At 43.1% G+C, this 288,358-nt stretch overlaps 3 protein-coding genes and 1 non-coding gene across 9 annotated transcripts in view; 3 read left to right on the plus strand and 1 right to left on the minus strand.

Moving 5' to 3' along the window:
- The first annotated feature begins 34,326 nt into the window (after positions 1–34,326).
- On the plus strand, positions 34,327–34,490 carry LOC131910190 (U1 spliceosomal RNA). The gene has a single exon (XR_009379046.1). It is a non-coding gene; the product is annotated as a U1 spliceosomal RNA (small nuclear RNA).
- A 34,440-nt stretch (positions 34,491–68,930) lies between these two features.
- Top1 (DNA topoisomerase I) lies at positions 68,931–157,256 on the plus strand. The gene is made up of 21 exons (XM_059261833.1): positions 68,931–69,295; positions 69,632–69,656; positions 99,852–99,954; positions 111,069–111,192; positions 112,889–112,944; positions 115,878–115,973; positions 118,509–118,584; positions 123,354–123,457; positions 129,507–129,622; positions 134,478–134,599; positions 135,536–135,658; positions 138,638–138,825; positions 139,093–139,237; positions 146,120–146,263; positions 147,568–147,753; positions 148,544–148,612; positions 149,173–149,287; positions 150,254–150,381; positions 153,327–153,421; positions 153,721–153,870; positions 155,940–157,256. Exons 1-21 carry the CDS (start codon positions 69,263–69,265, stop codon positions 156,040–156,042), a joined length of 2,301 nt encoding a protein of 766 aa, XP_059117816.1. The 5' UTR covers positions 68,931–69,262; the 3' UTR covers positions 156,043–157,256.
- Positions 157,257–166,153: 8,897 nt separating this feature from the next.
- Plcg1 (phospholipase C gamma 1) lies at positions 166,154–198,150 on the plus strand. The gene is made up of 32 exons (XM_059261834.1): positions 166,154–166,385; positions 183,105–183,257; positions 183,364–183,457; positions 183,613–183,660; positions 186,135–186,219; positions 186,315–186,398; positions 186,609–186,643; positions 186,843–186,915; positions 186,995–187,096; positions 187,297–187,415; positions 187,508–187,593; positions 187,665–187,785; positions 188,578–188,746; positions 189,036–189,158; positions 189,237–189,338; positions 189,420–189,607; positions 189,906–190,106; positions 190,180–190,299; positions 190,378–190,558; positions 191,240–191,317; positions 192,086–192,189; positions 192,406–192,502; positions 192,757–192,826; positions 193,550–193,707; positions 195,062–195,158; positions 195,288–195,512; positions 195,589–195,737; positions 196,658–196,772; positions 196,885–197,046; positions 197,155–197,243; positions 197,345–197,529; positions 197,717–198,150. Exons 1-32 carry the CDS (start codon positions 166,169–166,171, stop codon positions 197,757–197,759), a joined length of 3,873 nt encoding a protein of 1,290 aa, XP_059117817.1. The 5' UTR covers positions 166,154–166,168; the 3' UTR covers positions 197,760–198,150.
- Positions 198,151–201,419: 3,269 nt separating this feature from the next.
- Positions 201,420–288,358, minus strand: part of Zhx3 (zinc fingers and homeoboxes 3) — a 129,908-nt gene continuing 42,969 nt past the window's right edge. For 4 of the 6 annotated variants that reach the window (XM_059261837.1, XM_059261838.1, XM_059261836.1 and 1 more), the window contains exons 2-4: positions 282,329–282,447; positions 217,305–220,298; positions 201,420–207,328 (exon numbers count right to left, since the gene is read on the minus strand). In XM_059261837.1, the coding sequence (XP_059117820.1) occupies positions 207,318–207,328; positions 217,305–220,161 (2,868 nt within the window). In that variant the 5' untranslated portion in view covers positions 220,162–220,298; positions 282,329–282,447 and the 3' untranslated portion in view covers positions 201,420–207,317. The remainder of the gene's footprint in view (positions 207,329–217,304; positions 220,299–282,328; positions 282,448–288,358) is intronic. The other 2 variants (XM_059261840.1, XM_059261839.1) reach the window with 1 other exon arrangement.

A 288,358-nucleotide genomic window follows, 5' to 3' on the forward strand; every position in this document is an offset into this window, starting at 1 on the left:
ATATGCTGAAGGATATCGCTAAAGACCTCTGGAATGTTCCCCCAAAAGTCTGCGCCCTTAAGTGAATTTAAGCATGCCCCAAACCTAATTCACACCCATACCGCTGTAGGAAAAGCTTTCTTTATACATATGCAAAGACTCCTAGCCTCCCTCCTTTCTGAATTGCAAATCCATACGGCTTCCAAAGATCATCACCCAAGCACCATCTGCTTTGCTGTGGCTAACCCTTAAAAGGCAGCCGTGGTCCCTGAGACATTCAGAACCAGCAGAAGAAAACTACCTCCTGAAGAACCCGGCTCCCAGTGACTCCAGCAGCTCAGCCAAGTATAAGGGATTTCTCCAACACTCTTGAGGGAGGGCTGCTTGCTGCCAGCTGCCATTTTCTTGCCTGGGAGCTTCCTTTGTGCACGGAATGTATTTTGTCCACCTCAGCTGCCAGCCGGTGGCACCATGTGCCCCTGCTCCAATGAGTGATAAGTGAACACCCCATCTCTCCAGCCCTTTGAATCTACTGTCCTGGGACATTGAGTCCAGTAGAAACTAATAATACCCCTCGACTAGCTCCCTCTCCCCCTCATTTCTTTTCTCCCTTACCCGCACTGCCTTTGCCTCACAATAGAGACTTGCGTTTGAATCCATGTGGAGATGGACAGGGCCAGAGAGCCTGGAGCTGCCCCTGAGCCTGGCCCTGTGCATTATGCAAGGATCTGAAGCCAAACTACCCAGGCCACATGTTTTCCAGCTGTGTGACTTACGGAATAGCACCAGCCTTGGTGAGCCTCTTTCTTCTACTGTGAAATGGGAGCCGCTGAGCAGGGATCCTGGGGAGAGTGTTGGCATCCTGCAGGTTAAGATCACGGCCATGACTTGTTTATTCAACAAGTGCTAGTAAAAGACAACAGGCCATGAGTGTGGCAAAGGGTGAGTGCAGAACCCCTACCCCTTTGCCAGCCCTGCCAGGTCAATGGGATGCAAGCAGGACCAGAGGGCTACGGGCTGACAGCAGGGTTGGGGGGTGGCTGCCATAAACTCTCCAAGGTTCTGGCATACTGTCGTACAGTAGCCACCAGCTACAGGTCCTATTTAAATGTACACTTCAAAGCTCGGCAAAGTCCACGCATGTGTAGTCCCTGCTACTCCAGAGGCTCAGCTTGAGTCCAGGAGTTCAAAGCCAGACTGGGTAACATCATTTTAGTGAGACATCATTTTTAAAAGATAAACAACAATACAAAAGTATCTAATGGATATGTAGACGTTATAGTTTTATAAAAAATAATTGCTGAAACGTTGAGTGAGATGTAATATATTAATTTTACTCTCAAGTATGTTTATAGAATATTCAGGGCTGGAGAAATGGCCTGGAGAATGGTTAGGAGCACTTATTGTTCTTGCAAAGGACCCAGGTTCAATTCCCAGCACCCATATGGTGGTTTACAGCCATCCATAACTCCAGTTCTAGGGAACCAGATGCCCTCTTCTGACTGCTACTGGCACCAAGAACGTATGTAGTGTACATACATACATTCAGGTAAAACACTCACATACAAAATAGAATAAATAAATCTAATAAATGAAAAAGAAGTGAGAAAACTGAGTGCAGTGAACATTTTAGGCGTGACTCTTATTTGTGGAATGACCTTGAGAATGACAAGCAGTGTGAACATCCCGAACAAGTCAGTCCATGTGCTTCCAGAGAGATACCTTCAAAAGATAAAATGAAACTGCAGTAATTAAAACCAAATACACTAAACTGTCAGGGTCTCAAGCCCTCTAGCCACACCTCAAGTGTGGCTGCATGTGTTAGCTCAAGGCTTTGCTCCAGTTAAGTGGCTAGAGACTATTCCCCGCTGGCCTCGCATCAGACAGACCTGGACGGCAGACCAGTGTTGTCTTTGCTTCTGTGAGGTTCCGGCAGGGTGCCTGACCTTGAGTGTGTTTCTCCTGTAGAACAGACTGCACTGGACTCCCTAGAGAGGTGAATGGAAGCACTAGAGGAGCTCCTTATCTGGAAAAGTCTGAAGCCCAGCGATGCTGGCTCAGTCACATCCAGGTTTAGTTTTGCCCTGGGGTCTTGTAGATCCAACAGTTGCTAACTGTCCTATTTTTCTAACCAGGACCAGCTGCACCCCTGCCACTTTGTGAATCAGCCTCTCCCACTCGTGTGTGTGTGTGTGTGTGTGTGTGTGTGTGTGTGTGTGTGTGTCCAAAACAATCACTAGGTGGGTGGTGGATGAGGGTTAGGGGCTTGCTGGACATGTACAGACAGAAGCAGAAGCTGGGACACAAGTGGTTGAGCACAAAGCCTCTCTAAAAAGGCTTCTTCAGGCCAGTGATGGTGGCGCACGCCTTTGATCCCAGCACTCGGGAGGCAGAGGCAGGCAGATCTCTGTGAGTTCCAGGCCAGCCTGGTCTACAGAGTGAGTTCCAGGACAACCAGAGTGATTACACAAAGAAACCTTATCTCAAAAAAAAAAAAAAAAAAAGGTGGAGGGGAGGAAGGAAGAAGGCAAGGAAGAAGAAAGGAAAGGAGGGAGAGAGAGAGAGAGAGAGAGAGAGAGAGAGAGAGAGAGAGAGAGAGGGAGAAAGAAAGAAAAAAGAAAGAGCTCCTTGCAGCCTGATTCCGACTGTACCACATTCCAGTTGAAGATCAGTGTTTGTCAGAGGCCATAGGAGTGGGGAGGGAACAGGTAGAACCCAGAGCATTTGGAGGGCAGTGAAATTGCTCCCTCTGATACTACAAAGTCAATGCAGGCTGTGGTGTGTGGAAACCCACGGAAGGAAAAGCACCAACTTCCGGGTCTGGAGAGAATGTTACCTCACAGGCTACACTTGCTGAGGAACGCTGGAGGTGGGGAATTCCACTCAGGGTGAGGGAAGATGGATGGAGAAACTGGGTCATCATGTGAGGGACAAATGAGGAAGGAGCATTCCAAAGCTCAGCCACAAAAAAGGGGTGTGTGTGTGTGTGTGTGTGTGGAGAAGACAGGAAGGAGGAGAGGAAAATGGAGGGAGGAAGTGAAAGAGAGAAGGAAAGATGGGAAAGAAAAAAGGCCCAACAAGATGGAGAGGAAGCAGAGCTTAGCAGGGGTTCCCAGTGCCCTTTGTCCTTGGCCACCACCAAGTGTCCCAGGGTGGGCCTCCCTGAATCTCACCCCACACCTTCCTTCCTCTGTTAGCTCATTCTCTCCCTTCCACCACAGTCTGCTCAAATCATCCCAAACTGTCCCTTTATCATTGAGCCTCCCTAATTAAGCTAACATTATTAGAAGGTTGGGGGGGGGGGGAGAAACCCTCCCAAATTCTCTCTGCGTTTCAGTAGCTCTTTAATATGCGAGGCGACGAGAGATGAGCGGCCCCTAATTGCCAGTCCCTGGAGTAGCCGGTCAGAAAATGAATTGATGCTTTTTTTTTTTCCTTATGAACAATGCATGTAGCACAAATTGCAGTGGCCGTCACCAGAGATTTAATTACCAAATATCATTACTTTCACACATCATTTCAGATTTGGCCTGATCAAATCAAAGTCCGGGAGAGAGGGAGAGAAAACTGCACTCTTAGCAGGGTCACTGGTGCAGGGATGGCTTGCTTCCGAGCAGTGTGGATTGGCGTTGGGAACACTCCTTCAGCCACTGTCAGAAAAGCAGCTGCTAGAGGCATCCAAGGCAAGGGAGATGCCCAGGGTTCCAGGATTTGGAAGAGTGGAGGCTGCATACCTATAGGAAGATTCCCCAGGAAATAGGTGGCATCCCACCCACTCCAGGAAGAGACCAGGCTGTAGCCAGCCCTGGGACCCTGCAGGTAGAAGGTAACATGACAGTCTGTGGCTGTTGTCTACCACTTGTTCATTTTACAAATATTTGTGAAGCACCCAGTGTGTGTCAGACACTGAGCCCGACCCTGAGGATACAAAATAACAAAATAACATAGTAAGCCCCTGAGGATACAAACTAACATAGTAAGCGTTACAGGTTTGCACTCTGGCTGGGGAAACAGGTTTGATGGAATAACTTGATGCAATGAAAGGGAGAGGAGACAAGAGAGCCAGGCTTCCTGGTCCTTCACAGCTGGGTGATCTTGACTAAGTCCTCAACCTTGTGGTGTCTCAGTTTCCTCATTGTACAATGGGGATTCTACCAGTATTTATCTCACGGTTGTATGCAGAATTAGATGATTGGATATTTACAAACACTTGGCACAGCGCCTGGTACATGGCAAACTCCGCAGATGTGTTTGTTAAATGCATACAAATGTCAAACTGGAGCGTGTGTAGTGCTCTGGCAGCCTGGAATAGTGGGACTTTACCTAGACAGGGAACTCAAAGAGGACAGAGACACCACACAGTCCCAAACTGCCAGGCAAAGGAAGGGAATATGTTAATTAAGGGAAGAAGAAACGTGGCCTTGGCTTCGAAATCAACATGTGCAAAGTCCCTGTGGCAGAAGGGCTTATTTGAAGAACCAGACCTGGAGGGAGGAAAGGAAAATGTGGCTAAAATCCCAATCATTTAAGGATGAGGAAGCTGGTAGGATCGATTCTTGCAGGCTATAGCCAAGAGTTCAGACTGTAAACGTTAACCCTGAGCATCAGAGTCTTGGAAACACTCATCTCTCAGGTAGCTTCAGTCGTGGAGCTTATTGCCAAAGTGTCCCGTATTTCCCCCCCTTCCCACAAGAAGCAGGTGCCAATCAAGGAGAGTTTAATCCTTAGGATACAAGAAAAGCAAGCAGGAAGGTGTTACACCCCAGGAAGAGCAGCAGTGAGAAGCCCCGCCCACACCAGAGGCTGAAGGGACCAGATGGGGAGCTTCACTGAGACCCAGAGGAAAAGAGACACAGCAGCTATGACTCCTGTCCCCAAATCCCTACTGTCCTCAGTCTCCAGCTGGAATATTTCATTGATTGGGCCATCCAGACATTGGGAGATAAGGGAGCTTATGATACAGTATCATCAGTCAGTGACAGGATAGTGCTGGTAGAGGGGTTGACAGGAGACCGGGTGGCCGCCATACAGACAACTCAGCACTCCCTCCATAGACGGAGCACAGGCTTCAGAGGAGGCCAGCTATTGGCAGAGGCCTGCCTGGGACCAGCTCCTGCAGGAGATCCCCCCATGTCACCTCCTTCCACCTGTGGCTTCAGCTCACTCTCAGCAGCGGACATCCTTTATAGAAGCCCACGAGGGCAAAGCTGCTAACTTTAGCGCTGAGAATGGAGCCCAGCCGGTTACTTATCTTTTTCTTCTCATTCTCTCATGAGTCTATGGGGAGGTTTTCCAGAGGCTGCCCACACAGTATGTCGAACAGTGGCTCCAGAGGCCAGATGGGAAGGCCACCTGAGTCCAGGAGTTCAAGGACGATCTGAACGACATAGTGAGAGCCCCTAATCTCAAAAAAAGAAAACAGCACACACCCCTTTTTCTACCTGGGTTTTCTCCATACTTCTGACCTATAACAACTCACCACAATGGACCCAGAAATAAATATAAGAATCTAACAGTGTATTGGGCCAGAAACATAAAATCCTTCCCCCCTCTCTGTGCGTGTGAGTGTGCATGAGCATGTGCATGTGTGCAGATATACATGTATGTGCAAACATTGATGTCTAGTGTCTTCCTTAATTACTCCCCACCATCTCTTTTGGAGACAAGGCCTCTCATTGAATCTGGAGCTCACTAATTCAGCTAGACTAGTCTCAGAGATCTTCCTGTCTCTGCCTCTTCGGTGCTGGGAATTACAGGCACGTGCTGCCACACCTATTTTTTTTTTGTTTGTTTGTTTTATGCAGGTGCTGGGAGTCTGAACCCAGGTCTTCATGTTAATACAGTAAGTCCTATATCAACTGAGCCACCCACCCCATCCCCCATCAACGTTTATTGAAAACATTGTTTACATTAACTTGAAATAGATTTGTGACTATTATTTTAAATAAATGAGTAGATTTTAAATTTTCTGCTTTAATTTCTAACGTAGCAAATATTGGTAGGTACAAATCACATGAACAAAAGTTTTGGAGAGAGTTCGGCAGTTTTTAGGTACATAAAGGGGTCCTGAAACCACAAAGTTTGGCACCAAGATACTCAGAACAACTGTCAGAGGAGGACATACCTTTTTCTTTTTTAAGATTTATTTATAGTTCACATGGATGGATGGTCATAGATGTATGCAATGCCTGCATAGGCCAGAGAGGGCACTGGTTCCCCTGGAACTGGAGTTAAAGACAGTTGTGAGCTGCCATGTGGGTGCTAGGACTTGAACCCAGGTCCTCTGGAAGAGCAGCCAGTGTTTTTAACCACTGAGCCAGCTCTCCATCCCCTTGGTTAACAAAGAGAAAGCTACAACTCAGAGAGGAACTGAGGTCACACAGTTGGCTGGTTCTTGGCACCGCTCCCTGACACCAAAGCTCATGTACACACAGACCGCTCCTCTCATGCATCAAAAGCACAGGGAAACGGGGCATGGTGGGGCAGCACCTGGCTTCTGCCACCTCCTCCACCGAGGGAAAGTGACAGGGATAGATTGATCTCAATGATGAGCTACAAATGGTCCCTCTATGTGGCCATGCTAATCAGCTTCCGCCAGCCAGGATCTGACCAGTTTGAAAGGTTTATAGCAACAATGTGGGGTTGATTTATTTCTCCTTAATAAAAAAGTGATCAAGTGAGACCTGCATCTATCATCCTGCTTATCACTCAGGATGATTGATTAACTAATTACACTTGTGTGGCCACTGGTTCCAAGTTTGGACAAAGAGGGGAGCTGGGGTCAAGTGTGGCCCTCCAGACTGCCCTGGCCATGTCTGTCTGCCGTCTTCACTCAAGCCTCACACTCACACACAAGCAAGAACGAGCTCTCAGATCTGAGTGCCAAGGCTCTGGAGAGAGTGGAGAGGGAAAGAAGAGGAAGATGGATGGATGGCTAGGGCAGCCTTTTCTCATCTCTGAAGAAAATTGATCTGGTAGTGTGTTCTGCTGATCCCAGGATCTGTCCCCATGGCCATGCCTCCTTCTGCTACACTTGATCCCCTTGCTAAACCAAGGGACTTCCAAGAGAAGACTCAGAGAGGACATGACTTCTCAAAGATGGTGGGCATTCCACATGACCTTCCATGAGAGGCCAGGTAAAGTGAGAGGTATCTGTAAAGTGAAGCTCCCAACCAGCCCCTCTCCACCTAAGCCCCCGCCGTGCAGGGTTGGTGTGGCTGGACCAAACACACCCTATGATGGTCAGGTTCCCTCTAGCCCTTCTGAAGGCATACTAGGATAGCATTAAAACAAGTTAGCATCTTCCTTAGATCCTTAGATTTTGGGTAGGGAAGGCCAGAAGGCCACTTGTATAAGAACTCAAGGCAGGAGCTATTAAAATTGGATTTAAGTGTGTGGTGTTTAAAATAGAAGCATTTTATGAGGACTTGGGAAGTCATTCAACCAATAACTTACCCCAGTAACAATGGAGTGACCCCAATATCCAACCAGAGAAGCACACAGGGGCTTCCATTCATTCCCTCACCTGGAGGCAATTCGAAAGTCATTGGAAGACATATGCAGACCAGGATGTTGTCAAAAGAAAAGGCAGAAGTAATGAGAATGGAAAGAATATCTGTTAACCTGCCAGGACTCTCAAGGTGGTGGTTGTGGTTATGATGATGATAATGATGATGATTGGGGAGGGGAATAAGTAGAGAACTTTCTAGACCTGGCTTTCTCAGCCCCAGCCAGTACTACTGATATTCAGGCAGGATCACTGTGCCATGAGAGCTGATCTGTGTCACGTAATGTATTTAGCAGCATCCTGGCCTCCATCACTGGGTACCAGGAGCAGTCCTTCCTCAGCACAGGGATCAAAATGTCCCCCACACATTGCTTCATGTCCCCGGGGATAAAATCAGTGCCTGAATGTGAACTGCTTGCTGGTCTAGACGGCATGAGGGATGTTTAGGTGAGCAGAGCATCCAGGGCACAAAGCTGTGAGTGCAGAAGAAATAGTCTAGAAGTCTCCAGGCTGACAGCTGTGGGTGCCTCTAGGAAGAGGATGGGGGTGTGCATGGGGAAGAGGGGAAAGAGGGAGGCTTTCACTCCATGTGTGTCATCTGCACACTTGACAATAAGAATGCATGTGTGTGCCTAGTACCTATGAAACTGGGGGTGGAAAGGGAGGAAAGGAGGGAGAAAGAGGAGAGAGGAAGGAAGCCCACGCTGAGACTGACCTCCAGCAGCTGAGCTGCTGTGAGACCCTTGACTGCTGACTTTCAGTCTCTGGCCCTCAGTGTCCTCAACATCTCAGTGAGGGAATCCCAAGGTGACCTGTCCCCCTCCCTCCTGGCCACCCTCCCCTCCTACCCAGCCCAGTCTTTGCACAAAGGAAAGAAGAGCTGGGAGTACTCACTCCCTCTCTGCAGCTGATTATGCTTCTGAGGAGTGGGGGAGGGGGTCTGGTCAGCTGCCCCTGGCTCCACTCACGCTGAGGACTTAGTTGGGTTGATTAAATAATTACACAGGGTACTGAGTAATCACCACTCGAGAAGCAGGAGCACCTTCAGAGGGAGGCCCCATTAGTGATTTGGGGGCGTGTGAGTGTGTCTGTCTTCTGCCTGTGATAAAATTATCATCCGAAGACCTTGCTTGCAAAATGCATGCATGCCCCCAAGCTCCTTCCGTGAGGACAGCAGAACCCCAGGTTGGCACCTCCTGAAGCTGAGGCTTGGAGAGGTTTGGTGCCTACGAAGGTCCCATAGGAGTGGGAAGCCAAGTCCGGCAGGAACCTGTGGCAGAGGCAGTCGCTCCTATGACAGCAAATGCCAACAGGGCAGGGAGCAGACTGGAGCCAGAGAGGATGTATTTGTTCTCCCTCTTTTGTTTTGGGACACCACTGGGATTATTTCTGTTTTTCACTTTGGAATACCAATCTGCAAAGAGCCATAGGAGCTTTCCTACATCTCCTGGAGATGTAAAAAGTTGTCTAACAGCTGCTGTCCATTTGCTCTCTCTCCCACTCCCCACACCCCACCACTGGCCAAGGCCAGGGGCTGCACCAGGGGAGGGGCAAACCCAGACAGTAGGGACTGGGACCCTCCAGTCACCAGAGTACCACCCACTCTAGATAAGGGCACACCTCTCAATGAGTACCTAGCCTAAGAAGAGAAATAAACAGCCAAGACTTGGAGTCCCCGGAGCCTGCTCATCGCAGATTCGGCTATCTACCCACTGACTACAGGCTCGCTTACACTGTGGCAACTCAGTTCATTCACACCTGTTAGTCTGTCCGACAGAAGAGGAGCAGCCAAAGGGCCATTAAATTTAAGTGCTGGGGCCGGCAAGATGGCTTAGTGGTTGCCAAGCCTGATGACCTGAGTTCAATTCCCAAAACCCACATTGTAAAAGGAGAGCACCGACTACAGCAAGTTGTCTTCCGACCTCCACATGCACATCGTGACACACACACACACAATAGATAAACAAATATTTCAAATGCTTAATTAAGTGCTGGAGCAGGAAGGAGGGAAGGGTATCAGTAGAAACAGCCAGACAGTGTAGCAAGACAGTGGTGGCACATGCCTTTAATCTCAGCACTCAGAAGGCAAAGGCAGGTAGATCTCTGTGAGTTCAAGGCCAGGCTGGTCTATAGAGTGAGTTCCAGGACAGCCAGGGTTACACAAAGAAACCCTGTCTCAAAAACAAAACAACCAAAAAGAAAAAAGAAAGAAAAGAAAAGAAAAGAAGGAAGGAAGGAAAGAAGGAAGGGAGGGAGGGAGGGAGGGAAAAGAAGGAAGGAAGAAAGGAAAAATAAACAATGGGCATTCAGGAAGACTCCCACACTTTATGCCCCAGGACCTTGGCTCAATCATGGTGCATCCTATTTGGAGATCTGATCTAAAAGGAAGATCTAGATGAGTTGCCATGTCTGTGACCCTTGTGTGATGATAGCATCCAGAAAGAAGTGTGAGGTGACCCTGACAGGAAGCTCACAGCACCCTGATCCTTGGGGGAAGTTGTTGAGTGCGTGGAGCAGTAATGTCAACACACTGGCAAGAAGGGGATTATTCAGGGACGGCCTTTAAGGTTTTATAGCCCGGCCTCAGCCTGGCCCAAATAGTCTGTTTGCCAATCATGTCAGTAGACTGCCACACACATGCTTCTGCTTCAAGGACCGTCTATGAACTTCACCATACCTTCACCTCTCAAACCCTGAGCCAACATCAAGTCTTCCTCTCTTGTTTCCTTCAGGCAAACACAGAAATGGGAAAGTGACTAATACAACGTGTAACCACACCTTGATGGCCTCAGCCAGCCCCTTATCTCCATGCCCTGTGCCAGCAAGTAGCAGAAGCAGACATATCAAGAACACTGACGCAATGGGAGGGACAGGGAATGGGCCATCCTAGACTCAGGAGGAGAGTGGACCACATGGTAATTTCTGATCACAGTGGGTGCCTCTCAGCCCTCAGCTTTTACTGATGTCTAGATTCTCAGTAGGCTTCACCCACACATACACATTGCCATAACTCTCCAACTGTCCTGAGCAGCAAGAAGCCAGGACCCAGCTCTCTGCTGGGCACCTGGAGCCCCATGCGTGGACAGTGTGGAGAGGCACTCTGTCTCTCAAGGAAGACAATCCACACAGGAACAAAGAAAGAAAGTGTAAGAAGTAGAGGGGAGCAGAGGAAAGAGCTGAGTCAGTAAAGTGAGTATAAGGCCCTGAGTTCGAGCCCCAGCCCCCTCATAAAAAGCTGGGTGTAGTGGCATGCATTTGTAATCCTGGCTCTGGAGAGACAGACACAGGCAGACACCCTGGAACTCCTGGTCAGCCAGTCTAGCCTAACAGGGGAGTTGCAGGTTACAGGGAGTCTCAAGAAAGAAGTGAATGGCTCCCAAAGAAGGGCACCTGAGTTTGTGTGGCCATCTGCTTCTTCTTGAGAACAGGAAGTGACATTTTACAAACTTGTGAATTACCAATTACCTGCCTAGTGTTCAATACTTTGTGTAACAGCTGCAAGGACACCACAGGGCGTGCATTAGTCTTTTAGTCTTTCCTGTTTTAGAAAGGAAAACTCAGAACAGACTTATCCAAAAGCAAGCCTCAGACAGTAAATGACAAAGCCAAACTTTACCAGGAATGTCGAATCGAGAGGCAGGGGCTGTAGGATGGGGAAGGGTGGCAGGGTCTGGCTGTGTTGCTTAGGCTGACTCTGAACTCCCAGCTTCGGATGATCCTTGTATCTTAGTCTCCTGCGACCACACTTAGCTAGGTTTCTTCCACCCTCCCACGTGGCATGGTCACACCATAATGACCACAGCTAACACTTCCCAAGCTCCTCAGGTGCAGGTTTTGGCCACTTCATCCTCTTGGAAACTCTACGAGGTCAATGCCATCTTACTTGTTTCATAAGGAGGACACTGAGGGACAGCAGAGCTCGATACTTATCCCAAGTCAAAGGCAGAAGCGGCAAAGCCAAGACTCAGCCTGGCCACTCTCAACCTGCAAACTTCTTCATCTTTCTCTGTGAGTTTCTGGTGTGGAAAGCAAAGGCCGCAATAGCTCTTCCCAGAAAACACTGAGAAACAACACCCACAACGTGGCGCAGGATGGGTGCTGGTGCTGACTCATAGCCTGGCCTGGAGGTGCTCAGACCCCACATTTGCATAAGACCTCCTCCAGTTCCAAACGCTGAGCTTCTGGCATGCCTCTTCCCTGTTTCTCCCAGGGCTGGCCTACCCACTGGGCACCCCAGTCCTGTGGTGTAGCCGCCCCCACTCAGAGAACAGAGTTTCCAGCCTACCATCCCTGAGAGGACAGAGCAGAGGCAGAATGGTCCCTTGGGAACCTGCGGACCTAAGAAGGAAGCTCTGGAAGCCTCTAGGAAGCTTTGTGTGAGCTGATGGGTTAAGAAACTCCCAACCAAATGATCACAGCGCCACCTGGTGATCACATGGTGTTTCTTGGACAAGAACATTAACACACTCAACAAATGGATTGAGGGCTTGGGGCTGGAGAAATGGTTCAGCAGTTAAGAGTGCTGGCTGCTTCTGCAGAGGGCCCAGGTTCAATTCCCAGCACCCACATGGCAGCTCACAACTGTCTGTAACTCCAGTCCCAGGAAATCCAACGCCCTCTTCTTACCTCCAAGGGCACCAGGCATACATGTGATACAGACATACATGCAGCAAAAACATTCATACACACTAAAAAATAATAATAAAGTAATTCTAAATAAATAAATAAACTGAGGTCCTAATACTGACCTCTTTGACATTTGTGTTCATCCATTGTATTTTAAATCCTAACAACTGTTTAAAGAAAAAAATCATGGGTGTGGAGAGACATCTGTTAGTAAAGTACTTGCTTTGAAGGCACATGGACCTGAATTTATTCCCCAGAACTCACATTTAAAGTCAGCCACCAGGCATGATGGCCCATGTCTTTAATCCCAGCCCTAGGTAAAGAAAGACGAGTAGATCTCTATGAGTTCAAGGCCAATCTGGTCTACAAAGTGAGTTCCAGGCCAGCCATGGCTAAATAGTGAGACTCTGTCCCAATAATAATAATAATTAATAGTAATAATAATAAATAAAACATCAAGCATGGTGTCCTAAGCTTAATAGCAGCTCTGGGGAGGCAGGGACAGGTGGGTGGGTCCCTGGGGCTTGCTGGCCAGGCAGCCAGCCTATTTGATGAGCTCCAAACCAGTGAAAGACCCTGTCTCATAACACAAGCTGGACAGTTCCTAAGAAGCAACAGCCAAGATTGACCGCTGGCCTACACACACACACACACACACACACACACACACATACTTTTTCAATTTTAAAAACAAAAAGAAAGAATCATTATCCTTTTTACAAACAAGGACCCTGAGCTCAAAGATGCAGTTACCCAGAAAGCCGTTCACTGGGCATCCAGCAAGTGACAGGCATTGGGCCAGGTACTGGATGCTTTGTTGAAGAAGGTGCCTGAGTCTGAATAAATGAGGTTGTGGAGAAGATGGACATTAACAAATAATCACACAACAGTAACAAGGGACATGAAGGAAAAATATATAAATGCACCTACCAAGTGTAACATGAATCTTAAAGAGTCTTATTAATAAAATCAAACCTGGAGCCAGGTATCAGGGTGAATACTGGAAGATCAGAGAAACAGAACAAGCCACAGCTTCCTCACCTCGCCTATTCCTCAGCTGATCCTGTTTCCTCAGACTGGAAGCTTCTGAGTCCTCATCCAGCTGGATCTCAGCTGAACTGCTGCTCGAAAGCCTGAATGCTTAACCAGGCCAAATGCTTCTAGTTTCTAGTCTTCACGCCTTATATACCTCTCTGCTTTCTGCCACCACTCCCTGGGATTAAAGGCTCACTTTCTGGGATTAAAGGCGTGAGTCACCATGCTTGGCTGTATCCTTGAACACACAGAGATCCAGGTAGATCTCTGCCTCTGGAATGCTAGGATTAAAGATATGTGTGCCACCATTTTCTGGCCTCTATATCTAGTGGCTGTTCTGTTCTCTGACCCCAGATAAGTTTATTAGGGTGCACAATATTTTGGGGAACACAATACCACCACAACCAGCCCAGGGGTCAGGGAACGGTCCCCCATAAAAGTCAGGCACTAAATTTAGATCTGAAAGATTACGAAGACTTCTCAGACAATGAGGCATTAATTTGCTCATTGATGAATGAAAGCAGTGTGCCTCTCCTCTGGCCTGTTTTCATTCCTCTCACACATGTATAAATTCCTAAAATGCTTGCTTTCCAATTCCGAGTGATTTTTCAGCTCTTCGCATGTCAATGCATTGAGGCCGTTCATTTTAACTACGGAAGCTGTCAGCCTACTGACAGCTCCCATCTGTACCACAATTTATTTTTCCAAGCCCCTGATGTTGACACTTGGGCTGTTTCCAAATTTTCCTTCCTTTAGACAGTGCCACAATCGATGCCCTCCATGTTCGATTTTCACAACATCCAAATCCGTGAGAATGCCCCTGTGGTTTCTGCTCATGCTCACTTTGATACTCACTGACATCACGTTTGTGTGTGCAACATGTGTATGTGCAGTATTTGTGTCTGTAGTACGTGTGTGATGTGTGCAGTGTATGTGTATTGTGTGTGGTGTGCAGTGTGAATAGTGTGTGCATAGAGTATGTATGTGTGTGTATGTGGTGTGTGTGTACATGTTTGCAGTGTGTAGTTTGCAGTGTGTGTATATAGCCATGTATGCTGTGTATGTGTGTTTGTGCAGTGGGGGAGGAGCACACATGTGCTACAATATACATGTGGAGGTTAGGAAGACAACTTTCTAGAGAGTTCCCGCCTTCCAGCTTATTGAGGCAGTTTCCTCCTCTCTTTGGCCACACTGTATACTCTAGGCTATTCCCCCACCCCTGCCCCTGCCGAGCTTATGGGCCATCCTCCTGTCTCCTCCCAGCTCCCAAGAGGGGTGCTGAGAGTCCAGGAGCAGTACCCCTCAAGCTTTGGTGTATATTCTAGATAAACTCGGGTCATCACGCTTGTGCAGAATGCTCTCCACCCACTGAGCCATCCGCCCCCTCTCCCACTTCCTTTTAGAGCTCCCACCTCAGACGACAGCTGCTTGAGAAATGCACATAAAGAGCAAAGCTGGCCAGTGTCGGAATGGGAAGAGCAAAGGAGACTATGCCAGAACACACCACCTTCTCTACAAAACTCACTCCCCAGACTCTCCACCATCCACTCTGTCAGGCTCAGCCTGGGCAGAACGGGACAGAACTGAACAGGAAGTTGGACTCGAAGCCCCTGATCCAACAGCAGCTCCTGAAATATACCACCGGGAACAGCGCAGCTTCTCCAGCCCTGTACTCTCACTGACTTGGGGTTGACCAGTCCGCTGGATCTTTCTCATCTGCATCCAGACCTACATTGTGGTTCTTCCATCTTTACAGTATGAGTCACTCAGTGTCCCCTAATTCCCATCAGAAACTCCTCCAAGTGTGTTTATTCAAGGCCAGCATGTGTTGCACAAATCCTAAATGGTCTTATAATAAAAACCCGGAGCCAGATATTGGGGTAAATGCTGAAATATCAGAGGAGACAAGCCACAGCCATTTCTCACCTTACTAACTCCTCAGCCAAAAAGATCTTGTTTCCATGAATCCCCAGACTGAATCTCAGAGTCCTCAGCAGAAAAGGCCTTATACTCCTTTCTCTGCCCAGCCATATCACTTCCTGTCTCAACCTTCCTAGTGCTGGGATTAAAGGCGTGTGACTCTCAAGTGCTAGGATTAAAGGGGTGTGACTCTCAAGTGCTAGGATTAAAGGTGTGTGACTCCCAAGTGCTAGGATTAAAGGTGTGTGACTCTCAAGTGCTGAGATTAAAGGTGTGTGACTCCCAAGTGCTAGGATTAAAGGTGTGTGCCACACTGCCTGACCTCTGTGGCTAACTCTGTCCTCTGATCTTTAGGCAAGTTTCATTTCTTAGACTACAAATATCACCACAAGCCTGGGGTAGATATATAACAAGAAACTGTTGGAAAATAAAGAAAGGGGAGTGGGAAAGCAGAGAGAAGGGGAAGGAAAGACTGGGGAGGAGACGGTGTGATCCCACCCACCACTAGCTGGAGAGGATGCCCCAATCTCCAACACAGGGAGTTTCTGAGCCCCTGGGCAGTTGTTTCCAAAGGAATCTCTTTCATTCCTTCACACTGGAGGTGCATGGACAGCTGCTAGGAAGCTTTGAAAACCTCAGGATACAACAGGAGTGCTCAGGACAAGGTCCATCAGAGAGGACCCCCAGAGCCCAGGAAGGTATTCCTGCTTCTACCCCCTTACCTGTAGCCACAAGATCCTAAACCTAGACTTAGCACTACCCTCAGAAGTCATGGCCCTGGGCCCAGGCTAGGCTTTCTAGAACTGCTCTGCAAAGGAGTGGGAAGTACAGCCATACATCAGGCCCTGTCTTCTTGGCCCACCATCCAGGTAGCCCTCTGTGGCGGTTTGAAAGAAAATGGCCCCCAAAGGGAGTGTCACTCTTACGAGGTGTGGCCTTATTGGAGTAGTTGTGGTCTTGTTGGAGGAAGTACGCCACTGTGGAGGCAGGCTTTGAGGTCTCATATATGTTCAAGACATGCCCAGTGAGACAGACTACTTCCTGTTGCCTTTGATCAAGATGTAGGACTCTCACCTCCAGCACTGTCTGCCTCCACACCACCATGTCACACCCTGATGACAATGGACTAAACCTCTGACAATGTAAGCCACCCAATTAAATGTTTTTCCTTTAAAAGTTGCCATGGTCATGGTGTCTCTTCACAGCAATAGAAACCTTAACTAAGACACCTCCCTGACCCCCACTGACCTCAGGCATGGGACCCAGGCCCCTATACCGCAATGCATCAGTACAAGGACCCACATCAGTCCTGAATCACTGCTCACCACGCATTTAGCCAATGGGTGCATCATGCGGTCCTGTCCTTTGAATCCCAACTGCCAGTCAGGAAACATTAAATCTGTGTGACATTTGAGCAAGGAGAAGTGGTGACCACTCCTTATGTCTGGAGCCTGAGGTCTAGAGGGGCCACAACTCCACACTCTCACAACTCCCTGTACCCAGTGCTATTACAATGCTGTGCCTGGGTGTGTGCTTGTGACCTGCTAATGTTCTGCTACCCTGCTGCCGACCCACTCCACCCCACCACCACCATCATGAAAGCAAAATAACTGGCCTGGCAGAAATGAAGACACTAAACAGGAACACTTGTACCTTTCAATATAACTATTAGACTATTGAAACAATGGACCCCGAAGATAAAGGAATTTCCCCAGGAATCTCGTGGTGAGAGAAGGAAAATGTGCCAGCCAGAGGGAAAACTTGTCTCCTACAAAGAGATTTCCAACTTGTCAAACGTTCAGTTTCCAGGATGAGTCTGAGGTCCAGACAAAGATGGTCAGTGGTGGGCATGGTCCCACCTGGGCCAGGACTGCTTAGATGTGAATGTCCTGAGCCTATAAACTTTAATCTCACTTCAGGACCCCAAAGGTAGACTTGAGAGAGTCGCTGGATCTTTGCCTCTCTTCCCAATGTCATCACATTAAATCCCCTTTTACTCTTTTTTGCTATTAATTTGGCTGTTTTAATTGGTGTCACAAGATCAAACTTGACCTCTCAGTACAGACTCTAAATTCGGTAACAGAAGAGCTGTGTTCACTCCTGTAATCCTGCACTGGGCTCAGAGCAGGTACTCAGAAAATGACTGTAAAATATGTAAAAGAGGGCTGGAGAGATGGCTCAGAGGTCAAGGGCACTGGCTGCTCTTCCAAAGGTCCTGAGTTCAATTCCCAGCAACCACATGGTGGCTCCCAACCATCTGTAATGAGATCTGGTGCCCTCTTCTGGCCTGCAGGGATACGTGCAGACAGAACACTGCATATGTAATAAATAAATAAATCTAAAAAAAAAAAAAAAAAGTAAAAGAACAAATGGTTACTTTGCCGGAGGGGACCTTGCAACACTTCCTATGTACACGCAACCTGCCATTCCTATCTTGTAACTCATGACCACACACAAGGACATCATCAGATGATCATCTAGAGATCAGAAACTTCGGCATTTACAGGTCCCTGGAATGGAAACCAAGATGTCAGCAGGTCTGCATTCCTCTGCAGGGCTCCCAGAAATATCCTTTTTCTTTTTTCCCCAGTGGTTAGAAGTGTTGACATAAAATATGGCTCACACATCAGAGGAAATAAGAGATAAGTTTGTTCTTGAGCCAAATATGGATGGACATGGCCCAAGAACCCAGGTTCAGGTTACCACCCCCCATGTGCTCCAATGTGGATATGATTTCATGGTATTCTTTTAGAGTTACAGAAGAGAACAGAGCCATAAGTCAGGGCATTTTTCATATACGTAGGTGGAGCCACCTGGTAGGTAAGTCATAGCAAAGCCAAGAAGTCTATTATAGGTCTCAGATGCTATCTGATGACATGCTTAGTTTGGGGGTTAATGGGAGCTAGTGATCTGCTAGGCTGATACATCAAAAAGGTTCTGGCTGACCGTCAAAAGGATGTCAGGGTCTGGGAAGACCACTCTGCCATTCAAGTACTTGCCATACAGGCATGGAGCCCCAAGTCCAGTCCCCAGAAGCCATGTGTAAAAGCTGTGTGCCGTGGCATGCACATGTGACCACAGCACTTGGAAGGCAGAGACATACAGATCCCTAGGGCTTGCAGGCCAGCCAGGATAGCCCATCTCAACTCCAGGCCAGTGAGAGAAGAATCTGTATTCAAAACAAGGTGGGGACACCGAGATGGTTCGGTGAGCATAGGTGATTGCTACCAACCCTGGTGGCCTGAGTTCAATCCCCAAAACCCACATGATCAAAGAAAAGAACAATCTCCCACAGTTGTCTTCTGACCTCCTCATGGTCCCCCACCTCTATAGTAAGTAAGTAAGTAAGTAAATCATTATTAAAACCAAGCTGATGAAATGAGCTGAACATCTGAGGTTATCCTCTGGCCTCCATATGAGCACATGCATGGATGCACATACGCACATTCAGAATAGGATGTGAGGTCACACACAGAGGCAGGCAACTAGCAGCCATCAGGGTATTAAAAAGAATCTGAGATCATTTTGGCCTCACATCCACAGTATCCAACTTTCCACCATCATGAAGTTCCAACCAGTCAGTCAGTCTGCAACACGAGTGTGGCTTTCTTCTAGAAAATTCCGTTTCCAGAAGTCACTTAGATTCCTTGGCTTGGATTTCCTTCCTTCCAGCTTCCAGTCCTTCACTGTTGCATCTCCAACTGAAACCAAGACAAGGCCTCTGCTTACAGAGAAGCACCATTCTCCTGAGAAAGGCTCAGGTGATTGGAACGGGCCACCCCAGGAAGCCAGGGTAACCTCCCCACCTCCAGGTCCATGTCTGCAGAGTCCCTTCTCCTATGAAAAGGGGGCAGAACCACAGTCCTGTGAACTAAGCCTGAGCACCCTTCTCTTGCCCAGCACAGCGAGACCTGGAAACAGGAACGTGAATTAACACCACCTTACTCTCCGGCGTCCAGCAAAGTAGAATTCAAAGTGAAGTCTTGAACTACGGAATGAGAGGAAAAATACACGTTATCTATGTTTTCTAAAAAGAAAATGTGTAGCTAGGCATGGTGACACTCACCTTTAATCCCAGCACTCAGGAGACAGAAGCAGATGGATCTCTGTGCGCTTGAGACCAGCCTGGTCTGCATAAGCAAGTTCCAAAACAGCCAGAGCTATGGAGAGAGACCCTGTCCCATAAAAACCAAAAACAAAGGTGTGCATGTCTAGAAAATAGAGAAACTCTTTATTTCCTATTATTATCATTATATTAACATAAATATAACTTTCTAGATAGGAAAAAAAAAAAAAGATTAATCCACTCCATTGGCTGAGGAGGAACTGTGGCATCTCTTCTATGTAATTAAACATGTGACCAGCAGATGGCGGTACAGGCTCACAGCAGGCCCTTCACAACCCAGGCCAACCTCTTTTTCTTAGGTGATGGAGTCAGTTCTTCTGTTCTCTAGAAGAAACGCCCCAAAGGACACAGCAAAGACCAGGGATGGGGACCCACCACATGTCCTTCTCATGAGCCAAGCACAAGGAGCAGAGTTCAAGCCTGCAGGAACTGAGTGCAATGAGCCAAATTGGAAGCCTGGCAACAGACACAGGAGCCATTAACTCTCAGACATTTATCATCTCATCATGCCTGTGGCTCAGTATACAACTTGCCACCAGACAAACTGATCCAAGGTTGGGTGTGGTGGTGTATGCCTGTCGTGCTGGAGACTGAGACCGGAGGATGAGCAGTTCAAGGTGAATCCCAAATACATAGAGAAACCCTGTCTCGGCCTCCTCCCTTGCTGAGAAGATGACACAATGCCAGCAGAGCTTATTAATCTCTCTAAAGCCCACATAAAAATGAGTGGGATCAGAGCAATCAAAAGGGAGGGGAGGCCAGAAACTGAGCCAGGAATCCCCTGCAAAAGGTTGCAATCTTTTTGTATGCCACATTAAAACCACACGAAGAAGTGTTCTTCCACTTAGGAATGTTAGCCCATACAGCTCCTTCAGTTGAGGAAAATGGCTTTCACATAAACCATAGAAAAGTCTTGGGGCTAAATCCCAAATGAAGTTAATTCAAGCAAGAAAAATCAGGAACAAAATAGCATTTCCACCAACAGGAAAAGCATGCCCGAGAGAGAGTCTCAGAACAGAACGGTGGCCTAACCTATTTCAAAATGACATTCGAGGCATTCAGAAATCATGCAAGGCTGTGAAAGAGCAACACACATCAGCATTAGAAAGCCCTGTGAGTACGGCAAGGAATTCGAGAAAAGATGAGAAGTACATTTTAAGGATTGTTTTAGAAGTGAAGACTCAGAGGACACAATCAGCCCTGGCTCAGGACAATGCCTTCAAAGAGGTAAAAGATTTTATGTCGACAGAAAAAAAAAAAAAAAAACAAACATTGAAAAAAGCATACAAAACTGGGCATGCTAGCGTCTGCCTTTTGTCCCAGCACTTGGGAGGAGGCAGGTGGATCACTGTGAGTTCCAGGACAGCCAGGGCTACACAATGAGACACTCCCCCCTCCCCCAGAAAAAACATGCCTTTAATCTCAGCATTCAGGAGGCAGAGGCAGGTGGACTTCTGTGAGTTCGAGGCCAGCCTGGTCTACAGAGAGAGTTCCAGGACAGCCAGGGCTGCACAGAGAAAAACCTGTCTTGAAAAAAACAGAACAAAAGGGGGGGGGGTGAGTACACAATAAAGCTGAAATATCAATGCAGAACAACTAGACAAATTTAAGACATAGTCTAACAAAATTTCTGAACTTCAGGGAAAGAGAAAAACATCCTTTGTGTGTCTAGGCAGAATAAAAATTAAATAAATAACTGATATAAGAAAATAAATTCAAATATTATTGAGCAATGTTTTATGCCAAAAGAAAACAAAATGACATTTTAAAAATAATCTCTAACAGAGGATATGCTAACTTTCCCAGCAAAAGTAACTTGAAAATATAATAAGTGCAGCAAAGTTCTTATATGAATTGAAAGTTAAGCATTCCTTGAAGACATCGTGTTAAAGGCTTGATCCCCAGGCAGAGCTACTGAGAGAGGGTGGAATCTTCAGGACATAGGAACTAGCGGAAGCCTTTAGGTCACAGGACGTATGTCCCTGAAAAGGATTCTGCCTGACACAAACCCAAAGCAACAGGGTCAACCGCTTCTCTTCCTAAGTCAGAGGCTTCCATGTTCACCACAACTGCGAACAGCTGACAAGAGGGAACTGAAGGAGGAGGATTCGCATGAGTCCTTCCTAAAAACCTGTTAGAGAAAAATACAACTCAGATGACCAAAACTACAGAAAATAAAATGTAAGGAAATTATTTGTAGGATACATAGTTACTTATGTGACTGAGACTAAATGAGACTTGTGAAGGAGAGAGTATGCCGGGCAATAGCCATAGGCTCTGACAATGCAGCTGTAAGACCATTTCTAAAATGTGAGGAATTCTAAAATAGGAAGAACTGAGCCAGTAAGATGGCTCAGTGAACCGGGCAGTGGTGGCGCACGCCTTTAATCCCAGCGCTCGGGAGGCAGAGCCAGGCGGATCTCTGTGAGTTCAAGGTCAGCCTGGTCTACAGAGCGAGATCCAGGAAAGGCGCAAAGCTACACAGAGAAACCCTGTCTTGAGAGAAAAAAAAAAAAAAAAAAAAAAAAAAGATGGCTCAGTGAGCAAAGGTACTTATGGCCACGCCAGATGACCTGAATGTATCCCCAGAACTCTCTGGTGGAAGGAGAGAACCCACTCCTGAAAGCTGTCCTCTAACCTCCATGTGAGCACTGTGATCTGCATTTGTACATGTGTGTACACCAAAAATAAATAAATAAATAAATATAGAAAGAAAGTAGGAGAAGATGATGCTTCCCATAAGGGGTTGGAGAGATGGCTCAGAGGTTAAAATCATTGGCCATTCTTCCAGAAGACTCTGGTTCAATTCCCAGCAGTGACATGGCAACTCACAACTGTCTATAACTCCAGTTCCAGGAGATCCAACAGCCTTACACAGACATACATGCAGGCAAAACACCAATGTGTTCGCGCGCGCGCGCACACACACACACACACACACATAAAGAGTACTAATATAAATTTTAGAAGCTGGAGAGATGAATCAACAGTTTAGTTTAGAGCTCCTGCTGTTCTTGCAGATGACATAGGCTCATTTCCCATCACCCATATGGCAGCTCACAACCATCTCTGACTCCCAAGGAATCCAACACCCTCTTCTGGCTTCTGTGGGTAGTGCACACAAATGGTACACATACATATACACAGGTAAGACTCTTATACACATAAAATAAAATAAATATGAAATACGTACATATATATTCATATATATATATCCTATTAGATTAGATTTATATATATTTCAGGCCTAGCAAAATGGCTTAGCGCGTAAGGGTGCTTGCTGCCTCACCTGACTACCTGAGTTCAATTCCTGGAATCCGCATAGTGAAGACAGAGAACTGACTCCCATGAGCTGTTCTCTAACCTCTACTTGCACACCACAGTACATGCATGGGCACACACATACTAAATAAATAAATGTAAAACACAAATTAAATTAGAAGAGTGTATACTTTTCAAATGTTTGTGAATATGTCTAGAAAGGAAGTTGCTGGGGGTATGACTGTTGCCACTTTTATTTTTGAGTGTGTGATATATGACAAATCAAATAAATAAAATTGGATCCTCTAATTTTAGTGTCCCCTGTATCCATGAGGATTTAATTTTCAACATGGTAAAAGGGGATATATTCCTTTTAAAATATTTTATTTATTTTGTGTGCGTGTGTGCACACACACATGCAGTGCCCCTGGAGGCAAAGGTGACAGATCCCGATGGAGCTGAAGTTACAGGCAGATTGGGAGCTGCCTAATGTGGGTGCCAGGAACCAAACTTGGGTCCTCTGGAGGAGACATAGCCACTCTTAACTGAGAGGCCATCTCTCCTGCCCCAACAGAGTGTATTTCATAGAGAGAGATTAAAGCGGGTCACTTCCTGGCCTTTTGGCTAAGCTCATGTGCAGAGAGATTAAAAAGAGATTTAATACAGCAGAGAGTCAGTACAAATCTAAGTGTGTAGTGCAAGTGTCAGTGACAGGGCTCTGTCCTCCTGACAGCTGGCTGAAGTGTGTGATAAAGCACATCCCTGCAGACCTAATCAGCGGGAATGTGCATCCCTCACACTAAGACCTTATCATGAAATCCCACTTTCCATTTTAAAAAGTTTTCCTGGAGAGACGACAGATCTTAGCTTAAAACTTCCTAAATTAGGATCATGACCCCACATAGGTCAGTCGTGTAACTGAATGTGGAGGTCGAAGAAAAAATGGACAACAGTAAAAGGTTCTTGACACTCAACAAGGAAATATTAATTTAAAATCAAACACATAATGAACGCAAGGCATTCTGGTAGTGTTCGCCTGTCTTGCGCCACGTGGTTTCACTGCAGCCTGGGTCTGGAACACAGCAGGCACTCTGACACACAGTGACAACCAACGCTGCCTAAACATCTCGGTTCTGATTTGAAGACCCTGCATGCTATGAATTGCAATGCTTTCTATTACATACAAAGTTTTCTGTTCTCACATCTCCCAACTGCAATGTTTTCTATTACATACAATGGAATTTCTGCTCTCATATCTCCCAACTGTCATTCCTCAGCATGTAATAAATTAGTGTATCTTTGAATTACATCAGAAAGTTTGGTTTTCTTTTCATTGTTTTTGAGACAGAGTCTATGTATCCTCAGCTGGTCTATAACTCACACATAGACCAGGCTGGCCTCAAATTCAGAAATCTTCCTGCCTCCATCTCTAGAGTGCTGGGATTAAAGTTGTGTATCACCACACCTGGCAGGAAGTTTGATTTTAAAAACTGCTGTTTGTTTGAACTAGAGAGTTGGCTCAGTGGTTAAGAATGTTGGCTGCTCTCCCAGAGGACCCAGGTTCAATTCCCAGCACTCACATTGACAGCTCCAATCATCTGTAACTCCAGTACCAAGGATCTAACCCCTTCTTCTGGCTTCCAAGTTGGCCAGGCATGCATGTGGCACACAGATACACATGCAGTCAAATATTCATATGTAAAATAAAAATAAGTAAATCTTTTCTTAAAATTGTTGTTTCTGTCATTGACTTGACTTTCATTTTTAAAACTCGTTTTAATGGAGCAAGAGAGATAGTTCAGTAAGTACACTTGCTTTGCACACACAAAGAATTTGAATCCACAGCACCCACATTAAAAAAAAAAATGGGGCATCAGCCAGACTTAGTAATGCAAACCCTGAATCTCAGCAATCAAGAGACAGAGGCTGGTGGATCTCTGAAAATTCAAGGCCAGCCTGGTCTACACAGCAAGTTCCAGGCCAGCCAAGACTCCAGTGAGAACCTGACTTCAAATGAAAAAAGTACACTGGGTGGTGGTGGCACACGCCTTTAATTCCAGCACTTGGGAGGCAGAGGCAGGCAGATCTCTGTGAGTTCAAGGTCAGCCTGGTCTACAGAATGAGTTCCAGGATAGCTAGAGCTACACAGAGAAATCCTGTCTCGAAAAAAAAACCAAAAAGAAAAAAATTAAATTAAATTAAAAAGTGCAAGGCACAGCTGTATACGCCTATAACCGCAATACTGGGGAGTAGAGACAGGTGGAGCTCTAGAGCTCCCTGCCCAGACAGCCAAAACAGTGATGAGTCAGAGACCCTATCTCAACCCAGTAGAGGAAATCACTCAATGCCCTGCTCTGGCCTCCACATAAGCACAGGCTCATGGACTCTCACACTGAGATGTGCAAGCGTGCACATGCACACACACACACACACACACACCCATAAATTGTTAAATGAATTTGGGATTGGAGTTAGGATAGAATTCACAATAATTTCTGAAATGACCCAAACCATATTTTTACCATTTTGCACCATGTATTTATGTGAAGCATTATTCTCAGCACTGACAATTACAAAATCAAAATATCGACTCTGAATAACACTAAAGATGCCCTTTGGTATCAAATTTTTACTCAAGAGTTAATTGAGGAGGTGTGCACATATGTACACATGGAAGTATACCAGAAGGCCAGAGGACAACCTTGGTATCATTCTCAGGCACTGTCTGCCTTTTGTTGGTTGGTTGTTTGGTTTGAGACTTTGGGACAGGGTCTCCCTGAGACCTGAGGCTTGCCAAGCAGGTGAGATTGGCTGGTCAGGGAGCCCCAGGGACCATCTATTTTCACCACCCCACCCCTGCAATGAAATTACAAGAATGCACCCTCATGCCCAGCTTTTTCGTGGGATTTGGGGGTGGGGAGGTTTTTCTGTTTTTGTTTTGTTTAGTTTTTTAGGAAAGGGTCTCTCTATGTAGCCCTGGCTGTCCTAGAACTCTCTGTATAGATTAGACTGGCTCAAACTCACAGAGATCCACCCGTGTCTGCCTCCCAAGTGCTAGAATTAAAGGTGTGCGCCACCATGCCTGGCATGTCCAGTTTTTTTATATAGGTTCTGGAGGATCAAATTCAGATCCACGTTCCTTCAGAGCAAGCACTTTACCAAGTGACCCATCTCAACGCAGCATTTAACTCTTTCTTAGAAAAAGGAGGGGTTGGGGATTTAGCACAGTGGTAGAGTGCTTGCCTAGCAAGCCAAGGCCCTGGATCCAGTCCTCAGCTCTGAAAAAAAAAAAAAGAAAAGAAAAGAAGAAGAAGAAGAAGAAGAAGAAGAGAAGAAGAAGAAGAAAGCCCAGATACATCCATCTATTCTCAGTGTGTATAAATTTGTTTTAAACTTTATTAAATGGTAAAATCATAAGTATGCCATAGAATTATTTTAATTTCTTCATGATTTAGTTCTAGTAGATGTTTGACTTGCATACCTGGGTGCCTATATACCCAGAGGCTCATAAAAATTTCTCCTTTAAAGAGGAGGTTACAGGCTGAAAGATGGCTCAGTGGTTAAGGACATTGACTGGCTCTTCCAGAGGACTTGGGTTCAATTCCTAGCACCCACATGGCAGCTCACAACTCTCTGTAGCTCCAAGATCTGACACCCTCATACAGACATACCTTCAGCAAAACACTGATACACATAAAATAAAAATAATTAAAAAAAAAAAAACAACACATTACCGGGCTAGAGAGAAGACTCAGAGGTTAAGCACACTGGCTCTTCTTCCAGAGATCTTTAATTCAATTCCCAGAATCCACATGGTGGCTCACAATCATCTATTTTAAAAAAGGAGGCTCATGCAATGAGCACAGGACCCGGTCCCACTGCCTGGATGCCTCCCAAACAGATCACGCCAATCAACTGTCTCACCCACTCAGAGGGCCTGATCCAGTTGGTGACCCCTCAGCCATTGGTTCATATTTCATGTGTTTCCGTTCGTTTGGCTATTTGTCTCTGTGAAACCTGGGGCCTATGCAGGGTCGCTTGGCTCGGCCTGGGAGGAGGGGACTGGACCTACCTGGACTGAGTCTACCAGGTTGATCTCAGTCTGCGGGGAAGGCTTTGCCCTGGAGGAGATGGGAATGGGGGCGGACTGGGGGGAAGGTGAGGGGGGTGGGAGGGGGGAGAACAAGGGAATCCGTGGCTGATATGTAGAACTGAATTGTATTGCAAAATAAAAATTAAAAAAAAAACTATACATATTAGTAATGCTAGGAAAAGGGGGGGGTAAAAGTTGAAAAAATAAAATTTTCAACATAAAAAAAAAAAAAGGAGGCTATGAGAGGCAAGCCTTTAAGAAGCCCTGATGGAGGTCAGTAGGTCGAGAAGCAGAGATGACTCACCAGAACAACCCTACAAGGCATCCCTGCCCTCTCCTGATAGGTGACTAAGGGAAAACCAGAAAGGACAGCAGTTTGCCTGGGGACATGCGACAGCCAAGCTGCCTGGTAGGGCCACAACCAAGTGATAATGAGGTTCATCTGCGGGTTCAACACACAGTTGCTGACACTCCCTGAGCGAAACTAACCTGACTTCCTGGCCACCTGCTCCATGTGGGGATGGGCAGAAGCAGAAAAGATCACTGGCTGGTCTTGGTGCCCAGCTGGCACAGCAAGTGCAGGGGCCCAGGTCCTCCCCGCTGTGCCGAGATCCCTGTAGGGTTCTTGAAGCAGTTGAGCTTGCATTCTCTCAGGCTCCAGAGATGACAGTGCATGTGAGTTCACCAGACTGTCCTGAAGTTTCACTTCTGGTTCTCGGCACCTCCCCCATTATTCTGTCCCTTAGAGCAGTGGAGGAGCCTGAGAAAGGGTCTCGGCCTGAAACCGAGAAGTCAGCTTGACCCACCTCAATATCCTCTTGGGCAGAGGCCCGGATGAGCTGGGGCCAGCAGGCCATACCATCTGCTCTTCAGGCTGTAGCCCCGACTGAATGTTGTATCTGCTGAGACCCCAACACTTGACACTCAGCCTTGGCAAAAGCAGAAGCGTGATCTGCACTTGTTGAACAACCCAATGAATGAACGAATGTAATAAACTGTTTTGACCTCATTCAGAGTCTAAACTTCAATTCATGCTTTTAAAATACATCCTCTTTTCCTCTGAAATGGGAGCTCAGAGGGACAAAATACATGTTAAGTATTACATCAGGACTAGATGGGAGCTTGTAGTGGGAGTCACGATAGCCAGGCAGTGGGTTTTCTGGTGTTTTGTTTAGTTTTGGACAGTGTCTTGCTGCATAGTCCAGGCTAGCTTCAAATTCATAATCTTCCTGCCTCAGCCTCTCAAATGCAAGAATTCTAGGTTTATGCCTCCATATCAACATCCCATTTGTTTGTTTATTTCTTTTTTTCTTTTTTTTTTTTTAAAGATTTATTTATTTATTATGTATACAGGAGAGGGTGCCAGATCTCATTACGTGGTTGCTGGGATTGAACTCAGGACCTCTGGAAGAGCAGTCGGTGTTCTTAACCTCTGAGCCATCTCTCCAGCCCCCTGTTTGTTTATTTCTTTATTTATTTTGTTTGTTTGTTTGTTTAAGACAGGATTTCTCTTTGTAGCTCTGGCTGTCCTGAACTTGCTCTGTGACCTCCAACTCACAGAGATCCGCCTGCTTCTGCCTCCTGAGTGCTAGGATTAAAAGCATGCACCACCACTGCCCGGGCTTATCCTGTTTTTTTAAACTATTAGTTTGCTTAGTTATGTCCACACTACTCCAGAAGGATTCTAGGAAGCTCTTAGCAACACTACTTGCAGAAAAGTAAGAATGGCAGAACCAGAACTTGTGATGGAGGGGTGCTTATGCCTGCACCCCTCCAGAACTCATTCACCGAAAACCAAGCCCAAGATAAGGAAATAGACATGGAGACATGGGGCCTTTGGAAGTGACTTCATCCTAAAGACAGTTATCCTAGAGGCCAGGCTGCGGTGGTGCACGCCTTTAATCCCAGCACTCTGGAGGCAGAGGCAGGCAGATCTCTGTGAGTTCGAAGCCAGCCTGGTCTACAGAGCAAGATCCAGGACAGGCACCAAAGCTACACAGAGAAACCCTGTCTCTAACCGCCCCCCCCCCAAAAAAAACAGATGGTTGTCCTCACAATAGAATTTATGCCTTATGCCCTTAAGAGGGAGATAGCTCAGGCTATAAAATGCCTGGCACACATAAAAACGTAAGCATAACATCATGTACTATAATCCCAGCACTTGGGAGACAGAGACAAGAGAATCTCCAGACCTTGCTAGACAGTCAGTTGAGCTGAATAGTTCACTGAGAGACCCTGTCTCAAAAAATAAGTTGGAGGGGCAGGCAAGATGGCTCACCAGGTAAAGGTGCTTGCTGTACAAGCCTGATGACCTGAGTTCAATCCCCAGAACTCATAAAAAAAAAAGCTGAATGCTGTCGGCAACATCTGTAATCCAAGCACTACTACAGCAAGATGGGAAACAGAGATGACAAGTGTGCAGTGTGACGGGAACAATGTAAGAGACCCAGCCTCAGCAAGATGAAGAGAACCAATTCCCAAAAGTCGTCCTCTGACCTCACACATTGGCAATAGCAATGCACACAAGAAGCATGCACATGCGCACACACATAGGCACATACAAAAAAAATGATGATGATTTAAAAGTTTAAAATAGTAATAATAATGTGAAGAGTGATTGAGGAAAACATGTGACATTGACCTCTGGCCTCCACAGGTGTGCACACAGATGTGCACACACCCCCACCAAAAAAAAAAAAAGAAAAAGAAAAAGAGGGCTGGAGAGATGGTTTAGGAGTGGTTAAGAGTGCTTGCCGCTCAAGCAAAGGACCTGAGTTCAGTTCCTAGCACCCACATGGCTCTCACAACTGCTTGCAACTCCAGTTTGATTGATAGCTTCCCTGGGCTCCTGCACAAATGTAGTGCAGTGTACATAAATCAATACAAAAAAGAAAAAAGAAAACCACATAACATAAACAAACATATCTTAAAAGAAAGAAAGAAAAAGAAAGAGACAAGAGCTAGGTATGGTGCATACTGCAATCCCAGAACACCTCTCTCCTCTCTCCCTCCTCTCCACAATGTGAGACTATAATAAGATAGTCTGAACCCAAGAGGAAGGCCCCCAGCACACAGTGAATCTGCCAGTCCCCTGACCCTGAACTTCTCAGCCTCTCTAACCCTGACACACAAAAACTTCAATTGTTCAGTCCACCCAATCAATAGTATTCTGGTACAGTAGCCCACACTGCCCGAGACAGAAATTAGACATAGTACTGGTTTGTTTTCGTCAACTTGACTCAAGCTAGAGTCATCTGGGAAAAGGCATCCTCAGCTGAGAAAAGGCCTCCATCAGTTGGCCTGTGGCATGTCTGTGTACATTTTGTTGATTAAAGATGATGTGGAAGGGTCCAGTCCACTGTGGGTGGTGTCATCCTTAGGCAAATGGTCCTGGATTGGGCAAGAGAGGAATCAGAACAATCTATAGAGAGTGAGCCGGGAAGCAGTGTTCCTCCGTGCTCTCTGCTTGGGTGTTCATGTTGCTTTGGGGAGGACTGTGGAAGTACTTGGACTTTGGATTGGGAAAGCCATTCCATGTTCAGAGCTTAACGAACTGCTGCGGGAACTTGGAAGACAATGGTGAGAGTAGTACAGACAGTGGAGGCCTCGCTTGTGAACTTTCCGAGGAAAGTCTGAGAGTCCCTCAAAGACTATCAGAACCATTTGTGTGATCGTTTATATTAAGAATCTGTGGTTTCAGCAAGATGTTGTGGCTTCAGCATGGCACACCTTTAATCCCAGCACTTGGAAGGCAGAGGTAGGTGGATCTCTGTGAGTTCGAGGCCAGCCTGGTCTATAGAGCAACTTCCAGAATAGCCAGAGATACATAGTGAGACCCTGTATCTAAAAAGGCAAAAAGATAAAACCTGCAGTTTCTGGTCAGCTAGTGGGGAAGAGTCTGCTGTGGTTAACGAGAGACCAGCAGCACTGAAGTGGACCCTTCACTTACCGGGGCAATAAATGCTGGCTAACAAGGGCTGAAATATCAGCCCAGGGTCCCAGTGTTATCAGCTCCCAGGATACTGAGTCCCAGGTCCTCTGCTGTGCCAAGAGGAAGACTATGGAACCAGGAAAATGACCTTGTTTCTCCTTCTAAAGAAACTTTCGGCAATGAGTTTGCTATGGTTTGAGTCTGAAATGTCTCCCTCTGGATCATGTTTTGAATGCTTGTCCTCTGGCTGTTAGCACGTGTGTTGGGAGGCTGTGAAGTTTTTAAGAGATGGGTTGGTGGAAGTCATAGCCCAGCCCTTGGTTATGCCCATTCTCTGCTTCCTGGTCCACCGTGGTGGAACAGCTCCACTCTACTGCAGGCTACCAGGACAGAGCCACTCTGCTGTGCCTTCCCCATTATGATGCTCTGAAGCCCCGACTGTGAGGAAAACAACAACAACTTTCTCCCCTCAGGTTTTTGTATCAGACATTCTGTCATAGTAGCACCAAAATAACTAATCCGATGTCCCCACTGTGGCGCAACTCTATGGGTCTTCACAGTGTCTAAATAGAGTACTGTGATCACCTCTCTGTGGTCTCAATGTTCACCTGCAGTACCAGCCAAAGGAAGAGGGCAATACCAAGTCCCACCCATGGGAAATCTGGGGTATGATAGACTTCATTACATGTAATTAGGAAGACCATTTCATGGGCTGGAGATATGGCTTAGTTACATAGTGTTGTGGTTTGAATAAGAAATGTCTTAGACCTGTATGACAAGAATGTCAAATCTTTGAAGAAAGAAAATGGAGAAGATATCAGAAGATGGGAAGAACTGGAAGGAGTGGAGGGAGAGGAAACTTCAGTCGGAATGTAAATAATAATAATAATGAAAAGAGCCGGGCGGTGGTGGCGCACGCCTTTAATCCAGCACTCGGGAGGCAGAGCCAGGCGGATCTCTGTGAGTTCGAGGCCAGCCTGGGCTACCAAGTGAGTTCAGGAAAGGCGCAAAGCTACACAGAGAAACCTTGTCTCGGAAAAAAAAAAAAAAAATGAAAAGAGAAGAAATGTCTTAGGCTGGCAAGAAGGCTCAGCAGGTAATGGCACTTGCCTAGAAGCCTGAAAACCTGAGTTCCATTCCCAGGACCCACATGGTAGGAAAGGGAGGGAACTGACTGCTACAGGTTATCCTCTAACCTCCATATATTCACTCCAATAAATAAATAAAAAGTAAGTGTTTGAACACTTGGTCCCCAGCTGGTGGCGCTGTTTGGAAAGGCTGTGGAACCTTCAGGAGGTGGAGCCTTGCTCAAAAAAGTGGGTCCGTGGGGTAGGTTATCCTCACTCCCTGTTCTCTCTCCCCTCCTCTCCTCCTCCTCTCCTCTCCTGTCCTCTCCCCTCCTCCTCCTCCTCCTCCTCCTCCTCCTCCCCTCCTCTCCTCCTCCTCTCCTCTCCTGTCCTCTCCTCTCCTGTCCTCCTCCTCTCCCTCCTCCTCCTCCTCCTCCTCCTCCTCTTCTTCTTCTTCTTTTCTCTCTCTCTCTCTCTCTCTCTCTCTCTCTCTCTCTCTCTCTCTCTCTCTCTCTCTCTCTCCCACCCCTTCTCTCCCCCCTCCCTCCTTCTTGGCTATTTAAGCAATATGACCAGCTGGTCTCCCATGCCTTCAGGCCTGAGGCCATGTCATCCTCACTTTGATGGATAGACCTGTAATAAGCCTTTCTCCCTGAATTTGCTTCTCATCAGGTATTTTGCCACAAGAAGAAAAGCAACTAATATATCTGGCACACTTGGAGCCCTGGGTTCTAGACCATGCACTGAAGAAAACCCAGCATGATGACACACTCCTGGTATTCTAGCACTTGGGAGGTAGAGGCAGGAGGATCAGTTCAGGGTCATTCCAACTGCATACTGATTTCAAAGCTGGCCTGGGCTGCATGAGACCTTCTCTGAAAGAGAGAGAGAGAGAGAGGGATGGGGTGAGGGACTGAGATTATTTCTTCACTTTCTGATGTGGTCCAAAGAACAGCTGAGATCCTTCCAGCTCAGCAGAATGCACAAAATGGATTCAAAGAACTGGTATGCCCAGGGGCCATAACCATGTGTCCCTCAGGGCACCAATTCCCATTTGCCCTAACTTCTGGCTATGGGTCTGGACTCCCACACCTCAGAGACCATGAAGCAAGGAAGGAGCAGGCTTCTCACCAGCTTGAGCATCTCAGCAGCTGCCACTGGCAAGTGTGGATGTCACCTCAGCAACCAATTATCCCTCTGTAAAAACATTTCCTTTAGCTAAAAATCATAAATCTCCCCTTCTAAATGGCAGGTTGATTGTTGCCTCTGCTTTGAAGAGATCTGCACATAGCAAGTGGTCAGCTTTCACAGGCTAATGGGGGATGTGGGTCAAATACCAGGATCAGAGCCTAGTCCATTCATCACTGGTATGAAAAGAAGGTCATGCCAGGGACAGAGATGGCTACAGATCACGTCCATTCTAAGTGATCAGAGAATGCTGGTATCTGGAAACTGGAAGACTCAGCTCCTCTCTGCTCCACACACACTGAGCTGACCTCATATTAATTCCCTAAGGCAGCTTTGATACTCTCATCTCATGTTCCTAAAGTGGTCACCTCAAGAACTGATCATTAAAAAAGAAAGGAAGGAAGGAAGGAAGGAAGGAAGGAAGGAAGGAAGGAAGAAGAGCTGATCATTTTATTGTGAAAAAAATAAGAAAGTGAAGAAATAGAAACAAAGGGAAATGAGTAATGGAAAGCTAAGAGAAATCAGGAATGCAGTCAGTACAGAGACACTCACAGAACCCCATGTACTTGGAAACCACAGGCCAATAATGTGAATGAGCTTCCTAACAGTCATTGTGAAAAGGAAAATAAAATATATTGTGTGATCCCTAAAGCCAGCTAGAAGAAAACCATTCTCTAGGAAAATGCCTATCCCTATTAGGAAAACCAGGCTTCTGAGGTCCCAGAGCCTACATGGGTAGAATGAACAAGCGTTGTCCTCACCAAGACCCAGCAGTCAACCTCCTGGGCTGTTTCCCTTAATTCTCCTCAATAAAAACCTGCAATGCAATGCTAAGGTTTTTTTATTTAGCAAAACATGACCCCTGGGAAACTCTCCAACATTAAGCATTACAGATACAGATGGGGTTTCTAAGAAGCAGTTACATGATGAACTGGGTTTTCTAAAACTTTTTTTAGTTTTTTGTTTTGTTTTGTTTTTTAGTTGTACAAGTGTTTTGCCTGCGTGTGTTCAAGTACACCACGTATGGGCTTGGTGCCCCAGAAGGTCAGAAGGTGTCTGATCCCTTGGAGCTGGAGTTATAAACAGTTGTGAGTGGCCACGTGGGTGCTGGGAACTGAACCTGGGTCCTCGGGGAGAGCAGCCAGTAAGTGTGATGGACATGTTTATTTCTGCATAAAGAATTAAATTTTGGCTGAATATTTGGTTTTAAGATTTTAAAAATTGTATTATTTATTTATATTTATCTTAATATTCATTATTATTGTATTGCATGTGTGTTTGAGTGCCATGACACGCATGTGGAGGTCAAAGGACAACTTGTTTCAGAAGTCCTCTCCTTCCACTGTGGGATCCAGGGACTGAACTCAGGTCATCCGGCTTGTACAACATGTGGTTTTATCCACTGATCTGTCTTTCCACTGGCCAAATATTGGATACAGAAGGACACAGAGCATATTTAACATTTATCAGAGTCATCAATAATTTCATTTTACAATAACCCATGCTGAAAATACTACTTTATAAAACTATACAGCATAAAATTATAGAAGTGTATCTTTGGACTATTTCAGATATTGTTAAAAATTCTCTCCTATACTTACCTGGCAGGGGAGACACCATGATCAAGCAGGTGGTTTTCCCAGGGCGAGGCTCACCCATTGCACTTAGGGTGTGTTGACCCCTGCGATTTCCCCAAATGCGGGAAACTCGACTGCATAATTTATGGTAGTGGGGGACTGCGTCCGCGCTCTCCCCTGTAATAAAAAAAATTAAAAAAAAAAAAATTCTCTCCTGATTCCAAACCAAAATTCATTTAACAATTTTTTAATGAAATTGGAGTCAGCCACTTACACAACAATTTCAAACATTCTGACACAATATAATACAAAGTTATGCTAACTTGAGGGCTGGAAAGTTAAGAGCACTGGCTGCTCTTCTGGAGAAACAGAGTTGATTCCAAGCACTCACATGGCTGTTCATAACCCTCTGTGACCCTAGTCCCAGGGTATCTGATGCCCTCTTCTGGCCTCCCTCAGCACTAAGTGCACACATAACGCAAAGACATACATGTTAACGAAATGCTCATGCACATAAAATAAATAAGGCTTTAAAAAAAAAGTGGTAGACAAAGATATGTTAATTTGATAGTTAACATTCTGAGGAATGACAATGGGGAAATACTAACAGTCCTTGTTTTTCACAATTAAATCACTATGTTTTCATAAGAGCAGAAAATGTGCTGTATGTAGCTGGAGAGTTTTCTCCCCGGTCCGCCAAACCCCGGCAGTCTGACAGCTCACTTATAAAATAAACACACAGACACTTACATTATTTAAATTGTTTGGCCTAATGGCTCAGGCTTCTAGCTATCTAGTTCTTACATCTTAAATTAATCCATTTCTATAAATCTATACCTTGCCATGTGGCTCGTGGCTTACCGCATCTTTACGTGCTGCTTGTCATGGCAGCGGCTGGCAGTGTCTCTCTGACTCAGCCTTCCACTTCCCAGAATTCTCCTCTCTCCTTGTCCCGCCTATACTTCCTGCCTGGCCACTGGCCAATCAGTGTTTTATTTATACAGAACAATATCCACAGCAGCTGTAAAAAGACTGCAATTTATAACATAGAATAAACAGTCTTGTCTCTGAGCTAAGGTGTTTCAGACAACAATGGCTGGTTTTATTTCATGATGCGACAACATGCAAAGCACAGAGTTCCTATGTTGTGTTCAGAACCAAGACTACAGTGAAGCCATGCAATGCAACATGGGCAAGCACTGTCAGGAAACATCTGAGTTAGTGTGCATTTGATTTTGAATTACATTTTGGTTATTGAAAGTTCCAAACCCCTTTACTGTTGCCAAAAGTTTCACAGCCCCACATTCTGTTATTCAACTCTACATGGAGTCGTGACCTACAGTTTAAGCAGCTGGGACTTAGGAGTCACACTTGTAAGATGACTGTGAGTTCGTTTTCCATGGCTATAGGTGAAGAAGCACCCTATGCCATACACTGGACACCTAGACAGAATAAGAGAGGAGAAAGGAAAAAACTAGATAAGTCCCACCCGGCATTCCCTCTCCACTTCCTGCTCAGCCACCATGTGCCCGAGTAAGGAGTCCTGGCTGCAAACCACCACTGTTCAGCTTTTCCTCCCCTAATGGACGGTATCCCCTCACACCATGAGCCAAGAAAATCCTTCCTCTCTTACATCTCTTTGGTCAGGTATTCTGCCACAGCAAAAGGATAGGTAACTAAAACAAGGAAGCCTGAGAGGTTTTCTGGGATACCAGCAATGTATGTCAGTTACATGGATGCTTTATAAAAAGTCTTCTAATATGGGAACCTTTATGAAGGGGATACCAGGGGTGCCTCCTCCAAGTCCACCTCCATATCCTTGGGACTTTGACTCATGGTATGGATCCAGGGTCCCCCTAATTCTTCTCTACTGCCCCTTTCAGCCATTCCTTCTAACCCATCTACATTCCTTTGTGACTTCCCACAAACCCACAGAACAGCTCTCTCCCAGGGACCCACAGCTGCCATACTTGGCTGGGACCCAGCCATTCTGTCTATCCCATCTACATTCCTTTGTGACTCCCACCAACCTGCAGAACTGCTCTCTACCAGGGACTCCACAGCTGCCACACTTGACTGGGATCCAGATTGGGCAATGACAACTAAAGACCGGAACACCTACCCAACAAAGGCAAGACCAGATATCTGCACCAAGAAATACCACAAATGTACTGACTCCAGATGCCTAGATCCCAGCACAAAACACAAACAGGAAGAACCGAGACACTATGACTCCTCTAGAAGCCAGAAACCCTGTTGTAATATGTCCTGAGAAAACCAAATTCGTTGAAGCACATGACAGGAACTTCAAAGTAGCAATTATTCATTTGTTCAAAGACCTTAAAGAGGACATGAATAAATGCCTTAACGAAGACCGTGAAAACCTTAGCAGATGAATGAGATAAAACAATTCAAGATATGAAACTAGAATTTAACAAAGAAATAGACCCACTCAAGAAAAGCCAAAGTGAAATAAAACTTCAAATGAAAAACTCTAGAAGTCAAACAAAAAGCCCAGAGATCAGAGCATGGTTCGACCCTCATAAGAAAAGCATCTTCTTGCAGTAGATTGTGATTAACACTGAGACCCACAAATGGACAATGTTCAGAGAATGAGAAACTTGAGGGCACTCAACCCTAAATGGGGTGTCTTTATCAAATTCCTCCCTCAAGGCTCAGGGATCTATGTGGAAAAAGAAGTGGGAAAACTTAGAGATCCAACAGTGGTGGATGACTCCAAGGAAAGAGTATCTTCCAGGCACAACAGGACCGATGCACATAGGACTGTGACCAAAAAAAAAATGTTGACACAAAGTCTCCACCTGCTGAGAAGGAAAAAACAGTTTTGTTTTGTTGTGTTATTCAATGGAGTGATGCTAGGTATATCAATCACATTCTAAGGCAGGTCCCATGCCTAGAAGTTGTTGGCCAATACAAAAGAGACTTCATGTTTTTTATGTGCTTTCTATTTTGGTTTGGTATATATATATATATGTATGTATATAGTCTTATTGTTTTGTTTTGTTTTTTAATTTTCGTTTCCTGTGGGGGTCTTCTTTGAGAGAAAGAACATGAAGTTGGGTGGATAAGGAGATTAGCAGGATATTGGAGGAGTTAGGGGATGTCTTAGATACATCTGATCAAGGCTACATCTTGATCAGAAGGCAACAGGAAGTTGTCTGTTTGTTTCACTGGGGGTGGCTTGAGCATAGATGAACTGTCAAAGGCTGCCTCCACAGTGACACACTTCCTCCAACAAGACCACACCGACTCCAAGATGGCTACAACTCCTAATAGTGTCACTCCCTTTGGGGACCATTTTCTTTCAAACCACCACAGGGGAGAAGAAAGAATATGATAAAAAAAAACATATTGTATGAAAGATGTAAATGAAAATAATTTAAAAAGTGATCAGACATAATAGTACAGATTTTTAAACAAAGGCTCTTGGCCAGGCATGGTATACTCCCACTACTTGGGAAGCTAAGGTTGGCAGATTCTAAGTTCAAGGCCAGCCTAGACCCTGTCTTAAATAAACAAACAAATATATAAAATAAGGCATGAAGCTGGGCATGGTGACACATGCCTTTACCAATGGTTCTCAACCTGTGGTTCATGACCCCCTTGGGGTCAAACAATCCTTTTACAGGGGTTGCATATCAGATATCCTGCATATCAGATATTTACATTGATAATAATAGCAAAATTACAGTTATGAAGTAGCAATGAGAATAATTTTATGGTTGGGGGTCACCACAACATGAGGAATTATATTAAAGGGTCACAATTAGGAAGGTTGAGAACTCCCAGCACTTGGGAGGCAAAGGCAGGTGGCTCTCTGAGTTCAAGGCCAGCCTGCTCTACAAAGGGAGTTCCAGGAAAACCAAGGCTACACAGAGAAAACCTGTTTCAAAAAACCAAAACAAAAGACATGCTGTTTAGGAAGACAGGCTCTCTGCCTAGGCTAGTATTGGAGCTCTATCAGCGACTGGACCAGGACTCAGTCAAGACAAGTCAACTGTATCTGGGTCAGGACCCAGACAGTAGCAGCCACCTTATGCCATAGCTCAGCTTAACCATTGCTGTTCCAGAGTCTGACCACTTGGTGTCTCCACTGGACATGCTGCTCAACAGGAACCAGCACTCACTACTACACTCAGAATGCACCTTTCCCCTGAGGTGGAATAAGTCAGTTCTCAGCTCAGAGACACACTGAGAAACGCCAGCAACTGAATTTAAGTGGCAGCAGAGCTGGCTGGTAGGGAGCTGAGATTCAGACCCCAAGGAACAGGGCGCCCCCATGGGGGTAGACTAAGGCAAGTCTAATTTGAACACTTACCCAACCTACACAGTTCCCTCCAGCCCAGAACCAGTCTGCTAGCCAGGATCCTCTTTCCTTTTTTGTTCTTTGTCTCTCTCTCTAGGATGGAACAAGCAGGAAGCAGGGGCTTCATTTGTCTTGTAGAGCCTAGCACCCCAGGGCCTGGCTCAGAGCACATCACCAGCATCTGTTGAATGAAACTTGGACAACAATGCAGTACTCACATCACCCCTGCACAATAGAGATGGGTGGAGACTTCCTCTGGAGTCTGGGGCATCAGCTTCCAAGAACAATTACAATTGTTCCTTGTGATGTTAGAGGAAACCTTTACGGGGTAGGCACAGGCACCTGAGTGGAACTGAGAGCTAACGGTCTCAGTGGAGGGTGGAAAGTAGAAGGTATTGGTAGCCTAGTTAATGGACCGGACACTGGGCAGTTCCATTTCCCTTTTTTTCAAAAGTAAACAGCATGGTGAAAGGAAGGGGCAAGTTTCCATACCACCCTTTGATAGGCCCAAGGAAAACAGAAAATATAAATCAGCGGCAAGTCAGTAGAAACCAACGTGGGCTGCTCCTGCTGGTCTCCACTTCCCAACCACCCTCCATCAAGCCTAGGCAGATGATGGAGAACAAGCTGACCAACCAACCTGAGGCTTGTCTGGGATCCTGAGAAGGACTCTTGGAAAGACATAGAACATGCTTGGTGAATAAGGATGGAAGAGTCAAAACTGCAGATACTTTTGAAGATGGGAGGAGGGACAAAGAACCCGAGAAACAGACTTGGACAACCACACAGACACAGGCAGCTGCCCAAGACCCTCAGAGGATCCATTTGGGCACAGAGGTGGGGGCACTCAGGCAGACCCCCAAAAACAGTTCTACACAAGACCACCCCGTGCACATCAATCAACATTTCTATGTGTGCTGTCTCACCAGGGCCTAGAGTGGATCAGCATTATCCGATAGAACTTTAAGCAGTGATGGAAATTTCTAGAGCTGGATTTTCTGTTTGTTTGTTTGTTTGTTTTTTGAGACAGGTGCCTGTCCTGGATCTCGCTCTGTAGACCAGGCTGGCCTTGAACTCACAGAGATCCACCTGGCTCTGCCTCCCGAGTGCTGGGATCAAAGGTGTGCGCCACCACCGCCTGGCTCAAGCTGGATTTTCTATTGTAGGGTATTTGTACACTGTGTATTGCTGTGACTGTTGTAATAAAAAGTTGAACAGTCAATAGCTAGGCAGGAGGTATAGGTGGGATTTCTGGGAAGAGAAGGGAAGAAGAGAAGGAATCTAGGTGCTCAGGAGACACCAAGAGACACAGAGGGGAAACAGGAGGTGAAAAATGTAAGAGAGGTAACGCCACATGGTAAAACATAGATTAATATAAATGGGTTAATTTAAGTTGTAAAAGCTAGTTAGGAACAAGCCTAAGCTATAGGCCAAGCTTTCATAATTAATAAGAAGTCTCTGTGTCATTAGTTGGGAGCAGGCTGATGGGACAGAAAGAGACTTGTTTTACATTTTCCAATATGGCAGCCAGGAGCCACAGAGAGCTCCTAGCTTCCACATTGGATAGGACAGTCCAAGACACCACCACCACCACCACCCGTGAAGTGAGCAAAGCTACCCCTTGGTAGGTATTTCTGTATCCTTTCCTGTCCTTCCATTCTCTCACACTGTTGGGGAAGCAGGCTTAAGAGACCTCATCCCTTATTGTTTCTCCAGGTACCATTAGACAATGTTGGTGGGCTTGAATTTCATGTAAAACAAATATGTAAGATGCCTTTGGGGGCTAGGTATGTAGCTCAGTTGGTACAGTACTTAATTAGCATGCACAAATCCCAGGGTTCAATCCCCAGCACAACATAAAAAGACATGGTGGTGCATACCTATAATCCCAGCATTCAGAAAAGTGGAGGAAGGAAGATCAGAAGTTCAAGGTTATCCTTGACTACACAGTCAGTTTAAAGCTAGCTGAGCTACATAACACACTGTCTCAAAATAAAATAAAATGTTTTTTTTTTCTGTGATTGGATTCAATTTCTATCTCCAGGGCTCATTTTAATTTGTGGTAAATATTTACTCTAAATAAATGCAGGTTAAATGCGGTTGTGTGAGAGCTTCCCCTTTCTTCTTCCAGGGTTCATCTGAGTCTCAGGAGAGTTTCAGGTATGTGGCCAACAGCCAAACTGTTGGGAAGAGGGATAGGTTGTGGAATAATCTTTTTGTAAACTGTGAATATGTGTCATTCTGATTGGTTTAATAAAAAGCTGAATGGCCAATAGCTAGGCAGGATTTTTCAGGGCAGAGAGGACACTGAGAAGAAGAATGGCAGTGTAGCAGGTATCTCAGAAGGTCTTATTAATAAGATCAAACCTGAGGCCAGTTATTGGGGTGAACACTGGAAGGTCAGAGAGACAGAACAAGCCACAGCTAACCTCACCTGGCCAACTTCTCAGCTGGTCTTGTTTCCTCAGGCTGGAGGCCTCTGAGTCCTCATCCAGAATGAATCTCAGCTGAACTGCTGCTAAAAGCCTGAAAGCCTAACCAGCCAAATGCTTAACCAGCCAAATGATTCTAGTTTCTGGTCTCTATGCCTTATATATTTCTGCTTTCTACCATCAGTCCCTGGGATTAAAGGCTCACTTTCTGGGATTAAAGGCATGAGTCACCATGCTTGCCTGTATCCTTGAACACATGGATTTCTGCCTCTGGAATGCTAGGATTAAAGGCATGTGCTACCACTGCCTATCCTCTAAGTTTAATATTGTGGCTGTTCTGTCTCTGACCCCAGATAAGTTTATTAGCATGCACAATATTTCGGGGAACACAATACCACATTTCCCCTCTTTTTGTCTAAAATTTAAAAAAGCTTATAACTGATACAAGAAAGTTATATCCAATAAGTATATACAATATACACAGTCAAGATTACATTAACGATGTCTAGTCCATTAACATTTGACAGATTCAGACAAAAACTCCATTATATATATTAACAATGTCCAGTCCAGTAACATCTGATAAACTCAGACCAAAAAATTTTCATTACTTATCTTATTTAAAACAAGTAGTACCTTTTTAAAAGTAGATTCCATAATCTCCCTTTTTATCTTATCATATCCATATTCTCTTTTTTCTTTTCATAATACATTCAGTAGTCTACGTTTTGTATTTTTTTTTTTTTTTTGGTTTTTCGAGACAGGGTTTCTCTGTGTAGCTTTGTGCCTTTCCTGGGACTCACTTGGTAGCCCAGGCTGGCCTCGAACTCACAGAGATCCGCCTGGCTCTGCCTCCCAAGTGCTGGGATTAAAGGTGTGCGCCACCACCGCCCGGCCGTTTTGTCATTTTTATATCTTCCCCTTTTTCTTCAGTGTAGATTCAGTGATCTACCTATTTATCCTATTATTTCTTTATCTTTTTTTCTCAGAGTAGATTCAATGATCTATCTCATATCTTATTCTCTTTTTCTTTTTGCTTTCTAGGGGTGAAGATATCTTTAGGGAATCTTGAAAAGAAAATTTTTGGGTTAATTGTCAAGTCCTGTATCATTTGTCCAGTCTCTGCATAATAGGAAAGTTCAGGGCTTGTCATAAATCCTTGCTCGAGTAGTCTGTCAGGCTGGATCATCTCAGCTAGTCATCTAGAAATTGTCCTGATCAGTTTATAATCCAAAGTCGATTTTTCCATGGTGTTAATCGGCTTAATGGCTTTATCATAGTCCATGTGGAATCATCTTTGTGGGGTCCCGTCATCCTTTTCAAGATTTCAAAGTTGCTGTTAGGTGTGGTCATGGTTCCTTGTAGACTTTTTTTTTTTTTTTTTTTTTTTTTTTTGTGCCTCCTCTGTGGTTTGGAGCAATCACAGTCTGATAAATGTCTATCTCTCAGAACCATGAACATTTTTCCCTAAAAGAGAAAATCTTCACAGCAATTTCTCCCCAACATTTGTCTTGCCAAACTTTTCCAAACTGACCTTTGCTTATGCTTTCTTGTAACACAATAGTCCGGGCAATTCTTCTCTGAACAAGCAGTAGTAAACCCTTTGTCCCAGGTAGCAGCATCACCGCAGTCACCAACACGATGAGAAGCCAGCAATTCGGAGCAGCAGCTGCTGCCTCCATGGTCCCACCACTGTTTGTGGCTCAGCCCCAGCCAAAGCTTCTCCTAGGTTGGCCTCAAACTCCGGATCGTCCTGCCTCTACCTTCTTCAGTAAATCCCACCAGCGTGTGCCACCACAATCAGCTGAGGCCACAGGCAAGCAGATTTTTCATGAATTCATACCACGAACATTGGGCACCAGTTGAGAGGAGATGCCAGGAGAAGCAGGAAGGCAGGATAGACAGGATGTAGATGGAGTAAATGAGCCTCGGGGCAGCACCTAGATGACTAGAAATGGGTTTAAGTTATAAGAGCTAGCTAAAAACCAGCCTAAGCTATCGGGTGAGCTTTCATAATTAATAAGAAGTCTCCGTGTGGTTATTTGGGAGCTGGATGGCGGGACAAAGAAATCCACCTACAGGGATATATGGAAACTTAGAGGCCACTATTTGTGCTAGCATCTAACTCTGACCTATGCCCTCATCTCCAAGCATATAATCATGGTCTATTTTAGTCTCTGAGTTATAGGATTCCTGCCACCCCTACAAGGACAGAGGAGCAAGGCAGAAACCCTCCTCAGAGGCCCATGCCTGCCCACACGCCTCCATGCCTCCTGCTCATGACAGATATAATAAAGACAGCTGGTATTTATCAAACATCCCTTAGGTTCCAGGTGTAGCATTTTAACAGCACTAGCCTAGTTGGTCTGGCCCAAAACCCACAGGGATACATGCTTTGTTACTCCTTCCCATTTGAGAAACTGAGACATAGAAAAGTATAGTGGCTGGAAAAGCTCAAACAGAAAGTCTATTCTCCTCTCCCCACCCCCTCTAAGATTTACTTATTTGGGGCTAGAGAGATGGCTGAGTGGGAAAGATTGGTGCTCTTGCAGATGACTCTGGTTTGGTTCCCAGCACCCACACGGCAGCTCACAACTATTAATAACTCCAGTTCCAGGGGATCCAACACTCTCTTCTAGATTCCTTGGGCACCTGCACATGGATGACACACACACATACATATAAGTAAAAACACATCCTTGAAAAGAAATAAAATTGCCCACAGGGAACAGAGAGATTAGCATAGAGAAAACAGGTATAGAAGCTGGACTAACCTGAGTGTACTTTAAGACTGGGCTATGGAATAATACAAATGTTCCGTGTAATTATTTAAACAAAATTGAACTGTAAGTAATCCCTAGAACTTGAAAGCAAAACGAAGCAAATGTACCAAACTATGAATAAAATTGATGGTGAAAGTGTTTAGAGAAGAATTATTTCAAATTTTAAGCAGAATTTGATTCTATATTCCCATCAGAATATACCCAAAAGGCAAAAAAAAAATGATTTTAATCTTAAAATGTCTCCCACAAGCATATCATTAATAAAATCATTTTTATAGATATCATAAGATGGAGAAATGAATCTAATGGTAGCATTAAAAAACAGGTTTAGGGTTAGGGATTTAGCTCAGTGGTAGAGCGCTTGCCTAACAAGTGCAAGGCCGTGGGTTCAGTCCTCAGCTCCAAAAGAAAAACAAGTTTGGGGCCAGCAATGTGGCGCACTGGGTAAAGCTGTTTGCCACCAAGCTTATCACCTGAATTCAACCCCTAGGATCCATTTAGAGAAAGGAAAAAGCTGAATTCTATGAGCTGTCTCTTGACTTCCGCATGTGATGGCACACCTGGGCATGCAATTACACATACAATGTAAATAAGTAAAGATGTATATTTTTTTTTAAGCCAGGTTTTTCTTTACTGGGGAAGAAGAGGTAGAAAGACTGTAAGAGGCAGAGGTTGGGGAGGATTGGGGCTATGTTGTGGACATGACAGGACCACAGCACTCATGAACTCGCAGCAGCTGTGGTCGCCTGCACAGGACCTGAGCAAGATCAAGCCAATCAACATTCCAGCAGGGAGAGTAGAGAGGCACACAAGCCCCGCCCCCAGCAGAGGAGCTGCTGGCAGCTGATGGCTGCTGGAGAAGGGAAAGCCAGTTCTGTTCTTTCATTGGTTTGGTTTGGTTTGCTTTGTTTTTATAGCTGTGGCCCCTGGTAAACTGACCATCCTCCAGTGAATGGCTCCACACCCAGGTATATATGGGTGCCTCTGATTGGACTCAGTAGGGCCTTGAAACAACAAAAAAAAAAAAAGCTGTAATGTTTGGAAGGGGATATGGAAAAGGGATCTCACTATGTAACCCCACCTGGCCTGAAACTCCACACATAAAACAGATTGGCCTTGAATTCGGAGATCTGCCTGCCTCTGCCCACTGAATGCTGAATGCTGAGATTGAAAGCATGCATCACCACCATGCCCAGTCTAAAAAATATACTTTTCAAAAATCAGGTTCTTGGCACAAGAAAAAAGAAACACAAAAACAAAACCAAGCCAGGCTGATGGTACAGATCTTAATCCCAGTTACTCAGCAGGATGCAAGCAGAAGATTGAAGGTTCCAGGCCAGACTGTGCAACTTAGTGAGACTGAGTCAAAAAGAACCAGTGACAGAGATGGAGATCTGTGGTAGGATGGTCACCTAAATGCACAAGGCCCTCTGCAAAAATAAATAATCAAAAAGTTAAAACACCATAATCCTAAACTGAAAGTTAAAATATCAGTTATGAGTTCTGGATTGCTGACAATTTCTGATACTCTACCTATTGAAAGGGGATAATAATACATTTTATTTATTTATTTTTTGAGATAGGGTCTCTACGTACCCCTGGACGGCCTGAAACTAGCTATGTAGGTCAGGCTGGGCTCAAACTCACAGAGATCCGTCGTCTGAGTACTGGGATTAAAGACATGCACCACTGCTGGGAATGGTGGTACACACCTTTAATTCCAGCACTCAAGAGGCAGAGGCAAGTGGATCTCTGTGAGTTTGAGGCCAGCCTGGTCTACATAGCTAGTTCTAGGACAGCCAAGGATACACAAAGAAACCCTGTCTTGAAAAAACAACAACAACAACAACCACAGAAGAAAGACAAACAAAGGGGCAAAGGCCAGAGAGTCAGGGGGTCAGGGGGTCAGGGGGTCAGGGGGCTAGGGGGTCAGGGGGCTGGCTCCTGCTATGTCTAAGCAAGAAAGATCAATTTCAGCTGGGGTAGTCAAATAGAAAAGGACTGGTTGGGTTGGCAAGAGTTGGAGACAGATGATGCGGGGCTGAGGGAAGGGGAGGAGAGAGGGGGAAGAAGAATGGGGTGTGCAGCTTTCTAGTTTGGGCAATTAGGTAGGCAGATGGTGGTGTCATTCACTGACTGAGAAGGGAAAAGAAGAGGAAAAACAGGTCTGGGAGTTCAGTTTTGGAGCTGATGTTATGAGTGAGTGCCTGAGGAATGTCTGGAAAGAGATGTGATGTTGATATTGAGGTTATGGGCTAGGGCTCAGACCTCATTTCCCCTCATCCACCAAAATCCAGGCAGAGTTTCCGCCAACTCAGAAAACAATGTATATACAGCTCCTCCCTGCAACTAGACCCCTCCTCTCCAAGTTGGCCACAGCCCCTTTTAAACATTCAGATATCAGGTCAGATGTCACCTAAACAGAAAATCCTTCCCCAGGATCCAAGCTACAATCAGTGTCCGGACAGCTAAAGATTCACATTGGTCTGATTTTGTCATGATGGTATTGCATAAAATTAACTTCCAGAGGAAGGAGGGAGAGAAGAAAAGTTGGCTAACAGATACAAAACTGAGGTTAGAAAGAAAGAATAAATCCTTGTTACTATAGGGTTGCTATAGGTTACTATAATAAACAATAACTCATATATTTCAAAATTGTTAGGAGAAGGCTCGGTTGATAGAGTTTGTGTATAAGCTTGAAGACCTCAATTCCATCCTCAGAACCCATGTAAAGGTGAAAGGACAGAAGTGACTCCCCAAGGCTGTACTCAGACCTTCACACGTGTGCTGTGGCACACATGCTCCACACACATTATACACATACACAAAATAATAATAGATACATAATTTAATTTAAAAATGAAAACAAAATGGAAGGTTCCTGAGTACTGACACACAAAGTTGATATCTAGCCTATACACACACATACACACACACATACACACACACACACACACACACACACAAAGGAGGAAAAGGAGAAAAATTTTTAATATTCTCACCAAAAAAAAAAAAAAACCATGTGAGGTAAGGGATATGCTAACTGTCCTGACTAGATCATAGAATACATGAAATTTCAAGCATCAATAACAAATAAAAAAAAATGGTAAGCTTCCAGGAACTCAGTGCACATAACAATGAACATTGATTTCTCACCCAGGGGTCTGTGGGTCAGCTGGGTCAGGCTAGGCTCCAAGCTTTGGGTCATGCATAGTTGCCTCACATGTCTGTTCATCTTATGTCCAGCTGAAGGACTCCCTGATGCCTGGTGTTCTCATGGCCAAGGACAATTGCTCAAGAGGTGGAAAGGGAAACACTCAGTGACTTGGAGGAGCTAGCTGCTGCCATTTCCACACATATTCTTTTGGCCCAAGCAAGCCACATGACTAGGTCCAGTATCAACAGGGTGAGGAAGTATACTCCTCTCGAGCTGGGGAGGGTTAGGTGAAGTAAATATTTGCTGAGCAATAATATAATCTACCAAATGACCCCAATTCTTTTTTTTTTTTCTCCTAGAGAGCCACAACACAGAGCAACACATCCCTATGGAAATACTATCTTCTATGAATGAACAGAGAAAATGTGCCTTTTAAAGCAAGAAGATTCTCTCCACTCTTCAAATGAGGAACCTGAGGATCAAGAAAGGGAAGTGACTGGACCCACAGCCATAGAAACCAGCCTGTCTGGCTCCTGTTCTGTCTCCTACATATAAGGAATTATGCAGCAAAAACACTAATTTCTTGGTAATCAAGGCCATATTACTCACCCTGTCCTCTCACGGAGGCTTGGTGAACAGGTATAGAACCATTCTGCAAGAGAGGTCTTTTGCTGATTCAGTCTCAGATCTCACTCAGAATCCAGGTAGTACTTTGTTTCGTCATTTCCAGTTTCCCAAGCCCCAAATGCTAAGTGTGTGTTGAATGGATGAGTCATCCATACTGTGAAATTTTAACTGCTGCTTACGTGTTCTGTGAATTCTGTGTTCTGTCCCACAGGGGCCTAGCCAAAGGTACAGACGGTTGGTGAACCTGAAGTCTCAAACACACAGTGAGCTAAAAAGTGAGAGACGGAGGCCTAGGAAATGTTTAGAAGGGCATGAATCAGATAAGCAATCAGCAACCCTTTTGAATTGGGGTTACTTAAGACTTTAAACTGCTTTTAGGTTTGTGTATTGCGTAAATAGCTCAGTGAATACAGTTTGCTTCTATAGGTATGAATTCAGGTGTGTTTCTGCTTGAATAGGCTACAATCAGAAATGGGTGTGGCATAAGGATCCAATGGGTATTTCCCATCTGGAAATATTTTCAAGTTTATACTAGCGTGCAAAAAGCAATTACTTGTTTGTTGGTTGGGAAACTCTTGAAAATCCTCCTCCTCCATAATCTACTCCTACACACTTGCCTGAAGCCTGTTTTCAGAAACAGAGTCAACTTCTAACCACTCCACTCCTCCAGTGGCCAAGGAAGGCAGTGAGTACCTACCATGTGCCAAGTGCTGAGTGAGCCACCAGGGTGACAGGCGGGGAAACAGGTGGTGTCCAAAGTCGGCTAGGCCCACATTCATCCCATAGCTGACATGGATGGCACTGGACCATGAGCCAGACAGCGTGCTAAGTGCTCCTCATGGATTATCACGTTTAATCCTTGCAACAAGTTGATGAGGTAGGCGCTATTATTACACTGCTTTAGAGCTGCGGAAACCAAAGTGCAGAGAGGCAAAGGAAATTGCCCAAGGTCACATAACTAGCAGATGGCAGAACTGACATTTGACGCTGGGGCCTGTGCTCTAAAATGCTCCCCTACACTGCTTCCTATTAAGAACTCGCCCACATTCCTGGGGCAGGCGGTAAGTGGTAGAGTCAGAAATCACAGCAGAAACCCTCATCGACCAGGAAACACTGTGCTCTGAATTGATAAGTCACCTTTCTTCCTTCCAACCCTCCTCATTTCTGGATGCTACACTAATATGCTGGGGACCTTGGGGGGTCCCCTGAGCCTCCTTTTTTCAACCAAGAAGAACATTCCTTACCCTGAGAAGTTGTAGGGGGCTCATTTTAGAAGGTGGCTCCTCCTATCAAACATGGTAGACACTCACTCAAGATATATCTGTGTGCTTCCTGATTTCTAGGATTGGGTGTAGTTAGCTAAGTAGTTCTAGGAGTGAATCCACCCAACAGTCTCAATAACTACTGGTGTGCTGGGGGGCAGGGGCAGGAAAAGGCCAGAGGCGTGCACTGGGTAAAATGTCAAGGGTTGCGAGTGCCCACAGAACTCAATTGAGGGAACACTGGAATAAACAATCCCCAGAAGGAGGCAGCTTGGTTCGTCATCTTTCCTGTTTTTCCAGCTTGGCCCAATTCCAAAACCTCATCTTAATCTTGTCAGGATTTTGGCCCTCTGCCCCAGGAAGGAGCCGCCAGGAGGCTTAACACGAGCCAAGTCTTCAAGGAAGTGATGTCTTTTGTGGGTCAAGAGAAAGCAAAGCGAGCAGCTTTCTGGAAGGGAGAAGGTGGCAAGGACAGAAACAGGCAAGGGCCAGCTAGCCAACTCCCCCTGGAACAGCGCAAAGGCTGCGGTTTCGAATGAGGCAAGGTTTACCGATGGTGTCGCTGGCAGAGCTGGGGGTAGCAGTATGTACTGTGGACTGCATGGACTAGCTGCTTACCCACAGAGCAGCCTTCTCTCCTCATTCCCTCCAACTTCTTCCAGAATCAGCTCTCTCTGCCTGCACTGGGGACTTCAGAACACAGGTGTGGCTCCCATAGGCACTGGAAGAGGACACAATGGCTGTAAAGACATTAGTGCAAAGATTTTAGCTGTATTTTTTTTCACTTACTTTTCCTATTATGCTAATAGACCCTGACAAAAGCAATTTAAAAGAGAAAGGGTTTTTTAGGGGAGAAGGCTCACAGTTTTCGGGTACAGTCCATCAGAGCAGGGAAGTCCTGGTAGCAGAAGAGTAAGGCAGCTGGACACACATCAGCAGTCAAAAAATAAAGGAGACAACTGCTTATTCTTATCTGTTTCTCCTTTTTATATTGTCCAGGATCCCATCCCAGATAATGGTACCACCCACAGTGGGTGGATCTTCCCAACTCAGTTAACCAAATCAAGATAATCCCTCCCAGGCATGCCCAGAGGCCTGTCTCTAAATGAACCCTATATCTCATAAGATAACAACTGACAATAAAGTCACATTAGCCATGTGGGAACTGGTGATGAGACCCTTTGAAGGAGTTAGCACGTCCCAAGCACCCACTGCATGTCTGTGCGGTGCAGGGCACTTTTAACCTGGTGTGTCACCTCACCAGCTCACTAGCCTTGAGAAGATTACACCCTCATTTTGTAGATGAGTCACCTGGAGGAGACAGTTCCTTTTTAACTCTACTCATAACTGCCACCCAAGTCCCAAACCAGGCTATCCACTTTATCTTGAGCACGCCCATTTGAGTACCCCTCATATTTCTGGAGCTCTGAGCTGTCCTGAACTTAGCATCTTCCCCTCCCACCAATTTCTGGTTCCCAATCACAGCTTCCATACTCAGAGCCACATCATCAGCCTTCATCTACCCATTTCCAAACAGAAGCCTGGACCGTGGGTCCAACCTCTGATTCTCTCTCCCAGACATAGACTTTGCTCTGCTCTGAGATTTGCAGCATAGTTAGGAATTCATGTTAATGAAATTAATTTTAATAACATTTAAATCCAAGTTTCCAAAATACTGTTGTTATTCCAACATGTAATCAATGCAAAAATCATTAACATTTTGGGGTTGGAGGATGGCTCAGCAGTTAAAAGTTCTTGCAGAGGTCCTGGATTCAGTTCCCAGAACCCCCATGACAGCTCACAACCATCCATAACTCCCCAGTTCCAGGGGATCCAGTACTCTATTCTGGCCTCTTCAAAGATACCATGTACACAGTGCACAGACTCGTATGCAGGCAAAATAGCCATACATGTGCAATAGAAATAAATACATTTTTAAGCATTATTGACATTTTAAACCTGTGTTTATCTTACACTCATTGCCGGTCTTGATTTGGATAGTTCAGTAACACCACAAGCCAGTGGGTCCCAGATTTAACAACACATCTTTAAAGAATGTTTGAAGCTGGCTGACCTGTTTCCTGTTCTGGGGGACAGTAATTTTGAGAAATAGTCTAGGCACTCTGCAGGGGGAAAACAGTAGTTTAAGTCAAATAAGTATTGAAAACAATGGTAACAAAGTGAAACCGTGTTTTCTACTTTAAGGATCTTCCAGAGTCCTCTTTGTGCTCATGTAAAATGTGATACTAGAAACAGAACAGAAAGCATGTAGCATTTCCCTCAACTTATCTGAGCTCAGAGTTCTGTTTTCAGAAAACATTTCTGAGGACTGGTGTCCAGAGGAGCACACTCTTGCAAGTGTGGTTTGAGACATATCCTTGACACAGTAGGTCCCACAATCCCCAAAGAAAGAACTCGGAACTCAAGGAACCACCTCAGGTATCCCTGTCCTTGAAACATGACTACTGGATTGACATATTCTGGGAAGCTAGAGAGGACGGGACTGGAATTGGTTGGCAAAAGTTCCAGCATATTTGAGTTTTTTTTTTTAAAAAAAAAAGGGATGTATGTACACGGTGTGTGTGTGTGTGTGTGTGTGTGTGTGTGTGTGTGTGTGTTTAAATTGTTTAAAACTAAAATGAGAGGATGGGGAGATGACTCTACTGATAGGATTTTTAAAAGTAAAAGGGATAAAGGGCTGGTGCCTAAGCATGAGGACATGGCTTTGAATCCTCAGCACCTGTGTAAAAAGTCGGATATGGCAGCATGTGTCTATAATCCAATTGCTGGGGAGAGGAACATTGTAGTCTTTAACACTAGACAGACAGTTGAGCTGAATGGGTGAGCTCCAGATTCAGTAAGAGACTCTGTCTCAAAAAATAAGATTGATGCACACAAACTAGGGATAGAGAGATGGCTCAGCAAGTAAGAGCACTTGCTGCTCTTCCAGAAGACCCAGGTTCTATTTCCAGCACCCACATGCCAGCTCAGAACCATCTATAACTCTAGTTTCAGAGAATCCAAGGCCCTCTTCTGGCTCTTAGGGCACACATATGTATGTGATGCACAGACATATGGCGAAACATCCATACATACAATAAAAATAAAATCACCTGAAACTAAGTTACTTGAGTGGTCTAGCCAATTCAATAGGTGATCTTGTGAGATGAAGGTTCCTTGCATCACTAAGAGTAGCCAAAGCTCCAGTGTCTTGTCAGGTAGATAGGAAGCTCCTACCAGATTCTCTAGTTTCCCTTTTTCAAAACCTTAGATGGGGAAAAAGCAGTAGTGGGAAAAGAGCTTGAAGGTCAGAGGAAGTGATCAGAAATGGTCTGGGCCCTTTCCTAAGAACAGAGTAGGGGCCGGGAGTGGTGGCGCACACCTTTAATCCCAGCACTCAGGAGGTGGATTTTTGTTAATTTGAGGCTAGCCTGGTCTACAGAGTGAGTTCCAGGACAGCCAGGGTTATGTAGAGATCCTGTCTCAAAAACACAAGAACACACTAGGATTCTGGAGGCTCCAGAGCAAGATCAATTTGTAGCCCAAGTTCCTCTGAGGCTCCGGACTCTTGGTTCAATCCAGGGGACTCTTGATCCATTATCCCAGTCATCTGGTCACTGACAAATCAGATCAGTCATGATCTCTCACAGACCACCGTGTGTCTGGGTGGTGGTCGGGAAGATGTCTCTTTTGAAATTGCACCAGTGGGTCCAAACCAGGCAAGGCCCATCTCTGCTGTGGAAGTCTTCAGAACAGTGGTCACCCTTAGGGTTTTGTGGTAGGGAGGAAGCAGAGGGAGGGGCTCCCAGTGCTGTCAATATTTAACTTTTTTATTATGTATAGGTCGTAAAGGTGTTCAGTTTGTGAAATGTATCAAGCTGTACATGTTTATTCTCTCTCTGTCTTTCTGTCTCTGTGTGAGTGTGAGTGTGAGTGTGTGTGTGTGTGTGTGTGTAGGTACATGTGTGCCCAGGTCAGAGGACAGCTTTCAGGATGTTAGTTCTCTCCTTCCACCTTGCTTTTAACGCAGGGTCTCTCTCAGTTATTTCTGATACTGGGCTGCACACTGGTCTGAGAGTTGTTTGCTTCTCCTGTTTGCATCAGAAAGCTCGTGTTACAGACCTGTACCATCACAACTGTCTTTTCTATTTTTTCTTTCATAGGGTCTCACTATGTAGTCCTGGAATTCACTATGTAGACCAGGCTGTCCTCAAAATCACAGAGATCCTCTTGCCTCTGCCGAGTACTGGGATTAAAGGTATGTACCACCACGTCAGCTCTCACATCTTTTTGTGTGTGGGGGCAGCAGGGATTGAGTTAAGGTCACCAGGCCATTTCCCCATCCTGAGCCCATTTTTATGTGTAGTTTTTCATATTACATATTGATAGACTTTCATAAATTGCTTTTGTCATGATAAACTGCACTAACCAACTAAGAGAAAAATCATGTGACTGATAAACCCAAGTAAAACTTAACAGACTAGGCTGAGATTTGAGCTGGGGAGGAGGGGGTTAATCACCAGCCAGGTGGTTTTCCCATACAGTATGTTGCTGGCTAAAGGGCAGCTAAAGGTTAGTTGTGCTGCAGAAAGGTCCACAACCATCAAAATCCAGAGAGAAGAAGGAACTGAACCAGCTACCCTACAGCAGCCAGGAGCCCACAGGAATTACATGCAGATGTACCTGCAAGCTGGGGCCTTTCTGAATTGGGTTCTGTGTCCACATGCCTATCACAGACCCTAGCACAGAGTAAGACACTCAGCTAGCTGTCTTCTTCCTTCTTAGATTTCAATGGTGACTTGGGAACCAGAAATGCCCAGGCCCACTGTGAAAAGGACTGCTGTGTCTCATTCAGGGCCGGCAAGGATCACAGAGGCAAGCAAAGCTGGGCTGAGAATGGAAGGGGAAATGAAACCCTGCCACAGCTCACATGTGCTCAAGCAAAGAAGCCACCTGCGGTCAGTTGAAGTGTGGCTGGGGTAGAGAGGGTGCTAGAGCAGTGGGGGTAGTAAAGTCGGGAGAGCTCAGGTGGGGATGGGGGCAATCAAAGATAACAGGAGCTAAGAATAACAAGCAATATGTCATAGGGTGAGGGCAGCGTAGGTCTAGGGTAGGGAGAAGGTGGCTCTCAGGTGGTAGACTCGAGAGATCAAAGAAAACAGCGGCTAATAAACTACAGCCTTTGCGCAGAAGAAAGAAACTCTTGACTTGGAACTATGAGGCACTGGCAAAATATGTAGCTCAGCAGTTCTCTCATCTGGAAGATTGAGACTATAATAGTTCCTTCCTCTTGGGGTCATTGAGAGGATGAAGTCAACTGATGCATGCAATATGTACAGCAGAGCACAGCCAGGTGCGTGGCTACTCAGGAGGCTGAGACAGGAGGATTGTTTGAGTCCAGAAGTACATAGTCAGCTTGAGTGGCAGAGCAAGAAACCTACCTCAAAAACAAAATATTGTATAAATCTTGTAGTTTGCTGTAAATAAACAATACGTGTTGATAATGAGAAGAAGAAACTTCTGGCTTCTGAAAGGAGCTGAGGTAGACCATCTGGAGAGCCAGCAACAACCAGAAATCCAAAGGGGAGGGAAGCAAGAGAGACACCCCCAGAGGAGGGACTCTCACTCCAGGAACACATGCATGTCTATGCAAAGTGCTATGTTTAGGCATACCATATATATATAGTAGAATATATGTATAGGCACACCATATTCTGGGAGGAAGATGGCCCATAGTATATTAGCTTCTCAGAGGACCTGATGGCACATGTGCATATACACATTTTTAAACTACTTAGTCTAAAAAAAGGAAGCAGATGAGACAAGAGGCCCACACACATGCATGAATGGATGTCTATGAACCCAGGACATGCAGTAGGGGTAAAGAAAGCAGCAAAAGAAACAGAAGGCTTAGAGAACCAAGCCAACTTGTAGTGGGATTGGATAGGAGTTAGCTCAGCTATCATGAAGCCCTGAGAAGGTTCACAGGGGCTGTTGACTGAAGTTTGAGTGAGTTAGTGGATGGGCAGGTAGGAGAACTGCATTTCTGAGGGAGGGGGGATAATAAAGACCCTGCCTATGTTTTTGTCCTGCTTGACACATTAGAAGTTTATTGGTAACCCAGCCTAGTCTTCAGGAGCAAGTTCCAGGACAGGCAGGGTTACACAGAGAAACTCTGTCTCAGAAAACAAACAAACAAACAAAAAATAAGCTTACTGCTGATCATAATTTATTCATTCTTTCAGTAAATGTTATTTGAGCACCCTACATGTGCAGGCACTGCCATAGATGGTAGAAGTTTAGCATTAAGATATGTAAGACTAGCCAGGCAATGTTGGCACACGCCTTTAATCCCAGAGCCAGGCGGATCTCTGTGAGTTCAAGGCCAGCCTGATCTACAGAGTGAGATCCAGGATAGGCACCAAAAAAATACAGAGAAACCCTGTCTTAAACCACCCCCCAGCAAAAAAAGATATGTAATACTAGAGATATTCTTCCATTTATGAAGTGCTTGCTTGGGGTGCTCAAAGTCCAGAGTTTGATTCCCTAGCACCACATAAACCTGAAGTGATGGAGAACCAAAGCAATCTGAGAACTCGGGAGATGGCGGCAGGAGGATCAGAAGTTGAAGATCATCCTAGGGTGCAAAAGGAGCTCAAGGACAGCCTTGGCTACATGAGACCCTACTTCAAAAATGAAACAGCCAGGTGGTGGTGGCGCACACCTTTAAACCCAGCACTCAGAAGGCAGAGGCAGGCAGATCTCTGAATTTGAGGCCAGCCTGGTCTCCAGAGCAAGTTCTGAGACAGCCAGGACAGTTACACAGAGAAACCCTGTCTCAAAAACAAAAATAAACAACACCAAAACAAACAAACAAACAACAACAACAAAAACCCCAAAATCAGTCTTCAAAAAGATTACATCTTATGGACAGACACAGTGACTCCACCTTTAATCCTAGCATTCTGGAGGCAGGGCTAGAGTCAGGCTGATCTCTGTAAGTCCCAGGCCAGGCTGGTATGTATTGAGTTCTAGGTCAGCTACGGCTATATAGTGAGACCCTGTCTTAAAAACAAAGAGAAAGATTACAATGTAGTTGAGGGAAGTGTATGAAAAGCAATAAACAAACATGTAAAATATTTAGATATATTTAAGCACCTGGGAGAGAATGCAGGAGTGATGGGTAGGAAGAACTAAGTCATTATAATCTCAAACAGAGTAGTTACAGTGTCACTGCAAACAGGATGAAAGAGAAAGGGGACTGGGACATGGAGATGTCTGAGGAAAAGAGGTTGTAGGCAAAAGTATCCCCAAATGCAAGGGGCCCAGGCTGGTGGGCAAGCAAGTCAGCGATCCGTGCAGGGATCCAGGTGGCTAGTAGACAGTGTTAGCAGACGGATGTCAAATAAGGCTGAGAGGGAAGCAGGTAGAGCAGGTCTGGAAGGCTGCCATGAAGACTTTGACTTGACTCTAAGTGAAATGGGAATCCCTAGAGAACCGTAAGTAGCAGTGTGGGGATGCTGCATTCTGAAAGGAGCACTCTGATTCAAAGGATCACTTGTTCTGATGTGGGCATGGACCAGAGGGAGGAGCACAGATGCACACTACACCATTGGGAGGCTCCTGCATTACACACCTCCAGTGGGGATGATGGAGATTTGGGTTAATGAGGAAGCAAAGAGAATGGTGAGAGATTTTTCAGCATTTGAGCATTTGAAGTGATATAAACAAATTTGTTGACAGATTAGTTAGCACCAAGCACCAAGGACGGCTCCAGGTTTTTGCCTGAGCCATTAACAACCATAGGGAAGACTAGGAAGGAACAGGTTTTGGAGGAAAGAGAAGTTTGACTTGGGGCACATTATACTTAAGAAGCCCATGAAAATCCAAATGGAAATGCTGGCTAAGCAGCTGAATATCCACATCTATGAGCAGGGCTCTGGTTATAAACTATAGACTTCTCAGTACTGGTACTCACAGTGGTAGGAACAAAGGGATCAATGGCACAAAGAGCAAAGCAGATCTGAGTTAAGCCCTAGACCTCGCCAACATCCAGAGCTGGTTGGTTCATCTGCTTTTAGTTTGCTCCTAGATGTAGACATTCTACAAAGATTTGTGCAAATATGCTGGGCGGTGGTGGTGCACACCTTTAATCCCAGCACTCAGGAGGCAGAGCCAGGCGGATCTCTGTGAGTTCGAGGCCAGCCTGGTCTACAGAGCGAGATCCACGACATGCAGGGCTACACAGAGAAATCCTGTCTCGAAAAATAAAAAAATAAAGAAGAAGAAGAAGAAGAAGAAGAAGAAGAAGAAGAAGAAGAAGAAGAAGAAGAAGAAGAAGAAAGATTTGTGCAAATACATTCCTAGTGTTCTGTTTCCTGGTTCTGAACACAAATATATAAGAAAAATAAATAAATTACAAATAATTGTGTTGACATTTTTTAAAAAAAGCGGAAGAGCCGTGGTCAAGGTTATTCAGGGTCATTGAGGGAATTTGGAGACCATAGCCTTGTCTTTTTTCCATCAAGTATGTAAGGCTGGATTTCCTGTCCTGGGGGCTCTCTTACGAGGTTCCAGAAGTCCATGTTGTAATTGATAGGTTACTCCATCTATCTCCTCTCCCTCCAGGTGGAGGGGAGGTGGCTGTGGTGAACTCTGATCCACAGTAGTACCAGCAGGGCCTGACATCAAACAGCCATGGAGATATGTCAGAGTAACTTAACTGCATTGCAGAAGCTGACAAAGGAACATCTATCTATCTTCCTGGCTTCTGATTGTCTTTCTCCAGATTCACTGCCAGAGCCCACTGCTGGTACCCAAAGCCTGAAAAATAGAGATGTCTCCTGCAGGCCCTTCGGGAGAAAAATATCTTTAGGACTCTGGAAGATAAGCCATCCTGAAAAACTAGTCCTCTGAGTCGATCCTCAAGTGATTTCCTGGGGCTAGGGGCACAGAGTCATGAGAGTGAGTTTGGAAGCAGAGTGTGGCTTTTTAGAGACAAAGAAGGCTGTCTCCTTCAAAGGGATGTGTCTCCTCTAACTGACCCAGAATTCCTGGTATTAACTGGGCTAGCGCTTTTTCAAGGTTGCTTGGGATGATCCAATAGCTCTGAACTAGAAATCAGCAGACCCTCTTTCTTTTTTTTTTTTCTTTTTTTTTTTTTCTTTTTTTTTTTTTTTGGTTTTTCGAGACAGGGTTTCTCTGTGTAGCTTTTGCGCCTTTCTCTCTCTCTCTCTCTCTCTCTCTCTCTCTCTCTCTCTCTCTCTCTCTCTCACACACACACACACACACACACACACACACACACACACACACACACCCTTTCTTAGCCCCAGGCTATTCCAGTTACTACTGCATTACATTCCTCCCTGTTTATAGTGAAACCTTCTGAACTACTTGTCTAAACTTGCTGCCTCCACTTCCTGATCTTCTACTCACTTACCAACCCAGGCCCATCCCTAAAATAAGGCTGTGCTTCCAGGCTCTCCCAATGACCTCATCTACTCGGATTACTTCAGGTATTACCTCAATGCGTCAACTTCCAGTCCCTCTCCTGAGCTCCAAAGCCATGTGTCCTGCTGCCTACCAGACGTCCTGACTCAGCTAAAACACAATCATTTTAAGCTCTACATAGGCAGAGCTGAATTCATCATCTTTTTCTCAAACCAAGTTGTTCTGGCTAGTGTTATGTCAACTTGACACAAGCTATAGTCACCTAAGAGGAAGGAACTTCAATTGAGAAAATGCCTCTATAAGATGGGGCTGTAGGCAAGCCTGTACAGCATTTTTTTTCTTACTTTTTTTTTTTTTTCATTTTTTCAAGACAGGGTTTCTCTTTGTAGCCCTTGTCATAAAACTCACTTTGTAGACCAAGCTGACCTCGAACTCATAGAGATCCATCTACCTCTGCCTCCTGAGTGTTGGGATTAAAGGCACGAGCAACCACTCCTGGCCTGCATTTTCTTAGTAATTGATGTGGGAGGGTATAGTCCATTGTGGGTGGAGCCACCCCTAGGCTGGTGGTCCTGGGTTCTATAAGAAAGCAGGCTGAGACGGGCATTGGTGGCCCACGCCTTTAATCCCAGCACTCAGGAGGCAGAGCCAGGTGGATCTCTGTGAGTTCGAGGCCAGCCTGGGCTACCAAGTGAGTCCCAGGAAAAGGCGCAAAGCTACACAAAGAAACCCTGTCTCGAAAAACCAAAAAAAAAAAAAAAAAAAAAAAGAAAGCAGGCTGAGCAAGCCATAGGGAGCAAGCCAGTAAGCAGCACCCCTCCATGGCTTCTGCGCCAGCTCCTGCCTTCAGGTTCCTTCTCAGTTTGAGCTCCTGTCCTGACTTCCTTCAGTGACAAACAGTGATGTGGAAGCATAAGCCAAATAAACCCTTGCCTCCCCAAGTTGCTTTTGGTCACAGTGTTTTGTTACAGCAATAGCAGCCCTAACTAAGATGAAGGTCAACTCCCAGCATTCCTTGTTCTTGTGACTTGTACCTCCAACCTCATCCTTCACTCTTCCCCATCTCTTTCCTAGACAAATATAATCAATCACTGACATCAGCCCTAAGCTATGAATACCACCTTCCACTGCCAGTTTCTCCCCATCCTCATGACTGTTTTGCTGACCAGGGCCGTCAACATCATTTGCGTATGTATGGAGAGGAGGGTTTGTGTGCACATGTGTGTATAAAGGTGAGAGTCATGTCAGGAGTCTTACTCAATCACTCTCATGTTTCTTTTCGTTTTGTTTGTTGGTTGGTTTTAGTTCTGAGACAGGGTCTTTCGCTGATCCTGGTGCTTTACTAGATTGGCTGGGCATCCCGCTGCAGGATCATTCTGGGTCTGTTCCCTGGAGCCCTAGAGCTGGGATTATAGACATGTGCTTCCACACACAGCGTATTTTACATGACTGCTGGGGATCAAACTCAGATTCTTGTGCTTGTCACGAGCCCTTTATCACCTGAGCCGTCTCCTCAGCCGACATCATTATTTTTGCTTACATGAAAACAACCACTTTCCTAAGGTCCTTCTTCAAATCTACTTTTCATTCTATAGGTAATATTATCTATAATGCATATTGATTATGTTTCTCTGTTGATGTGAGGACAAACTGCTAATCCCTAATCCAATTCAAGAAATCCTACATGAGTTGGGCCTTTTGCACTAATCCAGCCTTCTATCAGTCTACTTTTCTGTGCCAATAATGAAATATTACAGACTGAGTAACCTTATAAAGAAGAGAGGCTTGGCTGGGCAGGGCAGTAGTGGCCCACGCCTTTAATCTCAGTATTCCAACTCTCAGGAGGCAGAAGCCAGCCTGGTCTTCAGAGAAAGTTCCAGGACAGCCAGGGCTACATGGAAAAACCTTGTCTTAAAAAACCGAAATAAGTAAATAAATATCAATGATGAAATTTAACCCACTTGCCATCTTACAACAAGTCTTGGGGACTCTTAAATCCTATCCAAACTCTAGGTCCCATCTCTCACACTCCATCCTGATACTCCACTCCCAGCCACACTGAATATCCAGGAACGCCCCCAAAGCTCACAACTCTCTTGAGTTTCCAAGTCTTTCCCACCAGTCTCCTTGGCTTCTAGTGATCAATTTCCTCACACACCAATTTTGTTTGTTTGTTTGTTTGTTTGTTTGTTTGTTTCTTGAGACAGGGTTTCTCCCTGTAGTTTTGGTGCCTGTCCTGGATCTCACTCTGTAGATCAGGCTGGCCTTGAACTCACAGAGGTCCGCCTGGCTCTGCCTCCTGAGTGCTGGGATTAAAGGTGTGTGCCACACCAATTTTTAACCTACTAACTTCTGTATCTACCTCCAGGCCTGAGCACAAATGTCACTTTTGGATCAGGGCTCCTCTAAAGGACTTCACAACAAACATACAGCATTTCCCCCTACAACATAACAAGTACTTGTTCGCTTGTCTGTCTTATCTACCACATCTGTACTCCTTTAGAACAGGCACCAGGCAATTCTAGTTCACAACTTAATTCTTTGTTCTAGGTGTAGTACTTGGCTCACTGGTTTTTGTTTGTTGGTGTTTATCTGAGAGGAGGCAGAAAGAGGGAGGGAGAGTGTTGCATGAATCCTAAATGGTTTTATAATAAAAACCTGGAGCCAGGTATCAGGGTGAAAGCTGAAAAATCATAGAAGCAGAGCAAGCCACAGCCACCACCTCCTACCTCACCAACTCCTCAGTCTGAAAGAGCAAGAGTTCCTGTTTCCTCCTGCCTTATATTCCTTTCTCTGCCTAGCCATATCACTTCCTGTCTCAATCTTCCTAGTGCTGGGATTAAAGGTGTGTGATTCCCAAGTGCTAGAATTAAAGGTGTGTGCCACCACTGCCTGGCTCTGTTTCTCTTTTTAGACTGGATTAATCTCGTGTAGCCCAGTGTGGCTTGAACTCACAGAGATCCACAAGGATCTCTGCCTCTGCCTCCTGAGTGCTAGGATTAAAGGTGTGTGCCACCACTGCCCGACCTCTGTGGCTAACTCTGTGGCTGGCTCTGTCCTCTGATCTTCAGGCAAGCTTTATTTCTTAGATTACAAACAATATATCACCACAGGAGGAAGGAAGGGAGGGAGAGAGGGAGAGAAAAAGAGAGCAAGCTTAGTGAAGGGGCAGGATGTAATGAAAACTGGGCAGGAGGAGGCAGGTAACTTTTGAAGAACGTCTTGGTGGATTCCACAGAGGTAATAGCTACATATGGTGTGTGGAGAACAGGACTAAGTGTTAACTCAAGAGGATACAAGGTTCTGAGCCCGAGACCTGCGCAGGGCCAACGGAGAGACAAGGAAAGCTCAGGGAGAATTCAGGACCTGAGGGCTGTGGGATTACATAAGTAAATATTTCAAAAGGAGTCAAGACTAGAGACATGCATTTGAGAGGCTACCTGTGGAAGTCGACATAGGGGCTATAAAGCTCCCACGGGGGAATCCATAAGGAGAAGAGAATGCTACTGATAACAAGCTGGGAAGAGAGCTCAGCTGGAAAAACGCTGCCTCCTAAGTGTGAGGACCTGAATTTGTGTGCCCAGAACCCTGACATAATGGCCCACTTAGAACAAGAGGGTCTCCCACCCATCCATTGCCTGTTCAAATATCTCCATAAAGGGGAGGGGAACAGTGACCTAAAGACAGCTTGGGAAAGCAGCATAGGTATTCAGGGGCTGGGCTTCAAGGGCGGCTTAACATACGGATAAAATGAAGGAAGTACTAGGAACTGCTCCAAGTTGCTGCAAGGATTTAATAAGACAAACCTCAGAGGCACTTAGCATAGGAAAGATATCAGAGTAAGCAATCAATCAATGGGAGGTATCTGGTTTTATTTTATTTGCTGTTGTAGCCACGTCTGGTCTGGCACTCACTATGTAGACCAGGCTGGCCTTGAACTGACAGAGAACTGTCTGCCTCTGCCTCCTGAATGCTAGGACTAAAGGTGTGTGCCATCGCGCCTTGTTTTTGAAATATTGGTTTTTTTGTTTGTTTGTTTGGTTTGGTTTTTTGTTTTTGTTTTTTAACAATAACAAGGTCAAGGAGGGCATCAGGAAGAAGGGAGCAAGTAAAGCTAATGCTATAGGAACTTCTGTAGAAAAAGATATCCCTTACAGTAGCCAGGCTCCTGACAGGGTCAGAGGAGGGGGTGATAGAGGACTTGGAGGGTCTGGAAAGGATGATGTTTTCAAATATGGCCCTGACTTAGCTGTCACCATTTGGTTGTTAAGTGGGGCTGCTACTTCTTTTTTTTTTTCTTCTTCTTTTTTTTCCTTCTCCTGAGGAGTCATGCTGAGTCAGCTTTGGCTTTCTCTAGCTCCCAGAATCTTTGGGTGTTTTCTGGAATCCCGGTGCTTGCCTCTCTACCTCCCACTGCCTGCTGCTTCTCTAGCTGGAAGCAGTTAGACCCACACAGCAGCCGGATGACCCAACTGGCCGCACACCCTTTGAGGAGAGTCAGCAAAAGCTGCTGTCACACTTGCCCTGTGTGCTCCTGTGTGACTGTAGATGGGTCAAAATCCTCCTGTCTCCTTTATAATTCACTTTCTAGGCCCATTCCAAATGACCTGCTGTGGTTAGTATAATGACCCCAGGAGGTCTCCTAGCTAATCTCCCTGGCTCCATTGTCAGCTCCACTGAACTGTCCACCACCCATGCTCATGGTTTTCATACCTTGTTTCAACTTATCTCACCTTGCTGTAGCTCCACTGTTCTGGGGAGGGTCCTTCCACCTTCCCAGGCTCCTTCTGTCTCATAGCCTTACATTGATTTTTCCTCCATTGTGATCTAAAGCTATTTATGCCTATAATCCTTAGGGTACCAGTTGAGGAATGTGAATTTCTCATTTTTTTATTTTATTTTATTTTATTTTTTTGGTTTCTCTGTGTAGCTTTGTGCCTTTCCTGGATCTCGCTCTGTAGATCAGGCTGGCCTCGAACTCACAAAGATCTGCCTGGCTCTGCCTCCCAAGTGCTGGGATTAAAGGCGTGCGCCACCACCGCCTGGCAAGTAACATGTATTTTCTTCTTATTTATTTATTTATTTATTTATTTATTTATTTATTTATTTATTATGTACACAGAAGAGGGCACCAGATCTTCTCATTACAGATGGTTGTGAGCCACCATGTGGGTGCTGGGAATTGAACTCAGGACCTCTGGAAGAATAGTCGGTGCTCTTAACCTCTGAGCCATCTCTCCAGCCCCTTGAATTTCTCATTATTACATTAGAACTTTGTTCAAAATGAAGACTGGGTCTTGTTTGTATCTGTATTTACATGGCTTAGCATAGGACCGGTCTACCTCGTAGTATCAACAATACTCCCATTCCTTAGGGAATAGTGGTTAAACGAATTAATACTCTTATCACAGCAGAGATGTTTTGTAAAAGGAAGACAACAGACGGCTTGGGCCTGTAACCTCAGTGCTCTGGGAGGTTGAGGCAGGAAGATGTAGAAAGATAATGGAAATACACAAGTCCTACCCTACACCCTGAGCTACGTGGCAGACTCCTAAATCCTAGCTACCTGAAGTCTGCTCATTGTGCAATTCAGGCTTGGATCCTTCTCATTGGCCTTTCCTTTTAATTAGACAATTGTCAACCTTTGCTGAGCAGCTGTTGTAGTACCAGCAGACAGCAGGACATTTCTTGTTGCTACTGGGATCAACAGCATGAAAGTCTTCCATGGATCACCAAGCAGATTCTATTTTGAGTGTGTCCTGTGGAGGCCCAAATTACTCAGGGTTCAAGAATCTGAGCTTGCTTTACCCAGCAGGGCTGCATAAGAGGATGGATTGACCACGTGTGTGGTTACCGGGTGTTTGGAAGGGTCTGTACTTGGTTGTGCAGTGTGCTTTGATCTAGCAGGGGGGTGGTCTTTTGCCCCGCCCCTTGGCATTGTTTTAAAAAGCCCTTTTGAAGAGGCAGAAGGGGCCTTTGGGTATTAACCCAGGTCCTCCCAAAGATATCCTGTTTCTGTCTTTCTCCTCTTCACGAACTTTCTATCGAATATTTTCTTATCCCTCTCTTCTCCTCATAGGAACCCTTGAAAAGGTGGAAGCTGGCCTCCCACAGTGTCCAAATCTTAACAGGGCAGTAGATCTCTAAGCAAGGCATTATGACAAGGGGGAACTGTTAGAAAATACTGTTTCAGAGAACCAGTGAAGCCAAGCACCTTGATACCAAGAATGTCAGGAAGGCTGAGTGTGGAGGTGCATGTCAGTATTAAATCCAGCACTTGGGAGAGTCAGGGCAGTGGATCAGGAGTTCAGAGCTAGCTATAACAGTGAGTTCAAGACCAACCTGGGCTACATGAGACCTTATCTCAAAAAGTTAAAAACAACAAATACATTTTTAAGATGTTAGGAGGAGAGCTGGGTGGTGGTAGTGCACACCTTTAATCCCAGCACTTGCGAGGCAGAGCCAGGCGGATCTCTGTGAGTTCGAGGCCAGCCTGGGCTACAGTGTAAGCTCCAGGAAAGGTGCAAAGCTACACAGAGAAACCCTGTCTCTAAACCCCCCTCCAAAAAAAAGTGTCAGGAGGGGTATCTGGGTCCTGTAACATGAAGATCCTAGGTGGGGGTCAAAAGCACAGCTGAGGCCTTGAAAGTTTCCTGATTTGAGCATAGACTGGGGTTAAATATTAGTCATATGATCCCCCATAGCTTACTGAAACAAAAGGAGCAATGTATTTAAGGATACCACAAAGGCATCACACATCATAATGAAGCAGAATCCACATCCCTGAACATCATCAGGGTCTTTTCTCTGCCTCTTAGCACTCCCCTCAACCTCTCCCAGCTTCCTCTGGCTTTGACAAAAAGTGTTGTTCCTTAACTTACACACTACAGACCTAGTAGTAAGAAGAGAGACCACACTACTTTTTTCTCAAGTCTAAAGCCTCAAGGAATTTCAGCTGAGTGGTTCAGTTTAGGCCATGCATGACAATCATCAAAGAGGAACCACAGCACATTTGTGGCTGTCTATATGGTCCCTACAGAACCTTGTGCATCTGAGGGAAAGTCCTTGGAAAGCAGAAGTTGTTCAGGCATCCGTCACGAGTGTTTAAATCTGGAAGACAAAAGTTGGATCAGGTTTAATAAAACCAATCCAAGAAGCAAACAGACATGGTCTGAATCTTGAGCAGCCTCCCAGATCCAGTGTCCTGAGTCCATTCATTCCAAAGGAGGCCTAATCTCAAGCAGCAGGTGAGGGGGGTGTGGTTCTAGGTTTAAAGATATTTTAGAGGGGCAGTGGTGGCACACACCTTTAATCCCAATACTCAGAAGGCAGAGGCAGGCAAATCTCTGAGTTTGAGGCCAGCCTGGTCTACAGACTATCTCAAAAACAAAACAAACAAACAAAAAAAGAGATGTTCTGTCTCACTAGTCAGGGACTGGAGAGATGGCTCAGTAGTTAAGGGCATTGGCTACTCTTCCAAAAGACACAGTTTCAATTCCCACCACTCATATGGCAGCTCATAAAGATCTATAACTACAGTTCCAAGGAATCTGGCACCCCTCACACAGACTTACATGCAGGCAAAATACTAATGCACATGAAAAATAAATAAATTGAAAAGAAAAAGTCATTTTGGAAACTCTGCATGCCTCTGCCATCTTTTTTGTTTGTTTGTTTTTGGTTTTTCGAGACAGATTTTCTCTGTGTAGTTTTGGTGCCTGTCCTGGAGCTTGCTCTGTAGACCAGGCTGGCCTCGAACTCACAGAGATCTGCCTGGCTCTGCCTCCTGAGTGCTGGGATTAAAGGCGTGCACCACTGCTGCCCGGCCACCTCTGCCATCTTTAAAAGAATCATATAGGCGTGGACATATTGCCGACATATTCAAGCAGAACTCTGAGGAAAGATCTGTTTAATGTTAAATCATAATGATGTATGCATTTATGTGTGGTGTGTTCCTTTTGCTGTAACATCTATAAATCATCCACTGTTCACAAGTCATGCTTTGGAGACAGATCTACATCATCATCTTTCATCTGCTAGTTATTTTTACAGAGGCTGAGATGGTCCATCAGTGAACAGTCTTGAGTCAAAGCAGTATTTCCCAAACCTCATATATATTTGCCTTTGACCTTCCTGGAGTATGTCTTATATTCCCTCTCTGTACCATTTCTGGAATTTTTAAGACAGTCTCATTATGTAGTCCTGGTTGGCCTGAAACTCACTATGCTAGGCTGGCCTCAAACTCACAAAGATCCCCTTGTCTCTACCTGCTGAGTAGTGAGTTAATTAAAGGTGTGGGCCACCACACCCAGCTGGATATTTTTATTTAAAATTAATCACCCAACATTTTTTTTAAATCTTTAACCCAAACAGTTATTACCATGCGTTTCATGTGGTAGTTAAGTTTTTTTTTCTTCATACATATTAAAATAGATGCACATCAGTTAAAATGTAAATGTTGGTCTGTGTAGGATCAAAAGTCCTCTCAAGCATTATGACCATGTGTAGGATCATTGGTTGAGGAAGACAGAGAGTGGCCATGTGGACATTGCTTGCCAAACATAGAGGCAGAGACATTTAGTTTGTGACCAGATGATGGCTAGCCATGACTGTGCCTAGTGTATTACCGTTGATACATTCTTCTGGGGCTTGCATTCTGTCTCCATGCCTAGCTGGTCTTCCTGGGAGGGACCTGAAAAGCAAATGAAGATTATTCCAAGTCAACAGGGGCTGGAAGCCAAAGCAGAGGACGATGGCACCGTTTTTCTCGAAGGTTGAATGATCTCAGCATAACTGCAGTATACGCGTGGTAGCCAGATGCCTCCCCTGCTGGTCTGGGATTGCTTTTGACTTGGGTAGGCTATGAGGACAGACACTAAGCCAGGCAAAATTGGCTCTGGCATAATGGCTGCAGAGAAAGAGCATTGGCATCAGGCAGACCTGAGTTTCAATAAAACTGGATGGTACATATTATCTACATGCCCTCAAACAAGGTCTTTTTGTTTGGGATAGTCTATTAAACACAATTATCACTATTGTCCAGTTGAAGAAACTGGAATTCAGAGAGGTTACACAATTTGTCCAAGGTCACACAGCTAATAGGAAAGCAGAATTCAAAATTAAGCTGGGTTAACTTCTAAGTGTGGGCTCTTAGGCACTGCATTACTCTGCTTGCATTCACTTACTGGCTAGGACCCCTTCTGTCAGAGGACCTGTTGCTGAGTCCTGGGGACTAAGTGCTAAACAAGAATGGCAAGTCCTCACCCTCACTGCCTTGCATTATGTAGAGAAGACAGACAAAAAGTCGCTAACTCCCCTATAAGTAATTTAGCGGTTGTGACGTGTTATAAAGGAGAGATACTTTATGAGAGGCATAAGTGATCTGCAGGTGGAAAACACGTGTGTGTGTGTGTGTGTGTGTGTGTGTGTGTGTGTGTGTCACTTCTAGGTAATATTTGGATTGAGTTTTTTTATTTTTTATTTTTTGAGACAGGGTTTCTCTGTGTAGCTTTGGTGCCTTTTCCTGGAACTCACTCTGTAGCCCAGGCTGGCCTTGAACTCACAGATCTGCCTGCCTCTGCCTCCTAAGTGCTGGGATTAAAGGCGTGTGCCACTGCCGTGCGGCTGGGTTGAGTTCATTCACAAGAATTAACCCCAAGTGTTTATCATTCAATGCGTTTATGAACATTTTTCGAATTTATATTTTGCAGTACTGGAGACTGAGCCAGGGTGATGAGTTCAGCCTGGGATGTGCTTGTGAGGCATCTAAGTGTTGATGTTACTTGTGACTCAAAGTCACTTATCCCTAAGACAGCTTGATAGGAGTAGACGGTCCACACCTAGGACCATGAGGATTCAGAGCAAGCCTTCCAGTATGGTGCTCCCTAAATGATAGTTCTCCCTTTACCTCTCTCCCAATAGCATGCTCGGGGTACAACCCTGGATAGAACCAGGGCCCATTTACCTGAAGGTCCAATTCCCTTTGGTCTGGAACATCAGCCCTCTCACATCAGCGTAATTCCTGGCTCACAGTGGATGCTCAATATATATTTGTAGAATGAATGAATGCAGCTGGCCCTTGTGACAGGAATATATGTATGAGTCTGTAAACTGGAGCTAAACTTAATTGCAAAAGTTAAAATAATTAAAAAAAAAAATGGGTGTGAAGTAATCTAGAAGTCTGAGGTCTGGACAATGGCTGGGAGGAGACTCCAGCAATACGACTAAGGGACGGTGGTGAACTAAAATCCCCGCAGCCAAGGTATGCACAGATCGAGCTTCTACGGCTCCAGAGATGCGGAAGCTGGAGACTCGGTCCCTGCCTGGTCCAGCTGGGTCCCGCCGCGGCCTTTAAAGGCCTACCACGTGGTCGCGCCGGTGTCCCGGGTCCAAAGGCGGTGCCCGCGCTGCGCCTGCGCACTGCCCAGAGCCAGCGTACCGCCTCGGAGAACGCGAGCCCGCAGCTCGGCAGAGAGGGTGGGCGTGACCGAACCATATGCAAATGAAGGGGGCGGAACTTGCAAAGCAAAACCGGCTCGGCCCCCGGACCTCGAAGAGACCCGCCGCAGCCTTCAGCCCCTTTCCACGAGCTCTGACGTCGCCGACGTCCCATTTAAAAGCGGCCGCGCAGGCGCAGTGAGGGGAAATGCGAACTTAGGCTGTTACACAACTGCTGGGGGTCTGTTCTCGTCGCCCGCCCGCCCGCCAGCCTGTCCGCCCGCCCGGCAGTCTGTCAGCGTCGCCGCCGCTGCCGCCGCCTCCTCAGCTGCCCCGGGAGTCTCGGGCCCGTGGCTGCTGTCGCCGTCTGCTCGTGCCTCTCGGGAACTCCGTCCGCCTGCTCAGGCCGCCCCGACCGTCCGCGTCTCTCCCCCGCGCTGCCTCTGAGCCTTCAGCGTTCGCCCGCCGGCCGACATGAGCGGGGACCATCTCCACAACGACTCCCAGGTGCGACCCGCGGGCCCCCGCCTCGCTGCCGGTCTCCCGGCTCAGCCCCGGCTCAGCCCCGGCTCAGTCCCGGCTCCGGCCGCGCCGCGTTGACAGGCCCGAGTCCGCGGTGAAGGGCGGCCGGCTGTAGCCGCTTGGATGGCCGGGCCCCGGGCGGAGCCGTCAAGTTGGAGTTTGGGGGGGGGGGATGGCAGTCCTGGGGAGGGCCGTTCGCGGGGCTCCCGGCTCTGGGTTCCGGGGCGCCGGGTGGGCCCGGCCCCCGGCCGCGCGCTCTCGCCCGCCGCCCCGGGGCTTCATGTGCCGGTTGTTATATCTTCCCTCCTTTTCTTTCCTCAGATTGAAGCGGATTTCCGATTGAATGGTGAGTGTGCCCCCCGCCCCGCCCCGAGTGTCCCCTCGCGCCGCCGGTCGCCTCCCCCGCGCCGGGCCGGAGCCGGGCAGAGGACAGACATGGCGTCCCAGAGACTAAGTCCCGGCTCCTCGCTCACCGGCCCCATTGTTCCCATCGGGCCGCCTCTAGACCCCCCTTTCCCGGGGTCCCAACACCCCCAGATCTCGGCCTTCCCCAGAGGGGGCAACGGAGACCCCGCGTCGCTCGTCGCTGGGTCTCGGGCGGCCTTCCTCCGCCGGGATTCTTCCCGGGAAAGTCGCCTTGTCGACGGTCGGGACTTAGTCTCTGCGCCATTTTCTTTTTCATCTCTCCTCTCCTTTCTGTGCCTGTGCCTTTCTCTCCCTCCCTCGGCTCCTTGAGCCGTCCAGAAAGAGCTTTCTGCAGAGCAGAGCCGTGTAAATCACAGACCTCACCCGAGAGGGAAGGCTTGGAGACTAAATTATTCTTTTTTCCTAAATAGAACTTTATTTTGGAAGTTATTCGCTTTCTGCTTGACGTTTGCTTGCTTTTTTTCTGCTTCCAGAATGAAAGGTTCCCTTAGGCAGCTGTTGGGTTTTGTGTTTTTTCGTCTTTTTTTTTTTTTAATGGTGAGATGTTTATGGTAGCAATTACAAAAAACTAAAGCCACCTTTTGTGGAGTTCTTTGTATTTTGGGATTGTTTTCCCAAGTTGTGTTCTTTGCAAATATTCCTCCCTTTAAAAAGTTTTTAAGTTGTCTCTGTGTCACCTAGTCTGAGTGATGGACTTGAGCATATTGATTTTCCTTAAAAAATTAAAAGTATTAGTGACTAGAACTTTGTGGCTAGGGTTCCCAAGGCAAATTTTTTAAGAGACGCAGTTTAGTGTATTTGTCCTGAGGAAGGTTGGCTGAGCTGCTCCTCTGGACCTGGTGTGCTGGCCTTTTCTTTGGGGGCTATAGGGAGTTTAAAAAATATTTTATTTATTGAAACAAAGAGTGGTCAGCCCTCACTCCTGTCTTCCTGTTCATTCTTCTCCAAACCTGCTGTATTTCAGGAATTAAGAGTTAACTAGCTTTCCCCACATCCTCATGTTTTGAGCCCTTTCCAGTCATTTTTTTAAAAAACATTTCCACTAAAGCTACCCAGGGAAGAATGTGTTGGTGGGTGTCTCCCTCCCACCACCCCAGTAAGAAGCTCACAGTTATGGGCTTTCCAGCAATCCCATTGTAGTATACTGGAAATCCCCACTGATTGGGTTGGTACATAATCATATTTGAGTTTGGGTTCTGGGGAACTTTAGTGAGAGAAGCTGTTGAGTAGGTTTTCTGGTGTAGCAGTCCATACTTTAAATTTATATTTCTAAAAAGAGATTTCATCAAGTCAGGAGAGAATCTAAGTCAAGCATAGCTTTTCTTGAGCTCTTTATATATGCCGTGCTTAGTGCTAGAATTGAACCTGTGACCACTTCTCAGTCTTGCTCTCAACTCAGCCTTTTGGGGGAGTCATAATTAGTTAATTACAAGGTAGGTGTTAGAGCATATGTGTACCCAAAATGCTTTGGGAGCATAAAGGACTTAATTTTATCTGGGGGTGGGGAAATTTCTCAGAAGTGACTGGGCAGGGTGTTGTACAAGACTAGGAGCTAAGAATTGTCAGGGGTTGGGTTGTTTCTTGGATGTATTGTTCATCCTATCAGGCTTTTAAAAGAGGGAGATGAAACCTCTTGAATTTAGAAAACTATCTAGCATATGGATATGCTTCTTTGGAAGGGGGCAAAGAATGTGGTAGGTGTGGATGTAAGAAGTGGTTTTAAGCTCTCTGAAGGAAGGTAAGAATTTAATAATAAAGTATTTGCTTTTTAATTTGATCTGGTAAGTGATGTATTTAGTGATGAAACAAACTTGAGCCTTTTTCCCCTTAAGTTTGACTTCCATAATTCTCTTCTAAATAATAGAAAGGAGTTATTTAATATGTGCATGATTATGGACTGGGTATGATATCTTTGCATTTTTATAGAGAGTGACTTAAACTGCCTCTTAACTTTTAGGATATATTCACATTTTCCAGCGATATTTTTTTGAGCACTTAACTGCAGGCTTGCACCTCAACTCTTTCTTGGCTCATCTAATTTATTCTTTGGAAGAGTCCTTAGGAGTTAGGTACTGTTATCTCCATACAGTAGGGATGATACTGGTATGAAGAAATGAAGTTTCCTGTTTTGATAGAGTAGATCAAGGTGGGAGTGTGGTAATCAATGGCACACCATTTACTTCTTACCAAAATCTTGAAAAAACACTTTTGTGTACCTACCACCTTAAAGTTCTGATGTTGTAGTGATTAGCTTTGTGGGTATTGTCTACATGTAGTTTCAGTAACTGCTCTATCAAGTAATACACTGTTAACTAGTGATTGAGCAAGTAAATATGAAAGACAGTTTTAAAAATAAAAACCAGCTTTTATACCTTGGCTTCTTAATTGATCTTTATAGTGAGGATATTTACTTAAATATGGTTTTAAGTGGTCCTGAACCATCTTAAGATTAGCTGCAAGTTCACAAAGTAAAACCACATATCCCTTATTTTGCTTGCCTGAATCCTGTAAGATGTAAAAGATTTTTCCCCTGCTGTGGAGCTCATTCTTTACAGTACTTAAAAATTACAGCCTTTTGTGTGAAATTTAGAACATTCTGGGCCATACTCAACTGCTGTGAAAATGTTATTTGTGTAGTATATTTGTATTTAAGATATTAACGAGCTAGGAGTTTCAGGAACACAGCCCATACTTCATACTTCCCTTTCACCTGAATGAAAAGGATTCCCTTTGTCAGTAGCACTAACCATAGTGAGGCTGAGTCATTATTACAGTACTGCACAGGATGCCTAGCTGTACCGATGATAACATTAGCTTAAGGTGCTGGTAATCCTTTTCTGTTTCAAAGGCTGGAAGTTAACTGCTTATCTTACTGGAGTTATGGAGCTCACTCTTATCCCTGCATCAAAGTAGAATACTGAGTACTGGATTCCATCATATTATGATCTGACAGCATGTGTTGATTCTGGGTAGGCTTAGTGGGTTTAATTTGGACGAGGGGAATTGTTTTTGATCCTAATAGTTGTGCTTTTGTGCTTGCTGTCTGTTGGGTATGAGTTGAGGTAGGTAATGAGAAAGCTCATGATGTGGCTCTGAAACTGTCATTTTTTTAAAGCTGAAAACTGGTGGTCTTTCCGAATGAAATCTGGAAACCTTTAGACGCAGTCTGGACACATTTAAGTATTAGATTCCAGTGGAATATTTCCTTTTTTTTTACACTGCAGCCATACTCCTTGATAGACCTTTTTTGAAATTAGTAAGTTGCTATTATCTTGGAGCATATCAGGTCTCACAAATTTCAGCCTGGGTATTTCTGGTAAAACAAGAAAATTCTGGAGTTACTAAAGAAATCAGAAAAAGTTTATGGTTTAGAAGACAGAAACTGGGTAATATTTCTAACCCTCTAACTTCTACTTTTCTTTGGTAAGTAGATAGTGTAAAATGGAAAATAACCCAAAGTTCCCCAAATTTTATGTAAACGAATAGCACAGGGGTGGGAAAGTCAAGTCTTTCCTGCCAGCATAAAAATCATGGATTTTGAAAGTTTGAGAGATACTGATTTATTCTGGGTATAGTGAAGGAATAGCTATTTGTGTGAGTGGCAGGGATTTTTATAGTTAACCTGTTTTAAGGTTTATATGCCAAAATTTGTTTTTGGTGTTTGTGGCATGGAAAAGTTTTAAAGTCTGCTATTTCAATCTTTAAATATATTAGAAAAGCTGTATATTAATTACAGCAACAGTTGTCTTCTGTTGATTGTGGTATGGGAAATGATTTTGTTCTTTCTGAATGTGTGTCATTTTAGGAGACCACATTATTCTGAAATTGTATTGTTACAGGATGGGCATGAGTGCATAATGTACATTACAGTTTTCAGTAACTTTTGTCATTTATTAGATGCAAAGTAAAACCGACTCTCTTCAAACCCAATCATTTCCCCAGAAGTGTGTTGTGTGAGGGATTGCATCTTTCTCCTCTGAAACTATGTTGGACTCTTAAAGGTTCTAAGTTCACTTTGAAATGAATTCCAAGTGTAATTACTTTGAATGTAGGTGTAATTTACCTTGACTGCAAATGCTGGCAGTAAGTATTTGGTGTCAAACCCAGAAGTGGTTTCTGTTTTTGTTGTTTTCTAAACAAAACAAAAACAACTTGAAGGAATGGTAAAAACATATTTGGCATTTAAAAGTGGGAGTCCTTGAGTGAAATTCAGTGTTCTGTGGTTTAAATTATCTGATTATACATTGATTACTTTTAATCTACTAACTTTGCAAAGTAAAGGCATTTGTGCAAACAATTGAGAAGTCACTTAAGATGTTGAATTTAGCATAGAACTTCCAGACTTAGTCAATGGAGTATTGTGTTTAAGGGAAGATTTCATAGGAAGGGGAGTGGGGGCAGGGGAGGTCCATCTCTGTTTTCATTCTTTGTAAATCTGAAGTTTGAGAAGCACCTTTCTATTTCTGTGGCTTCAGACCAATAGCTGAAACAGGGACTCTAAAACTGAAGCCATCAGTTTGGAAGAATTAGCTTTTTTTCAAACTCCACTCTTCCACTTGGCTATCTAGGTGCTGGCAGTGTGCAGTGCTGATAGTGTGGGCCTGGGCACTTTAGAAGGGAGTGAAGAAGGGTGGAGGGCAGTACAGTGGCCAAAGCTTGATTAGGAAAGAAAATGTTTAAAGCAGAAACCCAATATGCTGGGTGGTAGTGGCACACATCTTTAGTCCCAGCACTCAGGAGGCAGAGACAGGCGATCACTGTGAGTTCAAGGCCAGCCTGATCTACAGAGTAAGTTCCAGGACAACCAGAGCTGTTACACAGAGAAATCCTGTCTCAGGGGGAAGGAAAAAAAAAAAAAGGGCAGAAATCCATATATAAATATAGTATTTTGGTAGTCTTTTTTTTTTTTTTTTTTTTAAAGATTTATTTTTATTTATTATGTATACAGTGTTCTGTCTGCATATACACCTGCAGGCCAGAAGAGGGCACCAGATTTCACTATGGATGGTAGTGAGCCACCATGTGGTTGCTGGGAATTGAACTCAGGACCTCTGGAAGAACAGGCAGTGCTCTTAACCACTGAGCCATCTCTCCAGCCCCAAATGTTAAGCTTTTTTTTTTTTTTTTTTGGTTTTTCGAGACAGGGTTTCTCTGTGTAGTTTTGCGCCTTTCCTGGGACTCACTTGGTAGCCCAGGCTGGCCTCGAACTCACAGAGATCCGCCTGGCTCTGCCTCCCGAGTACTGGGATTAAAGGCGTGCGCCACCACCGCCCGGCCTTTTTTTTAATTTTTATTTTATTTTATTATTATTATTATTATTTTTGGCTTTTCGAGACAGGGTTTCTCTGTGTAGCTTTGCGCCTTTCCTGGAACTCGCTTTGGAGACCAGGCTGGCCTCGAACTCACAGAGATCCCGCCTGCCTCTGCCTCCTGAGTGCTGGGATTAAAGGCGTGCGCCACCACTGCCCAGCTTTTTTTTTTTTTTTTTTTTTTTTAAAGACTTATTTATTTATGTATACAGTGTTCTATCTGCATGCATGCCTGCACGCCAGAAGAGGGCACCAGATCTCATTATAGATGCTTGTGAGCCACCATGTGGTTGCTAGGAATTGAACTCAGGACCTCTGGAAGAACAGGCAGTGCTCTTAACCTCTGAGCCATCTCTCCAGCCCCGTATTTTGGTAGTCTTAAAGGAAATGTCTCATAGTTTGCTGAAATGGCAAGTAGGTATTATTTAATATGATATCTGTTGCATATGTTTAAGAAATATCTTAAGCCGGGCGGTGGTGGCACACGATTTTAATCCTAGCACTCAGGAGGCAGAGCCAGGCGGATTTCTCTGAGTTCGAAGCCAGCCTGGTCTCCAAAGCAAGTTACAGGAAAGGAACAAAGCTACACAGAGAAACCCTGCCTCAAAAAACAAAACAAAACAAAAAAAACAAAAAAAAAAACAACTTAAATACAAGTAATACTTCTAGGGTGCATACAGATTTATAATACCATTGACTTAGACTACCCATATCAAAATGTGTGTTAACTATATGTTACATAACATCTCAAAATTTTGGTAAAGAAGCAACTTTAGTTTTTATTTCTTTTTGGTAGGAACTCATCGTTAATTTGTTATCTTGTTTTTAGTTATATTCACTTTCCTACCATCTTCACCTCTGTGTACCATCCTTGAGATTTTCTGAAACACATAGTATTTTTTATATGCATCTCTACCAGAATACTAATCCCCATTTTATTTTGTTGTTGTTATGCACCCCTCTCTCCCTTTTTTTTTTTTTTTTTTTATTTTTCGAGACAGTTTCTCTGTGTAGCTTTGCGCCTTTCCTGGATCTTGCTCTGTAGACCAGGCTGGCCTCGAACTCACAAAGATCCACTTGGCTGTGCCTCCAAGTGCTGGGATTAAAGGCCGTGCGCCACCACCGCCCAGCCACCCCTCCCATTTTAAATCAACATTTTTTTGCTTGTTTCTGTGGATTGAAGTGGCCAGAGATTCATCTAGACAAATACAAAGAATGGTGTTAAAGCAGTGTTACCCACTTTGTTATATAGATAGAACAAACTTAAGGGACACTTTGGAATTCTAACAGCTTTCTAGGTTTTTTTGTAATATTTATTTATTTGCTTTGTGTGTTTGCTTGCACACGTGGGTAGGGTGTGTGTGTGTGTGTGTGTGTGTGTGTGTGTGTGTGTGTGTGTGTACAGCTCACAGCCATACTGTGACATCTAGTAAGAGGACACTTGGCCAGAGTTAGTTCTCTTCTTCCATCATGTGGGCTCAGGCTGTGAGGCTTGGCTGAACAGGTCTTTACCTGCTGACCCATCTCACAGGCTCCAGGTTGGTCTGTCGAGTCTCTCAGTCTGTCTGGAGATAATGTCTCTCTACATAGCCCTGGTTGCTCTGGAACTCACTATGTAGATCAGGCTGGCCTCAAACTCAGAGAGATCCACCTGCCTCTGCCTCCCAAGTGCTGATATTAAAGGTGTGCACCACCAATCCCAGCTAGATTTCCTATTTAAGAGCAAGAACTAGCCAAACCTTGGTCCCAATATTCTTTATATTGTTTCTCGTTGTACTACCCAGTTTTCTTGTTTCTAGGTGTTGAGGTGTTTTGTTTTGAGACATAGCCTTACTCAATGTGTAGTCCAGGCTGGCCTTGAACTAAGATCCTCTTGTTTCCTCAGTGTTCCACCACACTTGAACTACAGTAGACTAATACATCTTTTTGAGACCTAATAAATGTTTGTATTTTAACCTTGCTACCATTTCTGAATGCCCAGTGATAAACTTTTATAGACATGTTACTGATTGACAGGAGACTGATCTGGCAGGTTTATATCAATTGCTTAAGACCCCTTAATTTAGCCAGGTGGTGGTAGCACACATTTTTAATCCCAGCACTTGGGAGGCAGAGGCAGGCAGATCTCCGAGTTCGAGGCCAGCCTGGTCTACAGACCAAGTTCCAGGACAGCCAGGGCTACACAGAGAAAGCCTGTTTCAAAAAAACAAAACAAAAAAACCAACCAAACAAACAAAAACTAACTTTACCCATCTCTTTATGTTATCTCCTATTTTTCTTTGTAGTTGGTAGTTGAGCTTTTGATTAGTAACAGAAGTAGAAGTGGAAGGAGGGGAACTAATTAAGAGTTCTTACCAAAACACTTTATTAAATCTGAACTGAGTGGGAGTAGTAGAGAATGTGTAGGTTTATGGAGAACTGGAGGTCAGAAAGAAAACTTTTTATACTTTTTCCATTCTTACCTCCCCATTTTGATAGCATATTGCCTTGGTGCAGATTCCAAAACTCAGGTTGTGGTCAGTAAGCTTCCTATTACAGAGGTCACAGCCTGTCCTTTACTATCTGCTGGTAGAGATAGCCTGGACCCCATGCACCTGGACTATTAGATATCTAAGAGATTCTTTGGTATTAAGGCTGGAACCAGGACTGGTATTGGAGGGTTGGTGGTGAAGAGGGAGCTACCATAAAAAGAAATTGGAGAATTCAGAAAAAATCTAGGTAGGTCCTTGTTCTCACTCTGATACTTGTCCTGTCCCTGGTTTTTCTCAGCTAAACATTTTCTGTTTCATAAACTATTATGAATTATATAAGAATGTGAAGGTTCTTCTCTCTCTACTTTGTAATATTTAAACTTCAGTGAGATTTCATGTATTTTAAAATGGATCTTTATTTTCTTTTTTGTTTTTGTTTGAGATAGTCTCACTATATAGACCACGCTGCCTCTTCCTTCTGAGTGCGGTGATTAAAGGTGTGTGCCACCATGCCTCAGTAGATCTTTATTGCCCCAGTAGATCTTTATCTATGTTAGATTTGTAGTAGTGCTGGTATTGGGATTATCCTTCACTGGTATTTCCTATTAATGTTTTAAATCTTCCTGACAGTTACACAATAAATTTGTGGCTTATAACTAGAGTTGGTTATGTCTTTTCCTTGTCTTAATTGAACTTCCTGTTCTGTACTCATCTTCCCATTGTAAAAGGAGTCACTCACTTTTAAATAAAAGGGTTTCCATATCTATGTTTGAACTAAATAGGACCCAAGTATATACTATGTTCCTACTTTTCTTTCTTCCTTTTAAACATATTTTATTTTTATTTTTTGATTATGTATATATCTGTGTGCCTGTGTGCACAGATGCCATGGAAGTCAGAAGTGCAGATGGCCATGGAAGTGAGAAGCATTGGGTTCTCCCGAGCTGGTGAGCCACCTGATGGTGGGTGCCAGGACTCAAATTTAGGTCCTTTCCTCTGTAAAAGCAGTCTGCTTTTAACAACTGATCCATCTCTCCAGCCCCCCCCCCGCCCCCCACTTTTCTAAAAATAAGTTTAAGGCCTAATTAATTTCTTAGAGCAATTGAGAAGACAGGCTTAAAAATGAAGACCATCTATAGATGTGACTAATTTCCCAGCCTTTTACTAGAACTGTGAGTTTTCAATTAAAGATGCCTAGATTTTGGATACATTTAATAAATGTATTAATTGTTTTGGGTTTTTTTTGTTTTATTTTGTTTTGTTTTTAAACTGTGAAAATTAACATGCTTTATCAGTATGTTTTTTCAAAGGCCATTTCTTCCCCAAAACATTTTTAAATTCAAAGACTGAAAACATCTGAGAATTTAATCTTTATTCCATGTCTTACTTAAAGTTGCCAACTCAGCCTCCTGTGAAATAGTGATTTGGGAAAATAAGAATATCTTAAGTAAGCTCAGGCCTGTATTTGAGCTTCTCAGAAGTTGAGGCAAGAGGATCATCAAATGAGTTCTATGCCAAACCTCAGCAATTTAGTGAAACCTTGCCTTAAAATAAAAATGAAGCCAGGCGGTGATATCACACACCTTTAATCCCAGCACTTGGGAGGCAGAGGCAGGCGAATCTCTGTGAGTTTGAGGTCAACCTGGTCTACAGAGTGAGTTCTAGGACAGTCAGTGCTGCACAGAGAAACCCTGTCTCAAAAAACAAACAGAACCCAAACCAAAATATTTCTGACTATTTTCCCCCTCATTCTAAAAAAAATTTAATAATCATCTTGTCAAATATAAAGGGAAAATAAGTTGGTATTTTGATTGGGATCATGTTAAAATAGTCATTAAAAGAGAGGTGACGTTTTAACCATTAAAATACTTCATATCCAAAAAAAAAAAAAACCCCTAAATAAATAAATAAATAAGAAAGGAGGCAGTGGTGCTTCCAAACTCCAGCCTGGGCTACAGAGTTCCAGGAAAGGCTCTAAAGCTACTCTCTCCAAAAAAAAAAAAAAACAAAAAAACAAAAAAAACCACACAAATAAATAAATAAAACCAAATAAATAAATAAATAAAAGAAAGAAAGAAAGGAGGCAGTGGTGCTTCTAAACAAGGCTACAGCCACCACAGACCAAAGCCCAGAATCCAGGACAGAGCTCTTGGCACCATGAATCAAGCTATCAGCATTGCTGTCCTGCTGGCAGTCTTGGTGGTATGCTGAGGGCAAAAGGTGCCTCTGCTTGGTTCTTACAAAACCTTTGTCTAGTCTGTTGTTAAGAGCACAAGCTTGCTGATCTAGTATGAGTTCAGCCTGACCCTGGAGATAAGGTCTCTAATTGCACTGTAGGGGTGCCCAAACACATATACTACTTCCAGACCAGTTTCAATGACAAGCACGGCAAGGTCTTTTAAGCCACTTTCACCTACAAGGATGAGGACAGCTCTACATGCAAACTCCACCTCTTGCAAGTCTCCTGTGGTCTTTAGTCAGAATACCTCTGTGCTCAGAGACATGGCCACATTCCTCAGATATAAGGGCTTAATTCTGATGGCTCAGAATACCACATGGTGGTGGTGGCGGCTGTTGCTTTCTCACTCTGCCAGATTTCATTTCTCTGTGACTAGTTGAGTCTATGGAAATACAGAAAGCCTCAAGGCCCAATGTAGAGGCTCTGTTCCTTCACTCCCTTTAGCTGTTCATAGTCTTCGGAGAGAAACAGAGGCCCTGTCTGTCCTTCAGAAGGTACTCCTGTGCTATATGCCATAGCCATTTCACCCACCCTGCCACTTTGCTCCCTGCACACTATTGTCTGGTTTTGTCATCTTCATTCCAGAGTTGCTTCTGTCTATAATAAAATGGCTGTCAATGTAGCTCAGCATAGAGCACTTGCCTAGCTAGTATGTGCAAGCCTCTATCTAGATTTAGTCTCCAGAACTGCAAAAACAAAAACAAAAACCTAAATTAAAGCTTATATTAAAGAATTTGGTAGCAAAGTACATGTTAATAGTTGTATGAGAAGATAGGTATTTGTGAGATAGTGGGAAAAAAATTACATAGTCTAGAAATGTCCACAGTGGCTCATAAGTCTAGTTAATGCTGAATATTGAGTTGTCTTGAATTTGTTATTTTTTAAAATACTACTCAAAGGAAATAAAAGTCATTTAGGAGTGCTTCACTAGTGTCCATTAGATTAAATCTAATAGATCTTAGAGATCATTGATCAGAAAGACCATCACAATATGCTCAGACTGCAAAATTAATATTCAATTGAAGGTAGGTTATAGTAACTGGAGATTATAGAATGGTTCTAATTTTAAGAAATCCTTAAAGCCTTCAGAAGGTTTTGTCATGGAAAAATGGTTCTTAAAGTATATGGGAAAAACGAGGGAGATGAATCTTAGTGCTGTATGGTTGTATTGACCTCTGTGTAGGAAAATGCACAGTAGAGTTTATTTAAAGCTTATGCCACTTTTTCTTGCATCAGTCTTTTTCTAATGCATAAGGTAAATAGGCTTTTACCCACTGCTGAGTATAGATGGAGAGGTTTTTAAGGGAACTCAAGTTTGAGTTCTTGAGCATTTGCTCAACAGCTGGATCTTTGAACTAGTTAATAGAGCTTTATTCCAGTCCCAATTTTAGTCTTCCCCTATGAATTGTAGGTCTAATATTTTATCCTCAGTCTTGTAAGATAGGAGTGCTTGGTAGAGATACATGGTCCTAGTCCTACTCTTGGAAGTTGATTCTGTATTATACCATACTGAAAATCTGTGTTAGTGTGTCTTTAAGAATCCTGCATGGTCCTCATTCGTGCTGGTGGCCCATAAAGAGAAGTGGAGGTTTCTGTTAGGCCCTCACTATCTTAATTGGCTAGTATGTGTATTTTGCTTCATTAGATTAAGATACTCTGTTAGTCAAGCTACAAGGCTTACACAAGGGTATGTGCATATGTGTATATGATTTTAGAGTGGACCGCTTTGTGAAAGATAACCAATGGGGCGGGGGAAGAGGGGAGGACTAGTCTCATTTCTGAGAGAGACTACTTCTCCATCTTTCAGTGGTTATTAGTTGCCTGTAGTCCAAGGAATTTTTTTTAAAAGACCAGAGCATTGTTTTTCAATGTACATTTATTTATAAAAGCTTAATGCCAACTCCATTCTAGATAAGTAAATAGCTGTACCAGTTGTGGTGTGTGCTTATAATGGCCAATACATGAAGATGGAGGAAGAAAAATCAGGAGTTCAAAGCCATCCTTGGCTACATAGTTTGAGGCAAACCTGGGCTTTATGAGGCCCTGCTTTTAAAAAAAAAAAAATCCATCTTTCATTGATGATTTACCTAAATATTAGAGATAATTAACTGTCTTTACTGTGTCTTACCAGAATTCTGGTCTTTCTGTTTCTATATTTAATAAGCCATTTAATCTTGAGGTTATCTTTTTGGATGGGGTGATTGACTAGAGCTCAGAGAACTAGAGCTTGCTTTATTTTAAAAAATAGTATTTTTACTTCCCGTGTCTATGCCATGTGTGTGCAGTGCCCTCTGAAGCAGGAGGGTGTGGGATCCCTTAGAGCTGATGTTACCGAAGGTGGATGCTGGGAACCAAACTTGGGTCCTCTGGGATAGCAGCAAATGCTGTTGTTGCTGATGAGCCATCTCTCCATCCCTATGATGGTTTAGGGGAGGGCTTTAGGTAAACAGTAGAATACTGAAGATCGTCTCTAGAGGTCATTAAATTAGTTGGGGTCTTCAGCTAGTAATGTTGATTTAAGTGAAGAACATGACTAGAACAGCAATAGTTCTTGGAGTATGGTTTTCTGCCTGATCAGCAGCATTAGCATTGTCTAAGAACTTGTTGGAAATAGAATTTCATCATGGACCTTGCCTAGACCTACAGCATTCCAGTCCGAGTTTTTAAGCAGAATTCTAGGTGATCTGATGCATACTGAAGTTTCAGAGCCAGTGGAATAGAACAAGATTTGAAGTTCAACTTTGTTTAACCTCATACTTTTAGGAAGAATGAAAGATGTTCATAGTCCACATCAGTCAAAGAGAGACTCTGGACTTCAGATAGTCTTAGATCAACACTTCTTAGCTAGATAGCCTTCAGCATGTCACAACTTACTTATCTATAAGTTCAAAGTTGTATAAAATAATACTAATATCGATAGCCCCAGCGTTTGGGAGGCAGAATCAGGAGGATTGCCACTTTGAGCCAACCTGGGCCACATAGCAAAACCTGTCTCAAAAAAAAAAAAAAAAAAAAACCCAAGAAGTAAACAACTAGGCCTGGTACTAATATATCCCCCATATCAAATTGTTGACAAGAATAAGATAAGTTGATCATCATATAATCTTCTTGTTAAGTTCTATAATTCTGGCATTTGTACAAAGCCTAAAGCTAGTTTTGTAGTAACTTAGTTCCATGGCTGGGGTTCATTACTTGTGCAGTGTTTGTGCTTCCTTAAGATTGTGATATTGAATAATTTCTAATGAGGAAGGGGCTCTCTGATGATTTCTTGAGTTACAACTCACTAGTGGTCCCGAGAATGGCCTGAATGTTTCCACAGTCATTCATAATACCTCAAAGAAAGGCCTGTTGGTGGGTACAGCAGTGGGGTAAATGAAGAAACACATTAACACCCTGGTACCTTTTTGGCCAGACAAACTGAATTTGGGGCCATTTGAAGCCCCTGACTGTTGGAATCAAAGGCAGTTTAGACTGAGCTGAGGACCCCTGTGTAGTATAGGCAGATTGGAAGTTATCTCTATTACCCACGCATTAAGAGCTCAGTCAATGGAAGTGAAAGAGGACAAGCCTGCAGGAATGGGCTTACCCTAAATTGGCTGGCCTGAGAAGGTGCAAGTTCAAATTAGACAAGTCTACCTCCTAGGAAAGGAGAAGCATTTGTAGTGCAGGGATGTCCTTGTGAAAATGAGTCATACTACAGAGACTTACATGGAGGCAAGAGTAAAACATTTTTTTATTATTGTTATTTTTGTTTGTTTTTTTGTTTTTTGAGATAGGGTTTCTCTGTGTAGCTTTGGAGCCTGTCTCTCGAACTCACAGAGATCCACCTGCCTCTGCCTCCTGAGTACTGGGATTAAAGGCGTGCGCCACCACCACCCGGCAAGAGTAAAACATTTTAACTTTATTATTCTTTTTTTTTTTTTTTTTTTTTTTTTTTTTTGGTTTTTTCGAGACAAGGTTTCTCTGTGTAGCTTTGCGCCTTTCCTGGAACTCACTTGGTAGCCCAGGCTAGCCTCGAACTCACAGAGATCCGCCTGGCTCTGCCTCCCGAGTGCTGGGATTAAAGGCGTGTGCCACCACCACCCGGCGAACTTTATTATTCTTAAAAGAGAAAGATGAGTTAGTAAAAATGGAACTCACTTGCCTTGTTCCTGAAGTAGACTAATATTTCAGTTGAATATCCTGCAGACTTGGGCCTTGACTTTCCAGGGACATTGTGCAGAAGTAGTCTACTTTGTGATGACCCACTTGTGTAGATCATGCCATGCAGGAAAATGCTTCAGCTTTAACAGGTAGGTCAGAATGCTAGGTAGGGAGTCAATACAAGGAATTCTCAGTTGCTACTGTACAGAAGAGGTCACACAGTAGAATGTTTTGATCCTAAGTTTCTAGATTAGCAAAATCCTATTCTCTGCTCTCCAGTGTGGTAGTTGTTTGTCATATCAGACTTTTAATAGGGAAGGAAGTACACCCCCAAATTTACCCTCCTGTATGGTGTTCTGAAATAATCTTTTTGTACACTGTGAAGATGTGTCTTTGCCAAGGCACCCTTCTGATTGTTTTAATAAAGAGCTGAATGGCCAATAGCTAGGCAGCAAGAGATTAGGTGGAACTTCTGGGCTGAGAGAGATAAAAAGGAGATAAATCTCAGCATGAGAGAGATGCCAGAGGACACAGAGAGGAAACAGGAGGTGCAAGATGGAAGATGTAAAAAGCCACAAGACAAAAGGTAGATTAATACAAATGGGCTAATTTAAGTTATAAGAGCTAGTGGGACAAACCTAAGCTATAGGCCAAGCTTTCATAATTAATAATAAATCTCTGTCATTTTTTTGTGAGCTGGCAGCCCAAAGAAAAATCTGTTACAGTAGGCTATGCCCCTTAGAACCATATGGTAGGTATTCTTGAGGGGTCTTTAGCTGATCAGCTGAGATGAGAGACCCTTCCTTAGGGTCCTAGTTTGTCACAGTGATGTGAGGGGTGGTTTTCCTAAGGGGATTTCTTCTCACCATACATCAGTCTGTCTACTACCACAGGTCCCTTGTCATTAGTCAGATTCTCTATTTCCCCAGTGTGAGCTATTTTCTTGAGCTCTCTCACCTTCTGTCACATGTCATCTGACCTCAATTGTCACCTAATAAATGCTTCTGCATTCTGCATTTCACTGTCCATCGTAGTAGGTGGTACTGTGCTTTATTGAGGACTCCTTAGAACATCATGGTCATCCAATAGAATCAGAGTCTTCAGGGTCATGACACTGGCAGGCTCTACAGTTGTGTTCCCTTGGTACACAAAGGCATCTTTGGTGGCAGAGATGAAGTGCAGCAGCTGTACCTGCTGTTTTGTATTGTGGTACAGATATTTATCCTGAATAGGGTGTCATGTCAGAGCATGGGAGGCTGGCCTGCTGTAAAAACTCCATCTGTGCCTGGACACCTGGCTTCCATTGGCATGCAGCCGCTCATAGTTCATGCTCAGAATTTGGCTGGTATAGCTTACCAGACTGGCTTATGGCAGCTGGTAGCTGGTACAGCAGATGCCCAGGAATAGCTGCAATGTTGCAGTTGCAAGACACCAACATGCAAGGTAGTGCTGCCCCCCCATTTTATTGAATTAAATTAGTCACGTGTGACTGATTGCTGTCATTAGGACAACTCTATAAATAAAATGTAGATACAACCCAAGAGATAAAGTTTATATTTTGCTTAGAATAGGAGGTGGTTGGGGCTCTTGTAACTTTGCAAGAAATTGAAGACCAATGAGAATTTATTGTGTTAGAAGTCTGAATGAATTTCTCATCTATATGTTTACACTGTTTTATCCTAGATGATGTGCTAAGAGAATGTATCACTTAGGAATTCAGGCAGGTCCTCATTTCACTTGACCTCCTTAGGGCTAAACAAAAGAGAAAATTTAAAGTCCTCTAGATAGAACTCATTCTTATTTTATCTCAGTGTCGCTGAAACTATGAAGTAGTTTATGTCTATTTTATATTTGGCAAAATAGGTTGGCTTAAATTTATACTATTCCATATATCAGCATACTTTAAAATGGTTACTGTGAGCTTATAACTTTTGAAATTCTAAGCTTCTAGCGTGTTACCCACACCAAGTTTACTCACATTAAGTTATAGTTGATAAACACTACACTATAAATGATAGAGTATCGGATATGTTAACTTTTAGTAAAAGCAGATTAGAACTGTGTTCCTTCCTGTATCCTGGTCAGGGTTGTTTTCTCACTTGCATGCTCATGTTGGGTGTAGGCTACATCTTATAAATAATTGGACTCACAATTAAGAAATATTAATCTGCTGAAACAAAATGGTATTGTAGCCTTGGCTACTGAGACCACTGACGGTAGACAGATAAGATCTTTAACAACTTGAGTAAATTGTGCAAAGACTAGAAATAGACCCAGTTTCTTATAGGTTTAGCTTCAATTATAATCAGGGTTTTGGAGACTAGGGTAGGGAAGGCTTAGAGGTGAAACAAATGGCTTGATATTTAATCAGTTACTATTAATCAAGCAATGTTTGAAGGGCTCTGCATTTTCACCTGTCAATCCTGAGGCATGGTTGTCACTACTCACTTCTACTTTAGAAATTTAGGCTCAGGTGTTAATTAGCTCACAGTTGTTTAACTTGTAACTAAACTGTAGAGCAAGGAGTTTAATGTACTATTAGATGCCACAGCTTGAGTTAAATGTGAAACAGAACAAGGTACATGGGAACCTGATGACATCCCCAGGATATCAATGGCTGTAGTAAAATATCCCTTTAGACTAAGTTTCTGTTTGTGATGGATCTTAAGTAATTTGATACTGGGTTGTGCTGTTCTTTTTTATATGTCTGTGTGAGGGTGTCAGAAGTCCTGGAACTGGAATTAGACAGATGTGAGCTGCCATGTGTGTGCTAGAAATTGAACTGGAGTCCCCTGGAAGAGCAACCAGTGCTCTTAACCACTGAGTCATCTCTCTAGCACCCCCCTGCAATCTCTCTTACTTCCCTCCTCTCCATCTTTTTTGGTCTCACTACATAGCTCTAACTATCCTGGAGCTTACTATGTAGACCACCAGCCTTGCCTCAGAGTAACAGGTATCCATTCACCTTTGCTGTAATTAAAGGTGTACACTACTACCCTTGGCTTAATTCTTGGATTCTTAAAGGTATGCATGCTGCATGTATGTATATTTGTGCTATGTCTCTATTTGTTCATTTATTTTATATAGAGAATTTAACCCAGGCCTTCACCCACACATGCTACACAAGAGTTGCTGAACCACATCTCCAGCCAGCCCATGGTTGCTTTAGAAGTGAATCCTTCCAACTTTTTTCTCTCCTTTTTAGTTCCAGAACTCCTAGAGCCTTTCTTTAGCCAGTAACCTGTGTCCTCTCACTGAAAGAGTTGTTAGTTATGTCCTAGAATTTTGAAAACATTGTCAATGAGAATTGTAAAATAAGGACTCTTCTATGGATTCACTTGAATTAGCTGTTATTAAAATGGATCTAGACTAAAAGTAAACCAACGTTCTTAAAGTGTGAATTGAGACTGTTGAAAGAGGGTGGAATTTTTTTCGCTGAACTTTCCTTTTAATGACAATAGGCTTTCAGGTTCCTGGGGAGATTCATATATTCCTGATATATGACCATATTTCCAGATGTCAGTCTTTAAGACCAGAGACCAGTTCATTATCTGCCCTAAACAAAAACAGTCTTTTAAAGCATTAGAAAATACAAGTGCATAAGTATTAAGTATAATGTTGATTTGTGTAAACTCCAGCTTTCGGGATGTGATTCTATGGAGGAAGAAGGTGCAAGGCATCATCTCAGTAAGCTTTACAATGATGAGGTGATAAATATCTTTTTTTTTTAATTAAATTGGTCTGTACAGTCAAATGATTTCATTGTCTGTTATGTTGTTTGGTGGTACTGAGAGGCAAACCCAAGTCTTTGTACATGCTAGGCAAGTGCTCTACTGAGCTACATTCTAAGCTAGTAGTTCTCTCAACCTTCCTAATGCTGAGACCCTTTAATACAGTTCCTCATGTTGTGGTGACCCTCTGACCATAAAATTATTTTGTTGTTACTTCATAACTGTAATTTGCTATTGTTATGAATTGTAATGTAAATATCTGATATGCAATTCCTGTGAAAGGGTCATTTGAGCCCCAAAGGGGTTGTGGCCCACAGATTGAGAACTGCTGTTAAAGTCCATTTATTTATGTATTTATTCATTCATTTATTTTGGAGACAAGGTCTTACTTTTTAGTTCTGGCTGGCCTGGAATACATTATGTAGGCTGGCCTCCAACTCACAGGGATCTACCTGTCTTTGTGTCCTAAGCCTTTGGGATTAAAGGCATATGCCACCAAGCCCAGGAGCCATTGTCTTTTTTGAGACAAGATCGTGTTAATTATCACAGCCTGGCCTCCCAATTCTCAGTCCACCTATCTGCCTCCCGAGTACTGAGATTACACTTAAGGGCCATCACATGTGGCTCCAATATCCATTTTGTGAGCTGGTTGTATTTGTTTATCAGCGAGGAATAGAGATTTTTCTTTGAAAAAGTTGTACTGTGTGTACCTTCTTGGGGAAGACAGCTTTTGATATTATACACTGATTACACACCAGATTTGAGTACTTACTGTATTTGAAGGAAGGAGGTCATACTGTTATATAACTGCTATAATAATATCTCAAAGTCTGTCAAGAAAAGTTGGTGTAGAGTCTGGCTCCAGGCCATGCTTGGTGGTACAAGCCTTTAATCTAAGCACTTGGGAGTCAGAGGCCAGCCTGGACTACATAGTGAGTTTCAAGACAGCCAGGGCTATGTAGAGAGACCCTGGAGAGGGGGGGGTGGTGCAGGGAAAGGAGAGAGGGGAGAGAAGAAAGAACTAACAGATAAACCAGACACACACACAGACTAGACTGGTTTCAAACATGGCTCAGAGTTCCCTTCTTTGTACAAGAAAGCTGTCTCTCCATTCTTTGTTTTTATGGAAGCAAAGGACTCTTCTCATGCCTTGATTTGCTTACTTTAAAATCTTGAAGATTGTGAAATAATTTTATAATTATTAATGTGTGTTGCTTCTTTAACATCCCTCCTCCATAAGATGGAATTGATTTCCTAGGCAAATGTAGTACCATTGAGCCTGTGTCACACACCCCCAGCCTGTGTTTTCTCTTAGAAAGTGTAAATGTTTATGCTTGGATTGAGCTTGACTGCTTTAAAGTCCCTAAGAGGAATAGGCTTGGCTACTTTGTTAGGTGGCCACCTACTGACTGCAGCTAAAATAATACAAACATGCACTTCATGTGGGATTTTAACTGGTGTTTTCTTAGAAATTATTTAAAAACAATACAAAAAATTAATTTTGTGCACACACAGAACATGTATGTTTTGTGTATATGGAATGAGAACAGCTTTCAGGAGTTGGTTCTCTTCTACCTTGAGGTGGGGTCTCTTGTGTTTGCTGCTGACTCAGAAGCTTCTAGAAGTGATTCTCCTATATCTGCTACCTGTCCTCCTATAAGAGGGTTGCGAGTACAGGCGCCTGCCTCTGTGGGTTCTCTGGTTGTGGCTAGCACTAGTACATGCTGAACCAGCTCCCTGGACCAGCCTGGAAATTACTCAGACTTTTGAGTACAGGATTGTTAGAGGAGGCCAAAATTCTATTTCTTTTTAAGTCATTTTTAGGATCTCAGTATAGGAAAAATAATAAAATATCTCTTTATCTAGTGTTGCCTTAACAGGCAAGGTGCCTAGGGTATGGTTCCTGCTTTAAGTGCACATATAGAGCCAGAACTGTTAACTTATATGCAGTGACTAAGCTCAGTTCAGTTATATAAACTAATAATGAAGATGATTAAATAATATCAAATTTTCTGAGTCCGGACTATTATTTCATCTATCAAAGAGGAACTTTTTTTTTTTTTTTTTTTTTTTTTTTGCCAAGGACTCAGATACCAAGTTTAAGATGAGCAGAGATATGAAGCTCCTGAGACTTTTATACTGCTTTCTCTTTTGGGTGTTGGTGATGGTGGGGTGTTGAGATAAGAGTTTCTCTTTATGTAGCTTTGGCTATCCTGGAACTTATTCTGTAGACCAGGCTGGCCTCTGCCTTCCCAGTGCTGGGATTAAAGGCATGCCAGCTTCTGTGCTTCTCTCTTGAGTAATAGTTAAATGGTTTGCATCCAAGGTCAAACACTAAATGACAGAACAAGAATTTGATCATTTTAACTGTGGAGCAAGTCTGTTTTCCTCTAATCTCTTTCAGAGCTCTGTGGTAAGGTTTGCCTATGATTGTTCATATTCTGTCTCATTCTTTTGAGAGGGCAGGTTCTCACTACTCCCCAGGGAACCTTTGGATTCAAGTAGTCTTCCTTCTTCAACTCCTCAGTAGCTAGCTAAAGGTACTAGAGGTGTGCTCACCCTCACCCATCTTATAATTCTAAGGTTTTGCAAAATGTTTTGTGGGTTTGGCTTTTTTTTTTCATATAATTTGTGTGTTTGATTTTCTTATAGAAAAGAAAAATTTATTTGGCCAGATGAGGCTAGAGGGGACTTGGTTTACAATCTCTGGCTCTGTTATCATCTTGAGATTAGGTCAACTTTGAGGTTTGGTTTTTTGTTTTTTGGTTTTTTTTTCCCTCGAGACAGGGTTTCTTTGTGTAGCTTTGGAACCTGTCCTGGAACTCACTCTGTAGCCCAGGCTGGCCTGGAACTCACAGAGATCCGCCTGGCTCTGCCTCCCGAGTGCTGGGATTAAAGGTGTGCGCCACCACCGCCCGGCAAGAGTTTCTTTTTTAACAGACCAAATTTTGTCAGATTTATTTGATGCAGATGTTTCTTATTTCTAGATATGTTTTCTTTTTGTCTAATAAGAGGATTAGGACTCTAGACCTACAAGAAAAAATGAGTATTTCTATAACTTTACAAAAAAGAAAACTTTTGGGAACCAAATGGCTTTAGAGAGATAAACAGATATAACTGGGATTTAATTATTCAATTTGCTGTGCTGGGTTTTGAACCTAGGCTCTGAATCATACAGTGTACTAGACTTTCTTTCTTTCTTTCTTTCTTTCTTTCTTTCTTTCTTTCTTTCCTTTCTTTCTCTCTCTCTCTCTTTCTCTTTCTTTCTTTCTTTCTTTCTTTCTTTCTTTCTTTCTTTCTTTCTTTCTTTCTTTCTTTCTTTCTTTCTTTTTTTTCTGGAGCTGAGGACTGAACCCAGGGCCTTGTGCTTGCTAGGCAAGCGCTCTACCACTGAGCTAAATCCCCAACCCCCTAGACTTTATTTTTAAATATGCTCCTGACAAGAATCAACTCCATCACTTCCTCACTGGCAGGAAGTGCGTCTTACTTAATTTTGATCAGTCATGAGAGGATGAATGTTTCAGCAATGATAATAGTGACTAGTTGCTGTTGCCTATTTTTTTTATTGCAGGTAGGCCTATCTGCCTAGAGAGCTTGCTTCTTATAATTCCCTCTTAGCGTCTAGTAAGATTTAGTCCAAACTGCTTCTTCCACCTGAATTCAATCCCTGGGACCCACCTAGTGGAAGGAGAGAAGTAGCTTACAAACATAAAAAGAAGAAAATAACATAGAGTAAAATAAATATTAAAACAGAATCTACAAGTAATGGAAAAATCCTCTACTACATCTTTTTGATTTTAAGCTGTGTACAGAAAAGATATGCACACTCACATTTTTGGAAACATCTTGTCTATAGTGCTATTTCAAACATTCTGTATATCTGAATGAAGAATAATTTTTTAAAAAATTAAAGCATAATATAAAATTATTTGTTCATAAGGCATCAAATTTAACTTGCTAAAAGGTCAATACTAAAATAGGAAAAGCAACATTTCTACTTCACGTCAACAACTATACTTTTAAAACTACAATAGTAAATTCTCTAGTTGTGTTTTAATCTTTAAATTCAAAATATAGAAATTCTGTTATAATTCTTCAGAATAGTCTTAGTTTCCTCATCCTTTTTCTTAACTCTTTGTTGTGTCCTTAGTGTTAAGTCTGTCTTCTGATTGCTTCCCTTCACCTGTCACTTGTGTTTTGGAAGTTTTTCCCTCTTAACTTTGCTGCCATCCATTCATCCTAACTTTGCTGCTGTCCATTCATCCTCTCTCTAGACTCTAGAGACACCTTGAAGGTTGTACCCCTGGTGGGTCAGAGGAGGGATGTGAGCACATGAATTAGTTACTTGATTAGACAGACATTGTGGAATTCTACTGTCACAAGGATTGTATGTACCAGTTAGGTATGCTTTATTTTCAAAAATGTCAAATTAAGGGAAATGCATATTTAGTAAATAATAGCTATTACCTTTGATATGTATATTTCCTTTTCATTAAAAATGGCCACATGGCTGGGTTGCCTCGCCCAACCTTGATGCAGGGGGAGGAGCTTAGTCCTGCCTCAACTTGATGTGCCATGCTTTGTTGAATCCCATGGGAGGCCTGCCCCTTTCTGAATGGAGATGGAGGAAGAGTGGATGGAGGTGGGTAGAAGGGGGAGGAGATGAGAAGGGAGGGGAACTGGCCGTTCGGTATGTAAAATAAATGAAAAAATTTAATTTAAAAAAAATGGCCACATGTTGAGAGACTGCATGTTGCCGGCTCCTGTTCTAATGTCCCTTTCTCTTGTGTGCCTTGGGTAATGGTTCTTCAGGTTCAAATATTAATTGCATGATTGGATTGTAAAGTCTTTGAGTACAGAGTCCTTGTCTGATCAGTCTTTAGTAGGGTACTTTGGACTTGAGAATACATGTAAATTAAATTAGCCCTCACAAAACCTGAATCTGGTAGTATTTTTTGCACAATAATTGTCAAATCCTATGTAATGCTAGCTAGAAACTGCTCTTAAAGTGGGAAGAAGATGGAAGATTGTTATCATTTGGAAGTTTGGTTCTTTCTGCTTTATTTTTATGTGTGTCTATGTCTGTGTCCTTGGAATACGGAGCTGGAGTTACAGGCAGTTGTGAGCTCACCCAACATGAGTGCTGAGAACTGAACTCAGGACCTGGAAGTTTCTTTACTTAAAAGCCTTTTCAGACTCAGGGAGGAATACTTTAGGTAGTAATAACAAAAGATGTTGATTTCTGGTCTCTTCTACTTATTCATTTACTTATGTATCTTTTTGGAGTAATTTTATTTAAATTGCAGTGAAGCAGTGTCACACATTATTCTGTTTTTTAAATGACTTTAGAGGTCTTTGTGGTTTCATCTAGCGTTTTCAAATGCTAAGAATTGGAACATGTTGTTGGTGTTTGTGTGTGCGCGCACATGCTTCTACATGAGCTCAAGTGGAATGCATGCATAACAGCCATTGGGTGACTGAATTCACAGTGAGTAAGATTTTATGGTGATATAGTACACAGTGGTTGGCACCTTTAATTTCTTAGCTGTCAGTCAAGATTATTGCCCTTCTTTTTGCATTTGATAGATATTTGGAATGTCACAATTGTTTTCATAAATATTTTTAACAATAGCTATTCTTTGACAAATTCCAGGAGGATACTTAATCTTTAAAACCACTAGTATATTCTCTACAAATGTATTTTCAGCATGTGGGGTAGGGTTCTGTGTGCTCTTACTGGCTTTACTTTCTACTTCTTGCCTCCTCCTTTGACCAGCATCTTGGTCAGGTGTCCCACTATTGCCTTGAATACTTGGCTTCTTTTAGACACATAAAGTCTTAGTTTTGGGGCACAGCTTTCAGTTTTTTACTAGGGCCTTTTGTTCTTCCAGCTACTAGGATCTAAAGATGAGAATTTTCCTGTACTCTTCCTCTACATTCTGTATACATAGAGCTCTTAGAACTGAATTCAGCTTCTATTTTCCTCAGTGCACTTGCATGTTTTTTCAATTGTTTTTAGTCTCTTTGCTGTCACTGTCTTCTGGGTTGTTATTAGCTAGTATTTTTTTCTTTTCCCTTTCTTATACACACTGCCTTTCAGCTAGTTCCCCTTAAGTATGATGTATTTTTGTTTTTTTTTTCAGATTAAAGTAGCTGTCAACCTAGAGTAGAACACTGACCCTGGGTTAATACTATCTATTAACTTTATCTTTGGTACCCAGTGTGGTGGCAAAGGTCTGTTATCCCAGTACTCAGGAGGCGGAGGCAGGAGGATCTTAAGTTCTGTAGACAGCTTGAACTACATAGTAAGACCTCCTTTAAAAAACAAACAAACAAAAACAAAAACCCAAGGTCTGGGGATGTTACTCAGTAGGAAGGCATTGGATTGATCCTTAGCCCCAATCCCAAACAAAACTATTTTTCATTCTTTGCCTTCTTAATTCAGATTCTGTCTTGGAATTAAGCTCATTTTTTCCCTTTACCTTTACACAATAACAAAAAATAAAGAATTAGAAAGGAAAATGCTTAGAGATCATGTTTATTATGTAAAGTTTCAAGGATACACACAGTATGTAACAGGGTAGTTTGATGCTTCTATGTACCTATCACTTAAATAACTGGCAACTTTGTTATAATTCTTTATCCCACCCCAATTTACTCAGAAATACCTCTTCAGTATGTATCTTTAGAGGGTTTTTTGTTTGTTTCTTTGGTTTTTCCAGACAGGGCTTCTCTTGTGTAGCCCTGGCTGGCTTCCCAAGTGCTGGGATTAAAGGTGTGTACCACCACTCCCAGGCTTGAGGTTTTAACTTCTCAGTTTACTTCCTCATATACAGATCACCTCTTCAGTTAATTCAGTAGATTATTCAGTCCCATCCCGTCCTTCCTCCCAACCCCCACAGGGTTTTTCTGTGTAGTTTTGGTGCCTGTCCTGGATCTCGCTCTGTAGACTAGGCTGTCCTTGAACTCACAGAGATCCACCTGTCTCTGCTTCCCAAGTGCCGGGATTAAAGTTGTGCACCAACTGATTATTGGACAGTGCTACTTGTGTACTGATTCAAATCTACTTCTGTATCATTTGTCCTCAGATATCCAAGTCTGCCTTGTAAAACTCATGAATAGATTTATAGAATTCAATAGACATTCATATGTTTTAGTTACATTTTCATTAATTTGTATGGGGGTTATGGTACACATGTTCTAGTCGGAAGACAACCAGTGGAAGTCATTTTGCACACAATTGTCAGGTTTGGCAACAGGTACTTTTCCAGCTGAGCTACCTTGCCAGTCATAGAGATTTTATTAAGAAAAAAAATTTTTTTTAACCTATCACAGCTTTTGTAGCACAGTTTGAGAATATAGTAGATAGATACTGACTTTGAGTTCATATTTTTGGCCTAGATCTTACTTGTGTCCATGGAATTATTTACCAGCAGCCCTAATTTTCTCCCTGGATAGTTTTTACAGTTCTAGAAAGCATTTGTTTTCAAAGGCTGGAGACCTGGTTTTAAAATTAATTTTGAATTTTGTGCATTTCAGAAAGATAATAATGTATGTGAAACCTAGTAGGAATTACTCTGAATTTGTATGACAATGTTACTACTATTTTAAAGTTAAGTGCTTTTTAGTAATTTGACAAAAATGAATTTCATTTATTTGTTATTCATTCATTCATTCATTCATTCATTCATTCATTTATTTAGATTGAGTCTCTCTATAACCCTGGCTGTCTTGGAACTCCCTGTATAGACCAGACTGGCCTTGAACTCAAATTGCTGAGATTAAAGATGTACTATCAGGCCCAGCTTCAAAATAAATTTTAAAGTTTGTTAATCTTTAACTAACTTTATTATAAAAGTAGTTCATTATGGAAAATAAGATGAAATATACTCAAGTTCATACATTTCTAAATTTTAAAATCATTACATCCACTATTTTGATGTTTGTCTGCCAGTTTTTTGTATATGTTCATGGATTTATTGAATTACATACAGTAGTGCTCTTTTTCTCCCCTCTTCTCAGTTATTATTTCCCTGCTGTCTTAGTTGGGGTTTCTATTGCTGTGAAGAGACACCATGACCATGGCAACTTTTATTAAGAAAAAAGTTTAATTGGGGCTGGCTTACAGTTTCAGGGGTTTAGTCTGTTACCGTCATGGTGGGAAGCAGTGTGCAAGCAGACATGGTGCTGGAGAGGGAGCTGAGAGTTCTACATCTTGATCACAGGCAGCAGGAGACTGTGTGCCACACTGGGTATAGCTTGAGTATCTAAGACCTCAAAGCCGCCTCCACAGTGACACAGTTCTCCAACAAGGCTGCACTTACTCTGACAAGGCCATACCTCCTAATAGTGCTACTCCCTATTTGCCAAGCATTCAGACACATGAGTCTTTGGGAGCCATACCCATTCAAACTACCATACCTGCTATGCCCTTGAGCCATAGTAGTACATCTTAACATTCAATTCTGAAGCTTGTTTGCTGATTTCTGGTTATAAACCAAACAACTCATGCTTTATTTCATGTAGTTCTGGTGCATATATTGTCACGTTTATGACCTGAGGTAAAGGTCACCAATTTTACCTTGGTTGACTCCGCATTCTAAGACTGGAGACCTAAAAGTTGGATGGTTCTGTATACTGCATGGAAGATTTGAGTTCAGCCTTCCAACACTTTATGGTTTGTTCCCATCTCTGTGGGATGGGAATTTCTTAGAAGTAGAGACATGATCTTGCAAATATTAATGTTTCTCTTTCCTTGGGGCCCAGTATAGAATAGATACTCAATTATGCCAAGTGTCATTTCTTTAGCTGCAGGTCAGCAATACTTAATCTATACTTAATCTTATTGCTGTGGAGCATGCTACTTCAAATTTAGTTGATTAAGCTGGGCGTAGTGTTACATGCCTTATAGTACCAACTTCTTAGGAGGCTAGCTGAATTCAAGAATTCATTAAAAAAAGTATTTTGAGGTCTCCTATGCTCAAGCTACACCCAGTATCAATTCACTTCCTGTCGCCTCTTGATCAGAATGTAGAATTTCAGCTCCTCTCCTGCACCATGTCTGCCTGCATGCTGCTATGTCCCATCATGATGACAGTGGACTAACCCTCTGAACTATAAGCCACCCCATTAAATGTTTTCCTTTATAAGAGTTGCCATGCCGGGCGGTGGTGGCGCATGCCTTTAATCCCAGCACTCGGGAGGCAGAGCCAGGCGGATCTCTGTGAGTTCGAGGCCAGTCTGGGCTACCAAGTGAGTTCCAGGAAAAGGCGCAAAGCTACACAGAGAAACCCTGTCTCGAAAAAACAAAAACAAAAAAAAAACAAAAAGTATTTCATAAAGATTGCATGTCTACCTGAGTTACAATCATCTGAAGGCTAAATTGGGTGGTGGAGGATTCATTTCTAAGATGATTTCTTCATGTGGCTGTTAGAAGAAAGCATCAGTTCCTCACCACATGCCTTGAGTGTGCTGCTAGTGTGGTAGCTGGTTTCTACTAGATAAAGGAGCAATCAAGAGGGAAGTTCCAGTGCCTTTTACTATGTTGCATGCTGTATACTGACATTTACTTGTAGACATGCATGGGAGGGTGCAAGTACATTTGCAGGGCAGTATCAGATGTCTTCATCGGGCTCTCTCTGCCTTATTTTTTAAAGATTTATTTTATTATTTATTTATGTGTATGTATGAGTATAGATGCCCTTGGAGGCCAGAAGAGTGTGTTAGATCTCCAGGAGCTAGAATTACAGGACATTGTGTGCTGTGAAATGAACTCCTATCATCTATCTTAAAGAACAGCAAGTATTTTTAACTACTGAAACTTCTCTCTGGCCTCTTTTCACCTTTTTTTTTTTTTTTTTTTTTTTTTTTTGAGATAGAATTTCTCACTAAACTGGGAGTTCCAGAGTTCTGTCTCTGTCTCCCCAGAGCTGGGATATAAGGTGCATAGCAATAAGCCAGACTCAGAGATACACAGTATTGTAAGTTTCCCTTATGTGATCCTAAATAGACACTATAGTAAATGGGAATAGGATGGGATCCAGTGGGAGTGGGGATAATATGGGTAATGAAGGAGGAAATATCAAAGTATCTTATATAACATGTATGAAATGTTATAATAAGGCCTACAATGTAGCTCTGTGGTAGAGTGTTTCCCTAATACTAGCAAAAAGTGGGGAGAGACAATGCAATAATGAAACCCACTATTTTATACAATCAACATACATCAAAACAAAGAAAACCCCTGTAAGAGAACTGGGGGGTAGGTGAGAACAATTGATATTTTGATAAGCAAAGCTCATGCCAAGAGAAAAATTGATTAAATAAATTAGGACATCTTTTTTCTTAAAAAGATTTATTTATTTATTATGTATACAGTGTTTGCCTGCATGTATGCCTGCAGGCCAGAAGAGGGCACCAGATCTCATTAGATGGTTGTGAACCACCATGTGGTTGCTGGGAATTGAACTCAAGACCTTTGGAAGAGCAGCCAGTGCTCTTAACTGCTGAGCCATCTCTCCAGCCTGACATCTTTTTTCTTAAGACTAGTTATGGGGGCTGCAGAGATAATTTGGCTGTGAAGAGCTGCCAGTGCTCTTCCAGAGGACCTGGGTTTGATTTCTACCACTCACATGGAAGCTCCCAACCATCTGTAACTCCAGTTCCAGTGAATCTGATGCTCTTTTCTGGCCTCCACAGACACGCATTACATGGACACGGCATATAGACATACATACAAGCCAAAAACCCATGCACATATTCAGAATAAATCTTTTTTTGAAAAAAAAAAAAAAAGGCTCATTATGAAAGTTCACTTTTATAATCTCAACAGTTGAGTGTCTGTATGAAGGAGGGTATCCATCCAAAATAGCAAGCCAGTGACTAACAGAATATAATCATAGTATTATAATACATGTGGCCAAAATATTTGTAACCCAGAAATAAAAAAAAACTTGTACAGCTCAATAGTAAGATGCATACAAATTCACACAGACATATATACAAACAGGACATTGGATGATATTGCAATAGATATTTAACCAAAGTATGTGAATAGTCAGTAAGTACAGATAATCTTCATTAAAACATCTCTTAATCATTAGAAAAACAAGGACTAAAACCACAATGAGGGGGCTGGCTCAGAAGGTAAGAGCACTTGCTCTTGACCTAGGTTTGGCTCCCCAGGACTCAGTTCCAGAGGATCTAATGCTCTTGTGGCCTCTATGGGGACCCAGCACAAACACACAAAGCATTTACATACATGCAGGCCACTTAGTCACTGTTACATTGCTGTGAAGAGACACCTTGACCAAGGCAATTCTTATAAAATAAAGCTTATAATTGTGGGTTTGCTTACAGTTTCAGAGGTTTAGTCTATCATCATCATGTCGGAGAGCATGGCAGCAGGCAGGCAGGCTGGAGGTGTAGCTTAGAGATATATCCTGATCCATAGGTCAAGAGAACAAATTCCACCCCTGGTGATACACCTACTCCAACAAGGCCACACTGCCTAACATTTTCAAATAGTGCCATTCCTGATGACTAAGCATTCAAACACAGGAGTCTATGGGGGTCATTCTTATTCAAGCCACCACAATATACCTTTTTAGAGTAGGAAAAAAGACAGTAACGATTATTTTAGCCAGGCATTGTGATGCACTCAGGAGGCAAGGGTGGGTGAGTTTAAGGCCAGCCTGATTACATACAGAATTCAGGCCAGCCAGAGCTGCATAGTAAGACTTAAAGAGAAACAAACAAACAAACAAAAAAAGCCAAGACTGATAATTCTAGATGTTGCTAATGATTTGTAGCAGCTTAAAACTAATGATTGTTCATGGATATGTATGATAGTACAACCACTTAGGAATACATAATTTAGCACTTTAAGTTAAAAGTACTTTTTAAATATTACCTGGCAACTTTACTTCATTTAGAAGCAAATGTACACTAACATGTGAGTCATAAATTACAGTATAGCCATATAATGGATGTCACTCAGCAGTAAATGAAACCATGGAGGCAGCTTAGTGGTAGAGTGCTTCCTTATCATTCGTAAGTTCCTGGATTTGAGACAGGGCCATGGGGTGTCTTTGTGAAATCTTCCTACCAGTAGTATGTGCTGGTATGTATGGTCACTTTGCCATTTGACATCTGTTTCTATAGGTAGGTAGGCAAAAGATAACTTATGATTTCTTGTAACCAACTTGTCTCTTATGGTTGCAGATTCTCACAAACACAAAGATAAACATAAAGATCGAGAACACCGGCATAAAGAGCACAAGAAGGATAAGGAAAAGGACCGGGAAAAGTCTAAGCATAGCAACAGGTAAGGATTGAGCAACAGGGCATCACTTATTAGGGAGTTGGCATCCTTGGTTCCCATGGATAGGTATCATCTTGAGGTGAGGCCAATAGCATGGGTAGCAAAGTAAGAAACTGTATTTGCTGGAATTGTTAAAGAGAATGCTTTTATAATTCAGGCCTCACTTGGGATGTTATTGTTTAGATCATGATATACAAAGCAAGCACATTGAGTTTTCTTTTAATAACATTTCATAATACTAAAGTATAGATCTATTGTAATAGGCTGTTTAATCAAACATACAGAGCTTACCTTTGTAAAAAAAAATGATTTGATGCCATTGTTCCCTAGATTTTAAAGCTATATTTATATTTTAAAACTATTTCACTAGTTTTTCTTATTGTCAGCAGACAAGTTAAGAGAAAATTTCTTACCATTTTGTGATTTATTTATGAATCATTAAAATAACCAGTTTAATTTTCTCTAGTGAGGATATTTCTTCCCAAATCATGTACCCCTACTGGTTTTTCTACTACACAGTCATTGCTTATAACTTGATCAGCTAGTTTATTTTATTTACTCTTAATACTAATCTCAGCACTTGAAATGAGTTTTGGTTCTTGTGCATCTTACCTTCTCCAGTTTACACTTGTCCAGCTAATAGTAATATCTATGAAAGTAGATTTGAGAGCAAAGAATATTGCCAAAGATAAAGAACCTCATGTCACGATGATACGAAGGACATTAACAACTATTCGTGTTTCTTTAGTATTATCACAGCCTCAGAATATGCACAAACATAAACTATTACAATTTTGAAGAGAATTAATAATTATAGGCCACCATGCCCAACCTAAATTTAGGCAGGTTTTGGTATACACTCTGTCTTTTAATACACTTTTATAAACCAGTAGCCTTTTTGCCAGGAAGCATTGAAAGAACTTGGCCTGCGTTTCTGTGACTGTAAGTCTCTAATTCATATGTGGTTAAGTTTACGAGGACAGTTAACCAGATACCTTGTAAGGAAGCTTGCAACTGCTTCTGGTTTTGACCATTCCCTAGACATAGTTTTTACAGCAAAGCAAGTGTGTAAAGGTTATACTCTAATACAGTTCTGGTATAAGTGATTGCTGATGTTCTTAGTAGTGTGAGGTTTCTTTAGTTTTCTGTTGTTGCAGATTCATTATTCTGAAGCCCAGAATAATTAAAACTTAGAATGACCTTTTTCAGATGCTTACAAATCCTTTTTTGGTTTTTCTTTCTGACCAAGCCTAGTTAACTTTGTGATTATTATCCTCATTTCAGCTGTTACTGTTAGGGAGCAGGAGTTTGGGATGTATTTCTGTGTCCCCTCATCTAGATAGTAGCATTGATTATTTGTCACCAGATTGTACTTGGGACTCAAGTCCAGGTATTACATTCCTGTGCAATAATAGTAGTAAAAACAGGAGAGCTACCTTTCTTTCTTCTGGTGCTGTGGACACAAACCTGAAAGAATCCCACCTTGGTTATTTGGTTTCACTCAAGGTGCAAAACAAGGTAGCCAATATTGAAGATGATTTCATTTGTTTCTTTGTGTGCACAGAAGTCTGAGGTCATGTCTACAAAAGTCACATTATCCAGTAAGAAAGAGTTGTGACTCCAATCAATATCCCCAGTAGATTATTCCTTACAATCAAAACAAACAAAAATCTAACTCCCTGCTTAAACAAAGTCAGCTGTGTTGCCAATTTACCCAAGTACAAGCACTGTCCTCCTTAGCATGTTGTAGGTTCCCTTAATTTTTTTTGTTTTGCTTTGTTTTTTTTCAAGACAGGGTTTCTCTGTGTAACAGCCCTGGATGTCCAGAAACTCAGGACCCAGCTGGCCTCAAACTCACAGAGATCCACCTGCCTCTGCCTCCCAAGTGCTGGGATTAAAGGCGGGCTCCATCACCACCAGGTTATTCCCTAAATTTTAAAAGACCAGCTCATGTCACTGCCTTTCTTTTTGGATCCTAAATCCCTCAAATTTGTCACTAAAAGCACTAGTCACATCAAATTTTGACCTTAGGAAAACTCATCTCTGTCTCCTGTTTTTGTTTTTGTTTTCGTTTTTCTCGTTTGGTTGGGTTTTTTGGCCTGTGATGTTGCACAAACATTTACACCAGTCAAGTTAAATTATTACTTACGTAATTTATTATTTATTTTATTTTATTAGATTTAATTTATATGTATATGAGTATTTTGCCTGCATGTATGTATGTGAACCACATGTGTGCCTGGTGTCCACAAAGGTCAGAAGAAGAAGACATCAAATCCCCTGGAATTGGAGTCTGTGGGTGGTTATGAGCCACCATGTGGGTGCTAGGAACTGAACCCAGGTCCTCTGGAAGAGCAGCAAGTGCTCTTAACAGTTTCACCATCTCTCATTTCCTCATTTATTTCTTGACCTATGATTATGTGCTGGTTACTTTTTGTGAACTTGTATGAGTTACAGTCATTTGGAAAGAGGGAACCTCAATTGGGAACTTGAGAAAATGCCTCCATAAAATCTGCTTGTAGGCAAGCCTGGGGCATGTTTTTGATTATTGGTTGATGTTAGAAGGCCCAATCTACTGTGGGCTGCGCCATCCCTGGGGTTGTATAAGAAGGCGGGCTTGGCAAGCCATTCGTGATAAGCCAGTAAACAGCATTCCTCCATGGCTTTTGCTTGACTTCTGCCTTGGCTTCCTTCAATGGATTGTGACCTGGGACATGTAAGCTAAATAAACCATTTCCCCCCAAGTTCCTTTGGATCAGTGTTTTATCACAGCAATAGAAAGCAAACATTTTTACAGTTCATATTTAAAAAAAAAACACTTTGAAAGAAAAGGACTATTTTTCCAGCTCCCAAGGTGTTATTGGCTTGTAGTCTGACCAGACAGCCCTCTTAGTCATTCATTAGTAGTCATATTTTCTTCAATAGTAGGTGTGATATTGAAAAGCACCATAAAACAAAAGGCCAAGTTCTGTCATTCACAAGCTTTGTCATAATCCAAGCATTCAACTTCTTTGTCTCTTTTTTCCTTTTTGGATGACTGTGAATAACATTACCTGCCTTGGCAAGCTTTTGGATTTGTTTATGTACATGATAGCTCATTATAAACTGTAACATGCTAAGTAATTAAGATAATGATGGTGACAGTGTTGATTACCAGAAAGCCTAATAGAAGATCATGTAGATAAATTGGAGCTGTCAGTTTTTGTAGTGGGATCTAATTCAGTAGTTAATTATTGATCCATCTAATTTGGAGTTAAGGCATTTTCAGTTATTTCTATCCTTATTGTAGTGAATACTAATCATTGCTTTTAAAATTTCATGGTGGAGGCAACTTTTTTTTGAAGACAGGGTTTCTGTGTAGCTCTATAGACCAGGTTGACTTGCTTGCCTCTGCTTCCTGAGTGCTGGGATTAAAGGCGTGTGCCACCGCAACCAGCTCATAGAGACAACAATTGAAACTAGACACTGAAAATAGTTAATGATCTCAAAAGGAGGAAAGGTAATGGCTAGAAAAAGAGGTATTCCTGCTTGGCACAGTGACACTTGGCTTAGGAGGTAACCGCATCGGAGAGTCACCAAGTTTCAGGCAAAACTGGGCTATAACTGTCTCAATCAAATATAATAAAGGGGCATTCCAGATGGTGAGAAAAGTATGAAAAGTGTTAGGGGGTATAGCTCTGTGGTAGTACTTTTCTAGTACATACAAGCTCTAATTTTATTCCCATAAACAAAGCATAAACAAGACATTTTACTATTGTAGCATGTATTTTGTTTTGGAAGGAATGCAATTAGGTGGGATACCTTAGTTAATGCTGGCTTGAGGCAGACTACCTACTGAACTGTTTAAAGTTAGTGCTTGATTTTAAAGGGAGGAAGAAGCTACTGGAAACAGTTTAAAAGGGACTTTATAGTACAGAAAAGGTTCCTGTTTTGGATAATTGGCTGGCTCGTTATAATATACATAGCCATTAAATGCTATGACTCAAAACCAAAATGCTAAAGATAAGGAACTTCGATGGAGAAGGAATAGAATGTTAGAATGTGCATTGATTTGGGCATCTTTGAGCACGTCCTCTTTTATCCAGGCATGCAAACAAAGGAATAAATAGTTCCTAATTTCCATTTTACTTTAATTTTCTGTAATTACATATAGTATACCTCTCTTGGCCACAGTTTGACTTTCTATGATTTTCTTCAGACAAGATGTCCAAACTATACTAATGGAAAATTCCTAGTGATAAATTGTTTATAAGTTGTTTTGAGATGGTTACCCAAGGCTGGCTTCAAACTGAAGAGCTGCTTATTGGGATTACATAGGTTTAAGCCACTTACTCAGCTCATAAATTTCAATTTGTATGACTTTCTAAGGAAATACAACCCTGGGACTTGATTCATCTCTCTATACAGTATATCCACGATATATATGTATTCTTAGGGTGTTTGTCAGTAGTTGTCTTGGTTATCTGAAGATCATCTGTCAACACATCATAGTTGAAACTTGTATTCAATTTACCTTTATTTTACCTAATGCTTTCAAAGTGTGAGACTAGTGATGCAGCAATTTAGGATATACCAAAGCAAGCAGTAAAGTGTTTCTTGTAAGTGAAAAGGGAAAGTTCTCAAAGGAGAGGGAGAATAATTATGTGCTGAGAGTTATAGAAAATTGTTATTGTTGATATTAATCCCTAATATGCCTAATTTATAGATTAAATGTTATAGGTATGCTTGTATAAGGAATACCAACCCCCACTCCACCCCTATAAATAGAGTTTGGTACTATCTGTGGTTTCAGACATCTACTAGATCCAAGGTGGGCAACTCTGGTAATTCAGAAGAGCAGAATCCTTGTGATTTTGTTTAGTAGCTTAATGATGGTGGATATTAAGCAGCTACCATGCCTTAGAGCCTTTTGAAAACGAGTTGCTGCCGGGCGGTGGTGGCACACGCCTTTAATCCCAGCACTTGGGAGGCAGAGGCAGGCGGATCTATGTGAGTTCAAGGCCAGCCTGGGCTATAGAGCGAGTTCCAGGACAGGCTCCAAAGCTACACAGAGAAACTCTGTCTCGAAAAAAAGAAAGAGGAAAAAAAAAAAAAGAAAAAAGAAAACTAGTTGCTCTATTTTCCTCAGAGACAACTTTGAAGTTACCTTGAATTGTTTTATTTAAAACATTTAAGCTTTATTTAGCTGCCTGCTTTCCTTGAAAAGCCATTAATTTCTTTCCTTTTGTAGCTTGGAAGCCAACTCACTCTTTTGTTGGAATACCTAAGATTCAATTGTCTGTGACCTTCAGGGTCTGCTGCTTTGAATAGTTGGCAAGCATCAGTGACTAAGTCTTATTCTCAGAAGATGAGTAGATTTCTATTAAACTTAATAGTATTTACTTATTTATTTGCTTGCCTGCTTTGTTTGTGAAGTAATAGAATGGTCAAGTTCATGACGGACTCTGGAGCCAGACTGCCTGAGTTTAAATCCTCATTCTTTCTCATTAAATAGTTCTCTTTGGGCAAGTTACTTAAGTTTTCTGTGCTTTAATTTCCAGATGGGTGAAGTGGAGATGCCAGTACTTACCTCCGGGTTTTGTTAGAGCAAGATGTGTATCTGTTGTGTGCTACTATTCTTCTATTTCCTAAACACTATTGTCCATAAAGAACAGATTTTGATGTCTTCCTGTAGTCAACATCTAGCTTCCCAGAATATCAGGACTCTAGGTTTTATAAGGGTACATCATCCCCTTTTAATTTTTCCCTACAAAATTAAATAATTTTCTAATTCGAAAGAGAAATGCCTTATCTTCCGGGCTTCTTCCTGCCATCCCCTTGCTTGTCCCTTCCCTCACCTTCCTTCTGTCTAAATACATGCTTTAAAGAAATACTGGTCAATCTTTTGTTTGCTTAGCTCCTATGAGAGTCACAGACCAGAGGTCTCACTATTGTCTCACTTTAAAAATAGCATGGGCTGCTTTCTTCCATCATCTTCATCATTATCATCATCGTCATTGGAATTCAACTGGTTGAAGCATAAGACAATCATGAACGTTATGAAAAGAAGGCTTTAAGTCTTATTTTTGGTTTTTCGAGAGACAGGGTTTCTCTGTGTAGCTTTGGAGCCTGTCCTGGAACTCACTCTGTAGCCCAGCTTGCCTCAAACTCACAGAGATCCACCTGGCTCTGCCTCCGAGTGCTGGGATTAAAGGTGTGCGCCACTACCGCCCGGCGGCTTTAAGTCTTTATCTTTCTCTTTTTTATTATTAGTTCTCAGAGAATTTGTTTGTATTCTATTCCCCCTGCCTCTTACTATACTCTTTCTGCCCTCTCTACTGCAGTGATCCTGAGCCTTTAGAGGAGTGAGTGCCATATATATGTATTTATGTGTATATGTATGTTTCATTTAAGGCTAGACATACTGTTTACTTTCTTTAATATGACTTTGGTTATTCAGCTGGTGTAGTATAATCTTATTCACAGAGGGATGTGATTGCTGAATCAAGGAGTTTTCCACTGAGGCAGATTAATTTTCTAATTACTTTCATTAAGAAAGAGAATTGGGAGATGGTGGTGTAGTGTACCCCTTAAATCCCAGCACTTGTAAGAGAGGCAGGCAGATCTCTTGAGTTTGAGACCAGGCTGGTCTACAAAGTGAGTTACAGTACAGCCAGTACTGTTACACAGATAAATCTTTCCTTCCTTCCTTCCTTCCTTCCTTCCTTCCTTCCTTCCTTCCTTCCTTCCTTCCATTCACTCATTCTTTTTTTATTATACATTTATTATGTATACAGTGTTCTGCCTGCATGTATGCCTGCATGCCAGAAGAGGGTATAAGATCTAATTTTAGATGGTTGTGGGCCACCATGTGGTTGCTGGGAATTGAACTCAGGACCTCTGGAGGAACAGCCAGTGCTCTTAACCTTAGCCATCTCTCCAGCCAGAAAAACCCTTTCTTGACAAACAAAAACAAAGCAAAAGAAAAAAAGAAGAGGGCTGGAGAGATGGCTTAGTGGTTCCAGAGGACCCAGGTTCAATTCCCAGCACCCACATGGCAGCTCACAGTTGTCTGTAACTCCAGTTCCAAGGGATCGGACACTTTTACACCAATACACATAAAATAAAAAGCTAAAAAAAGAAAGAAAAAGAAAAAAAGAAGAAAGAATTGGGAAGAGTGGTAGAATATGTAAAGGAAGATGGAGCCTGAAGCATTCCTTAATTAGCCATTTATATTTTCATAGGAAGTAATCACAAAGGTCTGATTCTTTCAAGTATTGAAGATTTCTGTTTTAGGAAATAACTACTTGGTGGCAAGATATTAATGAACTTAATATGTCAAATCTTAGACTTTCTATACAAAACAAGTGATAATATTAACTAAGTGAAAATGTGATATCTGGGGTTGGAGAGATTCTTCTGCAGTTAAGAGTACTTAACTACTCTTTCAGAGGACCCCATTTTAATGACCAGCTTTCTTCACATACTAGCTCACAACTTTCTGTAACTCTGGCCCCACGAGATCTGACTCACGCCACTGTCTTTCTCAGATACCAAGACTGCATGTTGTGCAGACATAATATGCAGGCAAAACATCCATCTACAGTAAACAAGGAAACAAAACAAATATTTTAAATAGTATTTAAGTGGAAAGGTGTTAACAGTGTATTAGCAGGTGCTTCAAACTTCTAAATGGAAATACCGAGTTTAATCCTGGCTTCTCTATAACGGAATTTCCATTAGTTTTTAAATTTCCACTTCCTCTGTATATAAATTAGTCTGAAAGAAAATAAAACGTACCTCTCAGGAATATTACAAAATTAAGTACAGTAAGGATTGTGAAAACAAATACAGCCGTGTGTGCTGCATGGCTTTAATCGCAGCAGAGGCTGGCAGATTTCTGTAAGCTCAAGGCCAGCTTAGAATACATAGTGAGTTTTAGGCTAGCCAGGACTACATAGTACCAAAACATACACAAACACACTTGGCAGTTACTAAAACCAAGTACAATGCTTGGTTAGAGGATAGTGTGGGGAGAAGATATATTCATCATTAAGATGACTGCATTTGTTTCCAGAATTTGCTTTTATATAAAATTTATGTAGGACACTTAAGTGTTTAGACTTTGTTAAAGGGTTTATTATTATTATTATTATTGTACATTTATAATAGAAGCTAAATATAGTAATATCAAAACTCTGCATATTATTAGGTGTATGCCACCTAATGAGTCAAATTTTAGGCTCAGCAACATATAAAGGATTAGATTCTTCTTTTAAATTTATTTATTATTTGTACAGTGTTCTGCCTGCATGTATGCCTTCATGCCAGAAAAGGGCACCAGATCTTATTAGATGGTTGTGAGCCACCATGTAGTTGCTGGGAATTGAACTCAGGACCTCTGGAAGAGCAGCCAGTACCCTCTTAACCTCTGAGGCATCTCTCCAGCCCCAAGGATTAATTTCTTTTGGTTTTTTCGAGACAGAGTTTCTCTGTGTAGCTTTGCGCTGGATCTCGCTCTGTAGGCCAGGCTGGCCTCGAACTCACAGAGATCCGCCTGCCTCTGCCTCCCGAGTGCTGGGATTAAAGGCGTGCGCCACCACCGCCCGGCTAAGGATTAATTTCTTTATACGGTTATAGGATAATTTTTTTTGATAAAACATTGTACTTTGATTGAAACACACAAGAACACAGTGAGTCGACTGATAATACTGTTAGTGGAGAAATGTCACTGTATGCCATCAGCAAGCATTCTCTGTGCCATTCAGCCTTCATGAGCTAAAAGGTTTGCTGATTAGAAACTTGTCACTTATATAACAGCTGATGGGAGCAGGAGGAGAATGTAAATGAGGGAGGAGTATGTAACAAGGCAAAGTGAGCATTTCATCTCATCTGTGATAATCCCTGCATTCCTCTTAAATCTGTAGTCCTGTTTCTCTTAGAGTTCTTAGAGTCTGTATTTATAACCCAGATGCCTGTCCTAGCTATGGCTACTTTCATGCATAGAGGTGGGTATAACAGTAGGTGTAGCTGACTCATATTCTATGGCTTGTCTTAATTTAATGCCATTACTTTTTGTCCTGATAGACAAATATCCTTTTAGGAAACAGCTTTAGAGGAGACCTTTTGGGCTTCTTGAGGTCATTGCCAGTGAAACCTGCTTTTTCTGCTCTGAGTAAAACAAGTGGCGAATGAGCTGATGAACCTTATAGTCCTGACTATCCCTATTGGTTGGGCTTACTATAATTAGCACTCCAGCACCTGGGATGAACCCCCAATTTATATAATTGAATTTGAGTTCTGTTTTGCTTAGCTATGGAATCTATCAGCTACTGCAATAAGCAAATGCCGTAACTGTTTAGCCAGATATACGGAAGAAAATGACATTGTTCTGTATCATGTGGTTTTTACTGGTAGTCTCTGTTTCTGTCTACATTTACAGTCAAAGGCATTTTTTCATAGTCCTGTTGGCATTTGTCAGGAATATTCTGCATGTATTCTTACAGTAGTCAACAAATATTCCTTTATAGTTACATAATTTGATATAACACACTTTCTTCTCTGGTTTAATCTTTTAGATTGTATCCATTTTCCCATTTTCTCATTTTCTTTTTCCTTTTGATTATTATGGTAAGTACCAAAATAAACATCTTTATGTAACATTATTTCCGTAAAAAACTTCTAGAAGGTAGATCCTATATGAACATGTATGATCATTTTAATGGCTTTTGTCTTGTAGTGTAATATTTTGCTTTCCAAAATAGGAATTGTATTTTTACATACTACTAGTATAACCACACCTCTTTCAAAGCAAGACTTTGAAATAATGAATGTAGATTTTGTCCTTGATTTCAGATGGGTCTTTTCTTATTGTGAGGAAGAGGCAAGCAGAATTTATAAACTTCATCTAGAAGTAACTAGTTCTTCCTAGTTAAAGCTAATGGGGAAACTTTTAAGTATGCTGGTCCATTCACTTTATAACATTTTGTCTTGAGGCTGGCATAGTCACCAGATACATTTTGAGTAAGTTAGATTGAGTCCTCATATATTAGATGTGACTGTTAGAGATAGAACTTTCATTGCTTTTTTTGCTGTTAGAAAGTTATATAAATAACACTAGACTTGCTGTATATATTCTGTCACTTTTAAAGAATGTTCTGGATTCAGTCATTTGCAGAGCTTCCATTATGTAGTGCTGTAGAGTTTATCTACCTGCTTCTGTGGGACCTAATTTAGAAAAGCTTTTTCTTTTAATTTTAAATCTGTTTTTCATTGATAAATAAAAAGTCTGGACATGCTTCCTGTCCGACAACTCTGGGCTTTCTCACTTGTTCTCTAAGACACTCACTCCCCACACCCCTTCTGCCATGGAGCTGCTTGTTTGCCATGTGACTATTTGGGGACCTCCATTGCTGAACATATTGGCCTAATTCAACAGCATGGCTTTCTGTCTTCCTCTTCTCTCTCTACCTTCCTCTGGCAGGAACCAAGATTTTCTACTTGTGTGCCCTAATCTTTCTTCTGAGTCTGTTTGTTTCTAAGTTCTTTTATTAATTAGAGCAAGAACCCAAAAGCGGGGAACAACAAATTCCCAGGCTATGTATGACAACTATGAAAGAGTCCTAAAGAAGCTTCTGTGAGGACAGGAAACAAGTGACTACGTTCAGGACTTTAGCAACCTTATTTCTAAGGAACTTGATTGACTGCTGAGTCAACACGTAAAGGGGCACCATCTCTCAGGTCTCATTTGGCCCATGCCATTCTCACAGTCATGAAGCAAGGTTATGCCATGGAATGTTTTCTCCTTCCCAGTTGTTCTCTGTGCTCCTAATATAGCGTGCAGTTACACACTGAGTATACTTCTTTGTCCCTCTGGTTCATTGTGGGTTTCTGTCTCAGTGGCAGCTTGTACCTAGGAGCTGAGGGAAGATCACAACAAAAATCCAGAGATGATTTCTTTCGGTGTTTCTGGTTACTCTTGGTGAACTAACCCAGGAGGGACCACTGATACAGCCAGCAGTCTTTGAACCTTTTGTTGGCACTATCTAAGCATTATAAGTTTTCATGATTTATGTCTTTTAAGTTAATCTTGTGGTTCTAACTCTAGGCTAACACTTTGTCTTACTTATTTTTAACAGTGAACATAAAGATTCTGAAAAGAAACATAAAGAGAAAGAGAAAACCAAACACAAAGATGGAAGCTCAGAAAAACATAAAGACAAACATAAAGACAGAGACAAGGAAAAACGAAAGGAGGAAAAGGTACATAACTCGTTCCTTTAGGGGGAAAAAAGGGACTTAAGATGTGCTTTTATTTTGATCATTTGGAAGCAGGTAATGAAAGTACCTTTGTTGTATATACCCTTGGTATTGGGAGTAAAACGGTCTGTAGGAAGACTTCAGAGTTAGCAGACAATACTGTAGTTACTGCCTAGCCCACCGCTTCTTTGCAGTGTTTCACTGAATTCCCTACTTCCCTCCCAAAAGGAAACTTTAGAGTCAACCTGTTGAAACTATGAAAACTAAATCATTTACCACTGGGTCTCTCACAATACAGTAAACCTGTTTATATTATAGTACAGTGAGGATATAAAGTTTCTGGAAACATCATCTTTCTGTATTAAGGAAGGCTCTGTTTTTGGAAGAAGGCCTAAAGCTTTTTTGGGTCTGCTTTTGGTGAAGATTGAAGATTCTGGAGTTGGGTATGTGCCTAGTTGGTAGAGTGACTAGAATGCAGGAACACTTTAGTTTCATCCCTAGCACTACCTAAACCAGGTGTATTGGTACATGCCTATAATCTCAGCATTTGAGAGGTGGAGACAGGAGGAGTAGAAATTCAAAGTCGCCATGGGTTACAAAGTGAGTTCAAGGTGATTTCCAGCCTGGGATATATATCCTGTCTCAAAAAAGAAAGATTGAAGATTCTTGAATGAAAAAACTCAGACATAGTAGAGATTGTGGAAAAAGACACCTTATTCATTCCTGACTTGCTGTCCCCATCTTTCTCCAAGATAGCCAGTGTACTGATGGTTTTATGAAGGAAGCTGAGGGTCATCCCTTTGTGTGTATGTGTCAAGATTTTTGAAAGTTGTGTTTTTTAATGACAAGTGCAAAAAAGAACGTTGAAGGAGATTGGAAAAATAGATACACTATGGCTAAACCAGAGAGAGTAGGAAATAGACTAGTCCATTCTCTTTGATTTTGGTATTTGTTCTTTTCTCTGCACCATCAGCAGCAAATTTTGAGCAGGGAATATATTTACTGGGGAAGTGAAATCACTATTATCTTAAAATTTAAAAGTTGCTGTTTTGAAACCTTTCTCAGTTGGTTTACCTAGAATTGTCAAAAACTAATTTGGGAAAAAGTTAAGGTCTTTAGTTGACCCACCTTAGTTTCGATAACAAGAGTCAATCCAGGATCAAGATGCTCCAGAATGGCCTGACATGGTCTTGGCTTTCTTGAACAGTCAATTGTGATTATCCACACAAGACACGTACAACAATATTGTCCCCATCAACATTTTGTCTTAGAGAAGGGTAGGGACTCACGAGGCCTCACTCCTTCTTCAAGACTTACCACCCATTAAAGGTTATTAGAGGAAAGAGAGACATTCTCTCTAGTGATGTAGTCATTGGTAAGGTGCCTATACTTCTGTAAGCAACCTTCATTCAACTCAGTGAGTCATTCAAAAAGAAAGAAGACAAAACAAGACATGACAATTGAAAGGACTTATTGGGAAGGGGATCAGTGAGACTGGGAGGACAAGCTATGCATAGATCAGAATACCTCATATACTTGTATAAATGTCATAATGAAACCTGTTTTATGTATAGTTAATATATGCTAATAACAATTTTTAACCTCCCCAGTTGATGGTAATAGTCTTGAATAAGATTTGTTTTAAGTATTTAATACTTTCCAAAGCACTTATTGAGTTGCTGTGGTTTTTACCTTGCAGATTAGAGCAGCTGGGGATGCAAAAATAAAGAAGGAGAAGGAAAATGGCTTCTCTAGGTAAGATCTTCTGCTATGGTAGCTTATTTTTTTCTGGGTGACTCCACCTGGTGGTGTCTACTCTTTTCCAAGATGTACTAACTTAGCCAGCTTAATGGTTCAAAACAAAGTAAGTAGTAAGAGAACTTGACTTAGACCAACTTGTGTTTTTACAGTTCTAGTTAGTGAGATTGAACAGCACTTATCTAGATAGTTTAGAAATGGAGAAGGCTAATAGAATAAGATTTTTTTAAAAGTTGAGGTATATGCATACCACAAAATTTGCCATTTTAGAGTGTATATAGTTAATGGGTTTTTAGTGTATCCACAGTGTAACCTTACTATTCCCTGATATTTCAAAAGAAACTACTTGGTATGGAATTTCTTAGTCACTATGAATTACTCCTTTTTAATACTGTAAGTCTTATATATAGACCCTTATTGGACTTAATTTTAGGAATAAGTATATATTTAGGTAGATGTATATAAATGTATACTAACTATAGCCCATTTTTACTGTCTGCACTCCTTCTTGTCTTTTTCCTCATTTTCAGTACCCTCAAGTAAGCTCCCAAGTCCTCTCTAGATTCAGAAGACCATTTAGAATCACATTATATATTCTCATACCTTCCACAGAACAATAGAATGGTTTTGTTAGGGGATTGTTCAAAGCATTTATCTTACTGACTGAGACAATGACTCAGGACGTTTGCTTCCTTGAGTCTTTGGACTTTGTTTTATTTGATAAAGATTTTGAGACTGTGCCATGCATGTATCCAGGTACTTCAGAGAAAGAGAAGCAGCCTTCTGCAGGGATGTTTCATAACTGGTTTAAGAATGTAGAAAAAGTCGAAGTATTCTACAAGCTACCCTGGTTCTGTGTCTTACATAAATTGAGTGAGGGTTATGATACCTTAATCTCTGCCCAGAGACCGTGCAAAACTTTTATTAAAGTAAGATCTGAATAGATTCTTTGGACTTGCTGTGTTGTCCTGAGTTCTTTCACAGGTTTTTGGAAGGTTAGAAGGGTTGGGAACGTGCTTCTCCTAGGCACTAGTCTCTGATTCACTTTGCTGCAGGCACTTGCTAGCAGTGAGTCTTGTAGAGAATCTAGATGCTTCACCACTAAAACTTTTTTCTTTTTGGTAAATTATTTTAGTACTTCTTGAAGTGTAGTAAACCCTCACTACGTGCTTTAAAAGTCACACATGACTGTCTTAAGATGGAGCATTTGCTTTGAACCAGTTGGGTATTGCAGTGTTTCTTCTGGATCTCCAAGGCTTTATAATTGATTTGGGAGGAGAAAGAGGAACAGCTGTATGTAAACGGAAGTCTCTGTCCCACCAGTAGCTTCTAAATATCCAGCAGCTGCTTCCCAAATTGACTTGGAGGCTTAATATTACTTATAAACGCTCGGCCAGTAGCTCAGGCTTATTACTAACTAGCTCTTACACTTAAATTAACCTATAATTCTTGTCTATGTTTAACCACATGGCTTCGTTCCTTTTCTCAGTACGGCATTCTCATTTTGCTTCCTCTGCAATTGTCTCGTGACTTCTTCACCCAGCATCCTTAGTTTGCTCGCCCTGCCTATATTCCTGTCTAGCTACTGGCCAATCAGCGTTTTATTAAACCAATTTGAGTGACTGTACAAGAGGATTATTCCACAGCAGCTGTAGAAGTGGCATTTGTTCTTAGTCCTCAGAAGGATTTCCATAGTGGCCCTACTACCAGTTTACATCTTTACCAACTTTTTTTTTTGGGGGGGGTGCTTTTCTTTTTCTTTTTGATAGCTGTTCTGACTGGGGTGGTTTTAATTTTCATTTCCCTAATGGCTAAGAATGTTATTTTTGGCAGGGCGGTGGTGGCGCACGCCTTTAATCCCAGCACTTGGGATACAGAGTCAGGCAGATCTCTGTGAGTTTGAGGCCAGCCTGGTCTACAAAGCAAGATCCAGGACAGGCATCAAAACTACACAGAGAAACCCTGTCTTGAAAAACAAACAAGCAAACAAAAACACAATGTTATTTTTTCAAGTATTTATTGCTCATTTTATTTTGAGACTTCTTCACGTGCTCATTTATTGATGGATGTTTTTTAGAGTTCTTTGTACATTATTGTCAGATACGTTAGGGTCATTTGTGGGACATGGGTCACATACATAGTAGATCCATCATGTAAGTTAAGAAAATAATTTAAATTTATTCCTCTGATTTGAGCCCTACTGACAAAGGCAACTAAACTTTAGTGAGATAAAAAAATGCTTAATTTGGAGTAATGTCCCTTATCCTGAATCCTGACGTTATCCATTTACCTGTAAAATGAAGACTCCTTTTACCTGTAAAATGAAGACAGTATTACCTAAGTAAGGTTTTTATAAGCTTGTAATGGAATATAAAAGTGATTGTAGAAAATATATGTGCACATTACTATTTCTTTGGTAAGTGAAATATGCCTACTGTCTTGGTTAGGGTTACTATTGCTGTAATGAAAACACCATGACTAAATGCAACTTGAGGAGGAAAAGGTTTATTTGGTTATGCTTCTACCTCCCTGTTCATCACTGAAGGAAGTCAGGACAGGGACTCAAACTGGGCAGGAACCTGGAGACAGGAGCTGATGCAGAGACCATGGAGGAGTGTTGCTATTGGCTGGCTCCCTATGGCTTGCTCAGCCCGTTTTCTTATAGAACCTAGGACCCAATGTATCATCACCCACAATGGGCTGGGCCATCCCACATCAGTCACTAATTAAGAAAATGCCCTATAACTGAATCTTAGGGAAGCATTTTCTCAATTGAGGCACCTTCATTCCTTTAAAATGAGATTCTAGCTTGTGTCAAGTTGACATAAAACTAGCCAGGACACCTATTTTGTGTTATTTAATATAATGTAGGCATTCTGGTAACAAGAATCAATAACTAGCTGTTTTGTTTTATTTTTTTCTCTCTTTAGTCCACCACGAATTAAAGATGAACCTGAAGATGATGGCTATTTTGTTCCTCCAAAAGAGGACATAAAGCCACTGAAGAGACCTCGAGATGAGGATGAGTATGTTATTTCTTCCTGTTTGACTGAAGAAGAACATTTAATGAAATTTCAGTTTTAAAAGAATGCTTGTTGCTGCCTTATTAACTATAGCAAAAAATTGGAATCAGCCATGTTCATCAACAGATAAATGGATATGGAAAATTTCGTATGTGTGTGGATAATAGAATACACTACTCAGCTCTAAAGAAAAATGAAATTAAAATTTATGCAGGAATATGGATGGCTTTAATATGTATAATACTAAGCATGGTCACATAATTTCTTTTTTCTTTTTAGTTTTTTGAGACAGGGTTTCTCTATAGCTTTTGGAGCCTGTCCTGGAACTCACTTTATAGACCAGGCTGGCCTCGAACTCAAGAGATTCACCTGCCTCTGCCTCCCAAGTGCTGGAATTAAAGGTGTGCGTCACCAGCACCCCACACAATTTCAGAAAGAAGAAAAAAAACCACAGTCTCTTATCTCTGTATATATGTAAACAATTGTAAATACTATATACAACAAAGAAAGGGAATAGGAAAGGGTAAATAGAAAGGAGTGACAAAAGACTGAATACTGGTGATGGAAATTAGTTATGAAAGTGTATAAAGCTAATTGTTTTTCTAGTTCTCACTTGTCATGAATTTTTTTTGTTTGTTTGTTTTTGGTGCTTGATAAATGCATAAAATATATTCAGTACTGAAAATGTAAAATTGATTATGAAGCTCCAGAACTTCCATTCTGAATGCTCATTCAAGTATAGACATTGATTGAGTTTTGGGTCAGGTCAATTTTGGTGTGTTGATATTTCTATTTATTTGTGTGTGTGTGTGTGTGTGTGTGTGTGTGTGATTTATAAAGTTTAAAAAATGAGTTAGAGAGGATACTCAAATTTTTTTTAAAGAAGACTGAATACATATGCATCTCTAATGAACAAAAATTAGATTAATTGGTTGGGCAGTGGTGGTGCACGCCTTTAATCTCAGCACTTGGGAGGCAGAGCCAGGTGGATCTCTGTGAGTTGAGGCCAGCCTGGTCTACAGAGCGAGATCCAGGACAGGCACCAAAACTACACAGAGAAACCCTGTCTAGAAAAATAAAAATAAAACAACAACAACAAATCCCCCAAAATTACATTAATTGGCATTTTGTGATTAATAGACTTGATTTATGAAAATTGGGTTTGCTAAACAAATTAATTTATGTTAGTTATGTGTAAGGTTTTTTTTCTTATTAAAAACATAGGCATATTTAGTATAGAAATTTCAATAATACAGAGTTAATGAAGGATATTTATTTTAGTCTCTTAGAATTCATCATCAGTTTTATACCACAAGTAAATTAAGAAAATTGGGTTAGGGATATAGCTCAATTGGTAGAGTGCTTGCCTACCACACAGAAAGCCATAGATTGGTTCCAGGACTGCATAAAACTGGATGTGGTAGTGTATGCCTGTAATACTAGCATTTGGGAAGTGGAGACACCAGGATCAGAAACTCAGTCATAATGAGTACATAGTGAATTTGAGGCTAGCTTGGGCTACATGAGACTCTACCTGACTCTACCTCAATTTTTCTTTTCTTCTTCTTCTTCTAGAATTTATGCCTTTTGATATATAAGGGACCCTTCAGTACAGAGATAATGAAATTGCTCTTGTTATTCAAGGCTTTTTCCTAGATTCACCCAGTGATAATACATTCTATTTATTAGTTTCAGTTATGTACCTTATTATACTCTATGGATAATCAAAAGATTTTTGATAGAAAGTTTTAGGCTGTAGCACAATTGATGAAGTGCTTACCTTGCAAGCATGAGGATCTAAATTTGATCTGGAGTCCACATAAATTCCAGGTGTGGTAGAGCATGCATATAATCCTAGGACTGGGAAGGCAGAGACAGGAGAATTCCTAAGACTCCCTTGTCTATCTTAATTGGTGAACTCCAGACTCCTGAAAAACCATGTCTCAAAGGAGGATGTTCATTGGCCTCCACATGAATATGAACACTCAGTCATATATGCATCCAACAATTAAAAATCAAATACATTGGCTACAGCAGTGGCTTAGTGGTTGCTCTTCTGGAGGACCCAAGTTTGGTTCCCAGCATCCATATCAGGCAACTCTTTATAGAGTCACATCTATTGGTCTCTAGTCTGTTTCTGTTTGTCTTTTTGTTAGCTTTATTTTTTTATTTTATGTCTATGAGCTTAAACATTTGTTTGTGTACCACATGCATGCCTGGTGCCCACAGAGGCCTAAAGAGGGCGTTAGATCCCCTGGAACTGGAGTTACAGACAATTGTGAGCTGTCCCATGTAAGTGCTGGAAATTAAGCCTAGATCCTCTGAAAGAGCATCTTGTGCTCTTAGTAGCTGATCATCTCTCCAATCCTTAGTCTGGTCTTTACTTGTTACACTTTGGTTACTGTAGAAGGCCCAATCAAGAGTAACAGCAGTCACACCTGCCATGGAAACTTCCAAGAGTTGGGAAAGCCTAATCCTGTAGGTAAGAACTCTTAAGTCATAGTTGCATTAACTGCCTATTCGTGTTCCCCTTTCTAGTGCTGATTATAAACCTAAGAAAATTAAGACAGAAGATATCAAGAAGGAGAAGAAAAGAAAACTAGAAGAAGAAGAGGTTAGTAAAGGTTTTTGAGGTTTAAGTTTTTATGAAACAGCCTTAACATGAATTCTTAAAAAATTTTGTGTATGTGCACGCACATAATGGTGCACACATGGAAATCGGGAGATAGCTTTGAGAATTTGGTTCTCCTGGAAATCGAACTCAGGTTATCAGGCCTTTAACTGCTAAGCCATCTCATTGTTCCTAAAACAACTCTTGAGGCCAAATGACTTTTGGGAATGTATTGGTTTGTTCCAATAGTAATAGTGGAGAAAAGTTTTACAGGCCAGTTGTGTCTGTGGAACTGAGTATGCCACGATCTTGAAGTGACCCCAGAGTATCTTTAAGTTATCCTCAGCCACCATTGAGTTTACTCTTTGTCTAATCATAGCTTGCGTTGTTAACTGATACTTTAGAGAAATTATGCCACCTGCAGGTATGCAGAAAAATGTTCATAAGAAACATTTTGGCTTATAACTCTGAAGATTCGAATAAACTTTTATATCCAATAAAGCATGCTCTTCCCTCACTTTAAATAACTGTCCTAATTTAAAGTCCTTTAATGAATGCCCTATTGGACATAGTATAGTCTTGAGCACCAGTCCTCAGTCTGGCCTCTGTATCTTGTGCCTGCATCATTTTGTTCTTCCCGAGCTCACCTTGCTCTGGCCATATTGCCTGTTTGTTTTTCATACCAAATTCTGTGCTTCAGAGCTCTGTGTACAGTACCTGCTGTTCTTCTGTCTGGAATACACATTATCATCATCCTTTCTTTTGCTGGGTTATAATCGTCCTTAAAAATCTTACGTTAGTTTAAGTGCTTTTCTAAGGATTTTAAATTTGGTGCTTGTGGTATAATATTTTAAATAGAATAATACAATTTTTTTTTATATTTTATTTTTCATTTTTTGTACTAAAAAGATGTTAGCCAGGAATTTTTTTTTAAAAAGATGTCAGCAATTCCTAAGGCTCTTAAACTTGGTCTTTTGAGTAGAATTTTTAACTTTTATGTTCCTTTTGAGGTTAGTCAATGCTATGGACAAAATGGGCTTAAAAGTGGATAACTTAAAGTACTAGCAATAATGATATTGATAGTGGGGCAGGAGTTTTTAAGGATGTAATTTAAGGCTGGGTGTGGTGGCCCACACCTTTAATCCCAGCACTTAGGAGGCAGAGACAGGAGGATCTGTGAGTGTGAGGCTACCCAGGGATACATAGTGAGACCTTGTCTTGAAGTGGGGGAAAAATAATTTGATCAGTTATGGTGACTACAAACTTGCAATCTCAGCACTTGGAGGACTGAGGTAGAGGGGTTATGAGATCAAAGTTTAGCCTGAGCTGCAAACTAACAATTAAAAATGCCACTTATCACATTAAGAACTTGATATGCATATTTAAATGTAATAGATATTTATTTCATCCCAGACAGCTTTCTACATACGTGTCTTTTAATTCTTGTGGCAACAAGAGATGAATGTCTCCATCCTTATTGGCAGATGTGTAAAATTGAGGTTTAGAGAGGTTGATCATTTGTTAGAGGTTGTACTGAATTGTATAACCAGGATTTGTTCTCATACATTGTGTGTCTAGAGCCAACACACTAGCTATCTTGTTATCTTGCCTCCTTTGTGAGAGTGTGTTGGTCCTTGCACTTCACAAGAAGGAGAAGAAAGGTCTTCAGTGAAATCATGTCTAAAATATTCATGGGTGCCAGGTGGCAGTGGTGTGCACACATTTAATCCCAGCACTGGGAGGAAGAAGCAGGTGGATCTCTGTGAGTTCGAGGCCAGCCTGGTCTACAGAGCTAGATCCAGGACAGGCACCAAAACTACACAGTGGAAAACCTGTCTCAAAAAACCAAAAACAAAACAAAACAAAATAAAACAACCATGGGTATAGTGAACTAAAGAAATAATCAAGTCTTGCAGTTAGGTTATAGCTTTTCAGATCATTAGTGTCTGCTTAGTAGAAAGAAGTTCAAGTTAATGAGAACCAGTGTATGAAATTGATAGTGTAATGTTGAGTAGCTGTTAGAGTAGCCAGCCACTCTACTCTCATTTAGATACATCAGTATAGATTATTAAAGAAGTGTATTAAAGGCCCCAGATGATAGACATGGAGCTGTAGAGGATTTAGTGTTTGCTTTCCATATTTCAATCTTGCTTTGATTTGATCTTTCTTTGCTTTGTCCCATTTTCCTGTTTTGAAATGGTAATGTTTACTCTGTGCCCCTGTATATTGAATGTGTGTAATTTATTTTTGATTTCATGGGGACTCAGAATTAGGTGAATCTCAGAAGAGACTGGACTTTAAGTGTTCAAAGTGTTGAGATAAACCAATTCAAAAGTTCTACAAACCACCATCTACAAACCACCTGGCTGGATAGAGCAACAGCCCCACTTCTCTACAAATTTTTTGTATTACTATTGTTGTGACAAATTTTTTAACAAAATCAACTTACAGGAAAAAGATTCATGGTTTGAGAGTATAATCCATCATTTCAGGGCGTACATGTTGGTAGCAGGATATAAGGTAGATGGTCACATTGTATCTGCACTCAGGAAACAGAGAGGTGAATTGGTCTTATTCTACTCACTTTTTCTCCCCCTCCGCCCATTAAGTCTAGGACCTGAGACCCCAAGATAGTGGACCCACATTCAGAGTGGGTCTTCCATCTTCAGTTAAGCATTTCTGGCAAACCCACTATACTATGATGGCCCAGAGCTGTGTTTCTGTGATTTCAAATCCTGTCAAATTGACTATGAAGATTAATCATCAAAACATATGATACATTTTTGTTTACTTTTTAATTTATTATTACAGATTTATTTTTATTTTCTGTGTTTTTCCCATGAAAATGTATGTTCACCATATGCATGTGCCCACAGAAACCAGTAGAGGGCATCAGATCCCTTGGAATTGAAATTGGTTGTAAGCCACTGTAGGGTTCTGGGAACCAAATCCAGTCCTCGGCAAGAACAGCAAGTGCTTTTAACATCTGGGCTATCACTCTTAACAACCCCTCCCCCCTCTCCCCCCTCCCCCACTTTTTTTTTAATGTAGATTTTTAAATTTTATGTGTATGAGATTTTGCTTACGTGTATGTTTGTGTACCACCTATATGTTCAGCGCCTGCAGAGGTTAGAAGAGGGCATCAGATCCCTGGAACTGGAGTTTCAGAATATTGTGAACTACTATGTGTGCTGTGAACTGAATCCAATATCCTTTGCAAGAGGAGCTATTGCTCTTAAATGCTGAGCCAGCTTTTGAGCCCCTATTTTTGTTTGTGTTATTAAGACAGAGTCTCACTTTGTAGTTCTGGCTGATCTGGAGCTCTCTGTGTAGGCTAGGTTGACCTCAAACTCAAAAAAGCTCCCTCTGCTGCTGTCTCCCAAATACTAAGATTAAAAGTGTATGCTACACCCGAAGCCTATTTTGTATTTTTAAGATGGAGTCTTATTCTGCCACCCAGGCTGGCCTTGAACTCCTGTCAGTCTTTCTACCTCAGCCTCTTGACTACAGGGATTTTTAGACATGAGCCCACTCTCCACTAACAGGATATTTTGATGCTGTTCTTTTACTTCTACACACTTGTATTCCTCATACCTACTTACGGTGAAATACTATAGCATTTGCTCTTTTTCTTCAAAATAATCTGCTTAGAGACCTAAATTTATTCCTACTTTGATTGACATCCTTTTATGGAGTTATAGGATGTTCTCTAGCCATCTCCATTAGTCTCTCTGGTTTTTGTTTGTTTGCTTGTTTTGATTTTGTTGTTTTAAAATAAAATAGGGTCTCGTTATGCTCAGCAACAGCTACATAACCTTAATAAAATGGCAAACTGATTTAGGAACTACCTTGGTTATGATTGGGAGAGAGCAAACCAAATGGTTTCTAGCTGGGCCATCCCATAAATCGTCTTTCGTTGCTATATAATACTTACCAAGTAAAGTCTTATATGATATTGAAAATGTAGATCCAAGTGAGGTTTAGGGCTAGGATCAACAGGTGTTCACCACCATGCCTGACTGATGTTCTTTTATTGTGCCACTTTGAGCAGTTCACATTGAGAGTACTTAGTCTTTGTGTGTATGAGCAGGAGTAACTGAGTCACAGAATTCCCTTAAATAGAATACTAAATTTTATGAATTTATTTTTTGGTGTTTTTTGAGACAGAGATTCTCTGTGTAGTCTTATCTGTCTTGGAACTCCCTCTGTAGATCAGACTGGCCTGAAACTCACAGAGATCTGCCTGCTTCTGCCTCCTAAGTGCTGGAATTAAAGGCGTGCACCACCACTGGTCAGCAGAATACTAAATTTTTATTGCGTAGCTTTTCTATACTTCATTATATTTGAAGAGATTAAAGATGAGTAGCTTTTTAAAGTAAATAAGGAAAATACCTGGGATTATTGTTGGAATAGTTTACCAGACTTTCCTGTTGTGATATTCCTGAGTAATCATTTGCAAGATGAGTGGGGGAAATAAATTTTTATCTCTGGGGTGGTGTTAGATATAAGGTCTTCCAGTTCTAGCATTTTTCCCCCCTGAGATAGGGTTCTCTGTGTAGCTCTGGCTGTCCTGGAACTGCACTATAGTCCAGGCTGGCCTCAAACTCAGAGATCTGCCTGCCTCTGCCTCTGAAAGCTGGGATTAAAGGTGTGCTCACCACCCAGCCAGTTCCAGCATTTTTTCTTTATAGTTTTTCTTTTGGGTGGCTTCCCCAAAATGGCCTCCAGATGTGTAATTAGTCCTGACTTAAATGCTTTCTGTTTCTTTGTAGGATGGCAAATTGAAAAAACCCAAGAATAAAGATAAAGATAAAAAAGTTGCTGAGTCAGATAAGAAAAAGAAGCCGAAAAAGGAAGAGGAGCAGAAGTGGAAATGGTAACATTTCAGCATTAGGTTAAGATGTCAGCGCTCTTTGATTGTGCAGCCTAACTAAGCAAGAGTTGAATTACTAAGGTTAATTTCGTGACATCTGAGGGAGAAATAAAACAAATCTCTAGAACAATAGCCAAAATAAGCTTTTGGGTCCTGATAATTTCCTAGCTTTAAACTTAGTGGATCTCAAAACAGTTTCTTCTCATTTAATAGAATGGGCTGTAGAAGTAGCCTTTGTATAGAAAGGTATTCAGCACAGGAGGAAGGCACAAATGCATTCATTCCTTACAAATTAGAGCTATTAGAGGTGTAATATCTCAGTGCATTTACCCTGTATAATGTTAAATTAGGCTAAACCTGCCTATCTGTCTTTATGCTGAGAATTATTAGCATATTTTTTTGTCTTTCTTACTCAGATCATTATTACTATTAGAAATGCATTTACTGTGATAAATCATGTTTGGAAAACTTCTTATTAGGAAACCTCCTCAAGAAAATATTGGCATATGTCTGTGTAATTGTAGAAAAGTGAAGATCTTTTGAAGCAAAATATAACCAGAGCTATAATGAAATTACTAATTTAACACTAGAAAATTAGGGGTCTGGAGAGATGGCTCAGCAGTTAAGAGCACTGACTGCTCTTCCAGAGGACCCAGGTTCAATTCCCAGCACCTACATGACAGCTCACAACTGTCTGTAACCCCAAGATCTGACCCCCTCAGATCTTGTACATCAATGTACATAAAATAAGAATAAATAAATTGGGGCTGGAGAGATAGCTCAGAGGTTAAGAGTACTGACTGCTCTTCCAGAGGTCCTGAGTTCAATTCCCAGCAACCACATGGTGGCTCACAACCATCTGTATTGAGATCTGGTGCCCTCTTCTGGCCTGTAGTCATACATGCCGTATACATAATAAATAAATAAATCTTTAAAAAAAAGAATAAATAAATTATTAGGAGTTGGGGATTTAGCTCAGTGGTAGAGCGCCTGCCTAGCAAACACAAGGCCCTGGGTTCAGTCCTCAGCTGGGGGAGGGGGGGAGAATTATTAATTTAACACATCAAAAATTAAAATTTTCAGGCTTAGATAATAGACCAGTTGGTAAATTGCTTGAGGCACAAGCATGAGGACCTGAGTTCAGATCCCCAGCACTATTTTAAAAAGAGCATGGCAGGACACTTCTATAATGCCAGTGTTGAGGAGGCAAAGGTGGGCAAATTCCTGGCCAGCCAGCCTAGCTGGATCTAAGAGCTCTGTGTTTAGGTAGAGAGCCTGTTTAAAAAATAAGGTAGACAATGATGAGGAAGACACTTGACATTTACTTCTTATATACACAAGCACCTGCAGTCTCACAATGTACACACGTGTGATCACATATCTCCCCACAAACCGTTTTTTTTAATAAATTTTTATTTTATAATTAATTTAATTTTACATATCAGCCATGGATTCCCCTGTCCTCCCTCCTCCCACCCCCCAGCCTTCTCCTCCCAATCCACCCCCCATTCCCACCTCCTCCAAGGCAAGGTCTCCCCTGGGGAGTCAGCACAGCCTGGTAGATTCAGTTGAGGCAGGTCCAGTCCCTTCCTCCCTGCACCAAGGCTGAGCAAAGTGTCTCAGCATAGGCCCTAGGTTCCAAAAAGCCAGCTCATGCACCAAGGACAGGTCCCAGTCCCACTGCCTGGGGGCCTCCTAAACAGTTCAAGTTCATCAACTGTCTCACTTATCCAGAGGTCCTGGTCCAGTTCCATGGGGGCTTCTCAGCCATTGGCTCACAGTTCATGTGAATTTGGCAGTGTTCCCCCTCTGTTTCTATTTTGTGGAGTAGTTTGAGGAGTGTTGGTATTAGCTCTTAGAAAGTCTAGTAGAATTCTGCACTAAAACCATCTGGCCCTGAGGGTTTTTTTTTGTTTGTTTGTTTTTTGTTTTTTTTTTGGTTGGGAGACTTTTAATGACTGCTTCTATTTTCTTAGGGGTTATAGGTCTATTAAAATTGTTTATCTGATCTTGATTTAACTTTAGTAAGTGGTATATATAAAATTATCCATTTCTTTTTAGATTTTCCAGTTTTGTAGAGTACAGGTTTTTGAAGTATGATCTAATGATTCTCTGGATTTCCTCAGTGTCTGTTGTAATGTCCTCCTTTTCTTTTCTGATTTTGCTGATTTGGATATTCTCTCTCTGCCTTTTAGTTAGTTTGGATATGAGTTTATTTTGTTGATTTTTCTTGAAGAACCAACTGTTTGTTTCATTGATTCTTTGTATTATAGAGAATTTCTATTTTATTGATTTCAGCCCTCAATTTGGTTATTTCCTGTCATCTACTCCTCTTGGAAGTGTCTGCTTCTGTTTTGTTCTAGAGCTTTCAGGTGTGTTATTAAGTTGCTGTTATGAGATCTCTCCAAATTCTTCATGAAGGCACTTAGTGCTGTGAACTTTCTTCTTAGCACCAATTTCATCTTGTCCCATAAGTTTAGGTATGCTGTACATTCATTTTCATTGAAGTCTAGGAAGTCATAAATTTCTTATTTCTTCCTTCACCCAGTGGTAACTCAGTAGAGAGTTGTTCACTTTCTGTGAGTTTGTAGGTTTTCTGTTATTGTTGAAATTCAGCTTTAATCCATGGTGATCTGATAAGATACAGAGGGTTATTTCAATTTTTTGTCTCTGTTGAGACTTGCTTTGTGACTGAATATATGATCAATTTTGGAGAAGGTTCCATGTGGTGCTGAGAAGATGGTACGGTTTTTTTTTTGTACATTTTTGGGTGAAGTGTAGATATCTGTTAGGTCCATTTGAGTCATAACAGTGTACTAATATATTCGAGGATATGTTTGCATTTTTCTGTCTAAACTGAAGTTTTGTGTTCAGTGATTCATTAAAAATCTCTTTCTTTCTTTCTTTCTTTTCTTTTTTTTTTTTTTTTTTTTTTTGGCTTTGAAGACAGGATTTTTCTGTGTAATAGCTCTGGCTGTCCTAGAACTCTGTGTAGACCAGGCTGGCCCCAACTCACAGAGATCCACCTGCCTCTGCTTCCTGAGTATTGGGATTAAAGGCGTGCGCCACCACCATCCAGCTTTCATTGAATCTCTTAGTTTGCTTAAATGGTAAGGAAATTGTTATAGATCCTGAAGAAAAACCATGTTGAATTTGAAGGTATTTGAGGAATGATTTAGAATCTTAATTTCAAAACAATGCAGTTGGTGTCAAGAATATAAAGGATACATGGTGTTCTGAACCCCTCCACAATTAACACTGTGACCGTTAAAATAGATTTAAGTCACTTGCAGAAGCCTTCATATGTTTGCAGACGTTTTCTCTGAATTGGAGAGTAGTAGATTTGGGGATTAGATATTTTCCTGCATTCCAGGCTTTTATCATCTCTAGTAGAGTAACTTCCTATTTTTAAAGTGGTTATTGGTTATAGGAAGCCTTTATTGTTCCTTCCAGATATAAGATTTTTATAAAATCTTCACTTTAAAACTGCATTATTTAAATACTTATAATGTGAATGTATATTTAAAATGCACATAAAATTTGTCATCTTAATTAACAAAAATCAAAGCTATAATGAGATACCACCACTTTACACTATTACAAAGTTATAATGAGACCCACTAAGATGGGGAAAAAAGAGTGTTGGTGGAACAGAAATAGATATTGGAATCTTTATATACTCTGGAGGGAGTGGTGTATCCATTGTAGGAAATTGGAAGGTACCTCTACTACCCAGATTTCATTCATTCATTCATTTGTTTGTTTGTTTGTTTGTTTAGGCTAGAGAGATGCCTCAATGGTTAAGAGCACTTGTTGGTCTTTCAAAGGACCCGGTTCTATTTCTAGCACCTACATAATGATTCACAGCCATCTGTAACCCCATTTCCAGGAGATCCAACAGGCATACTTGGTGCACATACATGCATGTGAGCAAAATATTCATAGACACAAAGTAAATAAACAAAAACTTTTGGCTGGTTGTGATTGCTCTGGCTGGCCTTGAATTCCTGGCTCAAGTTTTCTTTTCTTCTCAGCATTTCAAGTTATTGGAACTATAGGCCCATGCCGTTATGACCAAAAAGGAATTCTTTGTGTATTCATAATAGTAACTCTTTATTAGATTTCTAGCTTTCAGGTATTTTCTTTCATTGTGAGTTGCCTTTCACTTTCTTGAATATGCCATTTGATCCACAGGTATTTTTAATTTTGTAGCCCAACTTACGTGTGTGTGGTTTTGTTGTTACTTTTGGTATTATATCCAAGAAATCACTGTCAAATTCAGTTGTAAAGCAGTTCCCCTTTATTTTCTCCTAAATGTCCAAATGCATTTTAACTCTTATATTTAGAATTTTAATTTCTTGGTTTGTCATCCCCTCCCGCCCCCCCCCCCCCCCCCCCCCCCAGCTGAGGACTGAACCCAGGGCCTTGTGCTTGCTAGGCAAGTGCTCTACCTATGAGTTAAATCCCCAACCCCTCTTGGTTTGTTTTTTTTTTAGTTAACTTTTGTGTATAGTATAAAGAATGTTCCCAGTGTCACTCTTTGCAAACTCCAGTGTTTAGAATCTGTCTTCTAACCATTGGGTCATCATAACTCTTGTTGAAAATTACTTGACAATATATTTTGACTGCAGTTTTATATAACAGTATTATTACAACTTGATGGGATTCATGTATTTCTTACTCTGTTTCTGAACTTTGTTTAAAATATTGGACTTGGATTTAGTTAATAGCAGAATAAGTCAGGCAGTGGGGTCACACGCCTTTAATCCCAGCACTTGGGAGGCAGAGGCAGGCAGATATTTGAGACCAACCTGGTCTAAAGAGCAAGTTCCAGGATAGCCAGGGACACACAGAGAAACCCTGTCTCAAAAAAACAAAAACAAATCCCCGTAGGAGTGCGTAAAATTCTTTTTGTTTAGAAGTAGCAGTAAAGATGGAATCTGAGAAGTTTAAAAATAATCTGTATGTCAGATGCATTCTGTCTACCTGATTCTTTCCAAACTATGAGGATGGTAAGATCTGTCTGTGTAAAGGAAGTGTTAGAAACATCTGTCAGTTGTAATGCATAATCTTCCAGTAGATCTTGACCTGTAAAATACATTTAATCTCATTGGTGAATTTATAATCAGACTAAATATTAGAAAATTATTGATTTTGTTAGACCTGATAATATGTGTTATAGTTATGTATAAGACCATTTTTATAAGGATAATTGCTAAATTATTTATTGTATATTTATCCACAACTAACTTTATCAGTCAAAATAGAAATGTAATTCATTTCAATAGTTCTTTGTATATATCCACAGTTAATTGTATTATCCATAGTTTTTTTCTGTATGCTTGATTTTCTTTTAAATAAAAAGTTTCAGAAAGTTATGGCACCTGTGATTTATTTAGAATTTTGCTAAGTGTCTGCTAGATAGCTCGATGTATTTCAGAAGTGCCTTAAACTCAGTGTGCCTCAGTTAAACTATTATTTCATTCCTTTTTTTACATTTGAACTTCTTTTTTGTTTGATTGTTTTGTTTTTAGTTTGTCTTGAGACAAGGTATTACTATGTAGCCTTAGCTGTTATAGAACTAGATATGTAGATCAGGCTGTCCTAGAACTCAAGAGTTCTGCTTGCCTCTGCCTCTCATGTGCTGGGACTAAAGGCACGCACCATCCTGCCTGGCTGTGTTTTGTACTTTTCCCTGCATGTCATCAGTATAGTAATGCCTCTTTCATGTATACCACTGTGGCATGTTATTAGGGTACCATGGTAGAACAGTTATCCCCATTTTCATATTCCCTAGTTAGTGCTGGGCTCTTTGAATGATGGTCTTTAATATCTACTGTCTTTTACCTAAAACAGTTGAATGAAATAGTTACCACATTCTTCCATCTTACTTGAAATTGCTGCCTTTCTCAGTGAGATACAGGTTATTCTAATCCAGACTTTGAATGAGTACCATCAATTGATTAGATAATTATTATTGGCATTTAATAGGTGAGGATCTTTTTATTATGTGAAGTGATCACCTAATAAGGTTGTGCCTTGTCTTTGAAAGGTGGGAAGAAGAACGCTATCCTGAAGGCATCAAGTGGAAATTCCTAGAACACAAAGGGCCCGTCTTTGCTCCACCATATGAGCCTCTTCCAGAGGGTGTCAAGTTTTACTATGATGGTGAGTTATTTCAGGTTGTTTGAATTTTGGCTAAGAAGAGTTTGCTTCTATTGGGATAGAAAATGAAGGTGCCGCCTCTACTGGACAGTCCTATCTAGTTACTTCACTTTGTTTTATTGACCTTGTCTGGTTTGGTAAAGGGCCCATTTGCTGCTTAAAAAGCACCATAAGAAAAGGGGCTGTTGGTATCTTATCTGTAATCCTAAAAAGGTTTACTTTGTGGCTCATAGCCAGGCTATGGCTTACTCACTGAAGGTTTTTATCTGAACTCAATTTCTAGAAAGCTGTTGTATTCTGTGGAATCGTTAGAAAAGCCTTACTCAAATAGTAGCATTTTATTTTGGTGATAATATATACCAACAAACTGCAGGTCACTAGGAATAATGTTTGGCAAAGTATTAGCTGCTTCCATTCATCCTGTCAGTAGAAATCATAAGCTGTAAAATCACTCCATATAGTGCAACACTTTGCCTTTGATGCATCAGTTTTAAAGATAGGCTCTGCCTAGGTTCTTATTTATTTATTTACTTATTTTTATTTATTTATTTATTTTGGAGATACTTTCTAACTACGTAGCCCTGCCTGGCCCAGAACTTGATAATGTAGATCAGCTGGCCCTGAATTCAGTTGATTAACCTACCTCTGCTCCTGAGGCATGTGCCACCCTATTTGACCTACTTGGATCTCTTGGAACTTTCCAGATTGGCTGAGAGTCACATCATCTGTGTTTTTGTCCTTGAGTTTGAAAGATTTGAGAGTAGTCTTTCACAAGCCTTTTATTGACAGTATATCAGGTGGTAATGTTCAACTGAACGCCTTCATTCCAAGAGTTCTGTCCAGGGATGCTAGTCTTTTTCCTCAAACCCTACGTATGCTTAAGATTCACCAACTAGGGGCTGGAGAGATGGCTCAGAGGTTAAGAGCACTGGCTGTTCTTCTAGTCTTCTAGAGGTCCTGAGTTCAATTCCCAGCAACCACATGGTGGCTCACAACCATCTGTAATGAGATCTGGCTCCCTCTTCTGGCCTGAAGGGATATACGCAAGCAGAACACTGTATACATAATAAACAAATAAATTTAAAAAAAAAGATTCACCAACTAGATCTGGGCCCCTTTAATAGATGAGTGCTAGGACTGGGTGCTTCTGAACCAAATAGTCTATTTACCATTATGGAGAAACACTGGACAGAAAAGCTGCTGAGAAGCACCTGTGGCAAGCACTCAGAGTTGAGTTATTTGGTATGTCTCTTTGACCACCAGCAATGCTTCAGGACCATAGATGCCTGTGGGTTTAGGATGGGATAGGCTTATTAGCATCCAACAATTGAAATCTGGATTTCAGAAAAATTTTTTAAAATTTAAATTACAACATGACACTACAAAGTGAAACGTCAAGGGCCAACAAGATGGCTCTGCAAGGGCACTCGCTTCAAAGCCTGATGACTTCAGTTTAATCCCTAGTGCCCCCATGGTGAAGGAAGAGAAGCACTTCCTTCATGTTGTTCTTGACCACCACATTGCACACATAATACACACACTAAATAAATACATGCAATTAAAAAAAAAGTAAAACTTGGGTGCACCATATCATTAAAGGTATTATGTGACATTACTTTAGCATTTAAAACAGTGTGTATGAAACAAATTTGTTATAAACCTGGGTCTCATCCTCAAGATAACTCATTTCTTTCTTTCTCTCTCTTTTTTCTGTTCTTTCATTTATTTGTTTGTTTATTATTTTTTATTTATTTATTTTTGAGACAGGGTCTCACTACATAGCCTTGGCTGGCCTCAAGCTCAGAGGTCCACCTGTCTCTGCCTCCTGAGTGCTGGAATTAAAGATGTGCACCATTATGCCCAGCCTAATACTTCATTTCTTTACACACACACACACACACACACACACACACACACACACACACACTCACACATTCTCTCTCTCTCTCACTCACACACTAATTCTAAAAAACTTGGGGAGGGGGGAGAAAGAAATGAAAGCCTAAATACCAGATGTTTCAGATAAGAGATGTTCAGCTAGTTTTGACCAGAGAGCTCATTCTGTATGTCAGGAAAATGTGTTTTTTGAATATGTTTGCCTTCAGACACCCAGGTCCTAGTAATAGATAGAGACTACTGATTCAAACTATTTAGAAAGTTGACATCATAAAACACTTCATGGTCTGACATGGTTTGATCAAAAAGCACAATACACTGGGTCATTCCTGGAGACTCTTATGAAAATACTTTATGGTAAACTTCCTCATGAGGTGGCAAAGTCCAAGGTCTTGAAAAAGACAATTGCTGCTAGTATTTTGTAGCCTGTTGTGGGCTTACTAGCTTTAGAAAGCTCAGCTGGAAAAGCCTCACTGTGAAAGGCAAGGTGGTGATGGATGGAAACTAGATGATAGATAAGAAACTAAGGCCTGGGACCAGCTCATTGTTGGCTACAGTCCCTTCCTCCATTTTCCTAGCTTTCCACTATTGGAGTGCTGGTGTTTTATCTGTTGGTCGTCCTGGGATTTCCTCCCTAAGGTTGTAAAACTCCTACTTGATTTGTTAGTCCAAGCTGATAAGTAAGTTCTGGTAGGCAGGACCTGGTTGTTGAAGCACAGAATTTCAGCCTCTGCTGTGGACCTTCACTGTCAGCTGACTCAACAGTTTCTGTTTCCAGGAGCTCAGCCTCTTCCACAAATGCTATTGCTGGGAACCTACACGCCCTCCACCCACTGCTCTGCTGTAGGAGCTGTTGTTTAATTTTTCCACAGTCCATTTTTTTAGAACAGTGAGTCATAGTAGCTTCTTTACTGGGACAAAGCCAGTGAAATAATCCAGAGACACCCTCACCCCCAAAATAAAAACATTGAATATCTAGTTTATGTGAAACATATCAGGCAACACATTCATTTACATTTTTTCTTCTCTATTTTTATTTTTGTTTTGTTTTGAGATGGTGGTTCTATAGCCTAGGCTAGCTTCAAACTCATAATCCTCCTGTCTTAGCCTTCTGAATGCTACATAATTATAATTGTAGGCCAGTGCCACCTTGGCTTCATTTTTTTTTTTCTTCTCCCCTTTATATTTTAAGCATGTTGTAGTTTTGCTGGCAACTCTAGTTGAGACCTGAGGGTAGGGTGGGGGAGGAGCAGGAAACTTCTTTTCAAAACAGAAGCTTGAAAAGACTGAGAGGGAACTACACCACCTATTGGCCCTTTAAATTATGTCTTCCAAGCTGATCCTCCACTACCACACAAGTTTCAGTTTGTCCTGTATTCCCTGTGTCCTACAGCCAGGAAGAGCACTTCCATCCATTATAAGATAAGATGTCTTCTGAATTATACAAGGAGTAGGCTTCTGGTTAAGTTTTAGTTTTCTGTAATGAATGTGAATCCTTTTGAATTATTAGTACTTACATAATTGTAAGTCAGTAGGATTATATTTAATCTCATTTAGAATGCAGCCAAGTTTTGTTATGGCATAGGTTGCTTCTTTATAGTATTGTAAAGTTGAGTTTTGTTTGTTTGTTTATTGGCTGGTTGTTTTTTGTTTTGTTATTGTTGTTTTTTAAAGAAAAGATAGAAATTAGCCCTAGGAATACAATATTGTCTTTGAATATTTGGTAGGTTAAATTCCTAAGTACTTTCCTTTTACTGACAGTTATAATCTCACTAAGGTACACAAAACCTATGCGTCCTCCAGACTTTCCTTATCAGTTTACTGGCTTTCCTTGTGAACACAGGGGCTTTTTTAGAGCAGCTTTTGCATATACTTGCAGCCCAGACCCAGGCACACCTGGTGCTGTTCCCAGGGTTTCAGATGCAGTGTGCTTCACTCTTGGTGTACACTATTGCTGCAAAGTGCTGTTTCTGGCAGAGGATGGCTCAGTGGTTAAAAAGTACTTCCTATGAAAGCCTAGTAACCTAAGGTTGTTCCCTTATAACCCACATCAAAGTTGAATGAAGTAGCACACTTGTCTGTAATTCCAGCATCTCCCTATGGAGAGATGGGAGGTAGAGACAGGAGAATTGACAGGAGCCTCTGTGCCCAGCTAGCCTGGATATGTAGCAGTGAACAAGAGAGACTTTATCTCAAAACAAGATGGAAGGCAAGGACTGACACCTACATGCATGGGCACTGTTGTACATGTACAACCCCACATGCACAAACACACACATATACACAATGCGGTTTCTGATTCCAGGTCTAGGGTTGAGGCCCAAAACTTGGTATTTACAACAAACTTGTGTGTGATGCCTTTGGTCTGTGTACCGCACTTTGCGTAGCAAGGTTCTAGAGGAAGGTCTTGTTTAGGCTTTTTATGTGGGAAATCTGGGCTTGCCTGCAATGAATATTTATTTTATTCATATTCCACCCACGTAACTTTAAAGAAGAAAGATGCCTATTTCTTCTCCCCACAATTCCTTTCTTCCACTCCCTGCCCCTATCCTTTCCTCCCCTTCTTGAACAGAGGCTGCTTAGCTTAGCAGTGGCAGGAGTCCTTCTGAGGATTTGATTTTTAAAAACCATTGAAGAAGTGTAAAGGACTCTGCTTGCTGAAAGGAAAAGGAAGAGTGGCTGGGCCTTCCCCAGGTCATCCCTGTCCTGAGCAGGCACCTGGGAACAATTAACTGGCATAGTCTCCAAAAAAAGACCCAGGTAAATATCTACTAAAGAGAAGGAGAAATTTTATTAAGTAGATATATAACAGTATGTTGCTCTGTTGTTGTTATAATGATGTGTCAGCAGACCTTTGTATACTTTGGAGAGGTAAGCCATCAGTAAAGATGTCTCCAGTATTCAGTACTCATAGAATATTAATGATGTGCCTCACTGATTTGAACCATTTTCTTCCTTTTAGGTAAGATTATGAAGTTGAGTCCCAAAGCAGAAGAAGTAGCTACATTCTTTGCAAAAATGCTTGACCATGAATATACTACTAAGGAAATATTCAGGAAAAATTTCTTTAAAGATTGGAGAAAGGTATTGTGACTCATGTGTTCATATATTTAATAGATTACGAAAGTGCTGACTGGGAGGTGTAGCCATGTATTAGTGTTTTGATAGGTTGTTATTTTTTTTAAGCAAATTATAGTTTAATCAATAACTTTTCTGAATTTGATTATAGTAAAGGATGTATGTCTTTTGTCTCTTACTATTTTAATTGGGTTTTGTCCAACAAGAGTGTTTTTCTCTTAGCTTTCATGTGACTGCAGGAAGGAGTTGGTCAGATAGATCAGATAGGTTAAACAGAAAACCTCAATTTCAGCTGAACGAAGGAAAGTTTGTTTCTGCAGGGATTGTCTCTGCTGTCTTTGCACAGGATTAATCTGACCTCCTATTCCATTTTGATTCATATTGGCTTACCTATACTGTTGGCCTAGGTAAAAACTGCATTGTTCTCCATTTGAATAATGTAAACAAAGGCTGAGTTAAAACTTACCATCTAAGGATCTCTAAAGCCAGATTTAATAAGAACAGGAGTAGTAAGTAGTTCTACAGGAGACTAAGAAAAGGTTTTTACTCTCATTACTAAAGAAATTGATTAGTATGTTTTCTCAGGTTGGTATTCATATGCTTGGTGTTCATGAGTTTGTATTTTTGTCAAGGATCTCAAAAAAATGGAGAGTAATTTTTCTCCATAAATCACTTGAATATTTTTATACAAAAAGAATACAACTTATAGGGGTTGGGGATTTAGCTCAGTGGTAGAGCGCTAAGGCCCTGGGTTCGGTCCTCAGCTCTGAAAAAACCAAAAACAAAACAAAAAAAGGAATACAACTTATAACAGAAGGACCCCCCCCCAAGGAAAAAATACCTCACTGAGTATTGGCTACCTTTCTCGACACCTTTTATTTAATGCTTTAATTACAAAAAATAAGACTTACTAATATATTTATATTCTTTTCATTCAACTAGGAAATGACTAATGACGAGAAAAATATGATTACCAACTTAAGCAAATGCGACTTCACACAGATGAGCCAGTATTTCAAAGCCCAGTCAGAGGCTCGGAAGCAGATGAGCAAGGAAGAAAAACTGGTATGATAGAAAAATTCTAATTACTTCTCTAATTATCTTGGTTCTTGTGACAACACTGACTTCATTAATTTTATATTTTTCAGTGATAAAGATTCACTTAGTAAAGTCTTTTTTTTTTTAATTTAGATTGAGCTTTGTGAGTACTTCAGTAGCAATCAGTAATTTTATTACTGTAGTGTTTAAGCACGTGGAGTCCTGGTCCTCAGTGGCTACAGGTACTCAGGTTTAAGACATATGAAATAATACTGGCCATGTACCTACCCATTCTTTTGAGATGTTTTACTTTGGTATCTAGCCACTGTCCTACATCTCCATTCCCCAGTGTTGGTCATACTCATCGTGAAAAAGATCTTCTAGTATCTAACGTGTGTTTTCTCTGCAAACTGCCTGTTTTCATAAATGAATATTTATTTTCATATTCTCTGAGTAGTTGAAACAAACTGTATAGCCTTCAAGCTTAAAATAGTTTCTATTTAGAAAAAGTTGCCAAGCCGTAGTTTAGAGGAATCTGAGGTAGGTTTTTTGTTTTCCTAACAAGGGTCAGAAGTTAAGGATTTCAAAGAATGTTTTTTTGTACTTCATGGTGCTGTAGTTTTGGCATTTTAAAGGACTTGTAATTTAAGTCACTTAATATTTATTTTGGTCCATACTTTTACAAGTATTGAGCTACTCTAACTGACAGTTATCTGTGTTGGTACATGCCTATAATACCAGCATTTAGGCTTGAGGCAAGAGGATTGCTGCAAGTTAAGTTCCATTCTGGACTGCAAAGCAAGAACCAGGCTATCTCAATAAAAGAAACAAAATTGCATTAGACTTTTTCATTTTAGGTTCATTTTATTTGTAGTTTTCCAAGTCACTGAAATTTGGTCAGTTTTTTACTTAGAGGGATTTTAAAATTTTTAATTGTATGCACATGCATGCATATGTGTGTGGGTACAATTGGAGACCAGAAGATGTCAGGTCACCTAGAGCTATTAGATGTGGTTGTGAGCTGCCCAGTATGGGTGCTAGGAACTGCCTTAACCATGGAGCTGTCTCTATAGCCCCAGTGTTTTTAAACATAAAGGTCACTTTGGACCTTTGCTCTTGGAATACTAGTCCAAATAACATTTTTATAAACATTGCCTTGTCTAGGCCCCTAGCAAGGACACCTGTGGTCAGTAAGTTGAGCAAGACTTGTATTGAATCACTACATAGAATTCATCCACCTATGGGCCATGATGTTGCACTCTTATAATCCCAGAACTGGGTAGAGCTAAGGCAGGAGGATCAAGAGTTTAAGGATAGCGAAGCCCTGTGTGAAAGCTAAAATAATAACAAGGAAAGAAGGGGAGGAAACCCACCACTAATCACCATATATAAGGTAGAGGAGAATGGTTAGAAAATTAAGAGGCTGAACTCCCCACATACAACCATATTTTTATGGGCTAAGGATCACATAGTATAAAGAATGGAGTTGGGGATTTAACTCAGTAGGAGAATGATTACCTAACAGACATAAAGCCCTAGGTTTGCTTCACCCTAGAAAACAAACAAAAAACTATATGCCAAATACCCAATAAAGAATCTGAGACAAGTTTATTGAGGTTTAAAACCCCATGGGAAATGCTGTTCAGTTAAGTGGGTCTGTAAGTGTTCATTTAGGAGATGAAGAAATGAAAGTTTGTGCATACTAGACAAGTATTCTATAACCAAGCTACATCTCCAGCCCATAGTATGAATTTTTGTTTTTTATAAAATTTGATTATAAAGAACTAAAAAGGAATGGAAATACCACATATCAAAGTTAATCAGGCCCAAAGTCTATATATCTCAATGAAACAGAATAGTCATTCTGAAGATGTGGGTTAAATTTTATACTTTCACTATCATATTATACACACTGCGCACACACGCACAAAATTTATTTTTGGTTTTTCAAGACGGTTTCTCTGTATCCCTGGCTGTCCTGGAACTCACTCTGTAGTCCAGCCTGGCCTCAAAGATCTGGCTGCCAAATAACATTTTTAGGCATTTATCTTCCACCACAAAACAAAACAAAAAAAATCCATAAAGGAGTTGAAACTAGAGGGGAAAAAATTTATATCCTTTCTGTGACTCAAGTCTCCTTTACCTGTTTTCAGTACTCCCTCATTAGCTGACATTTACTTCTCCCTCTTCATAGTATTTATTTTTAAGGTTAACATATAAAAATATCTCAGTAGGACTTGGGCTGCAGTAACTCATTTGGTACAGGGCTTGCCTGAAGGCTTGTGTGAAGCCCTGACTCTGCTTCCAGAACTGCATAAAACCATGCATGGTGGTGGTACATGCCTGTAATATCAACCCTTGGGAAATGGGCAAAGAAGATCAGAAATGTATGGTCATTTTTAGTTACATAGAGAGTTTGAAAACATCCTGGGATATATGAGACCATATCCTTTAAATTAAACTAAGTTAAACTAAAAATAAATGACATTCATAAATCTATACCCTTTACAATAAAAGATCAAGGATTGAAGCTGTAGCTCAGTGGTAGAGTGCTTATCTAGTATACATTGGTTTTCGTTCAGCACTACTACAAAAGACAAAAGTGAGAATCTGCTAGATATAAGGTCAGTTATTCTCAGCAGATCTTTTGGTGATTTATTTATTTATTTTTATTAAGAAAAATTTTTCATTCATTTTACACACCAATCAAAGATCCCCCTCTTCCGTCCTCCCGCCCTCCCAGCCTCCCCCTCCCAATCCACTCCCCCGCACACACACAAGAAGGCAAGGCCTCCCATGGGGAGGCACATTCAGTAGAGGCAAGTCCAAGTCCTTCCCTCTGCTTTTGGCGATTTATTATGTGTAAGTTTAAGATCCAGTAGACATTTTCCTGTATTTGAGTTCTTTTCTGAGTGAATTTTGGACTTAACCTTGACCTTTCTCCTGCAAGAGATAAAAATAAGTACTAGCAGACAGGAGTTTGAATCCATTTTGACTCTTTTTCAGAAAATCAAAGAAGAAAATGAAAAATTATTGAAAGAATATGGCTTTTGTGTTATGGATAATCATAGAGAGAGGATTGCCAATTTCAAGATAGAGCCTCCAGGGCTTTTCCGTGGACGAGGTAACCACCCCAAGATGGGCATGCTGAAGAGAAGAATCATGCCTGAGGACATCATTATCAACTGTAGCAAGTGAGCACAAAAGTTCACCTTTAGGGGCAAAAGTGAGGTGCAAGCTTCTTTCTTCAAGGCTGGTGGTTGGGACTGTTCATAGTGTTAAGAGTCTATCTGTAAAGACAGCTTAATATTTCTGTGGGTAAGTCTCCAAGTTTTTGTTCAGAATTGGGGAAAGGGAGATTAGAAATACATACTTAGGAGATAGGTTCACTTCTGGTTATGAAAAGGAACATGGTGTGTCATTTTTCATTTCACTTCCCATCTACATGGTTATTTTCACAGAGATGCCAAGGTTCCTTCTCCTCCTCCAGGACATAAATGGAAAGAAGTCCGGCATGATAACAAGGTTACTTGGCTGGTCTCCTGGACAGAGAACATCCAAGGTTCTATTAAATACATCATGCTGAATCCCAGTTCACGAATCAAGGTAAGCATAACTATAGGCTACACCTCTTGGTGGGCCTGATAATCTCTCCCTCTCTTTTGGCTGAGTTGCAGTGTGCTTTGTAGACTTGATTTAACAAGTTAAAAACCTACCTTCTGCCCTGAAAGGAGACAAGTGCTTTCATTTACCATTAACTTGTTTCAGTTTGTGTCCTATTGTTATTTTACCTACGGAAATTTTCTGAAGTCCCACTATGTTCCAACCACAGTGTATTTATAGTAACAGCAATTGTGCAGATGCAGCTCTTGCCTTTACAGTTAGCATTTACTATCTGGTGGTCAGGATGTGAGAAGTGTAGGAATTACTTTATCTGGATGTAGAAACAAGCTATATAAAAAAAAAAAAAACCTAGAGTTTTATATACTAGCTTTCTGAGGTCTCATGTGAGTAAGTTCCTTTAGGACCAGTTGTAATTGAAAGCCCACCATATACTATCTTACACACTCATGTGTTTTCAGTTGTTAAACTTATTGAGAGGGACTGTTTTGATATTTTGTTAGCCAGCTAGCTATATCTTCTGCTCTGGAGAGTTCTTGTAGCTTGTAGCTTCCTCTAACAGACATGGAAATGTGAACAACCAAAAGAGAGCAAATACAGCTAAGGAATTAGTCCTGTGTAGTCTAGGACTTTCCTATTCACAATTCTGAAGCTAAAGGCTTTTGAAACTCTTGTTTATAAGGATTTAGCTTCTGTTAATATCTGAGAGTTACAGGTGAAAAAGCTATGTAGGTGTATACTTTCTAGCTTATACTCTGTGGCCTGACATGTTTCACTACTTTCTTATTGAAAAATATCATCAGGATACGTTTTTCAAATAAACTGCAAAATAAGTTTTTCTGGTTCTGAATAAGTATAGAATCAGGAAGGAGAACAGAGAAAGACAGTTAAAATCATGCTATTCTTCTCTCCTGTAATTAGGTTATAGAGCTACAGAAGTGGATAAACCCTAGTTTTATTCCTTTACACACTTGTAGGTTGGTGGGCAAATTGTGTAAGGATCCAGTTGTGTTAGAAGAAAGGTAACCGTTCTTATTAATACAGTAGTTATTCTTAACGTCCTTAATATTCCTTTTTTAAAGGAAATCAGATTAAAATTAGATCTTTAAAGAGGTCTTCTAAACAGAGTTGTGGGCTTATGAACAAAAAAGGGTAAGTAAAGACTATGTTAAGATATTCGAAGATGTGAACAGTAACACTGAAACTGTCAAATAGGGTTGGGGGAAATAGCTCAATGGGTGAGAAGACCTGACCTGAGTTTATGTCTCCAGCACCCACATAAAGCTGGGCATAGCCGTGCATGCCTGTAACCCCAGTGTTTGGGACAGATACATGCTGATCCCAGGAGCCCACTGGTCAGCCAGCTTAGCTGGGAGCTTCAGGTTTAGTTAGAGATCCTGTCTTAATCAGGTGGAGGGGCTAAAGAGATGGCTTAGTGGCTAAGAGCACCCACTAAGATTACTGGGGTTCAATTCCCAGCACCCACGTGGCAGTTCACAACCAGTTCTGTTCCAGGAGATTTCATGCCCTCTGTGAGCACTGCATGCATGTGGTACACAGGCAAAATACCCGTACACATAAAAAATCTTTTAAAAATAAGGTAGAGAGTCTCCTTATACTTGCACAGGGATTTGTACCTACATACACATGTGCATATACCACACACCAGTAAACTTGAGAATCACCCAGATTGTCCCTGTCTAGATGCTTGTACTCAAGGTACAAGCTTGACTTAACTATGATGAGATCCCAAAAAAAGAGTCATTACAGGTCTTGAAAGAGCTGGTACTGTTGGGGCCCAGGGGTGAGGAGGTGGCGCCTGTGGCTTCTTGAACTTGCTCTCAGTCCTGTCTTAGGCTGTCTTCCATTTAACAAAACAGTAATGTCTTCAGAGGTTGGAGTTTGATAGCACCTTGAATAGTTTTTTTAAAAATTTTGTGTTGCTATCCAGAGAAGCATTCTGTTCTTAAATAAATAATTTTTTTCCTTTTATTTTCTTAAACAAAGATTCAAACTTGGGGAGTTTTGAGGGGCTGTTGTTATTTTAGATTTATTTTTATTTTATGCATATGAGTGTTTTGCCTGCATGAATGCATGTGCACTGTGTTAAGTGCCTAGTGGCCACGGAGTCCAAAAAAAGGCATCAGATTCTCTGAACTAGCGGTAGGGACAGTGTTGAATTGCTGTGTGGATGCTGGGAACCAAACCTAGTTCCTCTATAAGAGCAGCAAATGCTCTTAACCTCTGACCATTTCTGAATTTTATATTTAATAAAATATTTCAAATATGTAAGAATAGAAATATAGTAAATTCTTGTCCCTAAGATCTGGCATTGTCATATTTTAGCACCAAATCCAGTATATTCAATCACTTAATTACAAAAAATATTTTGATATCCTGGACAGGGTGGCACAAGCTTTTAATCCTAGTACTTGGGAGGCAGAGGGATCTCTGAGTTTAAGGCTATCCTAGTCTTCATAATAAGTTCCAGGCTAGCCAGGGCAAAGTAGCAAGGTCTTGGTTTGTATTTTTTTTTTTTTCTTTTAAATTCTGATAGATTTCACATGCTCCAGTTGATGCCACCATGCCACTGTCTGTATACATGGATCTGTGGGTGCACTAACTGTACTTAGTGAGTTATCATAAAACCAAAAACTTGAAGTTGATAGTCGGTATGGAGGGCTTGAGGAAAAATGAGAGATAGATAAGATCATATTTGTACGCATGTGTAGTCCGAAGTTTTCCTGTGTCCCGGCCAGCTGGCAGTCGGGACTACTTTCTCCCATGCACATCCCCCAAGTAAACATACAGGCTTATAATAATTATAACTGCTTGGCCATTAGCTCAGGCTTATTACTGACTAGCTCTTACACTTAAATTAACCAATAATTCTTATTTATGTTTAACTACGTGGCTTGGTACCTTTTCTCAGTTTTGCCTTGTCTTCTTGCTTCCTCTGTGTCTGGCTGTTGATTCCTGACTCAGCCCTCCTCTTCCCAGAATTCTCCTTGTCTGCTTATCCCACCTATACTTTCTGCCTGGCTACTGGCCAATCAGAATTTTATTTTTCAACCAATCAGAGCAACACATATTCACAGCATACAGAACGATATCACACAGCACACATGTATGACATTTTCAAAAATAAAAATAAAAGATGTGGCAATTCACATTAATAATAATAAAAAAAGCTGAGCATGGTAGTACTTGCTTATAACTCAGTGCTGGGGAGGAAAAGACAGTAGGGATCCCTGGGCCTGTCTTACCCGACAATCTGTCCTGTGTTGCACACCTTCCACAGTGGTTTTGTTGTGACTCTCCCTGGAGGCCTAGGTGGATATTTTTTAGAAGCATTCCAAGAAGGTTTTAAGTCTGTTATCATTTTATAGATTGCTCAGCAGCACTGAAAGCAACCAGGGCAAGCATACTTGGAGGCCCACCCTCTCCTGTTAGCCCTTTGCAGGGTAACTTCTTTTCCTGACCTCCATCCCAGTATGAAGGGAAAGCTGCTATAGAGGTGTCTTATGTAACTTACTTATATGACTTTCTCAAAGCAATCATTGAGATAGACTGATGATGCCTTGTGAGTTGGATTGTTGAGGTAGAATCCACTCCTGGCTTGATAAATGTGTTTTGGTGAGCCTTTCAGGTGTCTTGTTGGTAGTGGTTTATGTAATAAATGCATCATTGCCTTATACAGGAGGACAGCTTGTATTGTACTTTTTGAATTAATTCATTCTCTTAAATGTCAAGTTGTACTTAGAAATTTTCAGCTCCCAGCCAGGCGGTGGTGGCGCACGCCTTTAATCCCAGCACTCGGGAGGCAGAGGCAGGTGGATCTTTGTGAGTTCAAGGCCAGCCTGGTCTACAGAGCAAGATCCAGGAAAAGGTGCAAAGCTACACAGAGAAACCCTGTCTCAAAAAACAAAAAAACAAAAAAAAAATTTCAGCTCCCCAGGAAATGAGACAACTATTAGTTATTGAACCCCTTGTTTTAAACCAAACAGCACATACAAATAGTACACACACAGTTGTGAGGAAATGTTGATGACTCCTTAGCACATCCAAATAAGCATTGCTTTCTGAGCTTGTTGAGATCTGGAAGTTTGCCTTTTTGTCCCATGTACCCCCATGCCTCTGTGCGTAAAGACTGGTTACCTTGACCATCGTTCTTATGTCTCAAGGGTTTCATGAGGTCCTATGGATCAGGTCCTTATGTCTCAGGTGGAAAACAAGAATTTATAAAAAGAAATCACTTCCACCTCCTCTCATTTGTTGGAAGATCAAAGGATCAGGAGTAGAGATTCTTAAGTAATTTCTTATTCTTTAATTCTGTGTGTTTATTTTACCCATGTGTCTGTGTGGGGGCATGTGCATTTGAATACCCACAGAAGTGGGAAGCATCAGATCCCTCTGAAGCTAGAGTCATAGGACACTACTGATATGGGTACTGAACCTAGGTCTGTCTCAACTGCTAAGCCATCTCTTCAGCCCCAGATCCTTGTGTTCATAAGAACCAGTTTTTCCTGTATTAGTGTCAAACTCTTTGCCTATGTGGAATTTTCCTGATCTTTTGCATTTGACATTATTAGTCCTAGCTTGTGGGTCTGTTTCCAGTTTTATGATATTTATTATTTATTCTTTAAAAATGTCATACATGCATATTGGTGAAATTATTAAGGCCACTCCACGTAGTTAAAAGGGAGGTTTATTTAGTGGCATAACTTACAAATGAAGGGATAGGTAGATTGCAGGGTCTAGGAAAGGTGTGGCGCAGTCTGGCGATGTTCTCTGGAGAACTCTGCTCGGTCTACCTCCAGTGTCCAGCGTCCCCCATCCAGGGTCCAGGAACCAAGAGAGCCGGCACATCTAGCTCTTGGGTCTTCAGGGCCCTCTCTTGGCCCCGCCTTGTAGGCATGACAGTTACTGAAGCCTCAATGGGGGTTGGAACTTCCGGATCAAAGCTGGAATGGCTACCCACATGCATACAGTGTATTTGGATCACCCCAACTTCCCACCTTCAACTATTCCCATATTCCTCCCCGCCCCATCACACACACACACACACACACACACACACACACACACACACACACACACACGCAAACCACACGCACACGCACCCCTACCTTCCTCTCAGTTTCATGGCAACTCTTTTTAGTAACCTACTCAGTTGAGTTAGTGGTACCCGTGTGTGTGTGTGTGTGTGTGTGTGTGTGTGTGTGTGTGTGTGTGTGTGTGTGTGTGTGTGTGTATGTAGAGCCATCCACTGGGGCATGGGAAAGCTACCAGGAACCACACCTCTAAAGAAAACTGATCAAGTACACACCAGCAGCCACCAGATGTCAGTAACTCCTCAGCTACAAGTTAGGGCTTGCTATCCCTCCCTTCCTCACTTCATTCAGGAATGTTAACTGGCTTGATCTTGTGTAGGCAGCCACAACTGCTTTTAAGTTCCTGTGTAATGCGATTACCACGTCCAGAAGATACTTTAGCCCCAGTCCTCCCTGACCTGTGCCTCTTAAAAAGTCTTTCCATCTCCTTTTCCAGTGCTTCCTGAACCTTGAGGTCAGAGTGTATAATGTGGAGGTCCCATTCATGGATGAGCAGCATTCCACAGACACTTGTTCTCTGTACTTTGATCAGTTGCAGCCTTGGTATTAACCATATTCACATTGCACAAGCTTTGCTGATGAGGACCAAGAGCTGCACTAGTCTATGAGTGTAGAGATACGTATTTAGAAGGCAGTTTGATACCATACCAGTATTTTGCAAAATCATAACAGTACGTTCACCTCTCAGACGTATGAGCTCCCTAGTCACAGGTTCTTGGTTAGGTTTACAATACATTTTCATTTACAATACATTTACATTTTCCTAACAGTTTATGGCCTTTAGGGTCAGACCTTTAAACTGTATGTCAAAAGTTCCATTAAAAAAAGGTGTGGTACCAGGTGGTGGCGGCGCACACTTTTAATCCCATCACTCAGGAGTCAGAGACAGGCGTATCTCAGTGAGTTCAAGGCCAGCATGGTCTATGGAGCTAGTTCTAAAACAACCAAGGCTATACAAAAAAAACTTGTCCTGAAACAAACAAAAAAGAAGGAAGGTATTCCCAGAATCATTGTTTTTCTCAGTCTAACCAGACACTGCTTTTAAATGCAGAAGTTAGAAAATAGTGAATAATTGCAACTGTTAATGGAAGTCATTGTGTTCCTTGGTGATTACATGTTGTAGTCTTAGGTTCTGTTTCTTTGATAGCTCCATGAAACTCAATGGCTGTCTTGAATTTAATAGAATTCAGTGCTAGCAGAAAACTGGTATTGGATCTGAGATTTGGGAGCAAGGCTGTGGTACTTGTGAGGGAATGGGAATGCTTATATTCTTTATGTTGACAGAAGTCAGTTTGGGGGACTGGAGAGATGGCTCAGCAGTTAAGAGCACTGTTGTTCTTCCAGAGGTCCTGGAGTTCAATTCCCAGCAACCACATGGTGGCTCACAACCATCTGTAATGAGATCTGGTGCCCTCTTCTGGCCTGCAGGCATACATGTAGACAGAATACTGTATATATAATAATAAACCTTTAAAAAAAAAAAGTCAGTTTGGGGGCATGGTTTGTGGGCTTCTCCAAAGAGTGTGAGCATTTTAGAGATTGGGAAGCTTTCTTAGCAATTATACACGAGTCAGTTGTATGAAAATAGAACAGAATGTATTTTTGTCAGGTTATAAATACTCCAGACTTTCTCTTCGGTTCTATGCTTTTCAGCCTCGCTTAAGCTCAAGTTGCTGTTCTTGGATATAGAGCTCTGAATATTCAGTGTGTTATTTTACTCTTTGTAAATAATACACCTTTGGGGTCTCTACAGGGTGAGAAAGACTGGCAGAAATACGAGACTGCTCGACGGCTGAAGAAGTGTGTGGACAAGATCCGAAATCAGTATCGGGAAGACTGGAAGTCCAAAGAGATGAAAGTTCGACAGAGAGCTGTAGCACTGTACTTCATTGATAAGGTGGGAGCAGGTTCCTTTATTTGCATTGGACAGTTCTGTTTATAGGTATAGGGAGTGTTGACTCCCTAAGTACAGGGGTTGGGAGTGTATATCTGCTGTGTGACTTATAATCAAATCTATCCTAGTAGGAAAAGTAAATGTGGATTAAAAAGAGGCATTCACCAATATGTTTATTGTTGAGTGCTGCTCATGTTCGTAACAGGAGGATCTGCATAAATTGAACTTTTTTTGGGGGGAGGGGTTAAGGATAACTGACACTTTTAAATCTTTTTTTTTTTTTTTTTTTTTTTTTTTTTTTTTTGGTTTTTCGAGACAGAGTTTCTCTGTGTAGCTTTGCGCCTTTCCTGGAACTCGCTTTGGAGACCAGGCTGGCCTCGAACTCACAGAGATCCGCCTGGCTCTGCCTCCCGAGTGCTGGGATTAAAGGCGTGCGCCACCACCGCCCGGCCTTCTTTTTTTTTTTTTAAACCATAACCCATAATGAAAAGTACTTATTTTATGTCAAAGTCCAACTCACATTTATTTGTATGCAATTAATTCAGAAATTGCACAAACCACTGCTTAACTGCTAGCCCTAAATTCTGATATTTCTTCTCCACTTCATTCTTTTAGAAAAAGATGATTATAACCTGTAAAGTTGGTTAAACAAAAAGTATGATTTATTAAAACTACAGTTTGAAAGATAATGCTATAGAGTTCAGTTTCTTAGTACTCATGTGATTTTTTTTTTCCCATTTTACAGTGCTTATATTTTAGCCCAAATTCTGAATTCTCACAAAATGGATAATAGTTTTTAATCTGACTGCCCAAAGGAAAAATATTTGTTGCCTTGTTAAATTTTTTTCTCTTGGGGGCTGGAGAGATGGCTTAGCAGTTAAGAGCACTGGCTGTTCTTCCAGAGGTCCTGAGTTCAATTCCCAGCAACACAATCTAAAATGTGGTCAACACAATCTAAAATGGAATCCAATACCCTCTTCTGGCATGTAGGCATACATGCAGACAGAGCATCCAGACCTAAAATAAATAAATGGATTAATTAAATTTTAAAAAAAATTTTTTTTTCTCTTCCCTCTATCTCCATTCTAAGGATAGAGTAGAGAAACTTGGTCTCTGAGTATCCCTGTGGCTTTCATATGAGTCATAACATTGTAGAATCTGAGTTTCCAGGCTGTGCCGACTGATGCTTCATCCACAGAAGAATTGGGGGCTTCTGGTTTGGGGTTTCCTAGAGATTATATATGGTCCATGTCTCTTTACTGATGCTTATCTCTTTCTTAACAACCCCAATCCTCTTTCCTGTGCAGCTTGCTCTGAGAGCAGGCAATGAGAAGGAGGAAGGAGAAACGGCAGACACTGTGGGTTGCTGTTCACTTAGAGTGGAACACATCAATCTACACCCAGAATTGGATGGTCAGGAATATGTGGTGGAATTTGACTTTCCTGGGAAGGACTCAATCAGATACTATAACAAAGTTCCAGTTGAGAAACGAGTAAGTTCATGTGGCCTGTGCTCTCTGGCTTGCTTTTTTACTTGTTCATTCAACAAATATTTATTGAGTGCTTTTTGTATGCTCCACATTTTGCTGGGCTCAAAATAATCTCAAAGAGAGATACTGCTTGGTGCTGTGTATGTGCTGTGTGCCTCATTTTAGCCCCATCCTGCAATCTCTGCTACTTGCTAGGAATGTGTAGCCATCTCTGGAAGCAGTTTGTAACAGTCTGCAGAGAGTTAGCCCTTAGAGCAAACTCAGCATAAGATTGGACCCAACCACTTCAGTGATGTAAGCACATCAGCATCCTCTGGTCATGTTGCACACTTGCCACCTTGTGCCTTTGTTTAGCCTCAGGCCAATTCCCAACTGAATAAAATGATAATCTTTCAGTTTTCAGTGCTCTGAGCCCATCACTGTAGAGTGTGCTCCAGTTCCATAGACCCATGAGATAGGCATACAGGCGCTTTACTACTATAGCCTACTGGATAACTGTACATATCAGCTAAGTCATATAAAACTGGGGTAAGCATAGTTTGACTATAAAGGAGTATTTCTGTTTTTAGGAAACAGACACTGAGATGTTTAGAGCTAAAGAGATACAATATGTAACCCACAAATGGCTCAGAACAGATACTTAGGTATTTATGTAAATTTACACATACAAAGCAAGAATTTCAGTATAGTATATATGGGTGGTCCCTGTGCCTTTTCTCTGTTTTGCAAGTTTTTGTGAATTTGAAGTTATTCTAAAGATTTTAAAAATAATAATTAGACTTATTTCTTTTAGGTTTTTAAGAACTTACAACTATTTATGGAGAACAAGCAGCCTGAGGATGATCTTTTTGATCGACTTAATGTAAGTAGACACAGGACACTGGTCTACAGTCCCAGACAATCTCCAGCTTCCAAAGACAAAAAGTTGCCAAAGGACGCTTGGGCTGTCCATTTAGGCTAGCTTGTCAGTGACATTCTATATACCCTTCCTCCCTTGGGGCACACAGTGCATCTGTAACCAGAAACAGACACCTTCTGCTTCAGATTAGTACCAAAGCCTTAAAGGCAGAAGGGAGTTGAGGCCCACCGTATCTTTCCCTCTTTCCTGCATCCTTTTATGAGATGCCTAGCTGCCTGTGCTAGGGAGCTAAGACTCATTGATTTCTGTACTGGGAGATTTTTATAGGAAAGAACACACTTATTTTGAACTGCTCAAGATTGAAGTACTTAGTAGAAAGGTATCGTGCAATCATGTATTCTGGAATTATTTTCCCTCTTGGCTCCCTCCTTGATGGACAGGGCCGTAACTTGTCAGGATGCTGACAGCACTGGCACAGTGATTCCTAGTACTTGTTGCCAGGGAAAGGGTAGTTTGACTTTTACCCAGTTCCAGTATCCTCTGTGTTGTTTTGTCTTCTGCAGACTGGTATTCTAAATAAGCATCTTCAGGATCTCATGGAGGGCTTGACCGCCAAGGTGTTCCGTACGTACAATGCCTCCATCACGCTACAGCAGCAGCTTAAAGAGCTCACAGCCCGTAAGTAGTGACTATAGGGCTGCCCTGCTGATGTTTCCAGTGTCCTTCTTGACCTTCACTCTTTCCCTCCAACCTCTAGAAGAGGCTTAGCTGTCTAAACAAAACCAGTGCCTTTCTTCCCAGTCCTGCCCCAAATTCTAGATTAATCTCATAAAATGCTAACGGAACTTTCTTTCTCTAAGAATTTTTGTGTTTTGTCTGTGCTACTTAAAGCTCACAAGGTACAGACAATGCTATTAAATTGGAGAGGGTAAAAGTTGTCACAGTTACCAGAAAAATATGAGAATAAATCTTTTTCTCTGTTATTTTTTGTCTCAATAATAGTATGTAATAATTACTCCTAGTACTTTCTTTCTTATCCCCTTAAATCAAGTTCTCACACTGTATTCATTAGTGCTCCAAGCTAGCCTCAAACAGTAAACCTTCTGCCTAAGCCCCCCCACAGCTGGGATTAATTAGTTTATTTTTATTTTATGTGCATCAGGTTTTCACCTGCATATGTGTCTATGTGAGGGTGTCGGATTCTCTGGAACTGGAGTTACAGACAGTAACTTACTAAAGTTAAAAAAAGAAAAGAAAAGCCGGGTGGTGGTGATGCACGCCTTTAATTCCAGCACTCAGGAGGCAGAGCCAGTCAGTTTGAGGCCAGCCTGGTCTACAGAACGATATCCAGGACAGGCACCAAAGCTATACAGAGAAACCCTGTCTCGAAAAAAGAAAGAAAGAAAGAAATGAAAAAGAAAAGTAAATAGAGGCCCAGAATAACTCTTGTGATAAGAACTCATTCAGGCTTATGTAGAAATTTCCTGCCTTTGACTCAAAATTTGACCTTGTGCCTTCAGAGAAAGTTGGTTATGATAAGTTGAAGACTGGTACAAACATCACAAGGATGAAGTCCCTAGAGATACTTCATGTATACATTATTGGTATACAAATTGACTCTGTTACTATTATATTTCTTTACAGCTGATGAGAATGTAACCGCAAAGATTCTATCTTATAATCGTGCCAATCGAGCTGTTGCAATTCTTTGTAACCACCAGAGGGCGCCACCAAAGACTTTTGAGAAGTCAATGATGAACTTGCAGTCTAAGGTATGGTGGGGTCCGAAGGTGGGGTAGCAAAGGGAGTCATGTATGATATCATCTGGAAATGAGAGGCGTCTGGAATCTGACCTTGTGTAGGCTGGATAACAGCAGGCTAGGCTGGGTCTGTTCTGAAGAAAGATCTGTTCTATAGATAAAAAGTGGAGATAATTGGATAGTATTGTGGTATTTGTTTTTTTCCTAAAATATTTGTGCTGGGGACACAAGTTCTATATTAATTACTTTCTATTTTGAAGTGCTAACTTTGATGCCCCTTGAATAGCTAATTGTCATCCCTGTTATATGCTTAAGAAAATGGAAATAAGAGTGCAGCTTTGTGGTAGAATGCTTGTCTGGTGTATAACAGGCCTTAGGCTCCATCCCTAGCACCACAAAAATAAAGTCTTAGTGCTCTAGCTAAGATCCTGAAGATACACCTCAGTGGTAGAGCCTACCCATGCTTGTCTACCATACATGAAACCCTGGGTTTAATCCCCAGGGTAGAAGCAGGGGAAGGGAAAATTAACTCTTTCCTATCAGATTGTTTCAGGTTTAAAAGCTGGTCAAGCAATGGTGTTTAATTCCCCCTAATCCTAGCACAACTCTTTACATCTGTTGAATTCAGATCTGACTGTGTTAGGGTTGTGCCCTGTAGGTAGAGACTGATACAAAAACAAGGTGATATTGTTCCACTACCGTGCATAATTAGCATTGGCTGATTAACTATGCATCTGAACTCCCTAACCCACAGTGAAAATTTGCAGATAGTTCATGTTAAAACAGTTGCACAATGGAAACCAGTTATATTAAAATTCAGTCTGTGGCACAGGAATAAATATCCCCATTTAAGGTCTTGAGGTGGTCCTAATAATTACTATATAGTGCTACATGAGCTACTATAATTATTGCTATTCCAACTGGAGTAAAAGTATTTAGTTGACTAGCTACTCTCCACGTAGGAAATATCAAATGATCCCCCCCCCCCAAAAAAAGATAGTACTAAATAAAAGTGATATTTCAAGAGTTCTGTAACACTGTAATGTATAATAGGGAAGTATTCAACATCTGTTTGGGTTCTTGCCCACACTTATAATTAAAAAGGAAATAATAAAATTCAACTATAGACTAGCCAAAGTGCAGATACAATTTTTTTCCACCGAAGTTTATGGAATTCTGTTCTTGGACAACTGAGTTTTAGAAACTGCTTTGTATTGAAACTTAACACACATTCAGGCTCAGAATATTTTTCTTCTATTGAGTACCCCAGCATAATGTATATAAAGATACAACGTAGAGGCTGTGCTGCAGCTGGCCTGAAGGGATCTCTGTATCCACAGTGAGTGAATACAGATCACAGAGCTCTCTAGTCCGTGTATAGGGTCAGCAAGCCAAGAAACTCACGAACTGCCACCTTAGCATTTGCCTTTGCTTTGCCCCTCTGTTAAACAGAGATCCTCTTGATACTGCTTACTTTCCACATGTTGTCATTTCCAAGCTCAGATTAAAGCATGAGTACTGGGGTGCTGTTTACCTAGGTCAGAAGACCCTTCCTGGAGCATTTGTTGCTCTTACTCTGGAACCCCTGTTTGAGTGGCTTAGGATGTCTGCCACATGAGCCCTCCAAGCTTAGGAACCTTCGCCTATGTGCCCACAAAGCAAACACACCCCCCACTGCCTAGTGAATCAATGGAGTCTTTGATGCTCTGAGAGAATTTGACATAGCTTGCCAGTGTAGCATTCACAGAAATGGTTTAGACTGTGGTTTGCTGCATTTCTGGCCCAAGAAGCATCTGGCTAGTGGTAGCTGTGATGCTTTTGTGTGCAGAGTCAGTTCCAGTAACGTTTTGAACGACATAGATATTGGAAGGAATCCACTAACAGTAAAACATATTTAATGATTCTTTCACAGTGGTGGACTGTTCCTAATCTTAGGCTGCATTTTGTGTGGGTTTTTTTGTTTTACTTTGTTTTGTTTTCCCCAGGGATGGAGTGGGGTGGGGTGGGGTGGGGTGTTTGTCTAACAAATTTTAGGCTCAGTCAACAATAAGCCAGCGTGTATTTACTCTAGGATATTCTCTTGTCCTCACAGGTCATCAGGGTGATCACAGGGGTAAGGGTACCAAAAAGCAAGAAAGGATGAAAATGTTCTGTCTTTTCTTTATAGATAGGGATTCCATAAGATTACCTTTGTGGTGGAAAAATCAATTGATTCTTTTCACATCTCTTATTGAGTGATGACTAATTTTCTTCTTAATTTAGACTTCCTTACTTTCTAAAACAGAAAGCTAAGGTTAGGCCATTCCTAATTAATGCCATTTGCCATGTTTTCATTTCCTAGATATTAATGTACCCTTTTCCTCAAACCTGGCCAAAAAAAAAAAAAAATGTTGACAGAATGTGGGAAATGATCTGTACTTCCTTAGTAGATATTTGAGTGTCCAGCTTCGGTGTTTAGTTTCTCCTACAGTATTCTTAAAAGAGATGCAAAAGGCCAGGCATAGTGACCCACACCTATAGTCCCAGTATTTGAGAGTCAGAATCAGGCAGATCTCTGTGAGTTTAGGCCAGCTTGGTCTACGTAGTGAGACCTTGTCTCAAAAAAACCAAACAGACTAACAACAAAGGAAAACTAAAGCCTGGCACAGGATTCATTTGATAATAGCTGCCATCTGGGCCTTTCTCTGTTCTCTAAAGCCAAGTGTTCCCCTGAAAGATTACAACCAGATTTCTAGATACTCTTTTAGAAAAAGTTCACTGAAGAACATGAATGAGAAGCAAACAGAGGTTGGATTGTTTTCTGTGGTCATTGTACATCCCGTCTTCATAAAGCCACCCCTGTGTTTGTACCTAGAAAACACTAACAACTCCCAGGTTTTACGTTCTTAGATGGAACTCTTCTTGTCCCTCTCTGGCTCATTTTATTCCTAACTTTACTGCTGTTTTTCTCTGCCTAGATTGATGCCAAGAAAGACCAGTTAGCAGATGCTCGAAGGGACCTGAAAAGTGCTAAGGCTGATGCCAAAGTCATGAAGGATGCAAAGACCAAGAAGTATGTATTTGATACTGTACCAAGGGCTGGTTAACAGAGAACACTTGGCCTCATCATTTAGGCCTGGGTGTCCCAGCCCACCTACCTCTTTTCTTTGAAGGCAGGGTCTCATTATGACTGTCTTGGATCTCACAATCCTTTTAGCTTCTTCCCAGGCTAAATCACCATACTGAATTTTTTTTTCCAAGAGTTTCTTTGGGAAATTTTCCATGCTTTTTCTCCTCTAAGTGGCATCTAAGGATATAGGCTGTTCTTATCCAGAGGTCAGTCTTAATATGTAATGACTGCCATTCTTCCAGGGTAGTAGAGTCAAAAAAGAAGGCTGTACAGAGACTAGAAGAGCAGCTGATGAAGCTGGAAGTTCAAGCCACAGATCGAGAGGAGAATAAACAAATTGCCTTGGGAACCTCCAAACTCAATTATCTGGACCCTAGGATCACAGTGGCTTGGTAAGCATTAGGCCTATGCAAATCTCCTGCTGTTGCTTAAGGTAGGAAAGGCAGAAAGTCTCAGAGTATTGCCAGTGTCCTCATGCCATGTCTAAGCCGCACACTTCTGGGAGAGTCTGATGCTCTGATTGCTGAGCCCATGCCTGCAGAGGCCAGAGGACTACACTTGGTATCTTCCTCCTATCACTATGCCTTGGTTCCATGAGACAGGGTCTCTAGTAGCCCCTGGGATCCATGTGTCTCCACCCTGCAGGGCTGCGATTATAGTGGCTCACAGCACACCCAGTTTTCCCCATGGGCAATGGGGACCCAAACTTACATACTTCTGTTTTCACACAAGTGTTCCTGCTTACTGTACATCTCCCAATCTTCTGTTATCCTGAGAAGGTGGGTATGACAGGAATGGACTCTCCTAGGCCTCTATGAAGGAAAAATAGAAGGGTCAATTCATCTGTATTTTAACAGTACTTTTCAGTGGGGGAAAAAAAAAAACCCAAAATATTTTTTTATGAGATTAGTTCTAAGATGTCCTGGCTAGCCTTGAACTAGCTGTGTAGACCAAGCTGGCCTTGAACTTGGAGACCTGCCTGTTCTGCTGAGTGCTGGGACTAAAGGCGTACACTACCAAACCCAGCCTGCCATATGTGTGCCTAGTACCCAAGGATGCCAGAAGAGTATGTCCAATCACCTATAACTGGAGTTGTGAACTACTATGTTGGTTTTGTGAACTGAATTCTGGTCCTCTACAAGAGCAACAAGTGCAGTTTAAACACTGAGCCAGCTGTCCAGTCCCCTCAGAAATTTTGCACATGAAAGAAGAAAGTAAGCTGGGCTTGGTAGTGTATGCCTTTAACCAAACACTCCGGAGGTAAAAGCAGAATGATCTGTGCAAGTTTGAAGTCAGCCTAGATTATATAGAAAGATTGTTTCAAAAAAGAAATAAGAACAAATTAAAAAAAAAAAAAAAAAACAGGAAGAAAAGCAAGGCAAAGAATTGAGAATGTAGATCCAAGTAACCTACACAGATGTAGAGAGACCATTCAGTAAAGGCACATAGGTTTTCCCTATTTTGTATGGATACATAACTCCTCTGTTTCTTATTCTTTCATAAATAGTCATAAGTAGCATCTAAACAAGTTGATTATTTCTGAAGATGTTTAATTAGCTTGAGTTGTTGAAATCTAGACCAGAGACCCAGCTTTGTACTTGTGTTACTTGGGTTAATTTTCTTTTTTCATTTATTTATGTCTGCACATACCACAGTGTACATGAGGAGGTCAGAGGACAATTTGGCAGGAGTGGGTAGATTCTCTCTTCCATCATGTGGGTCCTGAGGATCATACTTTGGTCTTTAGGTTTGGTGGCAAGTGACTTACCCTGCTGTCCTAGTTAGGGTTTCTATTGCTGTGATAAAACACCGTGGCTCAAAAGGTGTTTTGTTTCAGCCTAACAACTCTCAGGTCACACTCCGTCACTGAGGGCAGTCAGGGCAGGGACTCAAGGCAGGAAATGAATGAGACCACCACAGAGGGATACTGCTTACTAGTTTTGTTCCATGGCTTACTCAGCCTGCTTTCTGGGTTGGACCCTCCAACATCAAATTTTAGTCAAGAAAATGCCCTATAGACTTTCCTACAGGCAATCTGATAAAGGCATTTTCTCAGTTGAGGTTCCTTTTCCCTGATAGCTCTATCTAGCCTGTCAAGTTGAACAACAGCAAAACCAACCAGGACCCCCACTGAGCCTGGATTAACTCTGGAGGGGTAGTGTGAGAGTGGTCAGAAGTGTGGGCTTTGGATCAAACTGCTTAGTGTTAAAATTCCAGCTGCACTTTCTAGAAGCACGAGGACACTGCTGTTTACCTTCTCTGCGTGGCTATTTACAGTCTACCTTTTTGGTTTGTGTTTCTGCAGTAATACCTACTTTAGAGATCTCTGTTGAGATTAAATGGGGCAATGAAATAAAGTTCCTTGAATATTTCTGGTGTACCAGAAAACCCAGGACCTCTGCTGTGGGCTATTATTCAGGTACACTAATCTCCTTTCTTGTCTCTACCTTTATTTTTGCAGGTGCAAGAAGTGGGGGGTCCCAATTGAGAAGATTTACAACAAAACCCAGAGGGAGAAGTTTGCTTGGGCCATTGATATGACCGATGAGGACTACGAGTTTTGACCAGTCTTGCCAGGGGTTCTGTGAAAAGGGACAGCGTGGTTTGAGGAAGATGGATAAACTGAGCCTCACTTGCCCTCACACCTGAGGGAGAGGCTACAAGTCTTAACAAACCAACATCTTTGCAAAAAGATAGACCTGGAGATGTTATAAGGGAGAGCTGAGCCAGTTGTCCTATGGACAACTTATTTAAAAATATTTCAGATATCAAAATTCTAGCTGTTTGATTTGTTTTGAATTTTGTTTTTATTTTCGAGAGCAAGTGGATGGGGATTTGTCAGCATCCTGCCAGGCAAATTCAGTTTTGCTGCAATGTTTGGATTCTCTCAGCTACTGTATGCGAAGTCTGATTATATTGGTGCGTTTTTACAGTTAGGGTTTTGCAATAACTTCTATATTTTAATAGAAACGATTCCTAAATTCCCTCCTCTCCCCATTTCAGGAATTTAAAGTTAAGTAGAACAAAACAAAAACCCAGCGCACCTATTAGAGTTGTCACTCTATCGTCATGGGAATCAGTTTTCATTAAACTTGAAACAGTTGTGACATCGGCAGTGTTTTGGTTCAGACACCTATTCACAGAAAAGCATGATGGGAAAATATTTCCTGACTTGAGTGTTCCTTTTTAAATGTGAATTTTTATTTCTTTTTAATTATTTTAAAATATTTAAGCCTTCTTCTTGATCTTAAAGATCGTGTAGCTTGGGGTTGGGGAGGGATGAAGGGCGAGTGAGTCTAAAGATAATGAAATAATCAGTGACTGAAACCGTTTTCCCATCATCCTTTGTTCTCAGCATTCTTTGTACCCTTTAAGAGATCCATCTTTTTCTTTGGAAACCCCAGTCTTTCATTTGAAAGACTTTATTGTATAAAAACTTCCACAGGTCAATAAATTTAGAGGAAAATGAGCATTTGGTCCAAAAAAAAATATTAAAAAACCAAACCCCAAAAAAACAAAAAAGAAAAATAATCAAGATTTTAGGGCTTTTATTTTTCTTTTGTAATTGTGTAAAAAATTGAAAAAAAAAACATAAAAAGCAAAATTTTAATGTGAAGACATTTTTTGCTATAATCACTAGTTTTAGAGGCATTGTTAGTTTAGTGTGTGTGCAGAGTCCATTCCCTCATCTTTCCTCAAGTATCTTCTATTTTTATCATGAATTCCCTTTTAATCAACTGTAGGTTATTTAAAATAAACTCCTACAACTTAACGGAAACTTAGCGTCTGCCTCTTTGTGAATGAGGCCCCAGGCCAGAGTGAAGGCTCGGGGCTGGGATTTAGTGTAGTGCATGGTCTATTCATTCAGGTCAGCAAGGGTAGGTCCCTCCCAGGGGAAGATAGTTATGGAGCTTGACATGGAAGTACATCTGTCCTGATGTTGAATGAAGAGTATCAAAGTCTTCCTACATAAAGACAGGCCCAGAAAGCAAGCGAAGGTACAGTAAACCTTTAAGAACTGCAGAATCCCAGTGTGAGCAGTGCCTGTTGAGCAAGACAGAGCCAAGTTTATTTGGGTTACAATTGTAGAGAGCTTTCCATGTGTACTGGACAGAAGCAGAAGGTAGCATGAGTTCTGCTTATGGTGAAGCATCCAGTCAGTACTGAGACCAGATCAGTCAGCACTGAGTACCAGATCTCAGAAGCCTCTGGGGTAGAATGAAGACTGCATTGATTGGTTGAAGGTGTTAACTGTGTCCATTCCCAGAGCTCTGGGTACCCAAAAGTAGCCATAATCCCCACAAAGTGTTCCTTCCATCATCCTGAATCTGAAATTCAGGATGAAAAGGTGAAGTCTTCAGGCCAATAGGAAGATCAGAATGGGTCACCAGTTGAAAGGGCCTGCACCCAAGCTTGCTGGTATGAAGTAGTCTATTCAGAACCACCTTCCTTAATGGTCTCAGTTGTCACTGGTGCTGGGCCCACAGCAGAGAATTCTTGGTTCATTGAAGCTTGAACTTAAGTGGCCAGTGAAAGAGGCAGCACTTAACCCCAGAAAATAAAAACAGTAAACCATCACTGGAACCAAGAGATTATAGCCAGGGAATTTTGAATTCTGTAGTGTTGGGTTAGCCAGATAGAATGTAAAAACAGAAGGTCTTTGGTAGCCCACTGATAATCTCTGGATGGTGGTTAGTAAGAAATGAACCTTATTTTGGGGACCTGAGCAGGACCTGATTAACTAGGTTGTCAACTCTAGGCAGATCCTGAGCAGGAAGTAGTACCTACCTCTGGTAAGCCCCACCTGCCAGGTCTTCCGATAACAGATGAAAAGCAAAAGTAGGTGCTGTTCAAGATAACAGCAAATAGGGACATTCCAGGCAGTGGTGGCAGGCCTGGGTGGAGTAAAGCCACAGAATGGGTATCTCAGCTGATTCTGACTGGGACTGAGAAGTGGCTGCAAAGATTGGGATTTGGGGGGAGGGGCAGGGGGCTGATATGGGGATGAAGTAGAAGGGCTCTGACAACTGTTTGAGCTTGGAGATAGGACTAAACTTATGTCCCTGCTGGCAACCCAGTACATCTCAATTCCAGCACATATCCAAGAGGAGAAGGCAGATGGGCAGCATCTGAGAAATTCCCTTCTGTGGTGTCCAGTAGCAGGCAAAGAGGAGTGGCTTCTATGTGGCACCCAAGCTACACATCTCCTCTCCCCTTGTCATCAGTGGGGCAAGTTCACTGTCCCTGCCCAAACCTGTGAGACCTAACAGCTACCACATTAAAAGGGAAAAGAGAAACGTCCCAATCCCCAACCCCCAGCTACTACCTCTCTTCCTCTGATCTCACAAACAAGTACCTGCCATGAGTCATCCACACCAGTCCTCACTCCCCACCCACTGCAGCCCATGTTTATCCCAGTCCCCTCCCTGAATTCTAGCCCTGGCCGCCAGTGACCAGGCAACAAGGAGAAAAGTATACTTTCAGCGTCTTGCTTAAGGAAGTTCTTGGTGAACAGGAGTGGGTGCTATTACTTTTTTTAAAAAAGCACTATTATTAAGTGTATTTTACATGTCACAAATCCAACATTTTAAAGTGATTAGTAACTACTGACAGGTTTGTCCATCACAGGTCAGTTTTAAGACCACTTTGATATGATTAAGATCCCTCATGCCCATTGGCAGCTAATCTACACTGCCACATGTCTCCTCCACTGGTCATTCTCTAAACAATGTCTTTTCTGGATATTTTATTTGAAAAGATTCACAGCATGTAACCACCCCTTCTAAAAATGCCTCTCTGGCTCCTATGTTTACTGGTTTTACCCCTATTTCTGTCAGGCTGTTTGTTGCTGAGATACCTGTAATGTTAGGTCTGTAGCTGCCAGAGTTCTTGTCTTACTTGGCCTAGCCCATTCCAGTCATGCTCTGGAGCTCTGCATGCACTGTCACTACCTGTCTACTGGGACATCCACAGGAACCTCCTGAGGACAGCTTGGCACTTGCTATCCAAGCCTGTTGGGCCTGGGTTTCCTGTGTCAACCCCAGATTATAGGTTCACTGAACCAGGTAGCCTCAGCCTTAGGCTCCTTTCTCCCATTTTCACTTCTCTAAGTTGTCAACTTTGAAAGTCTTTCCTAAGTACTACTTAAGCTACGTTTTCTTAAAGGGATTTTTAAAAATTAATTCTAAGAAAGGATTGACTTTTATTTCATACCTTGCAAATCCCTCCTATAATGAGACATTCTCAACTTCTTTTGAACAAAAGAGCACTTCTTGTAGAACATACTACCCTGAAACGATCTCAGTAATGCTAGTTTTGGATACTTATAAGTAGTTCCCTGACAAGTCAGTAAACAGAAGAAGTTTAACAGACTATTTCATACAGCCTCAAGTAAGCAGCCTTTATAAATTACCAAATAGTTATTTTTTAAACTTAATTATGCTGTACTTTTTTTTTTTTAAAAAAATCTTTTAAACAAACACTGAAATATTTATGGAAAACAAGTGATCATCAGTTCACAATTGTAGAAGCTGGGGCTTGTGGTGTAGCTCAAAGGTGGGGCACTTGGCCCTGGGATCTGTCTCTAACACCATAAAACCAACAACAAAAAACCTTCAGCATAACTCCCAGAGCTGGGTGGAGGCTCACTGTACTTACTGCCTTGTCTTTACTTATATTTGAGAATTCTTGTAATGTGTAAAACAACACAGTGATTATTTATGCTTAGGTTAAAATTCCCAGTGACATTTGCCCTATTTACTGTCTGGGTAGAGTTACAAGGAGTATATTTTTCAAACTCAAACTTCATGCTTATGATGGGTGCATCTTGGCGCTGGAGAGATGCCTCAGTGTTTAAGAATACTGTTACTCTTGCAGAAGACCTGGGTTTTATGCCGAACACCCACTTGTTGGTTCACAACCTTGTAAGCAAGTCCAGTTCCAGGTAATCCAATAACCTCTCCTCACTTCCATGGGCACCAAGCAAAGCACTCACAAAGTAAAAAAATAAATAAAAAAAAAAGAAGGCGGGTACAACTTATGTGTAAATTATTCTTCAATAAGCTAGGCTTTCAGAAGCAGTGGGAACAATGTGCTTTGATTATATTCTTAACGTGTTCTTATGGTGAAAAAGACTTAAAGATTCATGCAAAGTTTACTGGTAGGATTGTGAATGTGAGGAATCAATATTCATAAATAAATGGTTTTCAATAATGCTATTCAAAGTATACTTGTCACTAAACAAACGTGGCATTTTCATCATGGGTCTCTAAATTTTGGCACTTCCTTTGCAGAATCACAACACGAAATACCTTGGGGTGACCTTACAGTGAAAAGGAGTATTCGAATCATTTGGAAAGGCTGTATCTTCATGAATACTCAGCAACTCTCACTTTTCTCTCTCCACAATCACTAAAGAATAAGGCCCTTCTTGCTCCCAGCACCCTTGTCATACTGAGCTTGGCATGCCACTTCTACAACAGGCTTGATCTGTTCCTGCCCTGCTGACTGAGACCTTCTAGAAGCCACAGTAGGGGGCTGTGCTGGAAGAAAGGGTAGGAGAGTGAAAAGCAAGTCCCCCATGGTTTCAGTTTCCCCTCTGTCTTCAGTGCCACACTTCGTGAAACAGTCACTGTACCCTGCCATTCCCGGATGAGGAGAGCCAATGGGAACAGTCGGCAATGAGGCAGCTAGGGTTGTGCAGAGAAGTCTGTTGGGAGCTGTTGGGACGGTGTAATTTTTAACTTGAGTTACATAACATGAAGTTCTTTAAGCGGCTGAGAATGCAACCAACCTACTTAAGGACGGAACCAGGAGGTTATGCTATTAGAAGAGGTGGAGCCATAGATGGATGTGGGAGTCAGAGGGACAAGAGTCTATTATACTGCAGGTTGAGGTGAAGCTCAAGGTTCACTGAGGTATGCACGTAGGAAGTGCTTGCTGTGTGCACACCTAACAGTAAATAAAGGGGATAAGAAAAAGAAAAATCCAGCTTTATGCACGGATTAACCAGACATTTCAAGTCTATTTAAGTCTGTCTCCCTTCATGAAAGGAGCATCACTCAATTAGGCTTTTTGAATTATGACTTTTATAGTCGCTCAAAATCATTCATTATAAAATACACAATTATAATAACACAAATTACAAATGTGTTAGCACTTGGTACTAGCCTGCTGAGAACACCCTCTGTTATTCCAATCAAATACATGTCTGTGTGAGAATCTTTTCTTAAATTTTAATTCCAAGCTGGACAGCGGTGGCACAGCCTTTATTCCCAGCACTCGGGAGGCAGAGCAAGGCGGATCTCTGAGTTTGAGGCCAGCCTGGTCTACAGAGTGTAGATCCAGGACAGGCACCAAAACTACACTGAGAAACCCTGTCTTGAAAAACAAAAAACAAAAAAACTTAATTCCAGGAAAATTTTACCCCTTTTTCCAAGGAACCAGTTACCAAACATGAAGAGTTACTGCCTTAGTTACTAGAAAGCTCAGCCACATTTGGTTCTCAATCATAGCAGCTCTATCACCATATCAATCACATGATGATCCCTGTTTTAGAACCACATCTCCCATTTCAATAGCACAATATTTGTGTTCTTTTGTGTTTAAGTACTCTATTTTTCGTTAAGAGCTTGGTGTGGTGGTGCCTATTGGATATCTCAATTCATGGGAGGCTGGGGAGACCTCAAGCTTTAGGCCAGCCTGGATTAGACAGCAAGACTTTGCCTCAAGAAAAATGCAGTGAACACTGTGCCTGGTTCCCATTCAAATAAAGACTTGTCATTACTTCCGGAAGAGGTGTCAACAGAAAACCAGCTGCCAGTCTCTAAGATCACAAAGAGCCATCAGGCTGAGGATGAACTTTTTCCAGAACAGTGAACATCCATTTGAGGCTAGTACTGGACACCACAAGTCCCTGGAGGGTGATAGAGGCTGTGCCCACTCCTATTTCCTTCCTGTTCCCTCAACAATGCTGACCCCTACAATGCTCCCTAATAAGCATTCTATCCTCTAACTTAGAGTCAGTATCCTAAAAAAAATCCCAACCTTGCCAGCAGGCATAGTTGCTCACACTTGTAATCCCAGCAAGGCTGAGAGGCTGAGGCAGGAGAATTGCTAAATTCAAGACTAGCCTGGGCTACAGAGACTTTGTCTCAAACAAAACAAAACCCAGTTTTGGCAAACATGCTAAAAATTAACTAAACAGAGACAGTGAGATGGCTCAGTGGGTAAAGGTGCTTGCTGCCAAACCTGATGACCTGAATGCAATCCCTAGGACCCACATGGTGGAAGCAAAGAACCAACTCCCAGAAACTGTCCGCTGACCTCTCTACATGTCTGTTCACACACACACACACACACACACACACACACACACACACACACACGCATGCACTCTCAATAAATTTAAAAAAAAAACAGAAAACAGCTGGTAGCAGTATTCAGAAAGAAGTGAAATTAGGAAAAAATTTGGTATTGCATGTAGGCAGTACAGCACTGACAGAAAGCTGGGCTGCCTGGGTTAGTGTTTATCCCAGACACCTGTAAGCTGTGTGACCCTGGGATGGTGCCAACCCCTCGACCTCAAACTGGAGATCCTCCTGCATCAGCCTCCAAAGTTCTAGGACTTGGGAGTGTGCCACTGTGCCAAGAAAGGCCTCAGTTTTGTTAAGTGGCCATTAGTAGAGAATCTACTAATACTTATTAGTATTATACTAATACTTATAGAGCTGTATAATTCACAGTATGCTTACCACTGCAATAAGTGGTTATTAAATACAGTATCTGTGAGATCAAGCCCACAGACCAGAAGGGCAGTGGGGCAGTTTCTCAGACTCCAAGCACAGGCTTGGTATAAGCTAAGGCATGCTGAAGCATGAGTGTTTCCAGAAATAAGACCAAGCAGGGCTAGTCTGGGTGATGTCACAGGCTAGAGCCTTATGTGGGTGCCAAGGCTGATCCTCCCAGACAGCGCAAATGCATATATTACCAGTGACACCTACGCATCCTTATATATGAGCTGAGCTGGGGAAAGCCTACACTGGCCACACCCTGTGTGTGCCCTACTTTTCCCAAACTTCCTTTGGTGGAAGGAGACACCTAAGGCCTGGGAAGCTAATAAGTCCCAAGAGGAAATGAAGCCCTGTTCCCTGATTACAAGCCTGGCAAACAAATTGCTGTTGGAAGGGATTCATGGAGCCTGGGGGTCTTGTTACATACACAAGAGCAAAAGGTTTGGGCTGGACACTGGTAAGCCTCCAGAAAATAGATTTTAAAAGTGAATTGAAGTCTTATGATGTTGGAGTTTGCACAGAAGGCTCAACAATGATTATAACATTTAAAAAGGGCCTCCTGGGAGAATCGACAAGACCAGGCAGGCAGTGAAGGTGCTATTCAGCCCCATCTACTCTTAGTATCATCATCCTGGCTGATCATTCTTCACTGAGTCAACTCCAGGATTCTTTCTGGTCTAGGGCCTTTGTACATGCTATTACTCTTGTCTACAAAGTACTTTCCTCCAGCCCACCCTTAAAATCCACTTGGTCATCTTCTTATATCCTCTGGCCTTTCTTGAAGTCCTACAGACATAGACATGCCTCCTCTTACCTACACTGATTGACCAGCTAGTGGCTGACCACCAGGATTTACCTTAGCCAGTGGTTCTCTTGTGGAACAGAAACACATGGACTCGGGTTCCCACTCTTATGTGGCTTCACTTCGAGTCGTGGTGCTCTGAAACCTTGATTTGAGGATAATGCTAGCATTAGTTGTGCAAGCCAGGGTCAAGCAATTGGGTTGATTCCAGTTCCCTCCTTCCTACATTAAAGGCCTATGAGTAGGTGGCAGTCAGTCCATCTCAACTACCCCATCCCTTAGGACAAAGTTCCTCAGTATTATACTGAATTCTGAGTTTCTTGAGAACCACACTCAAGGGAAACAGCACACATGTCACCACTTCAGCAAGGCAAAGCTGGAGGTGGCCCAGTTGGGTGGGTTGTCTCAACTAACTCATACATTCACAAATTCTAGTCTCATAAATCCCAGGGAGGTTTTTCTGTATCCACTAGATGCTCTGTGGGACTTCTCACCTCTGAAATGCAGACAGCTGTCCAGAGCTGCATGGTAGCTGCCCAACTGTCTGCTCAACACTGGGCAGACAACATGATCAAGGGATACCCTCAGGTTTACGGGTGCTGTTCAGAGAATAGCCTTAGGAAGACAGATTTTAAATTACTCAACAGCCACAGAGAGGTGTCATGTCTGGAGAACAGAATGAAGGGTCAGTGGTGAGAGAAGAAGCAGGAGAGGCAGGGGAAGACAGGACTGCTGGACCATGAAGGGAGTGCAGTGGGAATTTTCATGCGTATTTAAAAGGATCATGATTTCATTCCATTTTAGCGGTAAATCCTGAAGGACAGATACAGGCAAGACCCAAGAGGACAGTGCACGGAGGGAGAAGATGGGGCCTCAGGATCATGGGTAGAGTGGAGAGAACCCCAACGTCAGGAGGGAAGAACCTCAGTGGGTTACCTAGAGGTGAGGCAGAGAGGAAAAAGGGCTCCTGGCAAGGTGTGAGGCCTTTCCAACTCAAGAGTTTACTGCCACGTAGAGAAGGTAAAGCCAGTGAACGGAGACACGTGATGAGGATAGCAAGGATGTGGTGCTGATAACGGGATGACAGGGTCGGGAGGTCAGGGGAGATCCAGGATTAGCGTCACCTGTGTCTGCGCAGAGGCGAAGCCACCGGAAGGGTCGGCTCGACCTGACAACTGGCAAAGCACTGAGTCCCAAGGAAAGCGAGCTTCTGGGGCGAGAAAGGATCAGCGCCTGGGCAGAAAAACAAAGCTGAGGAAAAACCAGCGCGTCGGAAAGCATCTGCAGGTAGGGTGCGGGCGGAGCGTGAGGCGGGCAGCGGCCCACGCACGATAGGCCTCGAAGAGCACGGGGCCCGCGGCCGGGGGTCTGAAGGCCCGACCCACGCCTGCAGGGCCTCTTCCCGCGAGGACGTCCTCGAAGGCCACCCCAGGACCGGTTCGCTCAACCCTCCTAAGAGACGCCAGTGGCGAGGGGGCGGGGCGGGCTTCTGTCACTCACGGCCCGCTGGCCAATCCGCGGGCGCGCCCCTCCCCGCCCGGAGAGGGTGCGCGGAGGGCCCGCCCCCGCCGCCGCCGCCGCCGCGGGTGTGAGGCGGCCAGCCTGGCGCGGCTCCCTCCGCCAGGCAGCCCGCCCAGGTAACCGGGTTCGGCGGGCGGGCCGGGGGTCGCGCCGCACCCTCACTCCCCGGGAGGCGTGCACACTGCGGCGGGGCCCGTGCGGGATGGAGGCCCGTGCGCGCGCCTGACTGACTGACGGGCCGCAGCCTGTGGGCGGGGTTGCGTGCGTGACGGGCAGCCGTGCCCCGCACCGTGTCAGGGCCCGCGCAGGGAAAGCTGTGCGGGACCGAGGTGTGGGTCCTCCCGCTGAGGCCTGCCCGGGGTCGCGGGGCGCAGGCGCGGCGGCGGGCGGGGGTCGTCCCCAGGAGCGCCTTTGTTCCCGGCGCGCCGAGGGCGGAGCCTCGTCCCGCCCCGCCCCCGCGCTCAGTCCCCGCCCCGTGTCCGCCCGCAGGAGCCGCCACCGGGTCCCGCTTGCCTCCCGGGCTGCCGCCTCCGCCGCCCCGGGCCCGCCAGCCTGCGTCGCCGAGGTCGCTGCAGCATGGCGGGCGCCGCGACCCCCTGCGCCAATGGCTGCGGGCCCGGCGCGCCCTCCGAAGCCGAGGTGCTGCACCTCTGCCGCAGCCTCGAGGTGGGCACCGTCATGACTTTGTTCTACTCCAAGAAGTCGCAGCGGCCGGAACGGAAGACCTTCCAGGTCAAGTTGGAGACGCGCCAGATCACATGGAGCCGCGGCGCCGACAAGATCGAGGGGTCCAGTAAGTGCGCCCCTGTCCGGCCTGGCTCGCGCCCGCCCGCTTCCCAAACACTTGGGCAAACTTTCGGGCCTCGCGCCTCGCGCCTGGTCTCCGCCTAGTCCCTAGTGATCACTCTGGGCGGGGGGCATCCGGGTCTTGGATCACCTGATAGGACCCCCCCCCTCCCCCAGGGGGGAGTGTCCCAGGCACTTTGCCCTGAGGCCTAAAAGTCCTCACTGTCTGGACTAGTGGAGCGGGATTCTGGCCCCTAGAACCCGGCCGCTGTCAGCCGCGGGGAGAGAAAGCCGTGGCAGGGGGCCCCTCACCCAGCCTGAGAACCCGAGGGACCGACAAGACCTTCCTGCCCACTGCCATTTCTCCAGAGAGTGCTGTCTGTGAAAGTCTCAGAGCTCTAGGATGGGCGCAAGAACCTTTTGGAATCCCCATGTAGAACTTAGGCAGATGTTGGGGTAGAGCTGGTTTTGGAGCAGAGCGGGGCCTACTCATCTCCCTCTTGGAGATAGGGAAGAATGTGGTCCTTTGGGAGGGTGGGAGTAGAAAAGCTGAAAGAAAACAGTGGCAGCTCCCCCCCCCCATGCTTCTTTTGTCCCAAATCTGAGTTTTGGAGGTCTGTGTTAATAAGCCGACATCCAGAGCCATAGCCCGGGCTCTTGGTGAAACTACCAGGCTCCTCCTTTAGCCTTGCAAGCTTGGACTCAGAAAGGCTCCCAGGGCCTTGGGGCCAGGTACTTTTCTCAGAAGCTGACAACCCTTTGTGTTGAATGCTTTAGTGACTTTAGGGGAGCCCAGAGTTGCTCCCCTGGTTTCCTGCCTGAGCCTTCCCAGACCTAAGTTTGGCGGGTTTACACAAGTCTCTGGTGGCAGGAGTGAAGAAGAGGTTTTTAGAAACCTCAGCTCTTCTGAGAGTCATTTTCCTTGGTGTGAGGCTGGATGGGCACTCAGCCCTGTCCTCCCAGCTGAGAAGATGATGTATTTGCAACTCCAGGCTTTGAGCTGGTTCTTGCAAGGACCCCAAAGAGACTATGATTAGAGAGACCTAGTCTCCGAACCACGGAGCGGGGGTGAGGGGGAGCTGTCAGGAAGTAACAACGGAGAGAAGGTCCCACAGATCTTCCTGGGTATGGTGTACATGTGTGTAAATGGGTGAGGAGATGAGGAGGAAGAAAGGTTTTTGTGGTAAGGCAGCCATCCTCAACTACAAACTTCAGGTCTGACACAGATACCAAACAGAAGTGGCACCTAGCCATCATCAGGGCCTCATCAGCCCTGACCTCCACTGGAAGAACATTTCAGTGATTTAAGAAACCAGTGTGGGGGGGATGGACACTGCAGACAGGTCAGGAGGTCCTGAACATCACCCAGACATCAGGTTGCAGGCATGGCCGCCTCTTTTACATTTGCAGGATTTGCTTGTTTAAGTGGTAGCATTAGTTCCCTGGTAGCTTTTGGTACAAGCTGCATTCTAAACCGTGTGTGACCAGTAGGCAGTAAGTGTGGCCCAGTGGTTGAAGACGGGCGTGCATTCGAAGCCAGTACGTTAGCTGTATGTCACCCAGCCAGGTGCTTTCCTTCTCTGAGCCCTGGTTCCTCTGTACGTTAGTATACTTACTATAAATGGTCATTCTTGGAAGTGAGATAGTTGATGTAAAGTAAGCATTCAGTTAAATATGTAATAGATGTGACTTGAGACATTGAAGATGTTTAAAAAACAGTTGTTAGTGGCGATAGCCATGGTCAATGATACTGTCCTCCTAGACCCTGGGATGGGGTTCTGAGGGAGGTCTAATGTGGCTCTTAAGAGAAAGAAAGAACTCGGAGGGAGGAGGGCTGAGAGAGGGTCTCATTTACTTAACTCACTGTTCGCTAAAAAAGAAGAAACCGTGTTTCTTGTTTTGCTGCACATCATTTACCCATTCACTCACCATACACATAGAACATGTTTCTCTAGAGAAAATTTTTGGGGTTTTGTACATTGGATGTCTTTGTAAGTTGGGGCCTGGACAGAACGAAGGGGTTTGGAGAGGGGACCAGCTAGTCCATTTTGTCTCACTCAGGTCTTTGAGGGTTGGAGGCTGGAATGCAGAGGACCTCATTTTCCCAGATTGAGCCTGGCCCTTTGCTTTTGGGGGCCCAGATTGAAAGCTGGCAGACTGTGGAGTTCACACCTTGTGAGTGGAGACTCCCGCTGAAGCCCTGCCCCACTTCTGCCCTTTTGCACCTCACTACTTGGTCATATCCTTGCGGCCTCCTGCAGATTGTGAGAAAGATTGAGATGCCAGCTGGGTCCCCTACCACCTGCTCAAATAGCTCTTGCCCAAATGCCTCAGGTGTTTTGACTTTTTTGTTTGTTTTTGTTTTTCGAGACAGGGTTTCTCTGTGTAGCTTTGCGCCTTTCCTGGAACTCACTCTGTAGACCAGGCTGGCCTCGAACTCACAGAGATGCGCCTGGCTCTGCCTCCTGAGTGCTGGGATTAAAGGCGTGCGCCACCACCGCCTGGCGTGTTTTGACTTTTTGCTGATAACCTTAGCACTGCCTGAAGCCAGAGCAGAGAGAAAGACTGACTGCTGCTGCCCTCACGGTGCCTGTGGACCTGAAGGACAGACTGCCATTTCCTAACTTTTGTGTTCTCTCACTTTGGCACTTGTGAAACAAGTAAGCACCTTCTGATGTAAGGCAGCAGCTTGGCTTGAAAGGGGTGGAAAGTGCTTTGGTACTCTGTGTGGTGGTGTGACCAGAGTTAGGCTCTTGTTTGGCATTTAGGTTGCAGAATTTCAGTGAGTTAAAAGCAGTTATAGACTTCCTGCCCAGCACTAAAGAGACCTTTCACTCTGGCTGCATGGCCAATCTTTACAAGGACTGTGCTCTCGGGTTGTGTTGGCGGCGGGCCTTTGCCTCATGTTTTCTGTAGCCTTTGTTGCTCTTTGTTCGGAGAAACCTCCGTGTTTAGATGGGATTTACAGGCAAAGACCTCTTGAGCATCTAGACAGCCCTGCTAGGCTCTAGCTCTAGTTCTCCATATAGTGCCTCTGTAGTGAGATGGTTCAGACCCATGTTTAGTGAGGTTGTCCAGTTGAGGACCATTGTTGGCACAGTAACTCCAGGTGGAGACTAAAGGTAGGCTGTGATTGCTGGGATGTGACCCCTGTGGTTGTGGGCATCTGACTGGTGAGGAATAGGCCTCTGCTCTGAAGGTGGGCCCGTGAAACCTGAGAACATTAAGTGAGTGTCCTCAAGGATCCCTTTGTGCTGGCTAGGTACTCCTAGGGAAAGAAGACCAAGAGATGTGACTGAGTCTCCAGAGCTAGCCATCCCTGCCATGTGTTTCCTCTTTGACTCATTTTTCCAGGGGAAGTCAGACCTCTTACTGTTTCCTCAGCACTCCAAGCTTGCCTGGTATGAGTTTCCAGGTCCCCTGTCCAGGTGGGGCTTTGTTTTCTCTGAACCTGCTTCACAGATGACTAGCAAAGATGAGCAAACCTAGTTCTAGGAAGCCCAGCTCCTCCAGCTTCTCCCAGGACTTTGTGTCAGGAAGAGGTGGTCTACATAGATGCATACACTTGAGTTGGAGTTTAGAGATCTTGACTATCAGCATTGCTTCAGGTGGTCCCTTGGAATGATGGGCATTTATTTGTTCAATAAACATTGTTTGCATACCCCTTACTTGTCTTGTGGAGGAGACAGGACCGGAATGCAGGGATGAGAAAAACGGGGTGAGTAGGGTGAGTGCAAAGTTGAGTAGTTGGCTGCACTGGGCAGCAAAGTTAGACTGCAGGGGTTGTTCCATCCATGGCTCACCTGCTCTGTGACCTCGACCGTGTGCTTATCCTTCTGATCTTTTCATCTATAAACAGTACTGATTTCAAGGTTCCTGTGAGGAATGGAGGAGTATTTGTGTAAAGTACTTGGCATCAAGTGTGGCATGGTGTACATGCTTAGTGTGGAATCCAACAGGAGAGAAATAGGATTAAGTCCCCAGGAGGGCCAGGTTAGAAGGAGAGTAGATGTGTCTGTTGTGGTCAAAGGCTGGTGCCACCAAGTCCTTTGATGAAGGGTAAGAAGCTGCAGTTCTCAGCAGTGCCTCTGTGATCAGGGCTTTTTGCTACCATGGGCATTTGTATAGAGAGAAGACTGTTGGCTGCGAGCAGATGCTTTGGGTGAAGACATGTTGGTTTGTTTCTAAGCCAGTTCAGCATTGAATTGGTCTCGCTATCTGAATGATAGGGGACACTCAGTCTTCCAGGAAGTGCTCTGCCACAGCCCAGAGTGGTAGGGCTACATCCGCTTCTACTAACTCAGAGTATCTCTTTTCACTCTGTCTCCTTTCCTATGGAACATGGTTTCAAGGACAGTGTGTGTATCCTAGGCTGAATACATCAGAGGAAGTGGTAAGGCCTGAGGTTATAGAAGCCTGCTATTGAGACTGAGTGTTGCTGGTAGGAGACTGACTTTCCCCCCTCTGCTCTCTTATGAGGAGAGTCAGTGTGTACTTCAGGAGAGTCTTCGGAGGGGTGTGGGGTAAGAGGACTTGAATGTTTTGATGCACCGTGTAGAGAGTACTCTACTGCCTTGGAGGAAACTCTGACAGTGACAGGAATACCTCGGTGGCCTTAGGCAGCCAATCCTACCCTCCTGGTGCCTGAGCTGTGAGTACTCAAATGTGTTCTTGTGACCCTGGTTAAGTTACTTTTTAGCTTATCAGACTGTTCTATAAAACAGTTCGGAGCCAGGTGTGGCAAGTTTAAGGCCATCTTGGCTATACAGTGAGTTATAGACCAGCCTAGGCCACAGAGTAAGACCAGTCTCAAAAACACAAAAGGCAGACAAACAAAAAAATCCCACCTCATGGAATTAGCTTAAGGCTAATGAAGTAAGATTGTACATAAGCACAAGAGATTTTTTTGTGAAAATGACCTAGCACAACATTTGCTCTCATCTTATTTAACAGCAGAGTTCTGTTTTCTACTGGAGTGTTGCTGGGAACCCATTGTCTCCTTGACTTTGGGTACAGAGAATGGGGCATCAGAGGGATCTGGTATTAGAATAATGTTCTGGGAGTGCATGGTGCGTTTTCTCACCCATAGCTTCATGTAGCCAGGGAAAGCAGGAATTGTCCCTATCACAGAGAGAAGGAAACAACGGTCCCAAGAGTGAGGTCATGGAGCAAGTTCATCGTTAAGTGTGGGATTTATGATTCTTGCTATACTATTGTTTATTCTCCCATTCTAGGAAAGTAACAATAAAGTAGGCCATTCTATAGCTACTTGAACTCTGTTCTATGCTCTGGTCAACTGTGTTTACCCAGCCCAGGTTTCATCTGTGGACAAGCTAGATACTCATTGCCTGCCTACTGGAACCTCCAGCTCTTGTTCTGGCCATGGGTACTTAGATAACCAGATACCCAGCCTTCCCAGACCTTCCCCTCCTACAGCGAAGGTTCTATCTGACATGGAAGCCAGAGCTCCTCATCCCTGGACTTGCTCCCACTGGTTCATGGTAACAGTCCATCAGCACTTCTACAGAGTAAAGGGTCATGAGGCACAGTGTTCCAGGTGCTCCCAGGAAGCACCTTTCCAGGCTTCCCTCACAACAGACTCCAGTGTGCCTCCATTCCTGTGCTGCTACACCAATTCCTAAGGTGTTGGGCGGGCTTAGCTGCTGTGTGCTGGGCACACTGAGCTGGGTGGGGTTTCTCCTGCTTCTGCCAGTTTATGGTATCAGCAGATCACTAAATAGGTTGCTCTCCATGTCAACATAACCACTTTCTTTAAAAAGGAAGGGAGGGGAGAGAGTGGAGAGATAGCTCAGTGGTTAGATCAGTGGCTGCTCTTCCAGAGGCCCCAGGTATAATTCCCAGCACCCACATGGTGTCTCACAACCATCTGTAACCTGTCCTAGCAAGGAATCTGATGCCCTTTTCTGGCCTCCATGGGCATTGCATGCATGTGGTATACAGACATGCATTCAGGCAAATATATATATGTGTGTGTGTGTGTGTGTGTGTGTGTGTGTGTGTGTGTGTGTATAAATATATATATGTGTGTATGTGTGTGTGTGTGTGTATATATATGAAATAAAAATAAAAATCTTTTTTTTTTTTTTTGGTTTTTCGAGACAGGGTTTCTCTGTGTAGCTTTGCACCTTTCCTGGAACTCACTTGGTAGCCCAGGCTGGCCTTGAACTCACAGAGATCCACCTGGCTCTGCCTCCCGAGTGCTGGGATTAAAGGCGTGCGCCACCACCGCCCGACTTCCATTTTTTTTGAAATAAAAATCTTAATAAAAAAGAAGTCTGGCTTCCTCGGGCCTCACTGGATCACTAAACAAGCAGGGCACCAGTGTGCTCTGGCTTTTCACTGTGGCAAGCATTGTTAAGTCTGCTAGTGAACATACAGTTAGGGCAGATAGAGCCAGACAAATAATTACAGGGTGTGGTGAGTGCCGTGAAGGAAACAAGCTTGGGCCATTCTGTCTAAAGGATGGTTGACTGCATGCTGCAAGGACAAAGCCCCGACCTCAGGCTGGCGGCAGAAAGGTTCATCTGTCCTTTATGCTACATGTACCGCCCATCTACACTGTCACTGTCTCTGGAGAGTGGCCTCAGTGCTCTAGACCTGAACACTGTGGACACAATAGGCTAGAGAGGAATCTGGAGCTTTGTGCCTGGGAAGGAATGGCTTTCTATGTAAAGCTAGGTACAGAGTGTGTGACCTTGAGTCTTAGCATTTGGACTTTGAGTTGCCCCCTGAGCATCATCTGATGTGGCCTTAGTGTTTCCCCTATAACTGGAGAATTAGAGCTTCTTGCGGCCGTTTGGCATAGTTGCTCCCACAGCTCCTCTGTTTTGTATGTAGAGCCTCCAGAGAATTGGGAATCCAGGCTCCTGGAGGCTTCTAGAGAATCTGCTTGTTAGCTCCCAGGGAGCAGAGAAAGCAGTACTGGGCCATGAACTGAATACTGGGGAGCTATGAGGAGAGGCGGTGGGGACAGTGGAGTTGATCTCAAGAGTCTCTACTTGCATTCCTGGCTCAGGCCTTGGTGCTCTCTCCCTCTCCTTTCAAGAAGAGTTTCGAGGTGGTGCTGGGCTAGCCTTTGAGAGGCTGTAGTGGCTTTGTGCCCAGGCACAAGTATTAGTGCTCTACCCTCACCTCCTAGGAACCAGGCCCATCCTGGGGGAAGCAGGGAGGGGCTCCTTTTTATAGCCCGCATAGAGGCTTTGTGTATAGGCTCTGCTGCTTCCTTCCGGCTCTGGCCCTTCCCGTGTTGGCCAGAGGCCCTGGCTTCAGCAAAATTCAAGAGTAAATGGGGTGAGGCTTTCTCCAGCAGAAGACTGGCATCTCCTTTACTGAACCCAGACTAGGCAGAGAGAACTTGGGAAGCAAGAAAAAGAGATGGCCCAGTCCTTGATCTTAGGGAGTTTGCCATCCAGAACATGCAGCAGCTTTAAAACCAGGGCTGACAGGAGACAGTATTGCCTTCAAGTGCTGAGGGCTGAGCCAGAGGGCCAGACGGAGTTGGCCTCGCTCTGGCAGCTCACCCTGCTCTGTAGAGTCCCTTCCCCATTGACTGAAACATCAGCACTGGGTAGAGGCTCTTATGGTGCTTGGAAGCAGGACATGGACACTAGGAAGAGTATACTTGCGAGACCAGTGAGAGCCACAGCAAGTTTGACACCATCTGTTTGTGGGTCTAGTTTTCCTTCAGCTCAAGTGGGGCATTCACTTCGGGACTGGTTTCCAGGATATACCGCTGAGTTGAAGTCCTATGAAGTGATTCTTGAGGACATGTGTACCTGAGGGATAGAGTGACCTTGGCTTGGCCATAGCTGTAGTAAGAATAAGGCTTTGACATAATTTCTGGCTGTGGCCGGGCGGTGGTGGCACACGCCTTTAATCCCAGCACTCGGGAGGCAGAGCCAGGTGGATCTCTGTGAGTTCAAGGCCAGCCTGGTCTCTAAAGCGAGTTCCAGGAAAGGCGCAAAGCTACACAGAGAAACCCTGTCTCAAAAAACCAAAAAAAAAAAAATAAATAAAAATAAATAAAAATAATAATAATAATAATAATAATTTCTGGCTGTGTAGGTTGATGTGGGTGTGTGCTGGGGAGATTCTAGCCTCAGGCCCAGATAGTGGGCCTAAGTTCATAGGGTGATTACCCTAAGAAAGAGGGAAGAAAGCCTCAGTTAGCCACAGGTCCCACTGGAGGTAGTAGGTCAGCACAGGAGTACAGTTCCCTCATTTGACAGGTTGGGGTATCAACCAGCAGGCAGTGGCAGCCCTGCTCTGAGGCTCTGCAGACCCACCTGATGCTTCCTTCCTATGTTGGAGCAGCTTTTTTCTTTGCACTCCAGTCACTTCTTCACCTACAGCAGTAATGGAGTGTAACGTGCCTGTGCTCACTTGTCAGGCCCAGCTGGGACCACTTAGCATATCTACCAGGGAGGTTCGCAGAGGGACAATGGCACTTTGTCAGGGGTTTGTGGCGGTCCTCTTGAGTCCAGCAGGGACATGAGAGCAAAGTACCTGGTGCCAGCCTGCTCGCAAGAGGCTGTTCTGATTTCTGCTCTGAGAAGTGGCCTATACTAGAAACATGAAGCTCTGTACTAGGATGTGTGTTGGTAGGGGTGGGGTGAGAGATTACTGAAACTGGGGGTGGGGTCATAAGGTATCTCTCTCTCTCATCTGGCGGGTGGAGAGAATTTCAAAGAATCTAAGCTAGGCTTCCTGGGTAGACAGTGAGTTCTCGTGGGTTGAAGACAGACTGGGTCTTTCTCTGGGGCCTTCCTTCTTTAGGAAGCAAAAGGGGAGTGGCTTGGGCTGGCAGGACCCAGGGAGTGGGGCAGGTGCTGGGGAGGGGCTGGGCCACTCAACTCTAAGGCAGGAAAAACTTCTTGGGGTATAAAGAAATAAGACATCTGCATCATAAGACATCACCAGGCCTCTAACTTGATGACTTCCTTTGTCATTGAGAATTAACCCCTGTGACCTTCTGTTGGATTTAAGACTGGCCCTACCTGCACAAGCAAAAGGTGAGAAAACCTTTTGCTGAGGAGTTTTGCCAAGCGAAGCTCCCTTACCTCCCCAGCCCCTCTCCCTCTTGTCTCCTCTTCAGTCTGAAGCTGCGTGTTTTGTCTGTGGGAGGGAGACCCCAGATTCTCCTTTCACTTCCTAACCTATTGCCTATCCTCTGCCCTTTGGGAGGACCTTCCAGAGAGAGGGCAGCAAAGCCGTCTGTAGGCATCCGAGGCTATGCGGTTTTCCTTATCTGCTGGGCAGGAGCAGCTTGGTCAGCCAAGAAAGACTCTGATTATAGTTTTCTTTCCTTGCACACTTGTTAAGTTCCTGCTAGGCATGGAGCAATGAAAATGATAGACATGGTTCATGTCCTCAAGGAATTTACAGAAAACAGCCAGATAGCCCTAAAACACATGAGAACTGAGAGCGAGATGGCTTAGTGGGGACACACACTTGCCATGCAAGCCTGATGACCTTTAATCACTGGAACCCATAGTTGTCCTCTGGTTTCCCCAAGTGTCATGGGATGTATGCACCCTCACACATCACATGTGCACACACATAATAATAATGAAATGTAAAACAATACACATAAGGCTTTTATTATAAGAGTGTCACAAAGCAGCATGTATGGTGCAGCTTGGAGTCCTGCCATCCCCCTGTGTTGCTCCCACTTGGCTGCTTCCCACAGGGATCCCAAGGCAGCACAGAGCACAAGCCCAGGGCACATGCAGCTTGGCATTGAAGTATCTTTGGCTCTGCCACTCGCCAACTGTCACCTTGGGTAGGATCATTAACCACTCTGTGCTCAGTGTCCTTGCTTGGGAAATGGGAACCCTAATACTTGCTTGCTTCATAGTATTAGTTGTAAGGATGAAACAGCACAGTTTAATTAAGAGCTTTATGTAATATGCACAACAAATGTGCAACAGATTAGTGACAGGATGCCAGATGCCACTCTTGCTGCTGCTGCCCTCCCCACCCAGCAGAGACAACGACCTCATCCTCTGTGCTCTGCAGTTTCTGAGAAATGCCTGTAGGCTCTGTTTAACATAATCTTTCTAGCGTGGTACAAACCTAATCCTTCCTCCCATAGTCAAGCTCTAGCACTTACCATGATGTCCTTATGGTTAGTTGCTCATTGTGAATGACAGAGTCAGCTGAACTTGAAGGATTGGACTGAAGTTGATGAGAAACAATGAAATCAAAAAACCTTCAAAACATGTGTATGTCTTAAGGGTTTCTCCTTCCACCATGTGGGTCCTGGGGATTGAACTCAGGTCATCAGACTTGGCAACAAGTGCCTTTTCCTGCTGAGCCATATTGCTAAGCCTGAGAAAAGGGAATCTTAATGGGTGAAAAATGGGAATCTTAGTCTTCTGAAGTTTTCAGTTCACGTATCTGTTCGAATGGTAATATTGTTGGTGTACCCACAGAAGCATGACAAGAAACCTACAGTTTTGGGTGAGAGAAAACAATATTTTGTTTGTAGTTTGTCTTTGGTTTAGGGGTGTGTGTGTGTGTGTGTGTGTGTGTGTGTGTGTGTGTGTGTGTTCCTTAGGTGGAAGACAGGAATAGGAAGTGAGCAGTTGGAGTGTAGTGCCAGACATTTAGAGGCTAGCAATGTTGTGTGAATCGAAAGGAATTAGAGCTGTGGGCATGACTATCATTGAGGAGACGGCAGAGCACCAGAAGAGGAGAGGACTCTTGTCCATGTTTAGTGGGGTGGGCCTGTAGCTCACAAAGAAGCAGGAAAGTCTGGGCAGAGTTGTGTGGAAAAAGTCAAGAGCAGAACACCAACCAGAAGGGAGGTTGTGCACACAGCACCACAGATGTCTCCCTGCTGTTCCAGTCTTTCATGACCTCATAGTTATCTGCTTCCCCATCTGTTTCCTCCGTCAGGCTGGGATTTTCTGAAGGGCAGGAACTCCATGCCTATTGATATGTTTCCCCAGGATCCAGCTCAGGCCTGGTATGGAGTAGATAGATGCTTGGTAACTAGCAATCATGCAACGGGTGAATGAACCTCAAGTGACCATGAGGTCTCTTCAGGCTCTGTGCTCTGTATGGGGCCTTCTTTCCCCTCCTCCCTTCCTTGGGACCTACAGATGCCGTTACCACTTGAAATAAGCTATGTTTTAGGAAAGAGAGCTGCCTGCCTGGGCAGTGTGAAGCCCTCTATGCCCTCCTTTCTTTTTCCCTGTAAACCCAATGTCAGAGTTGGCACTACCACGGGGACACTCCAGAGCCCCATCTGCTGTGAACCACCATCTAATGAAACCCGTTGGGCCCTCCCTCCTCATTTACCTAAAGAGAAGAGTCATCTGGAATCTAGTGTCTAGGTGGCGTGTGTTGGTGAGGATTGTGTGTTTGCGGCTGTAACCTGAAGCAATTTGTACATCACCGCAGTGCAAGGTCCCGTGTAGGGGGATCCCATGGTGTCTATTCAGCTGTCTGAATGGCTGTTTCCTGTTTACCAAGGTAGGAAAGAGGCTAAATTCAGTTAGGCCCAGCTGCTCTTCTCAGTCAGGGTGTTGGAGGCAGTCTCTTCTGGTGTAACCTGGTTTGGCTAGGGTTCCAAGGAGGGGTCACTGTTCCTTTCATCCACATTTGCTGGTGTGGCAGCAGCTGCTTGCTGCACAGGCACAGGAAGGGCAGTGTGTCTTGGCGCCACCTTCCCTTTGCCGTGTGACCCCGTGACCCTATATGTGGGGGATATCTGTCTGTGGGGCTGCTTAGAAATTGGCTTTGTTGGAGGTGGGGAGTGCTAGGACATGAGTTCTGGCCCAGAGTCTTGGGTCTAAATTAAGGTTTGGGTTTTGTGGCTTGGTTCCCAGGGCCTGTGTACTGAAGAACCCTAAAAAGGGTTTAGTGACCTAGTCTTTTTATTCCCTTTCTCTGGTGTGCCTGCTGCCCTAGATTATACACTACTCACCTGTTGCCCATCTGTGCAGTGGATGCACAGGGTGGTTGTCCTGTGTGAGCAGGAAAGCTGACGGCAGGCATGTGCCGAGCCTGATGGCTGGGAAGTGGGGCCTGCCTTCAGGAGCTGAGCACCAGCAGAGCCCTCTTCCCAGTTTCCCAGGTTCAGACGCAGCTGTCATTTAGCTTGTCCCTGTAGCAGCATGTGAGCATGCTCAGTGAGTGACTGTTCTAGCTTTCAGAGTCTCAAGTCAGGGGTCTGTCCTTGGGTTGAGGGAGACAGAAAAGAAAGGAGAGGAGGAGATGGGAGGGCAATAGGTAGCCTTTCCAGAGTCTCTGGCCTCATAGTTCACGTTCTGATTTTACAAATTTAGTCTTGTGTCATCTGTCTCAGATCTTAGAGATGCTCCAGATACCAGGCAGCAAACACATTTCAACTCCTTCCAAAACCAGAGTATAAAAGATTGGGATGATGGAGCAGATCAGGGCTCATGCCCCCAGGTGGATGTTTGAGTAGTAGGATGTGCGCCTCCTCACCGCTACCCTTGTTACTGGTCCCCTTCTTTTCTGGACTGTACCAGTGTAGTATACATGTGCGCTGTGCAGAGTGTGCAGGTTCGGGTGCTACAGACTCAGGAAACAGGCTTGTGGTTCATCTTTGCGTATGCTAATCAGAACAGGAGTCCTACCCCCACAAAGTACTCATCTTGTAAGGCCCCTTTGTGAGCGAGGAAATAGCTGCTGGGATTCTTTTCCTGGTGGCCTTTAGCTTCAGCAGACTCTTTGAGGTTTGAGTTTGCCCTCTGAACAGAGCCTTATCACCTGCTGTGTCCATCTTCCCTAGGTCTACCTTTCTTAAGCCCCATGTCAGTAACACCAGATACAAAGACATGTGCTTCCCAACTAGGCCTTACCTTGTAAAGTGCAGGGACTCACTGTTTTCCAGTTGGGAAATTGAACCTGAAAGAGTGAGGCACTGCCAGGACCTCACAGCTGGCCTTGAAGGGCCCTGTGGTTCTTGGTTTTCCTTGCTAGGCCTGGCAGCTTCAGAAGCTTCAGAACCATCTGGTCAGGGCAGGCTTTTGAGGGCATAGGAGTAGGTAGATCTCCACTAGGGGCACTGAGGAGCACAGACTCCCCCCCCAGAATTCTGCCTGGTATACCAGACAATCTGGCATCAGAGTCACCATGTGATGCTAGTCCTTGGCATAGGTGTGGGAGGTTCCTCATAATCCAAATCCTTAGAGAAGAGCCTATCATGGCAGCTCACACCTGTGATCTCAGCTCTCTAGAGCTGAATCTAGAGAACTGCAAGATCCAGGGCTATCCAAAAAGAAAGAAACAGAAGTAATAAAACAAAAACCAAGTCTTGATTTCTTTGTGAGAGTTTACGAAGATTAAGTGTGTGAAGGACTGGGTGTCCCTTATTTCAGGCAGCCCAGGCCATTCTTAAAGCCTGGGTAAGCCTTCTTACTTGGCCTGGAGCTCTGGTCCTGGAGGAGTGCATAGATGGGAGCTCCTGAGAGTAGACCGCCCGTTCAGGTCAGGGGGCTCTCAGTTGGCTGTTGTCACGGTCCCGATTGTGGAAAACCTGCTCTTGTTTTCAGAGCAGATCATCTTCTTTTTACTTCCCCAGCCCCTGGGTATCAGGGACCTCTCAGTATCCTGGATTTTCTTTTCCCTAGTGTTCTCTAAACACTCTTCTCCCATAGTTTTTAGGGAGAAAGGAATGCTGGCCCATGGGCCTCCAGACATAGGGAATGAACACTCAAGCATTTGTGCGTCTCTCTCTCTCTCTCTCTCTCTCTCTCTCTCTCTCTCTCTCACACACACACACACACACACACACACACACACACACACACACACGTCCGTCATTCCTGACATACAGAAGATCTTACCCAGACCGTGGCTGTGCTGGCAGCTAACACCGAGGCTATGTCTGATTAGAGAGTCTCTTCACTGTGATGGCAGCTCCTGGGAGCCAGCCTATGCTCTCTCAGATAAGAAGAATGGCGGTGTTTGTTCTGGATGCGGGAGGCAGGTAGAGATAACACAGGATGTGCTTTCAAGGGTCTGCTAGACTATTTCATTGCTGTCAGGTCTTTTTCAGTCTGCTTCTGACTTCATAGACTTCATAGAGGGCCTCAGAGCCATGCTGGTGCCTCCTCACAGGAGGAAGAGCAAGGGGTCAGTGTGACCAGTGTGGGCTTAGGAGGGTGGTGTGCCCGGCCTGCCTGCTCTGTGCTGCCTGGTCCTGGTCCCTGCTTAACCACATGCCCACTCTGACTTTAGATTGGACTTGGTGCAGATGTGCCTGTCACACAGAGCAGGTTAGAGCTCACCCAGGGCCCACTGGTTTTGTGGACGTATACACATATGTGTATATGTGTGCCACTATATATGGGGGAACCACATGTGGCCTAACCATGAGCTTTGGACAGACTTTATAGCTCTCTGCCTATTGTGTACACACCTTATTGTGTATAGCCTGTATAGGATCTGGTGGGCAGCAGCAGGAAAGGCCCTAACTGTGGATCATGTAGGCATGTGTGCGCATGCACACACACACAGGCGCGAATGTGTGGGACGGGAATGATAGCTTTGCACTGGAAGAATATTCTAGTTTTGTTTCAAAGGGCAGAGTTTGTGGTGGTTGTGTGGTATACGATGCAGGCATTTCCCCCAATGGAAGGAAGCTCTTTCTCCCACCTATGGAAACTGTTCTCAAGTTGTGGGTTTGTGACCCACCTCTCCCCACTCTGGGTCTAGAACCAAGTGGAATGCTTCCAATTTACTCCATCCCCCTATGCCTTTTTACTTCTCCAATCCATGTGCCTGCGTTTTTCTCGTTTTGTATTCAGTCACTCAGTGGGTACTGGAAGGGCCTCTGCCTGCCATGGAGTGTGAGGAACGCACATTCCATAGCAGCATGAGGCATTGAGAGGATGATTACGGCAGGATGGAACTTCTCGTGTGGAGTCTTCAGTAGGAGAGAATCCAGTTGGAGAACTGGGCAGGCCAGGCTCCAGGATGAAATGGGGCAGGAACAGTTGCTGTTCTTACTGGAGGTCTGGCCTGGTTTGGCAGGATCACAGAAGGCGAGACAAAGGTTCCAGATAAAGCGCTGAGCCCTGTCATCGTAAGAACCTCAGCGGCTGTAAAAGGAATGGGTTTGTGGAGGGTTAGCAGTGGGCATCCTCAGGAGGGGACGAATGGACTGATAGGACCAGGTGTCCAAACAATGTTTTATGGTTCAAAAGAGTCAGAGAGGATGTGGAGTTGGTGAGAACTGTGGCCACCAACAGGAAAGTCCGGGCTTCCCACTGGAGGATGGACCTGAGGGCTCTGCTGGGAGGACAGAACTGGATCCAAGTAAAGCCCGTGCTGTTTGTGGTAGCAGAGCAGGGGATAGGACCAGAAGTGATGCCTCTGTTCCAGGTGGGACAGATGATGCTACTGTGGTCGGCTCAAGGGACAAGACAGGAAGACTGTGAGCAGCTGGTTGGGGCCTTTGGGATGTTCTAGCCATGCTGGTGTTCAGGACTAGAATCTAAGGGGAATTTACTCAGAAGGAGGACTGGTCAGAACATTTTAAGACATACCCAAGCTGAAGGAAAGCTCTCTTATCAAGCCTGAATCTCTCTTCCCAGGCTGAGTATTTACCTCTGACCAGGCTCCTAGCTCGTTCAGGGATGGAATAGGTGTTCAGTCAAGGGACAGTTGTGGCAGGACCTCTCACATCTAAAGAGTCTCAGAGTGCACATCCAAGCAAGTGCTGGCCAAGGAACAGCTCCCTCCATGTGGCACACTCTTCCTGCACCTTCAGTGTCATGTTTGGTCTTGCCGGCATCCTCTCTGGTCGGTCCTCTTACCACCCTTCAGAAGTGGAACAGTGGATGGGGACAGTTGTCTCTCTGCCAAGACTCACAGTTAACCTCAGTCCATGCAGCCCACTGTTCCACTCTCCTGAGAAACGGACAGACCCCTAGCTCTTCAGTTGGTGAGTCTGCAACCGGGAGGAGTTAAATATGCCACTAGCTTACAGGTGCTCTGTCTGTCGCTCAGGTTAGTAGCCAGAATGATCATTTACCTCTAAGGCCCGTGTACTTGCCTCACCTTTGCTTGTGAGAATGGGGGAGCAGTTGAGAACCCCTTGGTAGCTGAGATAAGGATACCAAGCCACACAAGCGCAAGATGTTTGGCATTCTTGGACAGCCTTGGCCTTAGCTAGAACTAGGCCTTTGCTAAGACTGGTTTGGGCATGTCTTTGGGGTGTGGGTCATTTCAGGAATTGCCAGTTTTCTGGGCCTCCTCCAAGGTTCTGTCTGGGATTCTGAGACCAATCTGGACTTGCCCAGCCTTGCCTCTGGGACTTTACAATTGGGCAGTTGGGTATGTGTATTGTGTATTATGTCAGAAAGTGATCCATAAGGAATTGCCCTTGGATCTCTGTTTTTCCTTCCGGTGTCCAGCTCTGCTCCAAGTACAGCTGTATAGCCTGTACTCCCAGCAATGGAACAAAGATAAGGAAGGGTTAACACATACACCTACCTTCCTGTCCCCAAAGAGCCTTAGTCTTTAAAAACAAAAACAAAGGCCTACTCTTAGATAAGCCCACCTCTCTCTATCACCTGGAACAACTATGAGTGGGTCCGGTCTGCCTTTTTGTGGTCCATTCCCTGAGGGAGGAGAGTGTGGAAATGACTGAGAAAAGCACGCTGTGCTTTCTTTGATACTGGCTGTGAGGATCTCAGCCTGACCTTGACCTTTACTACCTTCCCAGTTGATATCCGTGAGATCAAGGAGATCCGACCAGGGAAGACATCACGAGACTTTGACCGCTACCAAGAAGACCCTGCATTCCGGCCGGACCAGTCACATTGCTTTGTCATCCTCTATGGAATGGAATTCCGCCTGAAGACCCTGAGCCTGCAAGGTGGGAGATGGCTTAGAGGGGGCAAGGTATAGGGAAAGGGAAAGCCAGGCTGCCCTTGCTCTTGTGAGAGGATGTGCCATTAGCGCAGCTTCTGTTCTGCTCACAGCCACATCTGAGGATGAGGTGAACATGTGGATCAAGGGCCTAACGTGGTTGATGGAGGATACATTGCAGGCAGCCACACCTCTGCAGATTGAGAGGTAAGACTTGTCTTCATGTGCTTAAGACCAGATGTCCTAGAACCAGGGGAAAGGAGGCAGAGACTTACGTCCTCTCCACAGACAGTAACTGCTCTTCTTCCCAGGCTTTCCCTTAGTTGGAGAGGGACCCTCACCTCAGGCTTCTTTCTCTGCAGGTGGCTCCGGAAGCAGTTCTATTCAGTGGACCGGAACCGTGAGGATCGGTAGGTGCTTAGCTGGGGTTTGTGCCCAACCAGTGGATAGAGGCACCCAAAGTTATGGTGTGTTTGAGCTAGAGGGCCCATAGAACTGAGCTACCTTGAGAGAGGCTAGGGCTTCTGACACAAGTAATTCACACTGCTGGGAGCGGGATACAGCGCTGGCTCTGGGTCCTAGGAGGGTGGCGGGCAGTCCAGCCAGGAGGACCAAGAGATGGAGGAAGCAAAGACCAAATGGTACACTCTGTATGCAGCTTGTACTGTTGCAAGGCTCTCCGCTAGTCCCCAGAGGCAGGACGTCATGGGAGGTGCAGAGGAGTGCCCTGCTCTGGCTTAGAATTTGCTCAGTGTCCTCAATATGATTTCTGTTGCTATAATGATACACCATGACCAAAGAAACTTGGGAAGGAAAGGGTTTATTCAGCTTACACTTCCACATCACTGTTCATTACTGAAGGAAGTCAAGACAGGAACTCAAACAGGGCAGGAACCTAGAAGCAGGAGCTGATGCAGAGGCCATGGAGGAGTGCTGCTTACCGGCTTGTTCCTTATGGCTTGCTCGGCCTGCTTTCTTATAGAACCCAGGACCACCAGCCTAGAGATGCCCCCCCTACCCACCCACAATGGGCTGGGCCTTCCCACATGTATCACTAATTAAGGAAATGCCCTACAGGCTTGCCTACAGCTGGATCTTATGGAGGCATTTTTCTCAATTAAAGGCTCCTTTCTCTCCCTAGGACTCTAGCTTGTGTCGAGTTGACATAAAACTAGCCAGCGTACTCAAGATCCTACTGCTGAGTAGAGGGCTGTTAAGACACTGTTCCACCATTCTGGGTGGAAGGTGAGAGGGCTCAGTTGGGGTGATAATGGTAGGAATTAGTTGGGTTTATGCTATATTGTTTAAAATTATATTAAAAAGAGTTTCCTAATCCTTTGATTTTCGGATGTCAAAGAGTCAGAGTTCAAAATTTTGACTTGAGAACTGGAAAGTGAAGTTGCCATTGGCTGAGACAAGAAGACGGTGGGAGGGACACATTGTCAGAGCTCAGGGTTCAGTGTTGGTGTGAGGGTGTGAGTTTATGATGCATAGGTGTCCAGGTAGAGATGTGGAGTCACCAGGCAGGTAGAATGGGGCTGGAGGCAGGAACGTAGGTGTGTGTACAGGTGAAATGGAAAGTCTTGGGGGTAGAGATGGTCACACAGGGACCCAGATAGCAAGAAAAGGGAAGAGGTCCAGTGGCTGACTCCAGACTAGTAGCACATGAGAAGCCAGGGAGGGGGGGAGTATGTTTACCCTCATGTTTGATAACATTGTAGGAATAACAGCTTCAGCCCAGTGGTGAGCAGCTCAGGGGCATAAAGGGAGTGAGTGCAGCTGAGTCTAAGAGTTTCACCATGGAGGAGAGGGAGGCAACTGTTAGAGAAGCAAGCAGGGAGAGACAAAAGGAACAGCTTGTCTGTATGCAGGTGGGAAAGGATGGGAACTAGGGCTCTGTCTCCTTGGTGGAAAATGGGGCCTCTGGACAGCACCTCCATGGCTGACCGAGGTTCAAGTGCCCCAGTGCCCCATGCAGAACAGACACTCTAGAGTAGTGGTTCTCAACCTGTGAGTCATGACCCCCTTGGGGTCAAAGGATCCTTTCACAGGGATTGCTTAAGACCATCTACATATCAGATATTTACATTAAAACTCATAACAGTAGCAAAATACAGTTACGAAGTAGCAACGAAAATAATGTTATGGTTGGGGGTCACCATAACATGAGGAACTGTATTAAAGGGTCACAGTGTTAGGAAAGTTGAGAACTACTACTCTAGAGCATTCAACCATTGGTGCAAATCTGAGCCTTAGGGAATTGTGGTCCTTCCTGCCTGACTCTTAGGCCAGAGGAGGAGGTGTGCCCTCTAATTCCAATACCCACTCCCAGGAGAGCATCCATCTCCATCTTGTTCATCCTGTTGACAGGTCCATGTCCTAGCCCCCATGCCTAGAGGGTAGCTCTCTCTGATATTTTTTCCTGGAGCCAGTTACTGTCCTGCCTCAGGAGTGGGCCCAGGCAGCAGAAGTTACATGTGGCTAAGCATGCCCATGCTTTGCTCCCTGCTGCTTATTCTGGGGTGTAGATGAGCCTAGGGGCTGTGGGTCTCAGGATATCCCAGTAGGTGGCAGACATTGAGTGGGCACTGCCCTGTTCTGGACAGGCAGGCAAGATTAGAGCTGGGACAGCTGCTGGAGATGGCGTATCCTTCCCCTCTTGCCTGACCGACCCGCTTTCCTGAGTTTGGTCACTTCTAGAATATTGAGCTTTTCTTTATTCACATGCAGAAATTGAGGCTCAGAAAGGGACTTCCATCTGTTACACCATGAACTTTGACCCAGTGTGCCCTTAGGACTGCAGGTTCCCAGAGTATAGCTGTTTACTGGTCCAGTCTTAGGTGGGCTCAGCCTACAGATCAGAAGGATACCCTTTTTTTCTCAGTATATCAGCCAAGGACTTGAAGAACATGCTGTCACAGGTCAACTACCGGGTCCCCAACATGCGATTCCTCCGAGAACGGCTGACGGTAATGGACACTTGGGGCTATCTACTGGCAGGGCAGGGGAAGCCAGCAGCTCCTCCTAAGGGGCCTGACTGACAGTTCTGCTCTGTACTATGTAGGACCTAGAACCGCGCAGCGGGGACATCACCTACGGGCAGTTTGCGCAGCTGTACCGCAGCCTCATGTACAGCGCCCAGAAGACGGTGCATGAGCCTCCCACCCTCCCCTGCTCTTGCCCCAACTCCTCCGCCTCCTCTCCTAGCCCTGCTGCCCTGCTTGGGGGCTTCTGGGTGCCATTGCTCCAGCGCCCCCACCCCCACCCCGGGCATCTGGTCCCTAGCCTTTTTCCTAAGAGCCCCTTTCCTGCATGGTCTCCCAGGGCTCTCTCCCTGACCAGATTCTGTTTCCTGCAGATGGACCTCCCCTTCTTGGAAACCAGCACTTTGAGGTTTGGTTTGGAACAACTGGTTGGGGTTCTTCTCTGGGTGGTTCCAGATCCAGGTGGGAAGCAGTTGGGGTTGGGGTAAGGCATGGTAAACCATTGGGTGTCTACATTAGCTGGGAGTCGCAAGGGGCCCCCTGTCTGTTGATCAAGTCAGCCAGCTGCAAGTCAGCCAGCTGCAGGCACTTCTGTTCTTTCCCTGCAGGACTGGGGAGCGACCGGAGCTCTGCCGGGTGTCCCTTTCTGAGTTCCAGCAGTTCCTGCTTGAGTACCAGGGGGTATGGCTGGGTCAGGGAGTGAGGCTGAAGGGTGGGTTCATCATTAGAGGCTTCTTCCATGACTTCCTCTACCCACCAGGAGCTGTGGGCTGTGGACCGGCTCCAGGTGCAGGAATTCATGCTCAGTTTCCTTCGAGACCCCTTGCGAGAGATTGAGGAGCCATACTTCTTCTTGGATGAGGTGAGCCCCACATTTCCCACCATTCTGTTAGAGAAACAGAATGGGGTAACCAGAACCCTCCTGTGCCCTCAAAGCTGTTGCCACAAACTACTGCCCATGTTGCCAGCACAGTTGAGGATGAATGCACTCTTGTGCACCCACTTCCGTCCCAAGTGGCAGCCAGGACACACTCTCTTTTTCCTCCACATTCACCCCTGTAGTTTGTCACCTTTCTGTTCTCCAAAGAGAACAGTGTGTGGAACTCCCAGCTGGATGCCGTGTGCCCAGACACTATGAACAACCCCCTCTCTCACTATTGGATCTCTTCCTCACATAATACGTGAGTATGCCTCTCTGCATTCATCCATCCTCTTCTAGGGGGGGAGGGAGGGAGGCCCACCAGACCACATGTGTCTCCTCTTTCTTATTCAGATACCTGACAGGGGACCAGTTCTCCAGTGAGTCCTCCCTAGAAGCCTATGCTCGCTGCCTGAGGATGGGCTGTCGCTGCATTGAGTGTGCGTTGGGGCTAGGGGTTGGAGAGGGAAGGTGAGAGGCCCGCCTGTGTGACCATGATGGTGTTCCCTAGTGGACTGCTGGGATGGCCCAGATGGGATGCCAGTCATCTACCATGGGCATACTCTCACCACCAAGATCAAGTTCTCAGATGTCCTGCACACCATCAAGGAGCATGCCTTCGTAGCCTCAGAGTAAGTAGGTGTGGAGGACATGGGCAACCTCTAGAGGGTCCTCTTGCTTCTGGAACCCCTCGCATGGCTTGCCCCCACTCCCATCTCTGTTCTTGCTCAAGCCAGTTTCCTGAGTTCTTGCCTCTGCTCCCTGCATCTCTGGCTAGCATTCAAGTTCATCTCATCCTCAAAAACCATTTCTGTAACTGGTCTCAGGTCAGCTCCTTTCCCTTCATTGCCCAGAAGAGAGTGTGTTCCCTATGAGCCGTTCTCAGTTTCTAGCAACCACTGAGCTTGCAGTCCCCAGTCTCTCCAAGTACTGAAAGGATCCTCAAGCCACATTTGGAGGCTGCTTCTCATCTTTCCTGATGTTTAGTGGGGAATGTCTTTCGACAGGGCAGCCCATAATTAGACCAGCTCAGGGGCTCCCTTCTGCAGCACTTGCCACATCCTGGTTCCCACTGCCTCCTAGCTGCTTCTTCTTTTTTTTTTTTTTTTTTTTTTGGTTTTTCGAGACAGGGTTTCTCTGTGTAGCTTTGCGCCTTTCCTGGGACTCACTTGGTAGCCCAGGCTGGCCTCGAACTCACAGAGATCTGCCTGGCTCTGCCTCCTGAGTGCTGGGATTAAAGGCGTGCGCCACCACCGCCCGGCCCTAGCTGCTTCTTGATGTGCCCCTTCACATGGGTGCCTATCTTCCAAGGGGTCCTGTGGAGAAGGTGCCCCAGGCCCTTGGCTCCCATCATTTTGCTCTGTAAGGAACTATTTGGACTGAGGTTTGACCCAGCATAACTGTACTTCCTCCTTGCCCTTCAGGTACCCAGTCATCTTATCCATCGAGGACCACTGCAGCATTGCCCAGCAGAGAAACATGGCTCAGTACTTCAAAAAGGTGCTTGGCGACATACTCCTTACCAAGCCCGTGGACATTGCTGCTGATGGACTGCCTTCGCCCAACCAGCTCAAGAGGAAGATCCTTATTAAGGTGTGGCAAAATTGGTAGGAGAAACCCTGAATTAAGAGATGAGACTAGCCAGGCGGTGGTGGCGCACACCTTTAATCCCAGCCCATGGGAGGCAGAGCCAGGCGGATCTCTGTGAGTTCGAGGCCAGCCTGGTCTACAGAGTGAGATCCAGGACAGGCACCAAAACTACACAGAGAAACCCTGTCTTGAAAAACCAAAAAAAAAAAAAAAAAAAAAAAACCAGAGAGAGAGAGAGAGAGATGGGACTAGGTGTGGAGTGGGTTTGCTGTGACCTGGTCTGCTTCCACAGCACAAGAAGCTGGCTGAGGGCAGTGCCTACGAGGAGGTGCCTACTTCTGTGATGTACTCTGAGAATGACATCAGTAACTCCATCAAGAATGGTATCCTCTACTTGGAGGACCCCGTGAATCATGTGAGGTCTAGCTGAGCCTGGACATGGTGGGGCCATATGTTAGACTCTGGCTCACACGTCTCCTTTGGTCTGTTCCAGGAATGGTATCCCCACTACTTTGTTCTGACTAGCAGCAAGATCTACTACTCTGAGGAGACGAGCAGTGACCAGGGCAATGAGGACGAAGAGGAGCCTAAGGAGGTAGAATTGTTCAGGGTGTGGGTTCAGTCGGATGAGAACTGGGTGGTCACTGGGTGTCTTTGCTGTTGCCCTCCTGTCTAGGCCAGTAGCAGCACAGAGCTGCACTCCAGTGAGAAGTGGTTCCATGGGAAGCTCGGGGCTGGGCGCGATGGGCGGCACATTGCCGAGCGCCTGCTCACTGAGTACTGCATCGAGACCGGGGCTCCTGATGGCTCCTTCTTAGTGCGAGAAAGTGAGACCTTCGTGGGTGACTACACGCTGTCTTTCTGGTAACGCACATCTAGCCCCGTACCTGTGTTTAGTCCATGCATGTGATACTCAGAAATAACTGGTTGACACTTCAGCCTGGAGTCTAGCGTTCCCATGGAACATAATTCTTCTTTCCTTCACAGGTGTGTGTGTACTTAAACATGCGTGTTTGATCTGTATCCTCCTCTAGTGCCTTCCCCACTATCCAAGCTTCTTTGGAGACTGGCCTCCCTTTTTGAAACTCTATACTTGCCTAGTTACTTATTATTTGGGGCTCTGACCTGTTTTTCATCCCTCTCTCATCCTGTCTTTCCTCAGGCGGAATGGGAAAGTCCAGCACTGCCGTATCCACTCCCGGCAGGACGCTGGGACGCCCAAGTTCTTCTTGACAGATAACCTGGTCTTCGACTCTCTCTATGACCTCATCACACACTATCAGCAAGTCCCACTGCGCTGCAATGAGTTTGAGATGCGCCTTTCAGAGCCTGTCCCCCAGACCAATGCCCACGAGAGCAAAGAGTGAGGAAAGGGACAGGGAGGGGAGTGGGGACGTGGGCAGTTCTAGTCAGGGCCTGACTCTGTCGGTTTTCAGGTGGTACCACGCGAGCCTGACCAGAGCTCAGGCTGAACATATGCTGATGCGCGTACCCCGTGATGGGGCCTTCCTGGTGCGGAAACGAAATGAGCCCAACTCATATGCCATCTCTTTCCGGTGAGGCCTGCTGCATGGGTGTGGGTTCTTGCTGGGGTCTGGACTGTCTCCCATGCTGACTGTCCTGTCGTGGTGAAGGGCTGAGGGGAAGATCAAGCACTGCCGAGTGCAGCAGGAAGGCCAGACTGTGATGCTGGGCAACTCCGAGTTTGACAGCCTCGTTGACCTCATCAGTTACTACGAAAAGCACCCCCTGTACCGCAAAATGAAGCTTCGCTACCCCATCAACGAGGAAGCACTGGAGAAGATTGGAACAGCTGTGAGAGGGCGTGGCTGGGGGGGGCATAGCAGTGTAGCTGGAGGACACCCATAATTTAACAGTCTCTGCATGTGCTGAAAGCGAGTTCTGGGGTGTTTGGGGTTCACAGGGAGGTTCTGGGAGTAACTGGGAGACATGGTGTATAGCTAGAGGGAGTGGAACCTGAGCCGTGCCTGGGCATTCAGGCAGATCCCCTTGAGCCAAAGGGTGGGTAGCAAGGTCTGGGAGCTTACATGGGGAGAGGTGTGCACACATGGGCTTGGTCTGAGTGTGTTGGGCAGAGAGCAGGCTAGGTACAGTTGTATAGATGCCTCAGGCCTGCAGGAAGGCTCTGGAGGGAAGACCTAGGTTTTCCAAGGAAGAGGGTTTGCTGGACCTCTTCCTGACCTTGGGCTCCCTGAACAACTAACTCACTGAGTATGTGGGGCTGGTGGCAGCTCAGGAGTGGTTGGCATTGAGTCCCAGGGGCCAAGGGAGTAGACCTCGGTAAGAGTGCAGAAAGGAGGGGAGGCCGAGTCCCGACGGTCACTCTCTCACTTCCGTGGAGTCAGGGAGTGAACTGGGGTAGACAGCCTATAGAAGAAGGCCAGCTATGCTTCAGAAACCAAGCAGGTGGGAGCTAGCAGCTGCTTTTAGCTCAGTTCTGGGGTGTTAACAGGTCATAATGTGTCCTCTTTCCAGGAACCCGATTATGGAGCACTGTACGAGGGCCGCAACCCTGGCTTCTATGTGGAGGCAAACCCTATGCCAACTTTCAAGGTGAATATCTGTCCTTGACACAGGAAGCCAGGAGGAAGGAGGGGCCCCTTCGCTTGGGGCTTGTATTTCTGTATTCTGGGTCCCGTGTGGTGTGGAGAAGTAAGTAATGGTTGTGGTTTTCTGAGACGCAGGCGGTTGTAAGAGATCTGTGGTTGACAATTGACCATAACTCTTACAAGGTTGAACCACTCTCTAGTCCCTGTGTTTTGGGTTAGTGCTGGCCCTTTGTCACTGTTCCCTCAGAGTGACCTCCATGTCTTCCATGGATAGTAGAACAGAGGCTAGACGGCACACTGGCCAGTCCTTCCCTTCATCATGAAGATTTATTTATTAGACAGGATCTTCTTGGTTTTGCCCTTTCCTTTAATGTGGCAGATTGCCCTATCCCTTACTCCTTCTCTTCAGCAGCCAAGGTGCCATCAGAGATGAGTGAGGGTCGAACTATGTAGGGAGGCACACAGGACTGCACTTACTCTTATTGGCCCCCCAGCCTGGACTCCTAGGAGCAGACCCAGGGCAGGACTCCAAAGCTTCCACCTCGGTGGCCAGAAGATTCCCTGGAGAAAGCCCTCTGTCTTCTTACCTTGCTTGCCCTGAAGCTTCCCATAAGGCAGCATTGAGAACTGTGTCTAGGAATGCTTACTAACAGTGACACCTCCCACTGGCCTAAGCCCAGGCACATGTCTGTGTACATGTGCTACACTGGGTGACGTGGTGGGAGTGCCCCTCTGCTTTACTCCACACAGTTCCATTGTCTTACCTCTGCAGTGTGCAGTAAAAGCCCTCTTCGACTACAAGGCCCAGAGAGAGGATGAGCTGACCTTTACCAAGAGTGCCATCATACAGAATGTGGAAAAGCAAGATGGTGGCTGGTGAGCCAGGCCCTCCAGGCTGGAGAGTCTGGTGGTGTGGTGGGATGGATGTCCAGAGCTTCTGTGGAGCTGGCACTGAGAATACTGTAACAGTATGCTTTGAGAGTATCTGTCTCAAGTTCAGTAGCAATGTCTGACTTATGTGTGGGAACCCCCAAGAAGATCTTGTGGGAGTGTGGGGTGGTTGCTGGAGTCGGTACCCTATGGCTCCCACAGGTGGCGAGGGGACTATGGTGGGAAGAAGCAGCTGTGGTTTCCCTCAAACTATGTGGAAGAGATGGTCAACCCAGCAATCCTAGAGCCAGAGAGGGAGGTATGTCTGGAACCACACAGTGTCACAGGTTTCTGTCCCCAGGTTCTCTTTCATATGTCTACCACACCCAGACCCTCCTGTCACATGTGAGCCAGTTGCACATCCTGTGTGGCCACACTCCTAGTCTCCATTGTACCTATGTCACACTTGGCTGGTCATGAGTATATCCAAAGGATAGTCGCACACATGCGAAAATCCCCTCACTGGTGCATGCAGCAGCCATGCTGACTATCCTGTGGCTTTGCTTCCTACAGCACCTGGATGAGAACAGCCCACTGGGGGACTTGCTGCGGGGGGTCTTAGATGTGCCAGCCTGTCAGATTGGTGAGCTCCAATTCCTATCTCCTGATTCCTCTAGTGTCAGGGTGAGCTCCAATTCCTGTCTCTTGATTCCTCTAGTGTCAGGGTGCCCTTGTGGTTCCTCCTGAACCTGGGGAGGAAGCCAGTGGCTGAATAGGTACCCTGCATGCTTACCCTGTGCCAGATACAGTAGACTCACAAGTTGGCAGAGATGCTGAGTACAAGCTGACATCCAGTCCTAATGGTTTAGGCCACAGAGTTGTAACAGAGGCTTGAAGATAGGATAGGGCAGGGGTTAAAAGGCATGGCCCCCAAGGAAGAGGTATGAGTCACAGCTGGGTTGGAGCCTTGCCTCCACCACAACTACTGTATGTCTGAGCTACAGTATCCTCTGTAAATTGGGTCTCTATACTAGTCTTGCTTGCTTATAAAGTGTGGCCAGGAAGAAATGGAGTGAATTCCTTTGAGCCAGTGTCTAAGGCAGCAGTTCTCATCCTGTGGGTCATGATCCCTTTGGGGATCACATATCAGATATCCTGCATATCAGATATTTACACTGACATTCATAACAGTAGCAACATTACAGTTTGGAAGTAACAACAGTAATTTTATGGCTAGGGTCACCACAGCATGAAGAACTGTACTAAAGAGTTGCAGCATTAGGAAGGTTGAGAACCACTGGCTGAAGGAGTGGAGTGAAGGACAAAAGAGAGCATTCCTAGCCCTGTTTTATTTCACCCTCAACAGCCATTCGTCCTGAGGGCAAGAACAACCGGCTCTTCGTCTTCTCCATCAGCATGGCATCGCTGGCTCACTGGTCCCTGGATGTTGCAGCTGACTCACAGGAGGAGCTGCAAGACTGGGTGAAAAAGATCCGGGAAGTGGCCCAGACTGCAGATGCCAGGGTGAGAACTGCCACAGCTTGGAAGGTGCTGCTGGGGCCTGTGAGGCAGCATGTGGGCCTGCCAGGGAGCCAAGGCCTCCAGCTCCTCATCTAGTTCCTCTGCAGAAGGCAGCATACTGCTGGTTGCTGATGTGGTCTGGCCTTAGATAAGGGACCCAGAAGAACAGACTCAAGACAGAAGGGTGATGTACTTAGGAAGTGTTGAACAGGAGGTACTCTGGACCACCTGAGTGAGTCTTTACAAGGCAAGAGGTAAGAGAGGTCCTAGGCTGGCAGCAGGCATAGAATCAGGCTTAGAAGAGATGAGGTAGTGAAGGTAGGAAGAGGGCTTAGGTAAACATTTGTGACAGAGTGTGTGCCTGGAACAGCAGGCAGAGAGGTTGCAGTTACCCACGGTAGTGGGACTCTGCTGTGCTGATGGCTTCATAGGTGCAGTAACCATCTGTAGGTATCCGTTGGCTTTAACAGCCACAGATACTCCTAGGGACACCATTGAGGTCTGTTAGTGGCATGACTAGGTTGAATGGCAGTGGGTGGTAGGGAGTCTGGAGTGGCTAACTATGAAGAGCTGGGAGTTGGAGTTTGTGGATAGTGGGTAGCTTGCATTTGTTTGGAAGGAACCGCTTTCTGGAGGGAGCCTGGCTTCTTCCATTGAGCCTGGTGAAGCGTTTACAGATGTAAATATACTTTGCTGTTCTAGTGCATTTGGTGAGCAGATCTGTGCCTGATTTGGAGAACAGATACCTTGAGCCAAGCAGGGAGGGGTTGAGATGTGGAGGATTTTGTCAGTGTATCCTGGAGGGCAAGGCACTGAAAGAACCAGTGGCTGAAGGGCTAGATCCCAAGTCTAGGCTAGAAAGAGAAGGTGGAGTATGAACAGAGGAGCAGAGTCGAGGGTCTAAGTAGGCTGCCGCTGAGATAGGTATGGGAGGAGGAAGACTGTGTTGTCAGGGGGAACTGAGGTGGTAAAGATCACCTTAGGCAGAGTCGTTGCCAAGTAGGCTTAAGGCCTGAGCACTTCAGGGAACCAGGAAGCAATGTTCTGGGTAAAGAAGGATCAGAAAGCATTACTGGGAAGGCCTTGCCCACCTTGAGCTTCCTGTGAGGTCATTTAGGACATAAGTTATGGTGAGGTTTCCATCCCAAGAGGGTTGGGGAACAAGTGTGTCCTTGGAGACAAAGAAAAAGAACAATTTTGGGCTGAAACTGGGAACCAGTAGTTCTGTCTGCTGGTATTTGAAAGGTGCAAGGGGAAGGGAGGGTCCCAGAATACCTGAAGTGTGGGTGTGCCCAAGCTGGCAGGAGCTTCCTTCTCCTGGGCAGGGCTCTAGCCTGGGCCTTGTGTGTCTCACCAGCTTACTGAGGGGAAGATGATGGAGAGGAGGAAGAAGATTGCCTTGGAGCTTTCTGAGCTTGTGGTCTACTGCCGGCCTGTTCCCTTTGATGAAGAGAGTAAGGCGGGGCCAGGTGTGGTGTGCAGGTGCCTAAGGGACTAGTGGTATGAGAGTGGTGTTTAGTACCCTCTCATACACACACTGCCCAAGGAGCCTGCTCTGTACATGTTCTCACTGTTTGGCTCAGAGATTGGCACAGAACGTGCTTGTTACCGGGACATGTCCTCCTTTCCGGAAACCAAGGCTGAGAAGTATGTGAACAAGGCCAAAGGCAAGAAGTTCCTTCAGTACAATCGGCTGCAACTCTCTCGAATCTACCCCAAGGGTCAGCGGCTGGACTCCTCCAATTATGATCCTCTGCCCATGTGGATCTGTGGCAGCCAGCTTGTAGCACTCAATTTTCAGACCCCAGGTGAGGGGGTCCTCAGTGGGTGGGGAGAGACACTTAGAGCAGTTTCACTGGACACACTGTAATCCTACTCTTCCAGATAAGCCTATGCAGATGAACCAGGCCCTCTTCATGGCTGGTGGGCATTGTGGCTATGTGCTGCAGCCAAGCACCATGAGAGACGAAGCCTTTGACCCCTTTGACAAGAGCAGCCTCCGAGGTCTGGAGCCCTGTGTCATCTGCATTGAGGTGGGTGTATTCATCTGGGTGCTTCAGGGTGGGAAAAGGTGTATGAGGAATATTGATACTAAACTTGATAAGTTGGGGACCAGGTGGGTCAGCATAAGTGGGGAAGGGCACAGAGCCAGAGGTAAGCAGCATTTTCTGCCTTGAGTTGGGGAAGGGAACTTATCTTGGACTATTCTTGAGCTTGTAGCAGAACGATCTTAAGTGGAAAGCTAGCTACAGGTCCTCAGTTAGGGTTGGGATCACAGAAGTAGCCAGGCCGACCATGGCCAGTTTTTGCACAAAGAGTCAGGCTAACCTATGAAAAGTTAACTACCTGGCAGGAAGAGTCTGGTCAGAGTGGCAAAAAGCAGGCTGGAGGGGCATGTGATAAGCTAGGCTCCTGTCTGCAGGAGCAAGCAAAACCTGAGCTTTCTAGAGCATAACCAGCTGCCTGGCCACCTTTCCCGGTCCCTAGAATAGAGCTCCCCAGCACATGTCCGGTGAAAAGCTGTGATAAGGCTCAGCCCCCCGCCCCCTCGTGGGAATCAGCAGGGGTGGCCTGAACAGAGTCTGGAAAGAATATGGACAGCCTGTGGCCAGCTGGACACACCTGGGAGTACAGAGCCATAGATGACATGACTGCTACTTCCCAGAATGTTTCCCCTAAAGGGAAACAATTGAAAAGATTCCCATGTTGGAACAGACGTGCACTTAACATGAAATGGAGTGCAAAATGCACACAACACTTGGCTGAAGCTCAGATTTTTAGAGCCAACAGCTTGCTCTGGATTGGAACGGTGATGGGCCTAATGGACAGCACCTTCGGGGCCCAGCAGGGGGCATCCTGCCTCCACGGCACATTTGCTCCCCACGCCTCTGCTGTGAGGATGTTGGGAGCAGGAAAACAGTCATTACCCCATCTTTGCCTACCTGCCTCACAGGTCCTGGGGGCCAGGCATCTGCCGAAGAATGGCCGAGGTATTGTGTGTCCTTTTGTGGAGATTGAGGTGGCTGGAGCTGAGTACGACAGCACCAAGCAAAAGACAGAGTTTGTAGGTCAGTCAGCCTTCCCCCATTACCAAGTCATTCTCCTGGGGTGACAAAGCTCTCTCTCTACCAGTCATCCCAGCTCTTGGTGTGGCCTGAGCTTTTGCCCTTGTTTCCACAGTGGACAATGGACTGAACCCTGTGTGGCCGGCTAAGCCCTTCCACTTCCAGATCAGTAACCCTGAGTTTGCCTTTCTACGCTTTGTGGTGTACGAGGAGGACATGTTTAGTGACCAGAACTTCTTAGCTCAGGCTACTTTCCCAGTAAAAGGCCTGAAGACAGGTGAGGAATCTTCCTTGACATGGTGGTCTTTGGTCTTGCTGTCTGGGTGGAACTGAGCCACTTGCTTGACACCTGGTAGGTAAACTGAGAGCCAGGCTTTTCTCCTAGGATACAGAGCAGTGCCTTTGAAGAACAACTACAGTGAAGACCTGGAGTTGGCCTCCCTGCTCATCAAGATTGAAGTTTTCCCTGCTAAGGTAACTGCAGCAGAGTGAGCAGAGAACCACCCTACCCCCACCCCACACCCCCGAGGTGCAGAAGAGACCTCAACTTCTGAGCACTCCCCCTCACTGAGCAGGAGAATGGCGACCTCAGTCCCTTCAGTGGTACATCCCTGAGGGAACGGGCCTCAGATGCCTCCAGCCAGCTGTTCCATGTCCGGGCCCGGGAAGGCTCCTTTGAAGCCCGATACCAGCAGCCATTTGAAGACTTCCGCATCTCCCAGGAGCATCTCGCAGACCATTTTGACAGTCGGGAACGAAGGTGAGGGAGGTGAAGGGGAAACTGGCCAGTGTGGGAACTCGGAGGAGGGGTGCTGGAGCCAGAAAGAACAGCACTCTGTGTTAGGTCAGTCCTTTGGCAGTTTTCTCCTTTGTGGAAAGCAGTAACTGTGTCATTGGGTTGTCCTGTCTGGCAGCAAGGCCAGTAAGGACACTTTACTTCTGTTCAGGGCCCCAAGAAGGACTCGGGTCAATGGAGACAACCGCCTCTAGTCATGCCCCCACCTTGTTGGAGAGCAGCAGGTGCTGCCCACCTTGTGGAATGCCATGAACTAGGTTCTCTGGGAGCGGCCCACTGTAAAGCCTTCCTGGTCTCGCAGCCTGGAGCCTGGATTCCAGCGGTGAAGGCTAGACACAACCAAGCCATTAATGAGATGTATTGTTTTGGGCCTCCATGCCCAGCTCTGGGTGAAGGCAAAAAACTGTACTGTGTCTCGCATTAAGCACACATATCTGGCCCTGAATGTGGAGGTGGGTCCTTCCATCTTGGGCCAGGACCAGGGCTGAAGCCCCTTGGAGAGAGAAGTTGTCAGCTGGTGGCAGAGGAGGCTTCAAGGAGCTGCTGACATTCCTGAGAGTGGAGGAGGAGGAGGAGGAGGAGGAGGAGGAGGAGGAGGAGGAGGAGGAGGAGGAGCCTTGCTGGGCTAGGGAAACAAAGTTTACATTGTCCTGTAGCTTTAAAACCACAGCTGGTCAGGGTGAGAGAGTAGATGCCCTGCAGTTTGGCCCTGGAGCCAAGACGGAAGAATGCAGGGCCTAAGGAGAAGGCTCTGCCCTGCCCGAGGAGGAAGACACAGCACAAGGGCACACTGCCCATGGCTGGGGATGCCACTCAGCCTGAAAGATACAGGGGATCATGATAAAAATAGCAGTATTATTTTTTCTTCTTCTCAGTGGTAATGTAACTAAGTTATTCAGTCTTGCCCCTCACCCTGGAAGGAAAGCCTCAGCATAGAGCCTTTGGGAACAGCTGCTCTGTGGGGTGGCTGTATTGGGGGTGCAGGAAGAGAGAAGAGCAATGTCTACCCTGGTGAGCTTTTTTGTTTTATGGCAAGGAAGACTCAGTATGCTTTCCCTTAGGAATGAAATGGAGAATAGGTAGGTGGAGTCAGGCAGTAGGTACCGAATGAAGCTGCTGCTATGCGCAGCTTCTGTGTAGCCGGTAAAAAAGATGCAAAGGAGATGGGAATGTTGGGAAGGCAGCCTCACCTCTGAGAACAGAGGCTGGGGTCCAGGCCCGTGGGCGCAAAGGTGCCTCAGCATAGCCAGCATTCAGCACACGCAAACCCACTGCCCACATTTGGGCTCAGGGTTGGCCATCTGCTAGTTCTGCTGCCCTCTTAAGATCTGACTGCCAAATAAATCATCCTCATGTCCTTTTCTTTTAACTCGTTCGTTTCTTGGGGGCTCAGGAAAGCATGGTGATTGATTGGGAATAGAAGCAAGTGTGGTATGGCATCCCTGGAGACTTCTGAAGACACGCAGCTCTTCCCCGTGGCTCTGAAATGTGAGGCCACCTCTGCCACTTCATCTTCTAATGGTATAGCTGAAGCTCACCCCACCTAGGAGGAAGTTCAGTCTCCACTGCACAGAAACCCATTTCAAAAAAGTAGTGTTTGGGTATGTGCTGCCCGTTGCTACACTGCTTGCCTCTCTCTGCCAGCTTCTGTGCCTACACCATGCTGCGGAAGGCCTGGCTCTTCCCGAGGCTCTCCTGCAGCACTTTGCTGGAGCAGGACAAAAACTATGGCACAGTGAAGCAGTGTGTACCCGTGCTGAACTAGCTGCTGACTCGGCTCACATAGCACCAAGTACTTGAGTGCTGGCTGGTTTATAGTGGTCATCTAAACCAGTAGTTCTTAACCTGTGGGTCGTGACCCCTTTGAGGTTGCATATCAGATACATTACAATAACAGTATCAAAATTAGTTATGAAATAGCAAGGGATAATTTTATGGTTGGGGTCCCACAACTGTGGGAGGAACTGTGAAGTTTTCTTATCCTATCACAGAAGGGAAGGATCCTCCCACACACAGAAAACAGTGGGTGGGATTCATCAGGAGCTCTGAGTTCACATTCGAGTCTGTGGCCCAGGAGAAGGTAGGAGCCATGTCTGCTGGTCCTCAGTGTTGATGTGTGACATCTTTGCTTGGTGCTGAGCACTTAAATTTTCAATTGATAGCTCCATTTCCTGAGCAAGTCTTCCAGGAGCAGCTCAGCTCTGCCTTCCTTACGCAGCTTCACACACTGTGGTTCAATTGTCATTACACCTTATCCCATTTCCCCATTTCCTTTCCAGTTGAGTCTTGATCCTTCTCTCAATCAGCAGACTTAAGGACCAGTTTCATCTCTTAAATCCTTTAGGTGATCCTGACTACTGTTGACTGACCCAGAATACCCAGCAAAGGGGACAAATGTTGGGGAAGGAGAAATGACCTGGGTCTTAATGTCTTGGCACCTCATGGCTATCTTGCCCGATGCATGCAGTGTGTTCCTACATTCGACAGCTTGGGTGTAACATTGCCTTCCATCTAGTGGGTTATGACCTGTAGAGCCTCAGCCATGTAGTGCTTAAACACAGGTGCATCTGAGAAATACTGATACTGGAGCCTTGTATGGATATTCACAAGCTCCTTGGGTCATGAAAATGAGTGGTCAGGTTGAAAACCACTGGCTTTGGCAGAAGAAACCAAAAGAGTGGGGTTGGAAAGGAAGTCAGTGGTACCAGGAACACAAGCTAAAAGAAGTGTCCTTGTGTTTGGCTATCAGGCCAGGAACAAGTAAAGAGGGATCACTAGTGAACACTTACCAAGAAAGCATTGCTTATAACTTCAGGGACATTCTGCCTCTTGCCACAGACAGAAAACCCTGGGGTCAGAAGGCAGAAACAGTTTGTGGCCTTTACTAAGAAAATTCATTTACCAGGTAGCTGTGCCCTTAGCAAAACGAACTGGGATCAGACCCACCTTAAACTTCAGCTGAGGACTGGGACTTGACAGCCACTATTCAACTTATCCATTATCTCTAACCAAGTCGGATCTATTGAAGGGTGATGAGTGTGAGGTTACTTTACCAAACTTAGTGACCAAAACAAGCCCAGACCTGCCTTTATTTTAATGAAATAGATCTGGGCCCTTAGAGGCTTCCCCAGAGGCTGTATGGCCATGGGCCAGCCTGTTCCTACTAGTAATCATGTGCAGCTAGCTCCCTGCTGCTGGCTGCTGCTGCCATCTCCACACCCAGTATGTGCTGGATCTGCCCACCAAGGACTCAAGAGATAGCTGCATGGTATTAACTAGTTTCGTCAGTCCAGGACCTGGCCCTTTAGATCCAACACAAAGCAACTCCTTTAGGACCCCAGCTGGCCTTGAGAAAGAGCAGCCCCTGATGCTTGTTCTTTCCCAGGTGGGTTTACTTTAGGAGCCCTTTTCCTTGTGTGATAGGCCAGTGTGGTCATCCCAACAAAATTAAGTTGCTTTGAGTCTTAGAGGTGTGGGTTTGACCCTGGTCCTCTAGAAGGCTCCCGAGTCTTCCTGCATATTGACAAGCCCTCCTTAGTGAACAGCATGTTCTACTGGCAACTCTTCTCATCAGAAAAAGGAACAAGAAAGCTTGCCCGTGTCCTATGGCTCTAAGATCAGACTTGGTTGGCTCGGCACAATTTTAAAATTCCACAGTTGTTTCACATGGAAGCCATCAGAGTGAACTCAGTAAGGCAGAAGACAAGTGAATTGGAATGTTTTCCCTGGGCGCTGAGGGGAGCCCCAACATCTGTTGATTTTAAGGTCAGGTTTGCAAAAATAAATAAATCAATAGAGGGGTTTTTAGCTTTTTATTAATTTCCCCCACCACATACACACACACAGTCAGCAGATAAGAAATGTCTATACATTTTTATTTAGGAACAGTCAAAAGGTTGGAAGTACCACTGAGGCCCACTCAAACTACATAAGCAGTTTTGTCCCTCATCCCATCCCTTATCCAAATCTGCAGATACAAAATCTAGGAAATGTGCAATTTGCATCTTAGAAATAGCAGCATCCCCATGGGGGACCTTAAGAGGCCCGGAGACTCAGCCCGAGGAGGTCAGCCCCGCACCTCCCACCAGACACAGCCCACACCAAAGGCAAAGGCTGTCTTTATATTCAAATGTTTCCCAGGGTAAAGGATTCCCACACTCCAGCAGGTGTGGCCCATGCCTGCCTGTAACTCAGTGCTTGGGAGGCAGAGGCAGGAAGAGTGTCTAAGTCTGAGGCCAGCCTGGTCTACAAAGTGAGTTTCAGGCCAGCCAGGGCCACAGAAAATTCCCACTCCACAAAGGCCTATGTGACAGAATAAGCTATTTCTCAGTTTTCTCTCATAGCTGGTCATAGTAGCAGGTGACCCTCCTGCCATTAAACAGGACAGCTGCCCCCCACTTAGCACCAGGATAGTCACTTCAGCTGTTCCTGGGAGACAGGAAGCACACCAAAGGCAGACTGTGCAAGTCATTCACCAGTCACACTTCTCAGCAGTCTGGCCCCCGAGAATAAAGCCATCCACACTGAGATCAGAACATAAAGCAAGTGCCAGAGGACCAGGAACCAGAACATTGTCAGCAAGGACTCTGCAGGCCCTTGGCAGCCTCCCCAACTTCCCCAAGGGCTGTGTCAGGACAACTCAAAAGAACAATAGTCAGCAGGGGCCAGAGAAAGGTTGGCCTGTTCTCTCTGTTTAATAACATTGTGACACAGTCTGACCTCCCTGGCAAAGCTGAACAAAGCAGGCCACTCAGAAGCATGGGAGAGAGATCACTGCTCTAGTGACCACTGCTGCCCTCGGCCCACCCCATTTCACAAGGAGCAACCCAACTCGTGCTGGAACCCTGCTGAGGAATGGGTGCTGGCTCTCATTGCAGCCAACCTCCTCACATGGGGCCCTGACCTGAGCCAAAGAAGCTACAAGAACAAGACCAAGCTGTGTGGGCAGGAGCTAAGGACAAGATCTCTAAGCGCAAACTGCAGGTTAACAGGGACCACATTGTAATAGACTTTCCCCAGATGGACAGGGACTCTTCTGGGACTTGCTTGGGAAGGACCAAGCACTGGCAACTTTCTATCTTCAGTGTCTGAGCAGGCATTATCATAGACATTTTACCTTCAACTCCAGTTGTACAGAGTACGGCAGCATCATCCACCTTCCATAGAAGGGAATACATGTCAAAAGGCATTGACCAAGAAAAGCTGTTAACACACAGGTGCCCGTAAATGTGCACAGTCCACCAATCTCTTGAAAGAAGCAATGATAGCAGGTCAATGTGCAGGTCCCTCTCAGGTGTCCTAACTTGCCATCTGCCCACCCTTGTAAACAGTAGGAAGACACCATGCAGCAAACAGTCCCTGCCAAATAGCTGTTCTCCCTCTGCTCTGCCTGGTTCCTGCCCGAGTAAGAGAAGGTCTAGCTCAAGGAGGGCAGAGACAGCAGAGTAGAACTACCCTGAATCCATTCAGCCCTGCAAACCATAACAAGAGACTGAAAAAGGAAACAGGCACCCACTTCTGTCCTTTGGCAACCCGGGTCTGCCTGCGTCTCGTTCCCAACCCCTGGTTTTCCACCCTTGCTCCAGACTTCAGAGGACTTGGGAAGAGGTGCTCCTGCTAGACCCTGAGCTAGAAAAACCTGTACTGTTTTTCAAGTCTGGAGGACCAGGTCCTTAGGATTGCTGGCTAGTGTTGGCAAGCATTCAGACCCCAAAGCAGGTTCTCAGTCCTAAGACCATACACTCTGTGAACTTCATAACCAAGTGCAGGTTCCGGGCTCTCAGTGCACCTGGGCTTGCCACTCCATGCAGCCACCCTTAGTGGCCAGGCACTAGGAACACAGACTCCAGCAGAAATGGATTCTGAGGACTCAGTTCCATTTGGATTTCTGGCTAATAAACCAGGTAGCGACTGGAACAGCAAGCAGTATAATCAGTTGTCATATTACTCAGTCAATATCAAGCCCAGCCGTTCCACCGAAGACCCCCAACAGTCTCATTACCCTGGAGTATACAGCCCAGTCATTTACCTGCTCCACTGAACCAAGGCAGAACAAACTGCAGTGTGGATAATTAAGGCTGAAGACTCAGGAAGGTCTGTGCTTAGAGAAGACCTGTGGGCTCCAGGGCTAGAACACATGGAAGTCACCCCTAAAGGTCTGGGCAGGATGGTAGTGAGCAGTGTGCTTTTGAGAAAAAGAACAGGAAGCTAAGTCAGGGATGCTGAAGTGGGGATTCCAGTCTGGAGTAAGGAAAACCAGGCAGCCTGCCAAACCTTGGCCAGGATGAGCTAATCTAGAAGACTCCTGCAGACAATTGAGCCTTGCAAATAATGAATGTGATACAAATTCATCTGCAAACGTGGATGGAACCAACATTCTTCCCTGGGGAACAGCAGGTAAAGGGCAGGGACTTTAGGAAAAATGTAAGTTCCAAGTTTTGTTTTAGGATTCCCTTTTGCATGGTTTCCCAGAAAGTGCCTTTATGCACTTGGCTGTCAGTGGAACTTACTGAGCTGTTCCAATCTGAGGATTTTGGTCCATACAGAGACTGGGAAGACAAAAGGCTCAAGGCAGGGACAGCTCAACAGTCACCTGGGGGAAACACAAGAGACTCTAACCAGCAAGGCTGCCTCTCATTCTCCACACGAGGCAGCTGTGTGACAGGTGTCCTAGGGTAGGGCCAACAGGGAGGAAGGGGCGCAGGTATGGCTTAGCTACTGACAGAATATGTAAACTCTCTGAGAGCCATCTGGGCCTAGAGAGCGCTGCTAAGCCTCCTGGTAGGAGCCACTCAAGGCCAGCTGGGGACAGATTGGAGGATACAGGCAGAAATCTACTGGGTCTGACCCAATTCTTCTTCTGCTTCCAGAGGGAAGGGTGCCTCAGGCTAAGGTATTTTATCCACCTGACAGCTGCTGTCACTCAGCCAAGAGAAAAGTACAAGAGCAGTCACTAGTAGACCTCAAAGTGCTGGCAAGCCATCCAGAGAAGGCCTCCTGAAACTGACACACCCAACTCTCAAAAGAAAAATATGATCAAAAAATTACAAGTAATATGCAAAGCCTATATATAAGTTCAGATTTCTGTTAGAATGGGGTCTGGTTTAGAACTGAACTTACAACCCTATGTAAGTAGGAAAAAAATCAAACATAATACAGGCAACAAAGAACACTTAGAGTTTACTGCCTCCGGTAAGTCCAAGTAAGTGCAGAGGATGGGGCAAGACTCATCTTACAAAGCAAGCTTTGTTAGGAGAGGCACATTCCATCCTACCTCTGCAGCCCTCAGCCAGCCTTCTGCTGAAGGCACACAGAACAACTGACCCTCCAACTGGACGAGACAGCTGTGATCTGTCACGTAGTAGCCATAGACATGGTAGCTGCCGACTTACACGCCTACTCCTCTGTCAGTGCACTCAGGCTTGGCACCCAGAGCTCTTCCCTGAAGTGCCTGCCCCATGACCACCTCCCTCATTACCTGTCAAACATAAGGTCCAAGCCACAATTTCCCTCCCCCATCCCAAAGCCAAGGAAGGTCCAAAACAAGGTCCATTTAGTCGGTTGGATTCCTTACCTGGGCAGTCTTGCCATTACCAGCTCTGAGAAAGGTGTGCTGGGGCCAGTGTTACTGCAACTTCCCATCCAGAAGACTGCCCAGTGCCCAAGACCAGGCTGCTATCTGCGTCCAGCATAGTGTCCACCAAGTAACTTGTTCTGTGTAAATTGTTCAGACCTTTTGTAGGGTCTACCATTCAGCTAGTGCAGCAGGGCTCTAAAAGTAAAGCCAGCAGGCATCTGGGCTCAGGTGAGACGCAGGCGCTTTCTTAGACAGTAGATGGCTTCCTTTGCTGCTCCAGCTGCCCAGTGTACTTTCATCTCTTCACACACAGGCTACTTCCCCCTAGGGCATTCACATGAAGCTCACGTGTACATCAGATGTATGTCTTTATAAGTATCAAATAAGTATGTGTACTGTATATGTGGATATGTAAATCTGCATGTACACAAACACTAAAGGAAAACTTTCAGATGTCTGTTCTCTGAAGGAAAGCAGTCACTCACCATTCTTTCCAATTCCTCGAAGTTTGGGGCCAAATAACTTCCCTCCCCAAAGAGAAAGGATACAAAAATAGGCTGTAAAACTTGCCAAGTAGTCAAAAACCCCCAATCTGAGACAAATGTGAGATCATCCCTAGGGGGACAGGAAAGGCAAGAGAAACATCTTATAATGGTTCCAGGGCTCTGGGTTACAAAGAAAGCCCTCTTTCCTAGAAGGCTGAAGGCCGCCATGCTCATCCTCAGACTGCTCCCACCCCTGTGAGGGGAGCGAAGATGACACCTACAAGTTGACCACTACTTCTTGGTCAAAATGCTTGCCCTGCCTGTGGGTCTTCTGTGGAGTTTCCAAGAGGTAAGTGGGGTCATGAATGACACATCCTGTTTGTCATCTTTGTCCCTCCCCTGCCCTGCTTTATCCACTGCTCTCAGAGAAGCCAACCTTGGAGACACTGAGGCTTTAACATTTAGTACAGCTCCATAAGCAAGCTGTCCATTGTTTCAAAGGCACCTTTTCTTGTGATTTTAATTCAAAGGACACAAGGCTTAGGCAAAAGCAAATAGAGTTCTTGTTTCCCAGGTTGGGAATATAAAATTCAAACTTTAAAAACATCTCACAGGAATCTATCCAGTGATGTCCAGCACCTCTGGATCATGAAACCAGTAGTTGGTCAGGTCCTTGGTGTGTGGCAAGGGCATTCTGCCCGGGACTCCTACCCGCAGGTCTTTGTGTTCAAGACCAGTGCAGGTCATTAAAAAAAACTCCCAAGCTCTTCAGCCTCACTCTTTCTACCAGCCACGGTGTACTTTCTCTGACTCGCAGGAGGCATTGAGAGCACCATGGTGGCCAAAGCCACAGCAACTGGCTCTACCTTGCCCACCTTCCTTTTGCTCTAAAGGAGTCTGAATTGAAAGACTGAAGGGAGCATATAGGTCAGTACACTGGGCTTTACAACAATGGTTTCTTTAGTTGATCTGATAATGGAGAAGTTGGTCGATGATTCAAGCTCCATGAAATCAGAATTATGGTTAATTAAAGAAAATGGGAAGCATCCAGTGGTAATCTCATAGCTGGGTTGTATTCAGAACTTAGGATAACAGTGGGCTCTGTCAGTCAGAACAAAGGCAAGCCTGGCACAAAATGTGGCTTGCTTCCACTCAGTGATGCAGAGGGCTCTTCAACAGTTCTGTTCCCTTGAGAAGGCAAGTGGGGCTGGGCCTGAAGCAGTTCTGAGCACACCTGTGACTCCTGCTGCTGCAGAGGATGAGGGCCCTTGTAGTCTCAGCTTCCCAGAGAACAGACATGGCATTGTCAGAGCTGTACTGCTTTGCTAACCCGAGCTCCTATGTATTGAGAATGTCTGTAGTTGGATGCTTTATTAAATGTATATGGGCAGCTGTATATGCTAAAAACTTGATTCTGGGTCTATGTCTATGCAATCTGAACTGCTTGTCCCTGGGAGGCAAAGGAGAGGTCCTGCATAGTGGGAGGATAGGCTGATGAGAACCCCTTGCTACTTGCTTAGAAGTATCAGGTGGTTAGGGTGGCGGCAGGTTCTGGGCTCAGTGAGGCCTCCAGAGGCTCTCTTGGGCGCCTGGCAAAGCTGGCCATCAAGATGATGCATGGCAGGTTTGGCCCTTCCACATGGTAGACAGCATCCCAGACTGGCCGGTCCTTCACAGTAATCAGATCAAATTCAGTCTGTTTCTGAGGAGAAAACACATACCTGTCATTCTATGGCAGCTACAACTTGTATACTTCCCAGGAATGCCCAGTCCTCACTATCCTGGGTGGTATCAGTGGTGTTGGGGATTCCTTAATTCCATAAGTAATGCCATGCCACTGTCCCCTCCAGTCTGAGAGAAGGTGAAAGAGCAGAGTGTGGGTTAAGGACAGGATGCTGGCTGAATCTGACGAGGCCTTCAGACTTCTTGGCTTCCTGGCACTCACCTAGCCCATCATCACTGCAACCACTGACCCCTGATGCCTGCTGCCCCTGTATTCTAACAGCTAGTCCTGCCTCCTGGCCCATAAGAGCCCTGAGTTCTGGCATCTTGGCAGCTACTGTGCCCCCTCCTCATGTCTTCATTTATAAAGGTCAGGGCAGCTGATCTGGAGTCTCATCTCATAGGTACAGATCCACTGAGGCTGACAGGGGAGAAGCAGCAGCCAGGGTGCTTGTGGAGGCAATGCTACCACAAGAGCATGGCTACCCCTGCCGCCTCTGCTCTGTTCTGCCATGCTCGTTATTTCCACCACTCATCCCCTCTCCAGCTAAAAAAAATCTTGGTACAATACACCTAACACTAAATTTCTCATTACAGCCATACTAAACACAGGAATCAGTACTATGTACATTTCTGTTATGAACCACCACCCTGTTTCCAGAGAGTTTTCAGCACCATAAATAGAAGGTCTATGTCCATTATATAATAACTATCAATTCTTCTCTCAGAAGTAGCCTACATTCTACCTTCAATTTTCATAAATTTGGCTATTCTAAAGACTGCATATAATAGAATTATACAATATTTGTCTTTTGTGACTGGTTTATTTCACTTGGCATGTTTTCAAGTTCCATCCATGTTGTGCTATGTATTGGCATTTTCTTCCTTTTTTATAGTTGAATAATATTCCATTGAATGTTTATAGCACATTTGTTTATCCATTCCTGTGGCAATGGGCACAGGCTGTTTCCTTCTTTTGGAACTTGTGAATGTTGCTGCTTTGAACATTCGTGCACAGTGTCAGCTCAGGCCCTCTTTTCTGGGTTGGATGAGAAGCCTCTATTTAGCTTCTTGAGACTTGCTGAAGAGTTTTCCAAGGTTTAATCACTTTCCATTCATAGCAATATACTATAAGCCAATTTCCCCACATCCTCACCAATGCCTGTGATTTTCTGTTTGTGTACATGTTAGCAATAGCATATTTAAGTGTGAGCTGGAATCTCACTCTAGGTTTCATATGCATTTCCTTAAAAACTAAACATCTTAGTCACCTCTTTAAACATTTTTGTCTTTTAAAATTTACTTTTATGTCTATGGGTGTTTTGCCTGCACCTATGTCTGTGTACTACATGTGGTGCTTGGTCCCCATGGAGACCAGAAGAGAGCACTGGATCTCCTGAGACTGGGATTAAAAGTGGTTGTGAGCTGCTGTGTGGGTGCTGGAATCTAAACCCAGGTCCTCTTTAAGAGTAGCCAGTGCTCTTAACCACTGAGGCATCTCTCTAGCATAAGATGTTGCCCATCTTTTCATGAGCTTGTAGGTCTCTCCTTAAGAGAAATATCTATTTCAATAAATTTCCCCATTTTAATGGCTTGTTGTTGAATTGTACTTCTATGTACTCTGAATATTAATTCTTTATTAGATGCATGATCTTTAGTGTCTTCACTCATCTGTCAGTTGCCTTGTCACTCTCCAGCTCAGTGGTTCTCAGCCTTCCTAATGCTGGGACCCTTTAATACAGTTCATGTTGTGGTGATCCCCAACCATAAAATTCTTTCGTTGCTACTTCATATTTATAATTTTGTTACTGTTATAAATCGTAATGTAATATATGATATGCAGGATATCTGGTATGTGACTCCCAAAGAGTTCACGACCCACAGGTTGAAAAATGCTGCTCTAGAGGCTACCATTTAACGCACAAAAGCTTTTTATTTTATTTCTTTTTGAGACAGGGCCTCCTTATGTAGACCAGACTGGCTTCAAAGTTTCAGCTCTCCTACTTCAGCTTCTGCAATGGTGAGTCACAGGAATGTGCCGCCACACCTTTAAAAAGATTTGAAAATCTTCGTAAAACTTTGGTTTGCTGTTTTGAGATAGGGTCTTGCTATATCCCAGGCTGGCCTGGAACTCATAACCATTTCTGTTCCTAAATGCTGATTTAGAGGGGTGCACCACCATGCCTATCTCAAAGTCTTTAAATATTGATGTAGCCCAATTTATTTATTTTTTGTTGCCAATGCTTTTGATATCATAATCAAGAAACCTCTGGCTGCTGGGCAGTGGTGGTACACACCTTTAATCCCAGCATCCAGAAAACTGAGACAGGGCCAGAGGCAAGCAGATCTCTTTGAGTTCGAGGCTAGTCTGGTCTACAAAGCAAGTTCCAGAACAGCCAGAGCTGTTACACAGAGAAACCCTGTTGAGAGAGGGAGAGGAGACAGGGAGAGGGGGAGAAGGGGAGGAGGGAAAGAGGGAGGGAGAGGGGCAGGGGGAGGGAGAGGGGCGGGGGGAAGGGGGAGGGAGAGAGAGAGAGAGAGAGAGAGAGAGAGAGAGAGAGAGAGAGAGAGAGAAGAAAAAGAAAAGAAGAAACCTCTGCCTAATCCAAGGTCTGGAAGGTTTTCACCTGTATTTTTTTTCTAAGTGTTTTATCACTTTTGCTTGGCAGATCCATTTGTATCTATTATTTCTAATTATTTGTAATATTTTCCTTTTTCCTAAGCGGGCCTGGAACTAACTATGTAGCCAAGCTGAGCCTCCAATTTGTAGTAGTCCTCCTGCCTCCATCTCCCGAGTGCTAGGATTACAGGCATGAGCTACCAGCCTGGTTAAGTTTAGATTTTTTTTTAAGTCTTCCGTTTCCCTGTTGATCTTCTGTTTGATTTCTGCTTCTTCTGTTTAGTGTTGAAGAATTTCTCACTATATTGTCAGGTCTGGTCTTAAACAAGGGATCCTCCTGCCTTAGGCTTCCTATAGGCATATGCTATCTCATCTGGCTTCTTTGTGGGCTTTCTGTCCACTATTGAAATAGTATTAAAGTCTCCAAATAGTTTTACTCATTTTCCCTTTAATTCTGCCCATTTCTACTTTATATACTTTTGGACACAAGTGTGTATATTAGTAACTGCTAAATCTTGTACTAGGCCTTTACCAAAATATAATACCCTTGTCTGTCATAAATGTTTCATTCAAAGTATTTGGCCTCACCATAATACAGCCACATTGGCTTTCCATGTACTTACTTGCTGTATGACATATTGAGGCAGGAAAGTATAGGAGACAGTTTAGTTTGGGACCCCATTTGGTTTTGATTATGTACACAAATACATACCCCTCTTGTAGCAATGCACTTGGCAGCCTAGTTCCTTCATCTACATGTGCTTCTCTAAACAGCACCTTACAACCTCAGAAATCTCAATATCATCAGGCTACATGTACTCCCATTTGAACCATGGTATCCCTGCCCCTAGTAACAATCAAATGTTGACAGTTTTTATCCAAGTCTATTCTCAACTTATCTGGGTATGACAGTAGAAGGGCCAATCTGGCTTGAATTGGTTTTGAGTGCATGTGAATTAAGATAAAACACTGTCCTCTAGTAATATCTTATGGAGAATCCCCTACTTACCATCTCAAGTCTCTGCATAATTGGGTGGGCATATGCATATGATTAAAACAAATGCATTATGGGAAGGGACATGCAGAGTAATGATTATATAGCCTAATATACCAATCAAAACAGAGAACCATCAAGTGTACCTGTTAGTAACCAGCTCCTCCTTCTCTTGAACCCCATAAAGGAAGCCTGGGACAATAATCAGGGCTCTTGACTTTTCACTCGGGTGGCCGGCTGTCAATTATGACAGTGTCTCCCTGGATACCCTGCACTATCGCTTTGTTTCAAATGAAGTTATCTTGCTGCTTCTGCACATCTGTGTGATCCTTGATTTTCAGTTCTTTGGATGAAAGACCAAGAGCCTGGAAACACCTTGGCAAGGAACCCAATCACTGGCAATTCTTCCCCATCCTTTACCCTCCACTTCTTTTGTGTCCCTGTATTTTAAGTGAATCTCTTATAGATAGTATATAGATGATTCCTGCTTGGTTTGATCCAATCTACCAATCTTGTCTTTAGAACAACTTAATCCATTGATATTGTGTATGATTATTGATGAAGAAAGATTACTCCCGACATTTGGCTACTTGTTTGTATCTTTCTTAGTTTTCTTTTTCAACCCTCCCTTACTGCTTTTTGGATAGTGACTTGTTTTTCTCAGGGTGCTCAGTTTGACTCCCCTTTTTATATTTTTGTTATTTTCTTGCTTAACTTGGGGATCATAACTAACACTTTAGACTTGAAGCAACCTAACCTGACACCACTCAGTTTCCATGTTATTTAGACCCTAACCCTGAGTATCTCCTCCCTTGCTCTTTACTGCATTATTATTAGTGACTCGGGCTTCATCTTCCTGTTATTAACACAGGTTTATACTTCACCTGAAGTTTGCATTTTAAATCATATAGGGAAAATAGAAAAATGCAAACCAATTACAAGTATAATAGTACTGGCATTACATTTACCTATAAAACTATTTTTATTATGGTTATTTTTTCTTGTGGCTTTAAGTTACTATTCCATGTCATTTCATTTCAGCCTGAAGGACTCTTGGTAGCACCTCCAGGAGGACAATCTTATCAGTAATGAATTTTAGCCTTTGTTCATCTGGAAATGATTCAACTGATTTCCTCTTTCAGGACTTCAGATGTATCCCTCTTCAACCTTTAACCTTATTGAGGATCCCTTATGTGATGAGTTACTTTTCACTAAATTTACCCTGTTTTGAGTTCACTAAATTCCTTGGATGTGTATGCTCTTGTCTTTCATCTTATTTTTAAAGTTTTCTGCCATTACTTCTTTAGATATTCTTTCTGCCTCTTTCTCTCCTCTAGAAGTCCCATAACACCCAGGTTCATGTTTATCTATGGCACACAGGCCCCTTTAGCCTCTACTGTCCTTTTTGTTTTCTGTGCTTCTGGGTAATTTCATCATCTCTTCAAATCCTCTGATCCCTTCCTTCCTGCTCAAATTTGTTACTCAGTCTCTTTAGTAGACTTCATCTCAGTGATTATACTGTTTTGCTTTGGAGTGTGACTTGTTTTTATCATTTGTACCTCTCTAGCTACCAATGTCATTGTGTTCATCCATTTTTCTCTCTGCTTTTCCCCATGGTTTCCTGTATTTCACTGGACAGAGAGTAGCTGAGCGCACATCTTTAACCAGTAATTCCACTGCCTAGATTTCCTCAAGGGCAGTAAATGTCAAACTCTTTTCTTGTTAAAGGACATAACTTTCCTATTTCTTTTTTATGTTTTGTAATTTTCTATTGCAAACTGGACCTTATAAGTATAGTGTGTGGTAACTCAAAATTTAATTCCTCAGCCTCCAGAATTGGTGATTTTTGCTCACTGAGGGCTGGAGCCATCTGGGATTTTTCCAGACTTCCAGTCAAGTGGGTACTCCTCCTGCTGTAGGGTCATTGGAGTTTCTGCTGTTGTCTGTGTGGGAACCTAAGATTCTTCAAATGTCTGGCTTACTACAAGGGGGAAAGACTCTTTTTAAATAATGACTGGTCTCTATAATGGCAAAAACTCAAAACAAGCTCTATGTTTTGGAGGACAAAAGTCATTACTGCTCACTGGTAAAAACAAGTATCCTCAGCAACCTGGGCCACAGTTCCCATGACTGCCTGCTGTAGGGGTGTGGAAAGAGGACTCCTGCACAGCAAATAGAAGTTTACCAAACTAGACAAGCCTCTCCACACTCAGCCCTGGATATTATGAATGTTCAGCAAAACTAAAGAGTTCCAAAGCAAGTTTTAAAGGTCCTTTGCTAGGGTTTGTTGTTGTTTGTTTGTTTGTTGTTTTGGTGAAGGGATGGGCTCTGTGTCCTGCTCTACCATCTTTATAACATCACTCTCTGATCAACATCATCTCTTGGAAATGACATCCCAGCCTACTGGTCATCACACAAGCACAGAAGTGGGAACAGTGTATGGACACTTAGACCAATATATTCAAAACCTTCCAGGTAAAGGGGAGAAACAATCTATTCTGCACTGGAAAAGGGTCAACCGAAACATTAAAAAGCTGTTTCTGACACTATTGTCACTCCATGATGTCACAAGTCACCCCAAGAAGCACTGTGAGGACTGAGGAAATGGCTCAGTTGGTAAAGGACCTACCACACCAGCATGAGGACTTTAGTTCAGATCCCCAGAAACTATGTAAAAAGACAGGCATTGTGTCATATTCCTACAACCTCCGCTCTGAGACAGTTATAAGGGAAATATGCATGTTTGGATAATGCTACTCCTGAAAGCCTATTAAACAAAACCCCCAGTGCCAAATGTGAGATACCAACTTATGAGTTGTTGGTCATGGAGCTAGGGGTACCCCCAAATACAAGCCATTGCCATTTCTCTTGGTTGCCCATCAGAACTAATTTATAAGACCCTACTACTGAAGACACCATATACCTTGGTTTGCTTGGATAGAGGTCAAATTGGAACTGAGCTGGAAGCTTCCTCCATGCTGGCTAGCTTCCACAGTGCTGGAAGATTATACATACATGTATGTATGTATGTGTATATATGTGTGTGTGTGTGTGTGTGTGTGTGTATGTGTGTATGTGTGTGTGTGTATGCTGTTGAGGAGGAAAAAGGCACCAACAGTCTTAAGTAGCTAGGAACCCTACAAACTACAATACCAATCTGTAAGGCAAGACGTGTCCACTAGTGCAACAGTGGACAACTGTTAGATGGATAAACAACACGTTCTGATTGGACTTCCGGCCCACTCCAGAAAAGGGAACTAACTTGTGTCTGGTAAACACTCATGGCTAAGGAAGTCTCAGGTCATAGGGAAAACTTACTAGTATTGTTTATCATGGCACTGAGCTGCCTGATAAAATGGCTGCTCAAGGTGCTAAGAATAAGTGATGGTTGAGTGCTCAGCCCTAAACAGGATGTTTATACTACCCACTCTAAGGCTCAGGGATCATCACAGAAGAGAGGATAGAGAGAATGGAAGAGCAGGCCACAGGGAAAAGGGTTGTGAAATGCTGTCTTCTGGGCTTGGCATAGTCAATGCAGTAATAACTTTACAGCAGCTACCTTCAATTCCTAGGAGGCTGGAGAGATGGCTCAGCAGTTAAAAACACATTATGCCTTTGCAGAGGACCTAGGTTCAGTTCCCAGTATCCACACAACTATCTGTAACTCTAGTTCCAGAGGATCCAATGTCCTCTTCTGTCATCCAAGAGCACCAGGCATGCATGTGGTACACAGACATACATGCAGGCAAAACACTCAGACACATACAATTAAAACTATTTTTTAAGTAGGGGGTGGAGACTGGTTCTATTAACAATCATGGATTGCAGAGGGGCTCCCAGGGCCGTTGAAGTACAGGCTACTACTGATGGAATCTAGAGGAGAGGGAGCTATTGCCTTCAGTTGTGTGCCCACTGAAGAGCCACTAGGCTCGAATGAACAGTTCCAAGCCCATGGTCACACAGACGATCCTGGTTAAACTCAGTGGATCACCAAAATAGAGGGGCATGAATTTGTGAAAGTGACTGGGAAGTAGAAAGGGTTGGGGTTACAGTAACCAATACACTTTATACATGTATGAAATTATCAAAGAACAAATTCAATAAAAGTTGCTTTAAAAAAAGTATAGAGGCACACTCTGGAGGATGAGGGTAGGGTATGCAAAGAAAGGAAGATCTCTGAAACTCACTGGCCAGCCAGCCTAGTCAATGAGCTTCAGGTTTAGTGAACAACTTTTTCTCAAAAAATTAAAAGGTAGAGAGCAATAAAGGAGAAACATCCAATGTGGACCTCTGGCTTCCACACTTAGATGCATCCACACACATATACAAACACACAGAAAGAAGCAGGAGGGAGAGTGGGGGAAGAAGAAAGAGGAGGAGGCAGAAGAAGAGGAGGAGGAGGAGGAGGAATAAGAAAAAAGCCACTGTGAGATGTTGGAACCATTCTTCCAATAGTGACTATGTGGCCAGAATTGGAGAGATCGATGGCATTGTGCACTCACTTGGGTGGACTTGGGTCCACCAGATGTTTGCTCCCTGTTTGCTTTGCAAAGCTGAGTTCTACCTTAGTAGGCATGTGAAACAGCAAGTTTTATGGGTTGACGACTCAGTAAAGCACTTGCCTCCGAAGCATGAAGGCCCCAGTTTGGTCCCTAGATTTATGAACAAAAGCCAGGTGTGATGTACACACTTACAATTCCACTGCTGGGGAGGTGGAAACAGGTGGACCCCTGGAGTTTGATGGCCCACTAGCCTAATGGTCAAGCCCCAAGTCCCAGGAGAGAACTTGTCTGGAAAACAAGCTACATGTCTCCTGAGAAAAGATATCCGGGGTTGACCTCTGGCTTTTCACAGGCACGAATGCATGAACAAACACAAACACATACCTGTACGTACCTACGTACGTATGTATACACACACACACACACACACACACACACACACACACACACACAGAGAGAGAGAGAGAGAGAGAGAGAGAGAGAGAGAGAGCACTCACTGGTGGCAACCCTCCCCCCAATAACCATTACTTAGAAATTTGCTTTTCCTTAAATAAGTGAGGCAACAGCAGAGTCTTTCAAAAAAGATACTGAAATAAAGGAGAATATTCAGCGAAAGGGTAAGAATTTTGTGGCTTAAGTAGGAAATAAATAGGGCACGGGAACTAGGTCAAAGCAAACAAAATGTCCAGGTATTGTATGCACACAGTGCACCACTGTCCAGGAAACGCACAGGATCTCAGGGGCAGCACTGGGATGGGTTAGGGCCTCCCACAGAAGCAGCAGTCTCCAGGGAGAACCTGCACAGTGTCCAATCCCACAGACACTTTATGGTCACCTCTACCCCTTCCTGACCCAGCTGGCCAGGCTACCATTTTGGAGGACCAGTCCTTGAGCTTCTGCAACACTCTTCTCTCCAGGCTCCCTTGGTCTAGCTGTTTGGGGGTGGGGCATTCCATCAGGAGACAAATGCAAAGGGACAGTGAAGGAAGAGTCTGGAACTCAGGAACCCCAAAACACAGAAAAACAAACCTGAAGATGTGACATGTCTATGGCTTCACAACTGTCTTAAAAATCTAATGTTACTTCTGAATACTAAAATACCACCACCCAGAGAAACCCAAGGGCAAAATTCAAACTTTGGATTTCATATTTCTTAAAACAGAAGTGATTTTCCATTATGAAAAACATTTCTTCCACATCAGGAAAAACAATACAAACCTAAGATAAGATTTTCATTAGGGGAAAAAAGCACCCTGTGAGGCTGGAGAGATGGATCATCGGTTAAGAGTACTTGCTGCTATTCCAAAAGACCCAGGGTTGAGTCCCAGAACTACATGACAAGTCAGAACTGCCTATAACCCCAGTTCCAGGGGATCTGATGCCCTCTTCTGACTTTTGTGGGCACCAGGCACACACACATAAATGAGACCATTAAAGAATCTCTTCTGCTTGTCAATTTGAGTTAAATTTCCTCTGAACTCCTAACCCTGTCTTCCACATAGTGCCTGAGATTTTTGTGACTCAGATGACATCTTAATCAATACTAAGAAATGGCTAGGAAAGCATGAGTCCCTCTAAGTTTACTATGTTCTCTTCCCTGCACGGATTTAAACCAAAACCACCACCACAAATAAACACAGGAACCAAAACAAAAGTCCAATTCTCAGCCTTTTACTTCTATGACTTCTATTGCTAGTTGTTCCCTGGAATTTACTCCTCAGCAATTAGTCTGGTTGCCAGGTAGCCTTAGAGACAATAAAACCTGCACCCATACCCACTGTGACGGCACCCTCCCTCAGATTCAGAGGAAGGCCATGCATGGATCCCATGAGCCCCTTACCGAGCTGACGTCCAGACTGGGGACTCGAAGTGTCAAAGAGCTCTGAGCTGGCCTCAGGAGCACTTGGCTCCCATGATTCACTGTTCTCCGACATCTCTGAATAGGCATCACCCCGCGCTCTGTGCACTGCCACAGACTCTCCAGTTCCAGGGCCCTTGTCCTCACTGCTTGTATCTGCCACAGCCCGGGTCTCTTCACCCATTTTCTCAGCAAACCATTGCTTGACCTGCTGGGCACTCATTTGGGTCTTGTCACAGAGGGTCTGCAAATCTTCCTCACACAGCATCTTGTGTGTCATGTAATAGTCTTGCAGCAGCTCTCGGTTGCCAGGGGCAATGACGAGCAGACCTGGTGGGAAGTTGCCCCTCTTATAGTCTTCGTACCACTTGAGCTGGCCATTCTTCAGGGCGTACCTGCTATCTCCAAACCAGCGTACCACCTCTGGCCGGGGCAGCCCTGTTTGGGCCATGATGGAGTCATAGTCCTGGTTGCTTGGCCACTGTGTCTGGACAAAGAGCTGCCGTAGCAAGTGACGCTGCTGTGCTGTCTTCTTGTAGCTCACTTTGCCCGGTGGCTGTTCTACCAGCTTGTTCAAACCATCTTCCTCAGGCTCGCAGACACCCAGCCCTGGAAGGTCACTCTTGCCGCTGGCTTCAGTGACCCGCAGGTTCTTGAGGTTGATTTTTATGGGGCTGACCTTCCGCTCTGCCAAGGTATGGCTAAGAAACAGTTCAGGAGAGCCATTTTCACCAGGAACCCTTAGCTCACTGGCCACCTCTTCATCTCCACCCTCATCCTCAGCACCCTCCTCCTCCTGAGGTACCTGCCCATCAGCCTTCTTGGGCTCCTCAGCATTCACCTTTTTCCGTCTCTCTGAGAACCAGGCATCGATTTCCCTTCGGGTCATTTTGGTTTCACTTCTCAGGCGATCCAGCTCCTCCTCAAGGGGAAGCGGGTTTTGTGCAAAGCTGCTCTCCAGGACTCGAAGCTGCTCTGGGGCTCTCTCTTTGTATTTGGTTGGTGTGAAGTCTGGGGTCTGGTGCCAAGATTGTCGTTTTGTGGCAGGGTGGCTTGCCAGTGAGGTTGCTGTTGGGATACAGGTCACCTCCGGAACTTTGGATGACAGAGGAAAGGGCACCTCTGGCACAGAGTCAATGAGAACAGAGCCATGCTCTCCAGGCATCATGGCCCTGGAGCCCTTCAGGTTCCGGCAGTGGTACCGCCGGTCACTGAACCACTTCCGCACCTCTCTGGTACTGAGGCCTGTCACTTTGGTCAGGTGCTCTACTTCACTCTGCCCAGGGAACTGGTTCCGACAGAAGCTTCCTTTCAGGGCTGACAGCTGTTCATGAGACTTCTTGTTTTTGTAGATGCTTGCATCAAGGAAGGCTTGGGAAGTTATGCTGGGGCATGCTGTGAGGAGTGACTGGGCTGCATTGACTACCTTGACAGCTGATGTTGTATTTGAACACACAGTGTTGATGGGTGCCACAGTTGGCTTGGGAACAGATGCAGTTGTCAGGGGGAGAGATGAGCTTGATGCTTGTAACCCATTGGCCATCAATGGCTGAGTGACCAAGAGGCCCCCTGCTGTGCCCTCTGGCTGTCCCACAACATGGCCTGGGAGAGTGGCCTGGATGAGATGCTGTACATTGCCAGTACTGGCAACAAGGGGCGTGTTTAGAACTGTGATGGTGGGCTGAGGCACAGATTGGATGACTGTATTGAACATCTTTTTCCGGGCATCTTCAATCTCCTCAGGAGACCAGCTGATTCCCTGCTTCAGCCTCTGGGCTGTGAACCAGATCTTAAGCTGTTCTTCTGGATACTTGGTCACCACAGTCAAATAGCAGAGTTCAGCTTTGGTTGGGTAGGGGAATTTGTGGAAGGAGTTCTTCAGAAAGCTGTTGGAGTCCATAGCTGCATTGTATGTTGGGATGCTGCTCAGGGGGATCATGACTTTTGGAAGGGCTTTGGATGTGGGCAGGGGCTGGTGGGTATGGTGCTGGGCATGCACTGGGGGCTGCTGCTGGAGGGAGAGGAACTGTGCTATACCAGCTGGCAGTACTGGTACTGTTCCTATCAGGGGCCCATTGGCCGCATGAGGGGGCTTTGAGGTGCTAGCAGATGCCTGACTGACTGGAGCTGCCCCATTGGCGAAAGTGTGGTCTCCCTCTTTAACCTCTGCCTCCCCAGCCAATGGCTTTGGCAAAGCCTCACCCACAGGCTGATTGGGAGCATTTTCTTTAAGCATATGGATTTTCTTGGCCTCGCCTTTGCCTTTCATGATCTTCATGATTGGTGTCTTGGTAATAATGATTTCAGCCTGTCCATCAGTCCCTTCAGTGGCAGAGTCACCTGCTAGGTCAGACGTGCTAGTACTCTCAGGGACATTCTGTTCTACCACTACATGATTGTCTGGCTTGGTCACATTCCACAAAAAGCTGGTTTCCCCTGAGTGACACTTGGCATTGTGCAGGGAAAGCCCCTCAGGGGTTTTTGCCAGGAAACTGCACCCTGTACATACAAAATTTGGGTCTTTATTAAAGTCTATGTGCTCTGAGTTCATATGCCCTACAAACTGAATCACGTCCTGGGACCTGAAATCACAGTCTTTACAGGAGTACACATAGCCATCCAAAGCGCTCCGGTGCCCGTTTGCCAGGGCAGAGCCTTCAGTGCTGCTGGGGTTTGGGTTTGCCTCGCTGCTGGCGTCAGGTGCTTCTGAGGGAAGATCCTGCTGCTGAGGACCTTCAGGCAAAGTTGCCACAGGCTGAGCCTCTGTGCTGGCACCCTGCAGCACCACAGTCTTAACCGGAATCATGCATGGGGTGGTGGACTTTCTCTTGCTGGCCATGGTGACAATCACTCTGGGTGATCAGCAGGCGAGAGGGCCTTGCAGGACAAATTTCAGCTACTCCATGAGGGCCTGAGAAGTGCTTCTAAGGGTGCCTTTATCAGTCATTTGCAGAAAGCCTCTTTTCCTTGTTAAGCCTGAGGAGAAAGAGAAAAAGTATGATGAAGATCTTGCAATTTCCGAATCTGTGTTTCTAGGTCACCAGTCACACACCCACTGCTGGTTTTCTGTCTTGTAGGTCTTTTCACAAGAAGCTCATGTGCTTCTTAGCTGTGAGTTCTAAGGCAGGAGCTCCTTGGTCGCTGTGCTAAGAATGAGCTGGGATGTTCTGTACCATTTGATAAGCTTAAATTATACAGTTTCTTTTTGTTTCTCTTACCCCCCCCCCCTTATCTTTGTATTCAGTAACTCAGCTTATGAAAAAGAAAGAGGGAGGAAAGGAAAGCCACCCTCTTTGGACCTAAAAATTACTTCTGACCATTTTGGACTGAGAACAAAAGACCCAGTGTAATTCCTGTTTAAACATTTGAGCAACAAGTGTTTTCTTTTCACAGTCCTCCCACATACAAGAACATGAAAATGCCTCTGTCTCCTTCAAACCAGGCCCAGAGACAAAGTCCATTTTAGTCAGGCCTGGCCTTTCCTGTTGGCCTACCACCTGTATTCCCAACCAAAGTTGTGGTCCCTCCATGTTCCTAGGACACGGTCACTTAGGTGAAGCCAAGGATCAGAAGGTTAGGACACCCACATACTCAGTTTAGGTGGAGCAACTCAAAAGTGAGGCCTCATCTTGGATTCAAGTAACTACTCACAAGCATGTATTTCCTTGTTTTATATTTTTCATTTTTATTTCTTTTGTATTTTTTCATTTTTATTTCTTGTGTTCTTTGTTTGGTTGTTTGGTTTGGTTTTCCAAGACAGGAATTCTCTGTGTAGCCTTGGCTGTCCTGGAACTCACTTTGTAGATCAGGCTGGGCTTTTTTTGTTCTTAAAACAAAACAAAACAAAAACAAACTACTATTGAATCTTTGATCTGCTTGAAATTGAACTGAGGGATTTACTTATATGTAAAATAACTGTAGTGGCTACTTCATGAGACACCCTGAGAAGGTGTTTTTGTCCTGCGACCCTGCCCTGTTTGTTAACAGTTTGCCATCAAGGGCACCTCTTGAGGAGCCACACTCCTGTCTCTGGTGTGCACTCTCTTGTTCCCAAGCGCTTTCTCTGCCTACTGACCCCTAGCTTATATCTGTATTACATTTTCTTTCTAAAACTCTGGCCTTTAAAAAAATATACATCACCATCATTAACTTTCTTTTTAGCAAATGTTCAAGCTATAATGACTATGAGTATAGTGATTCTAATATTAAAATAAAATTAGTATCAGTGTTTGGATTTGATAAAAAGGTAGAGAAAGTTTAAACATCTTGATTCAAATTCTTAGTAAACAAAAAGAATGAACTATATTTTTTGGCTTCTAAATCTAGCCTGATGATCATGGTGATAAAAGCAACGGCTATTAAAAAGGCTATGATAAGATAAACACACATCCAGAGCTAACCACTTGTCACTATTTCCACTACCAACTTACCAATGTCAGGAACAAATTTACTGACTTTAATTATGAAGATAATAATAGTATGTGAAGTTTAAGAAAATAAAACTACCTAGTAAATATACATATTTTCAATCATAACAAACATATATATTTTCTTTTCCTCACACTATCGTACATATTCTCATTTCATAATTAAAATGTCTACTAACAGTCTAATAATGTACTGCAGTGGACTTAACTCTAATGAATCCTGCTCAGTGTCACATAACTTCAATTGCCTACTCTTAGGGGTCACAGTACAGGAACAACTGCCCATACAGGATATTTTTTCTTCCAAAAGTTATTTCCTGAGGGTAAGTGCTCATAAATAGGTTTACTAGCCTAAAGTACTTAATTTCTAAGTTCCTTTAAATATAATTAGCAAATGCTTCGAAGTAAGTGTGTGGTGATATATTGTGTACCTTAATAAACTTGCCTGAGGATCAGAGGACAGAGCCAGCCACTAGATTATACATAGAGGTTGGGCAGTGATGGCACACACTCTTAATCCTATCACTCGGGAGGCAGAGATCCTCTGAATCTGTGAGTTCAAGGCCACACCGGAAACAGAGCCAGGCAGTGGTGGCACATACCTTTAATCCCAGCACTGGGAAGCACACACACCTTTAATTCTAGGAAGTGATGTCTGGGTAGAGAAAGGTATCTAAGGTGTGAGGAGACAAGAACTCTTTCTCTCTTTAGACTGAGGATTTCACAGAGGTAAGAGCTAGTGGCTGGCTGCTCGGCTTCTCTGATCTTTCAGCTTTCACCCTGATATCTGGCTCTGGATTTTTTTTTATTATTAAAAAACATCTAAGATTCAAACATCATAAGTGCTTTACGTAATTGCCAAACATAAGAATGACACACAATTATCCTTCTCTAGTGAGCACTTCATATTTTTGGATGAATCATGAAAGGTCTCCGACAGAATCCCAGCACAAATGAAAGAAGAAACTAGCAGATCAACTGAGAGTCACCAAAAGTAAAAAGGGACTTCAAAGGTCACTGTCACTAAGTTACAAGATGGCACCGGAGATCTTTGAATGCTTTCTTGACATTCATGAGGAGCTGAGTTTAAGACTCAGCATAAAAAGGGGGCTTTGAAAATCATATATCTGATAAGGTATACCTGGAATATATATGAAGATATTTTACAACTTAAGAAAAAGACAATCTAGTTAAAAATGAGCAAAGGATTTGGTCAGACTTTTCCCCAAGAACATACAAATGAGTAATAAGTACATTTAAAAGTGCTCAACATTGCCAGACATGATGGCACATATCTTTAATCCCAGCACTTGGGAAGCAGAGGCAGGCAGATCTCTATGAATTCAAGTCCAGCCTGGTCTACATAGTGAGTTTGAGGACAGCCAGAGCTACAGAGTGAGACCCTGTCTCAAAAAACAAAAACAAATAATAATAATAAAATAAAAGTGCTCATCATCATTGGTAGCTAAAGAAACATAAATCAAAACTACAATGAAATCCCTCTGCACCCCACCAGGACAACTACAATCACATTGCAGAGAACAAATACTGGTGAGAATGTGAAGAAATTGGACCTTTCGCTGTTACTGGTAGGAATATAAAATGGTGCAGCTACTTTGAACAAAAGATTTTGGCGGTTCTTCAAAAAGCTACATACATAGTTGCCAAATTTATCCAGCCACTCCACTCCTGGACATATGCAAAAGAAAATGAACAGGTGCTCACACAAAAGCATACACAGCTTTACTATCAGCTCACCATGGTACCACTCACAATAGAAACTGATAAGTGGGTAAGTATGTGAAACATCTATCTAGTAGAATATTCTTCTACCATAAAGCCAGATGGCATTTTTCTGGTTTTTGCTTTGTTTTACTCTTTTGAAGCATGACTTTGTCATGTACCTTGGGATGGCATCAAGCTCATGATTCTGCCTCCTCCTCCTATGTATTTGCCATAACATCTGGCAGGGGAGAGGTTTAATACATACTGAAACATGATAAAACCGAAAAGATTATGCTAAGTGAAAGAAAGCATCCACAAAATGTCCCACGATGCACTACCTCTCATCTATATATGACATCTAGAAGAGTAAATGCACAGAGACAGAAAGTAGATTAGTTGCCAGGCTGACAGGCAGGGAGAAGTGTAAGTGTCCATGGTATGAAGTCTCCTGGGATGAAAGTACTAAACATACACTAACTAGAAGAACAAGAAAGGTAAAGTAGTGCTGGGGAGACTGCTCAGTGCTATGAGCGCCTACTGACCAAGCGTGAGGACATCTTTAAACCATGCACTGGAGAGGACAGAGACAAGAAAATCACTGGAGATTGCTGGTTATCTAGCCTAGCTGAAAGACAGTGAGAAACTCTATCTTGTGGGGATAACAGTGTGTGTGTGTGTGTGTGTGTGTGTGTGTGTGTGTGTGTGTGTGAGAGAGAGAGAGAGAGAGAGAGAGAGAGAGAGAGAGAGAGAGAGAGACAGAGACAGAGACAGAGAGAGACAGAGAGAAAGACAGATAGTCAGACAGACAAAAGAAAGAGAGAGAGAGAGAAGGTAGAGGCCAGAAAGTCACAGCCTTTAGTTCTACAGAAAAGGGTCATCACCCATACTTTTAAGGTTATAATTCAAGTGACAGTTTGGTGACACATTATGCTATTTATGCCTATCCAGAATAAGGGTGAATGATAATGTTTGCAAGCATCATTCTTGGCAGGGAGAGGAAAGAAAGATGGAGACCCATTAACTGCGAGATGCACCACCAGCTAGAAGAGAGCCCAGACAGCCAGCAGAACTCAGTAGCAAGTAATGCAGGACCTTGCCTCCATGGCACAAATGCAAATGCACAGGGCCAGTGCTGCTATTTGTGATGGGGACTGCTGGGTTTCACTGAGCGGCAGGTAAATAATGTCTCCAGTGCTTTATTTACAAAAGCTGAGAAGTGGCACAAGTATGAGAAGGTGCATGTGTGTTTGTACGTGCGTGCGTGCATGCGTGCGTGTGTGTGTGTGTGTGTGTGTGTGTGTGTGTGTGTGTGCACACCCAAGGTTGACATCAGGTGTCTTCTTTGGTCACCCTCTATCTTTATATACTGAGGCAGGGTCCCTTGCTGAACCTGGAGATTGCTGTTTTGGCTAGTCTGGCTAGCCAGTTTGCTCTAGGAATACTGTCTCCACCTCCTGTATGATGTGATTACAGGCAGCTGCTATAGCAACACAGCTTTTGTGTGGACTCTGGGGACTTGAACTCCGGTCTTCATCCTTGCATGACAAACGTTTTACCCAATAAGAAATTTGAGTAAGATGACTGGCTATATTAGCAATACACATAAATTATAAACTTTCCCATATGACAGAAATGACTGGTTAGAGAAATGAAGGAGGGAAAGCCCATTTACATTAGCAGTAAAAGCTCTAAAGTCTTTAACAATAAGCACAAAGCTTTAACAAAGAAAAAAGAAAACCTAGGAAGAGCCAAAGTTTATACCTGAAAGTAAAGATTCAGAACTCTAGTGATAGCAGGATTTTCCCGAGAGATGTTGGATTTCACTGAGACTATAGTCACAGTCAAGACGCCACCAAACAAAGGGAGATGTTGATGGTATAATCTAGGTGATAAGTATGTGGATGCTCTCTCTAGGTCTTTCCATTTTTCCTCTTTGTTTGATACTTTGTTTTTAAGAGTGTTGGAAAGAAATGCCCTAAGAATTTTTCATGGAATTTGGCAAACTGAATCTGAATTGTCCTTTCAAGGGAAAAGGTAAAAAACAGCTTTACATTTTTGAGAAAGAAGAGTAAAAGGGGCTTTTTTTTTTTTTTTCTTTTTTACCAGAAACTGAACTTTAAAACTGAATGATTAGGCCGGGTGGTGGTGGCACATGCCTTTAATCCCAGCACTCAGGAGGCAGAGGCAGGCAGATCTCTGTGAGTTTGAGACCAGCCTGGTCTACAGAGCGAGATTCAGGACAATCAGAGCTATACAGAGAAACCCTGTCTCGAAAACAAAACAAAACAAAACAAAAACAAAAAACCCCACAAAAAACAAAACTGAATGATTAAAGAGGTATGTTATGAGCATGTTAAGACAGATGAGGGGATCATTAAATTACTATAATGGTCAATCTTGCTAGATACTTTCAAGGGACTGAAGTACCTAAGAGATTAATAAACAAGCAAATTCCTGAATGTCTGATGGCATTTCCAGAGAGGATTAACTAACCAGGGAATACCACCGCAAATGTGCCATCCCACAGGCAAACAGAAACCAGGCTGCAGTAGACAGTCTCTTCGGACGCCTGGCCACAGGACATGAGTTTCTATGTTCCACCGTATCTTCTTGAAGTGGACTAACCCCTCTGAACGCATGAGTCAAAGGAGCCAATGCTTTCTTTCTTTTAAGCTGTTTATTTCAGACGTTTGTCACAGCAACAGAAAGGCTAAAAGATATATTTTATGCAGTGGGTTTTTATTCTTTTGTTTAACTTATTTATGTATCTGTGTGTCTCTATGTGTATGCACTATGTGTGGGGATGCCCAAAGAGAACAGAAGAGGGCACTGGATACCTGGAGCTGGACTTAGAGGATGTTGTAAACCATCTGATATGAATGCTGAGAACCAATGTTGGGTCCTCTTAAAGAGCAGCAAGCACTCTTAACCACTAAGCCATCTCTTCAGGCCCTAAGTTACAGGGTGAATAAGTACTGTTGGGCAGAATCAAAGGATCCCAGTTGGTAGCCATTGGTAGCAGTAGCTACTACTGTAAACTACAGCCATAAATACTGGACAAAATTCACGGTTCCACCTCAAGAGACTTATGAAACATAAGAGAAAATAAAAGAAAAAGAAATCCAATTGTTTGTGTAAGAAAGCAATCCTATTCCTTAAGTCAAGATCCTTCACTGTCTTCTAGGCTATCATGAGCTTGCCTTTACCTGCCTTACAAAGAGAAGACAGCAGCTGCAGGTGTCTGTGGGAGCTGTAAGCTACCTGCACTTTCGTCTTTAGAAACTTCTATAGACCATGTACTTTCCTTTTCCTTAGAGAAGATGATCCTTCCTTCTTAACCAAACAATAATTAGCCCATCAAAATGATACTGCTGACTGAGTGTGGGTGGTATATACCTTTAACCTCAGCACTTAAGAGACAGAGGCAGGTGGATTTCTATGAGTTTGAGGCCAGCTTGGTCTCTACACAGGGAATTCCAAGACAGCCAGGAGTACACATAGAGACCCTGTCTCCAAGAACAGAGGTAGGGGAGGGTGCTACTTACAAGATCTGCACAAGTTCAAGCCAGACAAAATTCTAGCACGGAGAAGGGGAAGTGGGCACAAACTCTCATCCTTAACCAAGAAGCTATTTGCAATTGATACATGCTGGAAGAAGGAAAATTCAGCACTCTCTAACAGAGTGACACTGGATATATCAACCATACTATAGGCAGGCCCTATGCTCAGGGGTAGTTGGCCAACATAAAATGGAATCCATGGTTTTGTATGCTCTTTTTGTTATATTTTATTATTTTTTGTCCTTTGAATATTTTTTTTATTTTTTTTTTAAGAGAGTGAGAAAGAACATAAAGCTGGGAGCATAGGGCGTTGGAAAAGTTCTGGGAGAAACTGAGGGAAGGAAAGAATATGATCAAAGAGTATATGAAAAGTTAAAAAGAATAAAAATATTTTTTTAAAAAAGAAAATCATAGTGCTTTAAAATATTCTTATATGGCCAGTGAGATGGTTCAGCAAGTAAAAACATTTGTGACACCACGGTTGACAACCTGAGTCCAATTCCCAGGACTCAGATGATGGAAAGATACTGACTTCTGTAAATTGCCCTCTGACCTCCACATGCAAGCCATGATACATGAATGCGCTCTCTCTCTCTCACATACACACACACACACACACACACACACACACACACAAACACATACACACACACACTCATGCACACATGAATGCATGCACACCCATACTCACAATAAAATAAATTCAATTTTTTTGTTTTTGTTTTTTTTAGATTTATTTACTTTTTGTATATGAATGTTTTGCCTGCTTATATGTATGTGCACTATGTGCATGCTTGGTGTCCAAGGAGGTTAAAAAAGGGCATCAGATCCCCAAAGACAAGATTTAGGTATGGTTGTGAGCCACTGTGTGGATGCTGGGACTCAAATCTGGGTCTTCTGCAAGAGCAGCCAGTACTCTGAACCTCTGAGTCATCTCTCCAGTCCCAATCCAAATGTTATTTTTGTTTTTTAATGGAAACCAAGAGAACACTAACAAGGGCACAGAATTCAGGCTTTTAGAGTAAATACTTTGTTCAAAATAAAAATTTCATTTTCAAATGAGCTGCATCTTATCTGGACCCTGATTCTAATAAACTAAGAACAAAAAGCTATTTTTTAAAAAATGATTATTTATTTTTATTTATGTGCATTGATTTGTGTTTTGCTTGCTTATGTGTCTGTATGAGAGTGTCAGATCCTCTGGAACTGGAGTTACAGACAGCTGTAAGCTGCTATGTAGGTGCTGGGAATTGAACCTGGGTCCTCTGGAAGATCAGCCAATGCACTTACTTATCTGCTGAGCTACCACTTCAGCACCACGCCCCAAGCTATTTTTTTAAACAATCAGAGGAACATGAACATGTGTTGGCATTTTAGCTTATTATCACATTAAAAACAATTTTAAAAAAAAACAACCTCAAAAACCAGTGGTTTAAAGAAAACAATGTCTTTCTCATGATTCTGAGTAGGCTTAGCTGGGAGATTTTTTTGTGCATGAAAGGGAAGCTAGAGACCAGGACATGACGTCCTCTCTCACGTGAGCCATTCCCTGCCTGGGATGGTTAGGACAGGACTCATTCTTCTTCGATGGCAGCTTGGGCCTTCTCATAGCATAGTAGTGTAGAGTAGTCAGCTTTCTTGTGTCACGGACGACTTCCAAGAGAGGAAGCTGCCAGTCATCTTACGAGCTGGAGCTGGAACTGCCAGTGTCACCTTTGGCACACTCCACTGGTCAAAAACAAGTTATAAGGCCAGTTCCAATTAAAGGGGAGCAGAAACAGATTCCACCTCCTGTTTGGAGGGAGGAGCTAAATGCCCATAGAGGGAGCAAAGGTAATACTTTTTTTTAGCCCATCTACCAAAATTGGACAATATATGGCATTAAAGAATTACTTCTAATCTCTTTGTATGTAACATTGGAATTTCATTTATGTCAAAACAGAAGTTCCAAATTAGCTAGTATAACACACAGAAATAGTTATGAGCATACATTTCATATTTTCATAATAAAAAGAAAAACTGACATATAAAATTGGCATGATAAGCAAAGTCTTTATATCAACTTCTAAAAACAGTTTTTGTTTTAAATGTTTATCTTTCCTTTCTTGGAAATTACTAACTTTGGCCAAGACAACCAGATTTCACCACCCACCTTCCCACTGCCCAAGCCAACCCTACATAAATTGACTATCTTTCTTGGAATTTTCCACACCATAAAAAAAAAAACAAGTTAATGACAATTCCACCATTCAAAAGACATGACACTCTGTCTCTCCTGCTCCATCCTTGATGCCTCCAGGGGATTATTACTGCTCCTACCCTCTTTTAACACTGAGACAATACTGAGCAAGAAGAGGGACAGGATATACCCATCACAGCAGATCCGAATTCTAAGTCCATTTTCCTTTTAAGCTACATTTACCCTGGATATCTACTAAACAGCAAATATTGTCCCTTTGTTTTCACATTTCCTTCCAGGTGGCTCAAAGATTTTACAAACTGAATTATTCCAGTGGGTTTGGTGGGTTAGTGATCATTCTTTTTCTTCTTCTTGTCATCTTTTACTTTTTCTTTCTTCTACTTTTCTTTTTAAAAAACCATTAAAAGATACCTTAGGGTTACTATTGCTGTGATGAAATACCATGACCAAATGCTACTTGGGCAGGAAAGGGTTTGCTTGGCTCACACTTCCACATCATAGTCCATCACTGAAGGAGGAAACTCAAACAGAACAGAAAGTCAGACTGGGCAGGAACCTGGAGCAGGAGCTGATGTAAAGACTACGGAGGAGTGCTGCTTACTGGTTTGCTCCTCATGGCTTGCTCAGCCTGCTTTGTTATAGAACCCAGGACCACTAGCCCAGGGATATCACCCACAATGGGCTGGGCCCTCCCATCAATCACTAATTAAGAAAGTGCCCTACAGGCTTACCTATAACCCACTCTTACAGAGGCAAGTTCTCAATTGAGGCTCCCTTCTCACTGATGACTCTAGCCTATGACAACTCCATAGAAAACTAGCCAGCACAGTATCTATATAGCCAAACTTACTTTCATGGGTCTTGATTGGTTTTATTGCTTTGGAGCCTAAAGAAGGCTTAGGTGCTGAGGCTTCTCCTCCTCCTCCCCTCAGGCCACTTCAGTGCTCTAAGGTTCCTCAAAGACAGAGCCAAGTGCACACAGCAGCCCTGAAATGCCTTGTTCCACTACCTCTCAGGACAGTTCACTGAACATGACCATGATCCTGAAGAGTTCTGGGAAAATGTGGAACCTTACTGATGAAGTACAGTTGGTCCCGATAGTTTAGCATAAGATCAGAAGTGGATTTTGTAGACTTACCTGGCTCTTAAGTCATAAGGCTGATCAATCCACTGAGTGGCATTTAATATTGGCTATCAAGAGACACGGTAACTTCCTGATAAGATACTAACAGTATTCAAAGTACTACCCCAGAAGTGAACGCTTGTCTTGGGCCTTCACTTCCAGGGGGCTGAACCCTGGGCTCCGACAACTCTTCTCTGTGCTCAGGCCTGGGGCAGGACTCTCTTTGGAATGAAGGACCTGGAGCTTTTTCAATAGAGAAGACAAGAAAAGGCCCGATAGCTTCCTTCCCGTTTTTACAAGTAGAATAAATTTAAAATTTGACTTGTTGAGTTCACCTAAAAAGAAGAGAACCCAGATGGCATTAGGAAGGACTAGGAAGCAAGCTCAAGAGGGAGCTAGTTTAATGACAAGAACTAAAAGATAAGGCTAATTGACAACACCTGCAGCTGCTGACCCACCAGCATCACAGGACTGCGGAGGGAGGACTGAGGAGAAGCATAGGTTTGCTCCCTGATGAACTCTTACATTTGCATTACTCACAAGAGCCAAGAGGTGGACACAACCTAATGTCCACTGACAGACAAAGGAATAAAAGAGAATGTGATGTAAATAGAGGGTGGAATATTATTTAGTCTTTAAAAGGAAGGGTATTGTAATATAGTACTACAACATACAGGAACCTTAAGATAGCTGAGTGAAATGAGCCAGACACAAGAAGGTCAATAGTTTTCGTACCTAAATAATTTCCTGGTTAGTAGTGTCAGTAAGATGATCAAGGTACAGACGGCATATAATTCTCATCTGCTTGCACTACATTCTGAAATAGGATTTTAACTCATATGAGCTATAGTATGAGCCAATACAGATAGCACTGTAGTTATTAGAATTCTTAACCCCATTTATCCATGTATTTAATAACTAGAAGCTATCATTATATGTCAGGCATTGTGAACATGGTAGAATTCGAAGAGGGAAAAGGGCAGAAAGTCCAGAAGTGTTAGAAATATCTGCCTGAATGCCCTGATGGCCTTGTGATGAGATAATCCCAGTCTGCTCAGTCCAGTGGGGCTTCCTTAGCTTGCTGGATCACTTCACCCCAGATTTCTCCTCTGGGAGGAGAAAAATGAAACAGGACTTTGACATAGATGTCAGGAGTAGTCATAGGAGTTGCAAAATGGTGAACACAGTTTTCATTGAATCCTGTTCTGGTTGGGCTGCATCTTGAGTGCTTCTTTCATTTCTAATTGCCACATTCTGAAAGGTGCACGAATTTGAATGTGTTCAAAGAACTGGTCCCCATATAGACTGCAGAATGAATTGAGGGTGCTTACACTGTACAGGCAGTTACTAAAGAGTGAGACGATGACCTTTAACTCTGAGACAAGTCAAATACAAATACAAATACAAAGAGTTTGTTGGTCAGGTAGTAAATAGATAACTTCCTCTGCACCTACAAGGGGAGATCAACTAAGACAGCAAATATCACAGCTGTGGTAAGCTCTGAGCCCTGGTGACACTCAAAAGAGACTGCAGAACAGGTCATATGGAAATATAGCTCAGAAGGCAGCCAGGCTTCACACATTGCCCCTTCCTCCACATTGGGTGCTCCACAGTTAGAGCTATGGCTTTAACTTGGAGGCAAACACAGGTTATGTTTGGGGATTGCATCCTGAGGGGCAGTGCCCATGTAAAGTACTACAGAGGATATCACAGTTGTCATTTGGGGTGTAAAGGAGCCCCATCGAGTTTCACATCTCTGTCACATATCTGGAATGGCCTTGGCCTCCTCACCTCTAGTCTATTATTTCTTACTTGTTATATATAACAACTTATAGTTTCTGGGAAATACGTTATTTTAGCATTTAGTTAAACTTAACTTTTTTGTTTTGAATGCAAAGAATATTCATATTGTTCAAAAGTTAAGAGGGTTCATGGGGCAAGCTTCTCTGAGTCTCACTATTTCATCTTCAACCCAGGAGCAAACACTGACTTGTTTCTCATGTATTTTCTATAGTGATTTGAAGTGTACACAGACATGCACACACACACACACACACACACACACACACACACAGAGTTTTATTCTGTATTTTTATTTTAAAAATATATCAGGTTATCTCTTGAAGGTTAGCTTACGGTAGTATAAAAAGTACTTCCTTGTTGTTCTTCACAAGTGCATATTATTCCACTACCTAGATATGCTATGTTGATTTAACTGGTGCGTGTATAGGCTGTTTCTCATCCAGTGCTGTTTCAGTGCTGATCGTGTACTACATACTTGACATATGTGTGGGCCTATCAATAGGATGTGTTCCTAAATGCAGAGTGGCTGAGCTGAATAAAGGAGAGAACTCCATCTTTGTCTTCAGTGGATCTTATAAATAGTGGGTGAGAATGCCTGTTTTTGAAGCCCTTACCCACTCAACACAACTTCAGATATCTTAGGTTTTCCTCAAATAAGCAAAAGAGAAGCAGACAATTCTGTTTTCTGCACACGGTGACAAACTGAAGCACTGTGTATCCGATTGTGTGGACTTTGTAATAAGGTCAATGAAGAGAGTCATCAATGAGACTAAGCCTGGAAGGAGGAGGAGGAGGAACACTGGATCTACAGGGTGAGCCCGGGTTGGGGCAGTTATTTTTCTAAATGAATGTTCTTCAGAGGTTCTTATAAGCATGCCAGCTTACAAGCTATTTACCCTGTAAACTATGTGGCCTACACTGGAAAAATTCAATTAAAATAAAACAAATGTAATTTCAGAAGTAAAACCACATCCAGAACCATTTATAATGCTTTTTTAAAATTTTAGCTTAAATTTAATAAAGCAATTTACTTTTGTATTTGAAACAAAATTTAGGATTCAAGTCTGTTTCCCAGTAACACATCTACTTTGAAAGCAGCTTTCTTACACCTCCACAGAACAAGTCCTGGCCACTCGCCTCTTCTGCTACCCTAGACTTGCTCCTAGCCCCACCCCAACCCCTTAAGTCTCACCCCACTTCCTGTATTTTTTCTGTGGGTTTGAGAGGCTTTTGGCAAAGATTAGAATCTTTTCACTGGGGACACTGGCATTTCACAGCCTCCCTGCTCATTAGCAGTCTGACCCATTAGCTCCCTGAAACACTGTGAGGAAACCAACTCAATCTAGTTTCCCCCTAGAACAGAAGTCCATTATCAGCAGCTCAAATTTCCTTTTGCATTTTGCGTTGTTGCCCTTAGTAGTTGCAAGTGTGTTTTGGTTGATAGTAATACCATCTTCCTAAGTTGAAGACTAAGTTGAAGTCTTGGTTTCCATCCATGTGGATGAAGCACACATACCCTGTACTTTCAAAAGTGTTTCCAGAACCCAGCTACCCTCATTGCCTCTGTTTCTCCCAGCCTGATACCAGCCACTGTCATCTCCTGCCTGGACTACTTTCAAACCCTGATGGATGTCCCTGTGTCCCCTCTGGCTTTTCCTAGTTTATTCTCAGTACAGCCAATAGAGCCATGCTGAACTGAACATGAGACAGATCCTGTCAGTGCTGTATTTAAAGTCCTCCTTTGGCACTGCCTGTCTCTGAGAAATTTGAACATCACAGTGCACCGCTCCACCCCACAGCTCTTTCACCTGGTCACTTCCTGTCCTCTCTCTACAACTGGTATAATTTCAACATCCTAACGCCAGCTGGTACTTCTGCCTGGAGTAGGCTTCCTCACATACCCAGATGGCTCACTTCTGCATGTTCCAGTCTATGCCCCAGTGCTGGAGATAGAACACAAGGCCTTGTATGTGTGAGGCAAGTACTTTACCATTGACCTACATGCCCAACTCCTAGCTCTTCTTTTAGGACTCAATGAGGAGTCACTATCTGAGACAGTGCCAGTGACCAGGCCCAAGAGTAAATACTGAAACAAAGCAGATACTTTCCTGAAAGTGGCCCTGGAGGTGACATATTTTCTCACATTTCATTGGTTACCCTTAATCTTGGGTAGACAGGCAATTCTGATGTGTCTAGAAGAGCAAGGTCCAGGATATTGATGAGTAGCCCAGTAACCACAGCAGACTGTTGGTTTCTTGAGTTCAGAGATGGCATAAACTTAGCAAAACAAACCTACATGAAGGTAATTTTATATGTGTTCACTACACAACACCATTCTCCAACACCTTTCCATTTTTGCTAAGTGTTGAGCTCCCTATCTCTGGAGATGCTCATACAGAGACTATTTTAATTACCAAGTAGTGATACACTGAAGGACCCTCACACAGAGAGGGCTGCTTGAACTGAGTCTTTCAAGTACCCTTATTCTGGGGCCTCTGTATTTATACTATGCTCACCCTTTTGAGCCTGAAGAATAACTTAGCATTCACTTTAGAGGTGATAACATCTGACTAGAGCAGGCTATTTCTGCTGGTTATTTGACAGTAACAAGAACTGAGGGATAAAAACAAGTAGAGAGCTTTAGTCTCAAGCCCCCAGATGAATTACAAGTTTTAAATGCAGAAAGTATTAAGAAGACCTGTACGCACTCTGTTGGTGGTTTTAGAGAAAATGGCCCCCAAAGGGAGTGGCACTATTGGGAGGTGTGTCTTGGTTGGAGTAGGTATGGCCTTTTTGGAAGAAAGTGTGTCACTATGGAGGCGGGCTTTGAGGTCTCATATATGCTCAAGCCACACCCAGTATCTCAGACCACTTCCTGTTGCCTGCACAAGATATAGGACTCTCAGCTACTTTTCCAGCACCATGTCTGCCTGCATGCTGCCTTGCTTCCCACCATGATGATAATGGACTGAACCTCTGAACTGTAAGACACCCCAATTAAATGTTTTCCTTTATAAGAGGTGTCATGGTCATGGTGTCTCTTCACAGCAATAGAAACCCTAACTAAGACAGAAGTTGGTACCAGGGACTGGGGTGTTGCTGTGATAGGCCTGACCATGCTTTTGTTTGAAGGAATATGGACCCCGAGACTGTGGATTAGAAAAGCAGTTGAACACTTTAAGTGCTACTTAATGGGCCATACTAGCAGGAGGATGGAAGACAGTGGTGCTGAGTGTGCTCTGATGAACTGTGGGTGCCTGGATCAAGAAGTTTCAGAGGAGAATAATAATAATATATGGCCTAGAGATCATCCTTGTGACATTTTGGTGAAGAAAGTGGCTGCCTTTTGTCCCTATCCAAAGAGTCTGTGTGAGGCTAAATGAAGAGTTTTGGATTAATTCTATTGGAAGAGGAAATTTCAAAACATTCTAGTATAGACTCTGTTCTGTGGTTATTAGTGGTAACTCTAATGAACATTTATAATGAAAAGGAGAAAGCTGACCAAGGTAAACTACAAAATGTAAAATTTGAGGAGAAAAGAAGCACCAGAAAGTGAAATGGAGCTAAGTCCTGTGTTCAAGAAGATAAACAGATTAATAAATGGAATAGTGAAGTATTGACCTCAGGGCAAAATCACACCCAACCAAGTTTCCAACTTGTGAAAAGGAATCAAAGAAAAGTTTAGAACCGGCACTTTTAATTCCAGCAGTCCAGAGGCATAGGCTGGAGGATCTCTAAGTTTGAGACCAGCCTGGTCTACAGAACAAGTTCAAGGATAGCCAAGCTTAGGCAGTGAAGGAAACCATGGAAAACAGAAAGCTGGTAAAGATGTAACTGAACAAGGGGGCCATGTTCCAGCCCCAGCAAGCAGCAGATCTTGGCGGCTTTTGCCATACGGTTCTGACTTTAGAGTTAAAGATAGAAGAAAGGGGTTATGGAATTTGCCTCCGAGACTAAGGAAAGTCACCGAGGCTAGGTATGTGTCGGGGTGTCCCTGAATGGAGGCCTAGAGAAGCCACTGCATGAAGCTGTGAAGTTGAAGCCTGGATTGTCTTGGAGAACCCAAGATGTTGGAGATGCCAGAGCTGTGGGATACCTGTCCAAGAAAGCTGCTGACAGGAAGTGGAACTAGCCCAAGAGAAAGAAGTGTGTTGTAGTCAACAAGGCGGAAAGAAATTGGTGATCTGAAGAGCGTTTTGACATCAGACATGGAGATGCTGAGTTTTGAGTTTGTCCAGCTGGTTTTCAATCTTGCTTTGGTCCAGTATTTCCTCACTATGCTCCTTCCCTACATTTTGGAATAGTAATGTATACCCTGTGCCTTTATATGTTGGAAGTATGTGATTTGCTTTTTGCTTTTGCAGAGGATTACAGTTAAGAGATTGCATGAATCTCAGTAGAGACTTTGAACTTTAGACTTTTAAATAAGTTTGAGACTGTTATAGACTATGATGTTTTTAAAAGTTGGACTGAATGCATTTTTGCATTATTATATGGCTACAAGCCTTTGGGGGCCAGAGAGTGGAATGTGGTGGTTTGAAAGAAAATGGCCCCCAAAGGGAGTGGCATTATTAGGAAGTGTGACCTTGTTGGAGTAGGTGTGGTTTTGTTGGAGTAAGTGTGTCACTGTGGAGGCGGGCTTTGAGGTCTTATATATGCTCAAGCCACACCCAGTATCTCAGACCACTTCCTGTTGCCTGCACAAGATATAGGACTCTCAGCTACTTCTCCAGTACCGTGTCTGCCTGCATGCTGCTTTGCTTCCCACCATGACAATAACGGCCTAAACTTCTGAATTGTAAGTAAGCCACACCCAATTAAACCTTTTCCTTTTTTAAGAGTTGCTGTGGTCCTGGTGTCTCTTCATAGCAATAGAAACCCTAACTAAGACACACTCAGAGGGCAAAACTAACCCAGCTCTGGGCTTGGTAGTTCTTTACCACTCACAGACATGGAGTTGGACAGATTTGAACTTTGTGTAAACTCAACAGAACTCCGACCACTCCAACCAGCAGATCTGCTGTGTTGCCACAGTCCTGCCCACACACATTCCTGACAGAAGATGTTTTCCCACCTGTGATGTTTGCTGTAGAGTGCTACTGACTCACATCATCTTCTCACTTTGTCCCACTGTGACAGTTTTCTATTAAATGTAAAAGGAAAAATACAGCTTGTCTTCTTTTTTTTATTATTTTATAACATTATATTTATTGATTTTCCTGTGCATGGGCACACATGCCACAGGAATGACATTTTGTGGGAGTTGTTTTGTTCTACTATGTGGGTTCCAGATATTGAGCTTGTTAGGCTTGCCAGCAAGTTTCCTTACCTGCTAAGCCATCTTGCTGGACCATAGCCTATCATCTGATAAATAGTAATAGTCATTGTAACACTGTTATACCCATAGTGCAGGCTAGTTATAGGTCAATAGACAAAGCTAGAGTCATCATAGAGGAGGGAGCCTCAATTGAGAAAATATCTCCATAAGATTGGCTGTAGACAATCCTTTAGCGGATTTCTTTAATTAGTAATTGATTGGGAGAGCCCAGCCCATTGTGAGTGGTACCATTCCTGGGCTGGTGGTCCTGAGTTCTGTAAGAAAACAGGTTGAGCAAGCTAGTAAACAACACTCCTCCATGGCCTCTGCATCAGCTCCTGCTCCAGGTTCCTGCCCTGTTTGAGTTCCTGTCCTGACCTCCTTCAGTGATGGACTATGATGTGGACGTGTGAGCCAAGCAAACCCTTTCCTCCCCAAGTAGCATTTGGTCATGGTGTTTCATCACAGCAATAGTAATCCTTACTAAAAAAGATACAAAAATCTAGGACTCCAACAATTGTTTACTTACATCATTTTCAAACCAGAAATGAAGATACATACTCTCATCTCAACCACTGTCCTACAGTACATGAATATATACATATGGGCACATGCACAAACACATACACTCATTCAACAAGAATCTAGTGACAGTGTTGAGGATTAGTTCATACAGATACACACACATGCACACTCACATACACAGTCACCCAGTAGGACTCTTTGCATAGTGTTTGGGTGAGTGAACTTTCTCAGCCAAGTAGGATGCACTTATTTCCTTTCTCTGAGATTGAAAGTACCTAAATCACAAGTTTCTACTGGGCACAGTGGCTCCACTTGCAACCCCAGAACTTGGGAGGACAGGCAGGGGAATCATGAGTTTGAGGCTAGCCTGGGCTATACAATGATACCCTCTCTCAGAAAAAAACAAAACAGTTTCTAAGAATTTCTCTTAATTGTATGCTTTAAAATTTTATGTAAGGAGTGGGGGAGATGGCTCAGGGGTTAAGAGCACTGGCTGATCCTACAGAGGACCTAGGTTTGGTTCCCAGCACCCATATGGCAGTTCACATACCTGTACTGTAACTCCAGTTCTAGGCGCTCTGGCTCTAGCATCTGGCTTCCTCATTATCAGGCATGCATGTGGTGAACATGCAGGCATTCGGGCAAACCCACAAAACATAAATAAACCTTTTTAAATTCTTTTTGATATTATGTGTCTGCCTTACAAATCTGGCAAAAGTATATTTGTTTATCTGCCTTTAAGCAAAGGGTGTGTTGGTCTGTTATTGTGTCTAAGATAACCTTAAACAAACCAAACATCATCTGACTTGACTTAAAATACTACTTAACTCCCAGAAAATACTCCTTAAATGGCCCTCTCCTATCCCGTCTCTCTTCTGTAGAGCCAGCTAGCTAGCCACAGTCCCATTCATTTGACTGCCTTGCTCAGCCTCTGGCTCACTGTAGGTCTTTCTCTCTTCCCGTTCTGATCAAACTACTTGTTCCCAGGTGACCAGTCAAGCGGCTCTTCCCAACAACTCTTCTGCAGCTTTAATCTGAATCTCCAAAGTCATTAAGGACCCTTAGGACCCAGAGGAGCTTAAGGCCCATACTTGTGCAAATCTCACCCATGCCAGAACTTGGAGTTTTCCATACCTGAGTGTCTTCAGAAACACCAGCTCCACCATTTACATCTACCACTGGTAGGTTCCTCTCTGACCTGGGTACTTACTTCTCTAAGAAAAAAACAAAACAAACAAACAAAAGAAAAACATCTAGGTTCCATGGATCTCTACTTCACTCTCACTATCTGTTGTAGTCAGTTTGGGCTGCTGCAACAAACATGTCATAGGACAGGTGGCATATAGATAGAAATTAATTTCTCCCAGCTCTGGAAACTTCAAGATCAATTTGTTGGCAGACACTATCTGGTAAAAGCCTATTTTCTAACAGTCAGTCATCACCTCATTGTGACCTCATGTGACGGAAGAGTATGGAAGGCCTCTTTTTAAAAGGTGCCAATCCTACTCACTACGCTTCTGTCTCCATGGCATCCTGGCCTTCCAAAGGCTTCACTTCCTCATCCTACACTGGGAGTTAGAATTTCAGCACATAGCTTTGAAGGACACAAACATTCAGAGCGCTCTACAGTTCATCCAGATGTCTAAGAAGAGATCTCGACATCACTTCCACATCACACACCCTTCTCCTTTCTTTCCCTTACGTGCTATATTCATCAGTTTTCTCATTTCTGACAAAATGGCTGACCAACCAACTTCAGGAAGTGGATTATTTACTTGTCAGTCTAACGGCTGACAAGATCCCTGACAAGAGCAAGGTCGGGAGGGTTTCACTTTGGCTAACAGTGCAGGGGTACAGTCTATCACTCCATGCACTGACTTTTCAATCTGTTCAATGTGTACAACTCGAGATTTTTGTTGTAGTTCAATTTGTCTATTTAATCACCTTTTGTCTATTCTTTTAGTATCATAGATAAGAAATTATTGCCTAATCTAATGCCATACAGATTTTCCCTGTGATCTCTTTGAAGTATTTCATAGTTTTAATTTTTCATTTTGGTCTTTGACCCACACTGCATTTATTTTTTGCAATATGGCAAAAGGGTTCAGCTTTATCTATCTTCCTAGGGATATCCAGTTTTCCCATTACCACTTGTTGAAAAGACTCTCCCTTGTTCCACTGAAAAGAATTGGTCAAAGTTCATCTATGTGTGTAACAGTTAATTTCTGGGCTATTTTATTTCATTAATCTATACATTTTTATTAACAATTTTAATACTGAATACACATATTGAAATAATATTTTAAATAAATTAAACACATGCTTGAAATTAATTTTGTCTGTTTCCTTTTACTTTTTCAGTGTAACTCCTAGAACTCTTAAAACCACACATGTGGCTTCCATTCTATTTCGACTGGACAATACTACCACGGCTGCTCTATACTGGAGCCACAGGCAGTGGAGAAAACAGCTGAGATGTTGTGGGATAAACTGATTGTAAGTACTCTTCCCCTTCTGCTTGCTTATCATTGCAGAACTTAGGGAAAGAAAACCACTGTGACTAGTGAGGCTTTCAAGTGGGGTCAGTGCAGGTTTCAGAACCCACACATGCTAAGAAAGCACTCTACCATTGAACTCCAGCCTTAATCTTAGAGCTGTAGATACACAGCAAAATTAAGGAGACAGTACAGTGGTTTCTCATATATCCTGTCCCTATCCATACAATGCCTATGGAATTATGAGTATCCTCCACCAGAACAATACATTTGCTAGAATGAATACATAGACTCTGCAGTTTACACCAGGGTCTACTTGCATACTCTATGAGTTTGGGCAAATTGACTGTATTCACTATTACAGTATCATGCTGTGTTCTACCTATTTATCCTTTCCTTTGCCTGAAAACCGCTGATCTTTTTACTATTTACACAATTCTGTCTTTTCTAGAATGCCACAGAATCACAGAGAATGTGGGCTTTTTGGATGGGGTTCTCTTACTAATATTCAGTTAAGATTCCCTTCCGGTCCTTTGGTTTTTTTTGTTTGTTTTTGTTTCTTAGGTTTTCAAGACAGGGTTTCTCTATGTAACTACCCTGGCTGTCCTGGAACTTGCGTTGTAGACCAGGTTGGCCTCAAACTCACTGAGATCAACCTGCCTCTGCCTCCAGAGTGCTGGGATTAAAGGCATGTGCCACCACCACATGGCCCCCTCAGGTCTTTTTATGGCCTATAGCTCATGTTTATTTTTACTTTAAAAAAAATAATGTCTTATAAAAAGACTGAATTCTATGTACATGTGTATGTGTGTGTGGGGGTGGAGTATGCACATGAGTGCCCACAGAGGCTAGAAGAGGCATATTAGATCTATTGGAGCTGGAGTTATAGGTGAGTTGCCCAAAATGGGTGCTGGGAACTGAACTCAGGTTCTCTGCAAGAACAATAATCACTCTTAACTGCTGAGCAATCTCTCTAACTCCTCTGTTTTTTATTTTAATTTTTTAAAATTTTATAATTTAATTTAATTTTACATATCAGCCACGGATTCCCCTGTCCTCCCCCCTCCCTCCCCCCACCCCCACCTTCCCCCCAGCCCTCTCCCCCATTCTCATCTCCTCCAGGGCAAAGACTCCCCTGGGGATTCAGTTCAACCTGGTAGATTCAGTCCAGGCAGGTCCAGTCCCCTCCTCCCAGGCTGAGTGAAGTGTTCCTGCATAGGCCCCAGGTTCCAAATAGCCAGCTCATGCACTAAGGACAGGTCCCGGTCCCACTGCCTGGGTGCCTCCCAAACAGTTCAAACTAATCAACTGTCTCACTTATCCAGAGGGCCTGATCCAGTTGGGGGATCCTCAGCTATTGGTTCATAGTTCATGTGTTTCCATTAGTTTGGCTATTTGTCCCTGTGCTTTTCCCAACCTTGGTCTCAACAATTCTCACTCATACAATCCCTCCTCTTTCTCGCCGATTGAACTCCCAGAGCTCCACCTGGGGCCTGGCCATGGATCTTTGCATCTGCTTCCCTCAGTCATTGGATGAAATTTCTAGCATGACAGTTAGGGTGTTTGGCCATCCTATCACCAGAGTAGGTCAGTTCGGGCTTTCTCTCAACCATTGCCAGTAGTCTATTGTGGAGGTATCTTTGTGGATTTCTGGGCATCTCTCTAGCACTTTGCTTCTTCCTATTCCCATGTGGTCTTCATTTATCATGGTCTCTTATTCCTTGTTCTCTCTTTCTGTTCTTGATTCAGCTGGGATCTCCCGCTCCCCTAAGCTCTCTTTCCCTCGAACCTTGCCCTTCATTACCCCCACTCACATCCAGGTTGTTCATGTAGATCTCATCAATTTCTCTGTCATTGGGTGATCCCTGTGTCTTTCTTAGGGTCCTGTTTTCTAACCCCACATCTGACAGAGGGCTGATATCCAGAATATATAAAGAACTCAAGAAATTAGACATCAAAATGCCCAACAGCCCAGTTAAGAAATGGGCTATAGAACTAAACAGAGAATTCTCAACAGAGGAAGCTCAAATGGCTGAAAGACATTTAAGGAATTGCTCAACATCCCTAATCATCAGGGAAATGCAAATCAAAATGACTCTGAGATACCACCTTACACCCGTCAGAATGGCTAAGATCAAAAACACTGAAGACAGCTTATGCTGGAGAGGATGTGGAGCAAGGGGAACTCTCCTCCACTGCTGGTGGGAATGCAAGCTTGTACAGCCACTTTGGAAATCAATATGGCGCTTTCTTAGAAAATTGGGAATCAATCTCCCCCAAGACCCAGCTATACCACTCTTGGGCATATACCCAAGGAATGCTCAATCATACCACAAGGGCACATGCTCAGCTATGTTCATAGCAGCATTGTTTGTAATAGCCAGAACCTGGAAACAACCTAGATGCCCTTCAACTGAAGAACGGATAAATAAAATGTGGTACATATACACAATGGAGTACTACTCAGCAGAGAAAAACAATGACATCATGAGGTTTGCAGGCAAATGGATGGATCTAGAAAAAAATCATCCTGAGTGAGGTAACCCAGACTCAGAAAGACAAATATGGTATGTACTCACACATAGGAGGATACTAGATATAAAACAAAGATGACTAGACTGCTACTCATAACTCCTCTTAAAACATTTAAAATGATATATGCATCTCATGTCATGCTTTGGTTGGATGCTCTTTGGCTTGGTGTGGGAAATTTTTCAGAATACCATCTGCCTGCCTCTCCAACTAGTCACTCAAGGACATGTCTGGCCACACTTAAACCCCTGCTTCCTGAAAGTGCTGGCCTCTTAACCTTCACCTGCAGTAGCATCTTTTTTAATTTCTAAAACCTAATTCAAACAGGACATTTTCAATGAAGGCTTTCAAATTTCCACTGCCTTTAAACCATCTATATTATAGCATATCCATCATAAATTTTAAGCATGTGCCGCCTGGCTTTCCTTCCAGATTATAAGATCCTTGAAGTCAAGTCCTACATTTTATTCATTTTTTTTCATCCTCAATCTCTAGTATAGAGTTGAACATATAGTATACAATCACAGATGCTGAGTCAACAATGACTAAATACAAGAAAGGATTATCGTCTCATAAAATAAAAGTCACTTAAAACCAGGCAGAAAAGGATCTCAAATGCAACAGGCTAGGCTGCAAAAGTCTATTAACCAACATTTCAGTCCAATCAACACCTTAATCAAAAGTATTTAAAATGTGTCACAGTGAAGAGACAGAGAAAATAGACCCTAACAGTCAGCACACTGGGACTGACTTGGAAACATGGGGACTAGCCATGGAAACAGGATGGCTAAAACCACATTCCATATCCATTAAATGCTGATGGCCAGACCCTACCAGAATAGAGGCACTGAAATGAGCCTTTGATGTAGTTTCCACAGAAAGCCACCAACATGATTAAAGGGTTAGAAATTGAGATTTATGGGCCATGGCCAGAGGAACAGAGACAACTTTGCCTAGACAAGAGAAAAGGCCGAAGAGTGACTTAATAACCATTTCAATCATTGTTATTACAAAGACGACAGTAACCAGATGGTCTCCATTTCCACCAAAGAAAGAATATTGAAAAGTACTTAAGCTGTAACAACAACAAAAAAAGTTGTCTAGTTTTAACAAAGAACCTGACAGTTAAGAACTGAAATACAGTGAAACAGACCCAGGGAGTGTGGGGTGTAGTATTTCTGAACCCCTTTATTAGGCTGGAGAGCAGCAAAAGAGAAGGATGTGTTTAGGCAGTCCTTTGTTGAGAGCCAATCTCAACTGGCTACTTCTCAAAACATGAAACAACCATAACAATGAAAAAGAAGGTATGAACATTGAAGCATAGCACCCTCTGGTGTACGTAACTGTCCTTCAATCAAGGAACATTCTTGAAATTGTACTTATCAAAATCTGAGATACAAATTATGACAAAACTTAGACAAATGTACAAAGTAACTAATAGGATTCATTTATCACTATATCTTCCATTATCAAACACTAACTATGCACTTCCTTTGGAAGAGGGAAGTACCACAAAAGCAACCTCAACTCCCAAACTTAGTAAATACTGATACCACCCAATCACCTTTTGAATGCTGCCTTCAGACTTTGGTACAACTGTTGACACGTAAGCATTCCATGTTTAGGCGTGATAATACCATCTGCCAAATAATATGAATTTGTCAGCATTTTGGATTATATTTATCCAAAATGTCCAAAAAGTACTGAAACCACATTTCCCTGTTCTGTTGTGGTATAATACAGCCCTTCTTACTACTTTCTGTGTGCTACCACAATCTTCCCAAAAATATACTATAAGGTCTATTACATCAATACCCTACAACCTGGAACCATGTTCTGTCTTAGTTAGGGTTTTTGTTGCTGTGATAAAACACCTAGACCAAAAGCAACTTGGGAAAGAAAGGGTTTATGTCATCTTACACTTCCAGGTAACAGCCTATCGCTGAGGGAAGTCAGGGCAGGAAATCAAACAAGGCAGTAACCAAAGCAGAGGCCATGGAGGAGTGCTGCTTACCAGCTCGCTCCTCACAGATTGTTCAGCCTGCTTTCTTATGTCATCCAGGATCTGCCCCAGGGTGGCACTGCCCACAGTGGGCTGGGCCTTCCCACATCAATCACTAATTAAGAAAATGCTTGATTTGCCTATAGGCCAATCATATAGAAGCATTTTTCTCAATCAAGAGTCCCCTTTCCCAAAGGATTCTAGCACCTATCAAACTGACATAAAACTAAGCAATGCACAACACACTGCATCCCAAATACCGACAGGCTATGTTTACATATAGCTTCCTAAGCTATATTCTCCAAAACATTGCACATATCTTTTTATTTTTGAGTACAAGAGATATTCAGCCAGCTCAAAATGCCCAGAAATAAGCCAAGAACCTTCTGCGAACTGCATGAAGTGGTGCATGCCTGTAATGCTAGCAACTGGGAGACTGAGGCTAAAGAAGCATCAGTTCAAGGTCACTCTGGGATACATAGAGAGACTCTTTCTCAAGATAAATGGGAACGAAAAAAGACTCTTTATCTTAAAAAATATTTATTTTTATTTTACATGTTTGAGTTTTTGTCTGCATGTATGTATGTATACCACATTCATGTGGTACCCATGGAGGCCAAAAGAGGATGTTGGATCTCCTGGAACTAGAGTTACAGAAGGTTGTTAGGAGCCATATCTGTGTTGGGAATTGAACCCAGATCCTCTGGAAGAGCAGAAAGTACTCTTAACTGCTGAGCCGTCTCTCCAGACCTTACAAAGAATCTCTTACAGTTCATCCATATCTTTAGTCATCTTAGTGCCAGATGGGAAGTTCATTTTCATGACATACACACTTCTTTCATGTGACTCGCCTTACCAAGATGATGATGTGTCCTAAATGACATTCACAGTTTTGTGAGAGAGACAGACAGATGCAGGTCAAAACAGAAGCTCATGGTTCTACAGGCTAATGCAAAAGGAAACGACAATGGAAATCCTAGAGAACAATTAGCAAGGTGTCCAACAGGACATCAGCCAGAGTTCACATCCTATGACAACAGCCCAATGAATGAGAAGGAGTTATACAGGCAGGAGAGAGGAGTATGTTTTATTTTAGGTGTAAAAGCCCCAAGGTTTAAAAATAGCTAGTCAACTTTGGGAGAATGGAACCACACAACACACTTTCCCCTATCCAGCCATCTCCTTGGGGAGGCGTAAGAAACGGACCTGGAGAACACAAACCTGCAAATAGCACAACATATGCTAAGAGACAAACAATAACAACCAGGACCTAGACAGGCTCTGGTTCCACGGCAGCGAGCCAGGCAGGGCTAGAGAATAGCTGCAGACACGAAGTGTGGCTGGGAAGGAGTTCCTCTAACATCCTCCTCAGTGCACACAACCAGCAGCCTCATTCCAGGCCTACCCTCCACTTCTGTTGCACTGGCAACCAGGCCTCGCCACTTTTAAGCACAATCTGAGAAAGATCTGTGAAGTTTTACGCCTCTATCACACATATAGAGCTCAAGCAAAGTTTGGAGGCTAAGCCGTTAGCTGCTACATGTGATTAGGATTTCAAGAGCATAACCCTGCACCTAGAAACCAAACACCACTCTCTGTCTGGTTGATCTGTTTTGCTCTTCCTCAGAAGCATCTATCCTTTTTTTAGGTAAAAACTTTTCCTATCCTTCTATTTTATATTCATAAACCATCCTCCACCCTCCAGGTGAAGAGAAGGGATAGATGTTACTCTCTTCAGTTCAGAGTGACCTACGTGAAACTGAAAAAAGCCAAGCCAAAGAGGTTAGCAGGGAAGTGTCTTCTTGAGCACTCAGGAGAATGTGAGAGTGCTACCTCCCAAGAGAAAAGAGAAACCCAACCCAATTACTGTAAAAATAGGTCACTGTTTGAATAGATGGCAGCATGCCCATTCTGTTTCTGATTCCAGTGTCACAAGAACGGGACTGCCCAGTCTTAGAATAAGTGTTCCATGACCAGCTGGCCACCTTGGCCTGGCCTTCCAGCTGGCATTCTAGAAGCAGCACACAGGCCAGGACACTATGGAGCTCAGCAAGCCTTTGTCACTGCTGACATGAAATAGTAGAGATGGTTAAGTTTTTCTATTTTGTTCTGAACAAGTTGGGAAAGAGTTCAAGGCTGTCATGTAAGTCTTTCCTCAGACTTAGCAATACTTTATTAGTAGGGGTACAATGAATAAAGTTCAACTAGATCACTTCTGTGTGGCCAGGCAGCTTTGGCTGGTAAGGCATCAAAATTCTGGCTCTGTGGGGAAAAAAGCTGTGTTTTTTGCACAAAGGGTAGGGGGAGCTAAGAATTACTGATAGAGAGGAGAATACGGAATACTGGTAGGACAGTAAATAATGAACATTTTTTGGTAGAAACTTACATAATGCTATTAACCTTTGTTCTCTGTGAAAAACACATGATAAGAAACTGTTAAGTTTGGTAGGTTTACCTAAGTTTGTATTTAATCAGCCAAAACAAGTAAAACCAAGTGTGGTGGCTCCTGCCTGTAACTCCACCTGCTGGGAGGTCACAGAGTAAAATCTTGCTTCATAAGAAAACAAACAAACAAAAAGCAAAACTTGAAAAGCATCAAAATATATAGGCAAGTCATTAACTTGCAGAATTATGTTCTCACAAACAATCTGTGCCTTGTAAAAGTAGAGTCCCTCAATTCCCCAGGCCCCTTTTTCATGGTCAGAGTCAATGACCTGCTCAAAATTGAAGGTTATATATCTACCAAATACCATATGGATTCCAAGTTGCAAGTAAGAAACCCAATTTAAGATGGCTCACAATAAAGGAGGGTTCTAGCACACGTATGGAAGAAAGTTCAATGTTGGATGGCTTCAGTTTGATTTAGGAATTCTGTGACAAAAACAAAGGCTACGATTTGTTAGTCATATCCTAAGGGTGGCTTCCCTAATCATAGCTAACAAACAACAGTCCCAGGCTTACATCTCCCAAAGTCTAGGGCAGAAGGAAGGCTAGTTTTGGGGGTAGGCCTGTTACAAGACTGAGGAGTGGGGTTTTTTCTCCCAAACTCCTTAACAGACTTTTAGGTTTTCTGGGTCATATCCAGCCCTGAAATCTCCTTCTGGTACTAGTGCCACTGGATTCATACGTGTGGGGTGACATGATTTAGTTAAGTAATCAAGACCCAAGGATGAGGCTTGGAGTGAGACCAATCCTTTTCTTGTGAAGATGAAAACAAACATGGTTTGCTGCCGCAAAGAGTAGAGAAGAAGGAGGGACATGGTAAGAAAGAAACCAGAAAGTTCCCTACCCTTCACCTGGTACATAAGTTGACCCTCAGAGTCCCAATATTGAGAGAAATGTACTTTGAGTGGTGCTATTTTCATTACTTAATAAATATTTATGTCTGTACAGAGGCAATTCCTCCTGGGGACACTCAAGTAGAATCATCCCCCAGAGCTCTCTATAAGGGAAAACAAGCAAGGGTCCAGTGAAATGCATGCAATGACCATGCTTACATTGCTCTCCAGAAGGCAGGGTACAGACAGTAGGTCATTATCAAGTGATATTGGTTCAGGAGATGGCTCAGATGATGTGGTTCAGATGATCTCACTTAGGACCTGCAAGGTAAGGCCTGGCCTATCTTAGGCTTCCTCTTAAGAATAATATTTCTGACTCGGGAGGCAGAGCCAGGCGGATCTCTGTGAGTTCGAGGCCAGCCTGGGCTACCAAGTGAGTTCCAGGAAAGGCGCAAAGCTACACAGAGAAACCCTGTCTCGAAAAACCAAAAAAAAAAAAAAAAAAAAAAAAAAAGAATAATATTTCTGAACATGAGCTCAAACACTAAAAACATGATCTCAAGTGTTTCAAACTATTGTTATTTCAGACAATCCTCTCCATGTGTACTTGTGTGTAAATATATGTATCTGTCACTTATTTCAAATAAAAAAGTTTGAGGACTACTGGATATATATGGTAGATGCAGGAAGAATTCAAGATAACTAAGTGCCTGTCTTGAAGCAGTACAACCACTGCCACCACCATTCACTACACGAAATCACTGGAAGCCCTCACCAACTTCCTTCCATTTGTTTTCTCATTGGACTTGAGCCTTACAGTAATGCCATGAATTAAATATCAATATAGCTTTACATAGTGGGATACTTGAGGCTTCAACAGCGAAGTAACTCACTTAGGTTGCACAAGCATGAAGCAACAGGTGTCCCAGATTCCAAAGCTTGTGTGTTTACCTCACAGCACAGTATTTCTGGCTGACAAGAAGAGAAAAACAAATATCCTATAATAATGAATAGTACAAGAAAATATATTTCAGTGTATAGGTAAGTCCTGAGATGGAGTATCTATTCTGGGAAGTCAAAGATACAAATAGGGTGAGGAGACATTCCATGTGTTTCTAGTAGCTATGTAACCCCTGCTAATGACGCTAATGCCTAACCATCAGGCATATCTGTCCCTGACCTCTGACCCTTCTTTAGATACTGATAAAGTAGAAGATAAACATTTCATATGCCTTAAGGCCTTTTCAAAGCCTTAAAAGGAATCTTAAAAGGAAGTCATAAAACAAAACACTAGTCGCATAGGGGTGGATGTCCCATGCTTCCATGGAGTAAGGAAAAACACTAACACTATTTTTAATTATTCATCTATTTATTTTATATCCCAGCTGCAGCCTTCCCCTTGATTCTCCCCCTCCCAGTCCCTATGCCCCATTCTCCCTTTCCACCTCCCAATCCTCCCCGCTTCTGTTTCCATCAGCACTAACACTTTTGCTATAGTATTTCTATAGCAAAGGAGATCATGCTCATTAGGATGAATGTTGGGTAGCTACCTGGAATCAAGGTCACTACCACTAGACAATAACAAACAGTGACATTTTCTGTGTCTGTTAATTACCTACTATCTGGAACCCTGACTTCATTTTCCCGTTCTGTAACACACTGGAATGTGATAGGTTGTTTGCTAATGTCATCTCACAGTCTCAAACAATCTCAGGAAGCCAACATTGTCTCTGTCTTCCTATGTGGAACCTAAACATCAGGGAAGGTATGAACTATGAGTCCTCTGCTCTTTCCTCAATGTGCCCTTACTCTTTTAATGTCATGGTTTGGGCCCTTGGAATGTTTTTGGTTTTTATATATAAACATTATGTAACAACAGCATATTGAATCTGGTGGATGACCATCTGCATTCCAATTAAGCTATTATTCTGCTCTCAGAAGAACAAGTCCTTGTGAGGGCTATCAAAGCAACAGTGGGAAGGGCTGCAATGAGTGGACACAGCAGGGAGGAACTTAAGGGAGGACCCACTCTGACCGGGTAAGGAATGGAGGAAGACTTAAAAGAAGTGAAGCCATCCAGGGGGAAGGAGCAGCTACTGAGGTTAGAAAACCTCCTTAATGCGACAGAGGCAGGCAGGACAACACAAGAAACCCTGAGTCAGAGCTTCTCCACCTTGGTACTAATGAAAATTTGCAACTGGAAGCTCTACTTTGGTAGTAGGATGCTATACTGTACATTGTAGACTGTGTCATCATATCCCTGACCTTTACTCATTAGAAACCAGTAGCTTCCCATAATCCCCGGGTAGTGACAACCAATCAAGTTTTGAGACTCTTCCAAATGCCCCAGGGCATGATTATCTCTTTAGGTAAAGATGTACCAGAGAAGGGGTGGCTGAATGGGGGTAGTCTGGGCAGGTGCAGAGTAAGGAGAGGCCTGGAGCTAGAGGAAAGGCGAACAGATGCTGCTGCAAGAACTCTCTCTCACCAAGTGCCTCCGATGTGGACTCTGACAATGTGAAAGCACACAGAGCCTCAGTGAGAACCCACAATGAGAGCTTGGTGGATAAAACCCAACATATACCCACACAAGGCAAGAACAGACTGTAGAACTAGGCAGCTTGGCAAAATCAAATCCTCTCTTTTCTCTTTTGAGTAGGATGTAAGAAAAGAAGACACGGTAATGATGCAGGAGAGTCAAGAGCCTGGGACTCTCACACCTATTTGGGAGATTTGAGGGTACCTGGATTAGGAAAAATAGTGACCTAGGATATGCTTATGAGAGCAATCCACTCTTAACTTCCCAGGCCAGCCCCTTTCCCCTACCTCTCATCCTTGGCTTGCTGCTCCCCAGGAACAGCAGAAAGGGAGTATGGATACATATTCCTGGGAGGCAGAAAGAAAAAGGAAGAAGGTGAAGATGAGAGTATTTTGAGGTACTGAATATATAGTGATGGAGTTCATGAATGGGACTGTATTTCTCAGCAAAACGGAAAAAGGCAGAGCTGGGGCTGAGGTTGGGAAAAGGAAAATGGAGGAGAAATGAACATTTGCAAAATGCTCACCGAGTAGCAATCTGGGGAAGGCACATTACATGAGTTACTACATCTAGTGTTGACACTATGACGTAATACCCAAACATGGAACAGGCCTTAACATGTTTTCATAGCAGAAGTACAAAGAAGCAAATTTACAGATTAAGGGACCCCACAGTATGACCAGTACCCCAAGCTTGGTTAGTGGGTTTCTCCTTGCTGTGTCTTCTCAGCTCCAGGACACCACAAGCCTTTTGCTCCACATGAGCTGGCATTGCTTGTGTACAGGTCTATGAGCTGCAGTGAACCAGAGTGTCAAGTTGCAACTGGGGTTCCTTGTTTCCAGTGTTCTCTTGTGCACCAAGCCTCACAGCTATCAAGGAAGCAAGTGAGAGTTAACATTGAGGTGGACAAAGGACCACGGAGGCCCAGCTGTCTGAATTTACAGCAGTACTAATGAGCACTCACTTATGTAAATGCCTCTCCTGCTATGTTCATCCGCCACTAGGGGAAAGCAGAGCTGGCTTTCCACTCCTGAGATATATATAATCCAGACTTTGAACAGGAGCGTATGCTACAGCTACAGCTCGGCCACATTAAATATTAAAATTTCCCTTAAAGATCCAGCATTTTTACCAGGGATGCCACACAATAATACAGGCTGAGTACTGAGATACCACGTTTTCTATCTTGACAACATTCATTATCTTTTGCTTCACTGTGAGAAACAAGCAAAAGAAATTGCAAAGGGGGATGCTGAAAAGACAGTTAGCATAAGCACAGCCCTGATGCTAGAACTGTGAGTCTCCAGTTCCAGATGGCTGTGGATTTCACTCTGGTACTTAAGGGAATGGTTAACCAGTCTCAAGGAGTCAGGTTTGCTTTTGCTTCTTTACGGTCTATTTCCTAGGATCTAATCCTGGAATCTGTGTCATCATGACTGAAGGATGAATGAAGCAAACAGAGAACTATTTATTTGTCTTAGGGTTGACAAAAGCTGAGCTCTACAGAATAACCCCCCTTTAAGATATAGTTATCTGAAAACTGTGTTTTTTCTGAACCCTCTTAGAGCATGCATTTATTAAACAGTGATCCCACACCACATCTATTCACGTTTGTACTAAATGGTTCTTTAGTTTCTGGAGGCCAAAGTGCGTTGTTCTCATAAATCGTTATATATACACTGGACATTGAAACATATATTTTAGGGCTGGTGAGATGGTTTAGTGGGTAAGGGTGCTTTCCACTAACTCTGATGACCTGAGTTAGATAACCAAAACCTACATAGTAGAAGGAGAAAACCAACTCTAGACAATGGTCCTCTGACCTCCATACTCGCTGTGGCACACATGTTCATATACAAAACAAAATAAAATATTATCAAATTCAATCCATCAATCAGCAACTTTCTCAAGTTATATATATTCATGTTTTGTCAGTTTGATTTGGGCCTTTTCCCAAAGCAATTCATACACAAGGGTGAGATTTCAAGAAATAAAATCATGCTGGTGTTTTTATACTATAATAGTTTAAGAAGAAAAAGAAAAGCAGACATTCTAAATGTTACTTGTATTAGCATTAATACTATTATCTAAGTATTAGTAGATGACTATTTGTAGGTGTAAGCTCTCAGAAAGAATGTATACAAGGCTGGACATTGTGAAGCAAGTCTGCCAGCACAGCACTGGGGAAGCAGGAGAGAGGCAAGTTTGAGGCCAGCCTGGTCAACATAGGAAGTTCTAGGTCAACCAGGAGCATGTGTCTCAGACAAACAAAGAAGTATATATGCACACACACACACACACACACACACACACACACACACACACACACACACAGAGGCGCATGTTCAACACTGGATTGCTCAGCTGTATACAGATCCAAGAGTAGGCATGCCATTATGTTTGAAGCCATATAAAACTGGGCTCCAACTCTGACTCGGCTGCTTCCTCATGCAGGCCTCTTGGGTTTGGGGAAAGTGTTGAAGCTCCCAAATCCCAGTTTTCATTGGTACAATATCGAAGTGAAAATAGCATAGAGAGCACTACATTGGACATGACAGTGTATGTGAGTCACTGACAGCATGTTGGGAGTCCAGGAGACTTCCTACCTCTTTCTCCTCCCTGTACTTTCTCCACCAAGGTCAGCCCTAAGCAATGTCCTCTTCTTACTTGCTGCAGAGACTTCAGTGATCTACACTACCTGCCCTGTCCTCCCCATAAAGTCCTCTATGTCACAACCATATCTGCCTTCCCAGGATGCAGATCACTGTCTCTACTGACGCCATGCAGGAACCACTTCAGCTGACATAGTGGTCTTTCCTTAGTTTGGTCCATCCTGACATTTCTAGTCTAGTAAGCACAAACCTACTTTTTCTCACCCAATTCTGCCCCAAGTCAATCTCTAGCATCTGGCATTTGTACAGCTCTACTGCCTATAGGAGAAAAATCTAGGCTGCTTCTTGCATATGACTGAGGTGCATAGTGCATGGTCCCTAGCTAGCCAGTTCCAGTTTCACTGCCTTCCCTACTTACTTCATCAGATCTAAGTGTAACTCTACTAGTACCCCAAATCCCAGATTGTGTCATCACTCCCAAACTTTAAATCCACTCCTATTTACCCAGAAACTCTTTTTAAAGAAAGAAAACTTCTTCAGTACACTACAAGGGGCAGAGGGCCAGGCAGTAACCGAGCAGCTCTAGAACCTTCCCATTGGCTATCTGGCAAACTCCTAAAACAGTCTCCAAACCTTACTCAAATGCCCTCATGTCCATCATCCACTATGTGAAATACTGTGATTTGTGTTTTCTGTTACCACACCTGCCTCACAGTCATGTAAGCATGTTTCATGTTTTTTTCTAATTCACTGGCTGCCATCAATGTCTTCTTTCAAGGATGGGCCAGCACTCAACCTTGCAAGACACAGTCAGTCAGGGAATGTCTGGACGCTGAGCAGAAGCTGCTCCCGTCCTGATAGGCAGATCAGATGAAATGTAGGGGAACATGCCATGCACAGTCCGAGGGAACAGTGGAACAGCAAAGGAGAATTCCACTATATTCCTGTTTAAATAGTTTAAAAGTTCATGTCCACCAGAGCACAGGAAGAAAACCCTTTTCATGTGGTCACAACTCACTCTAGAAAGTCAGTTGCATTTACCTAAAGTCAGTGGAACTCAAAAGCACGGTTCTCTCCCTCAAACCTCATTCTCTTGTGAGTCCCTTGCTCTATGGAATGAACATGGGCGATCATCTTTGCAGGTCCTGCCGATGCCAGTTTATGGCTGTGTTTTTCTGCTCACTGAACTGGCTCATTCCTTCAAGAGAACAAACTGTTCTGCGCTGAAGCAGGAATTGGCTGAGTTCTAACAAAAAGATCCCCCCCCCCCCAGTGTTTTTGCAAAAGACGCAAGTCAATTTATAGCCAAGTAACAAAAGGTCAGAAAGGTTAGTTAAGCAATGGGCGTAATTCCTGTGTGTCACAGCCAATAAAGGAAATGGGTGGGAATAAATAGTATGCAATTTTAACCTGAAATCATTTGTGTAAAACTACTATTGTAAACTACATGAAACGGTCCCTGACTTCCAATGTTAGGAATTTCTGATTTTTCAAAGGCACATTTACTGTGGAAGAACTGAGATGACCTCAAATCCCTCATTTGTAAGAAAAGAATGTAAAAAACACATTTATAAAAAAAATTGTTTTTCAGTGCATAAATTTAAATGCTCACATAAAAATTAAATAACTTACAGTTAACTGATGGATACAGTTTGCACGGTTGAATTTAAAATAAAATTCCTGTCAATAGGAGATGACATTAACCAAAAAGCTAAGAAAAGCCCCTACAAAGCTAACAGTTTATCTATCTTAATTTTTAAATTTCATAGAGGTATGCAAACTTACTGTATTATTCATCAAGCATAAGAACAAAGAAGGGCTGGCTGCCTTTAAAGCAGACATGAAAAACACAAGCAGCCAAGCAAGGGGAAGGGAGATGAGAAACAGCCTCCCATGGGCCTGTGGAGTAAGAAATATTTTCAGACCCTGAAGCTACTGGAAAGCCTCCCCCAGAAGCCCCTCACCCACTTTATGAAGTTTAAAGTTGTAACCATTCAAAATAATCATATTATCCAAAAGATGAATGACCGAACAGAATGGTGTCATGAGCCAGACAACATGGACAAGCCCATGAGCTCACTTCTTACCTACCTCTCCTAAAGTACAATGGGAGCAACACCAGAGTCAACGGAAGGAAATCGGAAAGACAGAGGAAGGACGGTGGATGGTTAAAAACAGCGGGGCATGTTATGATATCCATCATACAACAGAAAAAGGAGGCAGGCTCAAAGTTTCCCAGCCCCTCACCTAGCAACAGAAGGCAGCCTAAGACTCCTGATAATACCAGGCCAGCTGCCAACACCAATAGCAGGATAGCTCAGGACCAGCTGACAATAAATCAGTCTAGGGAAGTACCCTCACCTTTTCTACAGGGTCCCCAAGAAGTACTCTTCATCCCAGTGGGACAGAGACTTCCTCTCTTATATACAGGCACCAGGCAGCATGGCCTGGGGAAACTTCTTTGTCTTTTTTTTTTTTAAATAAATGATGGGTCTTATTTTTTTTTTAATTTTTATTTTGCAATACAATTCAGTTCTACATATCAGCCACAGATTCCCTTGTTCTCCCCCCTCCCGCCCCCCTCACCTTCCCCCCAGCCCGCCCCCCATTCCAATCTCCTCCAGGGCAAAGCCTTCCCCACAGACTGAGATCAACCTGGTGGACTCAGTCCAGGTAGGTCCAGTCCCCTCCTCCCATGCCGAGCCAAGGGACCCTGCATAGGCCCCAGGTTTCAAACAGCCAACTCATGCAATGAGCACAGGACCCGGTCCCACTGCCTGGATGCCTCCCAAACAGATCAGGCCAATCAACTGTCTCACCCACTCAGAGGGCCTGATCCAGTTGGTGACCCCTCAGCCATTGGTTCATATTTCATATGTTTCCGTTTGTTTGGCTATTTGTCTCTGTGCTTTATCCGACCTTGGTCTCAACAATTCTCGCTCATATAAACCCTCCTCATTCTCGCTAATTGGACTCCCAGAGATCCACCTGGGGCCTAGTCATGGATCTCTGCATCCAGATCCCTCAGTAGTTGGATGAGGTTTCTAGCACGACAATTAGGGTGTTTGGCCATGGGTCTTATTTTTTATAATATATTTATTTTTATTTTATGTGCATTAGTATTATGCCTGCATATATTTCTGTGTGAGGATGTCAGATCTTGGAGTTACAGACAGCTGTGAGTTGCATGTGGTCATTGGGAATTGAACCCAGGTCCTCTGGAAGAGCAATCAGTGCCCTTAACCACTGAGCCATTTCTCCAGCCCCTGGGGAAACTTCTTATGTAAGATTCTATCGATAAGGCCCAGTGGGATCCCCCAGCAGCACCACAGGAACTAAGCAAACCAAAGAGTCTGCAGTTCACTAGGACTGCTAAACTTAAACAGGGTGACTCAACAGCAGACTTAAACAGGATCCAGATTTTCCCAATGTTATAGAAAAACTGTTCAAAACAAGAACCCGGAAAATCACAACCTGAATGAGAAAATACAATCAAGTGATGCCAAAGCAGCCACCAGAAAAATATTTCAGCAGGCAATTACAAGGGCTCCTCCTCTTTATGACAAGATCTCCCACAAGTTATTTTCTGACCGCCATTTATGTGCCATGGAATACACAGCTCTCCCTGTAAATAAACATAGGATTTAAAACCTATAAACAAGCACTGACTTCTACTCCATGACATGCACAGAAATACTGAGGGAGGGATGAATCAAAATCATAATGGGTAAATGGTTGAAAAAAGGGGATAAGAAGTACATAAGGAGAAATATTAACAGGCAAGATACAGCAGAAGGTATATGGTTTCTCACTGTTATATTCTTGCAACTTTACAGTAAGTTTGAAAGTTTTAATAGTAAGATGTTAGAAAAGATCATACTGAAAAAAAACGGAAGGCACTCAAAACACCTTACTTTACCTCTTATCCCTTTTCCTATATTTCCTTATTCATCTATTAAATCTTACTAGGCCATACTGTAATGTTGCCTAGCACAAGTTGCTCAACTCCAACCCCTCTGAATTTTAGTTTCCTCATCTACAGAATGACTGTGTGTGCCTCATGGACTTTGTGTGAGGATGGGGTGATATATAACCCAACCCAGTGCCTGCCACATAAGCAATATTCCATAAACACTAGCTGCTGGTATGCCAATATGTCACACAGTGGAAAGCATGGGCACTACCACACATATTCCAAGTAATGCTTAAAAGACCCATATCCCAACTTCCTACCTGGCTTCCAACCCCCACCTCTTTCTGGCTTTGGGCAAAATCTTTAATCTTTCTGTGCCTCATTTCCTCATCTGTGAAACAAGAATATGTGTTACTCTCACAGCATTATTATGACAAACAATATTAAAGGTAAAGTGTTTAGGTGATGGCTAGAATGTTAAGTATTGATGTTAAGAAGCTCTGGGTTGCTGTGCATTGGTAGCACATGCCTTTAATCCCAGCACTCGGGAGGCAGAGCCAGGCAGAACTCTGTGAGTTCGAGGCCAGCCTGGTCTACAAAGTGAGTCCAGAACAGACTCCAAAACTACACAGAGAAACCCCGTCTTGAAAAAAAACCAAAACAAATAAACAACAATAACAAAAAGCAGCAGCAGCAGCTCTGGGCACAAGAGGACACAATGACAAAGACACACATCATGGTCACCTCAGAATAGGAGATGGCCATGTCAGTAGTCATAGTCAGCCTATTGTGTATGCTCTAGGAGAGATACTACACTGGGTTTGGAAAACCCAAAAGAGAGGCTGATGGGGTAAAGAAGGCAGAGTCAGGAATGGTGGCACATACCTGTAATCCTAGCACTAGCCCTTCCGAGGTAGAGGCCAGCCTAGGCTATACAGTGAGTTTGAGGCCAATGATAGCTACATGAAACTGCTTTAAAAAAACAACAACAACAACAACAAAGATGGGGGAGGGAGTGAAAGGGCCAAAGAGCACTTCACAGGGAGGATGGTGACTGGAGAACCAGGACTTGTAAGATGGCATGGCATTGGCTGTTAGAGCCACTGCTGAGAAGAGGAGTGGGTCAAACTTAGCTGATGAACATAGACTTTGCCCTGAAAAAGTAACTGGAAAGAATGACCATTCATTCAAACACTCCACTGGACTGCAAACTAACTATGTCAACCAGTAATGGATCCCTGACTTTTCTTTCTGCTTCAGCTTCTAAGGTATGGAATGCTGGCATTACAGGGTAGGTCTTCATGCCTGGCTCTGACTGTATCCTTGATACAGAAAAACTAACAATCTGTAACATCCATGTTTTCCAACTCAAGGTATGAGGATATATCCCTACTACATAAAAAGGTCCAAAGCCTCTTTGGAAGGGCCTGCCCAGGAAGAAGCTAATAGTGCTGGAGAATCAGGTTGGTAGTACTACTATAGTTGGTTCACTGCTTTGAGTGAGGTTATAGCTTGGAATCTGACCCAGGAGATTAAATTCAGGAAGAGAGAAATGTCCACACAGCAACAGAGAGAAGTTGGCTCCCTCTCGATGCTGCCAGCTGGCCACACTGCCTCTTAGAGCTTGCTGGGCTTTAGTAAACACATTTTGGATTGTCATGTACACTGAGCAAACCCACTAATAGCTTCAACATCATAGTCTGAGGGGAGCAGTCAGGATAAGGGCTGGTTTTTATGTCCTAAGGGACCAAATGCTGCTTCAAAATTATATAACTCAGACTATACATACAAGTATCTTTCCAACGCTTCTGGAAGCTAAAACAATAGTTCATTTTAGTATTAAATAAAAACCACATTTATAGCCACCAGAGTGGTTTAGTGAAGGCACTTCTAAGTAAGGCAGATGAGCTGTCTGATACAAGTTAGGAGGGGAGCAGTTTCATTGCCTGTGAGCCCCTATGAGGAAAGGACTATGACGAGCTTGTTTGCTGCTGTATTGACAGGACCTAACACAGTGCCTGGCAGTGAACTATTGCTCACAAAACACCAATCCAACCAAGTATGCCTAACTCATCTTTGTTAAGTTCAGAAGTCTGATTTTTTTCTTTTAGTTCAGTAAGAGATTAATCAACTCACAACTAGGTAGAGAAGAACTGGCAAAACACAAAGTAAACTCGATGGAGACAAAGTAGACCCCTCACTATGAGAGGAGATAAGATTTCTTAGAGCCTCACTGTTATGTCACTCACCCAGAGCCTCTAGCAAACAGAATTCCTAGCTAGGCTGCTGCCTTAGAAACAAATTCAAAGCTCCTTAAGATCTTCAACCTGCTTATCTAGCATGCTCAACTTCACAGAAGCCAGAATGTCTGCCCTGGGCCTGACTTCTCTCTTCTCATGAGTAAACCAGATGTTCTGACAGATCCCTCTCCTCCAAATCCAAGACTCCATGCAGACTCCTAGTCTGCTCTCCCTGTAGACCATGATATAAATATTTTTACAAACCCCTGGCTTTTCAGATTTTTTTATATATAATGATTTAGTTTGGCTATTTCCCAATGACAAAGGAGGGACTTCATATGCTTCCAGAAGACAGTGTCTTGTCACTTCTGCATGGATGTGCTCCAGTTTTCAAGTCATCTTGATCTCAGCAGCAAACACAGTATTCAGAGAATTCCATGAAGCTGAAAGAGATCTTGAGAATCATGATTCTGTGTAAGTGTGGTTGGGAAACTTTTCCCCATTACGTGCATTATTTTATAATGACTAAGTTCATGATCACTTTGCTCTAGAAAATGTTCAGAGATCTCTCTCATCAGTATGGCTTTTCATTACTATACCCCTTTAAAGGGTCTAGAAAAATACATGTATTAGAAAATGAGACTAGAGGCAAGACCAGGGAAAGTTACTGGTAGCACCTACTCAGTCACTGACAAGAATTCAATACTAAACTTTCTTTCGTATTCTTAAGCCAGTTTCTACCAAGAACCAAAAAGTTCTTCTAACCTCATGATAGATTTTCACTTAGAGGGCTGGAGAGATGGCTCAGAGGTTCAGAACACTGGCTGTTCTTCCAGAGGTCATGAGTTCAATTCCCAGCACCCACATGGTGGCTCACAACCATCTATAATGAGATCTGGTGCCCTCTTCTGGCCTGCAGGGATACATGCAGACAGAACACTGTATACATAATAAATAAATCTTAAAATAAAAAAAAATTAAAAAAAAAAGATTTTCACTTAGAAGATAAAGAAGACAGAGAAAGATACAGAAATTTTATAAGGAATCTTACATAGGTTTCTTTTTTTAACTTTTTTGATCAAATTTTAGGCTTTTTGAAAATTACAGCAATAGTTCCATTTCCATACATTCCTGACATAGCTTCCCCAATGTTAGCATTTTATATAGCATAATATGTTTAGCAGAACCCAGACAACAATGTTGGCATAATACTAAACCAAAACCATATTCAAGAGACAGTTTTTCCTGCCAATATTCTTTTCTGTCCCAGACTCCTTCCTGGGATACCAGGATATTTGGTTACTTCTCTTTAGTCTCCTGAAGTATCTGACAACTCCCCCACTTATTTCCTTGTCATCCATACTCTTGACACTTAAAAAACTTATTCATCAGTTATTTTGTTGGCTATTTCCTTGATTTGGGTGAAGCTGCTTGTTTTCTTACTATTATACTGTTACAATTATATATTTTGGGCAAAATCTACAGTAATGATACTGGGTTTTTCTTAGTGTATATCATGGGGTAGATTATTTGACATATTACTGATAATGCTGGCCTTGGTCACTTGGTCAAGCTAATTTCTCCTCTATATATTTGCTACCTTTCATTAGTATACATGTTGAGGTAGCTTATTTGAGACTATGAAAACACTGCTAAAGGTTGTTACAGGAATACTCCCTCTTTGACAAACTTGCTCTCTCTCCTTAAAACTAAGTTATGGGCTGGCAAGATGGCTTGGTGAGTAAAAGCACTCTCAAGGCACACCTGAAAATTTGAGTTTGATTCTTAAAATCCACAAACAAGCGGAGGAAGGAGAAAACCAAGTCCACATGCACACTATGTCACATATGGACACTGGGTACACATGCACAAACACACACACATACAGTAATAGTTTTTAAAAATTAAACTTGGGTGATTCGTTGATATGATTTCTCCTCACTACTGTCACACAAAAAGCACTTTAGTTACACACACACACACACACACACACACACACACACACACACAGTTTTTGAGAAAGGGTCTCTCTTGGCTGTCCTGGAACTCACAGAGAGCTGAGACATGTGCCATCATGCCCAGATACTACATATATTGTTAAATATTTATTTATTTACTTGGGAAGGGGGATACCACATACCAAGGTCCATATGTAGAAGTCAGAGGACAAGTTGTGGGAGTTAGTTCTTTTTTTTGTAAGAAAAAGAAAACATTGTGGCACTCTCATAACCCTCCTTCAGAGACTGGCACAATAGACAGTTAGTTATATATTCAATTTTTAACTTCTTTTTCTTTTAGTCACACTGGAGTCTGGAATCATGGGTTTCAACCCAAGTTCTACCATGGACTTAAGGCAAATTATTTAAGTTTATTCAGCTCACAATGTTTTCCTTTTTGGCTGTGGGGTAGGAGTAGTGACTTTTTGTGAATCTGATCTATAGGGACTCACAAACTTAAGAACTCTTGTATTTGTCACCTTTAATCCACAACTCCATGTTTAGTAATATATCCTATATAATATTGTACATACAAACATGTAAGAAAATTTTTATATGGTGTTAGCAAAACATAAAAATCAGAAATAAGTTTAACATCTAACAAGGGGACTAATTAGATAAATGATGATCACACCACACTATGGAATACTATATAAACAGTGAAACAGACACATGTGCATAGACTCAGAAAGATGCCCATAAAATACTATTAAATGAAAATTAGAGTTTCAAGACTATGCGATTGCAATTTTGGTAAGATGAAAGCAGGGGTGAGACAGACATAGGAAAAAGGAGGGAGACAGAATAAATGAGAAAAATAATGAGAAATTTATTTACATCAAAATACATAGAAAAAAATCTAGAGTTTTATAATAAACCCAACATTAATGAAGAATTATCAGATTCATTTTACTGTCTGGTTAGTCTATAACTATTCTATTATTTCAACTTTTTACAAGGCATGTTAAGTTACTTTTAAAAAAAAACTTTTTTTAATCACACCTTTAATAATTTACTATATCTTTCTTCACACATAACCAAAATAATAAAAAAAATTGATTCCTATTTACATTGAGATGAATAAAGCAGCTTGTAAAATGCTGAGAGAGCTTCGGAAACAGACACTTTTCTTGGTAAAAACAGCAAATCTCTAAGTGATTTCTCCTTCTCATCCATCACACCTCTGAAGAAACTGGATTAGAACTCATATTCCTGAGTCCGAAGCCCCTCCCCTGCTCTTCAAACCCACGCACCCCGCCCCTTCTTTAAGATTCTGGGAAATACTCCTTCATCTTCCTTCTGTACAAGCATTAAAGGTGAGGTTTCCTGACTTGGACATTTTTGTCAAGACCTCAAGTGTTCCTCAAGTTAGTTTATTAAGCTGTGAAAAGCAATCTGTTCCCAACTAGCTATATAATTATTTTCTTTAAAGTGCCACAGTGGAAAGATAAAGGACCTTGCTCTGTTGTTAACCTAGATAAAACTAATATAATGTGGGAATGAAAGTGACCACACAGCAGCAAAATCTATATTAGGATCTTGCTTAACTGCATTATTCTTTATCAAGCACATGGAAATATTCAGATCTTATTAAACTATTAAGCAATATGACAGATGATACTTTTTCTCCATAATTAGAGTAAACATAAAAAAAATTTCCAAAAAGGAACTTTGTCAGAGACAACATCTCTGATTCAATATAGACTTAAGGTTTTCTCATTGGCAAAAATAATTAAATGATAAAAGAACAACCAAATGGATAGGAATTGGCTCACAGGGGAATGATATCTCAAGATAAACATGGTACAAAACCAGAAAGTTAAATGAGAAAAAACAAATGAGTCTTTTCAATAGATACCAGCAGATCATTTGCTAATATTCATTCCTAATGAAAATTCTAAGACCAAAAAAAGGCAACAAAGGGGAACAGAAGCACATACGCAAGACAGGGAATATAATTCATTTCTAAGACAAATCCAAAAGTGGGATGTAGACCACTGTGACAGTGGTTTGAATAAGAATGGTCCCAATGTCTCATATTTTTGAAACTTGGTCCCCAGTTGGTGGAACTGTTTGGAAAGGATTAGGAGGTGTGGCCTTGTTGGAGATGTGTCACTGGGTATGGGCTTGGAGGTTTCAAAAGACATTCCCAGTATACTCCCTGCTTTCTGCTTGTGGGTTTGAGATATGAGTTCTCAGCTGTTGGTGCTGTCATGTTTTTGCTCCACCATCATGGATTCTAACCCTCTGAAATGATAAGCCCAAATAAATATTTTTTTTTTAAATGAGCTGCCTTGGTCATTGTATTTTACCAAGGCAATAGAGAAGGAACTAAGACAATGACTACCTTGAATATTTTAAAAATTCTTGCTAAAGAAATAAAAAGACTAAAATAAGATCAATATACAAATTGTGTGGACAGTTAAAAATAGGATGAATTAATGTTCTTGTCATTGTGAGTAAATAGTTGACACAAGGAACTTTTTGGTTCATTTGTTTTGGCTTGGAGTTTGAGAAGAAACAATTCATCGAGGCAGGGAACATGGCAGCAGAAGAAAGAAGTGGCTCTGTGTTCACAGTCAGGACGTAGAGAGACATCCTGGTACTCAGCTCGTTTCCTCCTTTCCCCAACACTCCTTTTCATTTTAGAGCCCCATTCCAAGGGATAGTGCTACCCACACTCAGGGTGGGCCTTCTCTCTCCAGTTAGTCTAGAAGTAACCTCACACATCCAACACACACACACACACACACACACACACACACACACACACACACACATACACACACACACGTTTCTTAGGTACTTCCAAATCCAGTCAAATTGACAATGAAGATTAACCATCCCCAAAGTGTTGTTTGCAAATGAAAGAGCTAGAAGAGGTTTTTTTTTTAATTTGGGAGAGCTACCCTTCATACATACATATAACTTTGCATATGTACCCTAGAGAATAGAAATAATTTTATGGCTTATTTTTAAGGAACATCAGTTGAACACTGAGATAGGGAAAGTGAGGTCACACAGTGGACATCTATACCTCCAGATGCTACATTTGGCCAAAGCTAAAAACTGTTCATTGCTAAACTCCTTAAAAATATAAGAGGACACTACCTGGTAGCCTATTTTTCACTCATCAAGTAAGGATTCAATGGTCTGTGAATGTATTGCTTATTTGTATGGACCAAACGGCAATCAGGAAGAGTTCATATCTCCTACTGTTTCCCCCTTAGAAAGCTAAATTAACAGTGGTGTAGCACATGACATACTAGATGTCATTCATTCTAAATACTTTACACACGGTACCTCTTTTAACCCTCATCACAGCCTGTGGTAGTCAATATTATTATTGACTCCAATTTAACAGATGAGCAAATTGAGACACTATGAAGTAATAACTTGGCTTTTGGTCATAGCCAAGATTTCAACCTGGGCAGTGTGGCTCTAGAACCTGGCTCTTAGCACTACTGCCTCCTGTTGTTAAAGAACTGTTTTCTAGAGGAGAGTCTAATTCACAACCTGTGAATTAGAGTTCTGGAGAAAATAGAATTGAACAAGACTGAAATGGCAGAAGGAAATGACTTCAAGAGTAGAAAGAGCTAAAAGAAGAAACCAGAAGCCCCCCAGGGCTCATATATAATTAGTAATCAAAAGAGTCACCACAGAATGTGTACAGCCTAGAAACATCTGAAAACAATGTAGAAAGAAAACAAAACAAAAAGACTTTCAAGTAAACAAGTTAAACAAGCAGATAGCACAAAAGGGATCAGGCCCTTATTTTTATAATATCTAAAGTCTAAAGACAAGGAAATCTAAGAGGTACAGACCTCAAAGTGTTTTAAAACCTGAACAAATTAGAACACCGCTGTCAAGTTTGAGCAGGATACAGCTGTCATATGTGAATAATCAAGCATGAAGCCACAGCTCCCCAGACTAGGTACCCTTGTCATTTCTCTGCCACCAAGTTTTCCCAAGGCCTCACTGAATCCAGGACAGGCTAGTTTGGGTGCTGTGTGGGATCTGAGCATGCAGGCATAGCTTTTAGTTTTCTGAGAATCCAGTGGCTTAGTGTGCCCTTATCCTATTGTCTCTGAGTATGTGTCCCCACTAACCACTGCCCCTTGTAGGCAATCATCTCTTCCACACCATTTCTTTGCTTCTAGCAGAAAAGCATGGACTTGGCATTAGGTCCTGGCTTGCAATCCCACTAGCTTGCCTTGGAGCCTTAGTTTCCTGGCTCACAAAGCAGAGTAATAATTTCCATGCACAGGGTTCTTGAGGAGATCAAGAAAGCCATCTGAAGAGCCTTAGCCACTACATGCTGGACATTAAAGTGCTCATTATGTTTTGATTTCCTGCAGACAGAGTTTGGCCTTTTCCAAGAGTTTGTTTATTTTCTGCCTACATAGTCTACTTGAAGGGGCTCATACCTACCGTTAGGACATCACATTTTCCTTGAAGCAAGTGAGTACTACACCTTATCTCCAGGCCCTAATGGGCCATTTCAGCTTCTAGTTGTTTCCCTAGATATCAGCAAGTTCAAAAATAAATCTCTTCTGCCTATCTCCAAATTTGTTTGTCCTCTCCTCATACACTCAATCCCAGTTGGTCAACAATTCTATCTATCATTGCCTTCTACAAAACTAACAAAGCAAGCCTTTGGCGACATCCTTTAATTACCTATACAGATACCTCAAACAATCTATCTTCTCCATTCCCACTGTGGACTCCTTACACTGACAGCCTTCACCTCTCATCTAGAGACAACCACAGTTGTCTTAGATGAAGTCATCTTAGAAGCTTAGATGACTTCTCTTCCTGAAGTTAGCTTCACAGAGTCACCCTTCTAAGAACGAACTCCAAGCACAACTTCCCTCCTATAAGAATTCAGATGTGCAGCCCACAGGATACAGACTTAAACTTGCTGGGCAGGCACTCAACTGCTTACAACTGGTCTCAATCTCCCCTTTGTCCCATTTTATCCCTAGCCACTCTTCCAAGAACAAGGTGACTTCCCTTTTTCTCTGTTTCACAACACCACTGCTACTACCACCACCACCACCCCACTGTCAAAGCAACTCTCAGCTCACACAATTTCTATGCCAACAAACAAAACACATTCTCTTCCCACTCCCTGTCTCAAATACATCTGACATATCATAACTTTTGCAACTGTTGGTAGGTTTGTATCACCTGTAACAACTTCAGCTAGACTGAGCATCTTGAAGGCAAGGGCAGAGCTATGTTTCTCTCTGTATCTTCTGCCCTCACTCATTGTCTATCAATTCTAGACAAGACCTCAGTAGTCATAAACTAAATTGATCAGAAATTAAAAATAAAATCAGAAGACATAACGAAAGCTCAGAAGAATATATACACTTTAGAGACTATATAGAGAATGTAAAGGAAAAGGAAAAATGGTAGACAAGAGGAAATACAGACAAAGATTAGGAAGAAAAGATGCCAAGAAAGGGAGAAATTGAGTTTCTGAATATGGATGGAATGGTACATTCCTGCTTCTGCTCTGATGAATGTACGCAAAGATACAAACATTCTTTTTAGCACTAGCAGAATTCAATTCACCTTTAAAATTCATTTCAAGGCTAAAGAAAGCAAATAATACTCTATGAAAAGGAACTAATATTAAAATGAAGAAATAAATTCAGAAAACAGAAGAAAATGCAATAGCTAGCCTAAAAACAGAAAGCATAAATATCTACATCAGACACAAAATCTCCAAGAAAGATTAACACAAAGGTGAAACCCAACAATATTCTGCTTGCTAGAGAAAAAAATCTCTAAAGTATTAGTGAGCCTAGGAAATGTTACAAAATCACTGCAAAAGAAATCATACTGTAGACTATTTTAAAAATAGAGCCTGGAGAGATGGCTCAGAAATTAATAGTGCTTACTGTTCCTGCAGAAGACCCAAATTTGTTTCCTAGCACCCATGATGGGCCTCGCACAACTCCAGCTCCAGGGGGATCAAACACCCTCTTCTGGCCTCCATGGGTACCCACAAAATGCGCGCGTGCGCACGTGTGTACACACACACACACACACACACACACACACACACACACACACACGTGTATTAAAATAAAAATAAATCTTAACAAGGAAACAGAGCCCACTATAATTGCAGAACTCAGGAGGCAGAGGCAGGCAGATCTCTTGGGTTCAAAGCCAAGCTGGTAAACATAATGAGTTCCAAAAGAAAAAAAGAAAGAAAGAAAAAAAGAAAAGAAAAAGTAAGAGAGAGAGAAAGAAACAGAACAAGTATCCCTTTCAGTAATACAAAATAAAAATTAATTATACAACTAAAGTTATGGGATATTTGTGCACTGTGTGAAGATATATTGCTGTGATTGATGTAATAAAGAGCTGAACAGCCAAAAGCTAAGCAGGAGGTATAGGTGGGACTTCCAGGCAGAGAGAGAACTCTGGGAAGAAGGGAGGAGTTGCCAGCCAGACACAGAGGAAGCAGGATGGGCAGAACAGAGATGAGGTAACAAGCCTCTTAAAAGAATGCAGATGAAAAAAATATGGGTTAATTTAAGTTATAAGAGCTAGTTAGAAACAATAAGCCTAAGCTAAAGCCAAGCTTGTATAATCAATAAGTCTCCGTGTCATTATTTGTGAGCTGGCTGCACAAAGAAAAATCCAACATGGAGACTCAAATATCTACACAGGGCCTGAGAAAGCAGTCTCTCAGGTAGGCTCCACCCTTTTAAGAGGCACTGCTGTGCAGCTGAGCACTTGAGCAACTGACACTGGGTACAAACTCCTGTTTCAGGCAGACGCAACACATTCCCAGAGCTGGGGCAGGTAATGTGGCTCCAGGGCCAGGTACTCGCAGGCATGAGACTAGGCTCTCACAGAACCGGGGGGGGGGGGGGGGGGGGGCGGCAGAGCCAGCCACCAGTGCCACTTCGTGGTGGTAGCTTAGCAGTTTAAGATTTGTCTCGTATGGAAAGAGAATCCTACAAGCACACCTGCAAAAAACCAGGTCCAGACACAGTCATTAAAAAGTACTTTAAAAATAATAAAATCTTTAAAGAAAGAGTAAAGTAATATAAAAAACATAAGGATGTAAGGATGGGAAATATTACAATACAGGGAGTTTGGACCTTACATGGTACTTTATTAATTTTGAATTTTTTTAAACAGTTTTTTTAAAAGATTTATTTATTTATTACGTATACAGAAGAGGGTGCCAGATCTCATTACAGATGGTTGTGAGCCACCATGTGGGTGCTGGGAATTGAACTCAGGACCTCTGGAAGAGTAGTCGGTGCTCTTAACCTCTGAGCCATCTCTCCAGTCCTAATTCTGAATTTTTTGAATGCTAATGAACAAAGAACAACCATTGCTGAGACACATTGGATTATGAAAGGGACTGCTAAATTAAACCAGCCTATATACTTTAGAGATGTCTTGGCTTCAGAATGGAAGTTGGAAAATGTGTTGTGTTGTGGGAGAGACCATGCTTTTTTCAAAGGAAATGAAAAACTATGGATTCCTTCAAAGTTAATAAAAATCAAATTTGACCAGGGAAGACCTCTTGAGGATCTTGGCTACAGATATGAAGGGGAAAGCCAAGAAATACTATAGGACAGGTAATGTGTATGCAGATCCCTCAACATGGGAACAGCTCTGAGACTGGATGAAACATGAGAAATCTTCTTGGTTACAGAGTCCTCATGACTTGTTATGTTACAGTTTGGATATGCAATCCAAATGGACTTATAAAATTGACAGATGCCTTTTACCTACTCAAACGTAGAACAAGAAAATCATCTTTAGCCGTCTTGTGCACACCACACATTCCATACTTTTGTTAATACAGATATATATATATATATATATATATATATATATATATATATGATACCTTTAAAAGTTTATGTGTTTTCAGAAAAAATGGACCAGATGCCAAAGACAAGTAGCCCAGGTGATCCAGCCTCTCAGAATGCCTCTATTGCAGTTTCTTCAAAATTCTGCATGCAGAACAACTTCAAAGCTGCTAGCTGAGATGGTCCAGCCTCACAGGCTACTCCTATGGTGATATTTTATTTGTATTAAAATGTTATTTGTATGTTAATAAATAAAGTTGCCCGGGGGTCAGAGCTATTAGCGAGCCATAGGAAAGCAGGGCAGTGGTGGCGTACACTTGTAATCCCAGCACTTGGTAGGCAGAGCTGGGTAAGTCTCTGTGTGTTCAGGGATACGGCCATTATTGGACACACATGCCTTTAATCTCAATACCAAGCAAGGAAAACCTGGAGGCCTATACAGACAGGCCGGCCATGACGAGGCGGTCATGTGGTTGGGTTTACAACCAATGAGAAGGCAGAACAGGAACATTATATAAAGACTTTAACACAGGGGTAGTTCAGTTCAGAGAGGTAGGACCACTGCAGGAGGAAGGGTAAGGTTTTAGCTCTTAGCTCTGACCTCTTGGCTTTCTTCTTTGCATTAGTTCTGTTTCTTATTTAATAAGAAGGTTGGTTACATCTACATACTCCAGCCAAGACTTTAGATAAGTTCTACACCTTCCCACCATACAGAGACTAAACAAAAAAAAATAATAATACAACTAGCTCTCCAAGGACTTGACCATTATCCCAATTTTCTAAGGGTCTCCTAGAGATGCTATCACCCCTAGACAACAGGAAGAAGTCTAGAGAACATGATGCCCACATTTCCAAGAGGTGGGTGAATGTTTTTTGCTCATTCAATGGATTGTGGACGTTTATCGTCCTTTAGGGGGGTTGGTTGCAAGCTGTTGTTGGTCATGGTTAGTAAGAAAGCAGAGCAAAGGAGATTAGATTCAGGGATCTCTTTCTGAAAGGAAAAGGGGGGGATCTAGTATAAAAATGATAGGGAAAAGGGTAGATTATTGAATCTACTTTAAGCTAAAATAACATTACTAGTCTCAAATACTTACACTGGTATGGATTTGTGTATATTGATATAAATTTAAGGTTATTCTTGTTTTAACATAATGTATATATGTTTCTACTATTGTTTAAGGTATTGCACCTATGTAGCTCATTTTAATGTAAAGTTCTAGTCCTTAAAGGATATTATTAAAAACTGTTTAAGATAATTAAGAAATGTAGGTTAGCCGGGCAGTGGTGGCGCACGCCTTTAATCCCAGCACTCAGGAGGCTGAGGCAGGCGGATCTCTGTGAGTTTGAGGCCAGCCTGGTCTACAGAGCGAGATCCAGGAAAGGCACAAAGCTACACAGAGAAACCCTGTCTCAAAAAACCAAAAAAAAAAAAAAAAAAAAAAAAAAAAAAAAAAAAAAAAAAAAAAGAAAGAAAAAGAAATGTAGGTTAGTAGTCATCTATAACAATCAAATTTGTGCCATGTTAGGCATGTTTTCAAGGTCAAACAGAGATATATTTTAGATAGACAGATGATCTTTAAAAACTTCAGAGAACTACAGAATATGGCATTTAAAATGTTTTCATAATATAAGGCTTTTCATGACAGTGAAACATGTCTGCTCCTGGCAGCACCAATCTACTTCAAAAAAGGATAATGGTCACCAAAGAACCTCCATATGGAGTTTGCTTTCATTGTGGCAAAGTCAGCCACTGGGCAAGAAACTGCCCTTGCCTTGACTGCTAAAAATATGCTGTCCAAATTGGACAAGTAAGACACGAAAGAAGGAGACTGCCTGTGGGGGGCCATCCTACCCCCACATCATTTTCCCAGGGTACTCTTGAGCAGGAGCAACGTGAAATATTAGATAGAAAGATAGCTGGAGAGAGAGAGAGAGACAGAGACAGAGAGACAGAAAGAGACAGAGAGAGAGAGAGAGAGAGAGAGAGAGAGAGAGAGAGAGAGAGCGCCTGGATCCTAATCCTGGATCAGAGTTGCACCCACCCATTAGGGCACATAGAGGCAGGTACCCCAAATACCAAAATTCCCTCGGGGATTGCTCATCTGCCCCAGACAATCATTGAGAAAGAATGAAAGCACTCAAAACAACCATTTCCCACAGCTCCTTCAGAGAGACCCTCTCAGACAGCTACCAGCTTGGTCATGGCTCATGCCTTTCCCCAGAAACAGTCCCTGATGCCACAGTGGCAGCTTTCTCTGCTAACTGCTTCTGAAGGTAGGGGCTTCTGTCCTAATTCTGCTTCAGCTTTTTCGGGTTTGGCACTGCTTTTCTTGAAGCTGTCTGACCACTGCAGGAATCTTAGTATCCCCGGAACGCACTCAAACTTGGAGGTGCTGGCTTTCTGGCCCCTTGCTAAGGAGATACAATGCTAATAGAGAGGGTTTGCATTGCTTCAGGGTATCTTTGTGCTAGAGAGATTATGAGCGACCTTTTCATTCTGATAGATGCCCACCCAGAAACAAAGTCCCTGATGCCACAGCTGCAGCCACAGCCTAAAGGCTCATCTTCATTGCTTCCTCCCAGGCAGCAGTTTCCTGCCTCACTGGGTTCTCTGTGGCTTTCTGCCTGCACTCTCCCGAGCTCTATGGCTAAGTTCTATCTAGCCTCAGGGGATTCTGACTGCTGTTTTTCCTGGTTTGAAAGAAAGACAGAACTTAGCAGAGAGGTTTTGCCCTGTTCCAAGAGTTTTGTTATTTTTTTCTTAGAGTGAATCACAGGTGATTTTTCCCATAGAGGTCCAGGTGAATCTAATTTTGCTCTTACAGAAAGAGAAAAATCTAAGAAACAAAGTTCTGAAAGGCTTTTTAGTTTTTTAGAGAGAGATTAATTTTTCCCAAGAAAGCTTTCAGTTTTTGAGAGGGAAAGACCACCAAGATTTCCAAAAATTTCTATTCTCTAAACTTTGGCTTCAATGACCAAGAGAAAACTAATTCTGATGGTAGCATATTGTACAAGTTTTCTCAGGCACTGCTGACAGAGCGGAGAGTCTTTGTTTCATCCTCATCTGCTTCAGGGGAAATTCTCTCCTCTGCTGGTTCGGACCAAAGGCTTCCCACAGGAATATTTTCTCCCCATTAAGCTCTTCTTTGATAGATATTTCCTCTGATTTTTTCAAGCTTGCATTCCTAGCCCCATAGTTGGAAAATTAAGAACATGGTTCCTGTCTTGCTGCTTATCTTATTCTACTATATCCTAAGTTTTTTCTTTCTTAAATTACATTCCTACATTCTACTTTTCTAAGTTTTTTCTACATTATATTACTACACTCTACTTTCCTTAAATTTCATGCCCCACACTCGGGAGGCAGAGGCAGGCAGATCTCTGTGAGTTCGAGGCCAGCCTGGTCTCCAAGCGAGTTGCAGGAAAGGCGCAAAGCTACACAGAGAAACCCTGTCTCGAAAAACCAAAAAAAAAAAAAAAATTTCATGACCCAGTTTAATCTTATCCTATATTCCCACATGATTTTTTCTAAATTTTTCCTACACTACCTTACATTTTTCCCTTAAGATAGATAGAGTGGAGAGAAAAAGAAAGAAACCTTAACAGAGAAAATTCTACACTGCAGCCTTCTCTTGGACATCCTTTCAGTACCCCTCCCTTTTTTGTTTCTTTTTCTGTCAAGGATAAAACCCTTTGCCCTGCTTTTCTTTTTTCACTACAAAACCTGACCGTACCAACTGCTTACTGGCAAAACCCAGCTCCTACTTTCGCCAAGTACCCTGGAATTTTTTCTTTTTTATCTTTGTCCCATGTTCACTGTCACTGTGGAGGGCCATCCCACCCCTACATTTCCCCAGGGTACTCTTGAGTAGAAGCAGCAAGAAATATTAGATAGAAACATATAGATAGATAGATAGATAGATAGATAGATAGATAGATAGATAGAGATAGAGAAACACAGAATAGCCTCAGGAGGGCCTAGATCCTTATCCAATTGGGCCCTGACTGTCTCTGCCAAAGGGCTTTTAAAGGAATGCCAAGGGGAGGAGCAAAAAACCTCCCCCCAGGCACAGCCAAGTATAGACCCTTCCAACCACCTTGCAGCCTTGCCCCATGGTCAAATTATCCCCTTATGCAGCTCTACTGTGTCAGGCAAACTCAGGTCTCTAGAGGAAACTTCCCTGAGCTCCCACAACTGCCAAATTTTACCAAGACAAGGTAAGACAGTCCTTCAAAATTCCTACTTCACAAAAAAGTCTGTCAGATATTTTAGGCCTGTAGACCAATGATGGATGCCCCAATGTTGCAGAGGAACCTTGGGTGACTATCCAGGCAGCCAGATATTTCTGTCATTTCTATAGTTTTGTAAGTCGTTTGCTCTACACTTCCTGTTTACTCAGGTAATATATCTTTCTCGGGTCTTTGATGGGGTTGAAGACTAGACAGTTATAGTTACAGTTTTCCTTGTCATGAAATTCAGAAAAGAAACTCACAAAAGAGGTGTAAAGTATATGAAGTTGAGAGACATAAAAACTTAAATTCCTTATCTAAGAAAATGTTTTGAGGTCTAAAAAGACAGTTTTGGGTTGGTAATACATGTTGGGATAGAGAGTGAGTTAGGTAGAAAACTTTGGACTCATCAAGATACGATAGATAATGGAGTATTTTCTCTGAATTGGCCAAATGCAAATGCACTGGACACTGTAAATGTAATTCTTACCTGATAATAGTTCTTACTATATATAGTTTTATTGCTTTATAGTTAAGACCTTTCTTTTTTATTTAGACAAAAAAGGGGGAAAATATTGTGGGATATTTGTACACTGTGTTAAGATGTATTGCTGTGATTGGTGTAATAAAAAGCTGTTTGGCCAATAGCTAGGCAGGAGATATAGGGGGGACTCCTGGGCACAGAGAAAACTTTTTTCTGGGAAGAAAAAGGGCACGAAGTCACCAGCCAAATAAGGAGGAAGACAGGATGGGCAGAAGAGAGATGAGGTAATGAGCCTTGTAGAAGAACGTAGGTTATAAGAGCTAGTTAAGAACAAACCTAAGCTAAGGCCAAGCTTTTATAATTAATAAGTCTGCATGTTGTTATTTGTGAGCTGGAGGCCCAAAGAAAAATCTGAATACAAACTAAGACACAAACAAAGGAATTTCAAGGAATTTAAAAGGAATTACATTTTGTTTTGTTTTTGAGACAGACTTTTGTTTATGTAGCCAAGGCTATTCTCAAACTGGAAGTAATTCTCCTGCCTTGCAGAGTGCTGGTTATTACACATATGTGTCATGCCCACTTCTAAGAAACAACACTCTGAGATATCACCTTACACCTGTCAGAATGGCTATGATCAAAAACACTAATGACAGTCTATGTTGGAGAGGATGCAGAGCAAAGGGAACACTCCTCCACTGTTGGTGGGAATGCAAACTTGTACAACCACTGTGGAAATCAGTATGGCGGTTTCTCAAAAAATTGGGAATCGATCTACCTCAAGATCCAGCCATACCACTCTTGGGCATATACCCAAGGAATGCTCAATCATACCACAAAGATATATGCTCAGCTATGTTCATATCAGCACTATTCATAATAGCCAGAACCTGGAAACAACCTAGATGCCCGTCAACTGAAGAATAGAGTAAGAAAATGTGGTACATATACACAATGGAGTACTACTCAGCAGAGAAAAACAATGACAGCATGAAATTTGCAGACAAATGGATGGAACTAGAAAATATCATCCTGAGTGAGGTAACCCAAACCCAGAATGACAAACATGGTATGTACTCACTCATAAATGGAGACTAGATATAAAGCAAAGAATAATCAGACTGCAACCCACAGAACCAGGGAGGCTATATAGTAGGAGGGACCCTAGGATGACTGTGGCTTATAATAAGTTTTGGTTTTACTCAATTACTGGGTAAGCCTTAATGAGACATTTCACTATTAGGATAAGAATTTGTACTGTATTAAGATGATAATAGAAAAAAAAATAAAAATTAAAAAAAAGAAACAACACAACTACTTTGACAGGAGTCACTGTGGGAGTTGCAGGAGCTGCTGCCTCAGGGAGAAACTGGCTAAGGAACAGCTTACTTCACTACATCATTTTCTATTTTAAGAAATATCTTTCCTTTTATTTTTTAGGTTTTGTTTCAAAGCCAGGTATGATGGCACATATACAATCCTAATACTCCTTTGGAAGCTAAGGCAGAATTTTACATTCAAGAGTATCATGAGCTTTATAGCAAACTCTGACTTAAAGAAAAAAAAACCCAGGAAAGTTTAATATTACTTTCTATTTTTTTGTTGTTGTTGTTGTTGATTGTTGTTTTTTCAAGACAGGGTTTCTCTGTGTAGGCCTGGCTGTTCTGGAACTGACTCTGTAAACCAGGCTGGCCTCAAACTCAGAGATCTGCCTGACTCTGCCTCCTGAGTGCTGGGATTAAAGGTGCAAACCACCACCCAGGAAAAGTTGACTATTTCAAATAGGAATAGCTGTGAATAAACTAAAAGTGATACTACTAGTAAATGTGATTAGAAAAGAAGAATAAACTTGAGAAAATCGCACTCAAAAAAGAAACAAAATATTGAAAAGAGATAATTTCCATGCATTGTTAAGTGTGGGTTCAAACCAAATAGCTGTGTCCGGCTGCCATGCCCTTGTCCCCAACTCATGCAGACTTCCACTTCCTAAGTGCAGGCCACATCAGTCAGAAGAACTGGTATAGGCCATGAGAGTCCAAAAAACAGGTATAGGCAAAACAAGCCAGAAAAACAGATAGGTGAACTCAGGCAGAGACTCCCTGCTAGACCACCATATTCTAACCCCCCCCCCCAACTCAGGCAGAGACCTTTGCTGTACCAAAGGCCAAGCTAGCCACTAGAAGTCCAGCCACCAACTTGGACAGAGACTTCCTACTGGATCAGAGGTCATGTTGACTGCCAGAAATCCAGGCCACAAAGACCAAAAGACCAAAGAAGAAACAGAAACCAACGAACAAAACACTCATTACACAAAAGCAAATTCAGAAATCAGCACCTAGACCCATAATCATCCCAAACCCAGATGCCTAAATGCCAGTGTAAGAACACAAACAACAGAAAAGGCAATATGGTACCACCAGAGCCTAGCTATCCTACAACAGCAAGACCTGAATATTCCAACACAACTGTAGCACAAAAAAAGACCTTAAAATCAACTTCATGAAGATGATAGAGGTCCTTAAAGAGGAAAAAAGTCCCTTAAAGACGTTGAGAAAAAGACTAACAAAAATTGGAGAAAATCAATAAATCCCTTAAAGAATGCCAAGAAAGCCAAGAAAAACCAAACAAACAGGTGAAGGAAAGTGTTTAAGACCTGAAAATGGAAATAGAAGGAATACAGGAAATACAAACTGAGGTAATTCCGGAAATGGAAAATCTAGGTAAGTGAAAAGGAACTACAGACACAAGCACCACCAACAGAATACAAGAGATGGAAGAAAGAATCTCAGATGGTGAAGATATCAAAAACAAAAAACCAAACAAACAAACAAAAAAAACCAAACAAACAAAAAAAGATTCATCAGTCAAAGAAAATGTTAAATCTAAAAAATTCCTAACACAAAACATCCAGGAAACTCTGAAAAGATCAAGCATAAGAATAATAGGAATAGAAGGATGAGAATTCCATATCAAAAACCCAGAAAATATGTTCAACAAAATCATACATGAAAAATTTCCTAACCTAAAGGACATGCCTATAAAGGTACAAGAAGCTTACAGAACACCAAATAGATTGAACCAAAAAAATCCCCACATCACATAATAATCAAAATACTAAGCATACTGAACAAAGAAAGAATACTAAAAATTGCAAGGAAAAAAAGCCAAGTAATTAGAATTATATCTGACTTCTCAACGGGGACTCTAAAAGCCAGAAGGGCCCGGACAGACGTCTTGCAGACTCTAAGAGTCCATGGATGCCAGCCCAGAGTACTAAACCCAGTAAAACTTTCAATCACCATAGATGGAGAAAATAAGACATTTCATGACAAAGTCAAATTTAAACAGTATCTGTCCACAAACTCAACCCTCAAAAAGGTACTAAAAGGGAAACTCCAACCTAAGGAGGTTAACTACACCCATGAAAACACAAAAGAACATACTTTCTTCTCAGCACTTCATGGAATATTCTCCAAAACTGACCACATACTCAATCCCAAAGCAAGTCTCAACAAACACAAGAAAATTGAAATAATCTCCTGTATCCTATCAGATCAGCATGGATTAAAGCCATATTGCAACAACAACAGAAAGTCTACAAACTCATGGAAACTTAAAAACTCCCTAGTGAACTACTACTAGGTCAAGGCAGAGATAAAGAAATTAAAAACTTCCTAGACTTCAATGAAAATGAATACACAGCATACCCAAACTTATGGGACACAATGAAATTGGTGCTAAGACAAAGTTCACAGCACTAAGTGCCTTCATGAAGAAATTGATGAGATCTCATACTAGCAACTTCACAGCACACCTGAAAGCTCTAGAACATAAAAAAGCAAACACACACAAGAGGAGTAGATGGCAGGAAATAATCAAACTGAGAACTGAAATCAATAAAATAGAAAGAAAATACAAGGGATCAATGAAATAAAGAATTGTTTCTTTGAGAAAAACCAACAAGATAGACAAACTCTTATCCAAACTAACCAAAAGGCAGACAGAATATCCAAATTAACAAAATGAGAAATGAAAATGGGGACATAACAACAGACACTGAGGAAATCCAGAGGATCATTGGGGTCATACTTCAAAAACCAGTACTCTACAAAACTGGAAAACCTAAAAGAAATGGACAATTTTCTCAATATATACCACATACCAAAGTTAAATCAAGATCAGATTAAACAATTTAAATAGATTTATAACCTCTAAGAAAATAGAAGCAGTCATTAAAATTTTCCCAACCAAAAAAGGACTCAGGGCCAGACAGTTCTAGCACAGAATTCTACCAGACTTTCAAAGAAGATCTAATACCAATCCTCCTCAAACTATTCTACAAAGTAAAAACAGAAGGAACATTGCCAAATTCATTTTATGAGGTCACAGTCACCCTGATTGTCAGACCACATAAAGATTCAAAAAAAGAAAGAGAATTACATACATACCAATTTCCTTCATGGACAATGATGCAAAAATACTCAAATATTTGCAAACTGAATCTAAGAACACATCAAAAAGATGATCTACCATGATCAAGCAGGTGTCATCCCAGAGATGCAAGGATGGTTCAATATATGAAAATCTGTCAATGTAATTCACTATATAAACAAGCTGAAAGAAAAAACAAAAATATGATCACCTCATTAGATAATGAAAAAGTCTTTCACATGCTTTCTTTTTCATGCTAAAAGTCTTGGAGAGATTATCAATACAAGAAACATACCTAAACATAATAAAAGCAATATAAAACAGGTCTACAGCCAACATCAAATTAAATAGAGAGAAGCTCAAAGCAATTCCACTAAAATCATTAACAAGACAAGGCTGTCCACTCTCTCCATATCTATTCAATATAGTACTTGAAGTTCTAGCTAGAGCAATAAGACAACTAAAGGAGATCAAGGGGATACAAACTGGAAAGGAAAAAGTCAATGTACTGCTATTTGCAGATGATATGATTGTAAATATAAACGACCCCAAAAATTCTACCAGGAAATTCTTATAGCTGATAACACCATCAGCAAAGTGGCTGGATACAAGATTAACTCCCAAAAATCAGTAGCCTTCTGATATACAAATAACACAAGGGCTGAGAAAGAAACCAGGGAAACAATACCCTTCACAATAGCCACAAATAATATAAAATAACTTGGAGTAATTCTAATCAAGCAAGTGAAAGACCTGTATTACAAGAACTTCAAGTTTTTGAAGAAAGAAATTGGAGAAGATATCAGAAGTTGGAAATATCTCCCATGATCATGGATGGGTAGGATTAACATAGTAAAAATGGCCATCCTACCAAAGCAATCTATAGAGTCAACACAATCTCCATCGAAATTCCAACACAATTCTTTACAATCCTTGAAAGAACAATACTCAACTTCATATGGAAAAACAAAAAAACTCAGGATAGCTGAAATAATCAATATAATAAAAGAACTTCTGGAGGTATTACCATCCCTGATTTCATGCTGTACTACAGACCTGCAGTAATAAAAACCACATGGTACTGGCATTATAACAGACATGTTGATCAATGGAATTGAAACAAAGTCCCAGATGTAAGTTGACACACCTACAGACACTTGATTTTTTATAAAGAAGCCAGAAATATACAATGGGAAAAAAGCATCTTAAACAAATAGTATGGGTCAAACTGGATGTTGGTATGTAGAAGAATGCAAACAGATCCATATCTATCACCCTGCACAAAACTCAAGTCCAAGTGGATCAAAAACCTCAACATAAAACCAGAAACATTGAACCTGATAAAAGAGAAAGTGGGGAATAGCCTTGAACACACAGGAGACAACTTCCAGAATAGGACACCAATAGTACAGGCACTAAGATCCACAATCAATAAATGGGAACTCATGAAACTTACAGAAAGATTCTGTAAGGCAAAGGACACTGTCAATACGACAAAATGGCAGCCTACAGAATGGGAAAATTTTCACCAACTCCACATCTGACATAGGGCTAATATCCAAAAAATATAAAGAACTCAAGAAACTATACATCAACAAACTAAATAATAAAATTTAAAAATGGGGTACAGATCTAAACAGAGAATTCTCAGCAGAGGAATCTCAATTGGCCACAAAACACTTAAATGTCCAACATCCTTAGCTATCAGAGAAATGCAAATCAAAATGGCTTTGAGATTCCATCTTAATATCTGTAAGGATGTCTAAGATAAAAAAAAAAAGTAAAAGCTCACACTAGTGAGGATGTGGAGCAAGGGGAACACTCCTCCATTGCTGGTGGGAATGCAAACTGGTGGTTTCTCAGAAAATTTGGAATTGATCTACCTCAAGACCCAGCTATACTACTCCTGGACATATACCTAAAGGATGCTCCATTATACCACAAAAACAATTACTCAACTATGTTCCTAGCTGCTTTATTCATAATAGCCAGAAACTGAAAATAGTATGTTTACTTTATAAGTGGGCTACAGGACTGCCAGGGCTTGGCAGGACCTGGAGAGAAAAACTCCAGCTACAGCCTTCAAAGAAAAAACGGATGAAGAAAATGTGGCACATTTACACTATGGCATATTACTCATCTGTTAAAAATAATAGCATCATGAAATCTGCAGGCAAATGGATAAAACAAGAAAAAAAATCATCCTGAGTGAGGTAATCCAGACCCAGAAAGACAAACATGGTATGTTCTCACTTATAAGTATATATTAGCTGTAAAGTAAAAGATAATTATGCTACAATCCATAGACCCAGAGAGGCTAAGTAACAAGGAGAGCTTACCAGTGATGCAAGGATATCTCTGGGAAGGGGAAATAGAATAGATGTTCAGGGTAGACTAGGGGCAGGTGGGGTTCAGCAGGAGGGATCAGGTTGGGGTGGGAGAAAATACTGGGAGAAACAACTGGAACTGGGGGGGGGCACTTGGGGGTGAGGTAGAAACCTAGTGTAATGGAAACTCTATGGAATCTACCAGAGTAATCCTAGCAAAGACTCCTAGTAATGGGGGACATGAAGCCTGAACTGGCCATCTTCTGTAACCAGGCAAGGCTTCAAGTGGAGATATTGGAACACCAACCCAGCTACAAAACCTTTGACCGACACTTTGTCCTGCCTGCAGAGCGTTCTGGGACCAGAGCCTAGCAGAATCATCATCAAAGAGTCCAAAGAGACTTCATCCAGCAACTGATAGAAGCAGATGCAGAGTCCCACAGCCAAACAGTAGGAGGAGGTCTGGGAAACCTGCAGAGGAGGGGGAGGAAGGATCGTAGGAACCAGAAGGGTCAGGAACACCACAAGAACAGGGCCCACAGAATCAACTGACCAGGACTCATGGGGGCTCCCAGAGATCAGGGTGCCTTGTAGGGGTCTAACTTAGGTCCTCTGCATATATGTTATAGCTAAGTAGTTTGATGTTCTTATGGGATTCCTAACAGTGGGATCAGGGGCTGTCTCTGACTCTTTTACCTGCTTGTGGGACCTTATCCCCCTACTGGGTTGTCTCATCCAGCCTTGATGTGATGGTATGTGTCTGATCTTATTGCAGCTTGTTATGCTGTGTTTGGTTGATGTCCCTGGGAGGCTTGCTCTTTTCTGAGGGAAAGGGGAATGGGGGGGGTGGATATGGGGGAGAGGGGAGGTGGGAGGGAGAGACTTGGGGGAGCAGAAACTGCAGTTGGGATGTAATATAAGACAGAAGAATAAAAATTTTAAAAAATAAAAATGGGCCGGGTGGTGTTGGCGCACGCCTTTAATCCCAGCACTTGGGAGGCAGAGGCAGGCAGATCTCTGTGAGTTCAAGGCCAGCCTGGTCTACAAAGTGAGTTCCAGGAAAGGCACAAAGCTACACAGAGAAACCCTGTCTTGAAAAAATAAACAAACAAACAAACAAATAAATAAATAAAAATTTAAAAAAATTAAAAAATAAAAATGAAATAAAAAAGACCACCAACAACCAATAGCTGTGTGTGCTGTATTTGGAGATGGAGACCAAAGCTACATGAGACTTATCTCAACACCAACACCACTACTCCACCATGAAAAAAAACCATTTTAATTAAAAAAAAACGTTAGACAGTAATGAAAACTAAATATGACTATAATACCTCAGGCGTTACAGTCTTGTAATGGATACAGCAAGAATTTTGTTAAAATAGAGACATACTTCTTGTCCTTGGGCCAAACATTCTCACTTCATCATCCTCTCCAGGACCCCCTTCAATTGCTGCAGTCCTGTGGTATATTTAAAGAGTCACTTATTGCCTTGGCAGTTGTAATTCAGTCCTGTAAAAGAAGTATCATGCCATCACCTCATGAGAAAAGAAATCACATTCTAGGAAGCCCAGTTATCTATTATCATTAATCTTTGCTAATTCATTTTCATAGCTCTGCACATATACCACATACACAGAGAAAAGTGAGGTTATCAAAATGCACATGGTGATTTACAGCTACTACAAGTGCTGCTCAAGCAATGATGTGAGCTCTGACCTCTTAAAGCAGAGACAGGAGCATACAAACACAGGTTAGTGAGCTTAGCCATAAAAACAAGATGATTCATATAAATCTCTGCATCTCCATTTAGCTAAGCTTCAGATGGCTTGGCAGCAATCATCAGCTGATGAGCACGTGGCCTTACAACTTCCAGGATGTACACCCCAAGGATGTGCTAATGTTTTATGTTCTTCCTTCAAAGCCCTAGGGTTTTCCTGGAATGGACTCGAGTCACATACACACACACACACACACACACACACACACACACACACACACACACACGTGCATTCATATTCTTCACTTCTATGCCAAGCAACTATTTTCTCTTTCTCCTCCCCTCTGATCCTTGTATCTACATCATTCCATTTTGCCCAGGAGCAATGCTAGGCACATGGTAATTGTTAGTGAATGAATAAAAACAAACTCTTTTCAACAAAAACCACCAAAGATGCTTTATAAGGTCTTGAAAAGTCTTAAAAAACAGTGCTCTTGAGTTCTATATTCATTTTCCAAAGCATTCTCCTTGGTTAAAATGTCAATTAGCAGTAAAACAGACCCAAAGTGAGAATACTAGTAGAAGGGCTTGAAATTGCTAACATTCACACTTAGCTACACTACAGGTGGTCAGGACTGTTGAACATCTGTGAATATGAGCAGGTGTGACCCTCACAAACAAATCACTAACCAAAGTAGCTACAAGTTACAAGTTATTATCAGCATTCTTTCATCCTTAACATGCACATATGCCTTTCCCATTGCACCAAGCCCTGCTCAAGGAGCTTCAGCTATGTTAGCACATACAATCTTTACCATGATCTTAGCATGTAAATTCTATTGTTCTAATTATCCAGTTGATGAAACTCAGCAGAAGTTCAGTAAATTATTTAAGCCATTTAGTGTGTGCTATGCTGCTTTTCACAGGCAGACCTTTCTGAGAAAATATAATTTGAATTTTCCATTAGGTTTAAGTTTCATCCCTATTTACTTTTGTTTCCTTGCTCTGCTGGTATGTTTTGTTAAAGTAATTGTCACCAGATTTTTCCCAATTTACAACTTATTAAAAACCTAATTGATAATTCTCCAATTTTTTCTTATTTTAAAAAATTATCCTACGAACATCAGAAAAAGAAAATCCGGGGGCTGGAGAGATGGATCAGTGACTAAGAGCACTGGTTACTCTTGCAGATATCCTGGGTTCAGTTCCCAGAACCCACAGGGCAGCTCACAGCCATCTGTAGTTCCAGTTCCAAGGGATCTAGCATCTTTTCCTGTGGGCACCAGGCACACATGTGGTGCACACACATACATGCAGGCACACAAGACACTCAGACATATAAAATAAAAATAAGTAATTAAAAAAAAGAAAATCCAATGATGTGAAAATCTGAAGCAATAATTAATCTTAAGCTATTACACTCACTCACCTCTATGATTTATTCTATTTATTTTAGCTATTTTGTTATGTTTACCAAATCACCTCTAACTTTAAAGTCACAAAATAAGCAAGAAATTTCTTTACTCTCTAGTTCAGCTGTCTTAATTCATTACAGACCAATTGAATACTATTTGCTTCATAACTCTTAGAATCTTAGCCTGGATGGTGTGTTTGGGTCATAATGACCATCAGGTGGGAGTACATAAGACACTAATGTAAACACATCTGAAAAGACAAGGACAAAAAACACAGCAGTGACTATGAGCCAGAAGCCATTGGCCTCCTTCATGAAGAAAAGCTTCATGACTGACACATGTCTACTGTGTGAGAAGCTCTTCTCATCCTCAACTCTATTGACAGAATGCAAGTTAAACTCCATTCTTCAAAACCACAAAGCAGGTGGAAGATAAAGAAATCAATGTATGCAAGTTCTGCATAAACTCTGCTTTGCTGAACTGAAAATAGGCTTTCATATTCCCAGCACCAATTCAACTGGTAACAACAAGCATTCACAGTGGCTGTAGAGTAAAACTAACATTTCTACTAGCATAGCAGAAAAAGAGCACAAAAACTTCACTGCAACTGCATTTCTTACTAAGTCTTTAAAAATTTCTATACATTTTCAAAAAATCAAAATTTGCTGCATTTCCAAACAATACAAAGTTGTTTTCAACATGCCTTTCCAAGTTAAATAAAAGAGATGATCAATGTCAGACCAGACTATATTTTAAATCACTCAGTCCAAGGTAGAAGCTTTCCAAAGTTAAGAAAATAAAAATGATATATCAAAACTAATTGTTTTGTTATTACAGGAAGAAACCCACTTTGGACCATCTGTCTTCAAGATTAACCACCCACAGCTAGCGAGAATATCCCAATGGAGCACTACTAAAAAATTACATGGATTCCAATAGTCACAAGGTAACTGTGACAGCAAAGCCATAGTTATTTGTGAGATCATAGAAAGTATATGACATAATTTTTAATTGAAGCAAAATTTGCATAATGTAGTATTAATCGTTTTTAAATGCATAACTGAGTGGCATTTAGACCATTCACAGTATTGAGCAACAATTACTCTACCTAATCACAATTTTTTTTTTTCCGGAGCTGAGGACCGAACCCAGGGCCTTGGTGCTTGCTGGGCAAGTGCTCTATCACTGAGCTAAATCCCCAACCCCTATATTTTCAAGAATTCAAAATGAAGCCTGGCACTCAAGCAGTTTTAGTACCCCTCTTTAACCCCTAGAAATCACTAATTTGCTTTGTTACTTTAATAATTTATTTCTTTGGGTTATTTCTTTTTGTACATTGCTCTGGAACTCACCAGACTAGTTTTAAACTCATGTAGATCCTTCTGCCTCATTCTCCTAAGTGCTGAGATTATAAGGTGTGAGCCACCACGCCCAACTTCTTCAGAATAATTCTTATAAATGCTATCATGCCACGTGACCTCCCATGTCTGCCTTCTTTCACTTAACTCCGAGTTTCATCTAAATTGTATTATGTGTCACTACATTTCTTTTTATGTCAAAAAAAATCCAACTTGTATGAATCACAATTTATTGATTCAGGTATTGATGAATACCAGATTGTTTCCATCTTTTGACCACTGTTAATAGTATTGCTGTTAATAAAACTACTATAAACACTAAATATTTATTAAATATATTAAATTAAATATGAGTATATATTTATTATATTTTATATATAAATATATGTTATATTATATTAAATATATCAAATATATTAAATATTTGAAAACATGTTTCCATTTACTGGGACATAAAATACCTAGGGGTGAAATTGCTGGGTCACATGATAATTCTGCATTCAATTTTTTAGGGAGCTACCAAACTGTTTTCAACAGAAGCTACACTATTTTACATTCCTACCAGCGAAGTATGTGGTGGGGACTCTTCACATCCTCGCCAATACTTAGAACTTTCCATACTTTTGTTCTGCTTTGCTCTCAAGGTTACAGTCATCCTATGGATATGAAGTGGTATGTCACTGTGGTTTTGTTTTGCATTTCCTTAATGACTAATGGGGCTGAATATTTTTCCATGTGTAGAAACATTCATGCATCTTCTTTGGAAAAAAAATGTACTCAAGTCCTTTACTCATATTTTGATTGTGTTGTTTTGTTCTTCAGTTTTAAGATTACAGATAGTTAGGCCCTTAAGAGATTTTAATTTTTCTCTTGTTCTGCAAGTTATTTCCATTTACTTGATAGTATCCCTTGGTCCACAAAAGTATTAAACTTTGATGTACTCCAATTTACCAAATTTTTTTGTTTACTGTTTGGGTCCAATGACCATTAAAATAACTCAGAAGGTAACAACAGTACTTGTCACCAAATCCTGACAAACTGAGTTCAAGCCATAGAACCTACAGTGGAAAGACAGAACAGAATCCTAATTGTCCTCTGATCTCTACACTTTTGTCATGACACACAGGTGTTTACCCTCATATACACATACAAATAATAGTTTAAAATTTTTAAAGATTAGCCTTTGGTTCAGCACTTACGAGCATTTGTTACTCTTGCAGAAGACCTGTTTTTGGTTCTTAACACCCACATGGTGGCTCACAGCCATCCATAACTCCAGTTCCAGGGGATCTGATGTCCTCTTCTGGCCTCCATGGGTACCATACATACATGTGATACATGTACATATATGCAGACAAAACACTCATATATATAAAATAAAGTCTTTTTAAGAGAATTGCTTTATGTTTACTTGAGAGAGTGTCATAGTCTGCTCTCATAACTGGGTCTTTGATTCATTTAACCTTTTATAGTGTTTGGATGCAACTTCACTGTTTTACATAAAGATAATGAATTGTCTCTACATCATTCATTGAAGACATTATCCTTTCACTGTTGAACGGTCTTAACATGATTTTCAAAAACCAATTGGCCACACACACATGGGTTATTTATGGATTCTCAGTTTTATTCTACTTATCTACATGCTTGTTATGTCAGTACCACACTGTTTATTACAGCTTCATAGTGAAAGCTGAAACAGGGACATGCAAGTCTTCCAACTAAAATTTTCAAGATTGTTTTAACTACTCAAGGCTCTCTGCAATTCCACACAAATGAATGGAACTTGAAACTCACAGACCAGCTTGCACCACTAGCACTTTTAACTACTGGGCCACCTCTCTGGCCCCAGGGAGGATTTTTTCTCTAATTGTCAAATAATAAATTTAATCAATAATAAAAAATCATTTCTAGCTCTAAAACATTAGACTCTTACTTCTCTGATTAATAAGGATAGTGTGTGTATGTGTGTGAAGAGTTTGTATTTCAGTATTTCAATTATGAAACCTGTTTTTTTATAACATTTTCATTAATTCTTTAAGAACTTCATTGTAATGCATTTTGATCATATTCATACACCCTGCTATTCCAACTCCTCTCAGATCCACATTCATCTTGCTTTTTTGTTTTTGTTTTCAAGACAGGGTTTCTTTGTGGAACATGATTTGCAGGATGGCTTTGAACTCACAGAGATCCTCCTGCCTCTGCCTCCTGAGTGCTGGGATTAAAGGCATGCACCACTACACCCAGCTTATCTTGCTTATTTGTAATGACCCATGAAGTCCAATTTGTGCTGGTGAAAACTCACAGGGTGGAGCCATCCACTGGATCATTGACGATCTACCAAGAGCCATACCTTTAAAGAAAACTGACTCCCCTACAAGTCAACTGTCAGTGTAGCTCCTCAGTTGGAGAGTTATGAACTCCTCCCAATTCTATGCTAGAATGCTGACTGGCTTGATTTTGTGCAGATCTTATGATGCAGGCAACCACAATGTCTGTGACTAAGAAAGACTTTTTAAAAAAAGATTTATTTTATTTATACTTATGCAAATGTATGTGTATCTCTGTGCATGTATGCACACATGTACATTGGATCCCCTGCAACTGGAATTATAGGCTGTTTTGAGCTTCCTGATGTGGGTGCTAGGAACCAAACCCAGGTCCTCTGCAAGAGCAAACGAGTGTTTTTAACCTCTGAGCTATGTCTTCAGCTCAAAGAAAGGCTCTATAAAAAAATGTTTTCTTGCCGGGCGGTGGTGGCGCACGCCTTTAATCCCAGCACTCGGGAGGCAGAGCCAGGCGGATCTCTGTGAGTTCGAGGCCAGCCTGGGCTACCAAGTGAGTTCCAGGAAAAGGCGCAAAGCTACACAGAGAAACCCTGTCTCGAAAAACCAAAAAAAAGAAAAAAAAATGTTTTCTTAAATGTT

This window comes from Peromyscus eremicus, chromosome 4 (assembly GCF_949786415.1).
Source record: "Peromyscus eremicus chromosome 4, PerEre_H2_v1, whole genome shotgun sequence".
NCBI classification, from domain to species: domain Eukaryota; kingdom Metazoa; phylum Chordata; class Mammalia; order Rodentia; family Cricetidae; genus Peromyscus; species Peromyscus eremicus.

Bases quoted from the DNA above. Each gene is read 5' to 3' on its own strand.
- Top1 (XM_059261833.1), top strand. From the start codon at position 69,263: ATGAGCGGGGACCATCTCCACAACGACTCCCAG. The intron at 139,238-146,119 runs GTAAGCATAACT...GGGTCTCTACAG, and splicing joins ATCCCAGTTCACGAATCAAG to GGTGAGAAAGACTGGCAGAA. The intron at 146,264-147,567 runs GTGGGAGCAGGT...TTTCCTGTGCAG, and splicing joins CACTGTACTTCATTGATAAG to CTTGCTCTGAGAGCAGGCAA.
- Plcg1 (XM_059261834.1), top strand. From the start codon at position 166,169: ATGGCGGGCGCCGCGACCCCCTGCGCCAATGGCTGCGGGCCCGGCGCG. The intron at 187,786-188,577 runs GTAAGTAGGTGT...CTTGCCCTTCAG, and splicing joins CATGCCTTCGTAGCCTCAGA to GTACCCAGTCATCTTATCCA. The intron at 195,159-195,287 runs GTAAGGCGGGGC...TGTTTGGCTCAG, and splicing joins TGTTCCCTTTGATGAAGAGA to AGATTGGCACAGAACGTGCT.